This window comes from Alosa sapidissima, chromosome 19, assembly GCF_018492685.1.
Source record: "Alosa sapidissima isolate fAloSap1 chromosome 19, fAloSap1.pri, whole genome shotgun sequence".
Taxonomy (NCBI): domain Eukaryota; kingdom Metazoa; phylum Chordata; class Actinopteri; order Clupeiformes; family Clupeidae; genus Alosa; species Alosa sapidissima.
In genome coordinates this window covers 15,836,789-16,125,146 of record NC_055975.1, presented here as the reverse complement: position 1 = coordinate 16,125,146, position 288,358 = coordinate 15,836,789, and the positions used below count along the sequence as shown (strand labels likewise).

The 288,358-nt window shown below is 44.1% G+C and overlaps 12 protein-coding genes across 40 annotated transcripts in view; 4 read left to right on the top strand and 8 right to left on the bottom strand.

The window, feature by feature from the left end:
- Positions 1-7,547, bottom strand: part of LOC121692689 (MAM domain-containing glycosylphosphatidylinositol anchor protein 1) — a 182,844-nt gene extending 175,297 nt beyond the window's left edge. The window contains exons 1-2 of one of the 2 annotated variants that reach the window (XM_042071495.1): positions 6,814-7,547; positions 5,431-5,520 (exon numbers count right to left, since the gene is read on the bottom strand). In XM_042071495.1, coding sequence (XP_041927429.1) covers positions 5,431-5,497 — 67 coding nt within the window. In that variant the 5' untranslated portion in view covers positions 5,498-5,520; positions 6,814-7,547. Of the gene's footprint in view, positions 1-5,430; positions 5,598-6,813 lie in introns of those variants that run through there. The other variant, XM_042071496.1, reaches the window with a different exon arrangement.
- A 35,639-nt stretch (positions 7,548-43,186) lies between these two features.
- Positions 43,187-63,246, bottom strand: zfand3 (zinc finger, AN1-type domain 3). The gene is made up of 6 exons (XM_042071515.1): positions 62,895-63,246; positions 55,731-55,771; positions 54,653-54,841; positions 52,029-52,094; positions 50,085-50,285; positions 43,187-45,183 (listed from the first exon to the last, which is right to left on the bottom strand). The coding sequence occupies exons 1-6, from the start codon at positions 62,963-62,965 to the stop codon at positions 45,029-45,031; spliced, it is 723 nt and encodes a 240-aa protein (XP_041927449.1). The 5' UTR covers positions 62,966-63,246; the 3' UTR covers positions 43,187-45,028.
- A 17,631-nt stretch (positions 63,247-80,877) lies between these two features.
- Positions 80,878-82,054, bottom strand: LOC121693621 (mucosal pentraxin-like). The gene is made up of 2 exons (XM_042073164.1): positions 81,997-82,054; positions 80,878-81,799 (listed from the first exon to the last, which is right to left on the bottom strand). Exons 1-2 carry the CDS (start codon positions 82,052-82,054, stop codon positions 81,192-81,194), a joined length of 666 nt encoding a protein of 221 aa, XP_041929098.1. The 3' UTR covers positions 80,878-81,191.
- Positions 82,055-89,518: 7,464 nt separating this feature from the next.
- Positions 89,519-96,503, top strand: LOC121692691. Its single transcript, XM_042071501.1, has 13 exons — positions 89,519-89,539; positions 89,883-89,998; positions 90,095-90,410; positions 92,187-92,379; positions 92,563-92,839; positions 92,945-93,248; positions 93,569-93,761; positions 93,949-94,117; positions 94,650-94,947; positions 95,158-95,373; positions 95,493-95,634; positions 95,892-95,958; positions 96,052-96,503. The coding sequence occupies exons 2-13, from the start codon at positions 89,884-89,886 to the stop codon at positions 96,375-96,377; spliced, it is 2,616 nt and encodes an 871-aa protein (XP_041927435.1). The 5' UTR covers positions 89,519-89,539; position 89,883; the 3' UTR covers positions 96,378-96,503.
- Positions 96,504-97,864: 1,361 nt separating this feature from the next.
- On the top strand, positions 97,865-142,227 carry heatr5a (HEAT repeat containing 5a). 7 transcript variants are annotated; one of them, XR_006025317.1, is made up of 38 exons: positions 97,865-98,041; positions 99,811-100,041; positions 100,258-100,469; positions 101,486-101,594; positions 101,867-102,016; positions 102,676-102,847; positions 103,189-103,346; positions 103,562-103,811; positions 104,138-104,272; positions 105,298-105,548; positions 105,821-105,932; positions 106,456-106,608; positions 106,788-106,887; positions 107,207-107,316; positions 107,569-107,729; positions 108,078-108,241; positions 108,543-108,648; positions 109,191-109,381; positions 110,258-110,417; positions 110,642-110,837; positions 111,116-111,285; positions 111,719-111,745; positions 113,291-113,435; positions 114,095-114,274; positions 114,739-114,969; positions 115,403-115,581; positions 116,662-116,730; positions 116,976-117,155; positions 117,630-117,855; positions 118,156-118,395; positions 118,775-118,902; positions 121,396-121,543; positions 121,796-122,092; positions 122,353-122,577; positions 123,017-123,165; positions 124,126-124,336; positions 124,749-125,888; positions 142,212-142,227. XR_006025317.1 is itself a non-coding variant. In XM_042071492.1 (37 exons), exons 2-37 carry the CDS (start codon positions 99,895-99,897, stop codon positions 125,045-125,047), a joined length of 6,132 nt encoding a protein of 2,043 aa, XP_041927426.1. In that variant the 5' UTR covers positions 97,865-98,041; positions 99,811-99,894; the 3' UTR covers positions 125,048-126,528. The 7 variants fall into 7 exon arrangements, 5 of the variants coding, with proteins under 5 accessions (XP_041927426.1, XP_041927422.1, XP_041927427.1 ...); XR_006025316.1 differs by lacking the exon at positions 142,212-142,227 and adding an exon at positions 139,917-139,940; XM_042071492.1 differs by lacking the exon at positions 142,212-142,227 and having other exon boundaries at positions 106,465-106,608; positions 124,749-126,528.
- Positions 127,065-163,627, top strand: hectd1 (HECT domain containing 1). 16 transcript variants are annotated; one of them, XM_042071473.1, is made up of 41 exons: positions 127,066-127,308; positions 132,274-132,552; positions 136,544-136,778; positions 136,913-137,140; positions 138,190-138,471; positions 138,984-139,254; positions 139,416-139,492; positions 139,963-140,061; positions 140,951-141,065; positions 141,354-141,528; positions 142,283-142,421; positions 142,769-142,939; positions 143,453-143,675; positions 144,211-144,486; positions 144,678-144,889; positions 145,324-145,470; positions 145,901-145,995; positions 146,086-146,206; positions 146,352-146,486; positions 146,826-146,965; positions 147,288-147,611; positions 148,034-148,200; positions 148,534-148,710; positions 150,776-151,714; positions 152,666-152,887; positions 153,272-153,405; positions 153,715-153,871; positions 154,477-154,711; positions 154,987-155,041; positions 155,400-155,582; positions 156,061-156,265; positions 157,133-157,215; positions 157,846-157,973; positions 158,133-158,334; positions 158,614-158,751; positions 159,362-160,026; positions 160,463-160,541; positions 160,828-160,921; positions 161,039-161,189; positions 161,569-161,713; positions 162,312-163,627. In XM_042071473.1, the coding sequence occupies exons 2-41, from the start codon at positions 132,413-132,415 to the stop codon at positions 162,447-162,449; spliced, it is 7,902 nt and encodes a 2,633-aa protein (XP_041927407.1). In that variant the 5' UTR covers positions 127,066-127,308; positions 132,274-132,412; the 3' UTR covers positions 162,450-163,627. The 16 variants fall into 16 exon arrangements, with proteins under 16 accessions (XP_041927413.1, XP_041927407.1, XP_041927406.1 ...); XM_042071472.1 differs by having other exon boundaries at positions 143,426-143,675; positions 146,101-146,206; XM_042071471.1 differs by having other exon boundaries at positions 143,426-143,675; positions 146,098-146,206.
- Positions 163,513-168,042, bottom strand: ap4s1 (adaptor related protein complex 4 subunit sigma 1). 4 transcript variants are annotated; one of them, XM_042071523.1, is made up of 6 exons: positions 167,904-168,042; positions 165,388-165,548; positions 165,195-165,281; positions 164,733-164,801; positions 164,623-164,634; positions 163,513-164,004 (listed from the first exon to the last, which is right to left on the bottom strand). In XM_042071523.1, the coding sequence occupies exons 2-6, from the start codon at positions 165,523-165,525 to the stop codon at positions 163,876-163,878; spliced, it is 435 nt and encodes a 144-aa protein (XP_041927457.1). In that variant the 5' UTR covers positions 165,526-165,548; positions 167,904-168,042; the 3' UTR covers positions 163,513-163,875. The 4 variants fall into 4 exon arrangements, with proteins under 4 accessions (XP_041927457.1, XP_041927458.1, XP_041927455.1 ...); XM_042071524.1 differs by having other exon boundaries at positions 165,388-165,545; positions 167,904-168,041; XM_042071521.1 differs by lacking the exon at positions 167,904-168,042 and adding an exon at positions 167,383-167,542.
- Positions 166,422-185,886, top strand: strn3 (striatin, calmodulin binding protein 3). Of its 2 annotated transcripts, XM_042071502.1 has the most exons (17): positions 166,422-167,007; positions 174,972-175,075; positions 175,197-175,270; positions 175,403-175,481; positions 176,650-176,826; positions 177,186-177,324; positions 177,782-177,923; positions 178,295-178,354; positions 180,443-180,579; positions 181,155-181,330; positions 181,482-181,529; positions 181,656-181,777; positions 182,047-182,214; positions 182,743-182,883; positions 183,046-183,153; positions 183,437-183,523; positions 183,834-185,886. In XM_042071502.1, the coding sequence occupies exons 1-17, from the start codon at positions 166,753-166,755 to the stop codon at positions 184,001-184,003; spliced, it is 2,187 nt and encodes a 728-aa protein (XP_041927436.1). In that variant the 5' UTR covers positions 166,422-166,752; the 3' UTR covers positions 184,004-185,886. The 2 variants fall into 2 exon arrangements, with proteins under 2 accessions (XP_041927436.1, XP_041927437.1); XM_042071503.1 differs by lacking the exon at positions 178,295-178,354 and having other exon boundaries at positions 166,426-167,007.
- Positions 185,887-186,344: 458 nt separating this feature from the next.
- Positions 186,345-193,698, bottom strand: coch (coagulation factor C homolog, cochlin (Limulus polyphemus)). Of its 2 annotated transcripts, none has more exons than XM_042071510.1 (12): positions 193,447-193,698; positions 192,922-192,970; positions 192,619-192,663; positions 192,274-192,430; positions 191,787-191,920; positions 191,472-191,546; positions 191,261-191,320; positions 190,818-190,965; positions 190,402-190,505; positions 189,807-190,033; positions 188,373-188,892; positions 186,345-187,697 (listed from the first exon to the last, which is right to left on the bottom strand). In XM_042071510.1, exons 2-12 carry the CDS (start codon positions 192,953-192,955, stop codon positions 187,525-187,527), a joined length of 1,677 nt encoding a protein of 558 aa, XP_041927444.1. In that variant the 5' UTR covers positions 192,956-192,970; positions 193,447-193,698; the 3' UTR covers positions 186,345-187,524. The 2 variants fall into 2 exon arrangements, with proteins under 2 accessions (XP_041927444.1, XP_041927443.1); XM_042071509.1 differs by having other exon boundaries at positions 193,469-193,697.
- A 4,136-nt stretch (positions 193,699-197,834) lies between these two features.
- Positions 197,835-201,908, bottom strand: opn6b (opsin 6, group member b). Its single transcript, XM_042073163.1, has 6 exons — positions 201,815-201,908; positions 201,218-201,423; positions 200,578-200,677; positions 199,969-200,073; positions 199,331-199,551; positions 197,835-198,473 (listed from the first exon to the last, which is right to left on the bottom strand). Exons 1-6 carry the CDS (start codon positions 201,906-201,908, stop codon positions 197,835-197,837), a joined length of 1,365 nt encoding a protein of 454 aa, XP_041929097.1.
- Positions 201,909-202,686: 778 nt separating this feature from the next.
- scfd1 (sec1 family domain containing 1) lies at positions 202,687-224,930 on the bottom strand. Its single transcript, XM_042071505.1, has 25 exons — positions 224,830-224,930; positions 224,005-224,075; positions 223,513-223,601; positions 223,204-223,294; positions 222,710-222,832; positions 222,275-222,362; positions 222,030-222,119; positions 221,179-221,234; positions 220,119-220,204; positions 219,017-219,116; positions 216,963-217,102; positions 216,655-216,745; positions 215,470-215,543; positions 214,578-214,659; positions 214,360-214,456; positions 212,738-212,808; positions 209,196-209,275; positions 208,998-209,060; positions 208,681-208,756; positions 208,511-208,564; positions 205,313-205,365; positions 204,330-204,363; positions 203,586-203,651; positions 203,398-203,466; positions 202,687-202,929 (listed from the first exon to the last, which is right to left on the bottom strand). Exons 1-25 carry the CDS (start codon positions 224,858-224,860, stop codon positions 202,906-202,908), a joined length of 1,899 nt encoding a protein of 632 aa, XP_041927439.1. The 5' UTR covers positions 224,861-224,930; the 3' UTR covers positions 202,687-202,905.
- A 4,081-nt stretch (positions 224,931-229,011) lies between these two features.
- Positions 229,012-239,520, bottom strand: g2e3 (G2/M-phase specific E3 ubiquitin protein ligase). Of its 2 annotated transcripts, XR_006025318.1 has the most exons (15): positions 239,027-239,520; positions 238,793-238,890; positions 238,441-238,542; positions 238,195-238,319; positions 237,819-237,981; positions 237,580-237,686; positions 237,268-237,384; positions 236,358-236,482; positions 233,346-233,439; positions 232,052-232,353; positions 231,112-231,293; positions 230,653-230,825; positions 230,034-230,245; positions 229,306-229,615; positions 229,012-229,270 (listed from the first exon to the last, which is right to left on the bottom strand). XR_006025318.1 is itself a non-coding variant. In XM_042071504.1 (14 exons), exons 1-14 carry the CDS (start codon positions 239,079-239,081, stop codon positions 229,368-229,370), a joined length of 2,103 nt encoding a protein of 700 aa, XP_041927438.1. In that variant the 5' UTR covers positions 239,082-239,519; the 3' UTR covers positions 229,012-229,367. The 2 variants fall into 2 exon arrangements, 1 of the variants encoding a protein (XP_041927438.1); XM_042071504.1 differs by having other exon boundaries at positions 229,012-229,615; positions 239,027-239,519.
- Between the last annotated feature and the right edge of the window lie 48,838 nt (positions 239,521-288,358).

Genomic DNA, 288,358 nt, shown 5'->3' with positions numbered 1-288,358 from the left:
GCGTGTATATCTCTAGGTTGGTTTTGTGGTGCAAAGCACAACTCTGAAAGCACAACTCTTTCTCCTTCCTGTCCTTGAAGAGCATACAATACCCTTTCAATCTTCTGACCAGTCCAAGGTGTGGACATCATCTCCCCCTGTGCCCTGAGACTTCTTTAAAGGGACACCAGGCAAGCCTGATGCTTTTTCTCTACGAAACTACCCCTCGCTCGGTCTGAAGCTCTTTTCCTTTTCTTTGCATCTTCCGTCAAGGGTTTTCGCTGCTTCTTCAGCTGCCATTATGCACAGGTTTGCAACAATCGCTAGCGTTTCGTTAGCCTCCCTCTGTGCTGTGGATGCAGGATGGAAACTGAAACTGCTTTGGTCGCCGGGTACGATACACTGAACTTGCAAGCGGGATATTCTTCCTACAGGCAATAGGGGCGGGCGAGAGAGTCTTCATTCGCCCTGTAATGAGTCATTTAACCATATACCGACTTACGAAGATGAGTAATTAACATGAAAACGTTGCCTGGTGTCCCTTTAACGTCACCCGTCTCCTCCACCTGGAAAGTGATGGCACCACCGCCCGCAGCCAGAGCGACAGATGAGGGCTGACAGTTTTTGTAAATGGTGAGGGGTATATTAAAAAGGATGACAGGTTTCAGGTGCTGCGAGACATCTCCTGACAGGCCGAGATTATGGTTAAAGTGGGGAGAGACAACAAGCAGGAAGCTGTCATTCCGTCTCTGTGTGGCGTCCCCGTGTTTGGTTCTGCTCACGTTTCCTGTGACACTCTTTCATTCTTTCCTTCTTTTCTTTCTTTTGTTTCTCTACTTTTTGCTTCTCAGATTACAAGAAGACGCTATTTCAATGTGTCTTTTCCCCCTTGAGCCGAGTAAGCCTATTCCTCTTGTACCAATATCATCTCTGCATGCAACTGACTGAAATAACAGAGAATAGTGACTTGGGTGACTTTAATATACACAGAAGCAGGAGTAATTGAAAGGTTGTGGGTTTACAACGCATGGGACAAAATCTCTACCCCGATTTCCAAAGCACAAGGGAAGCGAGTCAGAGTAGAAATAAGGTGAATAGAATACGCTGCAGCCTATTGAGGTTACATCCACACTGTTCCTTATTGATTTGAACCCAAAGCACTTCTGTTACATTTGTGCTTCTGCTCTACTACTCGAACGTTTTCTAGCTCCTGAAACTGAATGATTTTGAAACTCTGTCAGCCCAATTTTCCTTTGAAAACTCTGGCTTCACGTTTTAATGTGGACAGGGATATCCGCAAACATCTGAGAACGCAGACGTAGAAACCGATGTTCCCTGCCCGATTTGACCTGGTCAGTCTGAGGTTTGTTGACTTTTCATGACTCACTTCCACTTCCACAACTAACCGGTCACTGGTGAATGAAACATGGAGAAAGAAATACAACCTTCACTGACCTTGCAGTCTGTGATAGCATCTGTAATGCCCTTAAATTCTGCATGTTACACCCTGCATGGGTGACTGGTCATGTGATCCGCGCTTCAGCGGTCCAGTGCATAGACAGTGTAGCCAAGGTTCCGGAATTGCAAACGTCCATGTGGATGGAAACTGTATTTGTTTTAAAAACAGAATAGTGTGGCTAAAGCCTAAGATCACCAAGGTTCTTCCATGACATCTGGATCATGTCAGAGAGGTAATGTCCAGAAAGATCAGCTCTCCACTACCTCTCCCATACAACTGAGGGCTTTGAGAAGAAAACACTTTACTTTAGGTTTCTACATAAGAGTGACATGACACTGTCATAACCCTAACAACTCTAACCCTAATCCTAACCCTAACCCTAACTTGACAAAAACCAAATGATACTTGACAGAAGCGAGTGACAGGAGTGTTATGTCATAAACGTTTATGACTTGTTTATAATGCTTATGACACGTTCATGACAGTGTCATGTCACTCTTATGTAGATACCTTCAAGTGAAGTGTAACTGAAAGCAGAAACTGGATACAGGAACGCATTGAAAGGTATGTCCAAAACCAGAGACAGCACAGGGCAGAGAAAGTCTATAGTGAGGATGACTAGAAGAGGAAGACAGAAAGAGAGGGAGTGGAAACGACAAGAGAGATGAAGAGTGAGGGGTCTGTGATGTCATGTTCAGATAACTGTTCCGTCGTAGCAGCACCATCTCATGTATAAGTCATGGGGTGCCAACTGTTCACTCACTCACACAACACAACACACACACACACACAACTCTTTGTTTCTCCGTCCCTCTGGACCGGGACAGATCAGAGACACGCTGGGTAGAGAGGACCGCAATCTCACATGGAGCTTTAATGATGAGTGTCTGTGCATCAGGGTGTGTGTGTGTGTGTGTGTGTGTGTGTGTGTGTGTGTGTGTGCGTGTGTGCGTGTGTGTATGAGATAGAGAGAGAGAGATAGAGAGAGAGAGAGAGACAGACAGACAGACAGGAAAAAAGAGAAAGAGAGCAAGAGAATGTGCATTGGTGTAAACATGTCTGTGTATGTCTACTGTCACTGTGTGTGTGTGTGTGTGTGTGTGTGTGTGTGTGTGTGTGTGTGTGTGTGTGTGTGTGTGTGTGTGTGTGTGTGTGTGTGTGTGTGTGTGTGTACAGTACGTATGCAAACATGTTTGAGGTCATGTCAGAGTGTGGTGCCGGTCTGACGAAGGCACACACGGCTCTTGTTTGTATCAACCACCTTTCCTCTGAACTCAGCTGACTTTACACTGTACCTTCAAAAGCTTAAAAAAAGAAAAAAGGGGGACGGGGGTAATAAAACTCACTAATTTCTCACTCCTTCAGGCTGAACCCACAAACTTTTGCTGAGACGGCGAGCGTCCAGCGAGTAGCTTTGGGGAAATCTCCTCTTCCCCAGGAGAGAGGCCTCAGCCCCGCCGAGCGGCACCTTTTAGCCACGGGCCACTCGCTCTAAAATAAACCCCAGTCAAGACGGGCCCTTCGCACTGACCCGCAGGTTAATAGAATTTCGGTATACCTTTACACTGCCACGCACTGTAGCCATAAAATAACCACAGGAGGAGGCCAAAGGGAAGGATAGAGGGTGAAAAGGAGAGAGATAGAGAGATAGAGAGATGAGAGAGGGAGGGAGGGAAGAGAGGAGAGGGAAGGGAAAGGAAGTGAAATGTGTCAAAGGGAAGATGAGTCAAGACAAAAGACAGCTCGGGGAGTTAAGAAATGGAGATGAACGACATGAACAAACTAATGAATAAATGGATGGGTGGATGGATGAATGAAGGAGTGAGTGAATGAACGAATGAACGAATTAACAAACGCATGAATGAGTATGAACATTAAACTCCATCAAGAGTCACACTACTGCCTTGTCTTATTCTACTTTTATTACATCTAGTGAAGTGTGCTTCCTTTAATTTCTTTATTGAAATCCAAGGAGATATTAATAAGACGTTTGAAAAGCAGATGAAGAATATGCACGGCAAAGAGTCAGTGAAGCTGTTTCTCTTCATTAGCCAGGGTGTAATAACATCATAGTGCCTCCCCACACACACGCCACACAAAACCAGCCAACAGGCTGCATTCATTTCATGGGCCTTTAATTACAGATAAGAGGGAACATTATAGGGGATAGTCTACTTGCATGAGATAGACAGTGTGTGTGTGTGTCGGTGTGTGTGTGTGTGTGTGTGTGTGACACTCTGTCCAATACAATTTGTACAAGTGTACAAATGTATTCAGCCTAACACAAGGAAAGAAGACAGCGACACGACCTTAAAAGGACAGACACCCTAAAAGAAAATAGCATTCAGCTATACCGCCAGCTCCCTATAAAGCGCTCCCGCGCGCTCTCTCTCTCTCTCTCTCTCTCTCTCTCTGATGACAATATTAAAATCCAAACAGTAATCTCCAGCCCCAATCACATTCACCACAGCGGGTAGCCGCCTCTGCGCGGCACCATCTCCTCCATCAGTTCTCCCGGGTCACCGAGCAGTGGACCCACCGACTGTGAATAAGCCACCACTCTCAAACCTCATTAAGGACCGCAGATTAATTGATTAATCAGGAACTAAATTAGAGGGATGGGCAGTGCCATGCATGACTATTATTATTATTATGATTATGCCGCCTTTGCATCCTGCTGCCTGTTACTGTTGTCAACCCTGTTCAGTATTCACCGACAACAATGGCAATGAAAGTGACTCTGGTGGGTGAATATTGCATGAGTGGGTTAACTAATAAAGGAGAGGAGGAGAGAGGAACGAACAAGCGAGAAAGAGAGAGAGAGAGAGAGAGAGAGAGAGCAGAAGAGAGAGAGGTATGGAGCTGATCTATCCAGTGATGAACCCCCTCCCTCTCTCCTTCTCTGTATTGCGCTCCCTCTTTCTCTTTTTTTCGCTCTTTCTCTCTCTCTCACACACACACACACACACACATACACACACACTTCCTCTCCACTGCCTCACAGCCACAAATAAATTATGAATGCTTATTAAAAAAGGCCAATATTCAGCATCCAAAATAAACTCAGTGGCAAGAGACATAAAAGAGGACCAACATAAAGTGCTGAGATAAAGAGATGAAGTACCCAACACCCCCGACCCCCCCCCCCCAAACACACACACACAAGCCTACTCATGCACACACCAACCACACGTCACCAATATATTATGCACACAATCGCATACACACACGCACACACACACCAGGCACTCACCCATGCAAGAGCGCAAACATGTAATAAGATGTTTACTTTTATCATAACATGGGCAGGACAAATATTTGGAAGTTCACAAATTGTTAGAAGTGAAAGTCTATTGCTTGCTGAGACTAGCCCAAGAGACAAGCTTTGCTTGGCGTAATTGCAAGAAGGCATAGGCCTAGTGGCCAGCTATCGGCTGTCTGAGTATCAGTAAACTCATAAGTTCAGCGCTGAGGAGGAACAACCCACAGGAGGCCTTGTAGAGTGCTGGTGGTGCTATCGTGAAAGCGCCATCCTCAGTCACATCTCAACAGTTATCACAAGGTCCAAAACGCCCACCTGATCCTCTTGGAAAGGATATTACTCTGGGTGAAGTTCACAGACAAGCACTTGCACAGTGAATCAAAAGCAAATATTGCAGGACTTAGCTATACAATTGGCACAGATCATATAAACCTTGCTCAAATACAGCAAACCAGTACTGAAGGACAGTCACTTCAGAGATCACAGTCTACACCCCAAGATTGTGTGTAGTGTGTTTGTCCCTTCAAAATATTTCATACATTTCTTTAAGTTAGAGCCCTTCTGGTCAATGCAGCCTTGAGACCTTCATTTTCATTTAAAGAAATGGGGATATTGTGGACAGCCTGTGAAATCCACCTTTTAACTCCACACCATCAGGCTATATACATACATAGTGTCAAATGCATATGAAAATGCAAAACGCTGGCTAAAATGCCACAAAATCCCTTACCATATACTCCTTGCCCTCGTGCGTAACGATGGATGACAGAAAATAACAGGATCCAGAAAAGCTCCATCTTCAGCTCCGATCCGTCATTACCTGCGAAAAGCCCGATTGAAGAGTCGTGTTCAGTTTGAGTGGCACAGAAAGGGAGCAACAGCCTAGGTCAAGCAGGGATGACCAGGTGATGACAACATCAAGGCAAGCTCCACGCCGCCGGCGGTTTGTGCCGCACACCTCACTATTCCCGGACCAGTCACACGATTCAATACCAAGGGAGGGGCATTAAAAAGCAATGTTCGCGGTGCCCGGAAATCATGTTCTGTTACGTCGCCCGGCAGATTACAGTGAATTATAAATTATGATTAAGTCTTTATCCATTGGTTGTTCCAATCCGCTCAGGTTAACGACAAGCAATTCATTTGGAAACCTTGGATTATAGGAAGATTACAGGCCAGTAACTGCTGTATAACCCGGGATTGACAGGATTGACTACAGTAATAATGGGTTATTTTCGAAATTGCCGGGCAGGTAAGGGCAGTAGAAATAAGATTTCTGCGTCACGTACAGAAGATTGAGTTGATGCCAAATGTAGGTTAGATATGTTATTTTCATGTTAAAATTCTTACACGTAATTGTATCCCATGACTTCAGAAGTATGAGACATAACTTTTTAAAAATGTCTGCAGCTTAAAATATAGGCTATGTTTATTCACAATTACAATTGGATAACCTCAGTATGTTTAGGTACCCCGGTTTACACCCTAAATACTGGGTGAGGATATGTTAAGAAATGTGTTTCGTTTCGCCATTTTTTACGAAACTTCAAATCATATGGCTTCAGATTAAAAATATATATATATATCCTTTCCTGTGAAGAACGCGGAAATACATTTGCATTTCACCGGCTACTTATGGGTGAAGGGAGCATCTCTCCAGACTTCGCGCGCAATGCCCCATCTCGCTGATGTGCGAGGAAGCTTCCCCACAAGCTTTCAACAAACCATATCCAGCATAATGTACGGTGGAATCTATATAGCCGTGACGTAGTTTTCAAAATAATTTTCGAAAATATAAATCATCATGTTGGCTGCAACGGACGAGTGAGCAATGTAGTGTAGGCTAATACAATCGTTGTTAGAAATGCATGCATTCTTTTTATTGTCCTGGTTGAGAGCTGTGATGTGCAGTGCATTTCTCCTGTGCAATGTTGATGGTGTCATTCTTTTCAAGTTCCGCGAGATGAAACATTATAGTCAGTAAGCCGGCAAATTTCTTTGTGACAGGCTAAAGGCGTTACCGAAATGTTCAAATCAGTCTAGGACGTTCAACTTTCAATTTAAAGTAGACTAAAGCAGTGCGTAAATGATGAAAGTAATTGAGTTAGATTACCTTTCTATGAAGCAGCGCTGTGGGACACCCCTAAAGTCACAGTCCACACCCTGATGCACGAAAACCCCTTTCGGCAAAATGTGTGTGTGGGGGGGGGGGGGTGAACTTAAGATAGCCTATCCTTACTCCCGTGATCTTGATGAGAATTTCTGCTGCTGCGGTCGTCTCAACAGCCCAGCGATAAAATTCCACTGCATCCACAGCGGCAACTTTTGGGGCTCCGCGCCTTACGGACGAATTTTTACCAGTCGCCCCTTAATTCCACATCAGACAAGGAGAAAAGATGCGCGGATTTTGCCATCCACCCGGAGCTGACACATAAAGCAATTTTAGAATTTTGTCATATAAAAAACTCGTCTTACAATTCTGCGCTGAATTGTCGAATAAAACATATAGATTGTTACACTTAAGCCTGTGAAAAAAGACGATTGGGAAAAGGTCCTGCTCTCTTCCCTGCGTCTGGGTTGTCCGAAGCCGTTTGTCAATGGAAGTACGCGCCTAGAATGAAAACGATCCTGTGAGAGATAGTTGGTGAAAAGAAGGGGACGCCGAGATGAGCATCCACTTAAACAGGTTGCCAAAGACTACGCCGTCGCTAGACCGTTTGTAATCCTGACGCAGCTAAACTCAAGTTCGAGTCTCCTGCTGCTGCAACTTGAGTGGCGTCCGCGAGTGATGAGAGAGTGAGTGAGGGACAGCGAGGGATAAGAGGCTCTCGGCTTTTTAATTGTTTTTGGTCGAATATAGCTGGTGTGATTCCGTCGGTGGAGACAGCCAATTAAAGCTGTGCAGCTGCAAAAAAAGGGTTCTGCCTACAGAGGACTCGCCCCGGTTCCCCTAGGACCAATTAAATAAGAAAGAGGCCGGGAATGGAGAGAAAAATCACAATCTCACTGCCACCCCCTCCTCTCTGCCTCTCCCTCCTTCCACTCTCTCTCCCTCTCTCTATCTCCCTCTCCATCAGTTTCTCGCTGCCTGTCGCCGACTGTCAACAGACTTTACAACACGCTTAGTTTATGGCCACAAGGCGGCGTGATTTAGCTACAGCTTCCAACGGTGAGGTATCACTTCTAATTAGTAGTACACATTCAAATTTTGAAGCATTAGCAGAACTACTAATAAGTACTAATGACCATTTTGACCTGAAATAAAACAACTATTTTGACAAATTCCACAAGTAGTTCTATTAATTTTTTATTCTAACAGTGTGTGTACGCTTGTTGAACAGACCATTTCCTGAGGCCTTACATGTTATCACACTGCCCCCTCTATGCACAAGTCTCTTTTAGCTGACCTTGCAGAATGTGTCTGGATTTTGTAAGTGGAGAGAACTGTTTGAAGTCATCTTGAGTGGGGCAGAGAGATGCAGCCTCCTGAACTAAATCCTGTGTGATCCACCTGCTCCTCAAAACACACACACCTAAACTCTGACTCAAAAAGACAGCTGTAGGAGACGTATAACAGATTTTATTCCCAATGATCTAAGCCCATAGAAGGATGGTCTCTGAACACTGCATATCAAACAGATGAATGCTGTCTTGCCTCCCTCAGACATACACCTATCTCTTGCTACAAGGCAAGTCACTGTGTATAGGCACAAACCATTTATGAGGAGCAGTCTGTTTATCAGATGTTTTGTGCAACACTATTCTCCAGGGTGCCACAACCACAGCAAATAATTCTTGCCAGTGATTATCTCACAAAATGAGTCAAGTGTGGCTTTCCAGCTGTTTTCCAGGGAGAATACACCACCGACTGTGGTGGATTGACACGTTTCTCAGTCGGCAGCGAGCGAGTGTGTGCGCTGGCTAATTTGGAATTGTCATTGCTTTTCTTGCCAACTCATAATGTCTCTCCTTTCATTATCAGTGGCAATTCCCATCAGATCAGTCCATTCAGCATTATCAACAAAGCACAATCACAACAATCAATAGGGCTTTGATGAAAAGGTGTGATGTGATCATACATCCTCACGTGTATTAGTGAACTTGAGAACTTTGCTGTCTCAGCTCTTTACATTGCCAGTCTAATCTCACAGCCTGGGAAACCACCTATTTAGAGTAGAGTAGCATTCAGTAGAGAAAGCATTAGCATTGTAGTGTGTCACATGTATTCAAGTCAGTCTTGCTTTCCCCTCTAACTCTCTTTTTATAGTTTTCATAACACGACAATTGTTTTGATATCTATTTATATATGTTGTTGTTTTTTGTAATTTGATACTGTCATGTTAGAGTTAGGGTTATGCCAGTAAAGCCGCTGTACCAAAATGATTTATTAGTTTTGTTAAATCCACTATAAAAATGAAGACATGGCATTATTTTTTACCATTCAGGTTCAAATGTTTGTCTGTATGCGTGCCTGATAGTCCCCCACATAACGTTTCATCAGTTACTGAGGCTCACATAACCAGACAATGCACGATATCATTTCCCATGTCGAATTTCCAAAAACACGGACACTGGGCCAAATCCTCTCGCACAGTTATCCTCTGCGTTGGCAGCCTGCCAGCCCTGTGCAGCGAGCACTGCCAAGAGGGCATCATTTTGGGCTTAGAGCAGTTCATGACAATGCCGCCGGCTCACTGGTGGCGCCTGGCAGGGTGGCATTCTCGAATGGCTCCCAAGGGGGCAGCCAACGGAGTGCCTACTGAGCTCACTGATTTCCCGTTAAAGAGACTGCAAGTGTCTTTAAGAGAAGGGGGTTCGCTGTCATGCAGTTTCACTGAACGTGTGCCAGCCCAGCTGATGGGCATTTCATTTCATCTCTGCCGCTTCATCTCGCTGCTCAAGGAGACTCGAGGGTGGGGTACCTCCGAGGATGTTGATCTGCAGCATTTAAACAAGTGCTCAGTTCAAAGTTCAAAGGCTTGCCCAAGAACCATCTGAGATGGAGAAGTTGCATCAAAGGGCTCTATACGACTCACGGGGTCCCTGGGCTTAAGGCTTGCGAGGCATTTGGCTCAAAGTGTATGGATGAATGTTAATTAATTTGCGGGGGGGGGGGGGGTGTTGAATTCAGCTGATTCAGATGGATGGAATCGGTTGGAGAGTTGGAGGCACCTGCACGAGAGTAGACCCTCCGGGTGAGATACCAGTCGATAGGCTTTGTGCCATCAGCTTCATGGATCATCAGATTATTCTGCTTCCAGCAGTTGGGGAAAAGTGGAAGTGTTTTAATTGGAGACAGGGTCAGATATGGAAGAGGGCTTCTTCCAGAGGACAGAACTGCACGTAAGACACAACCAACACTGACATAATTGCACTGACACTGATTAAGAATAAAAGACATGTAGCTAATTTAATCTTTTGCACATTGAAGACTGGGGATGTAGTCTGTCAGTCAGTTTGGATCTACAGTACATAGATCTGATGCAATATCAAACTTCTAAGCGTTCAGTCATTATCTTTGATAATACATCTGCCATTACTGATAGGTTACTAAAAGAAGATATGTGCAATATCAATTTCATTCTGTGAAACATACCTTAATAACTGACGTCACGCAGTCCCTGTTGTGGACAGAAATTACCTTAAAGCCAGAAAGCTATTTATAGTGAGAGTCAACTACACATGAAACAAGGATCTTCTGATGACGTCAAATGAAGCCTGAGTAATCTGCTGCACAAATGATATCTTGATTGTTCATTCGCTATTCCATCAACTCATGTTGGTCTCCAGATTACTGTCACACCAATCAAGTCATGATCCCAACACTAAAGATGCGTCATGGCTGTAAGAGATACCTCCCAGGCAAGGACTAGACCACTCTCAGATGATTCACACTTGAAACCATACAGTACATCCTTGTGCTTCCCAACGAGGCAGAGAGGGAGAGGGGGAAATCGCTCTCACCCGGGTGAAGTAATCGGTGTCATTACAGCATACTGCCAACATTCTCATGGCCACTTGGGTTGGCTGTAACGGGAGCGGACAGTTTAACGGAGGGCTTTGCACATTTCACATCTGCTTAATTGAATAAGCTCATGTTTGTTTAGATGAGCGCCCTGGTGTCTGCTTACTGGACGGTAAGACGAGACAAAGTGCTAAACGTCTCTGCTGGTGCCACAAATTGAATACATGGGTGATGGAGTATTGTCCGAAGCTGAGCGGACACTCTCTTGACCGCAGACCAGACAGCTAGCAAGACTTAAGGCCTCTGAACTGCCTTTCAACAGGAACTAAATCTAATTATGTTTCTTTATTTTCTTCAAGATTGTGCCAGATATTTAGAGAAGGAAGTGAGACAAATAACAGGAGATGATTATGAAGACGTGAACATTCTGATAGTTGAACAACCGGGATCGTTTTCCCTATTAACCCGCTGAAGCTGTTACGTAATCTAGAGAAATCGATCACCTAATCCATTAGCTGTTCTATCGCATTCCGGAACAGCAAAAAAAGGGCCAACTTTTCTGAGGGTGTGTGGTGAACACAGCTCCTTGCAAGAATGGACTCACGCACAAAGCAACAGTGCAAAGGCTAAAGGTATTTGATCATACTGACAAAGCCTGTTATCCCCCTCTCCTCCGCCTCAGCAGACAACTGTGAGTTATAGGCTGCCAGAGAGCCGGTGCCTTTGGACACTACCTGCTCCAAGCTTTTAAGAGCATATTCACACAAACACATTAGGAGGAGCCAAATATTTGTCATGTCAGGCTTGGACGTCGGGCCAGGGTCCTGACGTCCTGCGTGTGAGTGAGTGTGCGCCTCTGCGGCAGTGAGAGTATGTCCTTGTGTATGCATGTACGCGTTCACGGCTCAGTGTGCTGGTATGTTGTGTTGGTGCTGTTCTGTATGCATGTGGGTTGAAAGTGTATGTGTGCGTATGCGTATTGACACACATGCGCATGATTCTTTGTGTGCGTCTCTGTGTGGGCTGCTGATTGCATGTGCTGCTCATCTGGGTGACGTGAGTCTTTCTCTACTGTATGTGTATGGCAGTTTGTGTGTCCATTTGCCATGTTTGTGTTTGCAGTATGTGTGTGTGTGTGTGTGTGTGTGTGTGTGTGTGTCCTAGCGGTCCACCGTTTTCCCCCTCAGCCACATGTGTGTGACAGCAGCTGGGGCGTGTCACTGGCCAGCGCTGGGGCCATTTTTCAGCCAGGTAATTGGCGGGGCGGGCGCGCGAGGCGATGCCCTTGGAATCCAATAATTCATAACCTCCTCGCATTCAATATCGGATCCGCTGAAATGGGCTTAGACAAGGAAAGGCTTCGGCGGCGCTGGCGTGTGGTGGAAAGGGGAGGGATGTGGTGGTGAATGTGGGGGGCTGCATCATTACAGAAAAAAGGTAATGGGGCCATATTGATTGCTGTCCACTGGGGACTCCGGTTTCATGTTTAAAACAACACTGATCCTCATTAGAGGAAGGAGCATCGGATGAGTGGGGAAGGAGGGAGGAGAGGCGGAGGGGAGGGGGTTGTTTGTTTGACGATGTTCTCTACTCCTCATGCCAAGGACATGGGGAAGGGATAGAGGGCACAGGTCTCTACCACCACATAATGGACAGAAGGAGCTAGAAAACAAGTAATCTCTCTCTTCTCTCTCTCTCTCTCTCTCTGAGCAGTGTAATGGAGCGAATACCAAGGTTAAAATATTTGTCGAGAGATGAGTCTCTTCTCTCATTATGAAACCTGGTGTATGAGAAAACAATGAGATGGTATCTTTGTCGCGAGCAATAGTCTGGGCAAATATCTTTTCCTTTCTGGGGGCTGCGGAGCCCAATTATTTGAGGATGTCTAACCAAATGTTTAACTGCCACAGAGGGAGAGAAAAACTCTGTGTCCTGCACATGAGTGATCAGTCCTTTGCCCATCGAGCAGGCCATCGATCTCATCAGCTTTTCAAGAACTGTCAGCATGAAACCCAAAGTGGCAGGCTATGTCCCCGCGTGCGGCTCGCGGCTGCTCAACTTAGGACTTTTACGGGCTTTACCCAAATCACGGAAGTAACGTCGACGCAGCGGTAGATAGCAGCAGAGTAGAAGCCATCAGGCAAGTGTTATTTAAATAAACTCCTGGTGTACTTACAAACTTTCCAATGCCTCGTTTTATGAGTACCGAACATAGTTGTACTACTGTAGAAGTTTCGTACCATTCAGGGCATTATTAGTGGGGTAATTTACGAGATACTTTATAGGTTCCAATGGAATGGAACCGTTCCATAAGCGCCTGCAGAAAGTCATTAGTTTCTGACAGCGCTACTCGACCAGGGTTCGACCAAGGGAAAACAGGTTCTGGGAGGGTTTTGGCTCGGGGTCACGGTCAATGTTCCCTCTAATTTTTTTGAGTACTGAGCAAATATTTTGTTCTGTTCTGAGCGCACATTTCAGCACTGTGAGCAATTCGCAACCACACGACCTGCCGAAAATGACCACGAGCCTGCGTTAGCCATAGGGAATTCAAAGAGATAACAGCAACTGACTACTTTTACAACCTTTTGTGTTGCCATGTAAATATCCAGTGCAAAACGAACATGGGCAGAATGATTGATGCTGGACTGGATTGATGCTGGCTCGCTCCTCTAATCACTGTGCTACAGCACATCTTGTAGGCCTACTGAAACCGCAATAATTTTTAACACCTCGGTTGCTAGGTTACGATAAACAAACTCAAAGATAATTCGTAATTCTTGATTCTTCTTGCCAAAGATTCTAGAGCGAAGCAAGATAGATCAGTTACGTCATAGGCATGAAGTACGCTCTGAGCCTGACAGGGCGCCATTTTAATAAGCTCAGCGCAAAATTTCATATACAGTTCCAATTCTATGAGCCCATCTGAACAGCTGTTTTTTTTTTCTTTCTTGGTAAAGAAATTGCAAGAACTGACAGTGTGAAAGGCCCGATTGATCTTTTTCCAAGTTTACACTGAATAAGTAGAGGTAATAGCGCTCTAGAATCTTTGCTTCTTGCTTATGCATTCACTAAACAAAGATTATGGAAATTAAACACCACAGTTCCATCAAAAACCTTGTTGTAAAAGGCGTAACTTGTTATAGAGGGAGAGCAGATAGCTAACAAACGTTCAGAAAAAGTCCTGTTGGCAAATTTGAGGAAAAGTCGGTAAATGGGCTATTTCACACAATATGAGGGTGCTGAATTCAGATATTTTGTTTACCAAGCTCAATTTTGAGTTTTAAGCTTGCTAATTAGCATAATTAGCATAATTCACATACTTTTTGGTTTTGCCATCAGATATTGCAAAACATAAGGCATTAATATACTCTTTATCAGATATGTTGTAGGATAGGACAGGAATTACCCCAATGACCCTCAAGTAGCAAATGAAAATAAGCTAAAATTAAAATATGAATTGAAATAATAGCTAAAATTCAGTATTACGTTTAGAAACAAAATAGATTCCTTGATAATAAATTGATAGTAGGTGACTGCTCATTTTTCAGTAGAAAGTCCTTTGTCACTAACTATTATGAACAGTCTTTAGGGCAAGGACAGTCAGTCTTTACAGAGGATTTACACTGTATTTTTTTTTTTACTGTAAAGGCGACTGTGCTTACCTAGTTAAAACATCTCACTGGTGCTCTTTCCTATCATTCAAATTCCAGCCATGCAGAAAAATGGAAGAGTGTGCATGTTTGAGGAGTGCTGAAGAGTGCTATGGAGATTGCATTATTTGCAAGAAATTTAGACAAGATATCCTTTATAGTGCAACAAAAACAAACATTCTCTAGTGCATCATCACTGCATATGATGCTGAAAGGGAAGTGGCCTAGGACAAATCCTCAGCTATGAACTGATTAATGTCCCTGTACTGTAGCTATTGCAGATAGCGATGGTTATTTGTGAAGTGGAAATAAGTCTATCCTCACTCAAGTGCTGTCTAGCAATGTGGAATGTCCAGTAGTGATCACTGCAAAAACTGCTCATTCAACACTGGTAATAGATGCTCAAGATCTAGCTATGTCTTTAGGACACCCATTTGACTGCAGCACATTTAAGAAGTATGCAGGAAAGTTTGTAAGAAACTTGTGTATTGTTATTTGGTATTTGTTATGTGGTAGCAAATTATGTTAACTATCAAATAAATAGACCTAATGTAGAAATGCACACAGCTATTGCAACAGATAATGGTGTAGGCCTATCTGATTAAGACCTGAGTGGTTGAAACATTATTATTAATACACTGGGAGCAAAGACTATCTTCACTTATTTCCCTTTGCAACTGTCAAAGAAATCCCAGAAACACGGGAAGGCCTAGGGTAGCCTACATCAGATGGCCTTAAGATTAGGCTCTTCTGCATAGCATTAAGTGATTTGCATGCAGTAATTTGAACACTGACCTTGATCTAGCCTACTTTGGCTATTTAATGGTAATTTATTGACAAAACACCACACAATATAAATGAGCTATAACAAACAATAAAGGACTTAATCACAAACAAACTACTATTTTACTGACTACAAAAAATAATTAAGTAGGAAGTTTAGAAGTTTAAAACCCAGAATTGACCCAAAGTGCACCAAATTCAACACAAATGACTCAATACACTTGGAGGAGGCCTGCATCCTTTCTTTTCCAGATATTTTGGATTTGGATATCGTTTCAGTGTCGAGTATCAAGACATTTATGGCAGGTATTGTATCGAAGTCATAAATTTGGTATCGTGACAACACTATGCCAGAGCCACTCTTTTTTCTAGATGTCGAGGATTGGAGGCATAGGCCTACCACCAGCTCAATGGCATATTAGAAGAGCACATTATCAAGCTCTAGTATGGAGGCAAGCACACATACTAAATCCAGTGTTACTAGAAGTAAAATGTTTTTTACTTGTCGGTTGTTGCTAACGGTAGATGCAGTTCTGCATTAGGCTTATTCCCGCTATCTAAGTAAGGGATAATGTATAGAACGTCGGTCATTATGGGGAAAATAAGTCCCGACAGGGCGAACCGGGCGGAGGGGTCTTGTTTCGCCCTGAAGGGATTTATTTTCCCATAATGACTGGCGTTCTATACATTATCCCGCTTATTATACGGCTACTTGCCAAAAACGAAAAAATAAACTCCACGATATGTCTCTTTACACTTAATTGTTACCGTTTCGTCGTGGCTTTTGCTGAGAAACAAATAGTTCGCAACACACGCTGAACTTGATTCAAACATTCTTTAGAACACAGCTGATCAACCGTCTGCTTTCACTTTTGAATGAAGTTCCAATGCAAGAAATGACCGGAATACTTGCGGAGTGATATGATCAGCAGCACAAAACCCGTTGCCATTGACAGCGGTAATTATATGTTTGCAGCAGTAATTACATGAATTTATTTTACCGTAGAACGTTGGGAAATCCCATTCAGGTCAATGGAGCGTTCTACTAGCATTGTGAAGAGCTGTATAATAAGTTCATATGTTTTGTAGGATATATTCTGAGTTGAAGGTTATCTGTGCAACTTGTTATTGTGATGAAATGCATTAAACACCACATGAGTGACTCACTATGTTAGCAATAAAAATATGGTTGTGTTTTGATTAGAATTTCGGAGTTTATTACATGTTAACTGTAATCATGTTCCCATTAAATACATTAATAAACTATAGTATGAGTTCTTTAATGCTCAACCATGTATTTAGAGGACACTTTTATTTGGTTTTAGTGATTACTTTTGAAATCAACCCAATTTAGGGAAAAATAAGCAAAAAAAAATCGCTATTTTATGTTAAAATGCTGATTATGCGGCTTAGAACTCAGAATTGAGCTTGGTAAACAAAATATTCAGAATCAGCACCCTCAAATTAGGTAAGAAAGGTGGCTTACCAACCTTTCCTCAAATTTGCCGTCAGAAGTTCTCTTCTTTGAAGCTGCTCTCCCTCTATTAGATTTACGACCTAAGTCGTAAAATGCCAAAATAGACCTCTCCAGAATAAGTCCCGCCTTCGTAACTTCCGTATCCATCCAACTTCCGGTCATCAAATGTCTATGGGAAATAATATGGCGTTTCGAAAGATTGTACCTGTCAAACTCTGTTGGTGACAGCTGGTGGGCCGATTGGTCTACACACTTTTGCCATCTAGTTTCCACTGGATTTTTTGATTGTCGGTGCCGTTTAAGTAGTAAACGATTATTAATGCTAACCGGGAGCTAGTTCCGATGTACTCGGGCGGAGGAGGGCATTAGATCTTGCTCACAACTAGTCACAACCTAACGTGATGGTCATTTTCACGTGTGATTCATGCGTGGTTTCAGTGGTCTATAAATGTAAATTTATAAAGGTTCAGCCTCTTTTCAACATGACTTAACTTTGGTTTGACTGTGCGAGTTTGTTGGCTGTTATTGAGATATTTGAAAAAGAAAGAAATTGCCGATGAAGACACTAAAGACATGACGAGATGAGATTTCTTTTCACGAATAACAGATAATGATAAGCAGACTTAGCCTAGAAATCTAGACGCGCCCTGCTGCCAGGGCTAGTCTAGCAACTCTCCGTTGGCTTGTGAGCTCCAGAAATCGAAACTTAATCAGGCCAATGAAATCGTGTATAGAGTCGTTAGGTGGGCTTAACATGATTGATGGCAGAGTTGCAACAGTTTGGCTTGAATTCCCTGCTACTTGAAAACAAATAAGATGGATTGCTGCTGCTGAACAGTGTGACACGAGTTAAGCTTTTATTAAGTTGGCAAACGTTTGAACTAGCCAACTAGCTCCGCTGGTGGGAAACGCATGGGACTCATAGCACTGCCACTGTCCTATTGCGTGCAGAGGGAATTTGAAAGACAACTGATTATCCCGCCCCTCGGACTGAGCACTGCGAACGGTGAGTGCCCAGACCCTACATTTTAATGTGGGTCTGGCTCGTCAGGCTAAAGCAGACTAGGAATCAGAGGCTGAATCGTATTGAATCGATAGCTTTATTTTGCTTGACCTTGATCAGAACAGTAAAGTTTTCAGAATGTATGCCACCTCCGTAGACAGGCTCTGGTGTCATGAACTCCATTTCGGTGAAGACAAACTATGAAACATTGCCGTTGCTATGCAACCTTGACTGGGGGAGTCGCGGCGTCTGAAGCGTGTGTTAGCTTAGTGCTTCTTACTGATATATTTCTACTTTAACGGCACCGACAATCAAAAAACCCAGTGGAAACTAGATGGCAGAAGAGTGTAGGCCAATCGGCCCACCATTTTTTTCTACTTCGCCACCTACAGATGTTTTACCGGTATGATATTTCGAAACGCCATGTTATTTCCCATAGACATTCGACGCCCGGAAGTTGGATGGATACGGAAGTTACGGAGGCAGGACTTATTCTCTTATTGTGTCTGTAAAAAAGTTTTGTAGCTTCGTAGATCCAGTTTGCACACGAAAGATAGATGTCGCACTTCTCCCATGCCTGTAGCTATAAAGCTGTTCCACACACATTCAAACTAAATCCCTGTGGACCAGGGCCGTTGTCACCATAGACATTGAGGGGGACATGTCCCCCCCAATATACGGATATAGAAAAATAAAGAAAGAATAAAGCGCTATACTAGGCCTACAGGAAACCAACACGCATCTGAAATGTAATCAAACGTAAATAACGCACAAATTAGTGACCTTAGGTTCCAGAGTAGCCTCCACCCCCGAGTGGTTTGTCCTGGTGATTTTCCGTTTTTCGTTAGTGCCGTGCGCTATCAAAAGCTTCCATTTACTGAACCATACTGCAGTGAGGTAGGGCTGTCAACAATATCGCAAAAGCTACAATCTTCACAAAACTTCTTGGAAAGGTGTAGCACAGGCTAAGGAAATCCCATACATTTTTGGAGCCGATCAGACTGAAAGGGAACATTTTCCATATTGTAGCCTATTCTCGCAATGATAGCGAAAGTGAAACATTTGATTTTAAATGATGAATTTGTGCAAGCCTGTGTCATTTCTTTCACGTCTTTCAACATAAATAATGCATTCATATGCTAGTAGTAATGCCAGAAATTACCGTTTATAGGCCTCTTAGAAATGATTGTTGCATCTTGCATATTATTTAGATGCGCACTCAATCGCACATCCATGCAGGAAAAATCAAATGTGGCGACGGCACACAGGTTGGAATAAACGTTTACAATGCACTGGCGGTGATAGCCTACAGTTAATGTGAATCGCGGACAATAACCAAAGAAAGGAATTTGCACCTCCATTCACCAATTAAAGGCTGTAGTAGGCCTAGTGTTTCTACATGTTGGCACAAAACGTAATTTCTGTCAGAAGCCAGTCTATAATGCATACAGGGGTAACATGAGGTGAGTCAGACAGAAGAAGGGCCTATCTTAGTAGCCTATTCCTGAATCCTGTCCCTTTCAAACTACTTAAAATTGTGTGATTAGCCGCTAGCATAATAAAATCTAAATTAAAAGACAAAATCTTATTAGGCTCAAAACCTATGAGTCTAAGCCTTAGTTTAAAAAGATCTTCAGGTGTAAGTAATAAGTCAAAGAACCACATTCTGTGTAATATAGAGGTTATCATAAGATACTCTAGTTTGTAATTTCTTTTAAAGTATACATTTTGAACACAAATGGAGTCACGGGTCCAGGGATGGATTACTGAATGGGCTTACTGGGACCAAGAGCTCAGGGGGCCCTGAAGCCCAAGCCTCTGTGTGAAGTTGCTTCTTCTCCACCCTTCTCTTTTCACAAAACTCATCAGAAGTCATCTGGTGGGTCATTTTTTAAAAAAATAAAAAAATCTTCGGTGGGAGAATGCCTCAGGACCCCTCTATCTGAAGGGGGGGGGGGGGGCATCTGTGCCCAGGGGTTCATAATCCATCCATGCCATGCCTATGTCCATCAAAAGTTTGGAATACCCTAATTGACTGACCTAACTAACAACTTGTTTGTGATTTTTAATAATATTTTTGCATGGTAGGAAATGTATTGAAATTCTGTTTGGGGGTCCCTCAGACCCCACCACAGATTTGGTCCCCCCCAATGTTGACACCATGACTACGGCCTTGCTGTGGACAAATGTTTTTCACAAGTGCACAAAATATTTCTGCAGGTACGCATTTTTTTGCACACAGACAAATTAATTCCACAGTTACAAAACGGTTCTACACTTGTGCAAATCATATTCTCGAAGACAAAACTGTATTACACATGTGAATACCTTTTCACGGGCACACAATCTTTATGGCGTTGTTCCGATTCCATAGTTTAGCGCATGGTCTGCGTAGAACTTGGTAATGGCATCAAGGATGTTTTCTGCAGGGCATCCTGAAAGCTGAATGATTCCAGTAAAAACTGTCTTAACTGAAATCAGTTTGCTTCCGAAACATAATGTAAAGCACAAGGATTGTGCCATATGATCGTGTATCCTGAACTGATAACATGGACATGTTGGTGTTAATTGCTAGCATCACATTGTCGATTAATAATTTTATTTGTTTAGGGTTGGATCGTGCTCTCTCGGGATTCATTCGTTTCGGGGAGAATTTCATCGATAGATTTCCCATGTCTAAGTCTTAATTTTTTCAATGCGTCTACATGGACTTTATGTGTCAGATAATCAAGCTTAGGTAATCAAGCTTCCACTCAGACCAAGTTTTTCCCACGAGCGAACTCTCCTTTCGCTTTTGCCTCCGAGCAGAATTTGCAGATCACGCCACTACTTTCGTAAATATGTATGAAAGTTGTTTCCTACCTGGACCATCTTTTGTGTCAATTTGGAGTATTTCATCTAGCCACTCATGTTTAAACGTTACGCAGACCTTTTTCTGAGGCATCTGCTCTGTCTTTTCGCCATGGTAGCCTACTGCATAACTGCTGGAGCCGGGCCTGCCTAATCTGAGTAGGCCTATCCAGAAGTTTGCATCATAGGGCCTGCCTGTACTGGAGTCAAAGATTCTAGAGCGGAGCGAGTAGCGCTCTAGAATCTTTGACTGGAGAGGCCTAAAGGATACTTTGTATGTAAAAATTCTAACGTACATCCGGCTTGGTTGTCAGACATGTCAGCATTTTAAAGGTTTATTACCTAACCTACATCGACTTTGATGCTCAGATTTTTAACCCCTAAAAAAAATCGTTTGCGCGGTCTGAAAAATGTGCGCGGTCTGAAAAATCTATTGCGCTGCCACTTCGACTGGCCTACGCGGCCGCAGCTTAGAGGGAACATTGGTCATGGTGCAAAGGACCTTAGGGTGAAATTACTCCGAACCATCGCTTTAAGAATGCTTCTAAGGTATGAGCTACACCAGGCACGTAACTGAAGCGTTCCGTTCGCAACGCGTAAAATCCATTTTAGATTAATGGTCTATTTCTTTCGAATGTACGGCCCACTGTCACGTCTGGTGTAGCTACTTCCATTAATTATAATGGAAGCTAATTGTTGCAGCAGACACAACGCGAACGGAACGCTTCAGTTACGCGCCTGGTGTATCTCAGCCCTAACTGCTGAGTTGGAAGCCTGGGCTTTTAGCTCAGTGGTTAGAGCGTTGGACTCCCACATTGAGGTGGCGGGTTCGGGGGCTGTGAGCGGTGGATGAATTACAACCTCTGTTACTGTGGTGCGTGACCCGGATCATGGAAGTGAGGTTTTAGAAAGGTGAGTGTAACGGAGGCGAACTGAGCTAGCATGCTAGTTGCCCGTGTAAATCCTCACACCCCTAACCTTAAGAACGCTTCTAACCGCTGAGTTGGAAGCCTGGGCTTTTAGTTCAGTGGTTAGAGCGTTCGACTCCCATGCCGGTGTGTGTCGAGGTGGCAGGTTCAAGGGCCGTGAGTGGTGGACGAATTACGACCTCTGTTACACTTGGTATGCCAGACTTAAAGGTAAACTATGCAGTATTGGCAATTTCCTTCCTGTTTTCTCGGTTTTTGCTTCTTTTTCGCTGGCTTTGTCATGACGAATGTCTGAGAAACTCCATCGCTACCTTTTTCTAGCTGGTGCCTGACGTGTATGTGTATTTGAATGCAGCAAAGCAATTTGTAACACTCGTTATACTTCCTGACACTGAGGCCGTCGGCTCACCGGCCCACAGTTGCAAGGGTGGTTTTTCCGCTCATAGGCGCTAGGGGGAAGCGAGACGGCCACCATTCAACCCGAAAAAAGTCATATAACCATTCCAATCACTCTGAAGCTGTTAAATGAAGGTAAATTACGCGAAAAAACTGGCATATTAAGCTAAAAAACCTGCATAGTGTGCCTTTAACTGATGCATAAAGCCTCAAATCTGAACACTTTCCAAGAGTTTTCCAAAAGACACTAGTACAAGGTAAAGGTAAACTAAACATCAGTCAAAGAAGCAGACTCGGAAATTAACGGAACACTCAATGGTCACATTGGCATCATATCAGTTGTTATATTGCAGCAATGCTCATGCTAATAAGTCATTCAGTGAGGGGGGATTTGTGATGTGTCTCAGATATTTCTGGGTAGATAAATAATAATGCTTTTCACTGACATCGGGAAAGACACCAATACAGTTAACAGGTAGATTTTATGTGAGCAGAAATACGCTTGAAAACAAACAAACACTTTTTTTCCACACAGTTCATATTGCAAGCAACGCAACCAAAGTGTCCACGCGGCCTACGCACTTCATGCGCTCTCACAATCCATCCGAAAACTAACAGAGACTCCACGACATAAATCCACCGAAAAGAAGAAAACAGTCTGAATAATCCACGTCCAGTGCAACCCATATAATCCACAAAGAAAACGTTGACAAAAAATAGGATCCTTCTTCCCGGATACCAGCGACTCGACAACGGAGATCTCCGAGCTCAGTGCTGTCTCACCGGTATGTCTGTGGTTCCGAGCTAAAACCACCTTTAGTTGGGAAATCCACACAAACAGTTTGTCCAGGTCTCACGTAGACTCCCTGGGTAGGCCTACTGTTCAAAAACTCCCCCGCTCCTCGCGCACTTCCGCGTTTTAAACTTTAATCATATCAGCTGACGCTTGACAGGTCCCTTGCATCACCTGACACTTACAATCAGCTGATCAGAGCTAAGACGTAGACAACAGAATAATGGTGTTCACTATAGGGCTACAGACTTACATAATATGGAGAACTAAAACGTAGAACACTTTTATGTTGGTTATCATTTCATAACACAGTCTTAAGAAAAGTGAATCCTAAAATTATGTGGCAGTGCTACAAACTCACTCTCTTGTGTACATACTGTATTTACACCTGTGTCACCTCCAACCAGCCATCATACACACACACACACACACACACACTCGCGCACGCATATACACACATGTGATGGTACCTGTGCAAACTGGTACAGGGATGAACAAATCATCTGTGTCACACTGCCACACATCTGGAATCTTTTGGCCACTCGCCCTTCCCCTTGGCGCCAGATATAAATAAATAAGTTGCCACAGCAATATATAAATGAATATGTTTGCCGCCATGAAGTGTGAAGTGGCCTTTGTGCGCCATCCTGATAAGAACTGGTTACCGCCAGTCAGTTGGGATAAAAGGCATTGTTGTCGCAGTGATAGCGCGGCCAAAATGAAATCCCATCACGTCTCAAAGACTCATGTTAATCCTCGGCTGCACACATCTGAGATCAAAGCGCAGTCGACCAGTTTTGAGTGGAGGGGTGGGACTCAGAGTGCTGGACCCAAAACACTCCCCCTCCTGGTTTGATGTGAAGAGTAAGGGTGTTTTGAAACGGTGCTTCCAAGTTCACGTGCCACCAGTGGCCCCCGCACAACATGTTATGAAGTAGGACGGTCTCAACCCGGGACCTGTTGACAAACATCTGCCCTCGAAAACAAGAGGGCAAGCGACACGGCAGCAGAGAGACGAGATAAAAACAAGTCAAATGCACCAGTGGCGAGCACTTGATCGTAATACACACGTATAATTGGAAGTAAACATACACAGAGCCAACAATACTTGCCCACGCATGCTACACGCCCCTGGGTCTCCTGTTTCAATGACGTCCCTTATCTTTGGCTGGCCGCTGTCTCTGCACCATATTATGGTGCAGACTGGAGAAAATTGGGGGTCGGAACCCGGGGGGATTAAGGCAATGTAGCGACACTCGGGAGGGTCCCTGCGAGTAATGCTCATAAACACAGTGAGGAGCATGTTGAGAGATTATTCTAAATGAGACACCCCCGCAAGATAAACATATTCACTTACTCTCTCTCTATTTATCTCTCTCTCTCTCTCTCTCTCACACACACACACACACACACACATACACAAGTGGCCCTCATTGACCAGCACAAACCAGCTTTTTTCCCTCTCTTCTTCTCCCTGAAAAGAAAAATGTCCTGAAAATGCGCTAAAAACCCTGTTATGATGGAAATGTCAATTTTGTGGTTGTAAATGTCACTGACAAATGGCACCTGTGTATCCGGGGCACAGGCCCAAAAAAAAGTAATTAGACAAGAGTTATTAACCTACAATGTGCAGGCAGTTGTGCAGACCTTTGCTCTATTGAATGGCAGCTAAGAGCTGCCGTCATTTTGGGACAAAGCCTCCCGAGTCTATACTCTGGCCTGACTCATTAAAGCTCCAGCACAAATCTAATTTGCCTGAGACAAGTACAAATACGGACATTAGTTATCTCAACAGAGAGTTGGACAGAGACGTACGAGGAGATCATATCACTACAGCTGCATTGAGTAAAATGAAGGACATTGTATAAGATTAGCTCAAAACTAAGCTATAATGAATACATAAAACACAGGAAGCATCTTATAAAAATGGCGCATTGTTTGTTTATCTCTCTCTCTCTCTCATTCTTGGTCTCCATAGGAGTCTAATAGGTCATGAGCTTAAGTAATGTGTTGAGAGGTGAGTGGTGATTTTGGAGACTATGAGACTGTCTGAAGCTAACTGCCAAATCGCTGTGGTGAACGAGTGAAGCACTCATTAGACTTGAGTAGCCATAATGGAGCAAACTCTATTGACAAATTGGCCAGACAGCGGTTGGGAGGTAAATGGCATTTTCTCAATAGTTCGCAGTCAATTAACAAGCGTGTGGCTGTCACGCCAATTAAGTGGACAGTTAAGGCCCAGTTTATGCCCCTGGCTGCCTGGAGTTTATTCCCATGGAACGGCCCTCTTGTCTATAATTTATATTTGCATATTGTAGCCTGCATAAGTGTCCTACATATCCTGCTATTACCATTCTTCCTGACATGTCTGTGTCACCATGACAACATAAGACAAATATGACACATGCGATGTAAGTCAAAGAAGAAAGTCCAATAAGACATTTTACCTACTAATTGGAATGTCAGGACACATATTTGACCGGTGTCTTGTGCTGTCCTCCTTGTCTTAACTTTTAAATGCCAGTTAGAAACTACAATTCTCAAGGAGAGAGCTTATTTATTGTATTCATTGATTTTGTCCACCTTAGTCAGGATGACTTTGTTTACTCTGTTCACCTTACTGATAATAACCTCAATGACCATATGAAAGCCGAAGTGATTATTTTTGGACCTTTGTTTGTCCTCTGAGATAAAAGCCACCTACCATCCCGAGAAAAACAAAATATGCTTCGGCTATGCTGTGTCCAGTGGCAACGCAGCGAGAGAGGAGAGCGAGAGAGCCAGCTGAATGAAACATTGTCCCAGTCATCTGGGCGCAGGTGAACACTGTATGCAGAAAAGAAGATTAAAGTGTGTGGGGGGGAGGTGGTCTTCCCATGTGGTTTGGAGTAGGAACAACTCAAGGCCCATTCCACCAATGAGGACACGGGATGCGAGGAACCCGAGGCGTTTCTGAGTGTTAATTGGGCAATAACTGCATTGGGGAGCAGGCAGAAGGGTCGCTGCTAAATGAGCGCTGCTCAGCTGCGCTCGGAGGAGGAGGGACGCAGAGTGATGAAAATCTATAATGAACCTCGTAAAATGGCAATTGAGCTGAGTCAACAGCTTCCTGGTCTGTTCCCTGGGTTACCCCCAGAAAGAGGCGCTCGGAGACGATGCCTTGTTTGTGTTTGGTTGACTTATTTTTCCCGTCAGGCCGCACCATTGACATCAGGGAGGCGATGATCCAGTGGTGACTCCTGCCAAGGAATTTGAATTTAATTTTGGGTGAAATTACATCCGGTTGCATAGCTGATGGCATTTCTATGATATTCCACAGCTGTGAGTTTTATATTGCAGAATTACAAAGCCTATACCATGGTATCAGATATTTACCATGCCTTTACATTAATTACGCACAGAGACCAAATGTGTTCACTTAGCTCAGTTCATTACTCTCTCTTGTTTGTGTTTGGGCTGATGTCCATTCAAGCATTCTCTCACTTTAATCAACAAGATATTGGCAAACGGGATGACGTGCATTGTGCGTTATGTAAAGGTGTGAGGCTGCCGCTCTAGACATACGAGCACTCACAATATGTTGAGATGGGAGACTTATGACCTCATTATGCGTCCCCACCCACTGTATTACCTGGATGGATATTACAATCATAAGTGCACTCTCATGATGATGCCATCCGTCATGCCATAGTCGAGGAGGGCACGGTGGTGTTCAAACAGAGGTCATTTACAAATATCCTGTCACTCTTCTGTAGGCTCATTTTCATAAATGTCATGTGTTAGGAAGGCCTTCGCATATTCATATTCATATAAAGTCATGGAGATAAAGGGGTTTAGATTGAGATGCCAATCTGTCATCCTGCACAAACTTCTATTTTTAGAAATCGATGTGGTGGTTTTCAGGCAGAGCAAATTAACTCAAAATCAAAATAAAGTAAACAAAAAGATTGCATATATTATGTAAAGGTTGTAATCTAAACTTTTTCATAAAGGGTTGTCAACATGTTTTCTGACCTCATCATCTTATTATGTCAAGGCTTTTTTTGACCCTTTCTTTCTCTTCCATTAATTAGGGAGAAAATCAGGGAAATGAAAATTCCCCAAAGGAAATCACAAACTATTTGCTCCAGGCTGCTGTGAGCAGTCTATGAAACCCTAAATTATTAACTCCTGCTCAGTTGCCTGCAAACTGCCTATGGCATCAGTGCAACTTTCACCCCACCACAGTATCCTTCTGACAAAAAACAGATCTGAGGTACATAGAGATTGCCCCACTCTTCTAGGGTGTCCATCAAGGCACAGTCCTCGAGTCTCTTTGCATCATTATTACTGCGGTTATAATATTATCCCATATGTGCCAATTCTCAACATCCAAATTTACTGACCCTCACAAATCCATTAATTCTATACTGTAGCTCTAATGAGACAGATGCATTTACATTTTAATAGTTTTAATGTATAGTTTTTTTTATACGCAAAACATCATATACGAACAGATTGCGCGTGAATAAATCAATTCTGCCTGCCACAGATGTTCAGAATGGTGACCAGCTCTTTTCTTACTCATGTGCATTTGTGGGAAGGTCGAGGAACACATGGGAGGAGAAGTGTTAGTAGTGATTGGTATTCCTTAACCCTTAAAGGTGTAGGTTTTTGAACGTTCTAAGTTCCGCAACAATTGAAGGTTCTAAAATTCTATGTTGAATTCAATGAACCCAGATATTCTTTAGAATGTTAATTTCCCAACATTCCCGTCACACCGGTGTGACGGTACTCCTTTAAGGGTTAATGATTATTAAAGGCTCCCTAAGCACGGTTGGGTAACGTCACTTCTGTTGACATTCAAACAAAACAGTGCGCTAGTTTGCCCCTCCCTCCCGTGCAAGTGAAACTGTCATGAACGTGCATCTCGTCGGTGATTGGCTGGAACAGTTTGTTATGTTTCATGGACCAGACTGTTTTTGTTGCAGTTTTTGGAGACTGGGCTGTTCACAAGGACAAGGACAACGTTTTTTACAGGGGGACAGGCAGCTAGCAGATCGTGAGGAGATGTTTGCTGTATGTGACAAAAAATGTTGTTGCTTAGAAACCGCCTAACAAGACTTACAGAACCTTTAATAGCGATTGAAATTCTGTCTTCCAGCATATGTAAGAAAACAGTGCAGGTCTGTTTTGCCATTAAATGCACCTATAGGAGAAACTTTCAGAAACAGCAGAGCCAGTATCCATAGCACCAGTTCTGTTTCTTTGGACCATGGTAAAAAAATCATTACATTTTGTCTTACTTTTGCAATCATCTTCCCTATGCCTACACTATTATTTCTGCCATGATATTCCCCTCATAATGCATATATATGCACAAATAGTTTGAGTATTTGTTATAAAATAATAATAAAAAAAAATAGCTCTACATTATCTCTCTGTTTATTTATATTTCAATATCATTTATAATTTCATGATTGCTAAACATTTGATTCCTTTTTTTCCTTTTGATTTCTTTTAATGTTGTCTTCGGTTGACTCCATTCAACTGTTGGGATTGAATGACTGTTTGTTTGTGGGCACAGCAGACTATGGTTGGAGGGTAGTGATGAGTGCTGTTTACCTGATGAAGTGAAAGCTTAGTGCATTTCATGTCATATGGCAAGGCATAGTGTGTGCTTTCTGCTGACAAAGTCAATTTTTACACTGCCTTCACACATCTGCCCCAGAGAGACTTTAAAAGGTATTCTCTCAATAGCCACATTTTCTCCTCTACATGATTTGACATTACTCAAATTTACCACAGACATAATGGCTTTTTAAATATTGATAATATGTGTACAAAGAAGGGCTAAACTTTCAGACACAAAAGAAAGAGAGAAACAGAAAGAGAGAGAAATGAGAGAAACAGTTCTAACTGCTAACACAATTCCTCTCTTCTCCTGGTAATCCCCTTTTTGTGTCCCTCCCTAGGATGCATCTTACTCATGAGCTTCAAGCCTCCAGCTTATACAGTCCTGCCAGTTTATGAACATCTCATCTCCAGTCATCGGACCTTTCTCATGCTCAAGAGTGTCATTAGTCTTTGTGCCCATTGTGTCCCCTGCATAGTCTCTCAGGCAGTTCAACTAGAATCTCTATTCAAAACTGAATTTAGGGTTGTCTTGTTGTCATCTACATAGCAACAAATCTAATAAGGAAAGATTGAATCTAATAAGGAAAGATTGATCTAAGAACGAAAATAAGAGACTTGTTTTTTTCAGTGGATACATCTGTCAGACTCTTACAAGTTAAAAAAATCAAACCAACCTGCTTTTTCAAGGTACTGCCCATTTTCTAATATCACAAAGGTCTGACCATAAAAGTAATTACATATTTACATGACATCCAGTATAATATAATATATTATAGAAAGAAAATAATCAGACTAAGGGCCAATCTCAATTCTCTATTTTACCCCTTCCCCTTCCCCCTTCCCCTTAGTTTTGCGCATGCACGTGAGACGAAGGGCTATCTCAATTCTCATTTCGATAGAGGGGTAGGGATAAGGGCAAGGGGTAGATAAGAGGTAAGAGTAGGTAAGAGAAATACCCAACATACACCGCTCACACCGGAAAAATAAGCACACCGAGAGATTCATTGACATGAAATGTTGGCATTAATAAGGATTATAAAATTAAAATGGTAATTGTTTTATGTTGCATTCAATCTTGTGACCATATATTGAAGGTCCTGTTCTTCACGAGGAAGTTTTCAAAAAAATCGCTGTTTTGTGAATGTTAACAGCACATCATTATTTGCGCGAATGTCTCGCATTTTACATATTTCCATGTCTACCCCGCGAATTGGCAGCATACCATGTCAGAAATGTAAAGTCCAACAGCAGCTAAATTCGCTTTTTTACCGCTCGTCTGAATGCTGCATAGGCCTACTGCTGCCGACTCCTCGCATAGGCTATTACAGATAGCGATTGCTGAATGGATTTGTGAGGGTCAGAAAATGCAATTATAGCCTATTTGACAGAAGACAGGTTGCTAGTGACAAAATATTAGCTTTCAGTGTGGTACGATCTCTGTAAATTACGTTAATTCAAGTGTTTCAATCATCCAGCTCTCCCTTATGGTTTGGCTAGTGGTATCTCATTTCCAAGGGGAATATTCTTCACCCCTATGTCTTGCCACTCGGTTTCGAGGGACAAGGGCTAGGGGTAAGATGAAGGGATAGGGGAAGGGGAAGGGGTAAAACAGAGAATTGAGATTGGCCCTAAGTCCTTTTAGGCAAGTGCCTCCACTCGGGCGGCCATATTGCAACACTTTTTGGGCACTTATCGGGCATCTATTTCGGCTGCGCGTGCACAATGCTTCACGAATCACTACACACCAACCCCGCTCCAGCTGCGAGATCACAACACATGCTTGGCACGATGTATTCATATGTCAACTTTTGGCGGCGGATGGGGAGGAATACAGTATGTGTATGTTTGCATTACGAACTAACCCCATATTCTACGGGATATTCTTTGAGTGCTGTGTCTCCTCATCAGAAAGTCTCTGCTGTAGCTCACATCTGAGTGGTCTCCATGATTAGGTCACTGTAGAGGTATATTTTTTCAGCATACCCTTGTGTCTTACTATTGGTTTTGCATCCATTGGACCACAATTTTCTCACCACACACCTCTAATTTTTTGCATTTACAATGAATTTCCATAACCTTAACCAAAGTCCTTTTAGTCAAGTCCCTCCACTCGGCGGCCATATACCAACGTTTTATGGGCACTCATCGGGCACAGTCTTTGGGTCGAACTGCGCGTGCGCAAGGCTTCACGACACCAATCTTGCTCCAGCGGCGAGATCACAACACATGATTGGCACGATGTCTTCACAACACACCATATGATTGGCTCAATGTATTCACATCACACCACATGATTGGCTCAATGTATTCACATGCTGACGTTTTGCCGAGGAAGGGGTGGGATATGTGTAGACAACGGCCATATTGGCGTGACAAACTAGCCCCATGCATTTCTATGGAGTATTTTTTGAGTGCTGTGTCTCCACATTAGAAAGTCTCTGCCTTAACTGACTGATTGAACCACATGTCGTTATAGCAATTACATACTTAAAACCATACCTCTTAACCTGCCTTTTATGCAATTTAAGACCTTTAATCAAGAAAAGACATGGTTTAAACTCCTCTGTGTGGTAAGACTTCAGCTGGCATATGTGTGGGTTCAGCATGCAGTGCTTGTATGCAGTGCTTTGATGTCTCCAGTATGGCGTCAGCTGAATGAATGCTCCAGAGGGAGTGCTTCTCTCCCCCATTACAATTCCCTATATTAGCGCGCACTCTGATATCTAATCAAGTCTGCGTATCTGTGCTCACTATGTTGTCTTTATGTCCATGTCAAGTGTGCTTTTAACAGTTAATTTTAGTATGCTTGATGGCATGAAGAAAGTAAATAGAGCATTTAAAGATCAGTGTTTCAGGCTGAGTCACTGAACAGCACATTAACGGGAGGGAGTGTTGACTTTAGGAAGTTCTGCATGAAAGCAAGAGACGACTAATGGCCTCCTCTAAAAAGTTTCTGTTCGGGTCTGCTGGGGCTTCACTATTGTCCATTGGAGCTGCAGTTCCATTAAAATGGATTTAGCTGTTGAGGACAAACTCCGTTAATTTGAACTGTATTTCGTCCAGTGAGACTGCGCGTTATCAGAGCTAATTAGGCATCCATCTCTATGAAGCAGCATCAACAGAGTGCACAGAATGGACTGTAAAATGCTCTAAACTTTGCAGTGATCAAATACACATTTTAGAGACCTAATCTGAAACAAAGACATTACTGTGTTCAAGATTTTCATTTTATCCATTCTAAATAGACTATTGATTAACTGGAAATGATCTTTACTTATTAACTCCGGATGAGTAAAGCAGTCATTCTGGGGTTTTTGAAAAAATATCAATTCTTTATAGATTTCTTTTTGATAATCATTCATTATTCCTTAGAGGCATAGCTTTCGCGCTGTAAAGTTATATCAGTCCTAAATGGAATGGCCAAATGGCGAATGGAGTAGATCTTGTGTGTGTGTGTGTGTGTGTGTGTGTGTGTGTGTGTGTGTGTGTGTGTGTGTGTGTGTTTGCACAGAAAAAAAATCATAGCAATAAGAACTCTCGTGATCCCACACCAGCAATGCTTGTGACAGTGGAGCCAAACCTGCAGCCCTGGGCTTTCACCTCCTCCTGCAAAGCCAGGAAGTAAGGACTGAACGTCATCACATGGCCAGCCATTGGTTGCAGCCATCCAGCCAGGAAACATGTTTTTAATACACCAAGCCATCGGCAAGATGGTGAGATATGGAGTGCTGCGGAAAGAAGGAAGGAAGATTGATGCCCCCTCTCTCTTCATTGCTTTCTGTGCCAGCAGCACACAGACACTATTTGTTAGAGCCCCGTCCGCTGTAATGCAAGATTACAGCAATTAGCAATTAGGTGGCCACACGGATGCCAGAGAATTTATGTTTCGATCTGCACCTTGGAGATGGAGATAGCGCTAGGAACGTCATTAGGACATTTTATCACTGCCACAGTAATGGAATCCAGGGGTGGGGAATGTGTGTGAGAGAGATTGTGTTTTCATCCTTCTCTGACAGACAAGCCTGGTTTTCCTGGGGAGGGGTTTCTTTCCATAGGCGCCTTCCTGAAGCCACCCCCTCCCCGCCAGAAAGAAATAATACAGGTGTGTGTGCGTGTGTGTGAGAGAGAGACAGAGAGAGAGAGAGACAGAGAGAGAGAGATGATCATCATTCCCATCCCCTGGCAGATGAGGGGGTTGGTGATCATGAAGGCTCAGCTGCCAACCGCCGAGAGAAGGATAGGAGGTGTGCGCGCGCACACACACACACACACACACATACATACACACACACACACACACACACACACACACACACACACACACACACACACACACACACTAACACACAAACACACACACACTCAGGGAATCAGGTGCTATCAGATCATTAATGTTCACAACTTTGCACGGAGGGGCAACAGATGCGACCCTGGCCAGGCTATAAGCGAGGGTGGGCGCACACATTGTTCACCAGAGGACCATTAGTCATCGTTAGACGCATCTGCTTCTCCTCTCACTCTCTCCATTTACACCCGTGATAAGCAAAAGAGGGGAAAAAAACATTTCAACATGTATCACTTATCCTCACAATGCAGTCAACAGTGTCAACACAACAACAATGACACCTCATTACTAGGCTTTTGGTATAGTAGATACCAGATAACTTTTAATAGTGGACAGGCTTTGGAGATAGTGTCAGTGAATTACTGTCAAATTTTAATTTTTCCGGCTCGCAAGCCAACTGAGGGTTGCTGGACTATTTATGAATTATAGATTTCTAGGCTATAATTTCAACACATTGCGTAACAAATAAAAAAAGTAAACAACACAAAATGTGTTGTCCCTATCTGGACACAGAGATGTGTTAAAAACAACGCAAGTTGTATTGTTTTCAATACATTCATTTTTAGAGTGCATGATTAACATACAGCATTCACCTCCTCCTCTTCTCTCATCTGGTCCCCCTGACCCAACTGGACCCACAGAAGTCAAAGCAGCTAGGCTCAGTGTCTACAGCCCACCACCAGGAGAGAAAAAAAGTTTCTTTTCATCTGCCAGGAAAAAAAATAAGAAGAGAATGGAGCCCAGGAAAACACAAAAACGGCTGCCCTGGGTTATATGGAAAAAGGCTGGGAGGATGCGGGGAAATCAATGATGGCAGCCACCCAGGCCGAGGGAGATAAGACAGTCTACCTGCGGTGGGGGTGGACAGGAGGAACTCCCCGTGAATGCAGACACGCAGCTCACGGAGCAAACTCAGACTGTACTGTATATGCTGCTGCTGCTGCTGCTGCTGCTGCTACTGGTGCTGTCAGGCTCTATGGAAAAAAGACTGTAGTAGCCCATGGCAGGGCTATAGACTAGGACTTCTAATTCACCTTTTGTAAGGGGAGAAATAATTCTCTTTCATGTGAAGTGAAAACAGAATTCTTTCCCTTGAATTTAATGTGCACTCTTTTTGTCAATATTTTATGAATAAGAAGTCAACGTTGGACCGTGTAATATTTGTTTTCACAAATTACTTCAACCCTTGGCTGTTAAAAATAACTTCAACCAAGGATGGTTGTTGGGAATCCTTATCACTTTAGATACTATAGAAACTGTTCAGCTTGATCATTCCTATGCACCACATGGACCAAGGACAGATAACCATCACCCCATTCAGCAGCCTTTGCATCATGGCCATGTCAGCATTAGTGAATGGACCTCCATGGGTCTGTGTCAAATGACGGTTTAATGTCTCAGACACTGTCCTAGAGTCCTAAAAAAACAGCACTGGCCGGTGGCTGTACCTTCCGGTCACGGACAGCCATGAGAACAAGGCATCACACGCTGATCATATGCATCTGGATCAGTCATTAGACTGCATGTCCCCATTCATGTGCAAATTACCTCCTGGCCTGACATAAACAAGCAGTTAAAAAATGCATTGCGGTTTATTAGTATTCACAGACGTGAGCGCAGCCTAATCTAATAAACAACTGATGTAGACCAGATACATGTACAGCTTGTCCAGGGAAAAGCCACACAGTAGAGTCTGACCACCGACCACCACGTCGCCGACCAATGATAATATCTCCTCCACTGTCCCCGCCACTCCTCCCTCGGAGGCTTCACCCTTCCATCGTCTTGTCCACTTCTCCTCTCCTCCTCCTTATATTCTCCTCTTCTCTTGTCCAAAGAAAGAGAACGCCTCGGTCATCGCTAATGCATCATTAAATATTCATCCCTTTGATCAGTTTATCTCCGTATTATTGTGAAAAAAAATGAGGGGGGGGGGGGGGAGAGCCACATTGTCAGCCTTCTTTGCTGAAAAAGGTCAGAGGAAGAGGGGAGTGTGGAGGGTGGAGAAAAGGGACTTCCGGATGATATTAATAAGTGTTCAGGGATGTGTGGCGGGAGCCGCTGACCCCTCCAGCAGAGGGGCTGGCCCCTGAATGTCACAGGCTTACCAGAGGCTCAGTCATGTAGCTTAGCAACAGCAGATTTAACCAGCCAGGGGGATGTGCTGAGGAGGGCATTCTGGAACATTCCCCCTGCATTCTGGAACATTCCCCCTGCAAGGTGGAAGATTTCCCCTCAAGCCCAGAGACAGCAGAGTGAGGAGAGGCTTCTGTACTGGATCTTTCAATAGGAGAGCTAGTAAAACATTCTTTGAATCAAGGAGATGCACACTGTCAAAGGTTAATGACATACTGTGTGATAGGGTGTGATATAATGCAGTGTGGCAACAGTGTAGTTTATGGTCTATGGGAAAATAAGGAGACTAAACACACGTTCAGTAGTATGGCAGGCTATTTACACTATGGATGCACAAAGGGGCTTTAGCGCTGTGAAAGTGATCCCACAGATGTTAAAACCCACTTTCAGTACACTTCAGATGCAAAGTGAATCTGTAACTGGAGTTTCAGAGATGGAGACTAAGCGAGAGAGAGAGAGAGAGGGAGGGAGAGAGAGAGAAAGAGAGAGAGAGAGAGATGGGCTGACAATGCTAATACAACATGAGTGACCTACTCATTAATGACTCAAGTGGTTGTGTGGAATATTAGCACATCCAACACTGGGCTGTAATTACACACCCACACTCAGAGATAATTGCCGCAAATCTAATCAGACGCCTTTGGAGCGTCCCTGCTTTCATCCGATGCCCGGAAATCGGACTTCTGCTGCATTTGTAAATGAATCAAACTCCGACTACCATGTCCTACTTTGATCGCCGTAATTACCATTAAACAAACACCCTCCCACACCAGAGACTCACAGGGGCACACATATATAAACACACACAATCACTCTCTCTCACACACACACACACACACACACACACACACTCATAAACTTTCTCTCACACACCAGCAGTGGCTCATTCACTCTGCTGGTAGCCATTGTCCTTTCCTCCACCATCTCAAAGTGGCTAGCACAATGCCGTTCATCAGCAGTGGAGACACCACTGGGAGTAATATCAGGCTAATTGGTGAAACCGTGTGTGGGTGTAGCACAGCAAAGCCATAGCCTTAAGCAGCCGGCAAGGATTAAACTGGCATGGCTCACTAGTTAAAGATACACGTAGGCAAAACCTAGCTGGAGTGCTGCTCATTTGTATCCTTTTGTTTTTCTTCTGTGGATTTAATATCCAGTGTCTGGTAACCACAATCCATTCCTTAGCCTTCTTTAAATTGGCCCCCTGAAAGTCTGCCAACAAGTCCCTATGCTAACTGGCATCAATTGCTGGTGAATATGCAACCTCATTGGGAACATCTTGCTGACCTCTCCAACTTCCTGACAGTTTTCATGCTTATAAGTTATTCTATCAGCAAGGGGTTATCAGCAGACACAATCATACCATGCAAACATTTGATTAAAGGTTGATTTGTTTTGCATCCATGTTTTTTTTTTTCAGTCACCTGCACAGCTTATTTCCCAAAGTCCTAATTGAGTGTTGAGTGAGTGCATTATCTCTGCATCACTGGAGATAGGTCCCAGTCCCAATAAATCAAAGCTGCACATGAGTGCCAATCTGAATGAGAATATGAGCAGGGACGATTAGGGATAAGAGAGGAGGGCAAAACTTTAGTCTCGTCTAGAGACAATTAAGAATGAAGCTCTGAAAGCTTTAGGGAAGGATTATGAAAGAGGGATATCACTCCACACACCCAAATGAAGGAGGATATCTAAGTTAAAAATTAAGATTTCTTCCTGAATGTGTGATCACTTACCCTTCTGTCGCTGTTCTCACTCCCAGCTACTCTTGTTTTCTGTCAGCCAATCAGGTCGCTCCCCTAACAGAGCACGCACTTGTACTTTTTTTTGGCAGAAAGATGAAAAGGTCAGAGGAAAAGGGGGGGGGGGGGGGGGTGTTGGGTGGAGTGTGTGTGTAGGGGTGGGGGGGGGGCAATGCAAGAGTGCTGTTTACATTCAGCTTCGTTACTTTTCAAAATGTGGATAACTATAAGGCTAGACACTCCTAATCTCCTTTGCATCACTGCTGCTAAGACGGCTTTCTACAATGACAAAATCAACAGCGCTACAGACACTTGAAAACTTTTCTCAACCTTCAAATCGCTACTCAACCCTCAGCTGCCTCATCCTCCATCCAGCCTTACTGCGGATATCCTTGCCTCATTTTTTTACAAACAAAGTGGCGGCAATCAGCAGTCAATTCTCTACATGCCCACAAAACGCATCAGACTCAGATACCGCACTCCTACAACCTCTAGGGGCTGCTGGAACATCTTTTTCAGCATTTTACGCCTCAATCCAAGTATCTAGACTCCTGACATGCAGCCGTCCTACCACATGCTCGTTGGACCCTATACCTACGAGCCTACTTCAGTCCATCAGCTCGACCATCGCACCAGCTATCACACGTGATCAATGCCTCGCTAACCTCTGGCACATTTCCAACAGCGTTCGAAATGGCCCGGGTAACACCGTTATTTAAGAAAACTTCTCTCAACCCTGTTCAAGTCGAGAACTACCTCCCTGTCTCACTCCTGCCTTTCCTATCCAAAGGCATTGAACGAGCAGTCTAAACAGTCCAAACAGGTCTCTGACTTCCTTTCACAGAACAACCTTCTGGATCCAAATCAGTCTGGGTTCAAAGGCGGCCACTCTACCGAAACGGCTCTGCTGTCTGTAACAGAAGCCTTAAAAGAAGCCAGGGCGACCGCTCGGTCATCAGTACTCATTCTGCTTGACTTATCGGCTGCCTTTGACACGGTTAATCACCGCATCCTTCTCTCTATATACTCTAACAAGGGAATCTCCGGTTCTGCTCTCTCCTGGTATGAATCCTACCTCACAGGACGCTCATTTAACGTATCATGGCTTGGACAGCTATCTGTACCTCACCATCTCACCACAGGGGTCCCTCAGGGCTCAGTGCTTTCTCTTTGCTATCTACACCACCTCCTTGGGACAGATTATCCGTTCGCATGGCTTCTCATACCACTGCTATGCAGACGACACACAGCTCTATCTGTTCTTTCCACCTGATGACCCCTTGGTCTCTCAGACATAGTTACATGGATGAAGGCACACCACCTCCAGCTGAACCTCTCAAAAACTGAACTGCTGGTCCTCCCAGCTAAACCTACCATACACCATGACATCAACATCAAATTTGACTCCCTGTCTGTTTCACTTACCAGGACTGCAAGAAATCTAGGAGTTGTTCTCGACAGCCAACTAACCTTCTCAGATCATGTTGTGGCAGCAATCAGCAGTCAATTCTCTACATGCCCACTCAACGCATCTGACTCAGATACCGCACTCCTACAACCTCTAGGGACTGCTGGAACATCTTTTTCAGCATTCACGCCTCTCTCCGAGAGTGAAGTGTCCAGACTCCTGACATGCAGCCGTCCTACCACATGCTCGCTGGACCCTATACCTACGAGCCTACTTCAGTCCATCAGCCCGACCATCGCTCCAGCTATCACACATGTGATCAATGCCTCGCTAACCTCCGGCACATTTCCAACAGCGTTCAAAATGGCCCGGGTAACACCGTTACTTAAGAAAGCTTCTCTCAACCCTGCTCAAGTCGAGAACTACCGCCCTGTCTCACTACTGCCTTTCCTATCCAAAGGCATTGAACGAGCCAGGACGACCGCTCAGTCATCAGTACTCATTCTGCTTGACTTATCGGCTGCCTTTGACACGGTCAATCACCGTATCCTTCTCTCTATACTCGCTGACATGGGAATCTCCGGTTCTGCTCTCTCCTGGTTTGAATCCTACCTCACAGGATGCTCGTTTAACGTATCATGGCTTGGTCAGCTATCTGCACCTCACCATCTCACCACAGGGGTCCCCCAGGGCTCAGTGCTGGGCCCCCTCCTCTTTGCTATCTACACCACCTCCTTGGGACAGATTATCCGTTCGCACGGCTTCTCATACCACTGCTATGCAGACGACACACAGCTCTATCTGTCCTTTCCACCTGACGACCCCCTGGTTTCAGCACGGATCTCGGATTGCCTTTCAGACATAGCTACATGGATGAAGGCACACCACCTCCAGCTGAACCTCTCAAAGACTGAACTGCTGGTCATCCCAGCTAAACCTACCATACACCACGACATCAACATCAAATTTGACTCCCTGTCTGTTTCACCGACCAGGACTGCAAGAAATCTAGGAGTTGTTCTCGACAACCAACTAAACTTCTCAGATCATGTTGCCTCAGTCGCCCGGTCATGCCGTTTCGCACTCTACAACATACGGAAAATCAGGACTTACTTGACTCAAGATGCTACCCAACTTCTGGTTCAGGATATAGTCATCTCACGACTCGACTACTGCAATGCCCTCCTGACAGGTCTCCCAGCCTGCGCAGTGAAACCACTTCAGATGATCCAGAACGCGCCGGCGCGCCTGGTCTACAACCAACCCAAAAGGGCACATGTTACCCCGCTGCTCATCCAGCTACACTGGCTACCTATGGCGGCCCGCATCAAATTCAAGTCTCTAACGCTTGCCTACAAAGTAGTCTCCGGCTCTGCTCCCACCTACTTGAATGCCCTCATACAGACTTACACTACCTCCAGACCGCTGCGCTCCTCTGACGAACGACGTCTAGCTCTACCACCGGTACGCTCAAGCCAATCCAAACTTTTCTCATCTGTTGTTCCTCGTTGGTGGAACACACTGCCGGTTCCTACAAGGGCAGGGACATCCTTTTCCACTTTCAAAAAACTCCTGAAGACCCAGCTCTTTAGAGAACATCTACTCTCATAGCAACACTTACAACAAGTCTTACTGATCCTAGCACTCACCAGCCGTTTTAAACTGACAAGTAACTGTTAAAAACAGCACTCACCGACGCACTTATTCTTACTGTACTCTAATGTTTTTTTTAAACTGTCCTAAAATTGTGAGAATTGTTCTAAAACTTACTGTTTACCATGTTGTTAGTCGCTTTGGTTAAAAAAGCGTCAGCCAAATGTAATGTAATGTAATGTAATGTTGCCTCAGTCGCCCGCTCGTGCCTTTTCGCACTCTACAACATACGGAAAATCAGGACTCACTTGACTCAAGATGCTACCCAACTCCTGGTTTAGGCAATAGTCATCTCACGACTTGACTACTGCAACGCCCTCCTGACAGGTCTCCCAGCCTGCAAAGTGAAACCCCTTCAGATGATCCAGAATGCAGCGGCGCGCCTGGTCTACAACCAACCCAAAAGGGCACATGTTACCCCGTTGCTCATCCAGCTACTCTGGCTACCTATGGCGGCCCGCATCAAATTCAAGGCTCTAACGCTTGCCTACAAAGTAGTCTCCGGTTCTGCTCCCACCTACTTGAATGCCCTCATACACATACGCTACCTCCAGACCGTTGCGTTCCTTAAGACGAACGATGTCTAGCTCTACCACCTGTACGCTCAGGCCAATCCAAACTTTTCTCATCTGTTGTTCCTCATTGGTGGAACACACTGCCAGTTCCTCTCTATTTTCAAAAAACTCCTGAAGACCCAGCTCTTTAGAGAACATCTCCTCTCATAACACCACTTACAACAAGTATAGCTGATCCTATAGCACTTACCACCCGTCTTGAACTGACACTCAACTGTTCAAAAACAGCACTCACTAATGCACTTATTCTTACTGTACTCTACCGTTTTTAAATTGTCCTGAAATTGTTGAGAGAATTGCTTTAAAACTTAAACTGTTTACCATGTTGTTAGTCGCTTTGGTTAAAAATGTGTCAGCCAAATGTAATGTAATGTAATGTAATGTAATGTAATAAGGCAACACAGGAGAATGCTGCGGTGAAAATAAAAACTGTAAGAGTTTACACTTCTATAAAATGAAAATCCTCATTGACTCAAGGTATCATATTACCACTGAACAGTTTTGTTTTGAATCCATCAACCAATCTTAGGAAGCACAAGGACACAAGGAGTCAGAGGGAGGTGTCTGATGGCGGCACCATCACCACTCAACCAATTGCTTTGTCCAACATCTCATTTTGCAAACTACATGGCAGCGCCATGTCATGAAAGCAAGAATGTCTGTTTACTACCATCCATCATCACAAAGCAAGTATATAGTAGGCTACACCTCTACCTCACACAAACAGCATCTAGCTAAAATCACATAGTAGCCATACAGGATAGCCAAGTAGGGTGAAAACACCTCAGGCAACGCAAATACATGTTACACAGATTTAGTCTGCATTGTGATCTGCATTCCACGTTGTTAGGCCTATTTTGGGGGGGCTGAAGACAAGATGATCAACCCCCCTTATTACAACATTTATTTACATTATTACAAAAAATAATTCACACCAATTATTCTCTATTGAATTGCTCAGAGTGCTTATCTCTCACGAGAAAATTAACGATATGGGCCTTGCAATGACCAGAGCTTAACAGTAAAATTACACTGAAAATAGCCCAGGCCTCAAAGGACTAATATGTGATATTTTATAGTGGGTACTATTAATTGAAATACCAAATGTAACTTCACAACAGTTCATGACATGGGGGGTGATGACAGCCCCCCCAAGTTGCTTTGTTTTGGTGTGCCACCCCAAGATTTGCAATGGCCTCATCTGGCCACCTCTGTTAATATTTTCTGGGGGAGCCACTGGCAAGATCTACAATATCAGTTCCTGCAGACTGTTGTTATAATTAGCAATATCATCAGCAATATTGCGAGTGAAAACTAATGGCATGGTGTCCCTGTTAATACCAATTCATTGAAGCCCTTTCAACCCTACGTCCCTGCATTCTGCAATCACAAAATCACGGCAGGGGGGTTCCTTTCATGAACCATCGACAATTTGTCAGGCAGAGACCTCATAGAATGTTTGTTAATTTATGTACATTTCAAAAATGTAATTCTACCGCCAACTAAATTCACCTAAATTCAAATCTACCACTGAAATAACAGAATAATAACTCAACCAGAATCCAAATGTAGTTGAGTGTAGTACACTAGCACTCAGAAAGCAGCATTGTTTGCTGCTAACTACATTATATGTCATTAGACTTTCATTACAGCATCTCAACTAATAAGAATTTAATTGGAGGGTTGTTCAGTTTGCTCCTCCAGCACAACATTAGTAGTGTAGTACAGCAATTATCTACTTGTATATGCACTATGGTTTTGTGTTAGCCTAACTCTGCTCTACTCTCCAAAGTGTAAGAAGTTTAATGTATTAAGATTGACCATATTAATAATGTAGCCTACACAACACACGAACTGTCCACAACTAGGTAAAACATAAATCCTCTTTAAAGTATTTTATGAGATTTTATCAATTAATCATTTAGTCCCATAGCTTGGGAGCACAAGAATAATCTAACAGTGGCCTGGAGATACAATTACAATCCTACATCTAAGAAAGCAATTGGCAGGTCCTCAGTGCTGCAATACCCAAAACACATTTTGAATTGTATGACCTAAACTAAAGGAACACAAGCAGAGTCAATCAGGCAAACAAAAGTTCTTGCTCTTTAGCAGAGTTGGATAATTCAGGATAAATTAATTGTCGTTAATATATTTGGAAAATAAAAAATGTCATTAATGCTTGCTTTTTGACTTGAAGATTTTAAACCTCCCTAACTGTGATGTATCTCTTGCAGTTTTACAAAGCCTTCATCCAACAATACTGTACTCAATGACTTCACTGGAGTCCTAAGACCAAAGATCAGACATAGGCTAATCTACTGGTAGAAGAGTCAACATAAGCCACTCCTAATGAACAGCACTTACACACACACACACACACTCCTCTTATCCAGTTTTATTATTTTTCAACAAAAGTAAAAAGAGGAAAATAGGAACAAATAAGGAATAAAACCAAAAGAGAAACCATAAAGATAGGCTACAGAATTCTTTTATCCATTTTTTTTTACAACGTTAACTTAAAAGGAAAAACAAAAAAAGGAAAGAAAAGCCATTCTATTCTCTACGGGTGATTGTTAATCTGAAAAAACACAGAGAGGTAAATAAGATAATAGGATATTCATTTCTCATCCTGTTGTTTCCCCATTCGCATTCGGTTTGTCCATTTCCACAATGGGGGGGGGGGGGGGGGGGTTACAGGATATATCAATTCCCGTCTTCCATTGCACCTCAACTCATCCAAAACAAAAAGGAGAAACAGCTTAAAGTAAAAGAGGTGCAGGAAGATCCAGCACACTTTCGATGAACTCGCCGAGCCCTGCGACCACCCACCTGTCCCTACTCATGTCTCCGTTGAAACTGCACACACCCGTCGAACCCGTGGCCCTTGCTCGGGCATGACTGCCCTTCTGTGTCCCCTTGCGCTGGCCGAGGGGAGAGCAGCAGAGGGGGTAGCAAAGAGGGAGAGAGTCAAAGAAATCAATAGAGGCAGAGAGTTTTCAGCACACACAGAGAAAGAGAAAGAGAGAGAGAGAAAGAGGGGGGGGAGCCTGAGACACTGTCTGGAAAAACAGAAGGCAGGAGAGAGTGTGTGTGCGCATGAGAGTGTAAGTATATGTGTGGGTGTGTGTGTGTATGTGTGTGTGTGTGTGTGTGTGTATGTGTGTGTGCGCATGAGAGTGTAAGTGTGTCTGTATGTGTATGTGGGTGTGTGTATGTGTGTGTGCGCATGAGAGTGTAAGTGTGTCTGTATGTGTATGTGGGTGTGTAAAGGGGAGAGACAACGTAGACAACAGAGAAAGGGTAGGCATGAGAGTTCCAGACAAAGCATCAGAGAAAAACAACCGAGTGGCAAGCAGCAACGTGGAGAGGGCAAGACAACGGAAATGGCAACCCAAATATACAGTAAGAAATACAAATCCCAGAGGTTATAGGGCAGCTCTTAAGAGGAAGGCTGGCACGTGGAGGGCAGAGACTCCGCCATGGTGGCTGATGGGAGATGTAGTCTGAGCAGATTCATTCAGTTCTGAAAAGCACATGGCAAAGCATGGAGACCTCAGCTTCCATGATCCTCTAGCTGAGGTCCTGTTCCAAATGAAGGGAAAAAAAATCTACTGGGTGCTGTCTGATTCTGCTTCAGTCCTTCAGCTCCCCACACGGTCTCAGATGTGTTTGACAAAAAAAAAAAAAAACGTGCACGTGTGTGTGAAGTGAGTGAAAATGTAAATGTGTGTATGACAGACAGACAAACAGACAGAGAGGAGAACCATGCGCAGGTCTTGACACAGGCACAGCTGTGGAGCTGCTTGTCTGCATATTGTGTGGATGGAGCAGGGGGTGGGGGTTGGCGCTGATGCCTGAGAGACTCCGTCCGCTCAGAGGCTTGAGTGGGGTGGGGGGGGGGGTTCTCCACCTGAATCTAGCCAACACCCCAAACCCAGGCCTCAGCGAGAGAGACAGAGCAAGGGAAGAACTCCACCCGTCAGTAGAGAGCGGTGATCGGATAAGGAGGAGGAGGGGGAGGGGGGGTCCTTTCAGAGAGAACACAAACCACTGAATTAAACAACCATACACACACACACTTGTTGGCGGGTTGCATAGAGGGTCAAACAAGAGGGAAAGGAGAGAGGTTAGGAGGTGTCAAAGCAGCTCGAGTGACCAAGCACACAGGAGGTAACAGCAGTATGCATATGTGTGTGTGTGTGTGTGTGTGTATTATGGTCAGACTAGTGCAGAGGGTTTTTCCTTGTATGTCTGTATGTATGTATCTGTGTGTGTCCAATTAGGACTGCTGACCCCTGTTTTCCCGTGTAAACACTGATCAGAGAGGAGTGGGTGAGACACAGACACAGACACACACACACACACACACACACACACGAGAGGTTTAGGTTGAGAGACAGACAGGGAGGGGGCATGACGCATGAGCACCGCCCTAGCTGTGGCCACAGCAGGATCCCTGACCCACCCAGTCCTCTAGGTTCAGCAGGAGCAGAGCTGGAGGAGGGCAAGAGGCAACTGTGTTACTGGGCAGTGGACAGTTAAGGCCGAGAGCAGGGGGGCAAGAGGGGCTAGTGGGGTGGTAGGGGTGGCGAGGGCATGCAGATGACAGGACACAGGTCAAAAGGTCAGAGGTTAAGGTCTCAGACAGGGTGGAGTCAAGAGGTGCACTGACAGAGACAGGAGGCAGGATGCGTTTCTCGTCGTGGAGGGAAGAGTTCTGCAGCACATGGTGTGTGTGTGTGTGTGTGTGTGTGTGTATGTATGTGTATATGTGTGAGAAAGAGAGACAGAGAGATAGTTTGTGTATGGTGGCTGGGCCGTGTTGTGGGGTGGGTTTGAATGCATTCATAGTGTGGATCATTACGATCTTCCTCATTCCTCCCACTCTCCTCCCTCCCTCCCTCTCTCTCTTCCATCCCTCCCTCCTGTTTTCCAGCATCCATCCATCCATCCATCCATCCGTCCGTCCGTCCGTCCGACCGCCCCCCTGGCCCTGCAGCCGCCTCAGGAGCACTCCTCGCCGATACGCTGGCACGAGCGGCCCACCTTGCGGTCCAGCTTGACCATCTTGAGCACAGCCTCCTCGCGGCCCCGGCCCAGGTGGTCAAACAAGCAGTCGTGCTGCTCGGGGAGCCGGTGGAGCATGCAGAACACGTACCCTGCAGAAGGAGAGAGGGATAGAGAAAAGGAGAGATAAAAAAGAGGGAGAGGGGTGAGGAGGAGAACATAGATTTGGTGACAGTCCTGCAGCTGGCCAGCAGACGCCCAGCTTGCTGCCTGAGCACAGACCCTATTTGGATTTCCTGAGAATTTCCTTTGGTTTCATTCAAAGGAGCTCCATGTTGATTATCCATCTGTGCAATGATTTTGAACAGAATAAGAAGGCACATTTAAAAGCGGAACAGCGGAAGCGTTTTTTTTCTTTCTTTTTTTTTTTTTTTTTTTTAAAAGGTCACCTCATCAGTCATATGGCCTGGTTATATTAAGTGTGCTGTATTAAGTGGGGTCGAATAGCACTTTGGTTGGAAGCTCATACAAAACTAGTGCCTGAAGTGCAACAACCACAACTAATTTCTCATCCTTCATAAGCCTGCACTACCCTCGCCATCTCAGGGACATGACCAAAAGCCTGCACTAATTGACCACTGGTTTTAACAAGAGGGGCTGTTGCGTGTCCAAAAACAGCCAACTGCATGCAAGGCCGGCTAGTATCCAAAGAGGCTTACAAGTGCAAGCTAAAGCCTTCGTCCACAGTGAGCTTGTTGCTGCTTTTAATTGATGTGGGATCATTAACACACAGCGTAATGAAAATTGATGATTAGCAAGTAAAACATCGACCTAAATATACAGTACACTCACGTGCCACTTTATTAATACCTGATAGTGTTGGTATCTGGTGACTGCAGAGGCCATTTGAGTCCCGTGAGATCGTCATGTTCAAGACACCAGTTTGAGATGATTCAAGCTTTGTGACATGGCGCATTAGGCGGGAGGTTTCCTATTGTTCTCTATGGTTCGGCAGCGGAACGGTGGCAACGCTGGTGTAAGGCTAGCGTTGAGCAAGCTGAGCGCTGAACTTGGCTAAACTTTCAAAGTGCAACGCGAGCGTATTCAACTGTGAGTTAAGGCAAACCGTTTGTGTTACCATAGGAACGAGATAGAACTTATTATGGTCTGAGCGTTGCGTTACACTTGCCGCTGCCGCTGGCTAATGTGATCCCCTGCCTTATTCTGCTGGAAGTAGCCATCAGAGGTTGGGTACACTGGTCATAAAGGGATGGTCAGCAACTATACTCAGGTAGGCTGTGGCATTTAAACTATGCTCAATTGGTACTAAGGGGCCCAAAGTTTACCAGGAAAATATCCCCCAGACCATTACACCTAGCCTAGAAATCTAGACGCACCCTAGCGGCAGCAAATTACATTTCCTTCCAGGGCTAGTCTAGCAACTTTCCGTTGGCTTGTGAGCTCGAAAAATTAAACTTCTATCAGGCCAATCAAATCGTGTATAGAGTCGTTAGGCGGGCTTAACATAATGATTGATGGCAGAGTTGCAACAGTTTGGCTTGAATTCCCTGCTACTTGAAAACAAAGAAGATGGATGTTGCTGTTGGCCAACAGTGTGACACGAGTTAAGCTTGTTTTAAGTTGGCAAAAGTTTGAACTAGCCAACTAGCTCCACTGGGGGGAAAACGCATGGGACTCAACGCTGTCCTATTGCGTGCAGCGGGAATTTGAAAAGACAACCGATTATCCCGCCCCTCGGACTGAGCACTGCGAACGGTGAGTGCCCAGACCCTACATTTTAATGTGGGTCTGGCTCGTCAGGCTACATTACACCACCACTACAAGTCTGAACCATTGATACAAGGCAGGATGGATCCATGCTTTCATGTTGTTTGACACCAAATTCTGACCCTACCATCAGAATGTTGCAGCATAAAAGTTGAGACCAAATTGTCTACTGTCAATATATGTTCTCCTTTTCAGATCATTATCTGTAAACTGTAGAGATGGTTGTGCGTAAAAATCCCCACAGATCAGCAGTTTCTGAAAAATACTCATACCAGCCTGTGTTGCTGCCAAATGATTGGCTGTATCTAATAAAGTGAGCAGTGAATATATGTCCTTTAAAACAGAAGTCATCTGTGAAAATGTGTAGGTGTGTCGATTAGTAGCCATGTTTGGGCCCCAGCAAAGCCAACATCTAAGAATGATCAAGATTTAATCTTTCACAGCTTTACTTGAAACCAAAACAGGGAGTGCAGCAGCAAATATCCCTTTTTCCAGTGACTGAATGGCAGTTGCAGACGGAAAGAGGAAAGAAGACAGACAGAGAGAGGGGGGGGGGGGGGGGGGGGGGTGTTGGTGGCACAGTCCTGCAATATAACACGCCTGACATTAATCCCTTGTTCAAGAGAGAGTCTCGTTAGGGTGTCTGTGGTAATGTACTCATTAGCATGGTCGAGTTCGTTACACGAGTGTGCAGTGATTAACAGCTCAACAAGCTTCAATTAAACAACCTTCAGTTAAAGCGAGCACAATTAAGGGGCGGCGCAGGAACAAAAGAGGAGGCACAGCTGGAGACCACCACCATCACACACACACACACACACTATGTTATTATACACACACACACACACACACACACACACACCCTCTATGTTATTATACACACACACACACACACAGGTCTGATGAACACACGCACACACAGGTCTGATGAACACACGCGCACACAAACACAAACACACGCACAGGCCTTATGAACACACACACACACACACACACACACAAAATATCAAATAAGAGATATCTTGGTGCAGTTAACCATGCATAAACACATGCATAAACCCACACATACATCAGTCCATGCTCCAGCTCATTGCTTGGATTACTGAATACACAGACACACATTCACACACACACTTTTCTTGTATCGAGTCTCTATCTTGCTCTCTCTGGTGCGTATGCGCGTACGCACACACAAGCCAAAAATAAAAGATGCTGCTTAGGAGTGCTGACAAACCGTAGTGTTTTCATAGTGGTACTACAGAGATTATCCCCTGTTATGGATTAGATACAAGCATGCGTTATCGTGTTATCCACCTTCAGCACTAACCCAGAGAAAGGCCCACTGAACTGATGATGCACTTGCCAACGTCACAAAATGAAGACAGAGCACTGCGATATTTGTGCTGCATGCCAAATTGCTTGAAAAACTTTAGAAACGGCTCTCCCTTCCTCAGTGTGCGCACACACAATCTCCTGTGTTAGCACAGTTGACGACCTAGCATTTAGGCTACAGAAGACAAATACCTCCTTAATTAATGTCAACCCAAAAGAAGACTTGGCTCACATTTGGAGGTCTGTATGAGAACATAATGATTTTAAGAAATGTTCAATTACTGTTGAGCTAGCTGTGTTCCATGTGCTGATTTATATTTTAGAGCGACTGTACATTGATATTTTCAGCTTGTGTGGACACTTCGATTCTAGATTCTGTTCTACAAGCACCAGATATATACTGTACACACACATGCACACACTGCAATGACATCCCATTCTAAATCCATAGGTATTAATATGGAGTTGGCCATCCCTTTCCAACTGTAGCAGCTTCCACTATTTTGGAATTTCACTAATATTTCACTCCAGCCCTTGGTTTACAAAGATTCTAGTCCATGAGCCTAAGTTATGGCAGGAAAATGGTGGCAGCAACTGGACAGGCATTTTGTGTGTAAACTTGCATATTTTCGCATAATATATCATATGTCGGAGAATACAAAATACTATGGGAAACCAGTTGGCTAGTGATGTTACGTAGTGTTAGCACTCCGAGGCAATCCAGGCAGTAGTCTCCGATTTATTTACCTATCAAAGAGCAAAAAAAAGAGCTGTGCTGTCATGTGTATTTAGCCTGGCTAACGTCAGACCTCATCTCATTGAACTAGACATAATTTTCTCGTATTTGAAACGTGGTTTACGAATGCCCAGAGCCGTTGATTGGGCGCTACGAATGTCTATCAAATGCGTCTGTACATAGCTCATAACGGATTTGGTGTGTCGTCATCGTTTTGCTGCCCTCCCTCCGTTCTGTGATTGGTTCCTTCGTTAAGGTGAAAACAAAGTCCATAGAATCCAGGCTGCCTAGCAGCGTGAATAAAATCACGCGCGTAAGGCAGCATGGTAAAACCCAGGCTAATGTATATTACTACTCTGAAACTAAATCCCACTGTTAAATTTAAGATTTTATCTAATGCCTGAGACTGTCAAAAATGATATAGTATAGACAAGAAGGTCACAGTGTCTGTTTAGAATTGTATGGGCCGATAACGTTATATGCATTCAGTCAGCTGTCTTTCCCGTTTTTATTTATTTTTTATTTATCCTTTATTTTATCAGGTGAGACCCATTGAGCTATTAAATCTCTTTTTTAAGGGAGCTCTGGGACAGCTAGTAGACCCATAGACAAATAATCAACACACAAAGCGATTTTTGATCATGTTGATAAGAGCATATTGTTGAATGTGACCTCTACTGCAACAGAGACGATTCATAACAGGGCTATTTCCAGTATCTGTCTCACGCCCCTTTAGGAGACTGGTAGATCCTAACCCCAAACAAATACCAAGGTAACATTTGAAATAGATGAGTGTTGTTTTTAATTAAATGATAATAAGCTAGATAACATTCCTGATATCAGTTGAGATGTATTTTTCTAGCTCAGGTTAGTTTGCAACAATATAAAAAAAGTCAACCAAAGTCCTTAGCTGCTAGCTAGCTAGCTAGCTAGCGAATATTACTAGCCATGTGCCTATTCACAATAATTTCTTGTGCTAACATTAGCTAGGCAGCTAGCTCGATTAACAGGCCAATGTAATTATTTATTCCATGTTCGAAAGAGTGATCTTCTCTTATTGCTTATTCAGAGAAAAGTTTATGTTGTTGCGACATTAAGGACCACTGACCTAGAATCCTCATAGGTCATTGTTATGGACACGCCTATTTAGGAGACCGGAACTAATTTCATTATGGTTGTGGATGAGGCGGCGCTTACCACAGCGACAGGAGCCCAGCTCCTGCTGCACCAGCTCCAGCTTGGTCTGGCAGCGGTGGCAACGTCTGCGGTTCTTCTGCTTGGGCCCTCGTGGGGCTGCTGTGGTCTCGTCCAGGGTGGCGAGCGAAGGGGAGGGCGAGGGCGAGGGCGAGGCCACACGCGCCCGCTTCTCTGGGGACTCGTCGCTCTGAGAGCCTGAGGCTAGAGGAGGGTGAGAGAGAGAGACAGAGAGAGATTACACACATGTATGTGCAAACACACACACACACACACACACACTTAGGAAAACATGCACATACGCTCATACAGTGCTCTGCGTAAATTTGTGGTAATTGTAGTCTAAACAACACTTTCATGGTCAAACTCATTTACATAAAAGCTACAAACACTCCCCAAAGGACACCCTTGAGACTTATTTCTTTCACTCCTGTTTAAACAACAACATTTATACAATTGATGTTCAATTGGTGTTCTTGAATTAAGCATTTGATCTTATTTTCCCCCACTTTATTTTCAGCTTGGCTCCAAGCTTCAATGCTTGTTAAATAAAGCCAATTGGCAAAGAAAGTATGAAAAAAGTATGGAAAAACTCATCTAGGCATCATCCAGGCTACATGAATATATCAAAATGATATAATATTGAGATACATTCACAACTGCCACTACAACATGCTTCATGGAATTCATCAATACTAGGTTTTACATTAGGTCAATGTAGAAATATCGATATATCATATTGCCACTTGCGCAATATCGTATCAACACTGCCGCCAAATATCAATATATTTTATTAAAGCATTTTACTATTTGAATTATCAGTATAATGTGATCTACATATTATACTGTCCAGGCGGTACACAGCAAATTGTGCTTCCAACTCTATTTTTACATTTTCTGTGAAAAAGTATCGCAATATATTTCAATATGTATTGTATTGCAATATATTGTGATGTATTCTATCGTGACCCATGTACCATGATGTGTATCGTATTGAGGTTCTTGTCAATACACAGCCCTACTATACATGATTTTGCATTACATTTACTAGTGGCTCTTTTAAGATGGGTATAAGTATGAAGTTATGATAAAATCTCTGATGTATGTACAGAAAATCCCAGCTACCTTTCATTCCACACTCAAGGTTAACAGAGTTCAAGGTCATGGTGGCTGAATATAGGCCCAGGGCTAGGGGAATATTTCCACTTAGCCACCACTATGATCACAAGATGATCACAAAGATCACCATCACATGCCTTTCTCTTATAAATCTCATCAAAACTCCAACCAGTGGTCAGGGGACTCCCGATAGTATCCATCTCAAAAGAAAATGTCAATGGTCTCCTCACAGCAGCCTAACGGCACTTAATGATGAGCGAGTAAGAGATAGCTCCTCTCAAACAATCATTACACCACTACTGTTACAACACAAGAACACTTGGGCTTACTTGAAGCCGTTTTCCCCCCTTTAATCCTCTGACTGAATGGACTTCATGGGATGCATTTTTATTCAATATCCAGCTAATTCCCAATGGGTAATGGACATTTAAAATGAAGAAATGGTAGGGAATGTTGAGGCTGAAAACAGATCTAGTCCATTACCAATTAATTTGTTGTATGTTAACAGTAGGTAAAAGAGGAACGAATTGTTTTCCACATGTTGTCATTTGAAAACAGCTAATTGGGGGGGGAAACACTTATAGGCTGGAATCAAACTAAACATCACAAAGCGACAGTGGCAAAGTAACTCACTCTGGCCATATTAATTCTATTAGTTTAAACAAAGTTCTATCATATTGCTAAGAGATGTGAAGAACTAATTTCTGTACAATGAAGAAAAAACCTTCTCCCCTGTAATTGGCCAGAATGTCTAAAATTGTCATGGGATCATTTCAAATGCATGTTGATGAGCATTGCCTTAGAAAGTAACAGAACAGAGTTGCATACCAGAGTCACAAGGTCGTTTCGTGGGAGTGGACAGAGTGGTGTGGCCTGCGTCTGTGCTTGAGGCTTCTGCAACAGAGACAAAGATAGGGGTCAGGAAAAGGCCTTCATGTACACACATTTTTTTTCCCTCTTAGACATTTCATCAGAATCATAAGCAAATGATCATATCGCAAATCAATGGCAGCACTTCTGAGAAAGGGAGATTTTAGACTGGTGCTTTTTCGATTATTATATCCATTCAGTGCAGAGAGGCCAGCCACAGGACTTCAAACGAAGGGGAAAAAAAAAAAAAAAAAAAAAACACCACTACCTCACTAAAAGACACACTCGCTAATGATCTTCCCATAGTCTACCTCTATTAGGGCAACAAAAAGAGAAAAAGATGAGGGCAGTGAATTATATGAGTCAGAGACTCCAAAGAGTCACTTCCTTCTCTGGTCAACTTAACCTGTCCAAGCACGGAATGCCGCAAGAACCCCCCTCCTCAGTGGAGGAAGTCAGAAATCCAGTAGGCTGCTCAGCCCTGGAAATTGGTCCTCTTTTCAAGTGGAGGATGGGGGAATTGTACAACAAGCAGGGCTCTTTCTATCTTTGAAAGACTTCTGCCGCGGCTTCATTCTGCTGTCAAACACAGAGTAGGAGGTCTGGAGGAAACTTATGAAAAGCTCCTCAGGATACCATTCACTCAGTCCAAATCTGGTAGCTAACAGCTCTATCTCCATGACAATCTGACGGTGGTCTGAAGAGGGTAAATCTGGAAAATCTAATCTCTGTGACCTACAGTATCGTCATCCCAATAATAGGGGTCAGTGTCACCGAGCACTTTCATTAGTCATGGTTTGTTCCAAAAAGTACCACTATTGTTGGTATTGTGATTCATCAAAAACACCATAACAGCTTTTTAATGTTCTGTAGGGAAATGCTGGAGTCCTTCAATATGATCTAAACCAGATCAAGTCCATAAGGCATATGAACTGGAGTGACAGACTCAGCAGTACAAAAACCAGACACAAACAATTTAGATCTTCTTCATGCTCTTTGATGAGATCTTGTGAGGGAACACATCACATCATCTTCTAATGTTATTCAGCTATATATGTAGCTACACCTCCAATTATTTACAAGAGCAACCAACACTTTTTACTCTCACATCATTAACTCACAGACACATCTCAGACACTTTTCATCTTTAGTAGACAGAAAAGCCACCTCCATTTATATCAAGACATTGTAGACTGGAGGAATTACAGAATTGTTTGGACATGTTTTATCCCCTTACAGTTAAACAGGAGAGAATTCCCCTGGAGAAGAATGACCGCTAAGCCACAGATAAAGTACTATAACAGCTATTCAATTATTCCTGAAAATCTGTCCAAATTCTCATCTTAAAGGAGAATTCCGGTGTGATATTGACCTAAAATGTATTGAAACATGATACCGAGTGTGAACGTATGTCTCATAGCCCATCTCGGCTTGTCCCCTGCACTCCAAAATCTGGCGCTAGTTAGCCGATGCTACCAACAGCTTTTTCAATAGTGGTGCTTCGGCATCGGGCTAGCCATGCAAATAAATCACTGTTTATTTAATAATTAATTCAGTGGAAATGCATGGATTCCAGTTGCTGCTACTAGAAGAAACTGGAATCCATGCATTTCCACTGAATTATTTTTGGAATCTGATCCCTTATCATACCTGTTCATTCTTACTCGTTGCTCGACTTATCGTGACTAAATTCAAGATGGCTGCAAACGCTAAACTTCGTGAAGATACTGTCTGTATAAATCGTCTTGTAAGTAAACTACCAGTGCTTTTTCAAAGTTCTCAATGTCTCGTTTTAAATGTCAGGGCCCTCGGAAGTCTACCAATGAAGTGTGGAGATACATTGAGCCTCGTAAATGGGTGTAAAACAGTGATTTATTTGCATGGCTAGCCCGATGCCGAAGCACCACTATTGAAAAAGCTGTTGGTAGCATCGGCTAACTAGCGCCAGATTTTGGAGTGCAGGGGACAAGCCGAGATGGGCTATGAGACATACGTTCACACTCGGTATCATGTTTCAATCCACTTTAGGCCAATATCACACCGGAATTCTCCTTTAAATCGAAGGCCTATTGCATCTCTTATAGTGGTTGAAATGTTTATGATTTCTTCAATTCATTATTAAACTACATCCTTGACTTTGGAATTAATGGGGAAAACAACTGAATATTCAATCCCACCAAACCATTCCACTTCCATACACAGAACTATTTTGGTCATGGATATTTAATCCAGTACATAATAACGATCACCAAAACAGTGATGAAATATGATATAATATGACATATATATGAATATCATGAAATATGATATAATGATCACCAACACAGCGATGAAATATCATTGCAATAACACTTTCCACCCTGTTAGGATGGATTTGCACAGGAAACATCAGTGCCTAGTCTGTCTAGACAACAAACAATGTCCTTCAAAAAGACCAGGTATTTTTAACAACAGTGTCTCAAATGCTCTGCCAAGCTTTGCATCCTACACCTTGGACAGCATCTGTGAAGAACAGCAGAGCACTGGGTATTAGCATCAGGGGGAGGTAGGGCATGATTTGAGACACATCGCCTACTGATTACCTTCCTGTGCAGGGAGGGGTGTGGCTCCTGAGTCTTCTTGTGAGGGCACCTCAGAGCTGACCGGTGTCAACAACAGGGATTGGCTACTGCTGCTGTTCGTCTCGCTACAGAAGACTGCTGACTGGTTATTGCTAGGGCTGGATTCGGGCTCTGGAGGGCAGTCTTCGTCTGGCTGCTTCTTCTGGATGTCTGGAGAGGGACAGGAGGAAACGAGAGAAAGAGAGAAATAAACAAGGAGAGAGATAAATGGAGGGAGAGAGACGCCAAGAGAGAGAGAGTCAGAGAGAGAGAGAGAGAGAGAGTCAGAGAGAGAGAGAGAGAGAGAGAGAGAGAGAGAGAGAGAGACTGTGAGAACAGCAACAGGGAAAATGTGGTGCAGCCAAACCCCAAGCTGGAAGGTGCAAGTCTGCCTTCCTATACTCCGCTTGTTTACATATTAGTCACCGTTCAGAGAGACTTGGCAGCCCTCACACTGACAGAAATAAGCAACCTCCTGAGCAAACATTAAAAGGCACATAAACACCCACACGCTTGCAGAAAATTACCCAGCAAAGACTGAGGAAATCTGGCATACTGTGGTCAAATGAGAGGATTTCAGTGTTTACCTGCATGGCCTGTTAAATAACTTAATATGTCATTATAGTAGATTAAAGCAGGAATTAAAATGAAACCCAAACTGCTATTGCTGAAATCTCTTTTAGCTCCAAACATCAGAAGCATTTGACACATCTGGCACACAAAACCATGGAAGCAAGCACAAACTATAACTTTGACTAGATATATTTTGAAGTTATGAGACCAATGCTATCAATAGTGCAGTCCATTTGTCAAAAGGGCTCCATTAGTGTAAAGCTACAGGTTAATGCCCTTAGCATTCAGATATAAAATAGCTCTACTCTCCCTCACAAGCTGGTTTTGACCATATTCAGCTCAACATCCCTAAATACAGTAACTAAGCTGCTATAGACTTCCCCTTGTAACAACAGAAATGGGGGTGGTCTGAGGTTAAATATACAAATAAATTGACCAGACTGTAAATGTCCAGGCTGCAACCCAAATAGTCCTGAGTGGAGCTTACCTGCGAAGCATTTCGAGCAGAGGTTCATCGTTTTGCTGGATCTGTGGAAAGAGGAGAAGATTAGCTCAGCAACTTAACAGGCAAAAGGCAGACATACAGTTTTGTCCCCTCCAGATCGGCCTTTACTGTGGTGATTTGTTTAATCAGGTGTCTTGTGCTTAATTCTTGAACATAAACATTTGTCCAGTGCGGGTGTCTGGGATGCAATAATGGCACTCTTTTGGAGAACTCTCTTGGAGCCTCTGAAGTGGCTGGGGGGCCAGGGCCCTCTTGCTGCACTGATGCTGCACACAGGGATTAGGCTAGGTCTGTTTGCTTTGCTGATTTGCGGGGATAAAGCCGTAGAGTCACTTCATCCTCTAATGTATGTGAAAAGCAGCGGCCCCTCTCGAAAACGCAGCGGGACCATCGAGAGTCCTTTTTAGCTGCTCACACACCACCAAGCCCTTCTTCATCCGCCACTCTGACCAGCGAATGCAACGCAGCCCATTCATTTGGGATCTCTGCTCCTTCACAGTAAACTCGGTGCTGGGCTTGAGATGGGGGGGGAGAGGTGGTGAGGGTGCGGGGTGCTGGGCGGGAAGGTGCTAATGTCACTCTTTCTTCTGGACAACAACTGCGCAGACATGTTTCGGAGGGAGACAGGTAATCTGCCGCTACAGCAACAACAATCATCCCTCATCAAAATCAGTCGTAATCATAATCACCGCACCAATCATCGCTGAGGCATATGGAGGCTCCAGAGAGGCCGGGGGTGTGAGAACCCACCAGGGTGGTTATGGGGAGGGGGGTCATGCATATTTAGGAGGTGCTGGAGGAGTGGCGTGGGGAGTGCACTTGGCACTTTACCAGAGCAGTAGGACTCTATTGGTGGGAAGGGGAGGGGGGGGTTGAGGTGGTGTGTGTGTGTGTGTGTGTGTGTGTGTCTAAGGATGGATGGTGCATTAATAAGGGCCTGATTGGGAAGTCTGTCAGTCCAGAACTGTCAACACAGGAGACGGATGCTCAGTGGTGGGCATAAACAGGAACACGGGTGAGGATGGGTTCACGTCAATTACGCAGTCAAAACTGTACACCTCTTTGGATCCTGTGTTCTACATCCAGAGAAAAAAAATTGTTTGCCAAGTGGAACTCACACGAAATTGATACCAACATATAGTTCTGCATTTCTCCTTAAATATGTTAGTCTAAACCTAATGAAGCCTAAAACCTAATTAACCTAATGTGTCTTTTTTGGTATTCAATTGACCTGCAATTCTTTTCTAAATCAGTGTAAAAGACTGAGCATTGCAGGAAGACCATAATGAATATCAGATGACACAGTATCTCCACTTGGCCAGCATAAAGAGTGTGTGCGCGAACTCAAACGAAATAAATAAATAAGAAGAATAAATCACAAGTAGCCGCCTACTTTATTACTATACACACCAAATACCTCTACAAGGAAACCTATCCAAGCTATTTGGTGTTGCCAGAACACAAAGTCTGCCCACAGCAGCTGCAGAGCACGTGTAGCTGTAGGGTGTGAGATTAGACGTGACCACTAGCACGCTCACGCGTACCTTCTCATGAGTGTGGACTTCTCTTGTCACGCATGCATCATATATTTGTCCCCCGGGCATTCCGCAACCAAATCAAGAGTGACTAATGATTTTGCATTGAAGAGAACAACAGGGTGGTTGTCAGTTGCATGGAAGGGCCTCCCTTTTGGATGGGGGGAGAGATCCATACCTGTTAGCAGGCTACTGTAAGGACTGATCTGTTATAAAAGATATCCTGGGGAAATCAATTATGCGTTTTTCAGATCTGACAAGGAGTTTAAACACCAAATGAACATTATCAACTTGGCCAGGTACGGCATGAAAATCAGCAAACTGGACACTCCTCTGGGAGTGAAGACAATAACAGGACAAATGTCAGCCAAATATGTGAGTGTTAAAAAACATGGATCCTCATCCAAGATCCAACAATTCTGAATAACTTGTCTTCTATTCATACACTTTTGCCCACTAGACCTTCACAAAACTGTCTCCATAGATACATGGTCTGTTAGAAGATGACAATAACAATCTGTGCTGAAACCAAATCTCTTTGATGAAAACCACACACTAGGGGCTCACACAGATAATGGCTGAGAAAACTTAATGGAGTTCCAGTCTTCCGTCACTGTCGTAAATGGTAGAAATAAAATGATTAATCAGATAAGCTCTAACAAAGTCTATTGCAGTCACTATATAGAGGCTCTTGCCCTCGCAGAGAGGGGAGTTCTGGGTGGGTTGCCATCAGGGAGTGGTCTCTTTTTAGACATGACCTGTCTTTAGACATGACAGGAGAAATAGACTTCTCCGCATAGTCTGTCTGCCACCTCACCACCTCCATGTCTTGAACTGTCTGTCCACTAGCCACTTTTTACCACTGTCTTCTGCCTCACTGTTTGCGTGCTATATTAGCACATATGCACAACCCCTCCCTCCATGCCACAGCCGAACTGTGACCACACTTATACCTTCCTTAATATAGTTATATATATATATATATATATATATATATATATATATATATATATATATATATATATATATATATATATATATAGATTTTATTCTTGCACTGTTGCACTTACTCATTTGCACCATCACCCTGACACTCATTCACACAGAACACCTTACCTTACCTTATGCACAGAGAATCACAGGCTCAGTCCCTGCCTCAGTCATTGCAAGCGCATCTTGTTTGATTAATCACCCACTATGTGGATACTGTTTTTTTTAGAATTGTATTATTTAGTATAATTTGTATTTTAGTATATATTTATCTTCTGTCCCTATTGCTTAGTTGTGTTTTTATATTATATACTTTTAATTACTTTCTGCTGTTAGTGAATGTGTGTGTGTGTGTGTGTTGACGGTATGCTACTGTGACCTTGAATTTCCACTGGGGATCAATAAAGTATCTATCTATCTATCTATCTATCTACCTTCAAAGTGAAGGGAAGACTTTTGGTCCACTGATAGTCACGACACACACAAATAGCTTTTGTGATGGAAACAGAATCCACCTGTGTCCAGACCTTCAGTTTTCAGCCTATGTCATTTTCATTATTTGCTATAGGCTAGTTAATGTTACACAATATGTCTAACCTGGATTAAAACTATCTGATGTGTGAGGCAAGGAGAGTAGACAGAAAGACAAAGGGAAGAAAACAAATATAAGTTCTCTCTCTCGTGTCCATCTCTCTCTTTACACTCTCTCTCACCCCCCGTGCCTGTCTCCTCTCCCTTTCTCATCCACATCACTCCAATCCAATCAAGGCAGACGCTCTCAAGGGGGATAACAAGGCCGGTAGGATTAATTTGACATCTCCTGCTAAATGTCATCCGCAATTAAGGCTTATGAGCTGCGGCTGAAGCGCCAATCAAGCCTGCACCACGCACACCTCAGCTCACCTTCTTGAGGGAAATCAGAAGGGGAGAGGGAGGGAAGGCAAGGGAGGCTGCTAAGCACCACCAACCCACACATTGGCAAACACACACACACACACACACACACACACACACACACACACACACACACACACACACACACACACACACACACACACACACACACACACACACACACACACACACACAGAGGTTGTTGCTGGGAGAGGAAACCAGCTGCCAACAGATAAAACTCGACTGCCACTTGCCTCTGGAGGCCAGACACACTATTCAGCAGTCAGCAGGGTTACAAGGCCTCAGAAGCTAACAGCTGCTGGAGTTACTTTAGTTTACTTTAAAAGGGACACCAGGCAACGTTTTCGAGTTAATTAATCATCTTCGTAAGTCGGTATATGGTTAAATGACTCATTACGGGGCGAATGAAGGCTCTCTCGCCCACCCCTACTGCTCAAGATTTTAAAACATCTAGTCATGTGCCTATCTGGGTCAATAGGCATCCATAAGTAGGGTTGGGCGTGTTGGGTAATTGACTGCAGCATAACTTGCCGAAAATGTACATCACAGTGCTTTCCTTTCCACTCTTTGACACAGTTAATTGTTTCATACAGCCATGTTCCTTTTTGAAGTTCTGTTGCCAAATAGAAGTGTTGTGTAACTTCACACAATGGATACCCTTTTAAAAAAAAAGTCTTCCACAATTTCTATTAATGAGATAAAACTACTCCCACTCTACTGATTAACATCTCTGCTGTAGCTGTGACAGGCTAGAGTCTCAACACCTCTATGGGTGAAAACAATAGTAAATTAGAAAGTTAGCCTTGCTGATCTTGACTAAAGTCATCCAATAAGCTTGGAAGGCACCTTTAAGCTTGGAGTGAGTTAAGTCAAAGTCCTTTTAGGCAAGTCCCTCCACTCGGCGGCCATATGGCAACGCTTTTTGGGCACTCATCGGGCATCCATCTCGGCAGAAATGCGCGTGTGCAAGGCTTCACAACACCAATCTACTGCAATCTTGCTCCAGTGGCGAGATCACAACACATGATTGGCACGATGTCTTCACAACACACCACATTATTGGCTCAATGTATTCACAACATAGCACATGATTGGCTCAATGTATTCACATGTCAACGTTTTGCCGCGGAAGGGGTGTGATATGCGTAGACAACTGCCATATTGGCGTTACCAACTAAGCCCATGCATTTTTCTATGGAGGATGTTTTGAGTGCTGTGTCTCCTCATTAAACAGTCTCTGGTTAAGTTTTTACATCCACTTTTTTTGCTTATGATCATGAAAGACTGTAGACCTAATAGCACCTTCATGCCGTTCGTAAGCTTTGAGGACCCGACTTTAAAAACCCCGACCTCGGAGAAAAGAGTGTTCATGTGATCAGCTCGGAAAACAAATACAGGAAATGCATAAATAAGTTATTAAGACTGCTCACTATGTTTTAGCAAGCGGAAAATGTCTCGGGTGAGTGTTTCTATCTGTAGTGTTAATTTAGGGATAAATTACCTTGCCTATTTGTAATGAGAGTGAAATTCGCCTCTTGTGTTGTTGCAAGGGAGGCCGCCGTGAAGAGTATGATAGTGACGTCAAGTCGGATACCTCAGGGCACAAAACTTCCGTACGAGTCTCCGAGCAAAAAATCCGACCCGACTTTGCGTTCAAGTCATTTTTCCTCTATCGGAGGTCGGAATTTCCGAATATTCGATGCGGCACGAAGGCCCTATATACCTTTCTCACTCATTACCGCTGTAATATGTTAGGCCCTTTCCAGCTTTTTAAAAGACTCAGGTGCCACCTTGCTGAAAACCTGGGATGTTTTTTCCCCCCCTATAATATTGTCTGAAAATTTTCACAACTGATCATATTGTTTGATTTAATTTTTGGACCCATTAATTTGCTGTGGTTCAGGTGGTGACAGAGAGGGGGCAAATTCATATGCACATAATTGAATCCACTCAATAAGAGGTAATGTGGAGGATGCTGTGAAAAAGAGCTTTGTTAAGATGAACGTTCTAATAGCTTGCCACGTCCTTACCGGGTTAGGAGGCCTGCTTTTCTTACCTCTGTGACTTAAAACATGAAGTCTGAACTGTTTCAATCGCAATTTAAATTTGTAATTTTATGACCACTACCTCCAGGTCAGACTGACTACAACAAAATATTTCTGAATTAATTAATATGACACTATTATCATTAGCCCACATCCAATAATAATAATAATAATAATAATATCACTGTTGTTTTTGTTCTTATTGTTAAATTGTTGCTATTCATCCTGTACATTTAATAAATAAAAATGTACAGCCAAACTCCCCAGAAGACTGAGCCAGAAGAGTTTCTGACTGTTAAATCACTTGATGGGACAATCCACTGTTACCAAACTGTCATTTGCAGGCATTTTATCTGCTTGCACATTGCAGCTGACAATCAAGTAAACTAGTCAAAAACAGCAAACATCAACAGAGCAAACACTCAACATTACAACTTTAAATCTACGCCTGAAACATATTTTCTACAAAGTCTATTAGCCTGCTCTAAAATAGCCTACAACAGAGAACTTTTTTCCATAAGCACATCATAATGTAAAACTTTCCACTGGCTCATGGTTGTTCTAACCTGGGATTCCCTCGTGATGGCATTTTCCTGCCAGGTTTGGATAAAATGCAATATTGATTATTAATTGGAGTAAACAAAACGGCTACATACATATTTCTAAATCGATTGTTATGTCCTTCACTAGAACACTGCAGTTTCTGGTAGCTTACTACTTGAAAAAGTCAAAAATGCAGACGTTGATTATATTGTTTTAATACGCCCACTTCGGATCACGTGTCGGTATCCCCCTTTAATTGTTTGGCAATCCTTTACACACGGATTTACCATGTACTTAAACAACAGCGCCATGACTCCCATTATGTTTAATGCCAAAACCGGAAGGTCCAGTAGTCGCCCATGCAATCATGTAATTATGCTTTTGGATTGCTATGGCGTTGGCTAGTGAAGCGTGAGTGTAATTCATGATGAGATAAATATCAGCATAATACCACCCAACTAACGTTACCGTCAGATACACCGTAAAATGGTAGCTAGCAGACTAGCTCTGGCACAGTCGGCTGTTATCCGGGCGGTGTACTGTTAATACCATAGACAGTGGTTAATACCTGTATTAGATTAAGCGAAGCTGGAGCTTACAACCCCTGCCCAACAGGTTAGAATGGGTGACAGCTGATCAAACAGAATTTACGACTCCGTCTTCCGACTCAATTCAAATGATCTAAGAGCAAAATCAGACAACGTTAACAATAAAAGTTAGCTTATCGACGTTAGCTTACACTTCACATGCCGCTAAACGTTTATTTTATCTCAAGTCATTATCGGACATGACGAGATATTTCTCTGAGTAAGATGAATGGCAGACACGCTCACTAGCTGGCGAGAATAGCTGCTTCAGAAATTCTTTATTTGGATACATTCCCCACCCCCTCCTCTGGCCTAGAACACAAAACAACAATGGAATACTGACAACGACAAACTGACAGTGGCCTCCGGCTGATGAGCTAGCTAGCGCTAGCTGGTCGTAGCTCTACCTAGCATACGTTAGCTGACTCGCTAGCAAGCTAGCCATTTCCCCTTGTCATTGGCTTACGTTAGCATCTTGCTAAACTACATTTCAAACCAATATCGCCAAGACAAACAGTTTAAGAGTCTTACCCCCAGAATCCACAAGGACATCGTGGTGGTATGGTGGGTGGCTTGCTCCTTTCACTGCCTGTGTCTCCCATAACGTTAGTTAGCTGTCAGAAAATCAGACTTCTTATGAGAGACCGAGGATGGGTTCACGGCCTGATTGTTTTGAAGGGGATTCCTCGTCCAAGTATTAACAAAAATGCCCCCAAAAGTTATCCTTGGCAATTAAATAAAGCAATGATGTATGCGTCGATAATAAAGGCTGTCGTGGGTATCTATAAATTGTAAACTCTATTATTTCAAAATTAAAAACGGCCGCGGACAGTCCGATGGACCGCACCGGGGGGTCGAGGCCGATCAGCTGTAGTATGGACGGTACCAACTTTGCAAGAAGGGGTTGTCCTGTTATCATTAGGAACTTTCAATACCATTGTTAAATATGTGAAATACATGTATTACCATACACATGTTTTCATTTTTGCTTTAAATACCGCGTTAATAATATGAATTGTTCATGTGTGCGAACAGGAGAGCAAATCCGACTCCGCATGAATGTAACTCCTATGATGAGGTGGCACATCCCATTTTGAATGGCTTGTTTGTACCCGAGATTTAGGGTTGGTTCGAAAGGATCCCCGGCCGTGCAGTGTTCACTGATTCAATCAAGTGAGATCACACTGAGAACAGTTTTATTTGAACAGATGTTTCCATTATGCTGTACCTAAACCGTGATGGTCTTACAGAAACCACCGACAGACAGAGTGATCGTGAAAACGTGTCCAGGGCAGGTTGTCTATCAAAGGCAGTAGGCTAGGCTAAGCTTAACCATAAACTTGCAGTCACTTAAAGGAGAATTCCGGTGTGATATTGACCTAAAGTGTATTGAAACATGATACCGAGTGTGAACGTATGTCTCATAGCCCATCTCGACTTGTCCCCTGCACTCCAAAATCTGGCGCTAGTTAGCCGATGCTACCAACAACTTTTTCAGTAGTGGTGCTTCGGCATCGGGCTAGCCATGCAAATAAATCACTGTTTTACACCCATTTACGAGGCTCAATGTATCTCCACACTTCATTGGTAGACTTCCTAGGGCCCTGACATTTAAAACGAGACATTGAGAACTTTGAAAAAGCACTGGTAGTTTACTTACAAGACGATTTATACAGACAGTATCTTCACGAAGTTTAACGTTTGCAGCCATCTTGAATTTAGTCACGATAAGTCGAGCAACGAGTAAGAATGAACAGGTATGATAAGGGATCAGATTCCAAAAATAATTCAGTGGAAATGCATGGATTCCAGTTGCTGCTACTGAAGAAACTGGAATCCATGCATTTCCACTGAATTATTTTTGGAATCTGATCCCTTATCATACCTGTTCATTCTTACTCGTTGCTCGACTTATCGTGACTAAATTCAAGATGGCTGCAAACGCTAAACTTCGTGAAAATACTGTCTGTATAAATCGTCTTGTAAGTAAACTACCAGTGCTTTTTCAAAGTTCTCAATGTCTCGTTTTAAATGTCAGGGCCCTCGGAAGTCTACCAATGAAGTGTGGAGATACATTGAGCCTCGTAAATGGGTGTAAAACAGTGATTTATTTGCATGGCTAGCCCGATGCCGAAGCACCACTATTGAAAAAGATGTTGGTAGCATCGGCTAACTAGCGCCAGATTTTGGAGTGCAGGGGACAAGCCGAGATGGGCTATGAGACATACGTTCACACTCGGTATCATGTTTCGATACACTTTAGGTCAATATCACACCGGAATTCTCCTTTAAAAGGATGATCAATTCTCTATTCACTATTATCAAGGTCGCCGTGGTCATGGACACCTTAACAGGCAATTGTCCGGGGATGAGGGGGCTGTTGATGGGCAAAGTCTGCACAATGTCTGCCTCCTTGTTGTCCCTGTCAAGGCTGCCATGGTCGTAGGCACCTCAACAGGCACAGTCTCAACTAGTCCCAATCCCTAACTTAATTTGTTTTGTCTTAATTTTGTCATTATTTGAAATTAATGTTCAGGATCCAGGGTGCCTGTGTAAGGTCATCATCATCTAAGTACAAGGAATACGCTACTTACCAAATGAGAAACCCTGACATACAATTTGTTTGAATAACAGTCAATAGCAACTGTGCCAGAAAGGTATTTCATTGTACATATCAAGTTAGCTAAATAGCACAAGTAACAACCAGAGAGGGTTGAAGCATATCTTTGTAACAACTCCATACATTGAACTGTCATATTTTTTTGCAGTTGCATGCTCATATGGCTACAAAGATGGCCTGTTTGAGCACTTAACTCTAGAGCGATAACTTAGCATACTTTGGTCCCCAGAGTCAGATTTCTTTATAATGCAGTGATGGTAACTTCATATTTGCAGTAAAAGTTCCCAGCCAGTCCATTTCCTTATGGATCATAGTTTATTAGATGTTAAAGGTGCAATCAGCCGGGTGTAAAAAAAAATAATAGTAGGCCTATATTGGCAAGAAAACAGTTGGCAATTCCAAATGTTTCTTGAGACACAAATACACATGCTCTATTCTCTTATTTGAAAACAAAAAATATAGCGCCTCCTGCAATTAGCAAATAGCTTCATTTTGGTTAGTTGGGGGATACAAGAAGTCTATGTCCTCTGCTGAAACTGTACTTTTCAGTTATCAGGTGATGAGGTCCAGACTTTATTAACCTGCTCAAAATATAGAGCTGGTTCTGTAGTAGTCACAGAGTCTTCAAACTAAGCACTTAATTAAATGACTTGTCAGCTGTAAAGGATTTCAATGATTACATTAGATGAGATTAGATTCAACTTTATTGTCATTGTGCAGAGTACAAATACAAAGACAACAAAATGCGATTTGCGTCTGCAAAAAAGCAGAAAAGTAGCCTACCATGTGATATACAAAGCACAGGTGCATAGACAGGACAAGACATATAGTGCAGTGTAGACAGTAGTACAGTTGGTTTACAGGGGTAATATAAATTAAATATAAATATGTGCAGTGTATTAGAAGTTACCTTATAAGAGCAGGAAAAATATGGCTATGTAGTATGAGCAATGTATAAATATGTACAGATATTTGCAATGTAGCAGTAACATTGTAAGAGAATGATACATATTCCTTATTTATTCCTTATAAGATATAATTATTTTTATGCCCTTTTGTTTTAAATCTTTTATATATATTTATTTATGTTATTTATGTTTATTAATATATATATCTCATCTTTGTGTATTTATCTTTTTTTTGCTTTGTTTTTCCTTTTTAAATGTTTTTTAAATTATGTTTTATGCTATTTTATTTTATTAAACTTTATTTCATTTAACACTGGTATATTGCCTAACTTTATTCATGGAGTGTTGCACATGTCTATGTATTTTCAAGGCATATTGAACTGCCTTCCCTGCTCTACCTGTAAAGCACTTATGGGTCAACTGTTTGTTTAAATGTGCTATACAAATAAAACGACTTGACATAATTGTGACTGGATACAGTATTTACTGACATTCACTGTTTTGAAAATATTGTATGGGAAGTACGACCCTTGTGTGCTTTTCACAAGGTAGAGCTTATCATCAGAGAGGAATCTAAACCAACCTTGTCCAGAGACTTTCTAAAGAGGAGACACAGCACTCAAAAAATCCTCCATAGAATGCATGGGGTTAGTTTGTAACACCAATATGGCAGTTGTCTTTACATATCCCATCCCTTCCGCAGCAAAACGTCGACATGTGAACATTGAGCCAATTATGTGGTGTGTTGTGAGGACATTGTGCCAGTCATGTGGTGTGTTGTGAGGACATTGTGCCAATCGTGATTTTGCCACTGGAGCAAGGTTGGTGTTGTGAAGCCTTGCGCACGTGCATTTCTGCCGAAATAGATGCCCGATAAGTGCCGAAATGCGTTGCAATATGGCCGCAGAGTGGAGGGTCTTGACTAAAAGGACTCTCCTTGTCCCTGGTGACAATGTTAACTTTTTACATGCATGTGTATTTTTGCCTTGATGCTCGTGGGTAGTAGGCCTTCTTGGACCCAACAGCACGACTGTGGGCAATACAAAAAGAATAGTGTCAAATCACAAAATATTACATTACATTACATTTGGCTGACGCTTTTTAACCAAAGCGACTAACAACATGGTATATGTAAATATGAGGCATTCAGGCCTAAAATTTATTTATCATAAATGTTAGAATACATGTTTTACATTCTCATTCTAAGTTGTGTTTCTACAAACAGGAAAATAGATTTCAGACATTGCTGTTACTCAAAAGGCTCAAGGTGTTCATGTTCGAATTTTCAATGGCATCATGTCTGAGAACAACTGCTCCAGCCTGTTTGGCTTTGCCTAGTCTAACTTTGCCTTTGTAAGGATAAATCAGATTACCTGTCTGAAAATAGTGAATAGTGAATGCATTAATGCAATAGTGAAAATGAATGCATGAATGCAACATTATGATTACCATTCCAAACTATTTATCAAAGTTACCTCACACCACAGAATTTTGTGTATGTGTGTGTGTAATTATACATAGATATACATCCATTGCTATAGAAACTGCTACAAGTAGCAAGAGTGAAATTGGGCAGGACCAGTAGAACTTTATATCAGATGAGCACAGTCTGTTTTGCTTTTAAAGCGCCATTTACCCCCCCAACCTCCCTCCAACCACCTCCTCCTCCCCGTTCCTCGTTCAGTCCAGCCTGAGGCCGGGAAGCCTCCAGAGACTCCCCCACACTACTTCAAAGACAACTCTCCCCCTGATGCGCACACACACTCTCTCTCTCACACACACACACACGCACGCACATCCCCTGAACACAGCAATGAAAACAAGTAGTTAAGGAATTAATTAGATGGTGGATCAAACATGGAGCAATGGTGGCAAACCACTGGCACGCTCCTCTAAACAAGGACATATGTGTTTATTCACAGACACACATGAGCAGGCTATGCAGGCGTGCGCTTACAGGTACATCTGCTGATGAACTTCATAAGGTTTACAAAAGTTCATGTAAACTTTCAAACTTTTGGTGAAATTGTGAAATCCCCCTGATGCCTCTGTGTGGTTTCATGCCCTGAGGAGGGCTACAAAGAAAGGCGATGTAATCTCAGAGGAGATTTGATTAATTTATCAGGAATTTTTTGAGAGGTATAGAGCAAAGGAGAGGAAGAAAGAAACAGAGAGATAGTATAGTTGTGTGCCTATGTGTATGTATATGAAAAATGTGATATATGCTGTAATGCTGGTCGTTGAGTAAAAGTTCCATTTGTTTGGCACACACAAGACATCTTCACAACAGATCAGGAATCATCCCTTGGGTCACTGTGGATGTCACTTTAGCATATAAGACTTTCATGACATTTTATTTGGGGAGTTTCCGCCTAGCTCCGCCTAGCTCCACTCACATCCATCTGGGATCGGTTCCGTTGAGAGTGATTTCGGCACCAGATTGTATGGTAGAGCCAACCAGAGCCAATGAGGACATTAAAGCTTCAGTGCAAAACAGGAGACTTAAGCAAACAATAAATACTACCATTGCATAAGGATAATTAGAGGATGATGGTGCAGGAGTTTAAGTGACCAGAAGATGTCATGAAGTAATCATGAGAGGTAGTGAGTAGGAAGTACATGCTAAATTTTAGTGCGTTTTAATAATAGCTTGGCTGTATTGTAGTAACCCAGTTCTATGCTGAGTATTATTGAAAATATCACTCTTAGTTCAGATAGAAATCTCAGCCATTTTTCAGTGTTCTGTTTGTGCCAATGTGCTGGTGTATTAATATGTTGCTTGCAATGTTCAAATTTGAATTTAAAACCAACCATTCATACCAAGAGTCCAATCTAACAATACTTTTTTAAAACATTTTTGTTTAGAAAGACGCTGTACTTCTGGATTCCATAGGAGTTTAATCCAATTTAAGTTTATTACGAGCAGACCATTTCATACAGATTAACTAACTCATATGCCCATGCAAATGGACAACAGACATGAGTACATCTGTATTTCTGTAAAAAATCACAAGGAATATCCGCACTCTAGCTCCCCTTTTTTCCTGTTTATTAGTTTACACCATAAGTTGTTTCAAGTCTCAGGTCTTTATCAGACTTGTTAATTCACAGACCATCGCCACAATATATTTCTTATCCTATCTATACTTTGTATATCACGTTGCACTTTTCTGCTTTGGTGCACTTCTGGTTAGACGCAAACTGCATTTCTTTGTCTTTGTACTTGTACTCTGCACAATGACAATAAAGTTGAATCTATATCTAATCTTGAAGATCTCTGGTAGTACAAGTATCGGCAAACACCATATTCAAACACCATATGCTCTACCATATTCTTTTGTTCATACGGAGCTACAAAACTCAGTCAAATAAGATGCTTTTAATAGACCAGGTGACCAAGTGCTGTTTCTGCCAGATTAACCTCTAAAAATCAACACTAGATTTAAGGCAACAATCATGTGAAATTGGTCATAAATTAGCCATTTCTCCTCTTCTATTGTCTAATAGACTCCTAGGGTGACTGTAGACAAGACTGTACAGCAGCTGTATACTGTGTCTGCATGGACAATCATCAAGTAAAGCTGCCCAGAGTTCATACCCCAACGATAAACATTACACTGCGTATGACCAGTCCCCATTTATACAAATATGATGATGAATCTCCTCTGTGGCCTTTTGCATGTGTGTGGTTGTAGGAATTTTTGCATTGTATTGCATTAGATTCTATGGGAGAAAATTCGTTCTCCAGCATCTTTGGCGTATCTGGAATATTTCAACACCACGGGTGTCTGTGATGTGGGCGTTTCTTTTTATACACGCCAGATCACTGAGCACAGCTGTCATAGCAATCAGTAGCTGAATACGACATGGCACTGTAAATTACAAGACGGTCCTGTAGACACCTACTCATGCAGTTGTTGGCAACAGTGACTTGAAGGAGGTCAGACAGGGTTAGTTACACCTGACAGCTGCGTATGCCCACGTTACCGTATGTGTGGTTAAGCGATGATAATGCCTCTCTGCTCCCAACTGCAGTATATGTGTGTGTTGTGTGAGGAAGGTTGTGCAGTTCTTCTGTCGTTCAATCTCCTAATCAAAGCCACACTAACAGCAAGAAACTGCTGTGTGTATGTGTGTGTGTGTGTGTGTGTGGGGGGGGGGGGGGGGGGGGGTAGGTGTTCTAAGAGATATCTAATTTTTAGGGACAGTAAATGTCCCTTGTCGCGTTACCTGGATTAAACTGCAGGTGATGGCTGTGCAGCCCCCAACGCTGGAGCCTCATTAAAGGCAGTAAAGGGGCAACAAACCGGGTGCTGAAGAGGGGGAGAGGGAGGGGTAAGATGGCAGATCAAAGGGAATACGAAGAAAATCCTCCTGGCAAGTGTGTGCATCGGTATGTGAGGGAGTTCTGAATGATACTGTGTGTATGACATGATCAGGGAATGAAGAGTTATGCCAATGAGGCATTAGACTATTTCTTGGCTAATTGAAGCATTGCTATCTAACCCTACTATGTTGTGCAGGGAAAATATTTACCAAGTGTTGGTAACATAACATTTGACAACAACTGATCCACATTTTCAAGATGTGTGAACAGATACTGTTGTGTACCTGTGTATTCACTATTGTCCCAGAATGTACTAATGTTACATTAAAAACCGAATGGAAAAAAGGTATAGTCAAGAGCAGAACAGAGAAAACATTTAAAGGCTAATCAAGAAATCCACATACAAAGTGGTATTTCTGTGCCAATTCGCCTTATTCACCCGGCGGCCAGAACGAGGCTACAGGGTACACTTGCCATTACACCTAAGTCCAGCAGATGGTGGAGGTAATGCACTCTGTTTGCAAACTGCCAAAAAAAACTCACTGAAGAAGAACAGGCCAGCAAACCCTTCTTTTTCGGCAAGCTTTTTTATTGGAAGTTTGCAAACGGCATGCATTACCACCATCTGCTGGACTGAGGTGTAATGGCAAGTATACCCTTTAGCCTCGTTCTGGCCACCGGGTGAATAAGGCAAATTATTCTATTCTCAACCAACCTCCCGCAACTGACAAGCATGGCCAAGAGTATTTAGGGCGCATTTTGAGAATGTAATTTGATAGTGTACAAGCATATCACAGTATGGGAGATTGAGCAACTTTTTAGCCATTTATGATTCTATTCGAGGCATGCAAGGTCTGCTGTGAAGGTCTTTGCACAAGATGGTATGCAGTGCAAGTTTGATTGAATTAGGCAGAGTTGACAACCAGAATTTGAAATAGCCTATTTATCCACACACATACAATTCAGTTGGTTCAAACAAGATAGGACAAGCCCAGTTGCTGGTTTCACCCAATACAAGATCTTTAATGTCCCTACAGCAATTTAATGAATGTCTTGAAGAAATGGCTACTCAAATGTAAATTTGGAGGAAGGCAATCTCATTCATTTGAGTGGCAACTCTTGCATAACAATAGTAGAATTTCTGCTTGAGAGCATCTACAAAGTAACCTGACTCTCGCCAGATGAATTTCGTTCCGCTTAGCTCTGCCTAGCTTCACTCACATCCATCTAGGACCTCTTCCATTGAGAGTGATTTCAGCACGAGATTGTATGGTTGAGCCAATCAGGACGCAGGGCGGGAGTTTCATAGATGTGACATAGCGTAGAAGCGACTGTGAGACTGTTATCAGCGTCACGGGTTGGCTTCGATGTGAGTGGTTGAAGTAGCACGTCAATAGATGACGGACATGTGGCTTATTCCATCATATGCAAGCATTTTTTGATTATAGGCCCAGCCTTCTGAAACACCATTCCAATGGATCGGTTCCAGATGGATGAGCGGAGCTAGGCAGAACGAAATTCATCTGGCAAGAGTCAGGTCTACAAAGCGCTCCTGGGGCCTCATTTATAAAATGGTTGCGTAGAAACCATACTTCATTTGATCTTAGATCATTTCTGAAATGATCGTACGTGTGATTCAGAGAAAACGAACGTACGCACAAAAAAACGTGCGTACACCACCCTTCCAGATGTGCCGATTATAAATCACAAATGAACGTCAACTTGTGCGCAGCCGGATGGTTTTAGGTCTCCGCCTTGTAAACACCCCCTCATCAATATCATTAGCATATGTTTTAATGAAATCAATGGCCTAAAAGCTGTAGCCTATGTAGAATTATATATGGAAAACATTGTATAGGTCTATCCCATGCCATCTGATGTTAAGCCTAGGCCTATATGCGTCAGTTTGAATAGCTTAACTAATTATGTTTTTTTATGTTCAGCTTTCTGGAAAGAGATCGTCCTCCATGTCCATTGTATTCTGCTCGCTTTCATTCCTTTTGCTTGCAGTAATGTGACTAATCAACATTTAGTATGTTTAGGCCTACTTTGTAGAAAAAAATGGGTAGGCCTAGCTTATGAAGGAAAGACCTCTAGGCCTACAGCATAATCATGTACGTTATGGTACAGTAGGCTACTGTACGTTTCCAATATGACCCAGGGTAATATGCTGATTTAGCCTACAAAACAGAGGACTAAATTATAAGCGTGATATGTCATGTAGGCTTAACGTTTCTTTCAGGATAGGCTATGTTTTGCTGAAAAAGTAGTTCACCGGTCATTATTCATTCATTCTGCATATCTTTGCTATCGTTTTCTTTCAATAATGTCCAATGGCTTAAACATTGTCCTTTATTGTTGCTTTAGGCCTACCTACGCGCTCTGCACCTCTTTACGCAACTCCGACGCAACACTAAATATGAAGATGCCCTGCTTTCAGAGGATAACTTCTGTGTCTTTGTTGTGTAGGCTATATATGATATAAAATATCTATAGCTTTCATTGTATAGCTTAGGCCTACATTCAAATATTACCTTTCTGTTACGAAGCTGGGAATAGGCCTATGAGTGCAAATTAGGATGTAGTGGAGGCTAAACGCGAGTAAACGCAGTTTATCTATCTCTGACATTTCAGAAATGGAGTTTAGGCCTACCCACCTCGTATTAGAGTTCAGGCGCGCCTGCAGGTGTACGTCCGTACGCACTGTGCGTACCATCACTCAACAACGAGAGAAAATGTACCTTGTGTGTGTGTATATTCACACCATATTGGCCTACCATACCTTTCCAACTATGCACAGTATCCCATTAGTTGCATGCCATCAGGCTATTTACAATTTTTTATTAAGTAAAATTAGTGAACACTTATCAAAATTAACGCGCACACGTGTTTGAGCAGGAGAGAATACGCACGCAGGCACGCATAGGCTACTTGTTTTCTTTTACTCGGCTTTCTATATGGTTATCAGCACACAATGTTGAGCTAATTCACTAACTCCATACTCATCATGGATATCACAAGTTTAAACAACGAAAACAGAAAGGATGGAGGCAACAAAGCTAGAGGAGCTATTCAAGATGGGCAAGAAGAAGGTAGGCTAAGCAATTGGTGTGCTTGTCAGAACGACTGCATTACAGCTGTTTAAAGCCAGACGTTACAGTAGCTATAACACAACTAAAGGTAGCTTTAGCCTGTATAGGGATGTATAAAGTTGCCCAAATGAATAGGTAATTGTAGACGTTGTTGTTGCATTATTGCATGTGGATGTTGTTATGCTATGTATGCACGAATCTAAAGGAAAAATACTTTATATAAAATAAAAAAAAACGTTTTTTTTTTTCTTTTTTCGGGGGGATGATGGGTGTGCGTACCATAGCATTAATTCCTGCAGGCGCCCCTGTTAGAATTTATCCACCTCTCAAGAGTTTATTCACTTTTAACATTCAAAACTATTATCCAATAGGCCTACTATCCTATAGGCATATTCCCAATACTGCATAATAACCTCCACCATTATCAAACATGTTCGAATGCCTTTTTTAAAAATCCGATACCGCATGGCGCAGTCCACCTCACCGAGATTGCAGAATTCATAGTTCACCCACCTCTTATTTTCCCACTACATCCCTGGCACGAATGTACTTTTCCGCAATTGGACATTTTATGGTCAATATTAGATTGGTGAGAACACTAAATATACTAGATCACCTGTAAGAATGTTTCAATCATTCTATCGTGGGTCTTGGTGTTTTTTTTTAATAGATATGAAATAAGTAAGCTATACGTTTTCACTTTCTTAAGTGCTATAGTTCTCATTAGCAGTTTTATGCCAAACCATGAAACATGAAGCTGCATCCAAAACCGTCTTTAAAAATCTTCTGATATTAATCATGCATAGGGCAAAGAAAGACATGAGATCGTTGGTCTTGGAATTTTGATCGCACTTAGACCTCAGATTACTTGCAGTACCCCGGCATTACCACAAGGAAATGGTCGTACGTCAAGTTTGAACCTGACGTGGAGATAAGCACTTTTCCACGTCAAAGACGGCTTTTATAAATCTGAGCGTTGGCATGGATTTGAGCGTACGCACGGTCTAAGATCAAATCTGTGCGTAAGAACGCTTTATAAATGAGGCCCCTGGGCTTTATTGGTTAACCATTAATCCGTAGTAACTGCCCCCCCCATACATAGGGAGTTTGGCCAATTGGAGCTATCCCATTATGCGATTGCTTCCGAGGCGGTCACATGGTTTGTGGACGCCATGTTTCATACATACATTCATCAGATCTCCAGTGAATAGTGGACAAATATCATAAATTGTGGTACAAGTATGCTGTACAAAATATGACCGCCGCTCAGACCTTTATATCTTCTCTGCGAAAAAAAAAAAAATCATGCTTGTCAATTTGTCTCCATTTCCTACTCCATCCCATACGCTTGCAACTTGTGTGTGCATGCCTGTGTGTGTGTGTGTGTGCATGCATGCAGTGGCTAGGTCTGTGCGCATGTGTGTGAGACAGTCCTGCCTTGTAACCCCTCACATCCTCTACTAGCAACCCTTCACTCAACATCACCATCTACAGGCCGATAGGCATGCAGTCATTAAATGTATTAATTTACATTTATAAATGTATTTATTGTATCTAAAAGCTTAGAAACTACACTGATCTTGCCATAGCCATGACTCAAATATACAGGTGCTCTATACTTAGAATATCAAAAAGTTGATTTATGTCAGTAATTCCATTCAAAAAGTAAAACTTGACAGACTGATATATTTCAAATGTTTATTTTAATTTTGATAACTGACAACTAATGAAAATCCCAAATTCAGAAAATTTGAATATTACTTAAGACCAATACAAAAAAGTTTTTTTAGAAATGTTGCCCAACTGAAAAGTACGAGCATGTAGGCCTACAACACTTAATACTAAGTTGGGGCTCCTTTGCCTGAATTACTGCAGCAATGCAGCGTGGCATGCAGTCAATCAGTCTGTGGCACTGCACAGGTGTTAGGAGAGCCCAGGTTGCTCTGATAGTGGCCTTCAGCTCCTCTGCATTATTGGATCTGACATATCGCATCTCCCTCTTCACAATACCCACATTTTTGAATGAGTTGTTTTACAATCCTCTCCTAAACCCAGATTTAGTTGTAATAAATATGTTAGGTGGTCACTACTAATGTTTGTGTGTTTTGTGAAAACCCTATGCCATAACTTAAAGAAATGAGTTGATTGTACTATTTAAGTGAAATATACAGTGCACTGATCACGATAAGCAGAGACAACGATACATTTTATGTTTTTGCAAGGCAGAGGAGGGGTCTAATAAAAATTCTGCCCATCAACCGTTCCTCCTGCTTCTCCTCAGTCCACCAGTAATTCAGGCAAAGGAGCCCCAATTACTGCAGCGTGGCATGGAGTCAATCAGTCTGTGGCAGCCCAGGTTGCTCTGATAGTGGCCTTCAGCTCCTCTGCATTATTGGATCTGACATATCGCATCTCCCTCTTCACAATACCCCCACATTTTTGAACGAGTTTTGTTTTACAATCCTCTCCAGGGTACGGTTATCCCTATTGCTTGTACACTTTTTTTCTACCACATCTTTACCTTCCCTTCGCCTCTTTATTAATGTGCTTGGACACAGAGCTCTGAACAGCCAGCCTCTTTAGCAATGACCTTTTGTGTCTTGCCCTCCTTGTGCAAGGTTTCAATGGTCATCTTTTGGAAAACTGTCAAGTCAGCAGTCTTCCCCATGATTGTGTAGCCTATACACTGAGACACATTTGCAGGTGTTTTGAGTTAATTAGCTGATTAGAGTGTGGCACTAGGTGTCTTCAAAATTCAACCTTTTCACAATATTCAACTTTGAGATACTGAATTTGGGGTTCTCATTAGTTGTCAGTTAACAAATAATCAAAATAAAAGAAACACTTGAAATATATCCGCCTGTATGGAGCCCCTAAGGGGACATGAGCAAAAAAATACCTAAAGTTTAGCTTCACGTGAGCACGCAAAACCTTTTCACATGACAGTTGTGCGCACATGAAAGTCTCACGTGAAACTAAACTTGAGATTTTGTTTTGCTAATGTCCCCTTAGGGGCTCCGTACGCCTGTGTGGAATGAATGTATACATTATACACGTTTCACTTTTGAATAGAATTACTGAAATAAATTAACTTTTTCATGATATTCTAAATTGTATGACCAGCACCTGTAGGCTACTGTGAAGACCATACAGCTCTGTAGTGGCTTATACAGGGGCGCCCTCTTGTGGAATTCGGTAATCACCAAGGCCATGTCGTCAGTGGAATTCAGTCAATCATAGGCCTACACCTAAATAAGTACTTGGAAATCTCTACATTTTAAAAAGCACATTGACCAAGGCAACAAATTGCAATTGTGGCATTCAAAACTCTGTTTATTTGCATAAACATGTAACTAAAGCAACACCAGCCTCAGAAAGCCAGTAGCCTACAAACTGATTCATCTCGTCAACACATGTGAACAGTAGGCTAAAATATGTTGTTTTGATATATTGCAACTTTGATTATCTGTGAAATTCAGACATGGACCAAGAATGTCAATTTACAAAAGGAGAAGTAGGTCTATGGTTGGCACTCAAAATTGTGAGGTTGGGGAGGGGGAGGGGGGCTTTTTGAAACAATTAGTCGATCATCCACACACAAAAAAAACCCATCGGATCAAACACATCAAGCATGCATAATTTCCGAACTACACGTGTGGGGTCACACAAAGCGATAAACGTTAACATTATCTTACGTCGGATGCCGAAGAAAGTTTGCCGCATTAATCTTGTTGCGACGTTTAAAAGGTCAGTGTTTGAGCCCGGTTTTATCTGTAGAACCATTGGAAAGGATCCACATTTTGACCGCACTCAGATTTATCTGCGCAGTTGTTCAGCTCAGGCGAGCAACACCGGTGCTACAGAGAAAACCTCTTCGCGGCAGCCAAGCTGTCCACGGCATTACATACCGGTGCTCTCAGACCAGACTCTGAGCATGGATGGGCTTCTCGTGCTTTTTTTCTGTCGAATCGGTATCGTTGTCAACGTCCCCGAACATTACTGAAAGCTGGAGTTTAAAACAGTAATAAATAGTCAGGGACGAAAGCAAGCATTTCCTAGGGTTAGGAGAACCACCCACCACCGCTGAAAGCGAGTCTCAGTCCTTTTTATATACAATCATGACATCATCAACACGTTCTGCTTTTTGGTCCAATCGGATAATACGACTCAAATATTTTGCCGCGAAACACTGGTCAGGAAGTGCAGAACATGGTTGGTCCTCCATGCTTTTACCATAGACAGTAAAAGAATGGCCTTTACCAGAGACTGTCTAATAACGTAAACGGGCTCTGCTCGGGCTCAGCGGTTTGTATTTTTTGCGTGGATTCTACTTTTTAAATATATGTATATTTGATTTTTTTCATGTATTAGTACTAGCATTAGCCTGACGAGCCAGACCCAAATTAAAATGTAGGGTCTGGGCACTCACTGTTTGCAGTGCTCAGTCCGAGGGGCGGTATAATCAGTTGTCTTTCAAATTCCTTCTGCACGCAATAGGACAGCTATGAGTCCCATACGAAACCACCAGCAGTTCAAACTTTTGCCAGCTTAATAAAAGCTTAACTCGTCTTGTGTCACACTGTTCGCCAACAGCAACATCTTATTTGTTTTCAAGTAGCAGGGAATTCAAGCCAAACCATTGCAACTCTGCCATTAATCATTATGTTAAGCCCGCCTAACGACTCTATACACGATTTGATTGGCCTGATAGAAGTTTCATTTTTCGAGCTCACAAGCCAAGCGTCTAGATTTCTAGGCTAGCATTGATTTTATTTAGATTTTTAAAGAATTAAAATATAAAAAGCGTATTATAAAAATTCTTATATTTTGACATGTATCTCACCACAGCACGCTCAGCTCTACATGCATTTCATGTGTGTGTGGCAGACTGTCCTGAATCTGGCAATATCATTTCCATGGTGGAGGGATTCTCTGGGGCTGAGCAATTTACAGACATATGTGGTGTGCGCCTTACAGAAATGAATGGCATTTTTTTATTTAGTGATTAAAAATGACCTTTCTGCGCTCCATATCTGTGACAGAACTGATCTGACCTGACTGAATCCGAATTTGCATGTTAGCCAATGTATGCCTATGGTAAACTGACTCTGCCAGATGGATTTGCTCCGCATATCTGGGAACTTTTCATTGAAGAACTTTTGGGAAGGGGCGGAAATACTGGTTAGCTGATCGGCTGATTGGATGTCTATCAACACCTTTGTTGGTTATCGACGGGCCAAATCAACCAATTAGATGAACAAAGTGTTCTTCTAATGCCTTCGTTTAACATACAATTAAGTTAGGTAACGTAACTAACATTAAGATGTTTTAACTTACCATTTGTATGTGAAATGAACCTAATCAATGACAATTCCCATCAAGTTTTCACAGTAGGCCCTACTGAAGAAAGTATATTCCTCCATTATGAACTGGAATCGGCCGTGGAGGATGTCTGTGTCGTTCATTCCTCCCAGCTGCATGGCTGAGACTCATAGCTTCACAGCTTAGGAATACTTTCTAATTTGAATAAAACTTGCGCGATAGCTATGCTCATCTCATCTGTGGATGCCGTCATGTTGTTCATTGCGTCACACCTCAACCCGCCTCAAAGCCAACGCTGATTGGACGTTCATTTGGTGAACTGCTCCAAATGATCTTTAACGAAAAGTTGCCAGACTGATCTGCGAGTGAAACACTGAGGCTCGCGAGATCAGGATGGTCTCACCAGGCTATGCCTATGGTGTCTGCACCTATGATTCTCTACAACTTTTTACTGCATTGCCATGAATAAAGTAAAGGCAAAAAGGTGTTTCTTTGTCAAACAAATTGGGATGCAATGTGAGCCTTGAATTGGATGCCATGCAGGAATTTGCTAGGATCTCAAAACCGGATTATGAACATTCTTTGCCACTAAAGAAACATACAACAGCGTTGGATAATAAACATTACCACAAAAACTGACAAAAACGTGAGGTAAGTCAAGCTATATGAAGTTATTATGACCGCCGCGCAGCGAAGCGGCGGTCATATAGGTTTAGTCAGATTTTTTTTTTTTAAATTTTGTTGAAATTTCCGTCAAGGATTCCCGGGACACTGAAAGACCAGGGTACACAAAACTTGGTGGGCACGTAACCCCACATGGATAGCATGGAACCATCGTTTTTTCCAACCATCGGCAATTGAGTGCATTTAGTCCACAGGTGTGTTTCAAAATCATGTCATCAAATAGTTTGGTGTTCATGCTGAATAAACACACCTGCTATTCTCATGGAATTCTTGTTTTTACCTGTGACAGGGACATTTTTGGCCTCTTAGTGCCAGTGGGTCTTTTTGGCTTCATGTTTGTTTGATCACGTGTCTTGTGTTTTTGTTGCATATAGCTCTGGATTTCACATGTAGAAATGACATGGTCATGTGCGCACATCTCTGATCTGTCTTTCGAAGGCCTGACTATACCGGAACCTGCTTGGCCTTGGGTGTTCCAGCAATGCCCCCCCCCCCAAATGTAAAACTATTTGATTGTTTGGGGCCTATAGCAAAAAGTCCTCTTTTATCGTCATCAACGCCCCCGAACATTACTGAAAGCTGAAGTTCAGTAACACATATTAAAGGGACGCACATAGGTATATCATAGGATTAGGAGAACCAATCACCTCCAAAAGTACATTTCATCCTTTCTCAATTGATGACTTCATCAACATGTTCTGCCTTTTGGTCTAATCTGATAATATGAATCAAATGTTTTGCCGTGAAACACTCTAGTCAGGAAGGGGAGAACGTGGTTGGCTAGCCAACTAGCTCCGCTGGTAGGAAAACGCATGGGACTCATGAGTTGTAGCGCTATCCTATTGATTGCAGAGGAAATTTGAAAGACCACCGATTATCCCACCCCTCGGACTGAGCACTGCGAATGGTGAGTCCCCAGACCCTACATTTTAATGGGGTGTGGCTCGTCAGGCTAGGCCTGGTTAGTACTTGGATGGGAGACCTCCTGGTTGCTGCTAGAAGTGGTGTTGGTGGGTGGCCTGTAGGTGGCACTCTTCCCTCTGGCCAAAAAGATCAATCCAAATGCCCCAGTGCAGTGACGGGGACTCTGTAGATGCCGTCCTTCGGATGAGAAGTTAAACCGAGGTCCTGACTCACTCTGGTCATTAAAAAATCCCATGGCATAATTCCCTGGTGTCCTGGCTAAATTCCCAACCTCTGGCCCCTGAGGCCCCTGCTCAAACATCTCCAACTACTACATTGTAGCTGTCCTCTCAATACCTTCCACTTTTCCATGGTAATAATTGTTTTGCTAAGGGACATTCTATACCAGAGACATATAGTATCTGTCCATGGATATATCAATACATGGACTACATAGACTTACATGGACTTTTAGAAGATACTTTATTTTTTCATCACATCAGAAATATTTTAATGCTGTATAGTCTGGAAGGATTTGCTTTACCAAGAAATCCTTTGGTTGAATCATTTTGCTTTTAAAAAGACGTTAACATTACACATTTACATCAACATTAAATTCTGAGTAATTTAATGAAACAAAAAAGATACAATGAGGATATCTAAAGACACATTTCATCACGTAACATTCAGGTTCTCTGAACACTCTTTGACCCTCATCTCTTTCCATGGTAATAAGAATGTAGGGAGGTAGGAATCAAATTTGATCATGTAATATTCAGGGCTTTTCTGAAAACTTATGTACTGACATACTCTTTTAAACTTCAAGACATCTTGTGGGAACATTACTAAGTTTGTGCCACAGGTAAAATGAAAGAGCCCAGTTAGCCTCATAGCAGCAACATATAAAAAGCTTGTATGGCAAAAGATCACACTTTTAATTTGTTTCTATTGGTCATGTTAAGCTAGCAGGTTTCAAAATCCTCTACCAGCATATTCATGAATAGAGAAATCCATCCTTGCCCAGTTAAGGTAATTACCAGGCCTGTGCACGAAACCCTGCATGTAGCTCTTGATTTCACATGTAGAAATTACATGGTCCCACATGTGCACATCTCTAATTTGTCCAATGAAAGACTGACTTGCATCAAACCCTCCTCCATAACTATCCTGATCCTGACCTAAAATTATAATGGGTGGCCCAGAAATAGATCCACCAGGAGAAATAGTTTTCTTCAGACTGTGGATCTCATTGATAATCAACTGAGCCATACCAGTGCCTGCATCCCAGGTTGCACATATAGAATTCCACTTATTCAAGTTGTTTGGTAAGCCATAGAAATCATCCATGCTGCCAGAAGCCCAGAAGTGATAAACTTGGCCTTCTATTCTAAAGAATGCATAACTGTTTGTTTGTGCGGGTGTGTCCATAGAGAAGAGTACAAAGTTATCTATGTCAGTGCGGAACCTCAGGCAGACGGTGGTGGAGAACAGGATCTTAGACACCAATGGGGCCAATCGCACGTGAGCTGTGCTTCCTTGTTGTGGAAAGGAGAAAACTTTCCCAGACAAGTCTGTTGTAGCTGTAAGATATCATATTTAGCATTAATACATATTGTGTATTCCTCTGATCACTGGTCAATTAGATAATCAAGAGCTATTAATGTATAGCTGAAGATTCTGTGAAGTTTTAGGGGTCACATGTCAATTTCAATATGTAAATGATCTCAATATGTGAATTAATTTAGTCAAAGTTTAATCAGTTTATGAATACTCTGACCTTGTGCTGCTACACTGCACAGCGTTACTGTAAGGAACACTAGCTCCAGCTTCTTCATGGCTTTAGGATTTGTTCTGTTAAAATAAAATTAAAACATGCATTATGGGTTAGCAAACATACACAGCTCAAAAATAGGTTTGCTTTGTCATAATCAAATGTAAAATGCAGTCCTCAGAGAGCAACCAGCTGCTTTGTTTCGCCGTCGGTAGCCTATGATATGCTTGAGTGTAAGTTAAGCGCATGATTAATTGATTGATTGATGATTAATTGGCTATCAGTGAAATGGAGGAGTAGGGGGAGGAGGAGGGATAATTTCGCAAATGCCAGAGTGCCCTAAGGAAAGGAGGCCGGCTTAAATACCCTGGCGGCAGTAGGCAGGTGAGTTAATTGCTGTCAATCATCCCTAAGCTCCTGCCGAACTTTGTTTAGAAAACATCATTAAGTAAACAAAGTGAGGCTTATAGACCCTTTCAACAATAAAAACAAAAACAATGCTTGAACGTTCTATTTGGTTCCCAATCTACTTCCTCTGCATTAAGATAACATATGGAATGTTAAAAAGGAAGTCTTGTGGGGCCAACTATGATGCTGATAATGGAACTCTCTTGAAAGGGTCTATAGCCTAAGGCAGAGCCAGCGTTTTCTCTACCTCTCTGGCCTGAAATAGATCAAAATGATGTCAACATATGAGTTTTTACCGATTAGATATTATGTAGTATGGAATATACCAACTTTTTTTTCCGAGTCTGCAATTGAAAATACAGCTTAGATTTCTTCTGATTCAGTTCCAGCCCTCAGAAAGAGAAGTCACAGCTCAATTGTTATCAGTGAGCTACAGAGAAACAGACAGATTGAGACTTACATATATGTTGAGTCATCTGCTGTTCACACTCATGACTCATGACTGTTGTGCCAGATACAACTCAAACCACATCATCAAGTTTGCAGATGAACAGTAGTAGGCCTCATCAGCAACGACGATGACTCAGCCTACAGAGATGAGGTACACCAACTCATCATCTGGTGTGACACCAACAATCTACATCTCAATGTCAATAAAACAAAGGAAATAACTGTGGACTTCAGGAGAAATCACAAGCCACACACACCCCTCACCATCAATGGCAGCGCTGTGGAATCAGTGAAAAGCACCAAGTTCCTGGGGGTGCACATCACTGATGACCTGTCATGGTCAACCAACACCACGTCCCTTGTCAAGAAAGCACAGCAATGCCTCCACTTCCTACGCAGGATGAGAAGAGCCAGCCTCCCCCATCAGCACTCACTACAGGGGTGCCATTGAGAGCATCCTCACCAGCAGTCTCTCAGTCTGGTATGGTAGCTGTTCTGTTGTTGACCGGAAAGCTCTACAGAGGGTGGTGAGGTCAGCTGAGAAGATCAACCATCCATCCAGGACATATACCCATCCCGCTGCCACAAAAGAGCCACCAACATCATCAAAGACCCCACCCACCCCACACACAAACTGTTCACCCTCCTACCATCTGGCAAGCGCTACAGCAGTATGCGTTGCAAGACTACCAGACTCAGTCACATATTTTTCCCACAAGCCATCAGACTGCTCAACTCACTCATGAAAACTGGACTATAAACACCCCCCCCCCCCCCCCCCCCAAGACCTGTGGAACTGTGAAAAAGGCAAACTCAATGTTTGCAAAATACTGCTACGTTGCACACTGCACTTTGCACTTTGCACTTTTGCCATATTGCACCTTGTGTTGATCTGTATACCTTTTAAATATCTATTTGCACTTGTCTAGTTGTGTCCTATGGTTAGTCTTATGTTTAATTTATGCTTAGTGTGTGTCAAATCTTGTTTTAATACTGCACATTGGAGTGGGAGAAACTACATTTCTGTCTGCTGTGTAATGTACTGTTGCATGGTTTTGATTGACAATAAAGTTGACTTGACTTGATATATGACATAACCATCAACAGATTGCATTGTGCTCTGAAAATAGATGGCAAAATAAAGCATGATTATCACACATAGTGTAATCTGTGTTATTTGACCAAGTGCCCCCCATTCAAATGTCATGGGTGAATAACATAATCCATATATGATTGAGGGGCCCTATCTTGTATCACATCACATATGTATCACATAACATAAACCGTGTTATTTGACTGAGTGGTCCTATTCAGATATCAGGGGTGGAGAACATAAGTGACTTCACGTAGGGCCTCCTGAGCCCTTGGACACCTCGGCCCGGTAGGCCCGTTCAGTAATCCATCCCTGGGTGGACCACAGATGAGAATAGTCTGGATAGTGTGACGCCAGCAAGACGATGTTCCTTGGAGGAGCACAGTGGTCGAAGGGTGACATAAGCCTTTATAACAGCACTTACGTAAGTGGGTGCAGACCCAACAATCACTTTGTATGCAAGTATTAGTGACTTGAATTTGATGCGGATGAGTAAGGGTAGCCAGTGGAGCTCAATGAATAGTGGGGTAACATGGGCCCTTTTTGGTTGATTGAAGACCAGACAGGCTGGAGCGTTCTGGACCATCTGTAGCCTTTTTACTGCACAGGCTTGAAGGCCTGTGAGGAGGGTGTTACAGTAGTAAAGGCGTGATATAACCATGGTCTATAACCGTCACTTGCAAAAAAGCACTTAATGAGGCCAAGTCAGCTTACTATTCCTCGCTGATTGAAGAAAATAAAAAATAATACAACATTTCTGATAATAATACTGATTTAATGAACTTTCAATGACAAAATTGCAACAATTAGAGATAAGGTCAATAACCAATAATCAGTTTCACCAAATACACATACTCCATTGCTGAACAATAGTGAAAACATAATAGAATCACAGATGAGACCTGGAACAACATTTAATTAATTTACACCTATCCACATATTAGACCTCACCTCCACAATTTCCTCATCAAAATCTGTAACTAGTCTACTAGACCCTATACTCACCTTCTTAGGCTCTCTCTTTCTGCTCTGTAACTGACCCTAGGCAGATGGGTCAGGCCCTTGAGTCGTGGATCTGCTCAAGGTTTCTTCCTATATGTATCTCCAATTCTAGGGAGTTTTTCCTTGGGCCAGGCCTTGCATGTAGCTCTTGATTTAACATGTAGAAATGACATGGTCCCACATATTCACATCTCTGATCTGTCCTATGAAGGCCTGACTATCCTGGAACCCTCCTCCATAATTATCCTGATCTTGGCCTAGTATTATGATGGGTGTTCCAACAATGGACCCCTCAGCCTTGTGTGATTTCTTCACACTGGATCCCATTGGCAAAGCCAGGCAAGCTGAGGACAGGACAGGGGCTCTGCTCCATCGTCGTTATGGTAACCAAACAAGTCTTCTTCTGTCAAGGTTTGTTTCTAGGTTTTAAGTGTTGTTCTTCTATGTGGTCCACCTACTGGAGGGGAGTGTTTACAGCAGTTCCGTTTCACACATGCGCAGTCTACGCGTCACTTTGACGCGCGGTCTTAAATTTCAGTCGACTCATGCCGTAAAGATGACGCAATTCTCGTCACACGCTCACCAGTGCCGCATGCTCGGGACGCAGACGCGGGACTGTACCATAGGCTTAAGTCTCACATGAGCTGTGCTTCCCTTTTCTGGAAAGGAGAAGACTTTTCTCGACAGGTCCCCTGTATCTGTGAGTGATATTGTTTTTTTTTTTGTTTTTTTCTATAATTTTTTGTTTATTGTTTTTCCAAGTACAAATATAAACAAACATGATACTGAAATGTGGTATATGGCACAACAGGGGGAAAAAATCAAGAAATTAAATTAAGAAGTTATACCACACATTGTTATATGAAAACAATGATACACAGAACCCCCCACCCACCCATACATACATACATACATATATTTACCACAAAAAAAAACACAATTAAAATAAAATAATAATAAAATAAATAAATAAATAAATAAAAACACACAAAGCCTGCATTCTACAGAGAAATGTCACTACAGTGGTTTGTCTGTTGTCTATTTAATTAAACAGTGTGTACCCAGCTCTAGTCCGTCACAGAGGGAAGGCTCAAATTGTCTATGTAATGAGAAAGACAACCCCATGTTTTATAGAACCTGCGGGGTGAGTGATATTGTTAATGACGAAATACATGTATGGATGTGGAACCACAAGCCACTAGTAGTAGTATGTCATATTTTGTTATTAATGTATATCTGAAATTAAGAATCAAAATGTATAGTTCTAACGCGGTGATACCACACTACAAGAAATAAATGCCAGGAAGACCATGCTGAGTTGCCTCATGGCTCTTCTTTGTCCCAGGATGAAAATCTTTTGTAGCCTACGTCAAAGAATGTGCATATTACAACTGACACACATTTCAAGCGTTCACTATCAGAAATTTGCCAGATAGAATAAGTGTGGGAGCTCTTTATCTACAGTAGGTCACTAGTCAGGGTCCTGACGAGCAAGAACGACTGCTGGGAAGTGGAGGTGTGGCAAAATTTCCTCACGTTCCTCATGAACTTCCGTTTGCAACGACATTAAGAACAGTGCTATTGTCATTATGAAACAGAATTGAGTAATAATTATTTGACAATACACATCAACAATTTATCTCTTCTGCAACTGAAAATTCATACAACTACTTTGATTCCTACCTTAAACTATTCCAGAGAGTAAATTCATTGCATGGTTATTACTGACCGACTGGTGCACTTTATAGAGAGTCCTTCAATATGAAGCCAACAGAAATGTTTTCCACTGTGAACAAACACACCTGACTTATTCTCATGGATTGGAATGAATGAATTTCGTGTAAACAAGCTGTTGGTGCACTTTATGGCCCAAGAAAATGCTTCATAATCATGTACAACGAATATGGCGTTAACTGAGGAAACACACCTGACTGATTCTCAATTATTTTTTTCTAAATGATTTTGAAGCAAACAAACAGACTCTTGTGTCTCATGACCTGGATTAGTACCATTTGATGAAATAATTAATTGTATAATAATAGCCATAATAAAATTCAAAGTTACAATTAATATTCCTTTATCATTGACTTAAATTGATTTACTTAAAATTTCAACATTTTGGTAAATGATACTTTTCCATCCAATAACTCTTGTTCAGTATAATGGGACCCACTAGGGTCTGCAATTTTATAAGCATTGGTCTATTTGTAAAAGTCCTGCTTTAGCCCTCATAATGAAGTTGGCAGATGGTTAGGCTACTAAAACCCTTTTCAAAGCTCTCTTCTCTTTTCAAAGAGAAGTAACTGCTAAAGGTGTTGGGTTGGATCATATATGATTAACAGATAAGCCTTTGATAGAGAGATAATACTTTGGAAGTACATAATTGTTGGTTAAATAATGCCAGCAGTATATCTGTGGCTAGCCTTTAAAATAAAATTGGAGTCAGATTGGTGAAGAAATCATTTTAATTCAACTAAGCCTCATTGAAGACAGAACATGTATCTTCCCGGGACACTAGTGTATATTTCCCGGCTTTCAAGACCATGTGATAAAGTATTCAGAGAAGCCCTGGATATTCATCGAACTGGATTCCTTACTTGCTTCCATTTGCTCTACTTATAGCCTGGAACACATTTTCTTTATTGATATGAGTTGAAAAGCTCTTAGTGTCTCTTTTGTATTATACTTTGTTCAGACTTCATTGTGATAAATATTGACATTTTGACCAACAGCAAAAATGTTGGGCAAAGGTATTTTGTGCACTAATTAAATACTTCAACACACTATTTCTGATGAAATGAAAATAAAGTATCTTCTGTATTGAAGGCCTTTTTTTTGTTAAGCTATTTCATAGTGTGCACATTTCATATGGCAAGGCATACTTTGGACAAAAGCATTTGCCAAATACCATAACCATAAAAACATAGGGCCATATTTACCAAGAGTGTCTAGCTTGCAGATCGCATGATGATCATCTGTGACTAATGAAACTCCAATTAACAAAGGTATGATTATCCAAGAGATGTTTCAAAGTTAGTCACCTGAGTACACGACGATGAAAAATGCAGACTTATAGTTCAGATATTTCAAAAGGGGTCTGTGTTATGTGCAGTTTAATAGAGCTTTATCTCTTATATCTCTGAGCCTTTAAGAGGAGTTTGTGAGCAACCCAAACCCACCTATGCTACATGCAATTGTAGGCCTACATATTTTTCAATAGGAGCAATGTGCTTTTAAAGAGCCTTTTGAAAAAATAAGGTTCACAGAATTAAGATTTAATTGACTGGATTCTCAATTTCATAACAGACAACCTATAACCTATAACCTAACCTACGACCCCCCCTCACTGATTTGCTGTAGTGCACTTGGGCGTGTCTTGACCTGTATTGTGTATTCACATGTGCTGGTGTGTAGTTTCTGGGCCCCCTGCCACGGTAAACCCTTTAGTCCTGTTTCCTGTGCTTTCACTATAGGCCATTGGCCATATAGCGCATTGCGCCACATCCAAGTGCAGCCCACTGGTTTGTCTGGTCAGTGATTGTTGGGTGTAGGCTTACTGCCCCTTGGTGTCTTTTCTAGCCTACTTGTTAATAAAATAGATTTATTTTTGCAACCATGTCACAGTCTTGAACAAACCTGTGTTGCCTTGTGGTGTTCAAGCAGTTCCCAAACTAGTTCATATAGGGCAAGTGTCAGTATGCAGGGAATTTATGTATTGAATGGACACCAGCTTTATAACAACTTTGTCTCCCAGTGTGAGAGAGCTCTGTTTTGAAAATGTTTTAGCCTAGCCTATAAAACGTGTTGCATTGCTTAGAGCACCTTTGATTCTAATTTAAGTATCACTTATCTATATAATACATATTTTATTCTCTCAATTATTTTGTAGGTTTGTATTTGATTACTTAAACATACATAATATTTATTTACTTGTTTTATTAAGTGCCCGTGTTCTCTAGAACTGTATCTAAAAGAGTTGGCCAGAAAGGACCTGACATTTCCTTAGCCTCTTCCGTGTCTTACATGCCAGTCCAAATGGTGGCAGTAGCTGCATTAGTGTAACGAGGGGAAAAGTCATTATAGACGAGGGAATGTTTAGGAAACGGAAATGGTACACGTTTTCTTCGCAGCATTTCTCGTAAAGTCAGGTACTTCACTAGTCTTTCTTTTTAGTTCTGAAAGACGAAAACTTTCAAAGACAATTGTATTAATCACTCCATGATTAGTAATTTGTCTCACAGCATAATTTTACTTGAATGTATTCTTTTTAGAAGATGGCAGTCTTACCGATTATAATACCCCATGTTTTGCCAAATTTTGTGGTAAAGCTAAAGGCTCCTCTGCGCTGCTGAACAGCAGTCCTATAACACATTCCTTAGGATTTCAACATTGGGATTTGAACATAGGCTACTTACAAATAATTTTGCATATAATACACGGCGAATAGATAATTGTTTGAAGCGTTTAAACGTGTCTGTTTTGTTACGGCTATCTTATGTGGATGTTATATTAATTTTTAGTTGGGTTATGATGGGTTTTTGCATCTTTGTGCATTTTTTCATACCACAAAGCTACCTATCTGTCTTTTGCAGAGGTGTGAGTGCAATTTGTTTCATTTATTTTAATTGAGTGATATAAAAATGTATGTTGTGTTAACTATTTTATAAGATCTTATTAAATCTTAGGCTACTATTTCTCCTCAGCTAAGCATTTTTGCCCTGTGTTTGGTCTATCAGGATTTTAATTAGGCCTAATGACCTTGATAATTCCAAATGATTGGAAATTAGCTTGTGGTTTTATTTTATTTGTATGGCTTTGTGACTTTGTGAAGCTTTCCTAGGGTGTATTTCCTTGCAATGGCACACTGTAAATTCAGTTTTATGTCTGTAATGTGTAAGACTAATGATAATTATTTTTGTCTAATGTCCCTCTTCTCTAGGATGTATTTCCAGCTTTATAGTGAAGTAGAACAATATTTACGGTTCCACACCTATAAACCAGACAAAAAGGAAGGCAAACGTATTAAAAGAGCAAGTAAAAAGTTTTTCTGGAAAGGTAGGCCACAGGAGGTTGATTTACAACATAATTGTTACTCAACATCTGATTGTGTGTGAAGATCTGTGCAAATTTACATCTCCTCGCTTCCTCCAGATGAATGCCTTTGGCATTATGATGGCCGAAGGCTACGTAAAGTTGTACGTGACCAAGAAGAGGTGAAATCTGTGCTTCAACAGTATCACAATGACAAACTTCATAAGAATGGCGGGAGGGTACTCCAAGAGGTGGCAAGACGCTTCTACTGGGGTTCCATTACAAAAGATGTTAAAACATGGATCGATAACTGTCAGACATGCAAGCAGACTCGTCGAAAACCCGTCCGTGGACCAAAGACAATGCACTGCATCTGCTATGGGTGTGAGAGTAGCCTGGTATCAAATGGTGAAGATGAGAGCCTGACCTTTCACAGGTATCACCAATCATATGAGAATTGCATGTGATATATTTAGTGTCTGGGTTTTGTTATTGTATTGGCTCTGTGTGATTCAGTTTGCTTGGCTGTTAGTGGACATTACAATCATTACTTGTGTTGTTTAATACATCAGCACTTGTGTGGGGCTATGATAGGTAACACTATTACTGCCTATGCTGTCTACCCTAGGGAACTGCCTATTGAGGCTTTCTAGAAGTTATTATGACCGCCGCGCATATTTTTCTTTTTTTTCTTTTTCGCATGTCCAAATTTCCGTCAAGGATTCCTGGGACACTGTAAGACCGGGGTACACGAAACTTGGTGGGCATGTAACCCCACATGGATAGCATGGAACCATCGTTTTTCGTTTTGATCTGTAGCCCCCCCCCCCCTGGACTGGACCCCCCGAAAGGAGGGTAGGGCAGACACAGTGTTCTGTGAATATCTCGAGAACCGTAGGGTTTAGGAGGACCATGTCAATGTCATGCCATGCCATGTCAACCCATTCCATAACCACTCATTTAATGTATAGCGCCACCTAGTTAAACACAAAAAAGTAAAAATGAGGTGTTGTAATCGCAGGTATCTGTGACCTAACATAGTCAAAACTGCACGAAATTGGAAGTTTAGGATCATTATGACACCCTCTGAATGCACGCCAAGTTTCGTGGAATTCCGTTCATGGGGGGCCACACAATAAATTAATTTATGTTACTATACACCAACTGGCCTGTAGGTGGCGGGAGACAGTTTTCTGTGAATATCTCGAGAACCGTAGGGCCTAGGAGGTCCACCTTTTTTTGGTATGATGGTCTTAAGGGGACATGTCAACCTATCCCATTACCACTTATTTCATGTATAGCGCCACCTAGTTAAAAATTAAAAGGCAAAAAATTTGGTGTTTTCATCACAATATCTCTAGGTGACATGGTCAAAACTGCACGAAATTGAAAGTGTAGGATCATTATGACACCCTCTGAATGCATGCCAAGTTTCGTGAACTTTCGTTTATGGGGGGCCTTACAATAAAATAATTTATGTGTACATTTAGTGACCGTACACCAACAAGGATTCCCGGGACACTGAAAGACCGGGGTACACAAAACTTGGTGGGCATGTAACCCCACATGGATAGCATGGAACCATCGTTTTCGTTTCGATCTGTAGCTGGACTGGACCCCCCGAAAGGAGGGTAGGGCAGACACAGTTTTCTGTGAATATCTTGAGAACCGTAGGGCCTAGGATGACCAATTTTTTCTGTATGTTTGCCTCCAGGGGTCATCTTAACCCATTCCATGTGCACACATGTGCATAAACAGATACACACGCACACACATACATTCACAGTAATCCTACGTATGACACATACTCACACAGTAGACATATGTACACATGCATGCACATGCACAAACACAGGCACATACGCAGGCACACACACACACACATAAACATAAACATGTTAAACATAAACATGTACACGCACACAAGAATTTCTCAGAATTATGAACAGGCAAGATGGGGGTGGGGTTGTATAAAATGAATTTTACATGTGAAATCTATGAACTAATCATGTTTTGGTACTTGTTGTCTAGCAGATACCAGTGGGAATTGAGTGTGGATAATGCAATTTAGTGAGACAGTTAGAATCATATAGGCCTTTCAGCGTGATTTATTTTTGTGGAAAAAATGTGCTGGACTGGGCGGCGGTCATATTTTATACCGCTCTGCGGTACATCTAGTTTGGTCTTTTTATTTGGTCTTCTCTGCTACCAGATTCCCCTTGAGTGATTCCAAGAGACGTGAGCTTTGGATCTCCTATGCCAAACGGGACCATTGGTCTCTCACCCCAAAATCTGTCCTTTGCTCCAAGCACTTCACAGAGGACTGCTTCGATTACTCAGGAGAGAGTATATCTCTCAAATCTGATGCAGTCCCCACTGTGCCAGTGTCCTCAGATGGTAAACAGGTAACCTGCATATAAATGTCAATGTTGTCTCTTTTTTTAAACATATTTGTGTTTGTTTTCAGGGCATATCAGAGTGTGCCCTGGAATAAAACCCATTCTCTTGCTCCATGCTTCTAAAATTGTAGATAGTTAGATAGTTCTGTGATTGTTCATTAAAATGTTAACCTCTGACAACTTCAACAGGAAAGCAATGAAGATGACATTGGCCCTTTCCAAGATCTCCCTTCATTAGAAAACACAGAACATATAGAACATCCATATGCAATAGATTCAGAGAGGGGGGAGTTGGCGAATACTGGCGATCAACTGTGGGAAAATGACCTAAACAGCAAAAAGGAGCTTCCTTTCTCTCGGTATGATGCTGTGGAGAGGTACTTGAGGACAGGGTCATATTCAAAGGAGACAAGTAAGACAATGAAGTACACAATTAGAAGAGCCTCAAAGCTCTACCGCCTGGAAGGTAATCTAAGCCACATGCAATGCTATACTTGCAGCAACACATAAGCTTTTTTTCCCTGCATTTGTATATCCTTCTCCCACTCAATTCAAATTCCGTTCTGTACAGATGATGTTCTGTACTACTGCCGAAGAAACAAGCGTCGTAGAGTGCTCCGAAGCCGAGCGCAGGTGAATGCGGTGCTGAGGGAATTTCATGATAACCAAGGTCATTACGCCATAAACCGATGCACTTCAGCCATCGCTGAGAAGTACCACTGGGGAACGCTGATGAGGGATGTAGAAATGTGGATTGGCAACTGTCAGTTCTGTCTTAATATGGATGAATCATCACAGAAGTTTCATTGCTGTGTGAATGGCTGCAAGAATCACAATGGGCCGGTGGAGAGGACACTGGGTCTAACCTTTCATCGGTAAGGTGATGTCCATCCACACAGGCTCTGATACCACTCCCATTTACATCAAACATACAGTAGGTCTGTTTTAGATAATCTGATCATACAATATGAACATTAAATCTCAGAGTATTTACACAGACACTGTTTTTTATTATTCTGGGTTGATCCATCATATTTATTCTATTCACTTTATTGTACATTGTCTGAGAGCACACCAGAAGAATGTCCGATCGGATTGGTGTTCACCTTCTGAACCATTCGTGGGAGCATTCACAATGTTTTGTGTTGTTAGGGACAGACAGAGAAACAGAGATTTTTGTGTGTGTGTCTTTCAGGTTTCCGTTTGATGACCCTGAGAGGCTTACCCAGTGGATCAAGAACACGCATAAAAGCAAGTGGTCTCCACTCACAAGATCAACAGTCTGCTCCAATCATTTCACTGAAGACTGCTTTGAGCGTGTGGGCAAGGAAAAGCTGCTGAAAAGTCATGCTGTGCCCACCCTGTCACTTGGCCAGCCTCAGCTAGAGGTATGACGTAGTAGGCAAACTTTTATTTAGACACCTTTGTCTGAAGCGAAATTGAGTTGGTCATTGATCATAACACCCAAGTTGTTTGCAGCTTTGGCTGGGGTCAGTGATGAACAAAGATGGATGTAAAAAACAGCTAAGATTGTCTGGACATGTTGTCACGAATTGTTTTTGTGTCTTCATACAGGCAGCAGAGGGCTCAGATGCAGAAAATAACTCAGAAAATATCCAGCAGACCTTTTTCTCAAAATATGACGCTGTGCACAAATACTTGAGCACAAGGGTCTATCCTCCTGGTTTGAATGCTGTGGAGAAAAACACATTGCGGAGACTCTGTACAAGATTTGCTGTACATGGTAAGCCTGTTCAATATACCCAACAGTTGGTGTATGCATTGTGACCACTATTGGTCTTTGGAACAGTTGTTTTAGCAAAGAATGTCTCCCTTGTACCTCACTGATATTTTTTAAAGACTTATACTTTAATGATTAACACATTAGAATATATGTTAATGTATATAGGTCAAGGTCACTATGACCTCATGTTTTTGTGATTCTCTGGATAGCTGAACTCGTGTGCATTACTCAGGGCAATAACTCTACTTAACTTTCAGATTTAAAGGTGCAGTCAGCAATGGCGCAGGAAGTCACGTTTGTTTATGTTTATAATTATATTCAAATGTATCAACAGATGCTTTTTTCAAAAACAACGTTCTTGATATTGGGCCTCCTACAATGGACAGCTAGCGGTTGTGAAGAGATGATTGCTGAATGTGACAAAAAATGTTATGGGCTTGATATCGCGTACGATCGCTGACTTCGCCTTTAACAGAGGAAAAACGACATCAATTCCATGTATTTCACATTTGTTTTCTATTGTATTGTTCAGATGGAATACTTTTCTTCACCACCAAATGTAACCGGCGCAGAGTGGTCAGGAACAAAGAGGACGTCCAGGCCACCCTCACGACGTACCACAATGAGATGAATCACCTGGATGTGGACAAGTGCACCACGCTCATCTCCAAGCACTTCCACTGGGGCTCGCTGAAGGCCGACATCCAGAGGTGGATCCAGAGGTGCGAGGAGTGCTCTGCTGCCCGGGCGCCTCCCCCAGAGCCCTGTGCCAGTCCAGCCAGTCCACAATGCAATGACCCTGAAAATGTCAACCAGACCCAGGCAGCAAGGTGAGTATTGAATGCTCAAGGTGTGTGAGGAGCACCATTCAGAAGTGGCTTTAAGGAATCTTGAGGAAGCCACAATTGAACAGTATGGTGAGGGTCTAAGGACCTTGTGCTTTTATGCATCACGACTACTGTTTTGTCATGGCAACATCACTTGTTGCTCAATGCTTATATAATTTCAATAACAATACAATGTTGTTTTTCTTCTGCAAGTCCTTCAGACACAGATTCGGCCAGTCCAGCTGGTGGGGATGTAGAACCAGCCAAAGCGGTTGCTTTGTCAGAGGTGGTGGAAACAGTTCACCAGGGCTCTGGCCACCCGTGGCATCCTGCTGTTAAGAGAAGTGATCCTCTGGATGGCGCCAGTCTCCTCCCAAACAAGCGTAGGAAAGATGGGGACGTGCTTCCTGTGATCATTGCCTTACAGAGGTCTGTGTCATCGATTGTTCTATAGGCATTTTATGTGATGGTAACTATGGACATAACACAATGACACCTCTCTTGGAAATACGTTCAGTGAATTGGTATGTATTGTTTTGCATTTGTAGTTACCAGGTCCATTTGAAGGATAGTTTGCCTGCACGGGAAAAGTTTGAACCTTTGCGAGCAAGGACAGTCTTACAGCTGTGCTCACAAGCAATAATTCAAACACAAAAAGAAACCAAAGATGACAATGCATGTTACACACGGGTAAGATATTTTGCTCAGGGGTGTATATATTTAGTTCTTTTGTGCTGCTGTTTATTATTTATTTACATGCTGTCCTTATTGATGCCTTACTAATGCAGATGACAGTGTTAAACAGGTCGACAGAGCTTTCCTCATGCAAAGCTTTTCCTATGCCACACTTAATGAAATATAATTTCAGCAAAGCATGTTCTTTCAGTGCACAATGAATGTAGTGTGTTATTATTGACATTACATCATCTGTAATGTCTGTTTTATAGATTGATGCTGGCCTAGTGATCTATTTGACCTTTTTTGACGCCACTGAAGAGATAATACCAAAGATGGGTGAGTACGAAGCAGCATTTAAACAGAGTTTAGTGACTAAAATTATATTAATTTTACTCAAATAAACATGAGGGGATGTCTCTTTATCAACAGTCAGATCCTTGCTGCAGGCCAAGTTGTTCCATGTTAACGGACGAGAACTCTCATCTGTGCTTGATCTTCCTGGAAGTGTTCTCATAGTTCCACAAGACTCGCTGACCGGAACACTGAAAGACAATAAGTTTCAGTATTTGCAGAGAATTGATGCTTCACATGGACAGCGGCTTTATAGCAGCTTTGTGTCCCAGTGTGAGAGAGCTTTGGCATCTTCCAAAAGATGTGTGGAAGCCAAATGTGTCGTCAAGCACGGGGTTTACGGCCAGAAACAGTCAATTTACCTCACTTCAGAGGAACCACTCACTCATGTTGTGGAATTCTAGAGACACCTGTGGGTTAGAAGTATTTACTCAGATATACATATTTGAGGGAGTCTTACAGACCTTTTCCAGTATCTGAGAAGATGTGGTGTGCAATATGTGTAAATAAAATCAAAAATAAAAATCGGATTTTAAAGTGGTCATTCGTTAAAAAACCATGCGGTATGTTGTAGTGGAAACACACATAATGTTTGCTACAACATTATTCTGGTTCCCTTTTCTAATTAAAAAACCCTCCATACCCCAATAGTTTAGCTTTCATAATGTGTAAGAGAACATGGACATCATGAAATCCGTTCAGTGCAACCAGTCTAGACAAGGAAAAAAACAAAATTGGAAAGTGACAGGTTAAGATGACATAAAATCACTTCTGTTCAGGTTGGGGTTGCCAGTGTCTCAGTAAGGGGATTGTTTGTCAGATGTTTATGTTTAAGGTATTTGGCAAATGCTTATGTTCAAAGCAACGTACAGAATATAAACACTACATTATTCATTAAGAATAATAGCTCCAAATAAGCTGAAAAGCCTACATTATAATACAGATGATATATACAGATGATTGTCCCCACCTGATTACATGCAGTAGAGTACATTCCACAGAGCACTCTGCACTATCTGTGTCCAGGGAGGTAAATGATTCCCCCTGGCTATGAATCCAAGTAGGTTGTTTAGTGACAAACCTAGGTAAGATTACCCAGAAGAAGTTGTAAACCTGATAAAAGAACAGCCCGAGCTCTTCTATTTGAAGGTTTACCACTTCTTTTGGGTTAACTTACCCAGATCTGCCACTTAACCACGTACTTGGAGTACACCCTTGGTTTTGGGTGAAACCTAGGCCTATGTCATTCGTGTGATCTGTTTGTGACTTACTGTTTCATTGCCACTATTGCGATTGAGCAGCTGTCTGCCTTGGGTGACTGTTAGGCACTATGGTCTTAGTGTGTGAGAGAAGAGAAGTTAAAGATATATCAAAGTTAGAATTTGCCGAGAAACAGGCCTACAATGTTTATCATCAGGATCTGTTTGAGACTGGGCTGTTTTGGTGTGTCCGACTGCACAAGAGAAAGTTTATTGTCAGAGACCAGCAGGTGGCACTATTGCAATTCTAAAACAGCAGTCTGTTTCGTGAGACCAGTCAACACGCTGCAGCCAAGGGCTTCTCGCTTCTCCCAGTCAGAGGTCCTTAATTGTAATGAAGCTTTAACATCAGTCGCAAAACAGGGCCTTTCAATCACTGTTTATAACGTTACAGTGTTGGAAGCTATTATTGTACGTTTTGCCATTTTATTTTTAGTCTAAACTGTTTTAATCTGATAACAATTACCCCAACTTCCAATTCTCCCACTCTTGTGCCATGTCTCTCTGATAGTTATGTTTGGTATCAGATCAAATATATTATCTATGTAATAACTGCATTGTTAACTAAGTTTTAGTATTATGTTTAGTGAACACGTAATGACCCACTATACAACAAGCAGTGTGGTGGGTGTCTGCTCTGGCGACTCTTTCCAGCTTGGTAGTTGGTAGGGCTCCCTCCAAACAGCAGCGGCAGTTCTGTTTGAGCCTGAGGTAGAATTCTAGATCTAGCGAACACTTAACAGTAAACGCACCTCCTTGAATGGAAGAGCGCTGAGGCGAGCGAAGGAGCTAAATATCCTTTTTCTCAGGTAACATTCCCCGCTGACTTCTTTTAACATTTGTTTTGGATTTGCACAATCTAAGGTGTGTTTTTAGGTTTGCAGCACCTTGTTTGAATCGGTCCGTCATAACGGTAACTAGAAGCTAGATGCTATGCTAACTTGCTGTCGTACGGAACATCAGCTGAGGATGCGAATTGCTGGCTAGTGGCTAATGCCACTAAACGTCCTCTTAACTTCAACTTCGGTAGCTGCCTAAATGTTAACTATATTTTCTTTCGAAGAGTTACTGGTTAAACTAAAACCTTCACACCATTCTCCCTTTTGTGGAAGTTTTAATTTGCATGGATATGTCAAGCAATTTCGATATAGCTAACTTACTGACACATCCCCAATCTTAATGGGTTGCTAGCTGTGTTCTAGCTGTTGGGCATTCCGTTTGCCAAGAGTATCTGCTACCTTTATCTACAAACTGACAAACAGCTGACGATAGTCATTACTAACAACGAATTTAGACTTGGATTGAGGGAATTATGTGTCTTTCCAGCGTCAGTATTGTTGTAATACAAGACGAACGATTCAAAGCTAACACAACATTAATGTTAATTCATTGAGTTAACGTAACGTTATCGTTATAACGTTAGCTAGCGTGCTAGCATGTTTTAACCGTATTTTCTCATCTTCATGGGTTAAAGTTACTTGGCTAACGTCAACTTATTTTGCGTAAGAAGTTGTTTTTTCATTACTTGTATCATACGTGTGTTTTTACGTTAATTGATAGGGCTTGTTAAGGTGCCAACTAAGTTAGCCAACGTTAGCTTGGTTAAAGTTGTCTGCGGGGTGATGGGAAACAAAAGTTTGGGGCTAGCAAGGTACTTCTACGCAAGATCACACCATTCAGGCTTGGGTAACGTGTGAAATATTAGCCACTTGGTCTTTATATTGTGTCTATTTGTCGAGGACCAGAGAGACATCATGGTAACTTAGCTATGTAGGCTACCTCTTTTCCTAATTTGCTAGTTTCGTGCTGCTTGGAATACATATTGATCCAAAGCTGTAACTTGGCCAGTAAAGTACTTATTTCGTTTCTCCACTGAAGGATCGATGTAGTTATGGATGATGAAAATGTCTCCGTGGCACTTTGGCCACTGCTGACAACGCAGGTTGTTGACGAATGTTTTCCACAACTGAAGCAGTAGCAGCAGTAGGCTCACATTAACAGCTAAGACTAGTTATTCGTAACGTTTGTCCTTTGATCAGAATAAGACCTGACGAGCTGCTTTCTGAAAAGTCTTCTGTTTTCGGCAGTAGAGAATGCCGTCCAGCTGTAAAGTGTGTTTGTGCGAATGGCTTGTGCGATCCTGTTGGAACTTGAGGGTTTCAAATGAGTTGTTTGCGATCAAGCTGGAGCAGAAGGAGGGAAAGAGACGGTTCCAGGCCCCTGCAGGGCAGACTGAATTATTCATAGCCCCCATCGTCTCATATGAGCTTCATTAAGTGACAGAATTTCTTGTCTCAGGTTTAAAGGGAGGAGCTGCATCTTTGATCTGATGAGTTGTCTGGTTTGGTTAGCTCCAAAGTATCATAAAAGCTGCAAGAAAGTCCCACACGATTTTAATAATTCTCTTCTACCCTTTTTCTGTCTGTGTATTGATGGTGAAATGGAACAGTCTCTTTCAGCATTTGCTGTGTCTGGATCGTAATTTCGATCCGATCTCCGATCAAAATCAGCCTGTTTGCATATGAGTCTACTTCCCCTGTTATGCTGCCTCATGTTTCTCACTGTGTGTGTGTCTCAGATTGTAGAGGTGATGGTCATGGGAGTGGGCAACATCTGGCTACCCTGAGAGAGGCAGCACTTGCTCTGGACCTCTCTACCAAAGATGGCGGGAGGTGGCTTCAGAATGGAGCATGCCCACACGCTGCTCCTCAACGAGGAGGCCTGTGGACAGCTAGGGGAGCACCAGCGGGCCGAGTTTGTGTACGAGTGGCTGCGCTTCCTCAAGAAGCTGCTGCCCACCACAGACCGAGTAAGAGACACACACACACACACACACACACCCCTGTTTGTCCTGCTGTCTGGATGCAGACGGGCTGCTGGAGAGTGGCTAAGAACACATCCAACAAACACACATCTCTGTCTAGTCTACAGTCAGCCAGTGGTGTGTCTTGCTCTCCAGCATCCTGCTGTCTGCCACTCACTCACACTGACTGTATTGTGTGTGTGTGTGTGTGCGCTCTCGCAGGCGGACGTGAAACAGAAGCAGAAGCGCCTGGTGGAGCAGCTGCTGGCCGTGCTAACGGGCTCCCCAGGCCCCCCCGCACGCCGGCTCTTGGCCCAGTGCCTGGCGCTGGTGTACCGCTACGGAGACTCGCTCAGCGCATCGCTGGCCCTGGACCGCTGCAGCGACATCATCCGCAGCAAGGACGACTCGCCCAGCGCACTGCCCACCCGCCTGTGAGTGACGCCACTCAAGATCGATGGGCATCAGAGATGGCTTATTTGACCACTAACTGTTTGGCTAATGCCATTGCATACTAGCTTACTTATCTGTCCAAGTGCTGATACTAGATTATTTGTTTATCCACATATTTATTAGGATACATATTTATCCTAAATCATAAAAACATAACAAACTGTTCCAGCCAGTCACCGACAAGATGCACATTTAGGAGAGTTTCAATTGCACAGGAGGGAGTAGCGAGCGAGCTAGCTCTCTGTTTTGTGTGAACGTCAACAGAAGTGACGTTACCCAACGTCGCTTAGAGCACCTTTAACTTGGGAGGCTTTTTGGTACTATACTTAAAGATGTTAAAAGAATACTTAGGATTTCCATAATGTAGGTCTGCCTAAACTATCTGCACTCCAGTGTGTGTGTCTCATTTTAGAATGCTGTGCTGCATGGTAGAGGAGGGGGATGGGACAGATGTGTCATTTATATTGAAGGGGATGATATGGGGAAAGAGGTGCCAGTATAGGGTTATAAATGGCCAGTGGCCAAATCTCCTTGGGACATGCTGGTGTTGAGCTCTTCAATACCCACAGAGTGCTGAGTAGTTTTGGCCTCGTGCCACCGGTTGGCCTGACATGAATGTTAATGCGATGTAATGGGGTGTGTGTCACTGTGTGGGCCTAAGTTAGAAAAATCTCCATGACTGCTCATTTAGTAGATGTGTTCAGAGAGTAATGGCCTCTGCACATGCAGTGATTTATTAATCAGTCAATTTACTTATTTAAAAATGGATGTCCATCGGTGTTGTATAATGTCACAGGCTCTCTCTACCTTAGTCTCTTGTTCTGTCTATCTCCACCTTGTTTCTCTGCCCAGCTGTCTATATCCCTCTCTTCATGCATTCATCTCTCTCTCTCTCTCTCTCTCTCTCTCTCTCTCTCTCTCTCTCTCTCTCTCTCTCTCTCTCTCTCTCTCTCTCTCTCTCTCTCTCTCTCTCTCTCTCTCTCTCTCTCTGTGGCAGTGCGGCCATCACTTGCGTGGGAGCGCTGTATGAGCAGCTGGGTCGTCTCCTCATCAGCTCGTTTAAGGACTCAGTGGGGACCCTCTTAAAAGCCATAAAGAGCGCTGAGGTACGGCTCCAGCACGTCACTGTTCAGGCCTGTGGGGATGAATGAAATAAAACTATTTAATGAAAATAAAAAAGAACTGAGAAATTGAAATGACAAAAGTAGAACTGAGAGAAACAACAAATTATGTTGTAGTAAATTGATTATGTAAGAAGTAATTGTAGGTCTGTTGTTGTCAGGCTATAATTTATACAATTAATCATATTTTGAAGGGTTTTATCTATTGGTATCAGAGCATGTGTAAATTGTTTGTGTGTGTGCTGTGCTGTGCACAGTCTCAGGGGCGCCATGAGATCATGCTGAGCGTGGAGCGTATCCTGCGGGGCCTGGGTGTTAGCGCTGTGCCTTGTCACAGGGACATCTACAAGGCGGCACGTGCCTGCCTCACTGACCGCTCCATGGCCGTCCGCTGTGCTGCCGCTAAGGTCAGTCTCTCTCTCCATAGGCCAGTAGGAGCCATCAGGCAAGAAATCCAGACATTCCATTCAGAAATCCAGACAGTCAGACAGACGGGGAAGACTGTAGTTTGTACTTAGACTAAACGTAGTTGCAGTGTTTCCAGAGTTGAATTATGCCTGATATTTACAATACCAATGGTACAATATTAATGGGAATAGTTATGCTCAGATCAGATTGCCTAAAAGGACTTTGCCGATACTACCTGGGAAATCAGAGAGATGCCACCTAGACTGCCCAGAACAGCACTGAATGTTGACTAGTATTCAGAAAGGGGTGGGCGTTGAACTGAGCCTAGTGTTTCCAATGCTCCTGTAGCAAGTTAATGGTTATAATGCATGTTTCATTTGGACTGTAGTTGTCTTAGGACCTAGACAGGGGTGCGTTCCCAAAAGCATAGTTGCTAACTAAGTTAGCAACTTTGTTGGTTGCAATGCAATTTCCCATTGCCAGCCAACTAAGTTGCTAACAGGTTAGCAACTATGCTTTTGGGTAACGCACCCCAGTATACTAACTGATCAGTGTTGTTACTACGAAGCTGGTCACTGGGAACAGCAGGGCCTGCTGTCATTGGCCTGTAGTGTTGATGCTCTGTGTGCTAACTGCTACCATTGCTGTCCCTGTGCAGTGCCTGCTGGAGCTGCAGCGGGAGGCTGTGTTCCTGTGGAGCTCGGAGCTGGAAGGAGTCACCACGCTCTGCTTCAGGGCCTTTGAGGGCTCCTGCTACGACGTGCGCGTGGCCGTCTCCAAGCTGCTGGGCACCCTGCTGGCCGCCGCCTTACAACCCAAACAGCCTGTTGGTGAGTTCCACACTCTTTGTAAGCCGTGGGGCACTGGGATGTAGGTTCCACCCTGTATAATCTATTGTTATTGTGTGTTTCTATGGAATTTTAATCTCTTTTCACATCTTCTGCTGGCATTTATTTTAGGAATGTCTGACAGTGCTGTGCAATGTCTAGCTTTTCTTTGTCTGGAACATTTAACGTGCTGTGCTTTGTTTGTTTGACAAAGTCTGACCTATTACCTCTCAACATGCTTTTGAGGTTGCTTTTGTTTTTGAGGTTGCTCTTTAAATAGATCTAAGGCCAGCTATTTCTGTGTGTGTGTGTGTGCGTGCACGCTTTTTGTCGCCTGGTCTCAGCTCCCCGTCCAGGCGGGAGGCGTATGTGTGTGGAGGAGGTGATGGAGCTTCTTTCGGGTGGGTTCCTGAGAGGGGGGGCTGGTTTCCTACGTGCCAGCGGCGACATGCTGAAAGGAGGCAGCTCTGTCAGCAGAGACATCCGTGTGGGCATCACTCAGGTAGGCCACATTTCTTTTTCTCTTTCTCTCTCTCTCTCCCTCTCTCTCCCTCCCTCCCTTTCCTTCTCCAGTGTAATTTCTGAATATTTCACTTTTCCCATCAGATTAGCATGTGATTTGTGTTGTCCCATAGACTCTACTGCATTAGAAACAGTTGGAGTGAGCTATATGTGCATGGCTGATTACTGTTGCCCCTGTGTGCTGCTCTGTGGCAGGCCTGTGTGGTGTTTGTGTCTGCCCTGGGCAGCGCCTGGCTGGAGCTGAACTTCCCATCTCTGCTGGCGCTGCTGCTGCAGCTGGTGTCTCACCCGCGCGCCACCCAGAGCCCGGCCGACGCCGCCTGCACGCGCCGCTGTGTGTCCTTCGCCCTGCGCGCCACGCTGGGCACGCTGCTCGGCGAGAAGGCCCAGGTGGCCGCTGCCAAGGAGCTCTGCCGTGCCATCGGACCCCAGAAGAAGGCTGCAGGTCAGGTCCTAACGTGTGTGTGTGTGTGTGTGTGTGTGTGTGTGTGTGTCATTCTCTCCTACTTATTCTCACACTCTTTTTTTTTTTTCTTTCTTTCTTTATTTCTCTCTCTCTATCTCTCTCTCTCACTCTTTTTCTAACTCTCTGTATAGAAGCATTGGGGTTTTGCATCTTGTAATTTGTTAATTGGAGCAAAATGTTTTAATATGTCGCCCGCCTGCCATTTTCTTCTGCAGGAAGAAGGTAGCTTATACATGTTGTTGCGTGACTATGGCCTGTGAAGAGACCACTCATTCTGTCTCTTCCCTTCTCTTCCTGCGTATCAGAAGCGTGTGCAGCGGAGGTTAACCCCGAGGTGTATTTGAACCAGCACATCCTGGTGTGTGCCCTCCTGGAGCTGGGCAGCCTACTGCAGGGACTGGGCTCCACGGCCACGCCACTGGTGCAGGACTCCAGCATAGGTGAGACACACACACACACATACACATACACACGCATGTATATTAAAATAAAAGTTTACACTCAAACTTAACTACCTACTCACTCTCTCACACACACACACACACATGCACACGCATGTATATTAAAATAAAAGTTTACTCTCAAACTTGACTACATACAACCACACACACATGCTGCACATGCACACGCATGTATATTAAAATAAAAGTATACTCGCAAACTTAACTACACTACTGGTCAAAAGTTTGGGGTCACTTTCTTTTCTTTCATTTCAATTCCACTCCATTATAGACAGAATACCAGTTGAGATCAGGGCAGCAGTTGAGATTACATTATGTGCTTACATAATTGCAAAAGGGTGACTCCAAACTTATGACGGTAGTGTACATACTCACTCATATACACACACACACACACGTCACATTGAAACAGCAGACAAAAGCATACAGATGCACACCTTCATGCATCTACTTGCTCATGGTTGTGCACTGTTCCACTCCTTTAATTCGCTAGCCACACATTCTACTCCAGATGCAGTTTGATGTAGTGCAGCCAGTCAATAAGGGCTAATGGGGGTTATAGGGATCAGAATGGAAAACAACACTTGAGAGTGCAGCAGACATGGTTCAGCCATAGATGGTCAAAACCTAGCCTTTTCTGTTCTCAACATGTCTGGGAGTGGGGGACTATAGAGAACAGAAAGAGGCACATTACTGAAATTCCAGCACCCACACAGTGTTCATCATGCCTGACTCGAGAGAGACTACTCTCCCTTTTGTGGTTGACACCAGACTGGCCTTTCATTCCTGATTGCTGAAAGCACTCACACGCAGAGTGGTTTTAAAAAGGTGTTCTCTACAGAAGTACCTCTCTTTCTCATCCTGTGTGTGTCTTGTGTGTATCATGCTTTGTAATCCGTTTCGAACCCTGACATATGGTTGCAATTTGACTCATTCTTTGTGTGTGTGCGTGTTTAGTCCCATGTTCAATGTGTCTGTAACTGCCTCTGTGTGTGTGACTACAGGTCTTTTGGATTCGGTCATCTCCGTGCTTCTCCATCCCAGTGCGTCGGCCCGCTTGGCGGCTGCTTGGTGCCTGCGTTGCGTGGCCGTGGCGATGCCAGCTCAGGCGGCAGTGCTGCTGGACCGCTGCGTTGAGAGGCTGACAGCGCTGAAGTCCTGCCCAGAGGCGGTGGCGGGCTACAGTGCAGCTGTCGCCGCCCTGCTGGGAGCTGTCCAGCAGTGTCCTCTGGGAATACCCCACAGCAAGGGCAAGGTAGGAACAGTGCTCTCTTAACACGGGTGGAGCTAAGCCTCGGCCTGTGGCCAGTTAAATTGGATCTCTAAAGCTTATTACCTGTGACAATTGCAGGATTGTGTCTGTGTGTGTGTGTGTGTGTGTGTGTGTGTGGTAATTCATTGTCCCTGTTTATTAGATGGTAATTCATTGCCCCTGCTTATGAGATGGTAATTCATTGCCCCTGTTCATGAGATGGTAATTCATTGCCCCTGTTCATGAGATGGTAATTCATTGCCCCTGTTCATTAGATGGTGCTGGAGCTGGCTGAGGATCTCCTGCGCTCAGCTGCCCAGAATAGCCGCATCTCCATGCAGAGGGCTCAGGGAGGTTGGCTGCTGCTGGCTGCCCTCAACACACTTGGTAAGACACGGCAGTTTGACTAACACACACACATAAGCAAACCTTGCTAAATTATGCTGTGTTTGTCTGGGCAGTCAGTGTGACCACTGAAAGTCATAAAGCTGTATCTTTATCTGCTGTTCACATTGTTTAATAATCACAAAGGTTAATATGGGTTCATACTCAGGATAGTCATATTTGATTTGACCAGTTATGATACACTTTAGAATGTAGTACCGGTAATCATTTTGCTAAGAAATGTGTTTCTCAGTTAAATATATTGCGTGCGTGCCTGCCTGCCTGCGTGCCTGCGTGCCTGCGTGTGTGTGCGCGTGCGCATAGGCCCTGCAGTTGTGGGGGATCTGTTAAATATATTCTGTGTGTGCGTAGGCGCTGCTGTTGTGGGGGATCTGTTATATATGTTGTGTGTGTGCGCATAGGCCCTGCAGTTGTGGGGGATCTGTTAAATATATTGTGTGTGCGCATAGGCCCTGCAGTTGTGGGGGATCTGTTAAATATATTGTGTGTGTGTGTTTGTGCGTAGGCCCTGCAGTTGTGGGGGATCTGTTGGGGCGGCAGTTGCTGCTGCTCAGGTGTGCCTTCCCCCCGTCCGTGCGGGAGCTGGAGTCCGAGCTGCGGCGAGGAGACTGCTTCACCTGGCAGGTGACCCTGGAGGGCCGGGCTGGAGCTCTGAACGGTGAGTGTCTGGACTCCCAGCTTTCAACTAAATGGCTTTCCAGAAGGTTCTGTCCATGTCTTCCCCTGTTCCCCTGATGTGTGTGTGTGTGTGCGCGCGCAGAGTGTGGGTTGTCCTCATAAATCCATATATGCTCATTCAGTATTTATTGAGTGTATTCTGTGTGTGTGTGTGCGCAGCTCTGAAGAGTCTGGTCTCATGCTGTGGAGAGCTGCTGACCGATGAGGTGTGGACTCGCTTACAGACGCCCCTGTCCTGTGCTGTTGCTCTGCTCAACCAGTGAGTCTGCTAGCCTGCTACTCTTCCCTTTATTTCTCTCTCAGTTCCTGTTGTTCCCCCCCCTCAGTTCCAGTCCCCCCCCCCCCCCCCCCCCCCCCCCCCCCCCCCCAGCCTTAAGCAGCCTTGGCCAGATTTAAATTAATCATGTGATAAACTGAGTATGGACACTGTCCTTGTAAGTAAAATAAACAAAGTGCCACCCACTGAGGGGCACTAGTCTGCTTCCTTTTTTGTAAACGTTTACTTCAAGATTTCTGTTTTGAATGGAAATTTGGTGTTTTGTTTTTCTGTGCTAATTTGATATGGTGCAATGGTTCAGCTTGCCCACAGTGGTGAAGTCCTACGGCAACCAGGTGAAGAATGCTACCACACTCTACAGGCTCCGAGTGTATGAGGTCCTTGTGCTGCTGCCCCCTGAGACATACACAGGTAGTGTGTGTGTGTGTGTGCGTGTGCGTGTGTGTGTGCGTGTGCACGCGCTCAAATGTTTTGTCTCCTTTGCATGTATGTTTTATATCTATCCATGTTTACTGTTCTTATTAGGCATGTTTTGATTATACTGTATTTTATATAGATTAGTCTTTGTATTTGTTTTGACTGTACAGTATGTTGTCCTTTGTGTGTGTGTGTGTGTGTGTGTGTGTGTGTGTGTGTGTGTGTGTCCGTGTGTCCGTCCTGCAGAGGGTCTGGGCTCCCTGTTGAGGCAGCTGGTGTGTGATCTGACGGGAGAGAACCCGTCCTGCTGCGAGCTGCTCCTGCTGCCGCCCCTCTGCCATCCCACTGACCTCACCCTGACCGGCAGCACCGCGCACGACACCGACCAGCGCTACATCGAGGAGCAGGTGTCTGACTCACTCACTCATACACCTTCATATACATACACAACATGCATGCATAAACAACTTCTATCTGTATACACACATACACACACACACACACACACACACACAGGTATAGTTGCATTTAGTATGTGTGAAACGTAGCATAACACAAATGCACCCATGCATCACATGTTTACACATAAATAACCTATGTATACAAAACATTGACATGGTTTTAACTACACACACAGCAACAGAAGAATGTATATTGATATTTGAATCACTCTCTGTTGTGACCCCTTTGTTAAACATGATTTCCTCTGTTTGTGTGTGTGTGTGTGTGTTTGTGTGTGTTTTGTATGCCTGCAGCTCCAGAGTGGCAGCCTTGGCATTGGCACACTAGAGTACGACCCTTTCACCATCTTCCAGACCTCTCAGGATGTCCCTGCGCCCGTGCCAGCCACCACCGCCCTCACCAACGCCACCATTCAGCTGTTTGGTGTCATCTTCCCCCAGCTGGCCACCCCACACAGGTTCTACAGCAATCTGACATCCTCACACACATCACCACCTCCATAATGCTTGCTTATGAAATTACATTTGTTTTATTATTGAGCAAACAAATAAATTAAATTATAAAATAAAAGTCTAAGCAAAAAAATATGACAAAATATGAAACAAATGTCATTCCAAGTATACGCTTAGATACAGTTTAGTATGATAGGCTTGGATATATTCTGCATTCAGACTTCAGATGGTATGGTATGATTTCAACTTTTCTGTGTGTGTGTGTGTGTGTGTGTGTGTGTGTGTGTGTGTGTGTGTGTGTGTCAGGGCTCAGACTCTGGAGCAGCTTGGTGAAGCCCTGCGGCAGCTGAAGGGAGCTCGTCAGCTGACCGCACAGATCCTGGTGACCTCTGCCCTCTGCTGCGCCCTCAAGGTAAGAATCACTTTGTCACAGCCACACACACACACACACATATAAATGCTAAAAGTGAATGGCCTAATTAGCCCCCAGTCTAAGCTCTGATACATAAATCTCACACATATTCAGTGTGGGGAGTCATGAGGAAGTGGTCATGATATGTTTTTGCTTGGCTGCTGGTGACTCAGGCTGTGTTCATGCTTTGTATGCCAAGTCCCGATGATGTCATTGAAATATTATCACCTGATGTTTGCAGCCCAAAGGCACACAGCCTTAATGAGTCTTATTTAACACCCTTCCACTCTGCCTCACACACTTTCACTCACTCCCACTCAGTCTTGGCTTCATGCTGTATCAAGGATGACATGACGATCTCAAAAGTATTCAAAGTGGATATTATCCAGAGACAGCATAAGACACAAACTAGATATCCTGAATATAAAAGTTACAAAGTGATGAGAGACTAAGCTGTGGCAATGATAAATGATGAACTTACATCTGGGGTCAGGGAACTGAATGGAACTGATGGGATTGAGTATCTCTTTGTCCTCTGGCAGGCATTGGGCATCGGGCGAGCAGGCCTTGGGGGTGAGGAGGTGTGTAAGCCTGCACGCTCTCTCCTCTGGGGGGCGCTGGAGAGTCCTAATGGGCTGTTGCGCTGTGTCGCTGCCGAGGGCTCCGCCCGACTGGTGCAGGCGGTGAACGACCCAGCCTTTACGGCCTCCATGACCATGGCCAGTGTTGACAAGTACGTCTCAACGTCTGATTTACATCACACATGATAGCGGTGTTCTGCGTGGGGATCTCTGATACTCAATAGATCAGGTGGCATTGTGTTTTTATGTTCCCATGCTTCCCATAAAGTGTACCTGCATATTATGAATAACTAACATTATTCCACTGCTTGGTTGACTTCCCCATTATCCTGCGTAATTTAGAACGTGCATTAACCGTATGTTATTTGCACACATATAAAGTAGATCCAATTTGTTGGTCGTATCACACTTGTATATTAGTCGTCGAACTCGTTAAGTTTAAACGAACTGTCACGTTGCATCCAAGCTGTACAATACAGATGTTCAGAACATAGCAACATTGTAGCATATGACGGACGTGGATTTTAGCTAGTTGGATAAGTAAAATAGCGATGTTTCAAAGTTAAGGTTCATCAGAATCCCGAGATATGCCTGCTTGACAACGGGAGAGATGGAACTAACGACTGGCCTTTGGCCATAGCAACCATCCGTTTAGAACTAGTAACGACAGTTTGTGCTGCAAGTTGAGAAATTTGTTGATATGTGGCGGAAAGAAGTAGTTCTACAAACAATACAGTTTTAGAAATTAAAACGTTTCCATTATAACAGGAAATGAACACAACGCAATTTCACGCCGTTCGACTATACAAAGTTGATACACTCCGCTTTGCGTCGGGCCGTTTCACCATCTAGAACGTGTATTAACTTTGTATAGTCGAACAGCGTGTCGTCCATTATCCCTTACATAACCTATAATGGCTACATTGCACTGCATTAGTTTGTTAAGTGTGTATAAACTAATTTGATCTGTAATAAGTTGACATCTGTGTGTGCGTGTGTGCGCGCGCGCCTGCACTTGCGTTGTCCAGGTTGAAAGCGGCGCGGGACGCCGTGTCACGGGCGGGGCACGCTCTGTGTCTGGCTGCTCTACAGCGCTACACTGGGGGCATCAGCTCCTCCCAACAGCTCGGCACCTCGGTGGGGGTCCTGTTCCCCCTCGCCCAGGACACCAGCTCGCCTGAGCTACAGGTATGCACACACGCTCACATGCATACATACACACATAAATGTCACACACATGTGTACGTACATATACACAACTTCTATCTGTACACAAGCACATGTGCACCCTCATGTATCTCATAAAACAGGGTTCTGAATTTGAATTTGCTGAAAGTTTGCTTTCCAAATAAATGTAGAGTGTTACTCTCGTTATTCGTGCTGTGCTGAACCTGTGTGTGTGTCCATAACAGACGTGGTCAGTTCATGCTCTGGCCGTGTTGGTCGACCTGTCGGGCCCTCTGTACCGCGTGCATGTGGAGCCCAGTCTGTCTCTAGTGCTGCGTCTGCTCCTGTCCTCCCCATACACCCACACCCACACGGAGCTGCACCTCAGCCTGGCCCTCTGCCTCCATCAGCTCATCACCACCGTGGGGCCGGACCTACAGGGTAAACACACACACACACACACACACACACACACACACACACACACACACACACACACACACACACACAGAGTGATACAACTCAGCTTTGACTCCTGCTTCCATCATGCAACATTCTCTCACACCTGACACTTGACTTACAGGGTAAATCTGTACACACACACACAATGATACACTATAACAATCAGTCTATAAGCACACTGAGGCCTGACCCCCCCCCCCCCCCCCCCCCCCCCCCCCCTTTCCTCTTCCTTCTCCCTGTCTCGTTGTGTGTCTCAGAAGAGAGTGAGGGCGTGTGCTCCCTGCGGCGCGTGTGCCTGACGGCCTGCACGCTGCTCCAGGACAGCCAGGAGTGTCTGCTGCAGGCCCAGGCCATCTCCTGCCTGCAGCAGCTGCACCTCTTCGCTCCCAAGCACCTCAACCTGGCCCAGCTGGTGCCCAGCCTGTGTGTGAGTATCCCAGCATGGGGTCGGTGGGTGGGAGTTGGGCGCTGCCAGTGGTCGGTCACCATGTGCTGCCTCTCCGTTCACAAGTAGATTTCTGTGTATGCGTGTGTGTGTGTGTGCGTGTGTTTGTCTTTCTGTTAGTCTGAGTCATTCATTGTTCACTCATTCAATTCTAGTCAGAAGTCAGACTTTGCATTTTCATTTTGTGATTTAAGATTTGTTTGTGTTTTGAATAAATGTGTTATTTTATTAATAATTTAAATTATTAATCTCATGAGTGCTTTGCAGTGTTACCAAAGGCTAGGTGGTATGGGTTTGATCATAAAGCCAATGTGAAATCGGTGTGTCTCAATGAATACTTTAGCATTTGGTGTGTGTGTGTGTGTGTGTCTGCTTCTGCGATATGACGTCCGTTTTTCTTTGATCTCTTGCGCAGGAGGTGTTGTTGGATTACTCAGTATTGGTAGGTCTCTGCCTTTCTGGCTGCCGTGGGGAGCCCTCCTTTCTCTCACTTTCTTTATCTCTCCTTCAGCACTTTCACTTTCCTTCTGTTTCACTAGTCTCTCCATCATCAACTAACCCAACGCAGGCCCCGGCGTGCACGTCAACACGTACTCACCTACCACATTGCCTGTTAACGTCTCTCTCTCACTCTCACTCTCACAAACACGCGCACACACACACACACACACACATACAGATTCACTATCTCTTTGGCTCACATATATACACACACATACACAAACTCACGCTCAAATACACACAAACACAAATTAGCTGTGCCTCAGTTCCTCTTTTCTGTTGGCCGTCTTCTCTTTCTCTGTGGCCCGAGGAAGAGGGAAGAGAGGGAGGAGAGGGCTGTGCTCCCGCCAGGGGGCTTATTCTCCTCTGTGAGAACCTCACCCCACTGCACTCACCACCTCCCGCCAACAAACCCCTCTCAGTCCCCCTTTGTACACGCCACGCACCCTCTCTCTCAGGCCAGCCTATTATGCCTCAAAAGCACACATATTTTCACGTATTTCTGCACACACACACACACACATAGACACTCACTCATTCTCAGACGCACAAACACGCACAACTTTAGTGGTTATTTGCCTCCTGTTTCAGGACTGCCTGTCTCACTGCGAACACACAACCCCAAGGAGCTAACAGCTTTGTTTGCATGCATGTGTGTTTTTTTTTTTGTGTGTGTGTATTTGCCTCTGGTTTGTACTCTGATATGAGGACAGTGGTCCTTATGAGGACAAGACCATGTTGAGGACAAAGTCGGTCACATTAATCCATGTTTCTTATCATCTGAACTAAAAAATGGATATTGGGGTTTTATATCTGGGGCGCTTCGTTTCAACCCTCAAGAAGTTCATCTCATCCCCAGATTAATAATCTGAAATTGCATCTATATCATCGTCATATTCAAACAATCAGTATTGTTATCAGGTTGACCCAGTTAGAAGAGTAAACAGGATGCTCATATCAGAGCCTGTGGCTGCAGTCTGAGTGACAGTCTGCTGGCCTCACCCTGCAGCACCCCACAGGGCTGCTTCCTTGCCTCTAACACTTTTCCATTACAGATGATGGACATGCCGCTTTGGAGCTGGACCGCTACTGTGTGCTGTGGCTTACTTTGGCATGGCAGCTGCTGTTTTGTTGGTGTTGGTTTGAAGAGACCTGTGTGTGTGTGTGTGTGTGTGTGTGTGTGTACAAGGATGATTGTATTGAAGTTCTTAAACTTGCTGGTGTTTTGGGTTGAAATGTGGACGTTTATTGTGGCTTATTTTAGCAAGGTGGCTACTGTGTGTTTTTTGTGAAAATCATGAGAATTCTGGTGAATCTTGTGTGTACATGGTGATGAGCGTGTGTTTCAAATCCTAAATGCATTGGGGTTTTGGGTTAAATTGAAGGCATTTATTCCGCATATGTCTGCACCAGGAGGGTTAAGAGTGGGTATACCTATTTAGAATATGATGTAAGTGTGTGTGTGTGTGTGTGTGTGTGCGCGCAGGTGAATATGTGCAGTTCGTATCTGTGGCTGCGGCGGGCAGTGGTGGCCTGCCTGAGGCAGCTTGCCCAGCGGGAGGCACTAGAGGTGTGTGAGCATGCCGTCACCCTGGTCAAGGAGCTGCCACGACGGGACAACACACAACTAGGTCAGCGACTCACTCACATACTCGCATTCAAATACTATACACACACACACACACACACACACGAGAGTAGGTGATTGTTTTGTCTGTAGATACACTCAATCACCACTCATTTGTCATGGAAGTTGTAACATTTATTTACATTATTCATTTAGCTAGGTCACGTTGAATAAAAGTGTCTACTAAATGATAGGTGTGTAACGGTACAGTCTGTAGGTACTGCAAGCCTAAAATTCACTGACAATATTGCTGATGTTAAATGGTATTTTGAAAAGGTAAACTAACATATGGTCCGCCACTTAATATGTTTGTGGGGGAACTCGGATTTGAAACTTTGGTACTGCCTTTGGTACGTTTGACACACATCTGTTTTGAATGTAACATTTACTTAAACGATACGAATACGTGTACTTTACACCCCTACTAAATGAAGGAAAATATGTGTATGTATGAGTATTTGATTATGGAAATTTCACTATGAAACCTTCGACTGGTCATCTTTCATCTGTTTGACTGTAGTGGTCTTGGTTTTATTAATGAGTTTTACTTTTTTCTATGTTGTGGCTCTAAGTCATGGCTAAGAGGAGGGCTCAGAATGGCTGGACTAGGGGTACTAGGTGGGGATAATGACACATTAGTAACGACTCCTCGCTCTGTGTCAGATGTGACCATTAAAGAGGTGGGCCTGGAGGGGGCGCTGTTCTGCCTTCTGGACCGTGAGTGGGACCCGCGCTTGTGCCAGGACATCCGGGAGACGCTGGGCCACATGCTGAGCTCGGCTGCCACGGGCAAGCTGGCACACTGGCTCAAGCTCTGCAAGGATGTCCTGCTGGCATCTGCAGGTGGGCACTGGGTCTGGGCACACATCAAGGGGGTACCTCATTGCATACACAACTGACACTGTGGAATTAATCATTGTACATACACACACTCACACTTGTACATGCACACACTCAGTTCTTCACTCATACATACAGTAATGCACACACATATTCATGGTCAATGGCTGCGCTGATGGTGACAGGGTTGAACGGATATGGATGTGTATTTCTTTGGAGTTGAGTAAACTGCGGCACTTCTGAAATTATTTTGTAAGGGTTTTAATGCGCCAATTTAAGATTAATTTCACTGCTGGTTACAAGCCACAAGTCAATGAAGCCTTTCTTAATTGAGATATGCGGTCTGGTGTCAACAAGGCTAGGTACACACACACACACACACACACACACACACACCTGTTCAGAAACACGTATACGACACACATGCAGTGCACACCACGTCAGCTCCCACTCTCTGCCCCTCTCAGACAGCACAGCTGCAGGCACGCTGGATCCCCAGCAGGACGACGACCGTGACGACGACTCGTCCGTGTTCTATGCGCGTGCCGAGTCCAACGGGCCGTTCAGCAGCCTGCGCTGGGCCACGCGCGTCTTTGCCGTGGAGTGTGTGTGCCGTGTGGTGGCGTTGTGTGAGAGTGCCGACCCGGCCCACTTCGACATGGCTCTGGCCCAGGAGCGCCGCCTGCAGGAGTCCACCGGTCAGTGCAGCTGGAAAATAGTCATTTACAAACAAACACATACACATATTAACATTCATTCCTACAAATACATAAACTCATGCATGCACACATCTGTCATCTGTCTACCCCGCATGTTCAGACTCACTACTTCTACCACCTCTTTTTTTCTCATTTATTACCACACACACACACACACACACACACACACACACACACACAATGAGTAAGGGATTTTGTGCTAATCTCTGGCACTAAATCAGCCTCTCCACTGGTCATGTACTGTCTTTTAAAGATGTCACCTTTTATACATGTGTCCATGTGCCGCCTAGTGGAATTTGATGGCTATAGCAACTACAGTTACCAGCTCACTGACTCCATACTGCCTGTTATTGGATGATAAGTTAACGTGTGCCACCTGCTCAGTAACCGCCTCCTGTGTTCTCTCCGACAGACTTCCTGGTGCTGCACCTGGCCGACCTGATCCGCATGGCGTTTGTGGCGGCCACAGACCACAGCCAGCAGCTGCGGCTGGCCGGACTGCAGACCCTCCTGCTGGTCATCCGCAAGTTCGCCAGTGTCCCCGAGCCCGAGTTCCCCGGACACGGCATCCTGGAGCAGTACCAGGCCAATGTACGAGCCAATCACTCTCCCTCTCTCGTTTTCTCACTCATCGGCTTCGTCACCCACCCACTCTCACCCACCTACACTTGCTCACCCCCACAGACTCACTCACAGACTCGTTTCTTCCCACCCATCTTGCTCTTGCCTGCAACTCATTTTTTCTGCCACTTACTCATCTTGCTCTCCCACTTCCTTCCTGTGTTTCTCGAATACTGTTCTGTGGCTTACCTGCCAGTATTCCACTCTGACTTTCTGTTTGTCAGAATCTCTCTTTCTGTCTCGGTCCATTTCCGTGTGCTCGATGGTGTTTTAACACCGTCGACTTCAAGGCAGCGCTGTGACCGTTGACTTCAAGGCACCTAAGCCTAACCTTAACCTTAAAACCTAACCCTTGCCTAACCCTAGTGCCTTCCATGCAGCGCTGTCTGGAAGACGAGGTTGGGGGCTTAAACACCAAACACCTTTCCGTGTCGTCATAGTGCCACACTCTGCGATGTATTCGTTTGAACATTCTTTCGTCTCGTTTGCTTTTTCTTTGAGTCTCATCTCTTCACTTTCTGCTGCAGGGTTCATTAATATTCATCACTTGTTAATAGTGGTTTACTCTTGTGCTTTCATATTATTTTGAAAGTCTGATGTTCTGTTTTAAGTTCATGCTTGCATATGAACTGTGTGTGATCATAACGATTTGCAAGACTGGCATTCTGGAGTGTGTTCTTAGAATTCTCTGGTCGTCGTTTATTTTTAGAATCAAAACACCTGAGCCTCAGCATCTGAGCCATCCAGATCAGATTACACTGACACTGTGCGTGTGGTTGTGTGTGAGCATTCGTGGTCGGTCAGACTATCGGTTATGTATCAATGTTAACATATTAGTGAGTAGGGCTGGTAGTAGTCTGTAAAGCATTGATTTTGAATCTGTGAGGTGCGGTTGTGTATGTTTTGTACTGTTGTACTTCACCCTGTTTTCAAAAACTATAATAAAAATGTAATGGGATGCAGATGTGTCTTCCAATGCGGATGTAGGTGTGTGTTTGTGTGTGTTTTAGTTAGTGTGTTTTATGACCCTTCTCTATCTACACCTTGCAGGTGGGAGCTGCCCTCAGACCAGCCTTCACTGCAGATGCCCCTCCTGATGTGACCGCAAAAGCCTGCCAGGTCTGCTTCCTGCCCCCTTATCACAGACAATATGGCTCTATATCACTCTGAGAGATCTCACACATAATGGGAATAGGTCCCTCTTCAGATCATACCAATGTGTGGTAAAGCTAATGGGGGTGGATTGCGTTTGTGTGTGGTTGTGAGTGTGTACTGTATTTCTTTGCAATTTCTTAACTAGGTGTGTGTGTGTGTGTGTGTGTGTGTGTGTGTGTGTGTGTGTGTGTTTTTTTGTGCGTGTCCAGGTGTGCAGTGCGTGGATCTCCAGCGGGGTGGTGAGCGAGCTGAAGGACGTGCGGCGTGTTCACGAGCTGCTGGTCTCCTCCCTGCAGAGGGTACAGGGGGACCGCGAGGTGCCCAGCCTCCTCTACAACGAGGGCACGGCGGCCATGGAAACGCTCGCTGTGCTCAAGGCCTGGGCAGAGGTGAGACCTCTTCAATGCACTGGTTCATCAAACACATGCACAGACAAAAGGGCTTTCATCTTGAATGAAGTTGCTCTATATTGCTAGGGGTTTTTTTTTTTTTTCTTGAAAGAACTCGTCATCAAAGATCTTACTGGAACTTAATGGGCTCTGTGCACTAGCTTACTTGGAAGTTGGCAAACCAGTTTCCTGTTTGTTGACATCGCGGTCAGCAAGCACCTGAAGAGGAGTGCTTCAGTTGTAGACTACCAAAACGTGTGCTCACCGAAAATCCTTCCCTCCTTATTTTGTGCAGGCACTGCACGTAGGCTGGTGTTTTTAGGAAAACATGGAAGCTAAAATCGGCTTTATACGGCAATACAATACAAATAATATCACAATGCCGATATTTTGAGCGCAGCTGCACTGCAGTCTGATGTAGCCTTGTGTAGAACCCTTCAGCTAAGCACCGTGTTGTTCCTCTATTGGTTGCAGGTCTACATCGTGGCCGTCCAGACGGCCAGCCGGAGCGACGCCACAGAGCCGGACGCAGACGAGGGTGATGGAGTAGGACCAGGCGGGCCGCTGGCAGCGGATGCCAACCTGCTGAGGTTCGTGCAGACGGACCTTCCCACCCTGAGCCGCCTGTGGCTGGCCGCGCTGCAGGACCACGCGCTCCTCACCCTTCCGTCTCAGTACGCCCAGCAGCTGCCTGCCTCAGGTGAGTGACCCCTCGGCCTGCAGCATGGCTGTTTCTAAACGAGATAGGCCAGATCTCGTTTGGATATCGTCCATGGATATCTGGTCAAAAATTACAACATTACAAGTATTTGTGCAATGAAATGGTCATTTTATGAATTACATTTGAAGATTGAAGCTACAGATAATGGTAATTGTTGGTCGCACCAGGTGAGATAAACTTGTATGGTATTAAAGCATGGCTGTTGTTTTTCTCTCATACCCCATTTCTTCCACTTGTCCCTCTCTCCCTCACTCCTTCCTCATCCTCTTCCTGCTCTAGGCGGTACATTCTACACGGCGGAGACTCTGGAGCAGGCGCGGCCGCACTACTGCGGCTCGTGGGCGCCCATCCTGCACGCCAGCGCCCTCTGGCTCAACAGCACAGGTTTCATCCTGATGGACGAGGGGCCCGCCAACCTGTCCCGCCCCGTCACGCCCACCTCCATGGGCCAATCCGCCTCGCTGAGCAGCGTCAAATCCCCCGAGGACATCAACACTGAGCGACTGCACCTCATACTGGGTCAGAGACAGTTACACATTCCCCTACTTATGAACTGCTCTTTTTTAATTGCTTATGTGACACTGTAATATGAATACCGGTACATGCTTATCCGTAGTCCTACATTTTCTTTTAAAATTCCGGTTTTTAGCGCTTTGAGTCCCTTTTCTGGTTTGTTTTGGATGAACTAGAGTGGTGGACACCGAAATTTTGACGATTGGTCCTGTCGATCCATCTGTCCTACTATCATCCATCCAACCAATTGAATTTCCCATCAATTCAGATACACCTTTATTAATTAGTCTTCAAGGCCTGTGTTATACTGTAGGATAGTTAACATCTCTATCGTAAAAGCACCAATTTCCACCCTTTTCGTTCTAAAATTCTAAAACCCCTGTAGGTATCAGTGTGGAGTTCCTGTGCTCCCCCCACTCCCAGGACCAGATGGAGAACATCACCTCCTGTCTGCAAGCACTGCAGGCCCTGCTGGACGTGCCCTGGCCCCGCGCCAAAGTGGGCAACGATCAGGTATGAATGTCATGGTTATAATGGTAGAATGATGGGTAAATTAATTAGTGTTGCACGGTGTATGCTGCCACCAGCCTGCTTTCACGCAAAAACCACGATGCTTTCAGGCAAAAAACGATACAATTTCCGACGTTTTTAGAATCGATACTTTATTAAAATAATAACGTTCTGTGTCTATATGAACTGCTGCTCTCACTGCTCCTTGAACGCATCTAGGCAAGAGGGCGTGTCAAGCAGGCAGCTCTGAGTGAGTGCGCAGGCAACGTCAACATATTTCTTTGCCGACAGTCCTCTAACCTGACTTTCTGAAATTCATCTGGCGAGAGTCAGGTTAACAGTCCTCGGCCTTGTGGATAAAACAAAAGGTGAAATCTGGAACTATTTCAAATACAACGCGAATATTGAAGGCAAGCCATCAGGTACACAGAGGCCCGTTTGTAAAATATGTTTCAAAGTCATTTAAAAGCAGTAGGCTACGCATGGAACTTGGCTAAACACCTGACAGACATATCCCGACATTTTTAAAGAGTTCAAAGAACGACAGGTTAACGAATATGCTATAGAAAACACCACTAGCCTACATGGTTAGTGCCAAGTTCTTCTCTTCTGTTTTAGTCTAGCCTAAGTGAAACGAGGTTCTCTGGAATAAAGCGAACCTTCCTTCATCAATGAATTTTGACGAGACATAACGAGCTGTAATCCTTTTGATGAGACATAACGAGCTGTAATCATAGTGCTAACGTGATGAAAGCGCAATGTTCATGCCAGAATAACATTACCATAACTTGTAAACTATCTATTTCGTGGTAGCAAATCATGTTATCAAAGAAATAGACGTAATGTAGTAATGCGCACAGATATATTGCAACAGGTAATGGTGTAGGCCTATCTGACGAAGACCTGAGTGGTTGTAACGTCATACTTGTACACTGGGCGCAAAGAAGACTATCCTCACATTTTTTTGACCCTTTGCAACTGTCAAAGAAATCCCATGAACACGGGAAGCCCTAGGGTAGCCTATACTGTACCTCAGATGGCCTGAAGATTAGGCCCCTCTGCATAGCAAAAAACTGTGATTTGCATGCAGTAATTTGACCTTGATTTAGCCTAGTTTGGCTATTTAAAGCTACTTTATTGCCAAAACAAAACAATGTAAATGAACTATAACAATCAATAAAGGACTTATTCACACAAAGTAGGCCTAGTATTTTACTGACTATAAAAAAATAATAATTATGTAAGAAGTTTAGAACCTAGAATTGACCTGCACACTACAAAAGTGCACCGAATTCAACACAAATGACTCAATACACTTGGAGGAGGTATGAGTCCTTTCTTTTTCAGATATTTTAGGATTTTGCCGTAGTATCGTTTCAGTATCGAGCATCGTGGTATTTATGGCAGGTATTGTATCGAAGTCATAATTTTGGTATCGTGACAACACTAAAATTAATAGACCTCTTAAACTCTCCACTTCTCTGTTTTATAATCAATAATGTGTTGCATTGCATTACATTTATTCATTTGGCTGATGGCTTTATCCAAAGTGACTTACAAGTCAGGAACAACACTTCAGTTTCAGTACAGAGACCTTTAGGTAAAAGTTGATGGGAGATTGTGGTGGAACAGAGGGCTGTTCCAGTAGGCATACAGTAAAGCAAATGTAATGATGGTCAGAGGGGTCCAGAGGCTTGACCACTAGGCTGTCTGTGGCACACTTTGGAATTAGGTCAAATTCTTTACATGCGTTGGAAGTTTGCAATTGCGTTTTATGGTCAAATGAGCGATAATTATAGTGAAATGTAGGTACAGATGACTGTTTTATTGACTGCATTAGTTACTTAGTAAGAACATTTAGGTGTCCCTATATTTTAGTCACCTAGCACCTTTAGTGTCTGATATATCTCCCTCTAAAGAGGTTCTATGTAGAGCTATTGTTCTTGTGTATGTCCTTTTTGTCATATGATCCCGGACTGTAACAGAACAGACTGTGCACTTTTTAACGGTTGTTTGCAGATGCCGGCCGGTCACAGTGTCTTGTACAATACAATGCGACACTCTGTGACAGCACATAGCAGAGGTGCCTGTGTGTGAATGCGGCGACGTGTCTTGCTATGGACCCTGTGCTGCCTTTGCTCTGAGAGGAATGTGTGGTATTTGTCCTGAGGTGGATCTGTGTGGCGCTGCTGCTGCTGCTGAGACTGCCAGCCATTCTTGTTGTTGAATTTCAGTGGTTTCATGTGAGCATTCCTCATGTTCACTTGTTTTCAAGATTTTAGTGCCGGACTGAAAAACAGGTCACTAGGTCTTGCTTTTGGTTATTGCTCTTTTGTAGTACATTGTGACTTGTGGTGCATAATAGGCTCCTATCTGGCTGAATACTGTGATATTTTAATCAGCATTCATCAATCCAATCAAATTTAAATGTGTGTGTGTGTGTCTGCTAAATTAATAAATCTGTGTGTGTGTGTCCTGCTGTGTATCCTTCCCCAGGCCCTGAGTGTGGAGCTGTTGACGGTGCTGCACAGGCTGATGGTGACGCGGGAGTCTGTGGAGGTGCAGCTGGCTGTGCTGCAGCTGGTCAGGCAGGTGGTGTGTGCTGCCCAGGAGCACGTCCGAGAGAAACGCCACAGCGCAGAGGGTCAGTCAGTCTTACCAACTCTCTCCCATCTCCCTTTCTTTGCGTATTCATGCCTCCTCCTCTCCCAGATCTTTCTTGGTCAGTCTTTCCTTTTTCTGTCTCTTGGCTTGCTATCTGGCTCACTGTCTCCCTTGCCCCATCTGTGTTTCCCATTTATAAGTGAGGGTGTTGAAAAATGAATCAGCTCACATGACTGACCGTGAGTAGTAACGCCGCAACATTGCTGAAATCCCTTTTGCTCTCGGCCTCCAGTGGATGACGGAGCAGCGGAGAAGGAGACCCTGCCTGAGTTCGGGGAGGGTCGAGACACGGGTGGCCTGGTGCCGGGCCACTCTTTGGTCTTCGGGGCCCTGGAGCTGTGTCTGTGCGTGCTGCTCAGGAAGCTGCCGCAGCTCAGCCCCCGATTGGCCGGAGGGAGCCCCACCTCGGGACAGGGGCAACAGGGGGTGCATGCGGGTCTCAGCGCTCCGCTCGATGCCAGCGACTGCAGGCTGGTGGCAGCAGCCCTGGCCATCTTGTCAGACCTACCCTCCATCTGCTCCCCAGAGGGTAAGATAGTGTGTTTTATCTGTCTGGATGTATGAGTGTGTGTATTTGAGAGCAGATGTGTGCACTGTAATTTTGTGCCAGATTCTGTGTGTGCATGTATGTATGTTATGTGCTGTATATATATTCAGTATATGAATCTGTGTGTGTGTGTTTGTGTATGTGATGTGATTATATAGGTTGTCGGTTATTTGTTAGCATTTCTGTTTTGGTTTAAGTAGTTCAAAATCACTGAAGAAAGTGTGTACGTGTGTGTTTTGTAGGCAGTGTATGTGTTCTGCCCACGGTGCTGTACCTGCTGGTTGGGGTGCTGTGTGAGCTGGTGCGAGGAGTCGGAGTGCCGGCCGGGGGCCCGCTGGTCTCAGGGGCCCTCCAGGCCCTCCGCAGCGTCCTGTCCACACCGCTGAGCCGTGGCGAGAAGAGCAGAGAAGCCTGGAGCCACCTGCTGCGCTGTGCTCTGCAGACACTACTGGACTGTGGAGACACAGGTACATAATACATTGTATATGAACTGCCCTCTGTACCGACACCTATAAAAAATATACACATGCATGCATGAGTGTACAAACACACACACACACACACACACGCTGCTCCCATGCATCGTGATGTTCTCTGTTCTACTCTTCCAGCCTACTGAGACATGGGTAATGCATTGCACACGCTGATCATACACCGTTCTGTAGAGTAGTGTATGATCTGCGTATGCAATGCATTTACTCAGAGCTGGGAGTGGGAAGCTGAGTTCAGACACACCCTCATGCACACATTTGATTTGCAGTATTCAGCACTGCTGTACATTTTACTGAGGCATCTCTTTGCTGTGCACTGCACAATGGTCACCTGCTTTTGTTTGTTCCAAATTCCCATTGTGCACACATACGTTCTGTACTTATCATTGTGTTTACGTGCGTTCTCTTTCTGCAGGTAAGGAGGCGTTGGCCGATGAGGTGACCCTGCTGACAGGCCTCACTATCTTCCTGCTGTGGGCGAGTCCAGAGGTCACGTCAGCCGAGCCGCTGCAGACGCGCCTCATTCAGCGCTTCAAGACCAACCTCCAGGCCAAAGACCCCATGGTCAGAGTCCACCACTCAGTCCACCAACATCTTAACTGTTCATTTCATTTCCATTCTGCCTTCAGATGTATTGATTTTTAGCGCTTACTGTGGTGAATGGATACAGGGCTTAAAGGAACACGCTGACTTTTGGGGACTTTAGCTTATTAACCGTATTCCTCAGAGTTAGCTAAGTCTACATACCCTTCTCATCTCCATGCGTGTAGTTACTCGGTCTGACGCAGGAACCGGCTACTTCGAGAAACCTGTGCTAAGCTAGGTTAGCGGTGGGTGCGTCAGACTGAGTAACTACACGTACAGAGATGAGAAGGGTATGTATTGATTTAGCTAACTCTGGGGAATACGGTTAATAAGCTAAATACCCAAATAGTCAGCGCGTTCCTTTAAAGTTCTCAGGCACTGTGTCGGTTTTCAGGCGTGGGCCAGGACCTTTTACAGTGTTTCCCACAAAATTGAATTATATTTGTGGTGGCAGGTTAACAGAATTAACTTGAATGCAACAGTTTTTAACAAATTAGCGCAGCGTGCTATGATGCTAACCAGATTTAAGCACAATTTAGTACAACCTGGAAAAGCATTGTGTGGTGGTCAATGTTGATATTGTGGTGGGCCGCCACAAATAAGTCAATGTATGGGAAACACTGTTTTAGGAATTGAAAATAGATAGTTCTATGTAACCACATAAAAAATATCTGATCGCTTCAGGCACGGTGATTTTTCACTGCTTAAAGCACTGTGGATATAGTTTTCTCGTCAAATTTAGAGGCCAAACCACTGAAGTTATACTTGAAATTCAAAGAAACCGCTGTATTTATTTGCTGGTTTGAGTGTTCTCCCTTCTGCGCTACGGGAATGTAGTTTGAATTGTTTTTTTTTTTTTTTTTTTTTTCTGATTTCGTTTTTGATACCTCTCCTGGTATGCGACTGTCTTTGACTGCTCTGATTTTTTACCCTGCTTAGGTCCAAAGGCGAAGCTTCCAGTTGCTGACCTCTGTGTTCCAGAGCCCAGCTGGGGCATCAGGGTCCTTCATGCAGGCCCTGGGGGCGGCGGTGGTGGGCTACCTGCGCGAGGTGGAGAACCGGAGGCCCCAGACGCAGGAGGAGCTCCAGGCTGTGCAGGAGGGGGCCAAAGCGCTGGAGGCGCTAGTGCAGGCAGCAGAGGAGACGCACCGTGAGTTTGGATGTATAAAGCCTAGTCCTAGACTAGAAGCTTTTTTTCAATGGAAATCTCCATTTAAATTCTCTTTCAGTCCAGGATTAGGCTTAATTCATGTATAGGGAACTGGTCCATAAACACAAGGCACACTATAAGACAATACATCTTACAGAGGATATGTCACTCACAGCCACTAGATTTTAGAAACTGCTACAACGAAACACAAGGCACTCCATGCTGCTACATACTTGTGTGATGAAAGAAGAGGGTGTGCACTTAGTGATGAAGTGGTGTCATGAATGTGATTAGATAGGCAGGGTGTGGGGAGTAGCTGAGTGATTAGTGGTTACTAGTCATGTGGAAATGATTGATGATTAATACCCTCATGGCTGATTGAGCTCATGCTGTGATGGTGGATTTGTTTCAGGCCCCCAGCTGGTATCAGTGCTGCTGCCTGTCCTCATCTCCTTCCTGCTGGACGAGAACGCGCTGGCGTCGGCCGCCGGGCCCTCACGCTCGCTGCACGCCTGGGCCCTGCAGGAGCTCATGCGGCTGGGGCCCCAGCAACCCTCCGTCCTGCGTGACCTCATGGCCGCGGCGCCCGCCATGAAAGCCCGCCTCGAGGCGGCCATTAAGGGCAACCAGGAGCGCTCAAGCACCAAGAGCACGCCGCAGCCGCCTAGCAAGAGCTCGCCCAGCATCCAACTCAAGACCAACTTCCTGTGATATCTGCATTTTTTTGAAAACCGCTGCAAAAATAAGAGAGAAGGGGGAGGGCAAACTCGCCGACATGCTGCACATCAGATCACTCAAACTGTAGGAGACAATAATACTGTTGTAACTCTAAAAAGGGCACGCACTTCCCTGTGCTGAATCATTTTTAAGGTTGTGAGTTTGTCTTTTAAAAAAATGTAGTTCATTTTTATGGCAGTGTGTTAACCTCTATGAGGACTATAATCCAAATATGTACTTGTACACTCACCCACTACAGCTGTAGTATTTTAAACACTAGTACACGCAATAGGATAGATAAGGGAGTACATTTGCTTCTGAGCAAAAAATATATACAGCAAAAAGATATACACTATTTTTAGAGGACTTTTTTGTTAGTTTTATTATTGTCTGCAAAGTTGCCTTCACAAGTGGAAAGGTCCCATGTATGTATGTGTGTTTGTGTGTAAGTGCGAGATGCTTTTATGGGCTTTGTCTGTTACGTTGTGACAGAGTGTATTGAAGTGGGTTATGTAATGTTTTCATCTGCCCCCTGAAGCCATCAGCAACACTAAACAGAGCTCCAATGCTTCCTAGGCGCAGATAGCTCCTCCGCCCTGCACTCCAAACACACATGCCGCCTTCTCCACAATTATCTCCGCAATCACAAAGTGATTGTTTATTGCAGTGTTTATAATTACACTCGCAAGTCGCTTCATTTGTATCATGCAAAAAAGTAATTTCAATCATGCAAGAAATTAAGTGTGCACTATACTATTGCAGTATTATTGCTTGGAACAGGAGCATGAGTCTGTGTCAGATGTGGTCACCAAATACATCTGGTGTGTGTGTGTGTGTGGACAGAGAACAGTGATCATAGTGATACAGTACATCAATTGGAATGATGCTTTAAGATAGTCTAATGTGCCGATGTCCCCAGGACTGATGAGTCTCTGTAATGGTCTGTGGATTTTTAGAGGTTGCAGCCCTGTCCTATACAATATCACATACGTGTATTTGAGCTCTGTGTTGGAGAATCATTGATGCATTGATTACTGTGTCATTCACTTAAGTACTGCTTTTTTCATAACTGGTCATAACCTGGGCTGGCCTTATTGCTGGACACATTATAGGAGATCTTTTTGAAGAAATTCTCATTGCTTCCAAAAAGGGAAATGATTAATGAATTAAGATGACTGGTACTGATTTTAACATGAAAAGAGATTATTTAGGAATGTTTACACAACAATGATCTACATGTTGTTTAGCAGGGGGTAATGTATCGGGAAATGGACTGTACAACAGACTCTAGGCAGGATACCTTCCTGCAATAGGCAGTCTGGCAACAGAGGCACTCTTGACAGCTTCTGTCTCCAGCTGTGTTGGTACTGAGCACTTTTCCTGTGAAAATGATGAATGATGCAGTATTTGTAATGTATTTCACCATATATTTTGTACACTGTAAATTGTACAGATTAAAAAAGAAATACCAAAAACGTTGTGTTGAGTGTAGAACCAAATGGTACTGTTTAATTTGTCGCAATACAATAGAAATTGAAGTGACAGATAGGATAAAGTCACACTTGGCACCTAGGAAAGGCACACAGATTAGCTGAAGGAATTGCTGTATCAGCAGCACAAATTATTTACCACACCCTGTGATCTTAAAGAATTATTTATCTTAACCACTATGTTTCCTGGGCTTCCTTTACACTGGAGAAGCTCTTTCATTAAACAAAATGACCCTACTTCTAAACAAGCACTCTAACTATTTAACTTATATATTAGGGTCTACGCCTATTGTTCGATCCACCACGTTTTAGGCTCGAAATGTTAGATCAAAAGTTGTAAACATCTAAAGAAAATTAACAGGGTGTTGACTGAGTGGGTTTGGCATTTTACAAACTAATTCATCACGAATGAACTAATTCATCCTTTCAAGAGTGGATCAGTGGGTTTCTGATGAAATGAGGAGTTGTGATATGACATATCTTAGCGCCCCCTGGCATATAACCGCAATGCTGTCTGCTCCTGAATAGTGAATACAAGTACGCTGCGTAGCCTTGTGATGCAAACGACGGGGGAGCCAACTCGTTCCCTCGACGGCTCTCCATTTCGGCTTGATTTATCCATAGCTTTGCCGTTCACTTTGACCTTTAGGTTTAGATAAAAGGGAAGCGGAATGAAGTTTTAGACACTTTATGTTGGCCTTCAATGTTAGCCACAATTTAATTTCACTCGTTGTATTTTTTCTTCTCGTCATTTGCTGTGAGACGGTAAGTGTTTTGGGGCTATGTTCGGGTTTGAAAGCTGAGCAGCCCAGGTTTCCTGCTTGGAGTTGCTGACACTAGAGCCGAGGCCTTGGGTTCACTTGGAACTCTAGACTCCCGGCTACCGTCGCAGTAGAGAGGCCGTGTTTGTTACATCCTATCTCAAAATACTGTCGTTAACACTATCAATGTAGATTTTGACGAGTTTCTCAGCATTGAGGTATTCATACCTTGTTGCTTGGATTCAAACGGAGATGTATACAGTTAAAAATATATGTTACTACGTTCCGTGCCTATGCTAGCAAAACACCAGAAAATTCAATCCCAGTACTATCCTCACGAGCTAACTAGCATGGATGACCATAAACGCTAGCAGTAGAGCTCGTGACATAGGAATTTGCAAACCAACATTGATAGCACTAGCTGGATTTGTCGTAATTCAGGACAACTTTAACTGGTGTAGAAAACTCTTTGTTTTATGTTATATGGTAATGTCAACTTTGACAGATGAGTGTTGTGGTTGTGTATGTGTACCAGGTGTCCACTGTTGTAACGTTATTTCTTACGTGTTGTGTTATATGGATTATGTGGTTAACGACTAAAAATTACCTCAACTGGGGTTAGGTTAGCTCATTTAACGTTACTTTAGCGAGATAGCCAGCTAGGACACCCAGTACAGCTAACGTTGGGTGACTATTTTTGGTAGGTGGCTTGTGAAGCTTGCGAACCAAATTTGTTTTCATTTTAGTAACGTTAACGTCAAACTGTGTGTTTCTGTAGGTTGTAGCAAGAGCGAGGGCCTTGGTTTACTTAGCTAAGGCAAAGTAGATAGCTTCTAGATATCCCAAAGCTAACTTCGACGAGTTAACATTACATTGCCTCGTTGCTTGGCTAGCGAAGTTAGCTAGCTTTTGGTTTACATTTCACCCACCCCTGGCCTGCTATGTTAACTTGCGAAATAAGCTCCTACAGATCCCAATGTCAGGATTAACTTAGTCGTTTCGATGTAAGTCACGGAGAAACATCGATAGCTTGTGTGTCAGCTAAGGCAAATAAAACAAAAATAAAAAACATAACGAGTGGTATCGTCAATAATGACGTTAACGTTATTGCTGGCTAATGTTGGCTAATGCATTATCAGTTTGTGGTTTGACCATTTTTGTTGGTCCAATAAGGTAGTTGGTTATGTTTTAAATGAGTTAATAAATATTCCCTTTTACTTCGTGTGAACATCAGTTACCCCACTTATGTTAACTTTCCACACTCTGCTTTGTCTAACTGTTAGCCTTTATCTTACTGTGTTTTCCTTGCCAGATGGCTAGCTTGTTGTTTTGTGTCATGGCTCGGTACTCATTTGCCAGCTAGGTTGGAGGTGATGACATCTCGTAAATACCAACTGAGTTTGGTATGAAGTATGTCAAAGTTACAATGTTGTGCTTCTTTGCCAACGTGGATTTTGAAACGATTAGATTAACGCTAGCACACATTTTTGACATGGGGTATTCTTAGGCCTAGTCAGAATCTAGATCATGATATTCCAATGTCGTAAAGAATGATGCCTTTTGAAACGAAATATCTCATTGAAATGTAATTATGTTGTTGTTGGTGATCATATTCGATGACTATTCACATCAGAAATTAGGATATTGGAGCATTACAACTTTATGTTGTCCTTGAGACGACTTGTGATGTTTGTGTGGAGGATAACTGGAATGACTTGAGCTGTATGATGTAGATTAGATGGCATTTCACAAGTGTCCAGATGTTTCTGTCACTTATGTTGGCAGCTGTTGAGTTAACAAATTAGTCATGTGATCTCATGTATCCTTTACATGATGTCTGTGCCCTTCATGTAGACAAAGAGTGCACTATATGACACACCAACCAGCGAGGTGGTAGTTGTGATGTCTCACCACCATGGCATACAGCTCTATTTTGATTAGGCCTACTTCAGGTGTAGGTTTTACTGAACTGAGACTGAACTCTGCTGCAGATGGCATACAGGGAACTTTTGCACCTGTTCACAATCTGTTCAGAATATTGGGCACGACATCATATGAAAACCTTACCCCTGTGCTTGGTTAAAAGGATCCCATGGTGAGAAAATATCAACACACAGAGTGAATTGAAATAACTGGAAATGAGTTCATCAACTCGCCGAGTTTATTGAGTCAACAGTTGTGGCTGCCTCTTGGCAATAAGAGGATAGTGGATCTACTACAAGCCTGTTTACAGCCACCTCAGGAAAAAAGACAAAGGGGACTGTCCAGCAAGCTTAATAAGCTCAGTTATCCTGTACTACTTTTCAGGAGTACTGTGAGTTATTGAGAAGAATCATGATGTCTGATATAAAGACTGAAAAGGGTAAAACGTGAGAATACCGAACGCTATACTGTATACTAAGTGTGTGTCATGGACGACAGCCTGTTAAATAAAACTCAAGGCAGAATATCAAATTAGCCTATTCTTTATTTCAGATTTTTACCTCAAAAACACATCACCGTAGTCTGAAATTTTCTGTGTCATCGTAAGAATGTACTGCATTTTAGACTGATTTTTATAGGAAGGGGAATGAATAGCTGCAAGTATTAAAGCAACACCAAAGAGTTTTTTTTGTACCTTAAAATAATGTTTCCAAAATCGTTTCAGTGGTTCATCAACTTCTAACAGGGTGAACGGCACTTCTGCATTCGCTTCGCAGCCCTCTATCGGCTATAACCGCACTATGTAAGTTTGCCAGATTGGGTAGCGGATCTGTAGTTCGATGGAATGAGACATAAGAAACTACAAATTTGACTTGCGTTTGATGTCGCAATACATCGTACTTCCATAAATCATGCAACATATTCTACCTTGTCTGTGGATATTGTTATTTGTAAAGCCGGTGCTGGATAAACAAATAGTGTGCGTGCGACAGAGGGAAAGTTCTTTGGTGTTGCTTTAATAGTGCGTCAACGTTTTCAGGCATTACAGTTTCTACTTCTGAGAAATTGGTAGACTGTTTTTTTGTTTTTTACTTGGTGCTGGTGAGAGAAAATAGTTAAACAGATAACATCAGCCTAGCCTATAGGGTGTCACTCTGTTCAAGGGGTATGTAAACCAAGTGTGTGTTATTGCACTGTTACATGCAAAAGAGAAGGTGTTCTGAAAATCAGCATTTTCACAACACAAAATATATTTGCATTTGTTTTCCCACCCTGTTTTGTTAAAGTGAGTATTTACGCTCTGGTATACTGGCTGCTAACATTGTTTAAGTTCAATTAATTAAAAACTTAAATGTACTACTTGCATAAGTATTCAGCCCCCATATGCTTTAGAGTAGCACGTTAAAGAAGATTAGACATTTATCACAAATGATACCAAGTGCCACTTATTTAACCAAGACTGATCATTAGTAGGTTTTACCTGTGAGTGATTAAAGTAGATGTCTCTCTCTCGATAAGTAAATCACGGTCTTAATGTTTATCAGCTAAGTTGTGAAATGACAAGATTAAGACTAAACAGATAAGATGAGAGGGGGGGGGGAGGGGGGGGTGGGGGAGCTGTCCCCCAACTTTAAAGTTTCTTCAAAGTTCATTGACGAGGGGGTGAAGATGTTGGTGTCGGGAGTCCACAGTCTGTTGGAGAGTGGAAGAAAGAAACCATTGTTTGAAAAGATCAACATTAAAGCATTTGTGGAGGTTGCCCAGGATGTAGGGTCATAACATTTGGTCATATGAGACAAAAGTATTATTTTGACCTACGCGGAAAGTGCTGCATGCAATGTAAATTTACCAATGCCAATGCCACAAGAATTGATCTCTCAAGTTGTGAGAGGAGAGTGGTAACCTGAGAGTATTTCTTGTCTACAGGAACTGGGCATCTCATTGAAGGGAGAATGATTGGAAATTAATTCTACACAATATTATTAAAAAATTAATTCTTGCAGTCTGATGTGAAATTAAGGCTTGAGCGAGCAATTCCCTACCAGTTGGATGATCACTCGATGCACAAGGCCAAAGCAATGCTGGATTGACTCAAACAGTCTGTACATATTATAAAATGCCTCAGTCGAACCCCTGATCATAATCCCTTAGGATTTATGGTGCTACAGTCCACCTAAATCTAAAATTGTATGATGAAGAATGGGGGGGAAACAATGCAGAATAATGTGTGAAGCTGGCTCTGTCTCACTTCAAAAGCTTTAGGGCTGTTATTGTAGAAAGTTGGTTCTACAGTATACTAAGCATTCATGTATGGTGAATATTTATGCAGAATTTTATGCTGAAATGTGTAAGGGTTTAATTAGTTTATTTTTTATTTTTAGCAGAAAAGTAACTGAGCCTGAAGAAGCATGCTATGGCAAAAGTGTACTCGAAATACTGATTTAGGAATGCATTTGTGTTCTTTCCTTCTAGGAAATGGTGATCACTTTTAGGGGGCTTGTCTACTTTTACTTGACTTGACTACTTGAACTTGTTAGTTTATTGAATGCCCTGATATGATATGGAAAGCTAGTATGGGCAATTGTCTTCTCTGTGTAATTATGCTCTACTGTGCACCCTCTGTCCATCTTGTGGAGTTCTATGTAGCATATAATTTTGTTCCATATACTGCTGGTTATGAGTTTGGCCACCAAATTGTATTCAAGCCCTACTACAAGAGATAATAGGCCTATATGGAAAATGTATAACTTCTGTAGGAGTTGTTGGCACAATTCGAAGCAGACCTAGTTATCATAAATTGTAGACTGGAATAAAACTTAACAAATATAGTTTTGATTACAAAATTATTTTTCCACACACTGCTATATTACATTATTTAGTGGCCTATAAGTAAATCTAAACTTGTTAGTACAAGGCCCATGCTAAATTAGTCAAGCTCTTTGTGTGTGAAAAATTGCGTTTTTCTGTTTGGATATTTGCCCTTTGTACTTTGCCTGTGTCTTCAGAAGATAATTTTAGCTGTTTTCTTCTGCGTCTCTGTCCTCAGGCGAAGCATTGATGATCCAGCGGGAAAGAAAGTAACCCTCCCTCAGTGTGTTTCTCGCGGCGGTGGATGAGTTGGCGGCTGCGCATCTGAGCAGCGGGCGTTTGGCGGATCGGGCGAGTCGGGGGAGAGGCACGGCGTCATGGCGGACGTGGACCCGGACACGCTGCTGGAGTGGCTGCAGATGGGACAGGGCGACGAGCGCGACATGCAGCTCATCGCCCTCGAGCAGCTCTGCATGCTGCTGCTCATGTCCGACAATGTGGACCGCTGCTTCGAGACGTAAGTTTGGGCAGCTGTGTGTGTGGCTCAGATTTTGTGTTAAGGGTTACTTACATTTTTGGTATAGCCAGGAAATGCTTGAATTCCAAATTGACAGGTAGAAAGGCAACATTTCTTTCCTGGACTGGGTGTTTGAAAGCAAAATGAAAATGTCATGGATATGTGCGTTCAAGTTGATTGTATTGGAAGGGACAGGGTTTTTAGCTTAGTTCATGCATCTGAGGTCATTTTTCATTAGGGTTTTGGTCATTCTTTTTAGATTGACGGACCAGGAGAAGAAAATTCTGTGTTTACACTGATGGAAGGTCGTGTTTGCACTATATTTGAATCATGATTGCTCTGATTTGTGCAATGTCTCCTTCAGGAAAGTTCTTAAGAATTCAACAAATAAATGACATGGAAGTGTTCACAAGTTGAGCTTTAGAGAAATGCTTGGTGTGTTCCTGGTGGGTTTCCAGCCTGATTCAAAACTGTCTACTGCATTTTCATGCCACCTTATAATGGACTGGATCCATCCAAAACATGGGGCTCTAGTTGGCAGTGACAGCATAGCGTAGACATGTGAAATTACTCAGGCAGATTGTTTTTACTTTGTTTGACTTCTGCCAGCCTCTGTTAATATTTGGCTCATTGTGTGCTGTGTGTTTAAATGGTATTGCTTATACAAGGATCATGTCAGAATGGACTTTCAGTTTTCCTAGACTGTTTCAGTGTTGCCCGAGGCAGGTTTGATGTAATATCATGAATTTTACAGGATGGTGCCTTTTCTTCAGTTTGCACCATACATTTTCAGTGGGATCGAGATCCACATCGTTTGCTGGCCATGTCATTGACTTGATGTCTTCCTGAAGAAAAGTTGTAACGTTCTTTGCTCTATGGCATGGTACATTATCTCCCTGGAAAATTAAATGAAAATCACCAAAATTCCTTTCAGTTGATGGAATGACAAGAGTTTTGAATGTACACTTGTGCATTTACTGTAGAGGTATGACTGCCATCTCCCCTGGTCCTTTTCCTGACATGCAACCCCATATCATCAGTGACTGTGGAAACTTTATTGTTTTCTTCAGGCAGTCATCTTTGTATTTTTCATTTACATTCAGTTACAGTGGGCTAAAGGGAAGCAATTATGGATTGTGGATGATTAGATGAGTGTGATATTCAGAGATAATTCGCAAATCGACATAGGGCAAGATGATGATGCTGGAACTTCTTTTATTTTTTTGTTCCAATGGAAAATACCAAGATGACTGCCTGAAGAAAACCAGAAAGTCAAGTAAAGGAAAATTTACAATGGAAACTGAAGGAAATGATTCATGACCAGACTCCATCCTGCAAAGCTAATCTTTCAACTGCCATTCGTCAAAATTTGAATCTGATTGATCAAGAATATCTACATTAATGGAGTCTATGCCTCAGAGAAATCAAGCTGCCAAAAAAAGAGAAGATGCAAAAAATGTGCTTATTAGGTTTGTGATTCCCTTATTATTTCCTCAGGATTGACATGATCTAAAAAATAAATTGCCTTAAATTACTAAAAAAAAAAAAAAAATTTTTAGCTATGTTTCACAAAGCCAGAATGTTCATCTGTTACAGAAATATATTTTTGAGGCACATCTGAACAACTGAATGAACATCTTCCACGAGTGGTGATTTGATCATTTTTGCCAAGAGTTGTAGATAATTTGTTCATTACCAAAGGAAGGGATGGGGCGCATCATATCTGCAGCTCACTCAAGTCATGTAGTTAATGATGCTGTATAGTTTGGCATTGCCTGATGGTCATTAGGCCTACATGTCACAGTTTCTTTTTTTTTTTTTTAAAGCACAAACCATGTAGACTAATACACGACTTACCAGCTTACGTTGCCAGAGGAAATTGATAATCTAATGATTATATATCCGAGAGAGAAAGGGAGATGGATTTTCTCTCCTTGAGGCTTTGCACAAAAGCATTACCCACTCCTTTTACAAAGTTAATCTTGGTATTAACTCTTACTTATTTGGGCATAACGTTTGTGTAATTATCCCTATACATCTATGGCACGGCAGGGGCTCTACTTTCTGCCAAGGACACTGATGTTCTACTTTGAACAGTTCTGACAAAAAAATTCCCTATTGGTCTCCATAGTGGAATATCTGGCATCTAAAGGCAATATGGAACTAACTGTCCTATTGGTTGTGCTTGAAAATACTACTAAAGCTAATTAATTTGTTGTCCCTGGAAACCCTTTCAGTCTTGGGAGGCCTATGCTGTCCTTATAGTTTTGCACTGCTCCAACTTCACTCTGCAACTTCACACCTGGCGTTTTCACCAGCTGGTGCTCTGATAAGAAGAGGGTGCTCTGTTCAGACTGTTATTCTAGTCTAGTCTATGTGTGCTGCGCACCCACTTTAAGCCAGTTTGTGTCTGTGTCCTCTTCCTCTTTGCTTCTACCACTGTGACTGATTCTCTCCCTATCCCCATCTTTTGGACTCTCTGCTTTTCTATCTATAGCGTATTTATTCAAATAGATAACATTGTGCTTGTATGAACTCCTATTGCCCATTTTTTGAGTATTTATTTTTTTCCAAAATGTTTTGATTATTATGGATGAGTGCCTTGTGTAGGAAAGTGCCGAGCAGTGTAAGATTACTGGTGATCTTCACACTTAAGCTGCTGGCTCGACTCCGCTGACTTCCTTTTCTGCTTGTCACCTGGCAAATCCTTGGCCACCTGAATCAGCTGTATTCCAGGAAGCCAGGAGCTAATTTGCAACGTCTTGTCTTAGATAGTGCTGTGTGAGCCAACACTGACCCCCCCTCCTGCTGCTGAAACTTGCATGAAAATGGGAATCATAAATTAATCAGTGGCTTCGATTACAAGATTTGTTAAAACATGCATTTTGAAAAATGTCATGTGTTGCACAAGTTGAGTAAATGTCCCTTTTTAGTTTGTAATTTGTGGATCGAGCTATTGGCCAATCTGATTAGGGCCCTTACTGCAAAGTACTGCAAAAAATGTAAGAAAACCTGAGCCAGATTCAAAGAAAGTGCTTGAATGTTGTGTTTTCTGTGGTGTAATTGCGTCATTCACTGTGTCTTTAAAGAGTGTCAAGTTTTAGCTCTTCATCCAGCCAGAAGGCGAAGTAATTCTGTAGTAATTTATATAGTAATGAAGGGTGCTGGAAATTAACATTGATAAATATCATGTTAGAAAACTAATAGTTGGACCTGTGAATTGGGAGTTCATTAACTCTGTGAACCTTACTCAACGCTTCACAAGTACAAGAAGCTTTACTGAATGTAGGCCTCCCTGAAAACATGTTTTGAGAGCTGGTAGTCTGTTCAGACAACTGCATCACTAATGGGCAAGCCTGAAGTGTTTGTTCTGGTCATGGCAGATCTGCTGCTTAAAAAACAAGTTCAGATGAGACACTGAATGTTCAGGCCAAAGAAGTCCTGTGTGAATAACATTGCCGGATAGAATTGAAAGGTGGCATGTGTCCTCAGAGCTCAAGGATGAAGGGTTGTTTTTCATTCAGCTGTTATTTTCTTCTGCCTGCAGACAGTTTCATAAGCCTTGTGTTCTCTAGTGACATGGTGTGAGATTTCTAATTAAGATTATGGTATGAGAGATGTTGTTTTTAGCTCTCTGTTGCTGCATGGTGGTTTTGCTTACCTTGCAGATAGATGTTGCATCTTATCAACATTTCTAAATAATTGTATCCTTAAATTGTGATTTTTAGACTTATCCTTGCTTAGCAATCCTCCTTGAGATCACTATTGTATTGAGATTATGAAAAGCTAATCTCACTGTAATCTAACAGATTACTATTCAGTGATAGATATGGGTTTGTGTGTTAATTTAGTCATGCTATCTGCATGTAGCCATATGTACAAAACACCTATGGAATCATGTTTGTGTAGCTGATGCTAGAGTTTGTTAAAGTTTTTTCCTCATGCATTGTCCATGCCCAGGGAAGTCATTAGTCATTGCTCTCTGTTTCAGGTGTCCACCACGGACGTTCCTCCCGGCACTGTGTAAGATCTTCCTAGACGAGAGCGCACCGGACAACGTGCTGGAAGTGACGGCCCGAGCCATCACCTACTACCTGGATGTCTCGGCTGAGTGCACGCGTCGGATTGTGGGCGTGGATGGCGCCATCAAGGCCCTGTGCAACCGGCTGGTGGTGGTGGAGCTCAACAACCGCACCAGCCGCGACCTGGCAGAGCAGTGTGTCAAGGTGCAGGATCAAGTCCATGCAAAACTTACTGGGTGTCTTGTTTTGCCCAAAGCTGTGTAGAAAGAGACACATTTCAGTGTTTTTCCACATGGTGTATGTGTGACCTGCCGTGTGTGTGTGTGCGCTTCTCTCAGGTGTTGGAGCTGATCTGCACGCGGGAGTCGGGCGCAGTGTTTGAGGCGGGCGGCCTGAACTGTGTGCTGAGCTTCATCCGGGACAGTGGTCACCTGGTGCACAAGGACACGCTGCACTCGGCCATGGCTGTGGTTTCGCGCCTCTGCAGCAAGATGGAGCCCCAGGACACCTCCCTGGAGACCTGCGTGGAGTCGCTGTCCAGCCTGCTTAAGCACGAAGACCATCAGGTGGGTCACCCTGGCCCTGCTGAACAACACACACACACACACACGCGCGCGCACACACACATCTGTGGCAAATGAAACAGACCCTCTGACTTGGTGAACCTAGTGGAATTGTGATGGTGTTTTGATTTGCAAATATTGCTATTGTGAAAAACTTTGTTGCCCTACAAGAGATTTTTGCCTAACATTTAGCTGTATGTGCATCTAGGCACTTTAATGTGTGATCAGACTGTTCACTCTACACAGCTCCAGTTTTGCCCTTTGGTAAAATACCTCAGTTCTATTAAATAAAAAAGTACCTTAGTTCTATTAAGTAAATTAGGTCAAAGCATGTTTAAAAAACCCCTTTGTAAGTGGAGTGCCCAAAGATATTATTTCTAACTGCTACACATTCTCAACACATGTTCAACTGGGTCTTTTAAATAACACACACGCACCCATAATTATGGGCATGAAAGGCTGTGCATGCTCATACAAAAAACTTGATGTAACATTTAAAAGCGATGCATGTCAGCTCACATTGCTCAACAGATCTTTTGTGTAACTAAGATAAACTTCCAAACAAACCTCCATGCTCCCAAGATCAACTTGCAAATGTGCTGAAGGTGCAAATGAAGGACTGTGTGCCTAAAAATATGCTTCCCCTTTATGTTGGTTGACTGACGCCTGCTGTAACGAGCAAAACAACCTTGTATGAGTGAATACAAAGATTTCGCTTTTCCTGTGGTCCCCCAAATTAACTGTTGGGGTAACAGTAGATTTCTCTTGTTTTTACCCTTTGCTAGCAGATAGAAGGAAAACACGCTGCAGAATGATAAGAATTAACATTTAGGTCAAACAAATGTTTGGCAATCATTTGAATGCCAACTTGCTCCTGGCGTAGCGGTAGAAAAGAAAAGCCTCTTCTCGCTTGACTGAACTTCTACTCATCATAGAGTATAGCCCTGAAGACTTCAAAGGTTCGAGACTAATCCTGTGTGTGTGTGTGTGTGTGTGTGCGTGTGTGTGTGTGTGTGTGTGTGTGTGTGTGGCTGCACCCTACCCTCTCTCAGGTGTCTGATGGAGCACTGCGCTGCTTCGCTTCGTTGGCGGACCGCTTCACACGTCGTGGTGTGGACCCGGCGCCGCTGGCCACGCACGGTTTGACCGAGGAGCTGCTGTCGCGCATGGCAGCCGCGGGCGGTGTGGCGTCCGGCCCGTCGTCCGCCTGCAAGCCCAGCCGCACCTCCACTGGGCCCACCCCATCGGTCGCCGACTCCAAGCTCAGCAACCAGGTGTCCACCATCGTCAGCCTGCTGTCCACGCTGTGTCGCGGGTCCCCACTCGTCACTCATGTAAGGAACCCCCCCACACACACACACACACTCTGCTGTCACTCTTCTCCAAGTCACTTCTGACCAGAGTTAGTTAATCAGTTAGCCATCGATTACTTTTTATTGGTGAGCTTGCTAAGACAAAGTTTGTCATTGTTTTTGCTAAGACAACGGATTCTTTATAGACCTCTTGTGTGACATTTGTCCTGCCTTATTCAGACCAATATCAGAAATGGGAGTGATTCGCTCAGAAAAACTGCCCAGCAGTAAACTGCATATCATATTGTAAGAGCTTCAGGTCTTCTGTATAGACTGTCCTTAGGAAGTAGTTTGGAACCTCATCAGCTCTTTATCTCCCTCTTCCGTTTCTTCTCTTGCTGTGTCACTTTCTGTTTTTCTTGCTGCTTATCTCTGTCTGTCTCTCTGTCTGTCTCTCTGTCTGTCTTTCTTTCTTTCTCTCTTTCTTTCTCTCTTTCTTTCTTTCTTTCTTTCTTTCTTTCTTTCTTTCTCTCACTCTCACTCTCACTCTCTAGGACCTGCTGCGCTCTGAGCTGCCCGACTCCATGGAGAGCGCACTGCAGGGGGATGAGCGCTGTGTGCTGGACACCATGCGGCTGGTGGACCTGCTGCTGGTACTGCTGTTTGAGGGACGCAAGGCGCTGCCCAAGTCCACGGCCGGCTCCAGCGGACGCATCCCCGGCCTGCGGCGCCTGGACAGCTCCGGGGAGCGCTCGCACCGACAGCTCATCGACTGTATCCGCAGCAAAGACACGGACGCACTCATAGACGCCATAGACACGGGAGGTAGGTGGAAGCCAAGGACCCTGTGTCCGTGTCTGTGTTGGTCAGTGTCTGTCTCTCTGTATGTACTGTATCTGTCTGTGTTTATCTGTGCCTTTTGAAAAGAGAATCAAAGAGATCTTTCTGTTTTTGGTCCTGATGTACTACATGTTCTCTCTTCCCAGCTTTTGAAGTGAATTTCATGGATGACGTGGGACAGACTCTCCTGAACTGGGCCTCAGCATTCGGTACACAGGAGATGGTAAGCTCTCTGTTCCAGAACTTAGTTTGTTGTCTCCAGTAATAAGTCACTATTTGTTATTCAGTGTGTTAATGTTTATCTGTTTATTTGTTCGCTCGTCATACCTTTTTGTTGCTTGTTCATAGTACTGAGACTTCATTTGTTGTGGTCATGATGTAGCCACACAGCCAGTAGGTTTTCTCCTCCACATACAAAGGCCTATTATGCAGTGAAGGGAGCACTCGCTGTCCCTGCCATTGTGTGCAAATAATCCAGAGGGAGCAAACCTGTGGCGTCTTGTTGTGCAGCTGGCGTCGCCATGGCAACAAATGACTCAGACAGGGCAGAGCCACATGATCACAACCTGTTCCGCTGACCTGCTTGTCTGGCAGGTCGGCCTACTTTGACTGATGGGTCAGGTGTATTTTTGTGAAATCGGGCTGAGCTGTGTGTGTGTGTGTGTGTGTGTATGTGTGTGCCCTGTCCTGTAGGTGGAGTTTCTCTGTGAGAGAGGTGCTGATGTCAACAGGGGTCAGAGGTCATCCTCCCTCCACTACGCTGCCTGTTTCGGCCGGCCTCAAGTAGCCAAGGTAACAGCTATTTCTTTCACTGGAGAATGCCTAAGCTAGCCTGACGAGCCAGACCCACATTAAAATGTAGGGTCTGGGCACTTACCGTTCGCAGTGCTCAGTCCGAGGGGCGGGATAATCGGTTGTCTTTCAAATTCCCTCTGCACGCAATAGGACAGCGTTGAGTCCCATGCGTTTTCCCACCAGCGGAGCTAGTTGGCTAGTTTAAACTTTTGCCATCTTAAAACAAGCTTAACTCGTGTCACACTGTTGGCCAACAGCAACATCCATCATCTTTGTTTTTCAAGTAGCAGGGAATTCAAGCCAAACCGTTGCAACTCTGCCATCAATCATTATGTTAAACCCGAGCTCACAAGCCAACGGAGAGTTGCTAGACCAGCCCTGGAAGCAAATGTAATTTGCTGCCGCTAGGGTGCGTCTAGATTTCTAGGCTATGCCTAACCTGATACCTTACTTTAAAGGGGAACTTGGCAACTATTTCAACGTAATAAACCCGTTTAGAAATCATTTGGATGGTTAAATGACCTGTTCCGGTGAAAATGGTGACTTTTCCCGCTGCCCCTAGCGTCCCCAGGCGGAAAACCAACCTTGCAACATTGCGACTACCGTCCCGGAAAGAGAAGTGAGAAACAAGAAACTCGTTTTAAATCGTGTTTCTTACCTTGTAACATATACATTGTCTGCCAAACTTATGCTAACCGTTTTGCTAGCTTGTAAACAAATCCATGTGCTTTATCGTTACCTTTTTCCACAGTTTGAAATAGCATAATGCACAATTTCTCCAGCAGAGGCGGAAATCCTGCCAAGTTTCCCTTTAATTAATCTGTAGCCTGTTTGTGTTTGTGTGGGTAGTTTTCATTGGTTAAAACTGTCTGTGGTTGTTGTGTAGACTTTATTACGCCATGGAGCGAATCCTGACCTGAGGGACGAGGATGGGAAGACCCCTCTGGACAAAGCCAGGGAGCGAGGTCACAGCGAGGTCGTAGCCATCCTCCAATCACCAGGTGAGCTCACCTGTTCTCGCATCAAAACATTACACACTCCTGTCTCACGAACACCTCCAGACTTCATAAACATTCCCTGGGAATGATTGAGGTTAGAGTTGATGACCTTAATTTAACAGATGGGTGTCTGTGCTAGTAAAAGTCCACCAACCTCACACATCTCCCAGAGTTCGCCCCTACCACAGTTTGCCTTTGCCTTCTAAAAAAAAAAAGTGAAGAGATTAGCGATCTATCATATTATGTACCAACATAAGCGGTCATAACTGGAATCCTGTGTTTCCGTTTCAGGGGACTGGATGTGTCCTGTAAACAAAGGAGACGAAAAGAAGAAGAAAGATGTGAACAAGGAGGAGGAGGAGGGCAGCGAACCCAAAGGAGATCCCGAGATGGCCCCCATCTACCTGAAGAGGCTGCTTCCTGTTTTTGCACAAACCTTTCAGCAAACCATGCTGCCTTCAATTAGGTAGAAACTGGATTACAGCTCCGACATACGGCTACTTTTACAGTCTTAATGTTCTTACTGGTCTGAGCTGTCTTGATGGTAGACTGAGCTAATGTAGATCTATTGTAGCTGTTCTCTCAGAAATCCATGTTTCTGCACAAATTCACCTTTCCCAATGTTCCAAAACTGAATGAAATTGTGATATTGCGTAAAGATGTGGTTCTTATTCTTGAACCGATTCTGTCAGAATTCTTTAAACCTTGGTGCTATCTAGTGAACTAGCCCGCATTTCCACCAGTTTTGAACCGAACCATGGGTGCGTCATCAACAATGGGTGTTGCATGCAAAACAAAAGTTAATGAGATGCATGAACAGGAGAATGGATATGACTGTTGTCCCGTAAAAATGGCCAAAAATTAGCTGTGTAAAATGCTAGTTAACAGTTGCTAGTCTGTAGTCTAGTGTTAGTTGACTAGTTTTGTTTACTCATGGCAACAGTTGATAAGCCTTCTCCTCTGAACGGTTACGTGACACGCCCACTCCATTTCACAGGAAAAAACGACTATTTTCTGGTTAAAGTTCTATTTTCTGACCCATTGCTCAGCGAGACACCCACACATACAGCTTCATAGGAAGCATGAATAGCTCAAAATAGACCTGTTGACATTTGTTAGTGTGGTTGATAGGTATCATTGCACAAGCAGCTGTGTGTGTGTGTGTGTGTGTGTGTGTGTGTGTCCACTGTGAATAATTGTATGCCATCGTTGTCCCACAGGAAAGCCAGCTTAGCCCTGATCAGAAAAATGGTGCACTACAGCTCCGAAGCGCTGCTTAAGGAGGTGTGTGACTCGGACGCCGGACACAACTTGCCCACTGTGCTGGTGGAGATCACGGCCACAGTCTTGGATCAAGAGGTCAGTAATCAGCTTTGACCTGTCCTTGAAAACTCTGACCTCTGACACCGATTCCCACACAGATCCAATGTGGTTGTTACTGCATCAAGTCCAGACCTGCATTTGGAACATCGACTTATTTACTGCATAGTGAAATATAGTTCTCTTTTTGAACTGTGAGTGAGTGGATGATCCTAATGCAGGCCTTGTTCTTTCATTATTTTGTATTTAATTATGTTTTTTATTTTATTTTATTTATTTATTTATTTTTTTTTTTTATTCATTCATTCATTCAAGCAGATTTTGAAGTATGTCTCTCTCACCCTCTCCTTCCCTCCCTCCACCCTCATCACCTTACACCCACACAGGATGACGATGATGGGCACCTATTGGCGCTGCAGATCATCAGAGATCTCGTCGACAAAGGAGGGGACGTGTTCCTTGACCAGCTTGCGCGGCTGGGCGTCATCAACAAGGTGTCCACTCTGGCCGGCCCTACCTCTGATGACGAGAACGAGGAGGAGTCCAAACCTGAGAAGGTAGGCGAGGCAACAGAGCCGAGCATATGGGAGGCTTGCCTTAAGTGTCAATCGTTTTCCTTTGTTTCACCCTCCTCAGATAAGCTTTTAAAAGGTCTTTAAGCATATTGTCTAGCACATAGACCTCTGAAGGTTCTACAAAAAGGACCCAAAAGCTGCTGCCTTTGCCCATATAAGCAGATCTGGGTACCATCTTTGCCAAGACAAGGTGATTCGGATCTCCTTATATAGGCAAAAATGGCAGCTTTGGGTCCTCCTTGCAGGCGAACTTCAGAGGTCTATTGGCAAGTCCTCCAGTGTGCTGTACATTCCATTACGGCCTGTGGCAGATAGGCCTGCCATGTTTGGGTTAGATGATGGCTCATCAATGGAGTCATCATTTTGCTACCCTTTAAAGTAAACCCCTCTGTTTAACTCACCTCAACTGTATATCTGACGGTAGCATCAGGTTTCCATAAAACTATGAATTTTGTCTTTGTGTCTAAGTGCTCATCGCTCTCCTTTCTGCTCAAGGAGGATGAGCCACAGGAAGATGCCAAAGAGATCCAGCAGGGTAAGCCGTACCACTGGCGCGACTGGTCCATCATCCGCGGCCGCGACTGCCTGTACATCTGGAGCGACGCCGCAGCGCTCGAGCTCTCCAACGGCAGCAACGGCTGGTTCCGCTTCATCCTGGACGGCAAGCTGGCCACCATGTACTCCAGCGGCAGCCCCGAGGGGGGTTCCGACAGCTCAGGTAGACAGACCAGACAGACAGACCACTGCTGTCGGGTGGAAACCTTGTATGTCCAAATCCACTAGTTTTCAGGAAATTGAAAGGAAAACGTGCATTGTGAAAATATTTCAACATTGCGTCGTCAAAAAAAAAAACCCAACAAATATGGAGTTACAAGGTTTCTACCCGACAGCAGCGATATGCATAAATGTACATGGACACGTGCATACACACAGAAACTCGCATGTATCACTTGGTGATGGACACAAGAAATGACTGTCCCCAGTTAGGCCCTGGTTGGAACAGAAGAATCATTAATGACTAGACCGCCATCCACTGACACTTGTTCAGAAGCACAGTTATAACATAACAGTTATAACTTAGGTTTAGTGGTGTCATTTTTACAACTTTCTTATAAGATTTCCTCTTTATCTAAATCTCCTGTGTTGTGTAGATGTTAATTCTGCTGTGGGTTAGAATGTGCTGAGGATGGTAGTGTCCAGTGTCTGTAACGAGGTGTTTGAACTCTTTTCGGTGTTTGTGCTGTGACCCTCAGAGAGCCGTAGTGAGTTCCTGGAGAAGCTCCAGCGTGCCCGCAGCCAGGTGAAGCCTGTGACGGCCAGCCAGCCCATTCTCTCGGCCGTGGGCCCCACCAAGCTCACGGTGGGCAACTGGTCACTGACCTGCCTGAAGGAGGGCGAGATCGCCATCCACAACTCTGATGGGCAGCAGGCCACCATCCTCAAGGAGGACCTGCCCGGCTTCGTGTTCGAGTCCAACCGCGGCACCAAACACTCTTTCACCGCAGAGACCTCCTTGGGTAAGTCTGAAGGTACATCAATGTCTTTGTTAGTGTGTGTGTTAATCAGAATTGTCTTTTATTGGCCAAGTATGTTGAGACACACACACACACACACACAGAGTATTTGGCTCTGGTCCTTGTATGTCCCTCTAGTAGTACAGTGTTGGTTTGGTTTCTCATTCCCAATCTGGTGTGTGTGTGGGTGGGTGGGGTATCTGCAGGTTCTGAATTTGTGACTGGCTGGACAGGGAAGCGTGGCAGGAAGTTGAAGTCTAAGCTGGAGAAGACCAAGCAGAAGGTGAAGACCATGGCCAGAGACCTGTACGACGACCACTTCAAGGCGGTGGAGAGCATGCCCAGAGGGGTAGTGGTCACCCTGAGGAACATCGCCACCCAGCTGGAGTCGGCCTGGGAGCTACACACACACAGACAGGTAAGGAACACGCATACTAACGCAATACAGGAGTGAGGAATACACATAAGTCCTCATGCACACAGATAATTGTGGAACATAGATATACAGACCACAAACGCTTAAGTTGAACACACACGCGCACACACACACAGACTGGTGAATAGTATATGCACACGCGCGCACACACACACAGACTGGTGAATAGTATATACACACACCCACAGCTAAGACGCTGAGATGTCAGGAATAAGCATAAAAATGGATCGGTGAGGAACAGTCATAAAAAATGACTGCAGAGCGACTCATTTGTTGTCTCTTCACCTGTGAGCCTCCCACACACTTGAGTTAAAACGTCGGATCTATATTAGTTTGGGGAGTATTGCACTCCAGTGCAGTTTCTGCCTGCTCATGTTTTTGCTCTTTTCTCTCTGCCCACCCCTTGCGGCCTGCAGTGCATCGAGGGAGAGAACACGTGGCGGGATCTGATGAAGACGGCGCTCGAGAACCTGATCGTGGTCCTGAAGGATGAGAACACCATCTCCCCCTACGAGATGTGCAGCAGCGGCCTTGTGCAGGCCCTCCTTACTGTCCTTAATAATGTACGTTTCGTGTGTGTGTGTGTGTGTGTCTGTCACAAGCCAGTGTTTATGTTAGGTCATTTGTCCTTGCTGTCTATAATAGATATAGAGTAGAACAAGTAATCATTAGTCCCCTACATGATTATCGCTGAGCTAATAAGTAATCAGAAGTTTCCCTTGACGCATGCTGATGTATGTGCTCTTTGTGAAGATATGTATACATGTTTGATAAGGCTACAGTGTCATACTGATAGACTCCAATATTGTCCATGTCATAATGGTGATTTGTGACCTTACCTAAGCTGTGACCTTTATGTAGTTCTGAGATATGATGGTTACTGAACACCACAGTATTGAACCAAACTAATCCTAGTAAAGACATGAATGAAAATATAGGGAGACCATTGGTGAAAGCTATATATTTTTTTTCTTCCCCAATTTTTCTTTGCAGAATGTGGAACTTGACATGAAGCATGATTGTAAGCCATTGATGGAGAGGATAAATGTATTTAAGACTGCGTTCAGTGAAAATGAGGATCATGAAAGGTCAGTCACTCGAGATGATAATGTTGAGACCAACTATAAAAGCATCATTCGGTATGAGCGGATTTTAGCACCGCTGTTCTTCAAATGCAGTCTCTACCTCAGCAGCCGACCCGCAATTGCCTTAATCCGGAAGCTGATCGCAGTTCTGGAGTCCATAGAACGGCTACCTCTGCACCTGTATGACACGCCGGGCTCCACCTATAACTTACAGGTGAGCTTCTGCTCCAGTCAGCCTATCTCACTGAATGTCTGGAGTCTTCTATTAGTTTGATGAAGGCCTACTGGGTACAGCACTTGGAGAAAGGTTGTCTTGTTGTGTAAATCTATACTAAATATGAATTTTGTGTGTGTGTCAGATCTTGACCCGGCGGCTGCGTTTCCGTCTGGAGCGGGCCCCAGGGGAGACTGCCTTGATCGACCGCACCGGCCGCATGCTGAAAATGGAGCCACTGGCCACCGTGGAGTCCCTGGAGCAGTATCTGCTCAAGATGGTCAGATCATCTCTCTATCTCACTTTCTTTCTCTCTCTCTCTCTCTTACTCTCGCTCTCGCTCTCTCTCGCTCTCTCTCTGCACTGATTTATTGATATCTGTCTGTTTCAGTACTTGTCCAATTTTTTAACAAGTGTCACAGTGAGCAGTTTTCTCACTCCAGCTTCCATATTATTTCTGTTATTCCTTCTGCCTTTGGCTGTGTAGTTCTCCATCATCCTTACATGCTTTGACATCACGGTGCAGGACCCTTTGGTCAGATAGAACTTTTTTATTTAAAGCCTCGATCTCTCTTTGTTGTCCTGCTTTCTTAACTCTCTCTGTTATGTTTCTGCTCAGGTGGCGAAGCAGTGGTACGACTTTGACCGTTCCTCCTTCATCTTTGTGCGGAAGCTGCGAGAAGGCCAGAACTTCACCTTCAGACACCAGCATGATTTTGACGAGAACGGCATCGTCTACTGGATCGGCACTAATGCCAAGTAAGGCTCACCCAGTATACTACAGTTGTTAACACCACTCAGTCTTATTCTGAGATCAGAATTCTGTGTAAAAAACTAACTTGGAATTAAATTAATTGGGCAATAAGCCACCAAAGGCTTTTTAACTCTGATTTGAGTTGTAATGAGTTATAGTTGTATTTTAGCAATCAGTCATTACTGATTTTGTAGCATGAATGCTAAAGTATGAAACCATGAACCTTTAATTGAAAGCTTTAATTCAGTCAATCTCTTCTCTGGAAGAAAAAAACACAGGTCAGTTGTCTTTCGTGAGTAATGGTTTTGATCTGCTGTGTTTCCACAGGACGGCCTATGAGTGGGTAAACCCTGCTGCGTACGGCCTGGTGGTGGTGACCTCGTCGGAGGGCCGGAACCTTCCGTACGGGCGGCTGGAAGACATCCTGAGCCGCGACAGCTCTGCGCTGAACTGCCACACCAACGATGACAAGAACGCCTGGTTCGCCGTGGACCTGGGCCTGTGGGTCATCCCCTCGGCCTACACGCTCAGACATGCCCGCGGCTATGGCCGCTCCGCTCTGCGCAACTGGATGTTCCAGGTGTCCAAAGACGGACAGAACTGGACAACACTCTACACACACGTGGACGACTGCAGCCTCAACGAGCCTGGGTAGGATTTCTCAACAGTGTTTTTCTTCTTTCTTTCGTTTTTCTTCTCTCTTGCTTAATAATAATTTCAATAGCTAGAATTTCAGGCAAATTGTTAATCACGTGTCATGAAATTGTTTCTAAAGCTGACAGACGGTAGGTTACAATGCTTGAGCTATGGACTCGCCGATAGCTTCTTGACATTAGAATTGTGCATCAAAATACAGCAGTGTTTTGAAGGCGGGGGGTATTAGTGATAAACAAGCTTGTTGTTACAAAGTCGTATGAGTGCTTTTATGGATTTGGGTTGATCACTGAATAAAAACGTAGTTAAAAAGACTAGTAGATAAAAAAATAAAAAAAAGACCCAAACACAGACTAGACTGCAGCAGATGCTACCCGCCCTGTCTGACCTGAACTGGGCTCTCCCCACCCCACATGCAGCTCCACGGCCACCTGGCCCCTGGACCCGTCTAAGGAGGAGAAGCAGGGCTGGAGGCACATCCGCATCAAGCAGATGGGCAAGAACGCCAGCGGCCAGACCCACTACCTCTCCCTGTCTGGCCTCGAGCTCTACGGCACCGTCAGCGGCGTCTGTGAGGACCAGTTGGGTAAGGACCTCTGGTGCGCCTGCGCTACTCGCACCGCTGGTCTGTTGGTGCTGGCGCACTTCTGCACTTGGGATTTGAAGTTATTTGAAATCTGAATTTTGACAGTGTTATTGTTTTATGCATATATGTTTCTCAGTTTATGTTCCTGTCAGAGTTCAACCCACTGTTAAAATGTATGGCATATGTACATACTGTATGTGCAGACATGTAGTCTGTGTGTGTGTGTGTGTGTGTGAGTGATTTTATTAGATGATAATTGATACACTTTTTTCAACCCAGAAGTGAAATTACAGAATTTCCATCACGTTGCCTAAATGTGTGTATTGTTCTCAGGTAAAGCTGTGAAGGAGGCAGAGGCTAACCTGCGCAGGCAGCGTCGTCTCTTCCGCTCGCAGGTCATGAAGTATATCGTGCCCGGGGCACGCGTGGTGCGCGGCATCGACTGGAAGTGGCGTGATCAGGATGGCAATCCCCCAGGAGAGGGCACTGTAACGGGCGAGGCACACAATGGTGAGCAGCGGTCTTGTGTGTGTTCGAGAGAGAGTGTGTGTGTGGAGCTGACCGCTCATAATGTTGTAGGTAGAGTGCATTAATCTCACTTACCAAATCAGCAAGGTTTGAGTGTACTAGATGTGTGGTGTATAGACTGTTTGTATGTGTGTTTTGTTTTTGTTTTTTTAAATGGGGTGGGTGGGATTCTCCAACTTGGTAGTTGGAGTGGGAGGGACAGTCACACCACCATTCTCTGTATAGAGGAGAAACAATGTAGCAGGCCACTTTGAAAAGGTTTAACATGAGTCTGAACACATTCGGCTAAATGGAGTCTCTGGTACACAAAGACAAAAACAAATTGTGAACATCAAGTGCATTTATGTGTTTGGCGGAGCCTTCACTCAATCCTAGGAGAGATGGTCAGTAATTCCTGGAAGCCTCTGGTCATGTTGTTTCCTCCAACCTCTGCTAGAATTTGGCTTTAGTGTCCTCACCAGTGGACCTTCTGGGGATTGGATACCAAAAAAAGTGTTCAAATGAAGAGGCTAGTTAGAGTTCACTGGAGTGGATGAGTTACATGCTGTGATGGGGCATCTCTTCTCTTCTACAGCATTATGTAGACAGAAGGAAAGCTTCAATCTGGCCCTGTTCTCTAATTCTCCCAAAGCTGCCTATCAGATTACTAATCGCTTGCCTATTGTCCTGTCTGAGGGCCTTGTTGGATAAAATACCCTCTACATTCAAAAGCTGCCATACAATAACCACAGACTAGGATTATACACCCTAAATACTGAGACTGGTGAAACCAATTAATCATCAACATAGTAATGAGACATCTCCCATACACTTTGAACCACCTCTAATACAATTTGAACCACTTACAAATCAAACCCTAGTTGACAGATTATACTGGGGAAGAATGTTAGCATTATCATTGACTCTGTATATGTAAGGTCTATGTAAAACAGGGGTTACCTCACAAGGGTTTTCAGATATGGAAATATGAAAGAACTGGTGGGATTGGGATGGGCCAGCCAACAGACCGTTGCTCCCTCACTCGCTGTAGTTGTTAAGAAAGGTACATGAATCCAGCACCCGGTGTACTCTGTGACGGCATCTTGTGCTTCTTCTGTATCGCTGTCCTCCTCCTGTGCACTTTGGGCTTGCTGGGTGTGGGAAGGGTTCGGACTGTGGCGCCCCCTACCGGCTGAAATCCCGCATCGCCTCTATCTTTCATTTGAGGACAATTAACTCATTTGAACCTATTTCTATTTCTATATACACACACAACTTTCAATTTGTCACTTCCATACTTTTATTTCTGTTATTAGTTTTCTATTTTGAGGTGCAACCCTCCCCCCTCTCCCACTGTCTAACAGGTAACTTTGTTTTTGTCATACTTGTGTCCAAAGCGTTTCTCTCTTACATTGCTGTTTCAATCTTTTGGGCAGCCATAGTTTTCAATGTGTAAACAAACAAACAAAGCAATATCAATAAGAACGTCTTTAAAAGCAACTGTCTCCATCAATCAGCTAAGTGCATGTTGATGTCACAATTTGCAAGCACTGAATGGACTCCACTGCAAGTGTATTTTTACATTTGGACTCAAAATTCCTTTCAGTTCCTTTTTCTCAAGTGGCTTTTAGCTTGGCATTTTTGCAAATTTCTTATCCTTGGCTTTCGTTTTTTTTGTTTTGTCATTTTATTTGTGTAACTCATGTCTCTTCCCTCGTCACTCCACCTGGACCAGACAATGTGCAGTTTGGCCAATCTAACGGTCATGAGCGTATAAAACTTAGATGTATACAAGTCAGACAAAGCCGTTTCGTCATTTTGAAATGGCATTTAAATATCAAACTTTAGTCTATACTCCGCTCAAATCGTGCGGTGGAAATGTGCTGTTCGATTACTGACGTCCTGGTCCAGAGTTGAGTGCTGAGCTGCTATCTTTATGACTTCTGCTGCTTGTATGTATGTGTGTGTGTATGTGTGTGTGTTTTTTTGTTTTGTTTTTTTTTTTTGTTTTTTTTCTCTCTCTTGCTCTGTCTTTTGCCGGCTCTCACAGATTCATATCCCTTTCCAGGCTGGATTGATGTCACCTGGGATGCCGGTGGCTCAAACTCGTACCGTATGGGGGCGGAAGGGAAGTTTGACCTCAAGCTTGCTCCAGGTTACGACCCTGAGTCTGCGCCGTCACCCAAACCTGTCTCATCCACTGTTTCAGGCACGCCGCCGTCCTGGAGCAGCCTGGTGAAAAATAACTGTCCGGACAAGGGCGGCTCGAGCCCGGCGGCGGCGGGGGCCAGCTCGTCCAGCCGGAAGGGCAGTAGCAGCTCGGTGTGTAGCGTGGCCAGCAGCAGCGACGTCAGCCTCAGCTCCGCGCGCGTGGAGCCGAGGAGGGCCGAGAGCCTGCTGGAGGCCGGTGTGGTTGGGGGTGGTGTGCTCGGGGCGGTGGCCGGACCGGGAGGCGGCGGAGGAGGAGCTGGGGGTCCAGGGGCCGAGGGCCAGGAGCCGGTGGTGGTGCTGTCATCATCCCCCGCCACCACGGCGACCAGCGACGCGGGCTCGGCGTCCAGCAGCGGCACGCTGACGGGCGAGGGCGTGGGTGCCGAGAGCGAACGGAAGACGCCCACCGGCGAGCGGCAAGCAGCGGCAGCAGCAGCAGCAGCCGCCGCGGTGGCGGCCGACAACGCGGCCATCTCCATGGGCCTGGTGAGCGTCAGCTCGCCCGACGTCAGCTCCGTGTCGGAGTCGTCCAGCAAGGACGCGCCGTCTCAGCGGCCTTTGTGCTCAGCGGCCAGCGCCCGGCTGTCGGTCAGCTCGCTGCTGGCGGCCGGCGCGCCCATGAGCTCCAGCGCCAGCGTGCCCAACCTGTCATCACGGGAGGCCAGCCTCATGGAGTCGTTTGTGCGCCGTGCGCCCAACATGTCACGCACCAACGCCACCAACAACATGAACTTGAGCCGCAGCAGCAGCGACAACAACACCAACACACTGGGCAGGACTGTCATGAGCACAGCCAGTGAGTCCACACACCACCGCCAGTCATAATGCATCAGCTCTGATGTTAATGAGTTTCACACACATTTTTCAAGACACGCGCACACACACACTCTACCTTCATACAACATGTATGTTCATGGTCAGACATTTTTTTGTGTATGTTTGGCTTGATCTGTATCCGTTTTGGGACGGCACCGTTTACTTGAGTTGACTAGTATACTAGTATAGACATTATACTAGCCGATATATTCATGTCCACGTCAGGCATGACCGTGTAGTCATCACAGAAGTTGGAAGATCTCTGCCAGGACAAATCAATCTTGGCTAACTGCTCTGCTGTTTTCGCCTTTATTGTAAAACTTTACAGCCTTGATTCATAACTAGTGACATATGTTGAGGAGAAATCATGCTTACTAAAAGATCACCATTCATTTTAGTGTCATTACATGATATTAATTCAATCCTAGCCTATGTTGGTGGAAGTTTACAGAATTTTCTCAGTAACTGTGTTACTTTGACCAGTAATGAAATCATCACTGATTATTATATGGAGGCTCAATTTAAAATCAGTTTTCTGTTTGTGATTGTGTGCATTAATGCAGTTTTTCTATAATGCTAAAGCTGATGTGCACCAAGGGTGTTGCGTTTGTTGCTGTGTGCTACAGTAATTGTCATGGTTGTGTGAATCATAATAGAAAGCAGCTGTAGATTGTGAAAACAGAATGGATCACATCTAACTCTGGTTGGCTTTGCAACAAACAAATGACCATGCATCTGAATCCCCCATAACAAGCAATGCCGTTTCCCTCACACTTACCCTCCATTGTTGTGTTTGGACTTAAACCCTAATGGAGCACTTGGTTGAGTTTCATCCCAGATCATGAGTAGGTAGTGGACTTTCAGTGGCTGCTTTGGGTGTGGTTGGGTCCAGACTAACGGCTCCCTCTTGGCTTTGTTTGTTTGTTTGCAGCTTCTCCGCTCATGGGAGCACAGAGCTTTCCTAACCTCACCACCACCGGCACCACCTCCACCGTCACCATGTCCACCTCCATAGTAACCAGCAGCAATAACGTAGCCACGGCAACCACAGGTTTGTCGGTGGGCCAGTTGCTCAGTAACACGCTGACGACCAGCCTGACCTCCACCTCTAGCGAGAGCGACACGGGTCAGGAGGCTGAGTTCTCCCTCTATGGTAGGCCATGTGATATTCATTTTCTCACACACACACACACACACACACACAAATGTGTGTGTTTTCTCCTCCCTGCATTGCTCTTACTCATCTTCTACCACCCCGTCCTTGGTTGATAACCCCTCACCCTGCCATGCCCTCCGTGTGTATTGTTTATTGTCTTTGTTGTTTACAGATATCACATTAGTAAGTACCCTCCCCTTTGAATTCAGTCCAGTCATGGAGAGTAAGCGAGATTTATTGTGCGTGTGTGTGGGAAATATGAGTACAGATCATATTACCATTGGCATCGGACGTCTCCTCTTCTATATGAAATGCTTTATGACAGTTTGTATGGGCTGGTGGTGTCTGTGATGATGATGTGTGACTGCTCTGTCCACACAGACTTCCTGGACAGCTGTCGGGCCAACACGCTGCTTGCAGAGCTGGACGACGAAGAGGATCTCCCCGAGCCCGACGACGACGATGACGAGAACGAGGATGACAATCAGGAGGACCAGGAGTATGAAGAGGTTCTGGTGCGCATCATATCTCTCTTAGTTGCTGTCTCCCCAGTGCAGAGCTGTTAAGCCCAGCTCTCTTGTGTGTAGAGAAACTGGAGTAGTGATGGATGACTTCTGTCTAGTGCATTGACCAGCTGTGTCTTGTGTGTTGTATTTTTATACAAGTTTTCATTTTGGTAACATTTGGATTAGCATTTAAAATAACATGTGGGAGACATGTAGAAATAGGATTTAAATATAGTTGACTATCCATATGTTTTGAGGCGCAAATTGATGTTCATATCTAGTGCAATTCCTTACGTGTGTGTTTGTGTGGGTGAACAGGAAGAGGAGGAGTATGAAACCAAAGGCGGCAGGCGTAGGACGTGGGATGATGACTTTGTGCTGAAGCGTCAGTTTTCAGCTCTAGTGCCCGCCTTCGACCCGCGACCTGGCCGTACCAACGTCCAGCAGACCACTGACCTGGAGATCCCTCCACCAGGTGGGGCACAAAAGCAGACTCTCACCAACACGTACACAGACAAATGCAGTTTTGCCTATATGCTGCATGACCTTGTCCACTGAATGTTCCCAGTACACATACACTACCGTTCAAAAATGTCCTTGTTTTCATCATAGATCTTGTAAATTAGAAATTGCTGATCTTTAATGCAATATCTACATAACTATACAGGTGCCCAAAGGCACATTATGTTTACCGGTACTAATCTGATATAATTTTAAAAGGTTAACATTGGAGAACCCTTGTGCAATTATGTAAGCACATAATGTAATCTGAAAACTGCTGCCCTGATTAAAAAAACAATGCAACTGATCTCAGCTGGTATTCTGTCTATAATGGAGTGGAATGGACATTTCTAAGTGACTCCAAACTTTTGACCAGCAGTGTACATCCATCATGCACCATGATGACGCATATTCTTAGTGCAGTCTTCCTGTTCCCTCTCTGTAAATAACTAGTGATCTAAAGGCACATAACCTCTGGAAAAAGAACCAAACTATTTGTAATTAAATCGTGTGACTGTTCAGCTTTGTCCTCAAACCATGCATGGTGGATAATTGTGTTGTTTGTTTGCGGGTGTGTTGGTGTGGCCCCAGGTACCCCACGCTCTGAGGTGCAGGAGGAGGTGGAGTGTGCCCCCTCTCCCCGTCTCGCCCTCATCCTGAAGGTGGCCGGACTGGGCAGCACGCGGGAAGTCGAGCTACCTCTGTCCAACTACAAGTCCACCATCTTCTACTATGTCCAGAAGCTGCTGCAGCTCTCCTGCGGCGGCAGCATCAAGTCCGACAAGCTACGGCGCATCTGGGAACCCACCTACACGTAAGGCACCTTCCCTCTTGTGGCCCTCAGGGGCCTGCCAGATCTGTACATGTAATCTATAGATGGATATTTACTTTCACGTCCCTGTGGGAAATTTGACTGGGACTAGACCCAATAACATATGGGCACACAATGCCAACAATCGTAGACCGTGTAATAAAGTGCACACAAACATGAAAGATGTAAACAAAACGGAGCACACATGAAAATGAGCTTGATTCAGTGCGATTAAGGAAACTTGAGTTGCGCTACATGATTTCATGATTGTATTTCAGGATAATGTACAGAGAAATGAAGGACTCCGACAAGGAGAAGGAGAAAGGAAAGCCGGTAAGCCCCTGTCCACTCGGCCCCTCCCCCTCTCTCCCACTCACCCAGGCCATTCAGTGTTGACTGTAAAATTGTATGTGGCTGCTTCTAAAAAAAAAAGTGTGTAAATGGTGCTTTCTTAGTAGTCTGTCCGAAACTCACAACCCCTAACATGAGGAAGTCTTTGACAACAACAGCAACAAAGACGTGCCTTAGGGCCTGATGGTACTTTTGGTGTAACTGCATGGGCCTCATGACTTCAACAACTACAACTTCAACAAAAAAGATTCAAACACAAAAAGCTAGTCACTGTAATGCATGTGTGTTGCGTGAGACTTTACAATCAGGAAAGACCAACATTTGGTTCTTCCTGTTGTAGGGTTGCTGGTCTATAGAGCATGTGGAACAGTACCTTGGCACTGATGAGTTACCAAAGAATCACTTGATAACCTACATGCAGAAGAATGCAGACTCCTCTTTCCTGCGCCACTGGAAATTAACCGGAACTAATAAGAGTATTAGGAAAAACAGAAATTGTTCTCAGCTCATAGCTGCATACAAGGTATAGCGACGGCGTCAGATGTGATTATTATTATTATTATTATTATTATTATTATTATTTACATCTATTATTTACCCTTCCCTCATTTTTTTTTTATACAGTTGTATTTTCCCTTCTTGCTTGACTGTCAGTTGTGTAAGCACGTGTCAGACAGTTGTTGCTGTTCACTCAAAGAAATCCTGATCAGTAAACCTCATTTTAACTTCAGTTACTTTATGTATAATTTCAATTTTTTTTTTTTTTTTTAAATGATGGATTTCTGCCATGCTATTATACAGTAATCAGAGTAACTAAACAAGGAGCAGTGACTGAAAGAGTGTCTGTGCTTGTACATGTTTGTGTGCCTCTACTTGCTCATGTGTGAATGTGTGCTTCATGGTTAGCAAGTTGATAGTTGACGGGGTTGGCGGGTGGATGGGTCGACCGCTGGGTCGGTCTGCTTCTCTAACGGCCAGTGCTCTGTGCTTGCGTTGGGCAGGACCTGTGCGACCGTGGCTGCCGGCTACTGGGCTGGGCGGCAGCCCTGGGCTCCCTGCAGAGCTGCGAGATCCTGAACGTGGCGCGTGAGCCCCCGCAGGCCAAGGCCGGCACCTCGCAGAGTGCCTGCGGCGTGGAGGACGTGCTGCAGCTGCTGCGCATCCTCTACATCATCGGCGGAGACCTGGGACGCAGCCTGCTAGAAGGTGTGCGCACACGCACACACACACACACACACACACACACACACACGTAGCTTCAGTCTCAGTAATTCACCCTGACATTTTACATGCTCACTCACATATTCCTTCTCTATAATTATTGAGCAATTTGGTTCTTGGGTTAGAGATGTTCGTAGTCAGTTAGATGTTAATAGTAAGTAGTCTGAGTAGTCAGTAGCCTTGATTTATGAAGTGTCGCAGCAAAAAAAATGTGGAGGTGATGTCAGACAGAAGAGAATTCTTTTGAATTCTGTTCAGAAAAGTCTTGGCCACAGCCACACTTCCCAGTGTTTCCCATACATTGAGTAATCTGGCGGGGCGCCACAAAATTAAAACCAGCAGCCACACATCAATGTTCTATGTTGTACTATTTAAATTAAGGATAAGATCAAATCCTTTCATTGAGCTGCGCTTTTTACACATGCAGCCTTTCCTTGCCCCGCCCCTCTGTATCTCGTAACGAACCCACTGTGGCGCTGCCCCTCTTCTGCATGTGCATTTAACAAAACATTAAAGATTGTTGAAAGATTGTTGTTGCCACATAGAAGCATTGCATAGAAGACGGCGGGCTAAATTGCTAATAAAATCGCTTAGCATCGTGCTACCGCCACAGATTGAATCCAATTCTGTGAGAAACACTGCTTCCTCTAGCGAAGTGATGATTGGGGGTCTTGTGTTCTCTGTGTTCTATAGTGATGATTGGGTTGGGCGTCTTGTGTTCTCTGTGTTCTGTGTTCTGTAGTGATTGGATTGGGCGTCTTGTGTTCTCTGTGTTCTGTAGTGGTGATTGGGTTGGGTGTCTTGTGTTCTCTGTGTTCTGCTGCTAATCTAAAACCACTTTTCCCTCCATAGATTTTGAAGATCTTCAGTTCAATGCTTCGCCTGAAGAATTCACCAGCAAAAAAGTTACTACTAAGATCCTACAGCAGATAGAGGTACGGTGGCCTGCCCTGGGCCTGTGAGGCTTATGGGATCAGCCCATTTTGTGCATAGCATCCACTCACTGTTAGCATTTTTCCACCGACAGAGAACCGCAGCATTTCGACCAAACAAAAAGTGGTTCGGAACGTGGCACTTTGGTTTGGAGCTTGAACCAGAAAATAGTTTTTTCCTGTGAACCGAAGTGCCCGTGTCATTCTACCTTTCAGAAGGGAGAAGGCTAAAAGCATGAGTTTTCGTCCATATCAACTGTTGCCATGAGTGAACAAAACTAGAACTACACTGCACACATTAACCACTAGCATTTTACATAGCTAATTTATGCCATTTTTATGGCACAACTGTCACGTTTATAATTAACTCTTGTTTATGCATGCACCACCCTCTGTTGGTGACACATCCTTGGTCCAGTTCAAGACTGGTGGAAATGCGGGCTGGTTCACTAGATGGCACCAAGGTTCAAACAATTCTAAACCAAACTGGTTCAAGAACGCATTCTCTTTTGGTCGAAAAACGCCAAGACTTTTAATGGCATTTTGATGATCCAATGATGACTTCCTAAATAAGAGTTTCTGCTCTCTCTCTGTGTGTGTGTGTGTGTGTGTGTGTGTGTGTGTGTTTCCAAGGAGCCACTGGCACTTGCGAGTGGTGCCCTACCTGACTGGTGTGAGCAGTTAACCAGCAAATGTCCTTTCCTCATCCCTTTCGAGACCCGGCAACTGTACTTTACTTGCACAGCATTTGGAGCCTCAAGGTGAGCATCAGCAGATCTTAAATCAGTGCTGACTTTTCTCTTATTCTCCACGAACATTCTGATGAGTGTATTTTAGTGATTTTACCATTGTGTGCAAACGCTACATGATGTTTGGGTTTAACTGTGTGTGTGTGTGTGTGTGTCCATCCACCCCTCTAGGGCGATAGTGTGGCTTCAGAATCGACGGGAGGCCACCATGGAGCGAACGCGGCCGTCCACAACGGTGCGAAGGGACGACCCTGGCGAGTTCCGCGTGGGCCGTCTAAAACACGAGCGTGTGAAAGTGCCCCGCGGCGACAGCATGATGGAATGGGCTGAGAGCGTCATGCAGATCCATGCCGACAGAAAGTCTGTCTTAGAGGTGAGGAGAGTGAAGGTCATCAACCAGTCTAGGAGTAGAGGTTTTATTTGTTTGTTTATTTCTTTGCTATGACAGAATGCACTTCATAGCGCCTCATGGTTTTTTTCTTTTTTTCAAAATGCCAAGTGCACTTGTCTAATTTGGTGATGACTTGGAATAAGTGCTGTCTTGGTGTCGTAGTATTGACTGCTTCATACGAAGTGTGTGTCCAATCACCCTCATGGTGTGGGTAATAGTGGTGTTTGTAGCCTGATCACATGGTCCCGTTCCTCCTCCCAGGTGGAGTTCCAGGGCGAGGAGGGCACAGGGCTGGGGCCCACTCTGGAGTTCTACGCCCTCGTGGCGGCTGAGTTCCAGCGCACCTCTTTGGGCATCTGGCTCTGTGACGACGACTTCCCCGACGACGAGTCGCGCCAGGCAAGTACCACCGCTGCCCGCCACGGAGCTGCGGCTCCTCCAGGCATGCGCTGCTAATTACAGGCACCAAAGTGGGGGACTGGTTGGGGTGAGCTTTACGAGACCGCACCATGGAGCAGGCTTGTTTACAAGGGTTTACTTTTAAAATAAATGTCCCTACAAGCTGTTGCGCTCCTTCTGTGGTGTTCCTCCATTGCATACATATAGTTGTTGCACGGTGGTGTTGCAGAAGAATCTTGGTATGCCTGGACCAATATGCTAAATGCATGCTCAAATCTTCATTGAAGGGTAATAGAGATTCCTTGGTTTTTAAATGACATCTTGCGTATTTGAATGATCTTGGGTGAGTATTAAATTAATCGACAGCTATTTTGGTAAGTTGAATATCCTTGGTGTGTGGACTAAACAAGGCATTTGAGGACACATTCTTGGGCTTTGCGAAACACTCATTGACATTTCTTTTTTTCACCATTTTCTAGCATTTTATTGAATAAACAAGAATTCAAAAAATGAATCGACCGATGAGTTGACAATGAAAATTATCATCAGTGACAGCCCTAGCTTTGTTATTAGGAAGAGAAGTTAAAAATGAGTGGCACTGTTTCTCCAGGTGGATCTGGGCGGCGGTCTGAAGCCCCCCGGTTACTACGTGCAGCGTTCGTGTGGTCTCTTCCCGGCACCCTTCCCACAGGACAGCGACGAGCTGGAGCGCATCAGCAAGCTCTTCCTCTTCCTGGGCATCTTTCTGGCCAAGTGCATCCAGGACAACCGGCTGGTGGACCTGCCCATCTCGCAGCCCTTCTTCAAGCTCCTGTGCATGGGCGACATCAAGAGCAACGTGAGCAAGCTGCTGTACCAGTCCCGCGGCGGCAGCGGCGGCCTCAGCACCAGCACCACCACCACCACCATGGACTCCACGCTTAGCGAGCGCCACTTCCTTTCGGACTTCCAGTCCACGGAGACGTCCACGGAGGAGGGCCCCGACTGCTACTCGGTGGGCAGCTTCGACGAGGACTCCAAGTGCGAGTTCATACTGGAGCCGCCCAAGCCCAAGCCGCCGGCGTGGTACCACGGCCTGCTGACGTGGGAGGACTTTGAACTGGTCAACCCGCACCGGGCGCGCTTCCTGCGCGAGGTCAAGGACCTGGCCGTCAAACGTAGGCAGATCCTCACCAGCAAGACGCTCAACGAGGACGAGAAGAACACGCGGCTGCAGGACCTCATGCTCAAGAACCCCATGGGCTCCGGGCCACCACTCAGCGTGGAGGACTTGGGGTAGGCACACACGCACAGAAACACATGCAGACAGTCAATATGTATGTATGTCAGTACCCTTAATATATTATAGGTAGTCTTATCCCAAGGCCCATTCATGGGTGCTTCTGTCAGTATTATTATAACCAGCTGCTACGGCCTTGCCTTGAAAACCAAAAGACAACTATTTTATCATCAAAATTCTATAGCTGATGTTTTTAGTAAGGTCTCACCTTTTTGAAGGTTTTAGAATATCTTATTAGCATAGACATAAATAAAACATATTTAAGTTTCTATAACACAGTGCTCTGGCCATTAAATAGCCTTAGTTGCGGAAATGGCCTTAAACAAACAAACAAACAAACCAGCTGCTACGTTACACTTCAGCCCATGCCGGGAGGTGAGGGAGAGCCATACGAAAGATTTCCTCATTGTTTGGCCTGATGTTTCTTAACAGGTTGAATTTCCAGTTCTGTCCGTCGTCCAAAGTACATGGCTTCGCGGCTGTGGACCTCAAGCCCAACGGAGAGGATGAGGTATGTGGGCAAACAAGACCTTGCATTGGAGTATGTTTACCTCACGCAGCTAGCATATTGTTGAACAGGCTCACTGCAAAGTCCACCCGCATGTGTCTGTGTGGTGAAGGTTCCCTAGTAAATCACTATGAAATTCACATTTAGCAAGGCATGCACTAAGCTTATAAAACTGTTGACCTCTTAAATTAGCAATGATTTCAGAGAACTTGACAGTGGTGGACCTTGTGTAATTTATAGTGTGTTAATCTTGTTTTGGTGTTAATACTGTGATTTTTGTATCTCCTAGATGGTGACCATGGAGAATGCAGAAGAGTATGTAGAACTGATGTTTGACTTTGGCATGCACACAGGCATTCAGAAGCAGATGGAGGCATTTAGAGGTATGTGCGTCATGTGTGATGAACGTCTTGCCAAAGCTTTAGAAATGTGACGTTGCTTTATTTTCACTTGGTTGTGATCATGACAATGCAATCTCTCCCTCCTCCCCCAACCTTCAGAGGGCTTTAACAGGGTCTTCCCCATGGAGAAGCTGAGCTCTTTCAGTCATAAGGAGGTGCAGATGATCCTGTGTGGAAACCAGTCTCCATCCTGGACGGCTGACGACGTGGTGAACTACACTGAACCCAAACTAGGTTACACGCGCGACAGGTACGGGTTGGGCAAGTGCCCTTTATGTAGTTCATACACTAAGACTGTTTTGGAAACATTAGGCATGTTAGATGTTAGCGACAGCTGCCTAACTGTATGGTCAGATAATGGTTTGAGAGAACGGTAATATGACTGCTTAGTTAGTTATGATTTGCCCCAATGATGGGTTAATGTTATGAGCATGATTTACACGTGGAGGCACATGGCAATCTTGTGAAGTTCACATTAGGTTGAGGCTTTCGCACAAAAAAAGAGTCTAGTCTTTAACTGCAGTGTGTTTGAATGTCAGAGTTTATGTGAGACAGCAGCCCTTAAAAGTCAGCTATAGCCTCAGGCTGGAGTTAAGTGTTGACTGTGCCCTCCCTCCCTCCATCCACAGCCCAGGCTTCATGCGCTTTGTGCGGGTCCTGTGCGGGATGTCCTCGGACGAGAGGAAGGCCTTCCTGCAGTTCACCACCGGCTGCTCCACGCTCCCCCCTGGCGGCCTCGCCAACCTTCACCCACGCCTCACTATTGTCCGCAAGGTATGGAGAGGCCTCCGGGTCACTTGCCATTTAAGAGAGATGCGTAGATCACACGTTTGGTGTTATGATGCCTGTTTGGGCCAGAATTGTAATGGTAAAGATGGTATGGTTTTTGACTCAAGGCTTTATTTAAATGTTTTGTGCACTAGAGGCGGGAGAAAAAATAAATTTTGTATCACAGTATTTCAAGCACAATATTGCCATTTATTAATTTAGTATTATTATTTATTAGACATTGCTTCCGAAGTCCACAAGATGGCGCACAACAGCTTTATACTTGTGTCACAGCGGAAATTGGAAAAGAAATCGGGGTCGAGAACATGCCAAGATAGCTTCAGCGATTTCCATTATATGTGCTGTAATATAAGGGAGAAATAAATCGCCAAGTTTTGCAGAATCGAATCTGCATCGTAAAATAATTATTGTACTGTTGCCTCTAACAGTTATGTACCTATGAGGCAAATTAACCTTGTTGAGTGTCTTAGTCACCCATAAGACAAGTAACCCAAGCTTCTTCCTTAATGATATTTGTGTGTCAGGTAGTTGTTGTGGACGGTTCTGTTTGGCAGCCAGCTCACACTTATGTTCTTGGTTTCAGGTGGACGCCACTGATGCCAGCTATCCCTCCGTTAACACGTGTGTGCACTACCTGAAATTGCCAGAGTACTCCTCTGAAGACATCATGAGGGAACGCCTCCTGGCCGCCACCATGGAAAAGGGCTTCCACCTCAACTGAGCATGCTGGCCCCACCCCCCCTCCAGTCCTCCAGCCCTCCCAGATCCCGCCCCTGTTTAACACATGACTGACTGACTCCCCTTGCTGGTGAAGCCTGTTGTGTTTTGTCGCAGTAAACCAAGAAAAAAAAAAAAAAAGAAAAGGAAAAAAACCGAAAAAGCTCCGCTCTCTGATATTTACCGCTCTCCCACCAAGCCCCGTCTCCCCTCCCCTCCTCCCCTCCTCATTGTCCCAGGTGAAGATTAAAAAGAAGGAGGAAAAAATAACACGTCAAGGAAAACAGCTCCATGTTTGACTCTACTAGCTACTGATACAGAAGGGGCGTGCCCCCTAACAAAGACACATACATATTACACACACACTCTCATCACAAACACTCTCTTGCACTCACACCCACAAGCTGTTCCTATTGGCACAGGGCTGCCAAAGGGCTTGAGTGACAGGTGGCCTCTGCTCCGCCCTCTGCTGCTGTGTTGGTTCATTCTCTGGCTGTGAGCATCCGTGTAAAGTTCAACATAGTTTTATTTTTCTGCCCTCAAGGTTTTTCTTTTTTCCCCCTCCTCTCTTTCCCCGCCGCGACTGTTCGGACAGCATTACTTTTCACCGCTCTTTCTCCCACAGAGCTCAGTTGGGTCTGTTTGACTGGGTGGGTGGGGGGGGGGGGAACCAGTAAGGCACCTGCTTCTGTAGAGCTAATAACTAGCGTGTTTGGGCATTCCCCCACCCCCAACCGCCTCCCTCCATTAACAAGTTTTAAGTTTTACTAGTGCCTGCATTGTTTGAACTGTTAGGATTTTTTTTTTTTTTCTTTTCTCTTCTTGTTTTACTTACTCTTATGGCATACAATCATGCACACGCTTAATCCCCCCCTTCCTCCCCCTTCCGTATTTGTTTTGCTTTTGTTACAGTGTGAGTATGTTTTGATTGTTCATTGCCCAGCTACAAGGATCAAAGTCCCTGAGTGCATTTGTGTAATTTTACAATAAAGCTATAGAGACAAAAAACACTGGTTCTGTGTGCAAGGCACATTTAAGACAAAAAAAGCAAGCTATGCTTTCCCTTGTATTTTCTTTGTATATTATAAACATTTATTTAACTCAAGTTGCAGTTTGAAGTAAACAAATATTTTCAAATGTGTATGCTCCGAAAAAAAATCATTAAAAAATGTTTGCAAAGTATGCAGCGTCATGGTTTTCCTTCCGTCTTGTGATCTACTCAGCAGCTGTGCTGGCATGTTGTACACCTTTTTTGAAATCAGATGAGAAAGTGAAAACACAGCATTATCAAAAGCACAAAGACAACAAGCTTGGCTGCATGCAAGTCCTCTTGGGTGTGAGTCCATGTCTAGTGCAGCACCACTCCTGTCAGAGCATGCATGGAATGGAGGGATGGTCTCCCCCTGTCACCAAGGGAAAGGCTTTTGCGCTCAGCTCTCCACCATCTTGTCCAGAACAAGCAGGGGTGCCAGGATTCTGCTCTTGTTGGTCTCCACCACATGCCCGTTGAGAATCATCTCGTCCAGGATGATGTGCACTTTATCCAAGTTAAACATGATCTGGGCCAAGGGTAAAGGAAAACCCCTTCAAATATGGATTGATCCGTGTCAGCAGGAGGATATTCCAAGTACGTGGTTTAGTGACTCATCTGGAGGAATCATAAGTAGTAAATCTCAAATTGCTTTGTTCATCTATCAAACCTATTGGCCTCTTATTAGTAGGTTTACCACTTAGATTTCACTTAACCTGGTTTGTCACTAAACCACATACTTGGAATACCCCACAGGTGTGTGCTGTAAGCACTAGAAAGCCAGTGCAGGACGGTACACAGTAGTGAGAGTTGTACTATTTGGAGTAGACTAAAAACAGCAGGGGAGGGGGTCTTGTAGATTGTGGATAATGAAAGCATACCTTGTGCATGTGGAGTCCTGACAATGTTATGCAATACCTGTGACAGAACACTTTATCCTCATGTATGCAAGACCAGAAGTTATCCCAAAGTTATGTAAATGATCTTCACTTCAGCTGATCTTTGTGCTAAATGTTTTGTTGAGGGTGAGAACATGCAGTCCCTGACGCTTCACAGTTGACGTGTAGTGACGCCTCTACAGGTCACTGTATGTGTGTTTAAGTTAACAGATAACATGACAAATCCCCATGACCCGTTAAAAGGATACATCCAGTTCACTCTGTATGGGAGAAGAAAATATTCAGATTACTTAATACACAATTTACCTTTTTAAATATTTATATAGAAAACTACTAAGTAAAGGAAAAAATAGCTTACAACACGACTGAAGTACTTGTCCAGAACTTCAACAAAGTTGTGCACTAACTCATAAATAGAGAGTTCATTCTGGAAGATGAAAAAATAATATCTGTTCATTTATAGTCAGGTGTTGATTAATTTTCAATAACACTAAAGGTTCTTAACAAAATACTTCAAACTTCTAATTAGTTTCCACTGGGAAATAAGTTATTTGAAGAACCCAATTCAAAGTGAGTATCAAAAATAGATCAAAAATATGTGAAAATGATTTTGATGTGGAATTATATCTATTTCTACACGTACACTTCCACACCATTATTTCTACACACACCTACCAGAGGGAGTGTAACTGGCTGTGTAATCTTAAAGCCCCAGCTAAAACATACAGAGCCACAATCACACCTACCAAAAGTAAGGTGTGGGTGGAACATGAGTGGCTATTATTGGATATGTCTGTGGGTGTGAGCATCAATCCCTCACCTCTGTGTCTGTGATGCCCACCACAATAAAAAGGGCTGCATATTGCCGATACACCAGCTTGTAGTCTTTATATTCCACAAAGGAACACTGGAGGGGGAAAAGATACATTCAGTTTGTTTTATGCATATGCACTACTCTAAATTCAGTAGTATCTGTGAGAGGAGAATATCAGACATGCACAAGAGCACCCAACCTCATCTTTTCGTCGGGAGAGGCATCCCTTGACGACATCTGCCTCCAGTGCTGCACGTTTGCTGATGTCAACATTCTCATAGTACTTGGAAAGGCGAGTCTGTCCCTGCTTGTTGACCATCAGGAAAAACTTGATCATGATGATTTGATGAGGATAGACTACTGAGAAGAGAGATAAGGAAGCATTATTCAGATAATAACATTATTCAGATATCTCATAGCACAACACACAATACCATTGGTGGCAACAGGAATTATAGGAGTATTTTGGTCCTAATCAAACTCATTACTAATGCCATGTGACATGAGGTTTGACAAAAACAAATGTAATTATTTGTATTTAAATTCAATGAAAGCCAAATAATAACACGTTCAATTCACAACATCATGACAATTTCACAGTGCTGAAACTTTTGGAGAACAGAGGCTGTAAAATGCTTCATCATCAGGAAGCCAAAGTACTGCAACAAACTATGGGCACAGCACAACCGTTTCTGCCCATCTTTAACTTTATATGCACCTGAGTCAGCTCACTGCTACACACCCTACAGTGCAGACATTATTGTGACGAAGAACAGCTGTAGACAAAATAAAAAATCCCAAACAAAAACAATATTAAATTAATTCGACACTTCTATATTGTAATGAATGCAATAAGTAAACAAATGGCAATAAGAGGCCATTGAATCATGGTGCTGCAAATAAACAAAATGTGTGATCTAGGCCTACACGGATTTTCTTTCACTCATTATCACAGAAGAATCCTTCTTGACTGTGCTTAGAACATATAAATAGTCTAAGACTAAAGTTCAAAATGCTAACTTTTTTTTCTATTAAAGAGCAAAGCTTAGAAAAGATCAATAGCTATGTGCACACACTTATAGGCCGGATGTAAATTCAAGGAGGAGCATTTTTTTTTCTGCATTAAATGTGTTCCTTCGCAATTCACATTTGCCTTCACTAGGACACCGCCACATTTTATGTCACAGTTTGTGCCCAAACCATCTTTGGATTTAACACAGCGCAACGGCACTCGCATGCTCGCCATTCGCCCAGCTGCTGTATTTGGATGACTGACTGAGAGAGGGCTGGGTGAACACGTCCCATCATGCAGTGCGAGCCAATTCTTCCTCACCCCCGCAGTGAGTAAGCGAGGAGACTCTCATCCAAGGATCGCACTAATGGCGGCCGGCAAATCCGTGCGCTGACATCAAATCCATAACAGAGCGCCGCCTCTACAAAGACCCACTGAGACCTCTCAGGGAAGGGCGCTAGTAGTCTTGCGCACCAAGAACAGTTTCAGTCTTAGAAGAAGTACTGGGTGAAATTGTCCAGTTACTTCAGCTGAGACTTTCCTATTTAAAAAATGGATGAACACCCCGGCGGAGGAGGAGTAGGAATGGCCACCCCGAGACAGCAGCAAGCACCGCAGCAGGGAAATAACAACGTTAATCCGCAAATCGGTGGAGGGGGTGGTGCTTTAATGGTCCAACAACAACAAGATGAGATGCCTCGGCCTCAGCAATACACAATCCCGGGGATTTTACACTACATTCAACACGAATGGGCCCGTTTCGAAATGGAAAGGGCTCATTGGGAAGTGGAGAGGGCCGAGCTCCAGGTATCAAATAGCCTACATTTGCTAGCCAACAAGCTAACATTAGCTGGCTGGATTGTTGACACGTTAGCATACTAGCTAACTCACTCACCAAGTTAACAGTATGGATTTGTTGTATTAAGACGGCACGTTGGTTAACATTCCTTGCAGTTTGTCTCAGATACTTTGCTTTTAATTATATACCATAGTCTGTGCTAGATGGCTAAACATATGTTTTAGTAGCTTTGCCACCTTATGAACCACCGAGCTCGTTAACTTGGTTCTAGCTAGGTGGCTAAGTTAGCACCTAGCGATAATGCACCGTCCTTAGCTAGACGGGTTGTCATCGATGTATTTGAGATGGACAGTGGAATGTTACATGAAATAATCTGGTCTTACCACTGATTTCAATGAAACGCCTTAGTCTTGCTGATTTGATAGGGTCCAGACATTAACATAGTACGTAATTTTCCAAAACAAGAAACCAACTCAAATCTAGCCAACTGACTGTCAACTAATCTCTCATGCAGCCATTTTGGTTTGGTCAACATGGCGTCGGCTTGGCTAGGTCTTCTTAGTCATTATTTAGCTAAGCAATGTAAGTCTGCTATTGGGCCTCATCATCAAAGTGTTGCATCCTCTTTTAGAAAACATTTGCTGACAGATTTATGGTGTCTTTACTGCATTCATCATATGTTCAAAAATAGTCATGTTTGGCATTTAACCGATATGAATAACCTTTTGAAGATTGCTAACTAGCCATTTGCTAGGTCAGAATATTACTGAATGGCAAACTACGCTAAGCAGACAGTCATTTTGCTAAAGTGTGTCGGTAATCTTCTTCGCCATTCAATTGGCATTAAAGATTCCACAGCATATTGTTTGTATTGTTATAAACAGGGGTTGCGTGACATACTCACGTCGCTTTGTAGCGCATGAACAATAAAGGTTGGCACAATTATACTGGTGAGGTAGTAAAGTTAGCTAGACAACAAGAATTGTATTAGTCTACATGGGGGGACGTCTGATCGGTAAGACAACCGCAGTAGTCACGTAACAACATTAAGTGTAAGTCCTTCGAGTGTGACATCATCAGTACTTTTAATCAACGTTTGTCCTGCATTGTAACGTTACTTTTGCTTGTTACATGCGAAATGAGCTAGACTTGCACAACGAATTCAAACAAAGGGGAACGCATCAGTTTCATTGACAGGAAATATAGCTGTAACGTTAGCTAAGTTACTGGACACTGCAATCACATCGAAGTGACGAATCCGCACCCCTTTGCGGCGCTCCCAATCGCTTACACATATAGGCCAAAGATAAAAGTGGATGTCTGGGTGGAGCTTGAAACAGCCTCGTTACTCAAGGAGACTAAGATGAATTTGAAAGGCAATAACTGAGATTTGTGTGGTTGACAGTCTGGTGCATACCGACTGCTATGAATCAGATGTCCATGAACGGTGGTATTGCATATATACTGTTAGGAATGAATGATGAGAAGTACTCATGGAAATCACACCAGGTCCTCAGTGCTTTACTTTTACTATGTACAAATGCCATGTCTATGTGCTAGTTCTTTGTTTTTGTTGTTGTTGTTGTTGTTGTTGTCAAGAAGCAGCAGCAGTTAAGTGTTGGGGATTGGGGGGGGGGGGGGGTCTGAAATTGTAGGTGATGACAGGGCCCAGCCTGCCTCATTGTGTGTCCACACATGCCAAAGTCCATGAGGAAAAGTGGAAGCGTTGGAGTGTTTCGCCATCCCCCTGCTCCAACTTGCACAGTGAAACATACCTTCACCATGACTCTCACCTCAATTACCTACTCCTGTCTCTGGCAAGAGACATTGGAATGTCACTTGTTGACTCGCTTGTTTCATTCACCATGAGAGGCGTAAGCCCTCAAGACATCCGTTCTTGCTGCTTGGAAGTATTTTGTCGTAATGGAGAGACCTAGGGTCTGTCATTTCATTGTTTAATCACTGCGCGTGATCCATAATTGTCTCTCTGGTGGTTTAAAGAGTAGATAGATAGATACTTTATTAATCCCCAGGGGAAATTCAAGGAAAGTAGGCCCCTGGAAGACATGGATTCTCTGATGCAGAGGTGCCACTGCAGTATGATAGATGCTGTTGATATGATTGATGCTGTTTATTAACTGTGATGCATCATCTGTGTTCTGGAAAGCAATAATCTGGACATGTTTTTATCTGGGTTGGCTGAATGGCATGTGAAGTTCAAACTGTAAATGGCAGGTGAAGACCGTTGTCCTTACAGATGCCATTGTCTTAGGATAATGATTTTTGGGACTGTATAAAACTGTTTCACAGTTGTATGTGGGTATCCAAACTTGGCCTCATGCATTGTGTTCACCAACTGTCATCCTTTTGGTCATTCTTTAGTTGATTTCAACGGTGTGTCTGGTAGATGCCTAAGATCTAGTGTGTGTGTGTGTGTGTGTGTGTGTGTGTGTATGTGACTGCTGTCTGCTGAGAACTGAGTAGCCACTGTAGATCATTGCGCTGTCCACAGTACTCGCATCAGCAGGGGAAATCATTATATGTGGGTTGGAAGTGGTTTGTAGGTCAAAGCTGTGCTGTCTTCTGCATCACTCCTCTCCTCCCTGGCCCATCCTTTCCACTTTCGGTCACTTTCTCCTATGGTACTATAGTTCACTATCACCCAATGATCTTCTCTGCCCTTGCCCCTAAATTTTATAGGCCTACCGCCACGCATAAACATACAATCGTATGCACGTAACGCTCCCCATTATATCACTTGAACAGGAACCAACTCAAGACATGAGTTGAATGCTCCATTGGAATGTTCCAGAACCTTGAGTCATTTGTTCTGCACATCTTGGCAGGCATCCAGAAAGGCCCCTGGTCCACTTTCTGGTTTGATTCTCCATCATCGTGTGTGTATGTGTTAGTGTGTCTGTTGGTGTGTGTCTGTTGGTGTGTAGTGTGTTGTGTACAGTAGTTCTATAGCAGCTCGTTGTGGTCTCATGCAGCAGCACCAGCACACACACCCCCCCCCCCCCCCCCAACCCCAGCGTGACCTGAGGACAGACGACCCACAGCTGCTTCTCACCATATGGATCCCATCCCATGTGCTGCTGACCCCCACTGCCACCTCCCAGAACCCCCGCACAACATGCATGCAACCCTCCACACAGGCTGCAGCAACTCTCACACCGCAGCGCTAATGACGCTCCACTGCTTCACACTGGGGCTGAGGCACTGGCTGCTAGTCATTAGGCAGACCCTGGGCCAGTTTCTACTTGGGTCAGAGTCAGACCTCACCTTCAGATGAACAGGCCTACCTGATATGCTGAGCTGGCTGTCCGTCCACCTTTTCTGCATATCAGGCGTTGGGGGAATATGCTTGTTGTTGTTGTTGTTGTTGTTGGATGGCTGGTCTCACTCAAGCAGAAAGCTTCCTGGGCCATACAAATAGAGGAATAGATTTTCACATACTTGTCAAGTTCGAACAAACTTTAACAAGCCTTCAGTCAAGCACAGTTGTATTATATACAACTTAATGAGAGTATTGTATGAGTATTTCATGACTTTGTGACATACTAAGTTGTGAAAATATTAAGTTGTGTTTTGTAGCATGATCTCTGGAATTTGGATGCAGAGTCCTTGTTTTCCGGTCAGTGGCTCTCACTCCTGTCATAGGGTTGTTAGCGTAATGCTGAGTTCCTTTGTTTTTGAACTTTGGGCATATTTGTCATTAGAGCGTATCCTTGTTCTGTAAGCTGCGTCATGAGAGTCTTGTCTGAGCCGCTCATGTTACAGCATTCTCATGTCCACTGCATTCTTCTCTGCCAGTGGTCAAAAGTCTAGCAGAGTGGAAGAACTTGTGTGTGTGTGTGTGTGTGTGTGTGTGTGTGTGTGTGTGTGTGTGTGTGGTAATCATAGACTACCATGCTTTGGCACAACTCGTCTCCCCCCGTAAATGTCAGCAAGGGTGCACCACAGGCCCCTGTCCTCGGCCCCGCACTGCCCAGGGGGAAATGCAAAAAATGTGCGGCATCTGCACTTTCCGCACTGCCTGGAAGGTGTTTCGAGGCTCTCGCTCGCAGCTCATTACTACTCTCCACTCTTCATTCCAAAGTACCTCACTGTTTGTCCCCTGCGTTCATGACTAGGTGTAACTTCCGTAGCGCGTTTTGTTTTGTTTTTCCCCCAGGTTATTTTGCGGGGATTATTGATGGAGGGGGGTTTCTGATGTGAGTCGGAGCCTGAGCTCGAGGCCATTGCCCCTCAGGGGGCTATCAGACAGCTGAAGGCCAGAGGAATGCGCTTTGGGTCGGCCTGTGGCTATTCCTGCTTTTGTCAGCCGCTCGGTTTGGGCAGTGACCTCAGCGAATACCCCCTCCCCACATCCCCTCTGAGCCTACCGCTCTCGCCTCCCGCTCGCCTGTGACCTCACATCTTGCTGCCGTTGCCATCAGCCTCCAGGAACGGCACCATGACTCAGTCCAGCACAGTATTAACAAGGGGGGTGGGTATCTAGTTAGCTCGTTTAGCGCCTCCAATAGGCTCTAATCGGAACTGCCTTTAATTTGATTTTGTACATAACTGCTTTGAGAGAGAGAGAGAGAGAGAGAGAGAGTGTGTGTGTGTGTGTGTGTGTGTGCGTGTGCGTACGCCTGCTTGTGTGATGCAGAGAGTGGCTGTGTCTATCTGGGTGGGTGGGCGAGCTGGCGCTCGGTGTACAACTGGACATGTTTCTTTGAGTGGACCTAGAGACTTGGTTTGTCAGGCTGTTCCCTGCAAGTCCTCAGCACAATGACAAATGCAGACAGCTGTTCTTGTGAACCCCTCCTCCATAGCCACAGGCCTCCCAGTGCCCACTGCAGCCCAGTGCCACACAAACACACACACACACACACACATGCGCACGTATACACACACACACACGCACATAAGCACGTCATGTCCCAGCCCAGAAGACACATATGCATACATGTGGGCCTGTTTCAGCTCTCTGTGTGCACATGCACGAAACACACACGCACACGCACGCACACACACACACGCGCGCACACATAAGCACGTCATGTCCCAGCCCAGAAGACACATATGCGTACATGTGGGCCTGTTTAGCTCTCTGTGTGCACACGCACGACACACACGCACATAAGCACGTCATGTCCCAGCCCAGAAGACACATATGCGTACATGTGGGCCTGTTTCAGCTCTCTGTGTGCACACGCACGACACACACACACACACACACACACACACAGTGGATCTCCTCCAGTCTACTAACTACACACGCGCACACACATAGTGTGGAGTTGCTGAAGTGCTCTCTCCGGTGTCTGCCAGAAAGGGAAAGGCCACCGGGTTTGTAGTGAGGTGATCTGGCAGCGCTGCGTTCCAGTCCTCCCACTGAGGTCCTGAAGTTCCACTCCACTCTCATTCACTCAGACAACTCTCTTAGTCTCTACCAACTCCTCATCACCTCTGTTCCATTTGAGAAGCCCACTCACTGATGTTCTATATAACAAAGTAAGATCATGATGATGATGATGTTGTTGACTTAAATAAGATCTAGAATCTAGATTCTTATTTGAGTTTTGTTTTTTCAGTTTGTCTATAATCGTAATCTGTTGGTGCCCTCATCACTTCTGCCGTGGAGGCGGCACTTGAAGATTGCTTAGGCTACTGACGGTCCCTTGGGCCAACAGGTCATGGAAATGGGTGACCTGCAGTCATTCTTCACTAGCCAATTTGTAGTTATTTTCAGCACTATCTGAAATATTGCTTTCCCTTAACCTGCCATGACTGTCAAGCCCCTTTCACATGCAAAACCCATTTACAATATATCAGATAAAGTATTGAGGAGATAAATGTTCATTCCCTCTCTTAAAGGGAATATCATGAGTGTCCTGTATTCCCTCTGCATGGAATACTATAGAGCGTAAACCTTCAACAACATAAAACCATTTTAAAAATGGCTTTCAGTAGCGTATATGAGCCAGACTTGAATGTGAATGAATATTAGTTGCTAGTGTGCTGAATTTGATAGATTTCAGTTAATAGCAAGCAGAGCAGAGGCTGTCATTTTGCTAGGCTACAGTTGTTTTTCAATGTGTGTCGTTGATTTTGATAGTATCACATTTAGTGTACAACGATCATGATTAGTTTCTGTCTCTACAACAACTTGCAATGGGCCAGGCACTTTGTTCATTACCTTATACCAACATAGTGCTGTCGCTGCTTGTTAGCATTGGTACAATACTTGTGCAGCTGTTAATTATGCAAGCTGACATAGCGTAGTGATTCTGTATGTGTTTATTATTTGACATCAGAGGTGCTGGATTGCCTTACATAAGCAATACAGCACAGACATGTGCTGTCATGGTGACCGCATTGCGCCCCACTCCATCTCTATGGCGACCTCGGAGGGTGTTTGCCCCTGGTTTACCTGCCAAACAGAATGGGTTGCCATGGGCACCCTGACCCCAATCATGAGCAAATGGGGCATGAGGGGCCAGTGGGCTATAAATATAACCCCCAACTCCCCTCTTTTGCCCCTCACCCACTCCCAGCAACCTTTTAGATCGGATTGGGTTTCACGGTCGCCCGGCTCTGGTTTCGTTCCCAGCTCATCAGCTGATCCAGAGTCAGATGCTGCCAACCGTGCTGCAATTGGGAACCAGTGTGGCCAAATTTAGAAGCTGAACTCAGATCAGTTGGAGGCTATGGGCTTCCAGATTCAAAGTAGGGGATAACAACTCACACTGGGGAAACCTTTAGGTGGCTTCTAGTTAGGTGAAGTCTTCCTTCATCCACATGGCGTATGAAGTCAACAATCAGGGCACACTTTTGAACAAAGCTAGAGGTTAAATTCGGGGAAAGTTTTTAAGTGCTCTGCACTTGACCTAAATTACTTGCATGGAGCAGCCTATTTCTTTTCCCTGAAAGGGCTAAATTTAAAGACTCCACAGTCCACTCAGAGTTTGGCAGGCCTGTTTTTCAGTGAAAGGTCTCAGTTTGCCGTGTCATTGTCATGCAGTAGTGGTGCATCCGATGGCCGACTCGGACGTCATGTGGCATGCTTCAGATTGCACAAGGCTGAATGAACTCTGGTCCAAAATTAGTTTGTGTGTGTGTTTTCTTTATTTGAAAACTATGACCTATACTGATACTGCCACTGATGACATCTTATATTAAGAATGGAAAAAATACATGCAGTGGCTGACTTGACTGACGTGATCTTGGATTATAAACTTGTTGACGAATTGAAGTTAGTTAATAGGCCTAGATATCTACTGGGGTCATTTTGGTCATTTAAGTAGACGTTATATTGTTACAGTGAACTTTTTAGAAAATACAATCAATCACAAATATTTGTACTTTATTTCAACATTACACAAATTGTGCAACAGTATCAAAGACCAGTATGGTAACAGTAAATGTGACTGTCTTGTTTGTGTAGGCTATAGCCAGTAAGTTTGTATAAGGCAGTCTTAAGAAATCTGAGGCACAATGACCAAGTATAAAATAAAATCCCTTTATTGTAGTGGATACTCCTACACGTTTTGACTCGTAAAAGTCATCAGGGCAAAAACAAGGCATCAAAGACCACTTTCACAGTAATACAGGATTTCAGCCCTATAAAGGGCCATCCCTTGTTCTTGAGAATCTGAGTATGTGGGTTTATGAAGCTGTAAAGCAATTACTTCATAACTACTGGGTGTTTCACAGATAAGCCTCAGGAATTACACAAAGGTTAATCAACTAAGAACAAATAATGAATCATTGATTGCACCATAAAATGCTCAACAGATATTTCATTCCCACCTTCAGGCACAAATGCTGACCCAACAGGTCAAATTAAAACTGGGCTCTGTGTTTCAGGTTATTTGGCTGGATACATATTAGCCCCTTATCTGTGTCAAGGAAGAACACACTGCTAAGGTATTAGGCCCACATAATGGTGTGCTAATTTGTATGTCCTTTTGTCTTTCAGGCTCGAATAGCATTCCTCCAGGGGGAAAGGAAGGGTCAGGAAAATCTAAAGAATGACTTGGTCAGAAGAATAAAGATGTTAGAGTATGCATTAAAGCAAGAAAGGTAAGTGGACTTTCACTGTCTGACAATAAATGTTGTACATACTGAATTTTGAATGTGTATATATGGAATAAGCTGAAGACATTAATTTATGATTTTCTGTTTGTGTGTGTGTGTTTCTCAGAGCAAAATACCATAAATTAAAATATGGTACTGAACTCAATCAAGGTGAAGTGAAGATGCCCAGCTTTGAATCAGGTAAGTGTGTGTGTGTGTGTTCGCCCATGTGTGAGCACACGTCATCTCTTATCAGAGGCACCAGTCTGGACATGTGTGTGTTAATTTGCCTGCCCACCGACTGACTGCACTGTTTCTTTTGCCCGGCGGCAGATGCCAAAGACGCGGAGGTCCCCGCCGTTCCTCAGAACAGCCAGTTGACGTGGAAACAGGGCAGACAGCTCCTAAGACAGTGAGTCTGTCCTCTCTTACCCTCATCCAGTCTTCACCTCAGCCACAGTACACTGAAGCAGTGCTTCACTGTGAAGGGGCACATATTCATTCAGCAGTGAAGGGGAACATATTTATTGAATTTCCCTTTGGGGATCAAAAGTATCTATCTATCTTATCTAGCTAGCTTATGCACTAAAACATCCTTGAACTCATGACACACGTGTCCTAAAATGAATTGGCTTTAATAAATAAACTTTATTTATGTATTTTTTTCTGTAAAAATCCTAGGAGGAGTTCTTTGCAGACTGTTAGCAGATTGTAGCGTTTTGACCCTTGAGGAATTTCATTATGTAGAGTCATTAAGACCATCACATCTGCATCAGATCTTCCCCATTAGCTATTAATGGCTAAGCTAATGAAGGCACAGACTCATTGAGGCACATCTGTTCTGGTAAGCCTCGCATGTTAGAGCTCCAAAGTATTCTTGTTCGTCCAGAGTGACTTGCTTAGAGGAAATGGATGCACTCTAGATGTATTGATTACCTCAGCTTGCTCTGGGACTGGGTTGAACTCCAGGAAGGAACAAAATAGACTTGCATCCAACCCAACCCCCGCAAAGCTCTGAAGGAAGGAAGGAACAGAAGGTCTAGATGTCTAGTACAGGTTTCTTGGTTGGCTCACTCTGAAGTGTTTTCGTATATTTCAGTCAGGACCACTGTGTCAGGATAGTTTATTACTATTTGTATAATCTTTCATTTGATGGTATGGCTCTGTTCTGGGAGCCCCATGGAGCACACATGGAAAGACTAAGGCAGATGGAGCGGCGAGATAAACCATCCATAGGGTATATGTCAATGCAGTAGCCACTAGCTACGAAACTGTGCATCAGCTTACCTCTAGGCTAATTCTAAAAAGTCAGGGCTTAAAGCTGTCAGGCACTGTGCCTGAACTCAGGCGTGGGCCAGGCCGTTTGAGATTTGACAACAGATAATTATATAATGGCTTCAAAAGTTTCAGGCACAGCAATTTGCCTTGCTTTAAGCCCTGTACAATACACTACAGCATACTATACTGTACTACACTAGTATACTATACTATACAATGTCACACAACACTAAATTAGCTGAATTGTTTTGCATTGGACATGTCTACAAAGTGGATAACCGTTTGTGTTCCTCCATCCTCAGGTATCTCCAGGAGGTAGGCTACACGGACACGATACTGGACGTGCGGTCACAGCGGGTGCGCTCCTTACTGGGCCTGTCGGGCTCGGAGCAGAACGGCTCGGTGGAGAGCAAGAACCTGGAGCAGATCCTCAACGGCGGCGAGTCTCCCGCCAAGAGAAAGGGACAGGACATGAAAAGGTGAGGCGCATCCAAGAGATCCTTTCCTACGCACGAACAAGCGCTGCTCAACTGGATAAAATCAGTTTTAGTTTCAGCAAAATTACAAACATCCTGCCACACGCTGGCTATAGTTTTAGTTCCCATTCAGCCAACAGCTCCTGCACACTTACCCAGATGCTGTTGATTTAGTTGAACCCATAAGAAATCTGGGGTGTATTTCCCAAAACCATAGTTGCTAACCTGTTAACCATGAATGCCTTTTGAACTGTTTGGGTCTTGTGCAAGTGATTTCAAAGACATGCATATGTGAGCAGTGACCGTAGTAAGCTTTTAGCCATTGCTGAGGTGCCATCTGCTCTACTCTGTTCTCCCGGTAGGAATCCTGGCGATGTTCTAGAAACGTTTAACTTCTTAGAAAACGCTGATGACAGCGATGAAGATGAGGACGAGGAAGGCGACATGATGGAGGACATCTCAGACCGAGAGAAGCACAGAATAAAGAAACACAAAATCAAGGTGTCCAACCTCCCCTACTTTCCTCTAGACTCTCAGCCCAACACAGTTATTCTGGACGGCTTTGAACAAACCGGAAGCGGGACAGGACCCGGCTTTTAAGTTTCGTTGCTCCATTATTAATGTGTGGTCAGGAGATGGCCAGAGGAGGTCTCACCCTGAGTCAGCAGAGTGCGTTTTTGAAGGCATTAACGTTTGGAGCTTCCAAACATTTTAAGTCCGCACAGTCCTACCGGTAATGATAGCTAGCTAACCATTCACAGTCAAGGGAGTAGTCACAGGAGGGAAGCAACCTCCATTTGGGTGAGAGAAAAGGAGAAATCAGTGCTGGTGTTGCATATGATAAATAATGCAGTTAAGCACAGAAGTGAGTGACAACAATAGCAGCATTGGTGAAATTGGACTGATTTCATGCGATTGAAGTAAAGTCTCATTCATTGTGTGTGTGTGTGTGTGTCAGGTGGGGAATGAGGGTCTGGCGTCCGACTTGCCTGATGACCCAGACACGGAGGAGGCGCTGAAGGAGTTTGACTTCCTGGTGAACGCTGAGGACGGGGAGGGGGCTGGGGAGGCCCGCAGCTCTGGAGACGGCACAGAATGGGGTAAGAGACCAGACTCTGCCCAGACTCAACTCCTCTCCACAGAAACATGTCTACTTGACCTGTTCAGTAGCACTCTGGTGCTAGCCCCGCCACTCTCAAGTAATTAATATAAGGCCTTTAGGGAGGTTCTTCTAGAAGAGCAGGGTTTTTGAAAATGCAAGGTTATCATACTTAAAGACCACAACAATAGTGACTTGTAGGCTTGGGTGAGAAGATGCACCAAAAACTCATACGAATCACATCTTGTCCACGCCATGGAGCAAGTAAGAATACATGGGCTAGATTACCACACTTCACAGTGATAAAGAAAACTGGCCTTAAAGTCTTGTGTTGGGAAAGTTATTGATGCTGATGTCTTTCATCCACGGCAGCTCACAGTGCCAAGAGGTTCCGTCTACGAGAACGTCACCCTTTGGATTGTGCCCAGATGTGTACGTGTAAATGTAATAAATCACTCCGTTAGTCTCTGTAGGTGTCCTTGATTCCTCGGCTGTGTAGGTGCTCCAATAAAACAAGCTGGCAACCCTCTTATCCATTAATCAACCCAATTTATCAATCAACTTTCAGTTCCTCTCTTGATTATTGACGAATCAATCAGTCTATTAATCAGTGATCATACATCTTCGCTTTCCTCAATTAAGTTGTCATTTTGATCAGAGATCGGCGTTTGATGCTAAGCGGGCCTGAGGGAGCTGTCAGATTTGTCTTGTGGCTGGGATGTACCGAGTTGCTCTGAAAACAGTCGGCGCAATCAGAAGCTTTCTTATAAATGGTGGTGGTAGCTAAGGACTTGATGGAGTTGAGGGTATGAGGCATGGCCTGGTATTAAGGTGATGGGCTAGACACACCAGAGAGACTTGAGAGGAAGCAATACCTCAAAGAGGAAGGGGAGGAAAGTGTTATTGAGTATATAAGTATATATACTCTTTTGATCCCGTGAGGGAAATTTGGTCTCTGGCCAATCTGTGAATTAGTGAAACACACTTCACACAGTGAACACACAGTGAGGTGAAGCACACACTAATCCCGGCGCAGTGAGCTGCCTGCAACAACAGCGGCGCTCGGGGAGCAGTGAGGGGTTAGGTGCCTTGCTCAAGGGACCCTCAGCTGTTCCTACTGGTCGCTGATCGAACCGGCAACCCTCCGGTTACAAGTCCGAAGCGCTAACCAGTAGGCCACGGCTGCCCCGTAATACATTAAAGGAGCAAAAAAAGAAAACCAGTAGGAACAGCTGAGGGTCCCTTGAGCAAGGCACCTAACCCCTCACTGCTCCCCGAGCGCCGCTGTAGCAAGGCAGCTCACTGCTCCGACTTAGTGTGTGCTTCACCTCACTGTGTGTTCACTGTGTGCTCTGTGTGTTCACTAATTCACGGATGGGATAAATGCAGAGATAATACGCAAGTATACATGGCCTAGAAAGCTGAATTACATTTTTACATTTACATTAAACTTTGACACAAGATTTAGCAATTTTAAAAGTAGTATGTATATTTACCCATCCTAGCTAAACTCTCTATTTTCGATAACTTAATTAACTTAACCTCTTATGGGACCATGACATTACAAATATATGAATAATCAAAGCTAATATATCCTAATATCGGCTATACATGGAACATGACATTGCTCTCAGTAAGAAGGGTCATTCCGCTTTGTATGTTTAGCATATGATGCAGCAAATTGACTGCTCTCCACTGGCAGGACTGGAGTCAGTTCAGCACAGCATCCATGCCCCTCCTCTAACCCCTACACAGGCTAATAACACACAGCAGTGTTGCACTGAGACTGGGTCACACACACATATGCATACATGTGTGTGCAAATTTACCTTCCCCTTGCAAATGACTTACTGTGGGTACTTGGTGTGTGTGTGTGCGTGTGTGTGTGTGTGTGTGTGTGTGTGAAATGATCTGATCCTGGCTGTGGCAAGCCCCTCCCTCCCTGCCGTAGTGTCGGTAAGGGCTCCGTGCTGTGTCAGCATTCCACTCCACTTCTACTCAGGATATTCTGAGCTTACTGCTCACTCGACTCCTCTCTCTCTCTCTCACACATACACACACACACATTCACTCCCTCAGCCAATTCAGTAGAAGGTCTCAACCTTGCTGCACCAATTAACAATGCTGGAAATGGCCGTTCTGATTTTATCACATTCTCTGGATGTTTGTATAATATTGGATAATGGGGGGGGGAGTAGGGAATACAGACCGTTTCTACTTTTTTACTGACGGCGAACATAATGAACCCTGCCAGATCAAATCCTCAGCTATGCTGTTAAATCCACCATGATGCCGTTTATACCTTGCAACATTCTCATTCTGCCAATGCTTCTCATAGCAAACATGGGCCTCTTGATCGCCTTATACACACACACACACATACACACTGTGTGTTCCGTCGTGTATGTATGTGTGTGTGTGTGTAGGTTTGTGTGTGTGTTGAGGGAGTGTGAGTTCCCTTCTGCGAGGTGTGGCATGTTGTTTACTGATCCTCTCCTCTCGGGCTGCTCCTATTCTTAGCGGAGCCACTGCCGTTCCCGTCGGGAGGGGGCAAGTCCTTCCTGCTGGGCTCCGAGGACGGCCTGGAGAGCGTGCTGGGCCTGGGGGACCTGGCAGACCTCACCGTGGCCAACGACGAGGCCGAATACAGCTATGATGTAAGCACGCCTGGCATCCTCTCACACGCGCACTCTCTCTGCTTCTCAACCTCACACACACACACACACACACACACACTCTCTCTCACAGTCTGTCTATTCATGTCTGTGGTTTTTATGCCCCCTGTCTCTGTCGTTATTCCACTCTTTGTCTCCTGGCGCCTCTCTCTCTCTCTCTCTGGCTCTGAACAGTGCCCTCAATATTCTGCCATAACAGACCCATTAACACAACTGTTGAAATCAGTCTGAGGCACTTTGCAGACATAAAAACACACAGGCCAGAATGTCACATGGTTATGCTCTTGTGTTTGCATAGGGAGGGGAGGGGAGGGGAACTCTTCTTCAATTAAAGGTGTAGCCTGCTATTTTAATCGCATCAACATGGTCAGATAGAGTGAATTGCTTCTCACAGTCCTTCTGATGTTTGTACACAGATCTGTTCATGGGAGCCAAACGCCGCAGATTAGACCGAGTCCTAAACAGTCCCTCCCAAGCCCTCTTCACCCTGCCACTCGCACAACCCTGTGCTTCCAAACCTCTGTGTGAATGTTTTTTATTTAATTTTTTTTTTTTAGCTGCCGACCAATAAGGACGCTTTCAGGAAGACGTGGAACCCCAAGTACACGCTGCGGAGCCACTTTGACGGGGTGCGCGCTCTGGCCTTCCACCCCGTGGAGCCCGTGCTGGTCACTGTCTCCGAGGACCACACGCTCAAGCTGTGGAACCTGCAGAAGACGGTCCCCGCCAAAAAGTTAGAGCCCACAGAAAATATTAACGACAAATCACATTACACCAGAGAAATAAGCTGCGAAGTGGCATTAGCAATACCTACTGTGATTCCCAGCTAACCTTGAGCTCTCGCTCTCTCTCTCTCTCTCTCTCCCTCCCCCCCCCCCCTCCAGAAGTGCCTCTCTTGATGTGGAGCCCATCTACACATTCAGAGCCCATGTGTGAGTATCTCAGAGAGAATGCCACTAATGACTGATCCCAAAACACTACACATTTAGTACCCGATTCCTCACAGAGAGAATCCTTTTTTAAATCGTCCCTCTGTCTCTCTCACTCTCTCTCCACAGTGGGCCTGTGCTCTCATTGGCTGTTAGCACCAGTGGAGAGCATTGTTTCAGCGGTGGCATCGACTCCACCATTCAATGGTGGAACATGCCCAGCTCCAACGTCGACCCATACGACACTTACGGTGTGTGCCTGACTAGGCTTAAACCAACGAATCAATGAATTGGCTTTACTCCATTGGTAAAACTGTGTTCAAATTGGTTCGAAAATTTAAACCACTATCGAACAGGACTTAACGTACAACCTAAAGTTGTTCTCGTTTCTGTAGTGTGTTGCATTTGAGATTGTATATAGTCTACACTGATTTAACTTGATTTCTAAGCTGTTATCCTGATGTGACACGGGGTTGCATGAGGACCGAAGTTCTCAACGTTCCGTTCTTGTTCTCCACAGACCCCAGTGTTCTGGCAGGCTCTCTGCTCGGGCACACAGACGCAGTCTGGGGCCTGGCCTACAGCGGCATCAAGAACCGGCTGCTCTCCTGTTCCGCCGACGGAACCGTGCGGCTCTGGAACCCTAAGGAGAAGACTTCCTGCCTCACCACCTACAATGTAGAGAAAGGTGAGTTCTCCTCAGTCCTGTTCTCATATACCTGCCCCACAGGACTTAGCAGTGTGCAGTTCTAATGTAGGTTGGCCTAGAACTGGACAGGAGGCCCTTTTACAAAAGGACTGCCTCTCTCCAGTTGGTTCAAGAACATTTCCAGGACACTCAGTGGCTTAGCCTAATATTCAATTGCAATGTTCTAAATTGACAGTCTCTGAGTATAATTGTTTCTTTGGACCCGTCTGTTGGGTTTATGGAAGGGTTTGAGATGGTATTCAACTAGATATTGTCTGTGTTGCTCAGTTGGTCCACTGCAGGGATCAAAAAAGTTCTGTTGCCTGGCTGCCTTCGTCAGCACAGGCCATTTTTATTCTGTTGCCAAGTTAGTTGTTGCTAAGCTAGGTAATGTCTGTGTTAGACCAGATAAGCTAAATGTGTTACCTCAGGTTGTTCCTTCAGTTTTCTAGGCAGCCTTTAAAACGGTTAGAATTCATTGAATGTGAAATTATTGCTGTGAAATGCTCAAACACTCTTGTTTTCTAGAGCACGGAATCCCCACGGCAGTGGACTTCACAGGTTGTGACCCTGCCCACATGGTGACGTCCTTCAACACGGGCAACGCTGTTGTCTACGACCTGGAGACGTCCCAGCCCATCGTAGTATTCCCTGCACTAGGCGAGAGCAGTGAGTATCCCCCCTGGGGGCCCCCTGGGTCAGCAGAGCAGTCACACACACACACACACACACACACACAACACACACACACACACACACACACACACACACAAGCCCATTGAGTGTACCTATGTCCTATTCACTCTCTCTGCCCTCTCTCTCCAACCCCAGCTCTGCCTGCTGATAACCACATTAACAAGGTGGTCAGCCACCCCACACTGCCCGTCACGGTCACTGCCCACGAAGACCGGCACATCAAGTTCTTTGACAACAAATCGGGTGAGTGCATCTGTGCCCAAGCTCATGATGCTGCCAGTGCTGTTCTGATACTGCACTACAGAGTATGATTTGGGAAGCTCTAAGTTTGTGTCATTAAAATGACTAAGTTCTTGGGCCATTGCATCAGGATAAAATAGAGCTCGTGGCAACATAAGTGAGCTCTTGAACAGAAAACGTCACACCATAGCTAAACTGCTTGCTACACTTGACAACATGTCTGTACGTGTAAGACGTGTATGAATTGAAATGTTAAATTTGGACCACTGCACTCTGTTTACTTTAGGGAAACTCATCCATGCCATGGTGGCTCACTTAGACGCTGTGACCTGCTTGGCAGTGGACCCCAATGGCATCTACCTGATGTCAGGAAGTAAGAGTCCACACACACACACACACACACATATATATTTTCATTCACATACACATTCATTCACATACACACTCTGTCATTAAGCCTTTGAGTCCTTTTTTTGTCTCTGATACTTCAACTCACACAACTATGCCTTGAAGAAGGCCTCATGCTGCTACGCATGGGCTTTTTTAAACTGGTCCATTTAGGACATGTCATTGTGAATAAAGACATTTTAATTAAGGAGTGCCTCCTTTTTTTTTGACTTCAACTCACATGTTTCTTTTTCTCTCCCTACCCTTCTGCCTGTTCCTCTGCCCCCCCTCCCCAGGCCATGACAGCTCAGTGCGCCTGTGGAACTTGGACAGCAAGACATGCGTGCAGGAGATCACGGCCCATCGGAAGAAGTCGGACGAGAGCATATACGACGTGGCCTTCCACCCATCCAAGGCCTTCATCGCCAGCGCTGGGGCAGACGCACTCGCCAAAGTCTTTGTGTAGAGTCGCCTCTACGTGGGCCAGAGACCTAGAACCCCCTCATACACACACACACACACACACACACGCACACAGTACACAGACAGACTTATGAAACGGACTGCTTCACTGCCTTGTGTAACGGTAGCATCCCAGAACACTACAATGAAGTCTCCTGCTCCTGTTCCTGTAGCCCTGGCAGAGCTGATGCTCGCGAGGACTTGCGGCTGAAGGGGGAGCCTCCTTTGCAGGGGCGACTGCAGCACCTACCCCATCCCTATCTCCAAACCCCTTCTCTCCAGTTTGATCGGAAATTCCCCAGACTGGCTAGGGAAACACAGACAGACAGACAGACAGACACACAGAATAACTAAAGTATTGTTTTAACTGTAATTTACTGTAAGTTGCAGCTGGGGGGTGGATTAAGAAAAAAAAATAAACAATGCCAGCTTCTGTAGCCATTGGAGTTTGTATAAGCTGGGCAGAAATCGGTTCTGTAGGGGAACCATGGAGTGGTTCTTGAATCATGTGCTTCAGTAGGTCATTTTTTTGGACCTTAGAACCCCCCCTCCCCTCCTCCGCCCTAGGCTGGGTGTGTAGTTCTCGGTCCCAGTCTGACTCGTCTCCCCTGCCACTCCTCTTGTAGCATAAAAAAAGAAGAGAATAGTCATAAACCTCCTCTGTTCAATCAGCCTCATACCTTAGCTATTAGTTTCATGACATTTTGTGTAAAAAAAAAAAGTATATATATATATATATAGTTTTTATAATCCTTTTTATATAAATAAAGACTGCCATAAACAGCACTGAAAATTTCAGTTTTTAATTAATTGGAGAGGAAGAGCGTTTGACCATTCAGCCCCCTCCCTGCCCCACCACTTTATCCTGTCCCCCGACTTCCTGTCTTTTGCCAGTGCAGGAAGGATGGCACCCCCAGTCACTCGCTGACTGGAGAACGGATGCTGGCCAGACTGGGGCCAGGTCTGCTCTGGTCTCAGGCCACTATCTGGGTCATGTCTCCCCCCCCCCCCCCCCCCCCCCCCGGCTCTTTCTGTTTCCCTGACCCTTACCCAACTCCCTATCCCTACCAGTGACTAGGGTGAGAGTCACCCAACAGCTCCTAGCTTCTGGAAGAGCTCTTAAAAAAAAAAAGATTATAAAGTTAACTGCAGCATCCTATCACTATGTGATATTTTTGTACACCTTCTGTATTAGAGTTAATTTATCACAGGGTTAGACATCTTTGAGAATTAAAAAAACGCTATCCGTGTATTTATTTCAGTTTGGTTAGTCTTATTCTTTATTTCATGATGAAAGACTGCGGTCGAAGGGTGTCCTTGAGAACGGCCTCCTGCAAAGCATCAGGAACAGCACTCGTAAATAGATGATTATAAAGAAAATGGCGGTTTCTGCACAGTGGAAGAAGCCACTCCATGTTGTGACAGATCAGTGCTTTGAAGCATACGGAGGAACTTTTATTTTTGGGGTATTTCTGTTTTTCTTAATTTTTTTTTGTTTGTTTCTTTTAAATGGAAGGGATTTGAATAGCAAACATCAAAGATGAATCATGGTTATAAACATCTTTTGTTTGGTTATACTTTTCCCTACTTTTATCCTGTAAAACCATTTTATTTTCAAACATGCTACAATTTATGGTGTAACTAAAGATTTTTTTTTGTTTGTGTAATGCATGATTAATACAATAAAGTATTTTTTCTAGTCTTCCAAAAGGAAAAAAAAAAGTTCTGATCAGTTTGCGAGTTTTGATGAGTTTTGTAAGGTTTTTGATTTACAAACTATGAATCCGCAGATTTTAAAGATTGTACCACATAGCAAAATACCGCTGTTGAAAAGTAATGTATATAAAATGTCTATAATAAATATTAAATGGTGTACCTGTACATACATTTAGAATCCTGGTCTATTCCGTGTGTGTGTGTGTGTTGGCAGTTTGGAAGGTTGATTGTGTTAAAGTGTTCTTAACAAGCCCCATTCTGTTGTAGCAGGCCACTCAGTAATGTTTTGTCTTGATCTCATCTATCTGTAACCAATTATGTCTATTGAGGCCGCTGAAGACTGGTGCATGAGGCCCCCTCAATGGATGGCAGTTACTAAAGTTTCAGGGGTGTCTGTTGTAACATGTCATCCTTATCACGCTCTTCTTGATTGGTTTGTTGCTTCACTGTATTTGTCTGGTCAATACCTCATCTTGCCAGGAGTAACAGCTTATGAAAGATGATCACACTAGTATACCTCGACACCATGTGATGAATGTGGACCTTTATTTCCGGAACAGTGGTGAGTGTTGACTTGGCAACTTCAGCATCAGATGGCTGTTAGACTTTGATTGTCCATAACAAGTGGATCAAGTTGTAAAAATACCTTGTCCTTTATTGAGAGGAAAGTAATAAATTATGACAGAAATATACAATCATTACGTTGTCCCCTCCCCACCCCAGGTTCATAAAGAGCAGGTGAACATGCATATGTAAAGATGTAAAGATATACAGAAACGACAAGTTTTACCTGTGTGTGTGTAAGGAGGCATGAGTGTCAAAGCGGCTAAAAGTAACGAGAGCACAAAAAAGCAACAGCACAGAGATCCACAAACAGCTGAGCGCTTTCCTCACCACCTTCTATTGTGAGCATCTTATTTACGACTTTGCTGTGGAAATGACATTTACTGCTGTCAGCCACACTGAATGACCAACGTGTTTTAAGTCGTGTCTCGAGGTATGAGCACTGTCGTATAACAGGGGGGGGGGGGGGGGGGGTGACCTTCAGTTTGGTTTCTCAGAGCCCGTTTCTTCAGGACGGTATAAAATGTAAGCGCTCAGAGCTTGGTAGGCAACAGTGAGGCCTAGTTGTTTGGATACACATCTCAGGTAGTGAGGTCTTAAAAAATAGAGGCCAGAATTTCTTTCAAATAGTCCCAAGAGTCGCAACAGACACAAGAGAGAAACTCTAACCTGAACACTAGCCTCACAGTTTGCCGAAATGTACAAGTATATCAGCAATAAATACATTCTGTATAACTGAGGAAAAGTTGGTTGATAATAGATAGGCCTACAGCAATGCACAAACACATTCTGAATCAAAGGTGTCTACTTTCATTGGAACGCATTTGGATCGAGCTGGCCTGTTCCACACATGCTGCAACACAAGAAACACACACACACACTCACACATAACCATATACACAAACACACAAATACCCTTAAAGAAAACCACCAAAGCAAAAAGATCTTAACATCCTTACAGAATATTTAAAAAAAAAAAACACAATACTCAAATCAATCTCATGTGGACACACTTCTGTACCTTCAGTTTTAAGAAAAGGAAAAGAAATTAACTTAAAAAGCTCAGAAAACTATGCTGCGGGCCTGTATCCTACAGGTGGGGGGCTGGGGAGGTGTTGTGTGTGAAAATGCTTTCTTTACTTCTTCTCCACCCCACGTCCCACTCAAACAGTGTGTGTGTGTGTGTCTTACACACTGGCCTCACTCTTGGAACCCTCCGTACTCATACAGTAAAGTGTGTGCTGGCTAGTTGGCTTCGGTGAAATCCCTGCAGATGGCTTTGACCAGGGGCTGCTGGAACTGCTCGAGGCCGCTGAACTCCCGCGTGAAGAAGGTGTGCGCGTCCTTGGGCTCCGTGGCCATGGCACGCAGGTCGTCCATGGGAGCCCAGGCTATGCCCACTGAGAACACCGTGATGCCTGGGGAAGGGACATGAGAGGGCATGAGAGGGTACATCAGAGAGGATTTGTGTGTATACACTACATAATTGCAAGAAAGGGTTCTCGACTGTTGTAGAAAGAAATGGCTGATCTTTAATGCAATATCCACATTGCCCATTATCAGCAACCATCCATCCAAAGGCACATTCTGTTTACTAATCTAATATCATTTCAAAAAGGCTAACTGAGAAAACATTGGAGAACCCTTTTGCAATTTTGTAAGAACATAATGTAATCTGAAAACTGCTGCCCAGATTTAAAAAAAAAATGCAACTGATCTCAGCTGGTATTCTGTCTATAATGGAGTGGAATGGACATTTCTAAGTGACCGCACGTTTTTGACCAGTAGTGTATGTAGAGCCAACATTTGTACACACTGTATGTTTATGTACATTAATACAAACTATGATCCCTGGACTGGACTGGATACCTAGAAATCTTAGAATTCACTTTTGTTCCCTTTTATCTATAACACACATACTCAGAGGACACCCTACACCCTAAGAGGACTAATAAGCTGTTCTCAAATATCCTATTACTCAAACACCCTTTAACTCAAATGACACTATACTCTGAACACTCAGGTACTGTAGAGCAGCTCAGTATATTTGTCTAACTTCCTTTGTCCTTTGTTCCCCTTGTCCCCATACATACCTTCCTTATGTGCTGCCCGTGCTGGGCCTCTCACGTCATCATAGGACTGTCCGTCTGTCACCACGATCAGGAAGTTCCTCCCCCTGCCGCCGGGCCTCTTGTTGGTGAACAGGTTCCTGATGGCGTAGGTGATGGCGTCGCCGGTGGCCGTTCCTCCGCTCATGTACGGGATCCCGCGGAGCGCGCGCAGGTTCTGCTCCTTGGTGGCGTACTGGCCGAAGCCGAACTCCAGGCGCTGGTCGTAGGTGAACTGGACGGCGCCCACGCGCGTGCCCACGTCGGACACCTCGTAGGTGCCGGCCACCGAGGCGATGAAGTCCAGCATGAGGCGGAAGTTGCCCTCGCCCACGCTGCTGGAGCCGTCGATGAGGAAGCCCAGGTTGACGGAGTTGTAGCAGGTGCGGCTGCACAGCATCTGGTCGATGGAGCACAGCTTCTGGCCCAGGGGCTTGATGAACTTGGTGGTGCTGAACCAACTGGGCATGCTCAGTGTGAAGAAGCCGTTGTCTTTGCACACAGACTGGCATGACACACGCATAAAGACTTAGATATATACAGGTGAAGGAACCAAGCAGTCATAAAGACTTAGATATGGATCATGATCACACACACACACACACACACACACACACACACACACACACACACACACACACACACACACACACACACACACACACACACACACACACACACACACACACACACACACACACACACACACACACACACACACACACACACACACACACACACACACACACACACACACAATTACATTTAGCAGACACTCCTTGACCAAAGTGACTTACCGTGGCCCACTGGTTAGCACTCTGGACTTGTAACCGGAGGGTTGCCGGTTCGAGCCCCGACCATTGTGCTTCACCTCACTGTGTGCTGTTTGTGTTTCACTAATTCACTGATTGGGTTAAATGCAGGGATCAAATTTCTCTCATGGGATCAAAAAAGTATATATACTTATATTACAAGGGATCACATTGTCCCCGGAGCAACTTGGGGTTAAGTGCCTTGCTCTTAAGTGAAAAGCCTCAAAATCAAATTCTTTTAGCACTGAGAAGAGTGTAGAAGACTGAATGCTGACCAGACTCTCTAACAATAGCTTTAAGAGCTGCTGATGTCAAAGCCTATAAAGGTGAGCCCAGTGCTGCAAGCAACTCTGCACTTTGTGCTGCAGTAACCATGATTTGTCTGCACCATGATTAATGACTCTGTGGACTCTGGTCTGCTGTGCTCCCTTATGCTGAGTGTGTGCACTGCCACTGCTGTCATTCCTCCTGCACACACACATGCACACGCACACACGCACACACACACACACGCACACACGCACACACGCACACACACACGCGCACACACACACGCACACACGCACGCACACACGCGCGCACACACGCATAATCATTCTTCATTCACCTTCTTCATGTAGTCGGGGTCGCTGACCATGCTGACTTCCTCGGGACTGGGCTTGGCCACGGTCACCATGAACACGTTGATGCCCGAGTCGCGCGCCAGCACGGCCGCCTCCTCCAGGCTGTCCGAGGGCCAGCCATCCACCAGCGCCACGATCACCCGCGGGTGCCCGCGACGCACACCCAGCTCCGAGCTGAAGAACGTCTCCACAGTGTGTGTGATGGCTTTACCTGCGAGCACCATTCACATATGCCTTTATAAGCATCTCCATAGCTATAGAAAAAAAAAAGTTCTTATCCTTCTCTCTTCATTTTTCATTCCCTAATCCCTACTCTACGTGACTTGCATTAATTAGATTACTTGCATGAAGACAAATCACGTTTTAATACCCTCACATCTTACAAAAGTGCAAAAATTAACGCTTTTCAAAGCCTTTAGCTGTGAAGTTGAGATTTTCTGCCAGACACCACAGTCAAGCTGTCTGTCACACAGGTGAGAAGTCATATGGGATGAATGAGGAAGACACACACACACACACACACACGCACACACACACGCACACACGCACACACATGCGTAATCAAGAGTGTTTCCAGACCTGTGTTGGTGTTGCCACCCATGAAGGCAATCTCTTTAATGGCAAAGAGCACATCTTTGGGTTGAGTGTAGTTAGTCAGAAAAAACTCTGTGCGAGGCATGTCACTGCAGAGAGGGAGACGAGAGAGGTTACTCCCCTAATGGCCACAAACGTAACTCATGATCTCATATCAGTATACACAGTCACACCTTACGCAATGCAAACACTCACAAACAGACAAACTCACAAGTTCATACAGTCTGCTCTAACCAACACAAGCGGGTCAATCCAAAAGACAACTTGCAACTTGTAAATTCTCATATTCAATTCTACCTTTTATTTCTTTTCTTCTCACTCTACCTTTGTCTCATACACACACACACACACACACACACACACACACACACACACACACACACACACACACACACACACACCTGGCCTGGACCACTCCCAGATGAGGGCCGTTCTCCCCGACACGCAGCAGCATTGAAAGTTTGCTGATGAAGTTCTTCTGCAGGATGAAGCGCCGACGCCCGATGTTGGAGCTGCCGTCCAGAAGCACAGCCATGTCCACCTGGCAGTCTGCCCCACAACACACCAGAAGAGCATGTGACCCATGTATACTTTTCCAGGCGTCAATATTCACAGTTGTCATACTGTAATAATATTACATTAACAACCACTAATCCCAAATTGGCCAGTTATAACATCAAATGGATATATTTCTCCAGTTTATCCACATCATGTCTACTATTACATCTATTAGTTCATCTACAGTGCATCTCTCTGGTGAGGGTCTGAGCAGGAGTGTATACGTGTAGAGTAACGTAACGGATATCTGTCTTTCTCAGTCTAGGCCTGTCTAACCAGTACCCACCTCTGTTTCCCTGTAAGGTGGGCTTCTTGGTTGGCTTCTTCACCATTGGGACTTTCTTCACTGAAAGAAACAGATTGCTATTTATATGTAATATAAGGACTTCTAAACGCGCGCGTGCGTGTGCGTGTGAGCGTGTGTGTGTGCGCGTGTGTGTGTGTGCGCGCGCGCGTGTGTGTGTGTGTGTGCGTGTGTGTGTGTGTGCGTGTTGTACCTGGACCTGGTCCTGGTGGCACAGGTGCAGCAGTGCTGGTCTGACTGGAAACCTCCAGTGGTGGACTCATCCATTCTGAATAGCATAATTAAGACAAATAATGCAAATAAGAAAGGAAAAATATGACTGAAAAATCCTAGTTATCTCATTCAGACAAAAAGTCAATCCCTCTGCAAAATAATATTGCATAATGTATGACGGTGTGCTGGCTATCATGAAGGCTATATGCAATATGTGAAGAGCAACAGTTCGCTACACATGACGAAGAAGAAACAGACAAGGTGCAGAGATAGCTTGTGAAACGTCTCCCCCTACTGGTAACACTGAAAGATGCAGTCCATTTGGAGAGCGGCTGAGAATGCACTCCGTGTGAGTAGGAGGCGAGGTAATTGCTTCTGCCTTGCAGCTTGTGCACCATCAGGGACCCGCCAGAGGTCCCGATAACTCCTCTAGAAGACACATCAAAGGAGGAATAGAGAACAAAAAGCATTACCTGAGGTAGCAAATTGAGCTCCCTTTACATGGCAGTGTACAGAAATGCGCGTCTAAGACGAAACCACATTTTCTCTTTTACAGCAAAACATGTATTTAAAATAAATGTATTATGTATATGTACGTATAATAGTTATGGAGACAGCAAGCTATCATATAACTATAACGTTTCAAAGTGGTTACAGACGGGTATCTTACTCGCCACAGTAACAATATGGATCTATTTTCTAAGTCTTTAAAAATGTTCTTGTGGTCAGTTTAATTATATATATTTTTAATTATATGCTAGAGTTAAAATCATAACGCTTACCTGTGGGTTGCTGCACCACACACACTAGACACAGACGCGTAGACTCCCGTGCCGAAAACGGAGGCTTTGTACTGTGAACAGTCAGCTGGACACAGCACGATCTGGCGCGTTTCTGTCAGGTCGGCTCCGCGTGTCGTGCAGGTGATGGGCATTGGCACTAGTACGCACAAGAGACCAAGTCAGGGGGAATTATGTCTATCGCCCATTCAGCTTCATTTTACACTTTGTAAGAAGTCGAGGACATTAAATAATCTGATCTACTACATATCACACTCATGCGTAATAGCCAAATACTGCGTCTCAAATAACAGCTCACAATTTTTCCAAAATAAATGAAAATATTACCAGTAGATTCCGATCCATACGCATTGCCAAAGAAGGACAAAAAGCCTACACAAAAGAAAAAAACTTGAGTTTTACTTCTAAAGAAACTCAAGCTAAGGAACAGGGAGATTTAAGAACATCACAGCAGTGATAGGCTCAATATTTGAAAGGAACACTGCAAAAACGACAGGTAGTCTACTGTACATGACCACTCTGTCGATACGAGCATAGATTAATTTGCACAGACAAGCGAGAACTGTTTCAATGTACATTTCTGGTTAATAAATGCAGGCTTCAGCTGTTTTTAGAGAAGATAACTCATACCCAGCAGATGAAGAACAAGAGACCACAGCAACATGTTGAGAGCAAACTCCTACAGAAAAAAAATGAAAATAGAAACAGAACATATAATCGGCACAAATATCCTATGAAAGAAAGCATAGGCGTTACCAACTTATTCGGCCTTAAAACAGCCCTGAACTAACAGACAAGAACTTTTAATAATGGAGATAAATGAGAAAGATAGCGTCTGTTCCCTTTCACGCTGGCCGGATTTCTACATATTTGCATTCACATGGTGAACAGCAGTGCACTAAATCAGCTTGGTTACGTATGAAAACATTTTCTCAGTTTAGACATTATTAAAAGTAGTATGGAAGTTCATTCAATCAAAAAAATAATAATTCTACATCCCTCCATTCAGTCGAGCCCCAGACCCATCAGAGACACCTGCAGCTCAGTGTAACCTGATCCCTCCCCTTTAGCTCTGCTGTGGAACAGCATCAGCGTGCATGGGAAGAGTGCAGCTGGATGAGAGTGAGCAAAACAGACTAGAAACAGCCACCCCACCTCAAAAAAAGCCCCAGCTTACAGATAGCAGATGAGACACAACTTCTTTTGGGACACCCTTAGAGTTCACGCTCACTGAGGAGAAGGCTGTTTTTTGTCCTCCTTTAGTTCTTTTTTCGTTGATTCAAAAAAAAGGAGGAGGGAGATCAGACTTATATTCCTTTTGGTCCTGGTGTTCCTGGGATGAGTGGGCTGCAGAGAAGCGCGTCCGTCCCTTTAAATAACGACCCCACACACATCCCACTGAGTCTCTGTGACAACGTCAGCAGAGGCGGGCCCGTTGGCCCGCCGGGCTGTGAGGATGTCCAGACACTGAAGAGCTTCAAGAGTGAAGAGCCTATTATTCAACAGGTCAGTTATACCTTCACAGGCACAGCAGACAGTAGATATTCGCAAATATTAGAGACAAATTTGTACACGGGCACTGTGTGTCTAATAGGTTTATTTTGGTGGTGGGGGGGATTTCAGAGGCAAGAGGTATTTTGGCCCCAAGTGAAAAGAGTTGATAAGGTAGAGGTGGAATCAAAAACAACACTCAAATTAAGTCTGTGATCAAACTCTACTGTGCAATAACAAATGAGCAATAATGAGCCAATAGAACCGATCTGCTTTGATAGGGGCTTTCAGATCTCTGTGTCTAATGTCTGTTAACTCCCATTTCTTCATCCTCCAGCTTCCCCCCCTCTCCATTAATCAGCAGTTGCTAAGATGACAAAGCAAATCCATCCTCTCCTTCAAATAACAACGCCGGCTCAAGTGCTAGGCACCAGAGAGCCCCACTTACATAACGGGCCCTTTTGCACGAGGGGATCCAATCCCAGATCAAATGAGCTTCATCAGATGGAGGAGCCGGTCCAGGAGCCCGTTTTGGGGCGCCTTTAGCCGAGGCCCTTCTGCGTATATTGACTCCGCTCTTGGCGTCCTGTGAGCGACGCAGGCCCTGTTTACAGTGGCAGCTGCTGACCAGGGCTTCTGTATGCTGATTAAGTTGCGGAGGAAGTTGCTGTTGGCGAGCGCCAACCTGCCCATCCTCCTGCCCGCCACCGAAGGGGCCTTTTGAAGTGCACACACACCCCGTCGGTCGCGGGCAGAGTCACGGACACCCGAGAGGAATGTTTTGGTCCTTCTAGAACAGCCTTCTCATTGTAGTGATTTTGGGCACATGGGTAATTGATCATTATTTTTGGGGGGAGAGAAAGCATCCTGGACCCGGACACTTAATAATACTAATAATAACAATCAGACTCAGAGACAGACCAATACAACACCCATTGTCCTGCTCGGTGTGTGTTATGTGTGTGTCTTGGCCCACGCTTGGTTGCTTTGATCACAACCAATACCCCCCCCCCCCCATCTTTGGATGGGGGATGGGGCTTCTATCCTGGAGCTATCTCTCATTGTAAAAACATTAATAAGGATAATAATAACAGAGCTCCTGCTGGCTCCTGCCAGACCCTAGTCAGGAAGAGGGGGGAGAGTTCTCTCTCTCTCTCTCTCACTGTCGCTCTTTTTTGTGAGAAGACTAAGAGGAGGAGGTTCAATTTCTCAAGAAGGCAGGTGATCATCACAAGGGGAAGCTGGCAGTAATCTGTGGACCATGGAAGGTGTGAGTGTGTGTGTGCGTACGTGCGTGCGTGCATGTGTGTGTGTGTGTGTGGTGGAGGATGAAGAGGAAGGTGAGTTGAGTGGAAGTGACACACTCCTCTCTGTGCAGGCCAAACACACCCCCAGTTCCCCCTCACGTTTCTCCCCATGTGAGTAGGGCTCAGAGGCCCAGTGTGTGTCTCAGGAAGCAAGCAATAGGCCATGCTTTAGAACTACACTCAAACACACACACACACGCACGCACGCACGTACGCACACATACAAACACATACGCACACACATAGACACAGACAGACACAAACGCACACACATAGACACAGACACAGACACAGACTCAGACTCAGACTCAGACACACACACACACTCTTTCTTGCTAACTCTCTCTCTCTCTCTCTCTCTCTCACACACACACACACATGGAGAGAAAATTATACAGACTAAGCACACTTCAACAATGACTGAAGGCTTGACTGAAGGCACTGGTGGTTCATGGTGATACACACAGCACCACTTCAACAACAAGGGAATTAAGAACCTTCAATCTGTGGAAGGAGATTCATATACCCCTCTGAACATAACCTACACCTGTACCTAGGCCTACACAATATGCAATCTTAATATGAAATCCATATTCTCTACAGTTTAGCTCTTTGCCTGTGGTAACTAGCCAGTCACACCTTTATCCAAAAACACCAGTCAGACATTTTACAAACAATATAATAACAGTCAAGACTCCTTGCTGTGCAGACAAACTACACCCTGTGCACATTTAATTTTTATCTAACAGTCATCTGGCCAACTGTGTGCACTTATGAATAAGTTTGTTGTGTCACACGTGTGTGTGTGTGTGTGTGTGTGTGTGTGTGTGTGTGTGTGTGTGTGTGTGTGTGTGTGTGTGTGTGTGTGTGTGTGTGTGTGTGTGTGTGTGTGTGTTAGACAGGACTGCCCTAGCACAGAGGGTCAGTGGTGGGGACCTCCTGGTGGGCTATTGTCTGCTTGTCTGGACCCATTACAGCACACTGAAATTCCTGCTAACTCCGCGCTATGTCGGAGAAGTCAAAACAGAGATGAAGTATTTTGCTGTTTGTGGATTATAACCAGGATACACAGGAGAGAAAATTGGCTTTTTACTTTAATGATTAACTTCTCTCAAGCCTGGACGGTTAACCCGCACTGACAGGTTCGACGACCACCATAGTCAAATGTCTTTTCCAGCTTTTTTTCCCCCCTTCGATGTTCAGTTTCTGGAATAGTGAAAATGCTAAACCACCTTTTAATCTTTACTAATAGCCTCACTGAGGGACATGGTGATACTTCACTTTGAAACGCGGGTTTATTTTACACACCTGGCCCTGGCTTGAGTCAATGTTATTGTTGAACAAAATCCCCTTACCTTATTTCCTGAATCCCTGTAGCTAGAGGATATTTTGGGAATTAACACTGAATTCTATTATGCTGCACTGCTCTTTGGGAAGCCACTGATAAAATGCTAATAGAGACAGATGAATAGCTGGTTTATGTACACGTATGAATATGGTAAGCAGCTCAATTTTTAGTGCATAGATCGGTGAATGTTCCTGAAACTTTTGTTTGAGGTGGAAAGACTTTTCTCAAGCTCAGTCAAGCGAGGGCAGGTCCCAGATTAGCGACTTTGGGGCAGTCTTGGCTCTCTCTCGCTCTCATTATTTTCACAGAGAAGGACACCCAAGGACAGCTGACTCTCTAAGCTATGTCCCTTGTCCAAAGCTGATTCTTTTGGATTCACTTCAAGGCAATTTCAAGTTGTCATCACATACATGGACATACTTTTCGAGACTGTTGTCACATAAATAAGTGCGAGAAGACTTTATCCAAAAAGCTAAGTTCTTTGTCAAAATATAAGCTTGTGAGAACTGTCAACACTGAAGATTTGTTTGGACTTGTTTGTAGCACATACATCCTGAAAAACGTTGAGGACCACACACACATACACACACACACACAAAGACAAAGACACACACACACGCATATGCGCGCGCGCACGCACACACACACACACACACACACACACACACACACACACACACACACACACACACACACACACACACACACACACACACACACACACACACACGGCAGCAAAGTGGCAGTGAATTTAAGAGATTTCTTAATAATTTCTTAATTTCTTAAATAATTCAGATGCATACATCCCTCATCTCTTCACAGTGGGCTATGGCCCTTTTAAGTGTAAAGCACATTAGCACAAGCACACTAAGCCTACTCATAATAAGGCCTAGTGAATAAGAAAAATATAAATGTAAAGCATGATTATAAATGGGACAGGGGTTGTCTTGAATAGATGATTGCCAGTGTCTGAGGGGGGACACACTATGTTACAATCACAATGCAGCAACCTGATCCAGAAAACACATCTCCAGTTGTATGGAGCTTTTACATTATAAAAGACATCATCAAGTAGCTGCTTTAGAAAGGAGAAAATATTGAAAGAGGTGGGGGGGGGGGTCCAACAAAGAAATATGTTACCGAGGTGGTGGCTGCAAATGATGTTATGACTGTTTTACACTGATTATGGATTGTGCCAGTGTTGTGTAGTGCATGAAAACCTTATTACAAAGATCATAATCATACAATTTAAGGTCAATAACAGGGATAAATGGGAGTTGCTCTGTAGTAAGTGGTTATGATGGTGATATGTTGGTTTGGTATGATGTTTTGTATTTGGTATGATTTATTTGGTGTGGTTTACTGTGTTTGATATGATGGATGTGTAGCTCCAGTCCTCACAGGCGCCCAGTGTTGCTGGGTCGGCGTTTGAAGCTGTGAAGAGTGGGGGGACCACTGGGGCCCACCAGGGGGCTCCGCTGACAGTCTGTCTGGGGGTTTCCCATCTCCACTTGCTCCCTCTCCCCCTCAACGCCCACCCTTCGCTCCTCGTTCTCTCCTCCCACGCCCGCCTCTCTCTCCGGGGGCGCGCCGCTGTCACTCCAGCTGCGGCCCAACTCCACCCCGGAGTCCAGCCCGCTGTCAAGGAGGGTCTCGTCCCCGGGCACCGACTCCTTGAAGCGATCGAGGTTGACCTGCACCTTGTCCGGCGCCAAGCCCAGCGGGCGGTGACCGCCGCCACCGCCACCACCGCCACCACCCCGGCCCTCCCTACCGTCCTCCTGCGGGACCGGCGAGCCGTGGCCCAGGCGATCCAGGGGCCGGCGCAGGCAGTGGAAGAGCTCGGCCAGGTCAGTGCGGAACTTAGCGCTGAGGCCCATGTAGATGAAGGGGTTGTAGAAGCTGGCCGACTTGGCGAAGAGGCTGGCCAGGAGCCCGGTGAGCGGCGGCACTTGGTAGCCCAGCGCTGACCACATGGAGATGACGGCGTACGGTGACCACGCCAGCAGGAAGGCCGCACACAGCAGCAGAGACACCTGCAGAGAGGTAGATAGAGGGAGAGAGAGTGAAAGAGTGAGTGAGTGAGTGAGAGAGAGAGAGAGAGAGAGAGGGGAGAGAGAGAGAGAGAGAGAGAGAGAGAGAGAGAGAGAGAGAGAGAGAGAGAGAACGGTTAGACTGTAAACAGGGGAGGAGGGGAGACCAGATGAGAGGAGGAGGGAGGAGAGAGAAAAGTAGCAGGAAAGACACCTGCGGAGAAGCACTGGGAGATGCACTCAATAAGATGGGAGGATACAGAGAGTGGGAGGAGGACAAGAGAATAAAAGAACCGTGGAGAAAACAGGAGAGAGGGAGTCTAGGGAGGAGAGGAAACTCAGGATAATGGACTCTCCAGCTCAGGACAGTTATGTGGATGGGGGGGTGATTTCCCCTCATCATCATCAAAGAGTCAGAAGTGTTAATCATGGTTGTGTGGCTATGCGGAGCTCTGTTTGTATAACACAGTCTCATTCCACTGATGGTGAACACATATTATATACAAGTAAAAAGCAGGTCAGAACCCTTAAAAGTGGAAAAAAGACAGCTAGAGAAATTAAAAAATAAATAATTTTACAAGAAATGTTTACTGGTGAGTAAAACAGTGTTCTTTGAGGCATAAACTTGCCATACATTTCACAAAAAGGATTCTACAAAGAACACTTATTCAGACAGTTCTACGAGCAACCTGGCTGGACATCTTAGGTGCTGTCCTCCCCTGAGAGAGGAGATGAGGTACCTGTGTTACGGTTCTCCTCCCCTGAGAGGAGATGAGGTACCTGTGTTATGGTTCTCCTCCCGAGAGAGGAGATGAGGTACCTGTGTTATGGTTCTCCTCCCGAGAGAGGAGATGAGGTACCTGTGTTATGCCTCTCTCGATCTTCTTCTGCCGCTCGCTGACCTTCCCCTGGCAGTTCCTGTGGCTGGCGCTGACCATGCGCATGATGGACACGTAAGTGAACACGATGACGGAAATGGGCAGGAAGAAGTTGAAGAGGAAGATGAGGATGACGTAGAGCCGGTAGGCCACGGAGAACCTGGCCTGCGCCCAGTCGATCTCACACGTGCCGTACCTGCGGGCTGCAGAGTGAAGAGGAGAGACCACGCCTCTTCAATACTCATGTCAATATGTCAAATCATGTCAATGTCAATATGTCGAATAAATGCTGTTGTGTCTTCCTTTGAAGACATTAACAGTATACTGTAACTGTGAGGCATTTTATTTGTTTTACAATTCCAACATGTAGACAACTGTTTATGAAGGAATGCTGTACTGGTTATGAGGTGCTACCTGCACTGGAATGATCCAACTGAATGACAGAATGATCAAACCAAAGATGGAAAGTTGCCAGGTAACAAGGATTAACTGGAGCTACAAGGACCTAACAGAGGACAAGAGAACCTCTTGTGTAAAGTATGGAGAGTGGAAAGAGGTAGGGAGAGCTGGCCTCAGGCCATGAGGAGATGGACATGCCGTTGGTTCATTGGCTCCTTTACCTTTGTAGCTCCCCCATCCAAACAGTGGAGCTCCTGACCAGAAGAGGGAGGAGAGCCAGATGACACCAATCACAATGAAGATGTTAAACCTGTTGATGTGGTGGGCTGCAGCACCAGAGAAACAGGATTAGATGTTTCAGGAGAGGACTCTGAAAACAAGAACTGGATACATCCTTAATGCCCCAGGTCAGTAGAGCGCACTAAAGCTACACTTTCTTAAAGTCGAGAGTTCAACCATCTGTGATAAAGCAATGGTAAACATTTAGCTTAAAACACATCTGATCGAATCAAATTAATGTTGGGGTTTCACTATTTTGATCGACATATTGCCTTGGTTTGATTTGTGTTTTTTTCACTTTTTGTTTAATTGACTTAAGCGTTTCCCACATCATGAGCACGTCCACTCTCTCCTGCGAACCCCCCGAGACCATAGTCCAGTGGTCAGTGGTCAGCGGTCCGCCGGGAGAGAGAGAGAGAGAGAGAGAGAGGAAGCACCTCCGGGCCACTAACCCCATTTGGCCTCACTCATGCACCTGCATGCGGCTTACAGACCACAGGGGGAGGAGAAGGGATTTCTTGGCATAGGGAGTGGGATGCTGGCATGCGTACCGTGGTGCGGCTGGCATCCTTTGATGTAGCGAACGACACTGATGGCTGTCAGCGTGTTGATGCTGATGAGGCCGAAGAGCAGAATTAGGAAGCCATCCACCTGGAACACACAAACAAGCCCTGAAATTAGGATATCTCTATCTATCTATCTATCTATCTATCTATCTATTCCACTTTCTCTCACTACCTATCTATCTATCTATCTAGCTCTCTCTCTCTCTCTGTGTTCATAAGCTCTGAGGATGGGGCAGCAGTGCTAGCGACATCACCTCGCTCTGCCCTGCTGCTCTGTGCCAGCCTGGCCAGGTAGATTAGAGGATAAGGAGGAACATGGTGCATCTCTGGTGCAATGAGAAACTCCTGCCCATCTGTTCACTGTCTGATTTAGCACATGTGATTGGGATTCTAGTGTACGGGAGGAAAGATTAGGTAGCAAACACAAACAATTCCTTGGAGTTGATAGTCTCTAGTCAGTATGTACTATTCCCCTAGTTTCTAGACTTCATCGTATATTCATAGTCTCAGAATAATATTTGGAACTTTCAATCCATGCACAACCTCAAAGTGCTTCTTTTTAAGACTCTGAGGATGAAATAGGAATCACATATCAAACTAAATATGCTGTGACTAATATCTTTACCTGGCAGGTCCAGAAGGTTTGGAAGAGATACCCATCATCCCTGAAGACGTTGAAGACCTCTAGGATGCCCCGGGAGTATCCAAACATAGCAATCCCAGCATCAGATAAGGCCAGGTTGAGGGTGAGAAAGTCCTGGGCTTGGAGTGTGTGCAACCGCTTGGTCAACAGTAAAATCACCACCCCATTGCCAAGCCAAGACAGCCACCCTAAAAAAAGCAAAATAATCACTCACATCGGTCAAGGAGGTTTATATCAAAAGACATTCCTGTTTTCCCCGCTTGTCCTTTCTCTGAAGTTCACCATCAACAGGGATTGTTTCTTCAGGAGCTTTGAAGTAAAGCTTCAAAGAGTAGGTAAGGCTTCTCTCAAGCCTTCCCACTCTTGGTGGGTATTCTGTATTATGGGTGAAGCACTATGTAATTTTGCAAACATACCATACATACCTGTACATCTAAAAACGGACCCCATCTATCCTAAAGTCGTCTATACATCTACCCTAAAGTCTATACGTCTCAAACATCAATTTTGGTATCCATTTGGTAATAAGAAACTCACACACACACAGCAAATGAATTGATTGAAAAGTTTGGGCATTACCCAGTATGAGTAGATAGATTCCTATGGCCGTTTCTCCCTCGTCCGATACGCGGTACACCGACAGGTTTGCCCTCAGGTTGTCTTGGAGATCCATCATCAGGGTGCCCTTGAGCTTTTGAGCAAGCGTTTATGTTTCTTTGAGAACCACTATTAGGATGCACTCATTTCAGACAGTTGGTCTCCGTTCCCACAGCTATGCTCCAGTGTCCTAACCCAACTAAACACAACAAACAAGGTAAATTAGAGGTCTGCTTGTCCCTTTGGATAGCTTAGCAGGTGTTGCTGGAGGTGTGTGTGTGTGTGTGGGGGAGGGGAGTGTCGCTACTGGCCTTAATCTATCCCATAAGGTAAAGCCGTCTGGAGCGGCCATACAGATGCAATCGCAGTGCTACATTAATCCCCTAATCCTGTCAAGGCATGAGGCCGTCAGGTCGACGGCGAGGTTTGTGAGTCGGAGAAAGCACAAGTGAGCCACTTACCCATCTCCTGACAGTCCCTTCTCAGGCCTCTCACGCCGATTATAATCTCCATCAGCCGCTGAAATGATCTGACCCAGCAAAATTTCTGGCCCAACTGAATTTGTAATTGAATGGCCCTCTCCTTGGGCCCTAACAACTCAAACCAGAAACTACTGATTAAAGAGATACTGTCTGGACCGGATGTAGAGAGGAGATTTCATCTTAATTCATAAAGCACTTTTATCGAAGACAAAGTACAAGGCATGTGTCCTTCACATTGCTGTAGTCAACCTATAAGGTACCTCAAAGGTGCTTGGTCATGAGTAATCAGATTAAGACGTGATCAATCCATCTATACAATGAGCTGGGAGCTTTTTTTCTGGAGTCTTTGCTAAATGATGACAGACACAGTGGTTCATCTTTGCATTTAAGTGTTAATCTTTATTTGTTGTGAGAGTTTAGCATCTGAGTAAGACAAACATTATTACAGTATGGTAAACATTATAAAATACATGGAATATGACCAAGAGATCTGAAGAGCTGATCACCGAGGCAGAGAGAGAGAGATCCTGATTGGACTGGATGTAGAGAGGACAAGGAGCTGGAGAGAGGAGGGTCTTCCACAGTTTTCTATCATTTCTGTCCGAGCTGAGAGAGCTGGGGAAGCAATAAAGACCGGTCATGACAACTCACTCTCTCTCTCTGTCGACCTCTCTCTCTCAGACACAGACACACACACACTATTGAGAGAATAAACACAGATTGGGTGAAATTTATAAATTGTGGAATTTATAATAGATATTCTCTGATTAAGATGGTTCACGTATTATCCATTCATAAGCAAGTCCAGGATCAACTCCAAGTCCAAGTGATCTCTTAGCTCAGATGAACAAGCTTGACTGTGAGCATGAACACTTTGTTGGGATTCAAAACAAAGATGCCCCATGTTCAGTTTTACTCTAAAGACTCTGTGTCCCTGTTAGCAGCTTCTAGAGGGAATGGTAATAACAATGTCCTAAAACAATAAGCCATGTCTACACACACACACACACACACACACACACACCATCCCAGTGGGATTCCTAAACCAATTGTGTGAATTAAGATCAGTTGAGGTAGCCGTACCTGTTTGAGGAATTGCCCGGCGTTGAAGAGCTCACTGCAGCCATAGAAGATTCGCTTGCCCTGTCTGGCCTACAAACACACAGATAAACACACATGTAAGCCATTTGATCGCATGCCAGCTCAATCAGGTTATTACAGTATGAACATGTATTTGGGTCTCTGGGACTTGACCACCAGCAGGGACTTACCTTTGTGTAGTCAACAAGATTTTGATACTCAATGTAATTGCCACCGCCAACCACAAAGACAATAGCCTGGAACGACAATGTGACATTTGATTGGCATGATACAGTGACAGACATTCCAAAGTACTCAAATGATTATCACAATATCAAATCATGAAAGCTAGTCGTGAGAATTTTACCACAATGAAAGCGCAACAAAGCATTTAAGGGACATTAAAGAAAAGAAGTCTTCTGTTTTGTGACATTAATTGCATTAATTAATTAAGTCTTCCCAGCACATTAATCAACTGAATAACTAATTACTGTGGAAAATTACACATTGCAGTATTTTCAATAACACCACCTAATTAAAATCTTCACAGGTTCTTACGCAGTATGCACCAAGCAGTTATATCCAAGCAGGTCGGTTCTAATCTATATTATCTCAATGCAATCAAGCTCTTGGGTCTGCTTCTGCTCTGATAGACAGGACTAATCTCTACAGGTGTGACTACAGGTGGGGTGGGGGCAGGGGGACTGGAGGGATGTTTGATATCCCTCTAAGTCTCATGCTAGCTGATCACGGCCACCAGGAAACCTAATCCAGATTAAGCACAGACCCAAGAGGCATCGCCATGGGCATTTGGCTAAGTGGCTTGAGAGGGTTCCCACAGCAACACTCTGTCTGTCTGTCTGTCTCTCTCACACACAGAGACACAGACACACGCACACACACACACTCACACAGACAATCTGAAGTTAACTCACCTCCTGAAATGGGTTCTTGTTTCTTGGAATGGAACTGTATGTGACAGGGACATCAGAGGAAGAGAGGCAGATAAAACAGAGACGGGAAGACAAATGTTCAGTCCAGATACTGAGGATGTGCTTGTGCCTTGGACACAGCACAGTACAAGCACAATTCATCATTTGTTGTGTGATTGACCATATGATTGACATATCATCAAGATTAGAATAATCAAGATTAAAACAAAAAAAAAAGGCTTGACATATTTCACTTCTAGATTATATGACAGTTTCAACTTTTCCATGATATTCTCATTTCTTCAGATGCATCTGTATGTAAATCGCTTTGGATAAAAGCGTCTGCTAAATGAATACATGTAAATGTAATGTAATGTGTGAATGTGAACTAATGGGTAGTCCATCCGTAACTATGTGTGTGTGTGTGTGTGTGTGTGTGTGTGTGTGTGTGTGTGTCTCATTTCTTCAGATGCATCTGTATGTAAGTCGCTTTGGATAAAAGCGTCTGCTAAATGAATACATGTAAATGTAATGTAATGTGTGAATGTGAACTAATGGGTAGTCCATCCGTAACTATGTGTGTGTGTGTGTGTGTGTGTGTGTGTGTGTGTGTGTCTCATTTCTTCAGATGCATCTATATGTAAGTCGCTTTGGATAAAAGCGTCTGCTAAATGAATACATGTAAATGTAATGTAATGTGTGAATGTGAACTAATGGGTAGTCCATCCGTAACTATGTGTGTGTGTGTGTGTGTGTGTGTGTGTGTGTGTGTGTGTGTGTGTGTGTGTGTGTGTGTGTGTGTGTGTGTGTGTGTCTCATTTCTTCAGATGCATCTGTATGTAAGTCGCTTTGGATAAAAGCGTCTGCTAAATGAATACATGTAAATGTAATGTAATGTGTGAATGTGAACTAATGGGTAGTCCATCCGTAACTATGTGTGTGTGTGTGTGTGTGTGTGTGTGTGTGTGTGTGTGTCCAGCTCCTACCTCTCGCTGCCCCTCAGCATCTTGGGGTCGAAGTATCGGTAGTCGTCTGTCTCCTGGGAAGCACAAGTGAGAGAGGTGAGGAGTCTAGTCTGCTCTGCGCCTGAAGAGAGACGCCTAACCCAGATTCCATACGCTTCCATACTGCTCCATCCCATCTGTCCTGCACCACTTCATCTGTCTGCATTAAAAGGCCAGCTCCTGGTCCCAACTCTCCCTGCCTCTCTCTCTCCATCAAACACAGCCCAGCTCACAGGCCCAAGACTTCAACACACATGGACTTACTTCGGTTTTCATGGTGTATGTGTGTATTACCAGTCTCTCTCTCTCTGTGTGTGTGTGTGTGTCCATAGATGTCAATGTGTACAGAGTAGACAGGTGATGAAACACACATGCACACCTCAGTCCTCGAGGGCCCTTTCCTGCGTTTGGAGCTCTGTTTTCGGCCAGTCCGAGCAGACATGGTTCATGGGGTGAGGAGGCCTGACGTGGGGGTGGGGGTGGGGGGGTCGGGGAGGACAGATGAAGTCTGAAGTAGGGGTTTGACCCACAGGCTTCATCATCGTCTGTCCTCCCTCCTTACCCATTTATCACAACTCATTCAAAAACCTCCACCCCATCTCTCTCTCACTCTCTCTCTCGTGGGCTGAGCACACATACTTCAGCGGCAGCTCGCTGAAAGAGGAGCTCCCGCTGCACTCCACCAGTCCAGGGGAGAGAGGGAGAGAGAACGCAGGATGCCCAGAATATTTGTGCTATCGGCTTTCGGCCGGCTATGAGCGCCAGGGCTGTGCATTTGTGCTGCGCTTCAGTGAAGAGAGAAGATGAGAAGAGAAGGGTGGATAGAGAAAGAGCACAAGGGGAGAGAGAGAGAGAGAGAGAGAGAGAGAGAGAGAGAGAGAGAGAGAGAGAGAGAGAGAGAGAGAGAGAGAGAGAGAGAGAAGAGTTTGGGAAGAGCAGAAATTGTTCTCTCGCACAAAAAAGCTAGATAGATGACACCTGAGATGGAGAGTTGTGGGTATGGAGAGAGAGAGAGTGTGTGTGTGTGTGTGTGCGTGCGTGTGTGTGTGTGCGTGTGTGTGCGTGTGTGAGCAAGAAAGAGGGTCTGCTGAATCTGGTCTGAGCTAAACCGGCCCACCTAACAACAGTAGCATTGTGCGTCCCACTGTAACTCCAGTAGCTGAGAAAATGATAATATTGTTTATGTCCATTTCAGCTTTCGGCGGCTGTGGGAGGCGAGGAGAAGAGGCTTAGCTTTCAGGCAGAGAAACCAGACCCTGAGTCCGCTTCACAGACGCTCAGACACAGAGCGAGAGAGCGAGAGAGCGAGAGAGCGAGAGAGCGAGAGAGAGAGAGAGAGTGTAAGCAAGAAAGAAAGAACAAACAGAAAGAACGAAGCAGAGAAGCAGAGCTGCTGGGGCAGGAGGGAGGGGGGGGGGGGGGGGGTTGAGTGGAGGACTCCTGTTGACCACCAGCAGCAGTGAAGAAGGGTCCAGCTGCTCTGGCCCCCAGTCGCTCCTCTCGTCTCCTTTTCTCTCCTCTTTCAGCTCTGTAGCCTCGTTCAGTTTACCCAGGTGGGTCCCACTGAGAACCCCCCCACCACCACCACACACACACACACACAGACACACACACACACGAGGCCCCCAGAAAAGTAACACACGATCAGTCAGTCATAAAGACATACTTCAGACGTATGCAAAGCAGCCACATGCACAGCAGGGCAACATGCATGCCTGACGTGCACTCATTGGAAAACACAAAGACAGTTTTGCTTAGAACACTGTGGTAGCTTAGTTTTGGTTCATTCCGAGGGAAAAACTACTCCCAATCCCGGTTTATTAGTACTGCCGTTTTTTGGCACAATGATCCCAGCAGAAATTTGCTCACTGTTACTATGACACTGCTGTCACCATGACTACTAAAAGTCCCTTCTATTTTCTTCAGCAGCTAGGGAGCAATGTGTTACAGAACAAGCAGAACTTGTCCAGAAGGGGACTGGAATAATGAAATGACTTAACCATAAATCTCTTTCAGAGAAGTAACAAAGAGGTCTGGGAAAGAGTTCAGGTCTCATGTCCTTCAAACAGGCACACATGCAAACACACACACACACACCTGAATGAGCTCGGGCCAGGTCTGCTGCAGAGTTTGCACCTTCTCCCAGCCTGATGAAGCCTGATATGGGCTAGCAGGAAGGCCAGGCATACCTGGTGTGTGTCTGAGTGTGGAGGCAGGGTAGGATTGGAGATACTGGGAGAGATCCAGTGGCTGTTTGTTTGTGTGTGTGTGTGTGTGTGTGTCCTAGCCTGTGTGTGTGTGTCCTAGCCTGTGTGTGTGTGTGTGTGTGAGATCAGGTGTGTGCTGTGGGTGGTGCCTTCATCTCCTGCAAAGGTCATCTCTCCTTACACAGGCATGAGACTCTCTCGCCACACACACACATACACACACACACACACACTCTCTCTCTGTGCGGATGAGGAGGATGCTGCTCCGTGGCGGGCGGGCAGGAGTTGGGAGGGCGGCGCCGTGCCGCTGCCAAACCGTCCTTAATGCGATAAAAGCCTTTGATCCGCGCTGCCATTCGGAAATATTTCAGAATTAAGCTGTGAGGACTCGTGCGGCTTGCATAAGTCCGCCGGTCAGCGGAAAAGAACAGAGAGTTACTCTCGCCCCTTTGGTGGGAAAGGCGCTCAGCTGACCAGCAGTTCAAGTGAGCAAGGAAGCGAGCGCATGAAAAAAGAGGAAGAAAGAAGGAGAGATAGAGAGTGAGAGAGAGAGAGAGAGAAAGATAGAATAAGAGAAGAAAAACAGATCTTTCCCTTCTGGACCCTCGTGTGTCAGACTAGAGCAGACTGTCCTCTCTGAAGTCCACCACACAAACATTGGTCAGCGGGAGGTGGACTCACAGAGCTTGATATGACACAGCACACGGGCCCCAGAGACCAGTGCTCCCACTGGATGGACAGTTAGTGGACACAACATCCCACCAGAGATGTGACAGAGGACAGGAATCATGGGTGGGTGGATGGATGGATGGAGGATGCAAAGACAGATGGATAGATGGATGTGTGGATGAATGGTTGGATGGACAGACAGATGAATAGATGGATGGACAGATATACAGATAGATAGATGGATGGATGGATGGATGGATGGATAGACAGATGAATGTATGGAGGGAGAGAGAGATGCACTCACCGGGTTAGACTTAATTTCCATGAGGTTGTCCAGGATTCGAGTGACCGGAAGATTCTGCAAAAACACAAAATGATCATTACCAAGACATCAAGTGAACAATGACTTCCTTGGCCTAGTCTGCCCTGAGACTGGGCGCTTTGAGGAGAGGAACGCAGAGAGGGAGGACTCACATGCTGCTTCAGCACCAGGTTCTTCACTCCCTCCATGACAAACTGGGAGCCTGTGTTCATCACACGAGAGAAGAGACTGCACACATAGAGAGAGAGAAAGTAAGAGATAGAGGGGGAGTGAGAGAGAGATTTTAAAAATATTAAGAAAGATTACACACATTAATATGAACAGGCTTTAGATGCATGTGGACACATATTACCATCTTTGTAAAACCTAAAGATGATCACCGGTTGTAGAGTTGGAGCAAACTGAGTGCAGAGCAAAAGAGAGAGAGAGGGGTAGAGAGGGAGGAGAGAAGGCTCTTTAATGATCTCACCCCATAGGCTTCACTCCACTGTTCCCATAGTTAGCTGGAGCGGCAGCCATCTTGGTGAAGGCTCTGGAATGAAAACAATCAAGATTCAGCCTCGCACAAACAACCAGCTATGTTCATATACTGATGAGAGCAAAGTGGGACTGTGTGTGTGTGTGTGTGTGTGTGTGTGTGTACAAATGTGAGGGCACACAAACTTACTTCCACTGCTTGATATAGTTGAGAGGCGAGAGGTCACAGCCAGCGTCCAGCAGGGCCTTCTTGTACTGCTCCACGTCCGCCTGTAGGGGGAGCAACAGCAGCAACAGTTCCTCAATCACTTGTCTGTCTCCCAGCTCTGCATCCCCGACTCTCTCTCTCTCTCTCTCTCTCTCTCCCTCCCTGTCTCTCTCTCTCTCTCTCTGTCTCTCTCTCTCTCTCACTCTCTCTTTCTCTCTCACTCGCTCGCTCCTCCTCATTTGAGATCTGAGCACATTTGAAGGGGATTTAGCGTTTTCAGTGTTCTCATTACAGTCTCCCAGCGTACAGCGCTGATATTGTATCCCGGAGGCAACAGAGACCAACACACAGCATCCTTCAGTAGAACATCTAGCCAACGCACCGCTCACCAGAGTCTGATCAGCGGCCCAACTATCCAGCGCTGCTGGAGACACAGGGGCACGGTGACCTCATGGGCCAAAGGTCATGGGGGGGGGATGCAGCAGGGAAGTGAGAGGGAACCATCATGTCCAACGTGTGTGTGTGTGTGTGTGTTTGAGTTTGAGTGGGTATGCACACATATGTGTGTGAGAGTGTGTGTCTGTGAGTGTGTGTGAGTGTGTGTGTGTGTGTGTGTATAAGTTTGAGTGGGTGTGCACACATGTGTTTTTGAGTGTGTGTGTGTGTGTGTGTGTGTGTGTGTGTATATGTGTATGAGTGGGTGTGCACACACGTGTGTGTGTGAGAGTGTGTGTGTCTGTGAGTGTGTGTGTATGTATGTGTATTAGTTTGAGTGTGTGTGTGTGTGTGTGTATGTGTATGAGTTTGAGTGGGTGTGCACACACGTGTGTGTGAGAGTGTGTGTGTCTGTGAGTGTGTGTGTATGTATGTGTATTAGTGTGTCTGAGTGTGTGTGTGTGTGTGTATGTATGTGTATGAGTTTGAGTGGGTGCGCACGTGTGTGTGTGTGTGTGTGTATGAGTTTGAGTGGGTGTGCACACACGTGTGTGTGAGAGTGTGTGTGTATGTGTGTGTGTGTGAGTGTGTGTGTATGTATGTATGTATGTGTATTAGTTTGAGTGGGTGTGCACACATGTGTGTCTGAGTGTGTGTGTGTGTATGTATGTATGTGTATGAGTTTGAGTGGGTGCGCACGTGTGTGTGTGTGTGTGTGTGTGTTGTGGGGAGGCACCCGGAGGAGAGAGGAAGAACGGTTTAGACGGGGCTCCTTTAGGTAAAGCCGCGTTTATGAAAAACAAACAGGGGCCTGAGAGGGGGCCGCGGACGGGGGGACGGGGGGGGGGGGGGGGGGAGGGCGCCGGGAGCAGAGCCGGGATCAGCGCTGATCCGGAACAGCACAGAGCTCCAAACGAACAGCCCGACAGGCGCGGAGAAAGGGGGGGATGAACGCGTACGAGAGAGATGAAAAGAGAGAAGGGGCGGGCGGGGGGTGGGGTGGGGGTTTGAGCCTCCTGGGCCACGGTGCAGATCCCCTGCTTCATCAGGGATGATGATGATGGCAGACGGAGAAGAACAGGCTGTGGCCACCGGCCAACCACCAACCAGGATTGGGGTGTGTGTGTGTGTGTGTGTGTGTGTGTGTGTGTGTGTGTGTGTGTGTGTGTGTGTGTGTGTGTGTGTGTGTGTGTGTTTACTTCTGGGTATTTAGTGCCAGATAAGTCACAGATAAGTGCAAACATTAAGTGCATCCGCAGGTGAACACCTACAGACTGTGTAAATAATGTGTTGACATTAGATGAAAGAATGTGTGCTTATGCAAAAGGGACGCAAAAGTGTTTGTACTGTGTGTGTGTGCTGTGCAGACAGGATGTCTGCTATTTACGACTGAACTTAGGCTCATCTGGTGCAACCAAGATGAGTTTGATTGAAGAGGTTGAGTAGGAATGCAGAAATGACAAAAGTGTTTAAGTCAGAGCTAGTGTCCTTCAATGTGAAGACAATGGCACTTTCAAATGACCAGTGTCTGAGCGTGTGTGTGTGTGTGTGTGCATGTGAGCGTCTCTCATCCTAGGATGGTATTTGTGTACGTAATGTATGCGTGCCTAGGGCGGGCATATGATTGTGTTTGGTGTCTGAGTGGATGTGAGTGAGAGGAATTGTCAGAGTTTACTGGTGTGTGAGATGTATGTGTATGAGTTTGAGTGGGTGTGCACACGTGTGTGTGTGTGTGTGTGTGAATGTGTGTGTATGCATGCATATAAGTTTGAGTGGGTGTGCACGCACGTGTGTGTGTATGTGTGTGTGTGTGTGTGTGTGTGTGTGAGTGAGTTAATGTATGTGTATAAGTTTGAGTGGGTGTGCACACACGTGTGTGTGTGTGTGTGTGTGTGTGTGTGTGTGCGTGGAGCCCAAATCTCCTGCGCTCTCTGGCGTTTGGATGCAGATGTGACCGCGTGTTCAACCTGGACGCATTCTTGTGGGCACCTACGTGAGCGGTGTGTGAGCGCACGTGAGCCAATGTGCCGGCCATGGCTCAGCCCATCACTCCTACCGACACGCGCACACACACACACGCGCACCCACGCACGCGTGCGCACACACACACACGCACGCACACGCACACGCACACACACACCCACACCCACGCAAAGAAATGCTGAAACACATGTACACGCACACACACGCACACCACGCACGCACACACACAAAGAATGCTGAAACACACGTACACGCACACATGCATACACACAGCTTTTCTTGAAAGAGCTCACACACACATATTCGCACACATATATACATCCATCCATACGTACACACGCCAAAAAACGAAGCAGGAGGGGGCCCTTGGCTTCAACAGAGCGGCATTATTGCAGCTACACGAGTAATAATGCTTGGCCAGGCCTTCAAAGGCCAGCGGCGCTCCTGAAATCTGCGCTGCATGTGTCCCACCGAACAATGAGGCTTTTGACTGCTGTCCGAGATGCCATTGCTCCCCATGTTATGCGCACGACTCCGAGCTGCTTTATGTAACTAGCTTTCTCTCTCTCTCTCTCTCTCTCTCTGCCAAAGTGAGGGCTCGCAGATGCCTGCGCTGCTGTCGCTTCCTGGAGCTGTCCTAAGGGGCCGGTGCCCCAGTGTTTGACACCGTTGATCACGTCCAGTTAAGTGTGTGTGTTTGTGGCTCTGATGACTGTATACGTGGTGCTTCCTGGACCTTTCCTGAAGGGGTGATGCCCCAATATGTAGTGTTTAAATCCACTGATCATTTTAAATAAATTGGAACGTAGGTCTGATGTCTGTTTGTACGCGTGTAACTGCTTACCTAATATACTGATAAACAGTGGGCCACCCAATGTGAAGTCAATACCCACATTTGTCACGGTTATGTGGGGTCCATAACACCAAAAGAGTTTGACTGACTTGAGAGAGCTTTGCCTTTAGATGCTATGCATGCTAGAACACCTTTATGAAGTCTAATGAAGCAGTGTCTGCACCAAATGTGAGCTGGTGTGTGTGTGTATGTGTGTGTAATGTTTGAGATATTTGGCGTTAAAGTATGTATGTGTGAATGAGAGATCCCTCACCTCTGATGGGGGCATCTGTGCGGTGATGTAGAAGATCAGGAAGAGCCTCATTTTATCCTCTGGCGTTCCCGCTGTGAACCAAACACAACACACACACCACATGAGCACCACACACACACACACACACCACCAACTACCATTTCCGATAGACACACGGGTTACCCAACATGCAGGAGAAGCAGACATTACTCATAGAACCACTGAAGCAGCTTCTGGGCTGCAGCCCCTCTGCACTGCAACAGGGCCCCTCGCTTAACTCCTACAGGACCATCCATAAGCATCTGTGACAGATCACACATACCCGCCCCCAGCAGCTAGAAAACCTCTCTCCACTGAATCCCCCCGTCACCAAGCCCTATGGCAGGTCTGATGGTAAAAGGACCTGTTGAAGGACCCCCAGACCCAGCCACGGGTCTGCTAAGCCTCCACATAAGCTATGCTGTGGGCTCAGGGTCTCCACAGCCTGAGGGGGGTTCCTCTATGGCCGGGCCCCAACCATGGCCTATTTCGGGGGAGGAATGTGAGGTGCAGCGTCCAGAATGGGCTCAGTCGGCCCACTCAAGACTCCAAAAAATGAACGGCCCTCGGCTACCCGGTCGACAGTCCGTGTCATCACCTGGGCCACTTCAGAAGCTAATGGAAAACAGACCTGCAGGTTTAAAATGCTATTACAGCTATCTTGATGAATTACCCACTAATATGCCTGCAAAAAAACTCATGACCTTGACAACTATGATATTGGAACGCAGTAGACTGAAAAAGTGCAACACACTGTTTAAAACAGCTAGTTTCGGTCTGGTCTGTTAAGGCTAGCGCTTCTTTGAAGAATTTCACAATGATCTATGTAACCAAACATTGTATGCCTGGCCAGGTAAGTAGGCACTGAGTGATGAAGCATCACAGCAGGCCAGGACGATGTTTATCAATAGATCATGATCAGTAATAACACCCCAGTGGACGTGTTGGTACAGGACGTTTGCTACGCTCAGCCAGCGGGGACAGGAGGAGCTCTTGTTGTCCGATGAAGGTGGGGAAAGTGTCCGCAACCCTTTGGCCATTGAGTCGCACCCACCCATCTCTCCAGGGATCTTTTGGACGCTGCTGAAAGCAGGCACTGTTCAAGGAGAGACACACACGCTTCTCCGCAGCCAGACTTCTCCCTCGCTTCTTCTCTTCTCTTTCTCTCCCTCTCTCTCTCATCCCTCCATTCTTCTCCCCCGCTGGCAGCGCTCCCCCCATTCTCTCTTCCATCGGAGCAGCAGAGATCGGACCGCATCTCCGCAGGGACCGCTTGTCCTGCGCCGGCTAAGTGGCCGCGGTGAGCTCACCGGGCCCCGGGGCAACACAGGAACACGCTGATCTCCCTCTTGAGGTTTGGGTTAGGGGAGCCGTGCCCAGCTGTCACCGTTTTGGGAGCTGAAGCCCCAGCCACACCGCATGGCCTTCCCCCTTTTGTTCATTCAAAAAAACATTTGATGGAGTCTTGCTTGTGTGTCTCTGTGTGTATGCGTGTGTGTGCATCTGCACAAGAGTGTAAGCACGCGCATTCATGTGTATCTGTTTATGCGTAGTTGTGTGTGAGCGAGTGTGTTTTCATGACCTTTGACCTGAGGCTCACTTACCATCAGGGTCGCTGATGATGTCCAACAGGGACTTGTCCAATGTCGATTTGCTCATCAGCTTCTCCTCGTACTCAAAGTAAACGTCCAGTTTACGCGACTGAGGAAAACATACCCAAACACAACATAAGCCCATAATGCTTGTATTTGTCTCTCTGTGTGTGTGTGTGTGTGTGAGAGAGAGAGTGTGAGTGTGTGTGAGTGTATATATGTGTGTTTACCTTGATGTGGTCAAGTACTGCTGTGGCAACGTTGGTGTGCAGGTCGATTAACCTCTTCTTCTCCAGGAGCTCTGGGAGAGAACTGTGTGAACACACACACACACACACACACACATTCAACATGCCAGAGAAGAGACCACACGCACACAACCCAGACCACCAGGACACATGTGAGCCCCCACAGAGCATCTTCAGACAGCTCTAGCACATGACACAAAGCCTCTCTTCAGGGACCATTATGACTATAGACAGAACACGTGTGATGGAGGAGAACGCATGTCAACACCTCTGCAGGTCTGGACCAGTGCTTGGGTGCTGTGTGTGTGTGTGTGTGTGTGTGAGTGAGAGAGACAGAGAGGGTCCAGAAATGACCAGGAGGAACTGGATCTGACCGGTCCAGCCTAATGCAAGCAAACCCTTCCCCAGCAGAACCAGAGAGAAGCTCAGGCTCACGTGAACTTATCTTTCCATCTCTGTCTCACCTCATCCACTGCAGGGCTGATCATTCCGGAAAATTCCAGATGATTTTTGGGTTTATGTTTAAAATGTGTTTACATGTCAAGAGCAGACCAAGAGGAGTAGTGTTGTCCAACTGGGGCCTAATATGGAGACACATTCTACAGCTCTGTCACCTCTGAACAAACAACAACTTTGCGGCCAAGGACATTTTGTGAAGGGAGGAGTGCACACACACACACATACACACATGCAGGCTGCTCAAGTCAGCTATTTCTGGACTAGGGCTGATAGACTACCTCTGACCCCAGGCAGTTATTAATGCCGTCTGTGTGTGTGTGTGTAGGTGTGTGTGTGTAGGTGTGTGTGTGTAGGTGTGTGTGTGTGTGTGTGTTACTCATCCGTCATCAGTAAACACACTACAAGCTGCCCTCACCTGACGGCGGAGGTGAGTTTGGCCGTGTTGTCCGAGAGCATGCTGATGGCCCCCTCGTCCTCTCCTTCCAGCCCCTGTGGTCAAGCCAAGGCAGACAAGACGCTTATTCAATACACAAAGAATTGAACAACAGCATCCAGCAAACACAACTACCTTACCTCACTAAATTCAACAGCTTATACAAATCTTAAAGGTGCTGTCGGTGATTTTACGTCCAAGACACTATTTGTCAACAAAGTGGCTCGGAGTGAGCAATATTCAAGCAATATTCCGGCCAATCCACACCACGCTTCAGGAGGACAGAACAACGATAAAAGGTAGGGTGCAATTTGATTGGCTGTTGCGCATTTACAACCTTTCGCCAGAATCACACATTGTGCCTTTAAGTCTGTTGGCCTCCTCCAGATGAGTAGGGACCGTTTTTGCTGTGAAGTCATTAGTGAGCAGCGGAGAGCAGAGCCACCTGGCCTTCACACACTCCAGTCCTCCCCTCTTTCCCAGAAGCCCCGACTAACGAGCAGGGCCAGTCCTGAGTCCTGGTGGCAGAGTCAAAGAGCCCTGATGAAGATGGCCGGCCTGCTGAGACGCCAGTGGACGCCCGCCAGACACACGTCTGCCCCAAGGCTGATGACAGTCTCCTCTTTTTCTTCTCTCCTCATCTTTTCCCCCCTTCTCCTCCTTTCTCTTGGCCAGACCCTTGGCTGCACATACTGTATGGGCCTGTGTCTCATTGTTCATTTAATCATGATTGAAATTACAATTGCCATTGCCCGCGAGGAAGACACGTCAATGCCTTGTGCAGTGATCGACGGAGGCAGTGTCTCTTTGAGAAGCAGCTTGAATGTAACAACCAGAGACTTTGTCTCTCTAAAATAAACACCACACAGCAAGAGCTCTTTCAGGGGATGGATGTTGGCAGAGGTGATGATAGGTGGCCCCAATTAAAATTATGGGCAAAGTCTTAAGTCTAAAGAAAGCCAATTTAATAACTATAAATAAATACATTTAATAGCGTGAGCAGGATCCTGAGGCCATAAACGAATGTGTCCGATCACAGCACACAATAGCCTTTGTTCAAGCACAGGGCACTTTGCTCATTGCCTAACTTTGCACTCTGCCGGTCAATTAAATTAGGGCCCGTATGGTGTCGTGTTTACGTGGAGTGGGAAAGGGGGCAGGCCTCACCATGATGCTCTTGAGCCTCTTGACCTCATCCTCCTGGGCCCGGTACGTGTCCAGCTCCTCCTGTACCGACTCTGCAACCTCCGGGAATGGACTACAAGCGCACGCGCACACACACACACACACACACACACACACACACACACACACACACACACACACACACACACACACACAAACAAATTTTAGATGAGTGAACATAGACAAGACACATTTGAGAATCTTAAAACAAGCATGCCAAACATGCATACATGCAAGTAGAATGATAAAACAAATATTGTCTGTTGTGTGTGTGTGTGTGTTGAGCTCACCTGCCCTTGTGTTTCTGCCAGAACTTGTCTGCGGACGTGAGGTCGTAACACCTCTTGTTCTTCTTTTTGGGTCGGGCCCCGGCGGGGGATGCCTCTGTGCTCGACGCCTCTTCAATGTTCACTCTGTTCAGGTGGAAGTCCTGACACACACACACACACACACACACACACACACACACACACACACACACACACACACACACACACACACACACACACACACACACATTTTAACACAAAGAGAGAAGTATGGACATGCACACATATTCACAAACCAGTCCTAATCAATAACCAGGAACAGGATGCTGACAAAACCATGGATGTGTAAGGAGCACCCACATTTTTAACTGAATAATATATCACAATAATATATAGTATATAATATATTTGAAGTCTCCGCTTAATGTTCATATACTCAGAACAATACAATCAGAGGAGAAGCTGACTAAAAGACACCAACTCCCTGTCTGTCTGTCTGTCTCTCTCTCACACACACACACACACACACACACACACACACACACACACACACGCACGCACACACGCACGGACGCACGCACGGACACACGCACGGACACACGCACGCACACACACACACACGCACGCACACACGGGCACGCACTGTGGGCTGAGACATATGAAGCCTTTCTGTGTGTAGAGCGGGTGTTGATCTAGGATCTCTCTAACTCTGCCTATGTTTATTTCCAACGGAGTAGAGGAAGATGGAAATCAGATATCGTATATTTCAAAAACACTTTCACGCAGCAATTACAGAGCCAAGCCCACAACCATGACCTCATGCTATAGTAAACATAATATGCAACGCTGTCTGTCAAACTAGCCTATTTCCATCTGCAGCGCAAACAACCTATACAAATAATATCGTTGATTTCAATCATTGACGGGCAGTGCTTACCGCATACTTCCCGTAACTGAAACAGGAAGGTCCATGTGTGCGTGTGTTTATAATAAACTAAGTAGCTAATAGTGTGTGTGTGTGTGTGTGTGATTAGTGTATGTGTGTGTGTGTGATTAGTGTATGTGTGTGAGTGTGTTTTTTAGCATCTGGCTGAGCTCAGTGTGGACATTGTAACCCTAATACCTCAACCGTGGCGCACAGCACAAAACGCTTCTCCGCACATTCCCCTGGGGCTGTGCTTTTCCGTTCTCCCCTTACAGCATATTAAAATAGAAGAGAGAGAGAGAGAGAGAGAGAGAGAGAGAGAGAGAGAGAGAGAGAGGAAGAGAGAGAGAGAGAGAGGGAGGAAGAGAGAGAGGCCATAATAACGCGCATTGTCGCACACCGCTGTTCCGGCCCCTGGCGAAAACAAAAGGCCTATTGGTGTTGCCCGGGCCATGGCGTCCCTTCAAGCCATCGCCACGGAGACACACAAGACACATGACTCGGCGTGCCCGACCGCAGAAGTGTCCTGTGTGATGCGAACGGACCGGCCTGTACCGGACAGGAGTGGCCCCGTAGAGGCGGCTCTTTCTGGGAATTTTCCACCGCTGGGGTCCGTGTGGATGTGATCCTCCACTTCCCCTTGGGAAGGAGGAGAACGCCTGCCAACCCTGTCCAACCAGGAGACACCAGGGAGGGAGGAAGAGAGGGAGAGTGAGAGAGAGACAGAGAGATAGAGAGAGAGAGAGAGAGCGCGAGAGAGAAAGAGTGTGAGAGAGCGATAGAGACAGATAGAGGGAGAGAGCAAGAGATATATATATATATATAAATATATATATATATATTTAGAGAGAGAGAGAGATAGAGAGACAGAGAGCAATAGAGAGAGAGAGAGAGAGAGAGAGAGAGAGAAAGAGAGAGAAAGAGAGCAATAGAGAGAGAGTGCCTCCTGCTATCCCAGCTCTCATCTACCCCTACTGTTGTCTATCTCCACTCTCTTTGTGTCTCCTCTCGCTCCTTTTCTCCTTGTACTCCCATCCGCTCACTCTGACCACCCTTCCCTCCCTCCCTCCCTCCCTCCCTCCCTCCATCTCTCTCCTTCATCCTGTCTTAACTCGTCTCCTTCTGCTCCTCTCCTGTCCAGTCTCCTTACCAGGACGTCGTGGATGAGGGCTTGGTAGGTCCATGTGTGATGGAGTGGGGTGGCCAGATCCAGGTTACGGTCCACCAGGACGAACAAGGGCCTCTGGAAACTGAGAGGATGACAGAGAAGAAGAGAGAGAAAGAGAGGGAGGGCGGGGGGGGGGCAGAAAGGAGAGATGAAAAAAAAAAGATACAAAGCAGGGATGAAATGTGTAGGGTGATTGATTAGACTGGGATTTCCACCCACATACACACACACCTACACACACGGATCTTTTCCCCCTCCCCAACACTCTCCTCCCTACAGAGCAGAGGCACAGCCCGCTCTTTGTCCTCTGCCGGATTCTTCATCTCTCTCTCTCTCTCTCTTTTCCACCTCCCTGTCCCTACCCCAACCACCCCCCCGGCCCGTCTCATAAACGCGGCTCTGGTGAGCTTATGACATAACACTGAGAAGGCACTGGCAGAGCTCTGAAGCGCCCAGCTTTGCTTAGCAGCAAGTGCCGTTATTGGAAATGAATTTATATAACCGTATACGTGGCTTTTTAAAAAGTTGATTTTTCTTGGCTAGGCGACAGTGAGAGTCGACTAAAAACATTGGACGCTGCAGACAGCGGGGGGCTTGACAGTGCGGAGGTGGGTGGCCATGCAAATGGGCTCAGGAATAATATTGTGCTTCAGTTTGAAGCAATGTTCACGCTGATTGCTGATGACTGCAATCTAACATGGCCTTCCAAGAGCACCAACTCATACTGTGCTCTCGACTCCAGTGGAGAGTATTGAGTCTCCATATAATAAGTGTGTGCACAGTGTGCGTCTATGTGTGTGTGTGTGGATATAAAAGTGCGTCTGTCATGTGAGTGTCTAAATGTATGCATATGAGATTATGTGGAGTGTGAGTACTTTGAGTGCTCTGCGCTCTAAGTGTGTGTGTGTATCTATCTAAAAGAGTGTCTGTCATGTGAGTGTCTGAATGTATGCATATGAGATTATGTGGAGTATAAGTACTTGAGTAGTCTGATCTCTACGTGTGTGAGAGTGTGTGTGAGAGTGTGTGTGTGTGTGTGTGTGTGTGTGTGTGTGTGTGTGTGTGTGTGCATTGACTGTGGTACCTGAACTGGCCGGAGCCCATGTTGTCTCCGGTGAACAGGCTGTTTCTGGCATCTCGCAGATTCTCCCGCAGCTTCTTATCCAGTTTCTGCAACCCACATAAACCACACAAGCTGGATTAGTGTGTGTGTGTGTGTGTGTGTGTGTGTGTGTGTTGATTTAATGGGTGTATGTGACAGGAGTGTGTCTCTATGCATAAAAGATGGACAAGTGACTTGACAGTGTGAGTGTGTGTGTATGCAGGAGGGAGGACGAGGCAGAGTTAGAGAGTGCTATGGCTGTTGGATCTGCCTTGTGCAGCATTAACACCTGAGCTGAGAGGTTGGAGCAGGGGCAACCCGGGACTGCAGCTACACAGCTAAGCCCCCCCCCCCCCCCCCCCCCCCCGCACCCTATGAACAAAGAACCATGTGTGTTAGCGGGTGTGTGAGTAAATCAATGTGTGAGTGATAGAGTGAGTGTGTGTGTGTGCTTGTGTGTGTGTGTGTGTGTGTGTGTGTGTGTGTGTGTGTGTGTGTGTACGTGTATATGACAATTCAAATGGCAGGATCTATTACACTGGATTAACTGGCACCCAAGGCCCATTGCATTCCACTACACATGAGGTATCAGAGAGAGAATGTCCCTCCAGTATCAAAGCGTGTGTGTGTGTGTGTGTGTGTGTGTGTGTGTGTTATCATATTACCCAACCTCTTTTCCCTGGGCCGCAGTACCGCAGTAGGGAAGCACCCCACCCCCCTGCATGCATAGCACTGAGACACAAAGACCCTTCTGACAGACGGCAGAGTGAACCGGAGAGGAGACGGGAGGAGAGAGAGAGAGAGAGAGAGAGAGAGAGAGAGAGAGAGAGAGAGAGAGAGAGAGAGAGAGAGATACATAGCCATGGGATACAGAGAGAAAGAAGAAATGATGAGGAGGGAGACCATGAAGAGAAAATGAGGAGGACAGGAATGAAGAGAGGGCATAAAGAAGAGACTGAGAGCAGAGACGGAGGAAGAATGGAGGAAGAAACGAGTGGGGGAGGATAGGAAGCCAAAGGAAGGGAGAGAAGTGCTAACTCACCACAGCTACCATTTCAGCTGCATTTCCTCGTGGGCATCGGATGATAGGCACCGCACCTTCAGACATCACACAGACAGACAGACAGACAGACACACACACACACACACAACGTTAGCATTCACACACTGCTTTGAAAGCGGGGCCAAAACACACAGCTGCAAAATGCATTAGGCCAGTAGGGATTTCCACTGGGCCGTTAGCTGCGGGATTGAATGAGCGCGGCTGTTTAGGTTGAGGCCTGAGATGAGCATCGGTGGCTGCCGTTCCCAGAGCACAGCCCGAGAGCCCGCCAGAGGAGCCCTGCATGGCACGGCTCAGCTCTGCCAATCACAACCATGAGCTCATGCTGCCCACTGCTGGAGCTCTGCGGTAGCTGCTCTGATGTGGGCACACACAGGAGCAGAGCCCTCCGCGCACTCACAACCCACACATTCCAGCTTTCAGCATGGCTCCTCACAGAAAACACCAAGTAGATGCAAACTGAGTGTGGGTGTGTGTGGGTGTGCATGAGAGAGAGAGAGAGAGAGAGAGAGAGAGAGAGAGAGAGAGAGAGAGAGAGAGAGAGAGTGTGTGTGTGCATGAGACAGAGAGAGAGAGAGAGAGAGAGAGAGAGAGAGAGAGTGTGTGTGTGCATGAGACAGAGAGAGAGAGAGAGAGAGAGAGAGAGAGAGTGTGTGTGTGCATGAGACAGAGAGAGAGAGAGAGAGAGAGAGAGAGAGAGAGAGAGAGTGTGCATGAGACAGAGAGAGATAGAGAGAGTGTGTGCATGAGAGAGAGAGAGAGTGTGCAGGAGACAGAGAGAGTGTGTGTATGTGTGCATGAGACAGAGAAAAAGAGATTTAGATACTCACCTAGTGTCACAAAAAAGCAGAAGAGACTGTCCACTATTGTGTCCATTATGATCTCCATGTCTGTGTCCATTATGTCAGGCTTGTTAATTGCTGAGAGAGAGTGGACAATCAATAAATTGATAAAATAAAAGATTTTGTACAGAAACCCCCCCCCCCCCACCCCTCAAAAACACCCTCTCCTTCATAAACAACAGTGTGGCCAGACGGGATTCACATATCAGATATACAGTAAAAGCACAACTCACCATGATAGGAGATGGACTCCTTGTTCTGATTGCACAGGATAAACATGTCATCTTCCAGGGTGATGAAGTTTAAATACTGATCAAATACCTACATGAAAACAAGACACTAGTCAGATGTCTCCACAGGCACATTACTCCGATCAAAAAAATAAACCCAACTTGCACTACTAATAAACTGCGCTTTGCTGTTGAATCCTGCACCATTTTGTATTATCATTTGTATTAATGTTTGGTTTTCCATTGGCTGCTGTAGGAAGTCCCTAACCAATAGCACTAGGATTTAAACATCTTTTCCTGTGTTTAGCTGACCAGACAATACTGAGAAATGTAATGTCCAAGAAAGGACCAAGAACAGATGAGTGAAATCAGATGACAAGGGGCGAGCACGAAGACCATGAAGTGGAAATGCCCAGAGTAGTGATCCTGTTGGCTGACCTTGGTTATCTGGGTGACGGCGTTTGCGGACAGGGCAGCACTGGCTATGTCCTCCAGCTTACTCCGGGAGATGGCCGAGATGAAGTTCAGGTAGTAGGCCTCATAGAGCTGATTCCGTAGGTCCTGTGGGAAACCATTTACATGTGGATCAGGGGATTATCTGCTGGTGCTTTTAGTCTCTCACTCATCAGTGACATTCTTCACTCAGAGTCATTTACTTGATTTTGATTACATTACATTAAAATCAGGAAAAAAACTCTCTACACACACACACACACACACACACACACACACACACGACTAAAAAAGCACTGATGGCCTGTCCAGAACTCACAGTGAATGGGGCCTACTACCAACTTCTGCCTTGAGATCACAGTATCATTGCAGCTTTTTCATTTATTGACATGTCCTGCCTGAAAGTCATATGCACTGGTCTCACAGTCTTGTTGGACACTGGCCAGCAGGGATGTCAGGTGGTGCCTGAACAAACTTACTTGGCATATCCTGTCAATGTTCTCCTCTGTGGGCATGACGAAGTAGACGGCAGGAACATCTGGGATTGGGTCACGATCTGAGTGCAGCAGCCTTTGACACCAAAAGCATATCATCAATGCAAGCACATACTGCTGATACAAATGTTATAAAATCCCAGACACATGAACTATTAAATAATCTCTCCAATTGCAGATTACATAAATTCTCTCCACTCAAATTGTGTGGCTACGAAATATAATTCAAAGCGTAGTTTCTGTATGAAAGGTGTATTAAAGTGCAGTGTTGTGGTGGTTGGTCTGAAGCCTCACAGGTGTAGGGTTACTCCCATGTCTCTCAGCTCTTTCACAGACAGCAACGGAGAGATGATGTCTTGCCCAAAGCGGTCGTAGACCAAAACCTGATGGAATTAAACAGCAAATAGTGAACCAGAAGTATCGTATTATTTTGAGGGCTGCTTCTAAACAGGGTACTTTCGTTTTGCCTCAGAATTATTTCAAGCCCACCACATACAGTAGGCCTAGGCCTACTGCTAAACAATAATTCCAGACAGGAAATTTTACTGGACAAGGAACTATCAACTATCATTGTGTTTTTTATATCATGTATTCATCATGCAAAACTAAGAAAACCTTATTAGTTAATAGGGCCGCTCCTGAACAGAGTAGCCTTCTTTAGTTTTACAACCTTCCTGCCAGCCTCGTTCAAATCGCCTCATGGTAGTCCACATAATACCAATCCATAACGAGACATACATATTGGACTGCTAAGTGGACAGGGATGTTTTATATCCGGTACTTTACCTTCCATACTGGTTCGGAGGCAGTGTTTTTCAGGAGAGGGGCGTTTAGGTTTAGCATCCGCTTTAAGGCAGCTGTAAAGAAAGATACCCTATGTTATGAGGGAGAGCACCTTCGCAGAGATGAATGTTGCTTACGATAAGAAGGATGGGCTGAGCCGCTCAGACACAATGGTCTCACAAAGGTAGGCAACTGTTATCTCCGTTTCGATCAAAATGAAGCATCGACAGCCTTCGCGTCAGACATCACAAGGGTTGGATAGTCGATCGCCAACTCGTCAAACAGTTCTGAAAGACTTGTTTTATCAGCCATCACCTGTCAACCTCTTGATATTGTTTGAAGTGACATTGCAAGAAAACTTGGGAACATGATGCTCACTATATGCTAGGTGTACAAATCTGTATTGCGGACCAATACTAGTAACTATTATTCATGGAGTTTAGATATGTTTTTATATGATATGATGACTATATTCACCGGACGTTTTCTAGCTAAGTTACAGGCACCAACAACATGACAGAATATTATGATTAAAACGTGAAGGTCGCCAAAGCTAAAAGCGTTGTATTCTGCCACTTTCTTTTACTTGACATCAAATTAACAGACCGAATAAGACATATCTTGAAATTATGATGTAATGAAGCTAGAGCTAGCATGGTTAGCTGCGCCGGTTCTATCGTTTTTACTGTCTTTGTCAGCTATCCCTTAACTTACTGTATTTAATGACAGAAAAACAAGACAATTATCTAATTATACACAAATATGAATTATGTCCCACGGCAATAGATACAATATTTCTTTAGAAAAATGTGTAAATCGCCAACAGACCTGTCTGTTTCTCCCGTACGGAGGCAGCCATCTTTACTGTTTATGCAGTGACGAGGCGCAGGATGACGTGGCGTAGTTCATCAGGAAAAACCACCACTGCCACCTGCTGTTAACATGATCAAATAGCACAGAGTCTGTTCCAAGAGCATGCCGTTTTATGCTCATTAGTCAGAAAGGCACTAAAATAACTAAAATATAGGCTACCGACAACAAAATCTTTACTTGTAGACAATGTTTCTCAAGATGTCTACTTTGCACTATTTAAAGCGAAATTCAAATTCTATATAAAAAACAAAACAATTTTAACAAACCTGATATGCAGATATCTGTAATGTAGTCGTCCTAAAAATAACATTTCAGCTATCCACAATGGCCTCCCCATCCACAGTTGTCATTTCAGACGACCACAACCCTGTCATTTTTCTAAGGATAGATTCACTTTGGTCATTTATGTACACACGCTTTCAGTTTCAGATATCTACAATTGTGTAAGTTCCTTAGATCCCTAGCAGGAATCTTCCCTGAGATCCCTAGCGGGCATACAATTAGTTCCCTCCCAGTTTGGAGGTTTACAGCCAGCAGTAGGCTATGTGTATAAAATTCTCCCTGCATGCAGTTATTTTAGATTTTTTGAATTACACACAACATCCAGCCCACCTCAAGACCTGTTTACCACCCTCACTGGACCCCTTCCAATTTGCTTATACTGTCAGAACAGGAGTACAGAGGATGCCATCTCTACGGCACTTCACTCTGCCCTGTCCCACCTTGACAATAGCAACACCTATTTAAGAATGCTGTTCATTGACTTCAGCTCAGCAATCAACACCATCATCCCCTCCAAACTGATCACCAAACTCAGTGAACTGGGCATCAATACCTCCCTCTGTAACTGGATTCTGGGCTTCCTAACCAACAGACCTCAGTCTGTTAGGTTAGATAACCACACCTCCTCAACCATCACCCTGAACACCGGCGTTCCACAGGGATGTGTGCTGAGCCCTCTCCTCTACTTCCTTTTCACCTACGACTGCACACCTGTACATGGCTCTAACATCATTGTTAAGTTTGCAGATGACACTACGGTGATTGGTCTCATCAGCAACAACGATGAGACGGCCTACAGGGAGGAGGTCCAGCACCCTGTCCCTGTCCCTAAGAAGCCACACCCTAGTGAGCTGAATGACTACAGACCTGTCGCTCTTACATCACATGTGATGAAAACAATGGAGCGACTGGTCTTAGGTATGCTCAGACCCCATGCACTAGACCCGTTACAGTTTGCATACCAGGAGAAAGTGGGCGTGGACGATGCCATCACTTATCTTCTACACAGGACACATTCTCACCTAGACAAGGGGAAAAGTGCTGTGAGAATCATGTTCTTTGATTTCTCAAGTGCTTTTAACACCATCCAACCCCTCAGACTGGGAGACAAGCTCTTGCAGATGGGTGTGGACGCTCACCTGGTAACCTGGATTACAGATTACCTGACCGAGCGACCACAGTTCGTCAGACTGAAGAACTGTCTTTCTGACACTGTGATCAGCAGCACCGGAGCGCCACAGGGAACTGGGCTCTGCCCAGTTCTGTTCACCCTGTACACATCTGACTTCTGCTACAACACCGAGTCATGCCACATGCAGAAGTTTTCTGATGATACTGCAATTGTGGGGTGTATCAGGAACGGGCAGGAGGAGGAGTACAGGAGCCTGGTGGAGGACTTTGTGCAATGGTGCAAACTCAATCATCTTCAACTCAACACTTCAAAGACCAAGGAGATGGTGGTGGATTTCCGCAGGTCTAAGCCCACTCCGCTACCAGTCCCCATTATTGGGGTCAATGTGGAGGTGGCAAGCACCTACAAGTATCTGGGTGTCCACCTGGACAATAAACTGGACTGGTCAGCCAACACTGATGCACTCTACAAGAAAGGGCAGAGCAGGCTGTAGAGCAGGCTGTACTTCCTGAGGAGGCTGCGGTCCTTCAATGTGTGCAGCAAGCTCCTCAGGATGTTCTACCAGTCTGTTGTTGCCAGCGTCCTCTTCTATGCAGTGGTATGCTGGGGAGGAAGCACAAAGAAGAAGGATGCGGGGCAAATTGACAGGCTGGTAAGGAAAGCTGGCTCTGTAGTTGTGTAGTTGTAACATTGTGGTGCACTGATAACAACCTGGCTCTCAACACCAAGAAGACTAAAGAACTCATTGTGGACTTCAAGAAGTCTAAAGCTGGCACACACACACCCATTCTCATCAACGGAACTGAAGTGGAGCGTGTCACCAGCTTCAAGTTTCTGGGTGTCCACATCTCTGAGGACCTCTCTTGAACCCTCAACACCTCTACCCTGATCAAAAAGGCTTACCAGCGTCTCTTCTTTCTGAGGAGACTAAAGAAGGTCCATCTGTCTCCTCAGATCCTGGTGAACTTCTACCGCTGCACCATCGAGAGCATCCTCACCAACTGTGTCACAGTTTGGTATGACAACTGCTCTGCCCATGACCGGAAAGCACTGCAGAGGGTGGTGAAAACTACCCAACGCATCACCGGTTCCTCACTCCCCTCCATTGAGGCCATCCAGGGCAAGCGGTGCTTGCGTAAGATGCGCAGCATCATAAAAGACTGTTCTCAACCCAACCACAGACTGTTCACCTCACTTTTTATTGTTGAAATAATTCCTGAAATTTTTTTTCAGAGATGAAAATACAACTGTATTTGACAGTTGTCGACTTTGTAAATTCCTGCACGAGCTGAAACCCATCCTCATGACGTCAGTTCAAAGATGTCAGGCATATCAATCCAGTCACTTACCAATTCGTCTGCTGCAGCTCAACCTTGTTGCTGGAAGTTAGCCTACGCCTACAGGGACTGTTTTCAGGTGTTGCATGATATCATTGTGTTGCTGTGCCCATGGTGTTCTTTGATTATTACGCTGGAACAAGAGTATAGTTCCATGTCAAATCAGCCTAGAAAATCGCAGTTTCATTTTCCGTTGGTCTTATTACACTTTCTAACTTGAGATGAGACAAGTTTTAAATAGGAAAATTACCGGAAATCTTAGTCACTTTTAAACGTGATGCGAGCAGGCGAGATGCTAATGGTCTAATCCGATTAAATGATCTATGCTAGGCTGGAGCTAAAAGTGGTATCGCCAGACTCAGAGAACGACTGGATGAACTGGAGAAAGGTAAAAATCAATTGTTTAACTCAAGGGGAGGTGGAAAATGAGTGTAATTCCCAAAATGGTGGAATATCCCTTTAACATCTAAAGAACTGCAGGCCTCACTTGCCTTAAGGTCAGTGTTTATGATTCTACAATAAGAGACTGGGTAAAAATGGCATCCATGGGAGAGTTGAAAGGCAAAAACCACTGCTGACCAAAAAGAACACAAAGGCTCATCTCACAACTTCTTGGAAGACATGGGTCTTGTTACATCTATAAAACTTTGAATTTAGATGGTTTCTTCACAGCTAATGAGTTGAAAATGCATCGTTTTGTCACGTGTTCATATAGTACAAAAATAATTTTTTTAATGACATTTTGTGAGTCTGTTAAGAGGCAAAAAAGGCATGTTTAGATGATGCCCCCAGACATTGTAGCTGACTGGGAGTACTGGCCATTAGCTGCAGCTACTCCAGTTCGGTAGCACCTTTTTTTTCCTATCGACAGTACTCTGCAACGTCTAGCAATCAAGATCCATGTAAAAATCAGCCAGATTTCTCCTTTAACTGTATCCTACATTGGTTGTGGTTACTTAAAGGAACCGTATGTAAGAAATGCATTTCAATTAATCATAAAATGGCCCTGATATGTCACTAGACATTAAGAAATCATGTTTATTTCAAATACTTATATCACTGAAAACAGTAGTCCGGCCAGGAAAAAAAAGTGAAGTTGCAGCCCTCAACTGATGTTGATGTTGTGTTTTTTCATGTCATGTTGTGTTTTGGCCTGATGCGCCACCCTCCACCTATCTACTAACCACAAAGTCAGTAGTGTTTCGGCATCCGGGTTGGTAACTTCGAGTCAGGGGGGAGGGGGAGGGGATACACCGCTCTACAGTAATTTGAAAGTGATTGCAGTACCAGTTTTGACCACAATCTTACATATGGTTCCTTTAACTTGACATTGACCAGAGTAAATTAAACACAAAGGCAAGAAAAAAAGACAACAACCTACATGGCTTTACATTTTCTACATTTTACTACTGTGAAATATACAGCTTATATGCTCTGAGCCGTAATACAAGCGAGAAACAGAGACAGAGAAACAGAAGATGGGTATAAAACACACCATTGACGGAATTGAGTCGAATGAAACGCAACAGATACAATTCTGTACACAGCTACATAGTTCTACGGACTGTCCAGGACTGCGCATAACCCGACGACCTGAGAGAGGCAGCCAAAGCAACTTTCTGGGGAAGAATACCTCGAAATGACTTCATAGTAAGAGTAACAGCAACTTGAAAAAGGTCTGAACAACAGCAACACAATCATCCAGATGCTTTTGCATGAGTAATGGATGAGAGAGGAGTCCCTTATGAGTCCTGCATGACTGTGACCTGGCACACAGCATACTCCATGTTCTTCTTAAAGGTGCTGTAGGAAGGGGTGACGGGTAGCAGGAGGCGATTGGCATCGGGCTGACGCTGGGGGAATGCGTAGGACGGGTCGGCCACCGGCAGAAAGGAGACGGTGGGGGGCGGCATGAAGCCCATGGCGGGCACAGTGTCCGAGGAGGTGGCGAACACCAGGACGTCCTCCAGAGAGCTGGCACATCTGCCCTCTGTGACCAGTCACACACACACACACACACACACACATACACACACACAGGTAATAAGTAAAACAATATATAAGAGTTTTATCTGCCAGGTCAAAAGGCTGTTAAAGTGGCATTACCTGATTCTGGCAAAAGGGTCTGGGTACTGAGTGGAATATTAGTTCTTAATATTAAGCTCAACATTCCAAACCACTTTCTTTTTTTTTGAATGCACATTTTGGATGGATGATAAGGAGCCAAGGACCAAAGTGTTAACCCAGAGGGTTATCAAGAACATGCATCCACTATAAAAGGTGACCCACAGAGGATATCTACTCCAGATGTTCTTGTTTATGCCCATACATTCACACCAACATACCAGCACACTGAATATCAATTCTAAAGAAGCCTTAAATTCTAAATCAATTCTAAATAAACCCACCTTCACACTCCTGGAGGAACTGTTGCCAGTGTTTGGTGGTAACCGTCTCCCTAGCTAGGTAGTCCACACGCTCGGAGTACTGGGGGGAGAACATGGCCACCATGGAATCGGCACACAACTTCTCTGGAGGGTAGCAGAACAGCTGGTAGAAAGCCTCGGGAGCCATCTGGATCTGCTCATAGACACCCAGTGTTCTCAGACCCTCACGGAATCTGAAACACATATGCACACACACACACACACACACACACACACACACACATTAGGGCAGAAAAGAATCAGGAGTAGATATACTGTCTCACACCGGCACTATCGTGAGCTTGCAAACAAACATGCGTGCAAAGGCCCCTTGAATTGAACGGCACAATGGTCGGTATGTATTGAGCTTTGAGTTGTCTGTTCAAAACTGACAACGGAATTTCACAGAACAAAACACATCTTCAAAAAATGGTTTCATAGGAATGAAGGCAGAGACTACCACAAGGTCTATGACAATTTCAAGTCATGGGCATTTGTGTTTAAATTAATAGCTAGTTCAAGAGGGAACTTCTTCTTAATATAGATTTCTATCATATTTAACTGACAGTTTGAAAAAGAAAAAAGCCTGTCTGTTGCCTACCTCTGTAAAGGCAACTGCATCCTGACCATCATGTGGAAGTTGAGCATGTCGTCCAGCAGGGAGTACTTCTCATATGCACCCGCCACCTCCCTCCTGCAGCCAGACACCTCCAGATACTCGGACAAAGGCTCCATGGCCTCCCGCAAGCGCTCCACTGTTTTACTCTCCTTTATCTGTCATGCCAGAGAGTGTTTATGGGAGTTTATGTGCTGAAATCATGTGGCGAACTATTTCTTTACTGGATATCATATGGATCCGGACATGTGGGTCACTAGCATAACCTCCTAGTCAGCCAAGGATTTACTAACTAAGACACTGTTTGCTCACCTTGGATGCTATTCAGTGCTGTGCAATCAGTGCAATTGATTAAAAAGTACAAAAAACAGGGCAGAAATGATAAATGGCTCCTTAAAACAAAACAAAAACAAACAAACAAAAACAGCTGTGGGAGGGCATTACCTTCTTCATTTTGTCAACTAGCCCAGTCTCATTGAGGTCACTGAGACTGAACTGGAAGTCCTTGGGGAAGTGGAAGAGCGAGAAGTACAGGGCTTTGGAGAAGAAGCTCGGGGGAGGGCCGCCATGGAGCATGCTCAGGGCCATCAGGCAGCCCATCTCATAGTACCGGTCCTGTCGCACAGCTGCAGAAATGACCACAGATACAGGCTCAATACTGAGTGATCCTCAGGGCTTCAAACACAAACATGCATTTGGCTCATTCTACAGTATAATACATTTTACTAGGGCTGTCAAACAATTTAAAAAAAATTAACTACAGTTGAATATGTGCTCTGACTGCCATACCAACGGGCCTGGCTCTTTGCCGTTGCAGTCAAGCTGCAGGTTTAGTGCCCTGGAGACCCGGGTTCAAGACCGGGTGGGGGTCACTGCTCTCTCCCTTCACTACATATGGTGTCAGAAGTGGGATAGCTTGCCGTGAGGTCATCGGAAGCTTGCCTAGTGTGTGAGCCGTATGAGGGACCCCCAGGATTGGTTGACCCCTGTGTGAAGGACCCCAGAGATGGGGGAAGCACTTGTGTGTGGGGCACCCTAGGATGGGAGAAGTACGGCTGGTGGTTGCGCGAGGGACGCCAGTGTGTGTGAAGTGCATGGGCAAGCTTCCCGAAGGGGAGGGCAGTGTGACAGAGTGCCGTCACTACAGTTGAGTAGTACTACAATAGGAAATCTGCCGCTTTCCGCTGGCTAATGTGATCCCCACCTAAAGGGCATATTAAATAGAAAATAAATCACCAAATTAATGTTTCTTTTGCCAGCTCTACTTATATAGCCAAAGGATTCCCAAACTGTGGTACGTGTACCACCGGTGGTACGCAAGCTTCCACTAGGGGGTAGCCTACGCAAGATGAAAAGCACCAATGACTGGGGTTGCCTTTCTAACCTTGTGCGTCGAGGGCCAGGTTCTTGTCACTCTCTGGGCCCTTGAAGAGTGTCGAGGTTTGCAACCGCCGCAGCAGGAGCCGGAAGAAGCGGCGCAGCTCGCTGGCACCGTTGTGCTGGTGGTCGCCGGTGAAGCGGACGACGAGGCCACGCTCAGGGCTGAAGTCGGAGCGCCGCAGGAGGCCCAACGCTGCCTCCAGCACCTGACCCTCGCGCACCTGGAGCTCGCCGCCAGGCTGCGTGCCACTGATCTGGTTGCTCAGCTCCTGCAGGATGCCCCGTGGGCTCGAGTGTAACAAGCGCCTGCCCAAAACACAGCCACAGACATTTTTATTCAGGATTCTATTTATCAACAACCACAGACATTTTTATTCAGGATTCTATTTATCAACAGCCACAGACATTTTTATTCAGGATTCTATCCATCAACAGCCACAGACATTTTATTCAGGATTCTGTTTATCAACAGCCACAGACATTTTTATTCAGGATTCTATTGATCAGCAGCCACAGACATTTTATTCAGGATTCTGTTTATCAACAGCCACGCACATTTTTTTTCAGGATTTCTGTTTATCGACAGCCACTAACATGTTTTACATCTAACATCCAGAACCAATCTGAGAGACAATGTTCAACAGTAATGGTTCTCTTTACTTTTTCTAACTAGGAAGGGATAATTAAAGGTAAACTATGCAGTATTGGCAATTTCCTTACTGTTTTCTCAGTTTTTGCTTCTTTTTCGCTGGCTTTGTCATGACGAATGTCTGAGAAACTCCATCGCTACCTTTTTCTAGCCGGTGCCTGACGTGTATGTGTATTTGAATGCAGTAAAGCAATTTGTTACACTCGTTATACTTCCTGACACTGAGGCCGTCGGCTCGCCGGCCCACAGTTGCAAGGGTGGTTTTTCCGCTCACAGGCGCTAGGGGGAAGCGAGACGGCCACCATTCAACCCGAAAAAAGTCATATAACCATTCCAATCACTCTGAAGCTGTTAAATGAAGGTAAATTACGCGAAAAAACTGGCATATTAAGCTAAAAAACCTGCATAGTGTGCCTTTAATAAGATTTGACTGACAAATGAAAAAAATAACTTAACTTTCATGAGGCAGAGAATTGTCACACGACAATTCAAATGCTCAACAGACAGAACACTCATGCTAACGTTGAAATATAGTAATTAAGTCTATATATCAGTCAAGATATTACCACTTAAGATGAAAATTGAAACACAAAAAAATTGTGAGTGAACTACTTGTCTTGTGTGGTGATGAACAGGCTGGGAGATATACCTTTTGGACAGAAGGGAAGAGTTTACAGTGGTTAGCCGTTTCCTCTTCTCGTGGCGTTCTGACACAGGTGACTGTACGTGCCGAGGAAGAGTACCTGAAGAGGAACAAAGTGATCAGAACTGTTTTAGTAAAAATAGGATCCGTAAAGGGACTCAAAATGACTATGGACAGTGTACAGTGTGATAATGTAACATTTATCATGAAAGTCTCAGTTGTCCATGTAGTACAGCAGATTAAGTCAATATTGCAGTTGAATCGTTCACTTTGTGATACAAGCACCAAATTTGGCATGACTAATGCCTCGGACTTACTTTTTCAGAAAAGCCTGGTAGCCTTCTGAAAATCCAAGATGGCCGACAGATCAAATGTAAAATCGTTTATTTCAATGTAGAACGTGAATGGCTGGACATATTGTGGTGATCCAGGATTCAAAATGTTTGTATTTTGACATGACCAATTCAATGGTGCCAATTAAAATTGACTAAACTATACTAGACTGTAGTTTTAGTATAGTTTAGTGCAGGGGTAGGCAAACATTGTGGCTCAAGGGCCACATTGGGTTTTGAAAATTGGCCAGCGGGCCGCACCCAACAAAATAAATAAATAAATGATAATAATGACCAAGTAATTTTGTTTTCAAATATTAATTTAATAAGAAACACTTCTAATTTGATGATGTTTAACGCATTTATAAATGGTGCACTCTCAGTTCAAGAGCATTGTATCTCAATGATATTTTGCCAGCTCCATTCAAATATAGCCTATGGCTAGTGCTGTGCTATTGGGAACTATTGTTGCCCTCACGATTTCCTTTTAAAAGGTTCTGATATTAAAAAGGAGATATCAATTATCAACAATGACAAGCCAGCCGGAACCTGCCGCTCTCTCTCTCTCTCCCTCTCGTGTGCGCTCAGACGCGTTCCCAATAAAATGGAGCACCATAACATTCAAGTTAGATCTGCTGCAATAGAGATAGGGAGGACACAGCAAGTATCATCCTTATGTAACATGCCGTTTTGACATTGACGTTGTAAACGTTCTCTAAGAAGAGTGAAAAGCAGTTTGCAGTAAAGCTAACCAACACATCATCTGTAGCAGGGAAAAAAATAGCGAGCAGCCTATGATAACCTAATTAAATGCTCGGCGGGACGGATTAAAATGCATGGCGGGCCGGATCCGGCCCACGGGCCGTAGTGTGCCCACCTCTGGTTTAGTGTCTCAAATGCAATCACAGAAATCATGAAATCATCAATAGAGGACAACCCCCCCCCAAAATTCAAAATTCCCCTTTTGTGAAAACACACTGCAAACTAATGGAAGACCTTTTGCAGTGTGTTTTCACAGCAGGGGATTTTGAACACAACCCAGAGTCTGAGAAAATCATTAAACAACATTGTCATGTCTTACAGACAGGCTTTTCCTAAACCCAGGTGACCAGCAAAATGAAATACTGTAGAATCTATTGAAGTGAATGGGGCAACACATACACACACCGCTCTGATCACCCCCTTTCTATTTTTCAGGGTGATATTGATACGTCATAATAGAAAACAGCTTCTATGGTCAGTGTATCTCCACTGAATTGATGGGTGATCGCGTCACCAGTAGTGTGTGTAGTAAAGTGAATTACAGAATAACAGAATTCCACCATCGTGTTTGACTGTCGCATCGCCGGCTGTGTGTGTAGGCCTTTATTCATGCATTCTTGTCATTCCTGTAATTTGAAGGATAGGCTGGTCCACTCCGACACAAAGATCACTCCAAATGTCCCAGAGAATGTTGGGATAACATAAATAATTTTTCCCTTGTCGGAACTGTACCTCATACACCCTGCATCCTTAAAACTGGTTTGCCATAGGTAAAAATATGACATTAGGACATTCATAACCTGCAGTTCTGTTAATGCCATTTACATACTATACTGTCCTTGCAGAAAACAATACACTGGGTGCACACAGAGACAACTGAGACTCCTAAATAAACACTGCAGTGCAATTAATAGGAATTATGCCGTTAGGTTGTGAGACACTTCGCTGAGGCCAATCATTCATCTTCCAAATTTGTGGGCATAGTCACGCGGACAAATAGTTGCATTAGGCAAAGTCTATTCTGATGTTAAGATAAATGGATTTTTTATTTGAAAACCCTGCACCTATCTGGTCTGAATGAACTTTAACTTATTAGGGTAGCCTGTGTTACATGTGTTTTTCTTTGCGGTGTACCCTCTTAAAGAGCTGTCACATTGCAACCATCTTCAATATACCTAAGCAATGCACTCATGTGATGTCTGTATACCTTTTGTATAACTTTTTAATCTGGGTCGTTATTATTGTTGTATTTGTCCCACCTTAGGCTTTGTTTACAAATGCGATTTTGTATAACTTGTCACTTTACCACTTGGAGTTTGGTTGAGTGACAACTCAAACATCACGGTCATCCAATAAGGATATTCGATAAAAGGGTGTGTCCTTTTTGTGAATGTTTGCACTGATGATGGTCTTCACTGGGTAGCACTATTACCATTTCTTTATTAAGTATACATAATTAAATCAGCAGTGTTCGGCGAACGAGTTCATCCTGACTGCAGTACTTCACGTTGGAACAACCACACCCACCCAGCCTTGGTTCGGGACACAACACCCAATTGACTCTCACATATCAGTCAATGGTTATAAAATGTTACTGAAAAACATTTATTTTCAATTAACTGACTTTTTTTTTTCACAATTTGAACTTTTTAAATACAAAATTGAAATCTTTATACTCAAAAAGCTATATTTTGATGACCAAATGGATTATCCAATCACAATCTAGGTAAAAAAGTAGCTATAGAAGACAGCCATCTTGGAAAATGCTGGTCATATTGTTGTTGTTTTTTTTGTGTGTGGCTACCGGAAAAAGTAGATCAAGAAGAAAATGCTTGTATCACAAAGTGAACAATTGTTCCACTAATCTGCTGCACTAATGTGAATGAACAACATGGGGCCAGAAAAAAGAAAATGTGACACATACCTGATCCATCAACAACGGACTTGCAGTCAGTACAAACCCAGTTATTCTGATTGGCTTTGAGAGAGGAGCATTTTCGGTGTGTTCCATTGGAGCCACAAAAGCTACAACGGACAATTTCAAACTTCCTGCAAAGGGAAGGCATAACACTCAAATTAGGGCTGCAACTGATTACTTTGAAAGACGATTTAGCTATTGGTTATTTTATGGATCAATCGAGTAGTGGTTTAATAAAAAAAAGTTCCAGAAAATTGTGAAAACATGTTCACACATTTCCGAAAGTCCAAGAATGTCCTCAAATGCCCTGTTCAGTCCACACAACAAGTATATTTAAGCAGGGTTCCCACTCTAAGTCAGATGTAAAATTCCATGACTTAAAACCCTGAAATTCCATGACCTACTATATAATGAATGGTACAATATACCGACCAAAGATTTCAGAGTAATCAGAGTGTTCAAGAATCTTCTACTTTTTTTAGAGTGGGTGATGAATAAATGGGCATTGAATAAACAAAGTTGGGCTAACCACATCTACTCAAACAAGCAGTAGAGTTAATAACCAGATATACACCAATTCTGCGTGGAAATATATCAGTATTAATGTATTTTGCAAGTAAATTTTAAACTGCTACAACATTCCCTGATATTCAATGACTTTGCCCAAAGAATGATCAAATTCCCTGACTTTCCATGTCTGGAATAGACTTTCTTAAATTCCATGATATTCCAGAAATTCCATGACCTGTGGGAACCCTGTTTAAGTTTACCGTCATAGAGGAAAAAATGACACAAACCAATTAAAAATTACCAAAATAACCCATTATTAGACATGTGATTATCACGTGCATTACATATCTAGAGAGCTGTTGTTAGTATCCTCACACTATACAAATAATTTATAAATCAAACTCACCCTGACTGTGCACTAAAGTCTCTGCCCAAGCTGCTCTGACACGTGAAGGCATCACAGTGTTGGTACACCTGAAGCAGCTCCGCATATGCATTATCCTCCATCTCCCAAGATGCATCTCTGCATAAAGTACAAGCAGTGGTTCAGAACAGCGTAGCTGCGCAAAACAGCCAGCAGCACAAGAGAGGGTTTGTATATAAGGGATATTGGTAGCGTGACATCACATCACTTCAACATCAGTATCCTTTATCCAAGTGTGGATTAGGGGATCTACAGAAGAGTGAAAAAATAGCAAGCAGGTATGCAACTGGGCACCTCTCTGGTATGTGGATTCCCATTCGAAGCATTTCTTCCTGGAACTCTTCCTGGTTGTTACAGATGGTGCACCTGAAGAAGAACTGTGCTGCATTGTGAGCCTGGAGCTGAGGCAAAGAAGCACCGACAATCATGAGTTAACCATCCTTTCAACTGGACTTGACTAACTTAATGGATCATGAAGTTGAGGATTGAGAGAGAGAGAGTGTGTGTGTGTGTGCTTATGTGTATGTAAATACCTGCACGCAGTGTCTGTGAAACCAGCTTCCGTGACAGGCAGGGCACTTGAGTACTGAGTAGGACAGGACAGGCTCGATGTCCTCCAGGCATACAGAGCAAGACAGCGGCCCAGAGGGAGGCACGGCACACGTCTGTGTGGGCCGGTGATGCCAACAAAATGACCTAGACACACACAGAGTAAGCCTTGGACATTGATGAAAATGTCCTTATTCACAGGGAAATCCCATGGATCTGCTTATAAATTAAAAAGGTGCAAGCATAACTGCTCATAACTGTGAACATTCACACAACACACACAACATACATTGTATAAAGAGGTAGTATGCAAATCTTGATTATACAGAGCTGGCATGAAGTAGTAGCAGTCAGCCTTACGGGAATAGATCTTTAAACTGATAAACGAATTCTAGTTGTATCCCACATGGGAAATGGGCCATCTTTCGGCAGGATTTTACAGAACATCCTATAGATGCACCCTTCTGCTTGCAACCGTTGCATGCCTGGAGGTGGAAAGAAAACAAAAAACTCTTTGAATCCATATGTATTTCATAACTAGTTATACATCACTTAAGGCAAGAACAGTTGACCACAGCTTAATTCTGTAAACATGATCACACATACCAGCCGGGAAGCTCTGTTCACTTCCTTGAGGATGTCATCCACTAAAAACCCATGAATTCCTTCATCTTCTTCTCCGCGCTGATAAATGCCACTGGACATCAACTGCAACATATGGATATCAATTGAGCCTAACATCACTTATTGGTTTGAATATTTTCAAACCTCATACGACAGCTCACAATAAGCAAGCACAGCAGGGGATGTCAATGCTCAATAACAACCCCTGGACAATGTCTAATTTAGAGTATAATCTTTAGCTAGATATACTTCCTTGTGTGGTGTATTTGGAAGCATTTGTTAGCTCCCACCGTCAGCATAAGACTCTTGAACGCAGTACTTTTCGTTCGCTTACCAGGCAGAAATAGTGGATGGTGAGTTGGTGCTCCGGAACAGTAATTTTTTTTCCATATTTTTCAGGACAATCATCACTTCGTCTACAAAGCTGACAAACTAAAAATACATAAAAATGAAGTGTCTTAGTTATTAACACGCGTAAATAATTGATAACATCATATTACTATCTGCGTAAGTTAGCTGACATTGTTTTGTAACAAAACCACGGTGGAAAATGTAACGTTATACTTACCTTCTATAGAATTCTTTTCGTCGGAACTTCTAGTCCTCTTCATTTTTTTATGCATTAATGGCTCAAATGTGATCGAGTTATTGCGACAGTCAGCGAATGTATTCAATTGGCAAAACTGTTCATCATAGCATAGCTAGAATAGCTAACACGTAACGTTAGGTCGTTGCCAGAAACTTCTAAGCGAACGCGAAAAAGAAAACTTGTCGCTTAACGTTACTGCCCTACCCAATGTTAAACAGAGTTTCATGCACAACAATACTTCGACCCTCGAGCGTTAAACGAACATATGTAAAATATGACGTGATATTGCATTTAATTCAGACTTTTTCCTGGAAATTCTAGCGATACATTTAAACATCAGAAACCCACTCTCCTGCAGCTGCAAGACAATCCTCCTCCACTCATGGTTGGTTCCATTCAAACCAAAACATTCAAACGTGGGCGGGACAAAAGGAAATACGCCATCAAACTGTTTCCTGTGAAAATTCAAGCGTTGCTGGCTGCTGGTAAGTTCCTGACAAGTTAAGACCAAGACCGGTCGTATTAGGCCTACTTGGGTTGAGAGATGACCGCCGTGCTAGTGCAGTGAAAAACATTTTTTTTCTGTTAATATCTCGAGAACTGTAGGATTATTGTGTAGTCTGTTGGTCTCAAGTGCTCATCTCAACCCATCCCATAACCACTCATTTGTGGTATACCACTCATTTAAAGGTATCGCAGGCATCTGTGGCTGACATGTTCAGACCTGCATTTGACGTCGTTATGACAACCTCTGACTGTATGCAGAGTTTCATGAAATTCCGTCCATGGGGGGGCCGTACAATAAATTAATTTATGTTTACATTTATTGACTGTACACCCATCGGCCTGTAGATGATGATGTTGAGTGAAGGGTTGCTGGTAGGGAATGTTGACAAATTAAAGGGACACCAGGCAACGTTTTCGTGTTAATTAATCATCTTAATAAGTCGGTATATGGTTAAATGACTCATTACGGGGCGAATGAAGGCTCTCTCGCCCGCCCCTACTGCCTGTAGGAAGAATATCCCACTTGCAAGTTCGGTGTATCCTACCCGCTGACCGAAGCAGGATCAGTTTACAGCACAGAGGCAGGCTAACGAAACGCTAGAGATTGTTGCAAACGTGTGTATAATGGCAGAGCCGGCGAAGAAGCAGCGAAAACCCTTGACGGAAGACGCAAAGAAAAGGAAAAGAGCTTCAGACCGAGCGAGGGGGAGTTTCGTAGAGAAAAAGCATCAGGCTTGCCTGGTGTCCCTTTAAGATGTGGATGTTAAAATGCATCCCCCACACACACCGGTACCCCCCCCACACACACACTAGTGTTGCACGGTGTACCGGTATTAGGCACCGTTCAACCGTGAAGGCACCGTTAGATGCCTTCACGCAAAAAACAGTACGATTTCCGATGTTTTTAGAATCAATACTTTATTAAAGGTCTCATTCACCGAGAAACCGTTTAATACTTGTTCCTTTCGAAATACTATAGCTCACTCCAAGTTGCATATGCATGCTGCACGTGAAAATGATCTTCTACCCCCATTGCCCGCATTAGCCAATGAAAGAAAATACACGGAAAAACAAGCGAATCAGAAAAAGCCCTTCCCTGTGACGCCGCAGGGAAAACAATTATTCATGGCCTAGCCCACCTTGGCTTGTGACCGCCCACAGGAAGACAGGAAGATTTTGGCCAGGAGATTGTCTCTCTGCAGCTAGTAGGAGCTAACAGCAAGTTGTTAACATGGCGGAGCAAATTCGTGCCTGTGTTATTTGTGGCAATAACACATCAATGTTGCATGTCTTGCCTTAGAAAGAAGAGTTGAGGAAGAAATGGTTGGAATTTATCGTTGGAACACCACCACCGAAGTATAGTGCAACATTAGTTCTGTGTTCCAATAATTTCGACCACACTCACTGTGCCTGCCTACAGTTAGAAAGTGGTTTTGCATCGATGTTCTGAAAACCTGGACCTGTACGTCACGACGATCGACCACCAGCTCACAGGCTGTAAGTACAAACAAACTTTTCCACCTAACGACTGTTACAAAATAGCATGTTCATATTCTTCGTTAGCATGCATGAAAAGGGAACAAGCTAGGCTTAGGCTAGCCTATATTACAGGAAGCTACACCAGGCACGTAACTGAAGTGTTCTGTTCGCGACGTGTAAAATCAGAGAATGTCTAATAGGAAGGGCTCTGGTAAAATCCATTAGAGCAATGGTCTATTTTTTTGAACGTAGCCTACAGGCCACGCGCCAGGTGTAGCTACTTCCATTGATTAGACTTATTGGAAGCTAATTGTTGCAGAAGACGCAACGCGAACGGAATGCTTCAGTTACGTGCCTGGTGTAGCTACACTCATAAGAAACTGTATGACCACACTACCCAGAGATTTAGCTTGTTGAACCTATAATCTTCTAACCTAAGCGTTAAACCACAAATAATAATACTGGCAACAATATCTTATGCTCAACTAAGGACTGGTATTGTTCTAGTCTAAACAGGGAAAATCATCAATACCCGTGCACTATAAGGCTAAGTTGCTATCACTAGAGCCCAGGTATTTACACTTCAGTCTAATTTATGTCTTCTTGCCATTATTACATTGGCCTTTGTAGGCCTACAATGATGTTTTGTTTGATTACTTGCTGTTTACTTAGTGTTTTGTATGTCTTCCAGAGCACATCCTCATGTTGGGCTACACAGCTTTCTAGCCTACATTAGGTCATCACGTTAGAAGCAAAGGTTTGTGATCTAACTTTTATTGTTGTGCTAGTTAGTTTCTAGAAGTCTTTTTCTAGTAGGCTAATACAGGTTCTTATGTGCTCATCAATGTTTGGGAAAGTCAATTCATGGGTTTCATCAGGTCACTTTCCACAGGTGTATAAAATCAAGTACCTCGATTATGAATGCAGACTGCATGGTGCTTGATTAATACACCTGTGTAAATGGACCTGATGAAACCCATGAATTGCATAACAGATATAATTGATATTACTGAATGTCTTTTAGTGGGTGTGCTACTTAGTAAATCATACGCCTTACCACAGTCACTAAAATATTTTTGTTTCCATTGTGCCAGTACAGTTTTGTGTGAGATAGTGAATGCCCTGTGTACTATTAGTATCTTGTAACTTGACAGTAATACACATTTATTTACTTTAGGTACCCAAACAGAATACTTCATGAAAAGTATGAGTATTTATACAAGCACTTCGGATACACCATGGACATAGGGGCCTTCTACCTCTACTCCCATCAAGCCTGTTCATCCAAGGCCAGCTAGAAGACCTCGGGTTGATCAAGAGGAGGAGGATGAAAGTGACATCTCCACAATAACACCTGATGGCTCCACCTATGGCCCAGCGCAATCAATGAGCAATGTAATAGAATCATCACAGCCAACGAATGTGTTTTGTGTGTTGTCCCTTCGGATACCCAGGACAACACAAGCCGAAACAACAACTCAGACCTTTTTTCCTAAATAATCCCAGCACCATCTTACAAAGGATCTGTAGGCCAGATGTCTGCATCGTCTGGCAACAAGAGGACATTGTTAATTCTGTGCATAGTTTGGATGGTCTTGTTTTGTGTTTGCATTATTTTAATAGACTGCAATATTACTATTTGTCAGTGTTTCTCAAACTTTTTCAGACCAAGGACCACTTAAACAATAATAATTTAAACAAAAAAAAAATCACTGACCACCTAGCAAAAAAAAAAAAATCCAGTAGACCTACTTCAACAGTCTATTACACAATAGGCCTTCTCACTAAACCACCTTGCTTATTGTCTTTGCACCATGCTTATGCTGTCAGAGGATTCATATGATTGAACTGTTTGGATTTACTGTACATACAAGTTGGCTCAATATTGCAAACAACTCCTCTATTATATTTTACCACATCTACTTTTGGAACACTTGAGAGAGCTTGCGGACCACTCTTTGAGTACCACCGCTGTATGTAAATATAATAATCTTATCTTACCTTTCATATCTTCTGTCTCACAGGGGGCCATAGTAGTCATAGTCGAATGTTTAGTGCATTTTGAAGGGAATACATTATGTTAAGGCAGACTGGTTCTAATCCTGGGTACAGGGTCATACAGACAACAGGGGTACTGGTGTTGCCCATTTTTCTAACCACATGAGCAATCCCCTTATGAAAAAGTAGTATAGGAATCTTATAGTATTTTGGGACAACATATTATAGTAATCTTATAGGAATACGTATTTTGGGACATACTATAGAAGTACTACTAATAACGCTATAATACCCTATAACTGCTATAGTTTTTCTATAGTAGTCTTATACTATAAGATTCCTATAGTACTTTTTCCTAAGGGTCATACGTGACAGAAAACAACTTGAGTAGGCTAACCTCTGCCAATGTAGGCTATTAAAGCCATAGTTTATACTCATTACTGGAGAAATCTTCCAGCACACGTTCTCTGCTTCTGTAGGCATTCTGGTGCAATTCCAGCGAAATATAGCTAGGAGTACTGTAGGTAAGTGTGTTTGCATTTAGATCTATATGAGCTATAACCAAGTGGTCTTTCAATGATAGTATCATGGAATTCAAACCATAACTATCTATTCCGATAGCATACAATTAGCAGGCTAGGTCAGTGGCTGAACTGCATTTAGGGTGCTTATAACCAGTGTTGTGAAGTAAAATATCTATAGGAAGATTGCAAAGACTTTTGACTGTGTAAAGAAATAGGTCTTTATTTTAAAACGTTTCCAACTGTTTATTACTTGAATGCAAGATGACGATTGCCACAAACGTTTACCTCTTTTAGGAGAAATTTTAAGCTGACATGCAATTGTTACCATTCTATTAAACCAACGTTCACCGACAAACGATCAGGAAGCGGTTCTTCTTCCTACTCGGATACTAGGATCAAACACATGAAGTTGTATCGCCGAAGACATTTTGTGCAACAGTTTTGACTCAAGTTTTAGTCAGGTTTTAGCACTGTAAAGTTGAATATGGAGCATAGCACAGGCAGAATCGGATGAGGACGCACTGGAGGGAGCGTCACAGTACTGTTAGCTAATCAGAGGCGAGGTCATTAACATGTCATGAATATTCATGAGCAAGAGGCAAATCCTGTCGTTCCTCCCCTCCCAGCTTCCCCACCAAACTAGAACAGCATGAAATAGACGCAGGAGAGCATTTTTTTTCACCAAAACCGGCTCACAGGGCATTCATTAATACTAGAGACCATGGCAAAATTAATGAAAAAAACGATGAGATGATACCTTTAAAATACTAGTGTTCTGTGTCCCACTCTCCATGCTCCTTAAATCCTAGTTGAGGAAATATGCTAAATTCTCATCAATCCGAGAGGTGTGCCAATAAGGCTAGGCAACAATGCACCCCAATGGGGCTATTTTTTTCCTTTACTCCTACCTACGTAATGTCGAGAGTGGCACCGTTGGAACGGACGTGGTCGATTTAGTGGGGGTAGAACTTGGTTTCAGGTCTCTACGACCTTCCTATCAATAGAAACAAATATGAGAAAATTAAATGGAGAGGACAGTTTTCATAAAATATTTTTATTTTCGGTATTTGTTATTTTAAAAACCGGAGGTTATAAATAGGGGTGCTCTGACTTGAGTGCCATTCAGAGCTGCACAGAACCAAGCAATTTTGTTAATCTTTGCTATGGATTTTGAAGATGTGGAGATTGGCCACATTGTTTTGGCAATGGAGAACATCCAAAATCTGGAAGCCCCCTGGTCTCCCATTGAAAGCATGGCCTGCTTCTTTCTGGCCGACGAGAGGATTCCCCTTCACGCCAGTACCGTAAATCAGCCCTCGGCGTTCATGGATTACAGCTTTGACATTGACGGTGTCAACATCCAGCCGCAAAAGGTCACAGCAGTGACATCAGGGGTTCACTACCTCTTCTTGCCACAAGTACTCAAGGTGAGAAATCAGTACTACCTGCAGAGTAAGCATGTGGACTTGCAGTCCTATTCGGCAAAAGGGCAGATGGCATTGCGGAACTGCTGCGGGATTGTTCTTGCACATTTAGATGGGGCATTGTTCTTGAACCTGACAGCCATGCCATTAAAACCCCAATCCAATCCTAGAACAGCAACTGGCATACCTCACTGTTGCCACCGAAGCTTTGAATGAAGTGAGGGGAAATTTCCTGGAGCAACTGCAAGTACTTCCGGAAGAAGACCTGAGAAGACTGTCCCTTATTAAGCAATGCCTCTCCCACACCGCCAAGTTTGAGTTCCTGCCGCAAGACCTGCAATTTGTCATGTCACTTTTGCCATCGAACATGCAAACAGTGATGACGAATATATTGTTTTGATTTCCAGCATCACCAAGTTTGGGCAAAAAATGGAAGGGCAGTTTGACCTGGGGTTCCTGGACATGGAAAAATTCGATGCCATGTCTGTGCACTTTGCCATGGACATGAAGGCAAAGGACAGAGACCTCCACTTGCCGGGAAGCATCCAGGCTGAAGACTTCTTTGATGTCTCTGCATTGGAAAGCCTTCTCCAGAAGTTTTCCGGTCGTCGTCCCGGTCATTGACACCAGGCGCTGTTCCCTCATTGGAGTCCTGAAGGAGATGATGGGCTATATTTCCTCCTCCCTCAGCGATCTGCTTCTGTCTAACTTGGGAAAAGGAGGATTTGCAGCGACGTGGAAGGCATACCAGCTGGAGCTGGCTTATGAGGAGATGCTGTAAGGCCATCCAATGAGCCTGTTCGACCGGCACTACAGTCCCTCCCTCGGGACCTGTAGCATTAACCCGAGGAGTGCAACCTACCTCAGGGGCTTCCTAGGCCTGGCCCCATTCAATAGTGCCTCAGTTGGGGACAGACCTCCCCCATTGAACACCTGGACGGGAAACGAGCAGCTTATCCACAGTGTAAGGTGGCTGTTCCCAATCACTGACGCACTAGAGGCAGCGCCTTCTATGGTTGGTGCCGCCATGTTTCGAGTTATATTGGCAGACCTTTATAACACCCCTGCTGTAACCCTATTACGTTCTCATGTGTGAGAAGCTGCCAGACGGGATGTCCCTCACTGGCAGCGTTACTGTGGAGGGACTGTAAGAAGCTGGGGACTGAGTACAGCTTTGGGTTCCCTCATACATTTAGCCGTGGGAGGAAGCTGGTGGAGGAGGCTGGATACAATGAGGAAGAGTGCCTGGTCCTGGGATTTCAGGAACTTGGGTTGAAGTTCTTCCCAGTTCTCCAAATGAAGGACACACAGAGGTACTGTGTACGGATGGTGCCAAACCTCTTCCTGGCAGTACATGCCGAACAGTGTGAAGCCCCAAAGGAAGCACAACTGGCCAGCATGATGGGGGACATCTGCCTGGAAATAGAGACGGGGGCTAAGCTACTCACGAAATCTTGACAGGTTTGGGCAAGTCCCCAAAGCTGCTTCAAATGACGTTCATCAGCTGTGTTGGACTTCGAATGAATGGTGAATTCATCTATTATAATGCAATGAAGGAGCTGGTCCGTGAGATGCCACTGGCGCAGGCCACATTGCAAAAACGTCTGATCCTGGGCCAGGAGCTGATGGAAAGAGTGACAACTCTTAGGCTATGGAAGCTCCACAAGTCCATTCCTTATCGAATGTTGAAGAAGCTTCCTCCCAAGCCGTCCAAGTCCCAGTACCAAGGACCACCAAGCTGAAGTGGAGTGCCATGGAGTTAGACATGGTGTCCATTGACAGGACGAATACACACAGGCAGGCATGCAACAAGTATGTCAAGGCCTGCCAGACTCACAATATGTGTGTCAGGACTTTTACTGCTTTCTATAATAAAAGGGCAGTTATGATGGCGGAGTGAGTGTGTTTTTTGATGTGTGGTTTGCAGTGTTTTTGAATTTTTGAAAAAAAAAAAAGGGCTGCTGATACAGAAACCTCCCCGTGGTGCAGCCTGGAAACTGCTGATTGGTACAATGTACCAACAGCAGGCTAATATCTGTATAGCTAATATCTGTAAACAAGGTCCATACAAGCACCAAACACATGGAAACCATGTCCAGTGTATTCCTCTCATCAAGACGCATCCAACGATACCCAATATGTGTATGCAGCTCAATTGGAAATAAGTGCTGCCATTGACTCCCAGTTTCTTTTGAAATGAATTTAAATATGCACAACTGCATATTAAGCTGCATGAATTTGAATATGCATGAGCTCCACACTTGAATATGTAACAATTTGCATAGGCAGAAACACCATTTATATGTATGACAAATACATCGGCCCAATCTTCATCCAATCATCCTACTGCCAATGGGTTATGGCAATGCTGCTTTTAGACTGGCCTCTAACCTGACTCTTGCCTCTAACTGGCCTCTAACTGCCTGGCTTGGTAGTATCTACCAGGGGAATAACCCCCGCCGGTATAGTCTTCAGGGTCACAGAGGCATACACGCTTCCCCACCACGACAAGGTAGCAACAATAGGGAAGTTTTTTTTTTTTTTAAATCCAGCGTGGATCCTCGACCCCTTCTCTGTGGCTCCCTATATCAGTTCCTAGTTTGTTCTTTGCTTAGTTCTTCCGCTCTGGGTCATATTCATCTGATAAATCAGGCAACTGTGAGTTTGTGCAGCTAGTACCACGACATTCTCCGCAAATGGCAGTGCAAGGGAGTCCATGTTTTTTGCATGTGCATCACTCTGCTGTACAGTAGTCTTTCTTGCAACTACAGCGGACTTCATCTAGTATTGCTGGTTTCACACACTCACACACGCATTGTATCTGTTTCCAGTGTCTGAGGCCAACCTTCTCCACGTAAAAATAATATATAGAATTGTATGACACACACACTCATGCATACACTCACACACATGCATACTCACACACATGCACATGCATACACTCACACACACAGACTGTTATGTCCCCTGCTAGAGTCAGGGAACTATAACAAAACTAAATAAAGCAAGGGCAAAACACGGCAGACAACGGTGGATAAATTTGAAAATGATAAATAATTTATTATAATTAAACTAGAACATATATTAAGGCAACAATTAATATTCAAAGCAAAATATCAATATATGAAGGCCAGAAGGCTGCAAAACGAAGCCAGAAGGCCAAAACGAAGCCGCCCAATTTCCAGGCCTCTCTCCCAGACTCTCACTCTGAGAGGGACTGGACACCTGGACAGAGAGCGGATAGCGGAGCACGAAGCGAAGCGTAGCATGGCAGCGGTAGCGTTCTGCAAGGAACCAAAAAACGAGCCGGTCTCTGGAGTGACGTCAACCAGCACCTTATATAGGGCTGGTCCAGCAATTAAGCCCCCTGCTGGAGTGTCTGAAAAACACACAGAAAACCAGCAGGAATACAAAAACAGCTAGGGACGTAACACCCCCACCACTAAAAATCAACATGTAATGTTGGTAAAGAAAACCCAGTGTGTGAAACGAACAAAACAGACAGAAATTTCAAACACATAAAATTCTTAAAATAAAACATAAAATTAAGAGTGAGATAATGTGTCTTCTAAAATCGTATCGTATCTCCAGGTTGAAGTCTTGCAGGTATAGCGACTATTGATGTCGTGACTAAGGACATTAGTGCACGAGGTAACATCTGAGAAAAAACCCAGACAGGATTCTAGCAACTTCTGGACATCCTTTGCACACGAACCTGGCAAATGACAGACAAGGCAAATCTTCCAAAATCCCTGAATTTGGAAGGCGGAGATACCAAACAGGCACATCACGAAAACTCAGGCTGTCCTCCTCTAGAGAGTAGGTGGAAACTACAGGAGCAGCACAAGCAACAGGCACTGGACACACACACTCAGTCTAAGGTTCAGGCTCCCTGGGGACATACAATTTTAACATGTTAATATGACACACACATGCCTGTAGGGCAGACCCAAGCACAGACACTAAAACTCTGGCCTGAAAACTATGGTTAACAGACTTGGCTAATGACGGAACTCAGTTCATGCATTATCAAATCTCTGTCAATAGGCCAAAGTAGGAAGTGAACAGCCCTGCTCTTGTGTGAGCACAGGTGTTTCTAATTAAGTGTCAGATTCGGCCACAGTTACTTCAACCAGAGGCCTCGTTAATGTTTTTAGGAACACCTGTGGTTTGCCTGCTAACAGGAAAGTGAACAGCCCTGCTTCAGCTGCCGTGATAAAGGCCTATTGGCAAAGATGAAGCAGAGTTTACGAATTTCAGCACCATCTGCCGTGGATAGCGACCGACGCGCTGAATCGGAAGTAAACACAATGGGATCCTTAAAGCCTGTGTTGCAGGTTAACCACCACTGTTGATTAATGGGTATATAAAGCACCCAATATATGTATATCATTTTTAAAAATGTCTCCAAATGGTGTTAAATGCCAGTTTTTGTTGTTTTTATCATTAGCGGGTTTTTTGTACGCAATTCGGTGATGACGTCATTTTGGGGACTACTTGATCTGCGCTTCATTCATTTCAATGCATTTCAATGGACATCGCGGTTACACTTTCAACATAAAGTTTGTATATTTACACTTCGAATTTCGTTACAGCATTTATATGACAACGACCCTATGGTCTAACAAAGATAACAATGTCTTCCGATTTTAGTTTAATGCAATTTTCTGAATTTGAGAGACCTCGTTATGAGGCTACATTATGCACCTATTCAGTTCAATGTATTATGCTTATAACATTACGACACTTTTTTTGTTACTGTCAGTGAACAGCACCGAATGAAAGTCAACATTTTCTTTATATCTAGTGATAGTGATCATGTCGTTAGTTCAGATAAGTAGGCTACCGGGCAAACTTAGTCAGAAGATCAGAATATGAAGCATCATGATAGCTAGCTGGGCTAACTTTTTAGTCCCACCTGTGAGCCACCCCAGTTACTTAGCTTCATGTCAATGGCAGTCAACTACTGCTCGTGGTTGACTGCCATTGACATCGTCAGGGTACAGCTTACCAAAGAGGGAGATAATATGGGCAAGTCGCAGTTTTGCAGGTGCTTTTGTGGGCTGTGCCGTCCCGATGGAAACTGTGGTGGAGAGCTGCAGTAACTAGTTCTAGGGAAGCGAGTGCATTTTGGCCGCTGGTCGAGGAGCTCCCCTGTGACCAGCATATGACATGATCTATCTAGCTATCTATCTACCTGTCTATATACATATCTAGGCTATCTATAGCCTATCAATTTATCTATAATCTGCGCTATCTACTGCTGAACAATCCCTTACTCGTCTCTCTTTACTCCTCTCTTGTTACTCTCAAGGGTCTCAAGGTGGGCTTTGGTCTGTAGTCTCCCCAAGGTGACGTAATGCAATGCATTGTGGGGGAAAGGAGAATCACTTCAAATGCTGTGAAATAGTACCTGCTTTTTCGTATTATATTCCGTTTTGTGATACCCAACAACATCAAATACAATGGATAACAGTTTAAATGTTTATTATCAACAAGCAAATTGTGCAAATTCGTTGGAAAATGAACCCTGCAACACGGCCTTTAAGTGCCATAAACGAATCACACAAGTCAGAACGTGACTTGCATGCTTGAACTCGAGTGACTACACACCCTGGACAGAATTCAGACAAACTGGAGTCTACTTCGGTGTGTTCAGGAGGTTTCGAAATTACCTGAGGAACAACTTTCATGTGCGAGGTCATTTCCAACAAGAAAATGAATACTGTTCATTGGCAGTTGAGAACAAACAGCCACGTTTAGAAATCCAGAAATGAAGTCACTCTTAACATGAACAGTATGCAATGGAACTTTTAAAAATCCCATGTCAATCCCTTGTACCAAAACGTCAGAACCACAGTAACTTTCTTCAGAGAAAGACAAAGTAGATGCAAGAATAAAACTCTGAGCTGAACCTGTATCTCTCAAAATCTTGATCGGAACACTGTCCCTCTCCCGCCCTGAGAGAGACACCATTCTTTCGAAGACGAACGGATCAAAAGCGGATTCTAATTCCCCGTATGGATGATCTGAATTTACAGTGTGCACAAGGCCAGCACTTTTCGCATTCTTCCGCTTTGGAGAAGGAATTTTTTCTTTCTAAGACCGGGCATAGAGCAATGAGGTGACCAACCTCATGGCAGTAATAGCATTCACGCGATTCACTTTCCGAAGGTGACTTAGGCCTAGGCCTACTGAACTCTGAATTTCTCCAGCTCTGCCTCGGACTGGAAGGCTGAGCTGAATATCGACGAGGAGGAGGAGATGAAAAGAAAAAACAAATGTTTGTGCATTAACACAAATCCATCAGAACAGACAGCAGCATGCCTTAGTGTTGTCACTTTTTGGTCATTTAAATACATCGCTACTGCGTCTGGAATACAATTCTTAAACTCTTCTAATAAAATAATTTCTCTAATATCTTCTTTGGTGCGTGCATTGATAGCATTACACCACCAATCAAATGTTCTCCCCTTCTCTCTAGCAAACTCTACAAACGTAAGTTTTTTTAAGACTCCTAAACTTTTGTCGCTGATTTTACTGCATTATAATCAGAGCTTTGCTAAATACTAAGGGCCGAATATACAGCTTGTGCTTTGCCACTAAGCACAGTCTGCAAAAGCAAAGTCCAGACTTCAACTGGCCAGTGTAAGGTTACTGCAACTCTCTCAAAATGCGTGAAATATACTTCAACTTCACGTTCATTAAATGGTGGGACCATGCGAATGTTACGGCTAACATCAAAAGGTTGGCCTGGTGGTCAAACAGGCCACTGGTGGAGGGACGGTAAGTCTTTTCTCCCCCAACTCTAGCTCAAGCTTGCGTAAAGCAAAATTGCGCTTTTCGCATTGGTGTTGATAGTCACGCTGTGCCTGCTTTTCCTGCGCATCTAGTCCTAATTTCTTCAACTCAAACTGAACTTGTAACTTCTTAAATTAAATTTATTTGGAAATCTCCTTTTCTTGGACTACTCTACTTTCTTTCTCTGCACGTAACTTAGCTGCTTCAAACTGCAGTTTACACTCCTCCAACGCATACTCCCGCAGCTTAAGTTCTTGCTCGGAACCAGCTGTAATAGCTGACGAATTTGAAGCTGGTGGTGAACTAGGATTTTCCTCTCGAGCAGGAAAAATCTCATTAGCTATCAGGCCGTCAACTACTGCCTTCAAAAGTGTTTCCTTACATTTCTTATGCTCAGATGTAAGGCTAGTAGAATACTGATCTGCTATCTCAACTAATGACCTCCTTACACCAAACAACTTTGACAAGATTTGGGAAAGATTCTTGAAAGATTGTAGTCTTTTGAGTAATGCTTGAATGGGGGGGGGGGGGGGGGGGGGCATTAGTTAAAAGACTACAATCTTTCAAGAATCTTTCCCAAATCTTGTTGAAGATGTTTGGTGTAAGGAGGCCTTAAAGCCTTAAAGAACTTTTCCTCTGTCGCACGCACGCTATTTGTTTATCCAGCACCGGCTTTGCAAATAACGATGTCCACAGACAAGGTAGAATATTTTGCATGACTTATAAAAATACGATTGCGACATCAGATGCAAGTCAAATTTGTAGTTTCTTATGTCTCATTCCATCGAACTACAGATCCGCTACCCGATCTGGCAAACTTACATAGTGCAGTTATAGCCGATAGAGGGCCGCGAAGCGAATGCAGAATTGCCGTTCACCCTGTTACGAGTTGATGAACCACTGAAACGATTTTGGAAACATTATTTTAAGGTACAAAAAACTCTATGGTGTTGCTTTAAGTCGCATCGTTTTCATAAATTCTTTGGAGCTAGTGAATGTGTAAATCCATGCTTGGTGACACTGTCGGGAAAAACATTTTTACAGGTGACGAAAGCATACAGTAGACAGAACCATCTTTTTGGACTTGTTTCCCGACTGATTGGGTATTTTTGCAACACAGCTTAATTAAGCTTGAAAGTTAACCTGCTACGGACCAGGGGCCGTATTCACAAAGCCTTTTATCTTACCACTAGGAGTACTCCTAAATCGCACTAAAAGATCTAGGAGTTTTCTCTTAAAAGTTATTCACAAAGCCTTTCAGACCTACTCTTAGTAAGGAAAAATGACAACTCCTAAACTAAGAGTGAGTCTTCGTTGCTATGGATGACGTCATTACTCATGCACGAGCTTGACTGAAGTGACCACCTTGATTGGCTGATGATTGTAACGCGGGAATGATTCCAAACACCTCCCTTACGATGATGAGTGACAGGTGACAGGTCTGAGAATGTCACACAAGTAGTGCGAAGGACGGAAGATGATGAATAACTGAATAAAAAGGCCTAGCCTAAATTAATAAAGAGTAAGGGAAAACAAATAGCCTAGTAGCCTAATGAAACATAGGCCTACGGATTGATGCAGTATCTTTGCTACATTATTAAATTAATCTGTCACCATGCCTACGTTTGCAAAGAGGAGAACATTTTAATTTGATTCACAATGAAACGTTACATTTAATTTACATGTTAACAATGAGTAGTTTTGGTTGTTGTTGGTGGCGTTATTGCATCCCTTTTATGAATGCAAAATTGTTCCCTCGCGATTGGAAGCTCCTGTTGCCGCATAGGCGACGCATTTCAAAACATTGCAACGTGAAATGCCACAAAAAGCTGTTTGTGAATAGGTCTTAGTGAGTTAGGAGTCCTCTCGACTTCTTTTAAGCTGTTCCAGACTTAGGTGCTACTTTTAGGTCTAAAATGCTTCATGAATTACTTTTAGTGAAAAATGATTTTTAGGAGTTGCTCCTAAATTCGCCACTTAGAAGCTACTTTTAGCCTTAAAATTCTTTGTGAATACGGCCCCAGGTTAGTTCTGTGGCATAAATTCCCATACAGTAGTTACCAAGCTGGGATTCACGTTAACCTCACTAATGGAACGGAACTCTCACTAAAATTAGCGAGATTTATCGAAATTAGCCAGGTTTGGATTTTTGCGAGGTTGATGGAATACCCCTAGGGTGAAAACAAATAAACACAGGACAACATACAAAATGGCCACCAGGGTGGCACAAAGTCACTCAGTCCAGGCAGGATCCTGACAATCTCAATATTGAACAAAATAATTGTGATAATGATGTCATAATCGATCAGCTCTAGTGGAGGGCTCACGATTCCCCCTATTACAAGTTTGTTTACCATCAAAATTACTTCGAAGCTGCTATATTAAGGTAAAAACCTTGCATGGGATGCTCAATGGTGTTTTAAAGGGAAACTTGGCAGGATTTCCCCCTCTGCTGGAGAAATTGTGCATTGTGCTATTTTAAACTGTGGAAAAACATAAAGCACATGGATTTGTTTACAAGCTAGCAAAACGGTTAGCATAATTTCGGCAGATAATGTGGATGTTATAAGGTAAGAAACATGATTTAAAGAAGCCCTATGCAACAATTTTAGCAAAAATTACCTTAATTATGCAGGTTGAGAGTCGTTCTGATGGTTCTACAACACTTTTTGGGTCGTTTGGTGGGTGCTTCGTCTCTCCCTAGTGCTTCTCCGCGGAAAAAACAAATATGCAACTTTCTGGTCCCGAACCGAAGAAATCCTGATGTTACTCAGCGAAAGGCCTCGAAAATCTAGTCAGATTGTAGTTTCTAAGAAGACTGCAAAACGGACTCCGTCTTGGCTTTGTTGCTGTTGAAATTGTAACTAGCCTACCCTTGGGTGAACTTCGTTTTTGTAATGTGGTTTGATAGTCTCTTGAACAATGTGTTTGCTCGACCGTTTTATTGTGAGCCCTGTATGTGTTTAGCTTGGTTTCTTGATGGCTAGCTCCCTAGCTAGTGGGGGTTTAGCGTAGCAGTCACTTGCTACCGAAGCTGCAGGGGGAGCTATGTTGTGAAAAATGCGAGCCCAAATCAGGCGAAAACACAGAAACAGCGAAGAAATAACCAGACTTGCATAGGGCTTCTTTAAAACAAGTTTCTTGTTTCTCACTTCTCTTTCCGGGACGGTAGTCTCAATCTTGCAAGGTTGGTTTTCCGGGAAGTGTCACCATTTTCACCGGAACAGGTCATTTAACCATCCAAATGATTTCTAAACAGGTTTATTACGTTGGAATAGTTGCCAAGTTCTCCTTTAAGCCCCCAACGTCATCTTCCAGGCAGCGCTGCCACCGTCGACTTAAAGGCACCTAAACCTAACCTTAACCCTTAAAGGAGTACCGTCAGGAATGTTGAGAAATGAACGTTCTAAAGAATATCTGGGTTCATTGAATTCAACATAGAATTTTAGAACCTTCAATTGTTGCGGAACTTAGAACGTTCAAAAACCTACACCTTTAAGGGTTAAAGGAGAATTCCGGTGTGATATTGACCTAAAGTGTGTTGAAACATGATACCGAGTGTGAACGTATGTCTCATAGCCCATCTCGGCTTGTCCCCTGCACTCCAAAATCTGGCGCTAGTTAGCCGATGCTACCAACAGCTTTTTTAATGGTGGTGCTTCAGCATCGGGCTAGCCATGCAAATAAATCACTGTTTTACACCATTTACGAGGCTCAATGTATCTCCACACTTCATTGGTAGACTTCTGAGGGCCCTGACATTTAAAACGAGACATTGAGAACTTTGAAAAGCACTGGTAGTTTACTTAAAAGACTATTTATACAGACAGTATCTTCACAAAGTTTAGCGTTTGCAGCCATCTTGAATTTAGTCACGATAAGTCGAGCGACGAGTAAGAATGAACAGGTATGATAAGGGATCAGATTCCAAAAATAATTCAGTGGAAATGCATGGATTCCAGTTTCTTCCAGTAGCAGCAACTGGAATCCATGCATTTCCACAGATTTTTTTTTTTTTTCGGTATCATGTTTCAACACACTTTAGGTCAATATCACACCAGAATTCTCCTATAACCCACGCCTAACCGCCTTCCAGGCAGCGCTGCCTTGAAGACAACGCCAAGAAACGCATAGCTCGCCTTTAAAGCGATGTTACGCGGTTAAGCTAAAACATTTTTTGTCACATACAGCAAAAATCTCCTCACCATCCTCTAGCTGCCTGAGTTTCAATTGCACGGAAGGGAGGGGAAAGGAGGGACTAGCTAGCTCTCTGTTCTGTTTGAACGTCAACAGAAGTGACGCTCCCCAACATAGAGCACCTTTAAGTTTAAAACTTAACTTAAACTTTTAGCACCACAATTTAATCAGTTAAGGTATTTTAATATTACACTATTTTATCACAAAATATAATTTTGTCTTGCCCTAAACTTGAAAATGTTCACCTTCAGAGAAAATGGTGGTGGGTTCAACTGCAAAAAATAAAAAGTCTTGATGTCTGATGCACAACTTTAAGCCAAACTATCCCGGAAAAGGAATTAAGAACCCTTTGATATAAAGGACCATACGACAAACATGTAAAACCATCCACTTCTGTAGGTGATTTATTTTTGTGCGTAGCTAAATAGGTTGTCTGAAAATGCCTTTTAGTCCTTTAAAAAAGTCATAAACCCCATAGTACATGTTTTCTCCTGAATGCACCAGTAGGTGGTAGTAATACTCAACATATCATTGCATGCTGATCTTCAAGACATGCATGATCCAGATCTCATTAATGAATTGTGTAGGGATAGTCTATGACTTGATGATGTAAAATAAGGAAAACCAATCCTGATTGTTTTGTGTCTTTATGTCATAATTATACTTTTTGTGAAACACAACAGGTATACTTGCACGTTTTAGTCCCCTAAAATGAAATGCAGTCTCACAGTGCAATGCAGCAGGACTGAAGTAAATATGATATAGTATCCAGACATGGTGATGTAGTCAACACCTCAAATACGAGACAGAAATGTTTGTTAATTTTTTAATAGAGTTGATACGGCACTGAATCAATGCATTCCCTTGTCTAAAACATACTTGCGTTCCTTGCATGGAAACCAATCAAAGGTATGATTTCATGCATTTTTCAACCAACTTGTTTTATCCAGCTGTTCCTTCCAGAGCATCACCTACCCACTGGAATGTGGGTGGCGGAGGGGTGGCCAGCTGAACATGGCCTACTGTTTGACAACATGTCCAACAGGGTCACCCTGATGCACTCCTGCCCCCAACACGCCAGATTATAGGCTGTGGCTTTCTTTCCTCATCAAATTTCCAAATGGGATTCTAAACAGCCCCACAAACCACTCCCTCCCTGGCGTCCAACACCATTCAGAGCTGGCATTCTGCAGGCTAATTTAGCCAATTATACACAGGTGTGATGCTAATTCTCCTTTAGTGCACCAAGCTCCCAGTGGTAAAAATAGTATAATTACACATCTGTCCGCTGTTTGCTTCTCCACACTTTGCAACTGCTCCTTACCAAGCACCTTCGTGAACATTGCAGCAGAATGCATGGGCTGTACTTGAATTCCCACCTGCACTAGGATTGTTATGGTTTAATTGGTAGGCTACATGCTAACATTTATGTTCTCCACATTACTGAAGTGACAAAAAAAGAATCGGCATTTCAGCTGCAAATTCCACAATGCCTTTTCTTTTATATTTCCATGATAATATTTGCCTCAGACATTTCTGTATGTTGTTTTTCCAATAGGCCTTTTGGACCAAGGGCAGGATTTTGTATAAATTACACCTCTTCTCACACTAATTAAATGCCAGCAAATCTGCTTCAAATTGTTGATTATGCCGCCCCTCCAGCCATTGAAACATGTGGTCCAATTTCTTTGACTTCCCCCTTATTGGTAATGCACAGTTTGTGTACCACAACTAAGGTTTTTGTTAGCTATAGCTTAACAATGTGCTCTCTCTCTCTGTGTCTCTCGCTCTCTCTCACTCAGTTACACACACACACACAGTCTGTGTACTTGTAGAGGCCCAGCGTTTAGACCTGGTTGGAGTGCATACACCAGAGGTATTGTGGGGTAAAAAAAAAAACATCATTAAATTGTGCCACTTTTGAGGAGTTGGAATGATGTGACCAGCGCCACCACCAACCCCGGCACACAGCACCGCTGGCTCACATTTCAGCCTTGATTATCAGCCGCCGTCAGAGCGGCAAGCTGGCCCTGGAGAGCAGGCCCCAGTGGTGGGGAACCCTCCCCGGAAAGCTGCCAAATTAAATGATAGCAGTCCCTGGTTAGTTGCCACTCTCGACGTTTCCCGGGATTGAGCGGGGACCGTGAGCCGGACTCTGACCCCGCTTGAATGTGCTTCCCTCCGCACATTTGTAACAGCTTGCGATATCTTGTCTCATGTGGTTTGAGGAAATTGCTGTCTACACAAACCAAATAATGCGGTCTCTCTGACCCCAAGTGCGGGCAAGTCTAATTATCAACTTCGCCACTTGGCTCGCTGGGGTCTCAGTGTCAATGTGCCAGTGTGGCGCTGTACCCCCTCCTCCCTTTTCCCCCCAACGAAAATTGACTTGTCTTGAGAGTGATAAAATGTGCCTACTAATCAGAGATGTGAAAAGAGCAGCATGGAGGAGGAGGGTGGGAGGGAAAGAAAGAGAGAGAGAGAGGGAGAAAAAAAGAAAAGGTAACTTGAAGGAGGAGCTGCCTCGTCAGAGTGTTACCCTTTGTGTTACCTTTGTGTTACCTTTTTGTTCCCAAGTTCTCTGTCTTTGCATTGGAGGTAGATACTTTAGCCTATAGTCACAGACTTGGTTTGTTGTTTTTGAGAAGAAGCACAAAGTAAACAATGTACACACCATCCATTGTACACATATCTGTTTTTTTAAGATAAAGAATGAAAGAAGAAAGGACAGTTGATTTTTATAGAATGTGATCAAGAGGTTCAAGCGTGACCTTTCCAAAGAGTTCATATACTGATAAAAAACTACTTCCATTATTACCAGTTAAGCCATACTTTTCTAAATGATACTACTTAAAAGTGAAACAAGACACCAATTTAACAGTTCACACAGTCTATAAACATCTGTCAAAGGTTAAATTACTGCAGTCATACTTCATAACTCAAGCAAACCACTGTCTTACCAGTCAAGCTGTTGTCTGACAGAATAGTCCTTTTTTATTGAAATTACCTAGCAAGAAACAATGTAGCCACAGCGAAACCAGAGAAAGTTGGCACCACATTCATTTTGAGAATAAAGTCTCCTCATTCAGTTTATAAGACGGATAGCAGAGGATATAGCCATATTACTAAGATGGATGCATAAAGACACAGGCTTGTGATTGTATTTGTGCATTGAGTGGATGTGCACACTTGTGGTGAGAATGCATGTGTAAGCAGAGGGGGTGGGGTAGGATGGAGTGTGGTGTTGGATGGGAGCTCATTGCCCTGCTCTGTCACCCCAGGCCTTGGGGTTGAGTCGTGGGGGATGGGGGGGGGGGGTGGGGTGGCGGTGGTAATGGAACAAGGAGGAGTCTGTGTTTGGGAACGCCAGCCTCTCCTCTCCCCTTTGCTGTGCTCCTGTCCTGATGGTTGAACTATCAGTGACCCGTGGGGCCCCACTGAGGACACTCGCCTCCCGACACTCAAACCACAACAAACAGACACACACACACACACACACATCATGGAAGAGCCAGAGAGGATCAGCCAGGGGAGGAGGAGAGAGCATTACACTGTCCTGTGCCACCCAGGTAAGGCCTTCAACACACCTAGTCATACCTGGGACATCTCAGCATCACAAGCATCACATACATAGAAGGTACTGATAAATACTTATTTATTTGTGCATGGAATATATTGAATATTTTTGCAGTTGCACCTGTAACCAGTATTATCCACCTGTATCTGCATACCTAAAGGTGGGTTAGAAGGATTCTTGCAAATTGTGCATGAATGGTTTATTTTGTCAGAGAGAGAGTAGCATCCTGGATTTGCAAGGATATTTTGTGCTACTTAAAACCACAAAAAATTTTCCAAAAGTAATTTCTGTATTCCTCTGTCGGGTTTTGAGGATGGCTTGTGTTTCCGACAGGATTAGATTGGTAAATAAGCAAGTGATGAATTACTGTAACTCGCACACTTCAGAATGGAGATGATGACATTTTTCCTCCCCCTGCCAATTAAAGTAGCGCAAAAAATTGACTTTTCAGGCGTCTCACATGGTTTTGTTTAAGAAAGAGGGAGAAAAAGACAGAAAACAACTTTTCATAAATGCTCTCTGAGTTTTTACAGTGCTTTGCTTCTGTGAAATCTAATTTGAGAGAAAATGGCAACCCAGCTGTTCCTTTGACAGAGCACAACCAAAACATGCCTTCTTTTCCGTTCAAACACACATAGTCCATCTTCATCTGCACATGAATGGCGTCTATAGCTGCTAGACTGTAATTAGTGCAGATAGCTGTGACGGGGTAATCTGCAGCCCTCTTGTACTTCTGGAAGAAATCAGGTATCAGGGAATGATTGCTGTGTGTGCGTAGTGTGTGTGTATAATGTGTGTGTGTGTGTATGTGTGGTGGGCGTTTTGGCTCTCATAATGCTGCTTGCTTTTGTGGCTTCACTGGCTCACAGAGAGTTGGCAGATGAGCTCAGATTAAATATCCAAATTTATTATGCAAACAAAAGGGGTTAATTGTCCACATATTTGTATGCTGTGGGTAAATGAATTATGCAGGTTTGTTTCATAGCAACCGCTGCTGCCGAGGGGGGATATCTCGGCTGTGATTGGTGACTGAGCCGCAGACAGTGGCTGCTGTTGAAAAACAGGAGAGAGATAGAGAAAGATGGAACATTTATGACGCAAATCAGAGGAGAGAGAAAATGGTTGTTAAAATGACAGACAGAACACCTGCTATTAAAGGAACACACACACACACACACACATATTAAAAGTTTCACACATGCATTACACACAGGGCAGAAGATTAAACAGAACTATTCTCATATCTGACTGCCTCAGACTTAATTGGTTTAACTAGTCAATTAAGGGTGAATGTTAGCACCCAGTCCCCAAAGACAAAGCAGCAAATGCTGTGCGAGGGCCTGAGTTCCTCTTTTCAAATTCATGCTGTGATTGTCAAAATGTTTAACATGTACAGCACCTATAACAGGGACTAATTTTACTTTCATGGGGTGCAAAGGATGTAAATGATTTCAATATCTTGTTGACAGGCCATTTAAGTGGATAAAAGCAGTTGTAAGGGGGGGGGGGGGGGGTGAGGAATTCAGCAGAGATTTTTCAGTGCTAATAAATTATGATTTGAACATCAGCTAGACCATCAGTTATTGCAGATACAGTATATGTGTCTTAATCTGCAGGTAATGTATCTTTGTATTACATTACATCTTAATGTAGTTAACAGCACGGAGAAAACAGCCTATATTACTGTATACAGATTAAAACATTTTCATTGGATGTATGCAGTTTACGAAACCAAGTTTCTTACAACACTTACTGTACTGTACTTAATTGTGTAGCTCCAGATGATAAGATGGCAAACTCTTTCTTTAGGAAGGTGACATGAATGTGTGCATTTATGGTTGTATGTCCGCATTGACTTGTATCGAATGGTTATCTACACAAAAATGGCTTTATTATATAAATATATGTTTACAGTTAACCTTGCATGTCTTTTTTTGTGTATTACTCATGTAGCATAATAGCCAGATTTCCAAATGTGTCATTGTTTTGGCATCGGAGGTACGTAGCCTACTTGTGTATGTGAAAATGACTCACATATTTGTCATAGGGGTCAAAGAGAAGTCACACTTGCTTTGCATCAGATGTTTCCACATACTGTGCACAGCTGGATGCATCATCCTCAAGGAGTGGATGCCAGGTTCTGACACACATACATCTCTGTCTGACACACTCACTCTCACACACGCACACACACACACGTCTGACAAGTCTACTTGGGCATTCTAACTCTCTCTTCTCTCCGATTCACTCAACCACTCTTTGGGGTCAGTGGAAGGGTTGGATTATACAGTGTTAGTAAATAAGCAATAGGAATATTTCAGGTTTACAGGAGATTAAGTGTGAGTCTGTGCACTGCAGTTCTCCCCCCCCGCCTCCACTAACACCCTTCCATGTGGAATTTGTGGATTTGGTTTCCGTAAGGAGGGGGAAAACCCTTCCGAGGCGAGAGAGAGGGGAACGAAACCGAGGCTGTGTGGACGGTGTGATCCGTTTGGCATTCCAGGCAATGGCTGCCCTCGGCCCTCGGCTCTTGCTGAGTTACCACTTTGTCACAACAGTTCAGGAAAGAAATCGTGACCTTTCCACACAGCAGATTTACCCTCTCTGTCTGTTCCTTTTTTTGCCCTTTTTGTTATTTCGTCTTTGAGGTCTTCTGTCTGGTCAGTGAGGCCTTGACTGTGTTGGTGTGAAAAAAGGGCAGAAGGAGAATTTTAATCCGCTCATTGTGTAATTGTATTTCGTACTTTGGACAGAAAAAATGTATTTCCCACACTTACCCCAGGTATGACTTGAGATAAGGAGCGGATGTACGCTCTTGCAAAAGTTTTGCAACAAAAAGGTTCTTCTTGCTGTTTACTACCAACACCACATTAAACCCTGACATATTAATCTTGATTCTTTCAGTCCACGCATCTGAGCTGAAATTTTCCGGCAGACTGGGTTGTACTGTAACTTGCTTTGCTCATAGCACTAGTGCTACAGAGATTGATAGTTTTGAAGCACAATCCACAAAATATCTAGCATCAGTATGTAGTTACAAACACCTCATTTGTAGGCTACACTCTAGAAAACATTTTAAATAATGTGTCACCGGTGCTAAGCTGGTAAACCATCCATAGCACAGACATTGTACAGCCCTGCCAGCAGGGCTTCATTAAAATCAATAGGGCGGTCAAGATAAGGCTCACATCAGAGCATTATACAGTCAGATTCCAGCATTTGACCAGGGCCAATCCCTTGCTCAAAATCTCCAGCTCAGCTGAGGAGAGCCATAGCCACAACAAAGCATAATATGGATGTACACACAAAGGGGTTACATAGATCCCCTCTCATCTCATCAACTTATGATGTGCGTGATGCATGTTCGGTTTAGAAAATGCTGCAATTGCTTCCGTATCTTTTTCTCCTTGAAGGCATTGAATATTGAATATTGAATACTTGTGAAAGACACTTCTTAATGATCCCTATGCTCAAAACTGAGATCTTTTGTGTTCAGTACTTATGATAAGCCGCCCTCTATTGATAAATAACTGGATTGCACACTTCTATGTGTTGTTTTTGGTACGCCTTATAAGGGGCTTTTTCTGTTTTGTTATGTTAGACCTTGTTTTTGTTGGACTTTATGGGAAATTATGAAGTAAATGAATTATCATAATATTTTGTGTATGCTGGCAGATAGTCTACTTTCTTTTAATGTTCTGGTCTAGCCAACCTATGTTTGTTTGTGTGTGTGTGGTGAGATGTGTGTGTGTGTTGCTTTTCTATCCTACTTTTTGTCCCACTCTCTCTTATTTAGTTTTGTTTGACAATGGGTAAAGGTTTATTTGTCATTCACTTAAATATCAGGAGCTTACCGTATAAAATTGATCTCCTACTAGAGTGACTGGGAGCTCTAGGTCTCTTTTAGATTGGATCTTGGTCACTCATCCCAACAGAATTGCTGACTCTGGTATTTTATCTGACTGCTTCAGTGACCACTCAGTCATCATCTCTGTGTGGAAAAAAAGATTGCCACGACTGACATCTAAAATAATTAAGGTAAGGCAACATAAAAACTTTTGTGAAGACTCCTTTATTAATGATTTGCCGAATATTAATTGGTCTAGGTTGGAACTTATTCCTTATGTTGAGGATGCTTGGACTTTTTTTCATACTGAAGTTCATGAAGTGATCGACAAACATGCACCATGGGTATCAATGAAGGTGAAGGGTAGGCATCTACCATGGATTGATGGTGACCTGTTACATCTTTTTAAGGAAAGGGACAAGGCCTGGAAGCGCTACCAGTCAACAAAAGTTATGGATGAATGGGTTGAATATAAGAGGTTACGTAATATCTACACTGTGAAAACTAGAAATGCAAAGTCGAATTACTATAAGACAGCATTGTCTAATGACTTCACTAACCCAAAACAATTTTGGAAAAAACGTAATAGTTTATTGAATAAATCTGTTGTGAGTTCTCCATCACTACGTGTAAATGACAAGTTTATTACTGATCCTGCTACTGTGGCTGATGCATTTAACCAGCACTTTTCCTCTGTAAGTAAATTAAGCCCATCTAATTTATTTCATTCCAATTCTGTAAATACATCGGTAGCCAATACTTCATTTACACTAACTACAATACTACCTACAGCAGGCTATTTTTGACATTAAATCTGGTGGTGCTGGTCCTGATGGTCTGGAGATCAAGTTTATTAAGATTGCCTCTCACATCCTGGCATTTCCACTATGTTATTTATTCAATTTATCTAGATCTATGTCTGAAGTTCCAGCTATGTGGAAGTATGCTAGAGTAACACCTATTCATAAAAGTGGCGATCCACTTGACCCTATCAACTATAGACCAATTTCAATTATTAGCACTGTGGCAAAAATATTTGAAAAAATATTTTTTAAGCGATTACTGAAATATGTCAATGACTTTTCTGTTTTATCTGATATGCAATCAGGTTTCAGACCCAATTACTCTACCACTACTGCCCTCACAAAGTTTGTCAATGATGTTACATCCTCTTTAGATAATAACATGCCTACTGGAGCAATATTTATAGATCTCACCAAGGCCTTTGATTTGGTTAATCACTATCTACTTCTTGATAAATTGCATAGCATTGGTCTGTGTAAGCAGTCACTCTTTTGGTTTAATTCATATCTTCATTTTAGGCGTCATTGTGTGGTTTTCAATGGCTGTCTTTCCCAGTACACGGTCATGGAAAAAGGGGTTCCACAAGGTTCATGTCTAGGCCCTCTTTTGTTCTCTATATTTGTTAATGACCTTCCAAAAATATGCTCCAACTGTAATATCTTGCTGTATGCTGATGACACTGTTATTTATTCTTCTAAATGCGATCAAGTCTTCATTGCAATCAGATTTTAACAACATTCAAAAGTGGTTCGCAGATAATGGGCTCATACTTAATAAAGCTTACAGTATGCTTTTTGACAATAGGTCAACCCGTTACAATCAAGATCACACTCTGTCAATAAGGTTCTTGGATGATACACTTATGGAGAATGTGGAAGAATTTAAATATTTGGGCCTACTGCTTGACGAAAATCTCTCCTTCAAGTCACATATTGACTCTGTTGTGAAGAAAATTAATTTCAACCTTAGACTCTTGTATCGCTCTATAAATTGTTTCACTCAACAGATCAGATTACGAATTGTAACACAGCTTTTATTTCCCATCCTTGATTATGCAGACATTGTGTATATCAATACAACAGAATCACATCTGAAATCTTTAAATGTTGTCTTCAACAGCCTCTGTCGATTTGTGTTGAGATGTCCATACCTTACCCACCATTGTCACATGTATCAGCAACTGAATCTCTTATCACCTAAGGCCAGACGGCAACTACACTGGCTTCAGTTTATCTATAAATGCTTTTTCTTTATTTGTCCATCTTATTTACACAATTATTTAAATCCATATAGGTCTACTTATGGGCTTAGACATCTTGATCATTTGTTTTTTTCTGTTCCTAGTATATCTAAAGAAATAGGGAGGCGTGCCTTCAAATTTAAAGCTCCTTCTGACTGGAATAGTCTACCCAGCTCATTGAGATCTATTTAATCTTTTCTACTTTTTAAGTCATCCCCATTAAACTTTTTGCAATCATGTGACCAATGCACATGCTTTCCTGGTGGTTGACTTATTTAAAAAAAAAAAAAAAAAATCTATCTATAGGCCTATGTTTGTGTACTTGTATTTATTAGATGTGCATATACTTGCTTATTTCTCCTACTTCTACTTCTTTTATTTACTTTAACTCATTTTCAGTTGTGGTTTTCTCCTACAGTATGTCCTTTATTTGTATTTTATTTTATTTTATTTTTTATTTTTAATGTATTACAAATTTAATTTCTGTTTTTTACCAACATACATCTATTAGGTTAGAGAGGTTGGACTGCTTTGTAGCTTGTAGTGATGAAGAGCTTTGGTGTGGATGAATGCGTGTGTGTAATATATGTGTTTGGTGTTTTTGGGACCCCCTCGAAAACGAGATGTCTCATCTCAAGGGGTTATCCCTTAAAAAAGAAATTGAAATTGAAATTGAATCTCCAAGTTGACTGGGGCAACTTATAAAACAAGCCCACGCTGTAACAGGCAAAAATCTCTTGATGGTGAAGTATTAAGTGGTTGGCTGGTACTGCATTTAAAAGGATTAGCATTAGAGCTCTTTTCTTGGAAAACGGAAGAGGGCTGATTAGGCTGTACAAAAAAGGTTTGGATGTTGGTTCTGTTGAGGGAGGTTGTATAAGATTGAGAGGTTGGAATGAGAGGTTCAGCTGTGTGCTGTCAGGGTGCGAGTGGGACGCATAACGAATAACCCAAGGTGTAGCTGTTTGTCCTGGTCGCAGTAACCCTTGGCAACAGCAGAGTTCTTTGTAACAGCTGAGAATGTTTTTGTAGGACAGAGATTTGCCATCAAACCACTGTCGGCAGGCTAGTTCTCAGGAAATATTTGAGCACAGAACCATATAAACCCTCTCGCAGACTAAACAAACCTAACACATTTAATTAGTAGTCTGTCTGTTGGACACAAGATTGATGTTATTGTTACTCTCTGTTGCTTAACTCCTATATATCTGTGTGGAGTGTGGACAGGTTTCTGGTAATAAGTCATGTATTTTAAAATTTGTATAGCTGTATTCGAGTCAACAGTTAAATCATTCTCTCAGCAGAAGGTGGTTTATTCACTTAGAATTATTACAACTGATAGTGATTGTTATTGAGAATAATGGATTCCAGACTATTTGTGTTTATTTGCAGTGAAATTGAATGATTCATCTGTTGTGAGACATTCCTCAGGAAGCTCACTGCCATTATTATCGTGATGGCTCAGTATCATTAGCTCAGGGGCATCTGTGTCTTAACTGTGTACTTCACACAGGAAAGTGTTAGTGGAAAAGGAGTGGGTAGCGGTTGAATTGGACACCCTCCATTAATGATGGCAGCATCGCATTGCACTTAATGAGCAAGGCGGCCTGAAAGACGAGGTTTGTGTGGGTGTCTTCGGTCAGTGTGCAAGCAAATGCTCTGTTCGTATGGCGCCACTACTGCAATGCATAATTCATCTGGACTGTTTCAGGCTAAGCCGTGAAAGGCGCTCTGTGTGTGTCTGTGTGTGTGTGTGTGTGTGTGAGGGCTGGGGATGAAGAGAGCGTGAAGGGGTGGAAGGAGTTCAAGGCCGGGTCATGCTGCTCCACTGAGCCCCAGTCAGGATTAGCACCTTTTCAAAATCAAGTGTTGCTGAAAACATTCGGATTTACGCTCATGCGCGGCCACGGCGACAACACACAGTGTAACATGTGGCCTCTATTTGGCTTGGAGCAGACGTTAAGCACCTAAGCTTATCTTAAGACACCAAATGTTGAGTGTTTGGGTGATACAAAGCTTGGATTCGTATTTCAGTTGTTATTTTACCAAACGACTGCTCACCTTGAGTCTGTTGGCAATTTCCTCTTCAAAAAATGTGTAAAATATAATATTACAATTAAGCAAATTTGAAATTTTATATTAAATAAATCTTCAGTAATAATTCCGCAAACCAAATTTAGGAAACATAAATTATATAAATGTACATGTATGTATACAGTTCCATGAGAACTGAGCATGTACTGTATCTTCCATTAGCTATCTCGCACAAAGTCTATTCTGAGATCTTGAGCATTGTATTGACCCTGCTGACTTCATTTTGCTGCATGAAATTAAAAGACATATTGACTGGAGATTAACAGAATTAAATTAAACGTCACTAAATTCAATAAAATATATGTCAAAAGTACACGATAAAATACTCAAAAATTAAAGAAAAACATTAATGCATAATTCACATTCTCACACTAATATCATGTTATAACTATTTAATAAGTAAAGTTCTCATATTTTAACAATATACTGGAAATAAGGAAATAAAGTAAAAATGGTAAAAATTTAATTTTTGGTATTTTTTCTATACTAAAAGCTCCAATCCCTGGTCTGAATGAAGGTCTTGTCCCTAATTCTCCCATGAAACCCTGGGATTGGTCAGAGGCGCTGAGTGTCTCATCTGACCCTCATCACACTTAGAGACCTTCACACAGCAAACCCCCTTCTGATGGCTTAACTCTTCCTCCTCCTCCTCTTCCTCCTCCTCCTCTTCCTCCTCCTGAATCTCTCAGACTGTGGCTCCTCCTCGCCCTGGACGTGCTTCGCCGCCTCCTCCATCCTCCTCCTGGACTGGCCGCTGGCTGGGCTGTGTTTGGCCCCAGCCTCAGACTGAATTCCTGTGTTCTTAGGAGCGATGGTGTGAGATTAGTGAGAGCCTGTGTGATGTGGTTAAATTCACCTGCAGAAACATGGCCTGGCAGTCATGACCCCCCTCTCTCCATTCACACACACACGCACACACAGACATACAAACGCACACACATATACCCCTCACCCCCTCCACCCCAACCCCACAAACATCTACGCTATCCCCTAATGCGAGCCGACATTCCAGGCCAGGAGAGGCGGCGCGAGAGCAGCTTTGGTGCAAACAGGGCAATTGTTTTCATGCTCTTTTAATACTCCCTATTCAAGCCCAGGCTTCACAGCATACACACACATACACACACACACACACACACACACACACACACACACACACACAGAGAGAAGGCGTTTGCATTTGCCAGGGAGTATGTCAACGGCAGAGTGTGTCTGCACCCAGGCTTTCCTAATTGCTCTAATGAAATATTGAGGGCTGTGGCGGGACAGCAGAGGATCTGGGGGCATTTGGGAGGCCCGGAGAGAGTGGCTGTCTGCCTCACTTATAGACCAGAGTATCGGCCCAACACACTTGTACTCACGACACCGGTCGCTATGTGCTGAGCCTCTGAGTCCGATAGCATTGGGGTTATTGCCATTTGTGTTGTCGAGTACATAAAACTCAGAATGGCAGCAGAGTTGTGAAAGTGGTGTCTGTAGGAGAAACTCCTATGATAAGCACTGATGTGAAATCCTCTGTTGATGGTTGAAAGCTCTGTTCTGGCACTTGCTCTGCTTATGTTAGTCGTGTAGTATCGTGTCTGACGGTGTCCAGACAACGGATTTCCGTCGAGGCGAGTTGACTCGTAAGACCACTTCATTACTGACCCCCTCCATATGGGCCTCTGTCAAATTGGAGGGTCTTAACCCGGCAGGGAGGCTCATAGGTGGACTAATTGGTTGTGCCAAGCTCCTCTGACTGGGTGCTAATGGCGGAAGAGTGCAGATCAGAAGGGGTTTGATGACGGCCTGAAATTCTTGTCTGGATTAAGGGCCGAGCTCTCCGACTCTCTCTGGCCTTATTAGGCTCCAACTCACCCCAACGTGGAGCCTCCTTTTGAACGCCACCCATCAGCCCCCCCACCCCCCATCCCTCCATCCATACCCATATCCACCATCCTCCACCCCCCCATCCCTAAAATACATGCAAGCCCCACCCCGGGTAGCCTCCCCAGCCCCTGACGAGCCATAGTCATGAACCTGTGGTGCTTATGGGTAATGAGGCATGGGGTAAGCATGGGAGTGCAGAGTTCATCGCCCCAAGCCACTGTTCCTTTTATCCCCCTCTCTCTCTCTCTCTCTCTCTCTCCCTCTCTCTCTCACTCTTTCTACAGATCATCCACTATCCTTTTCCCTCTCTCCCTCTCTCTCTCTACAGATCACCCGCTATCCTTTTCCCTCTCTCTCTCTCTCTCTACAGATCACCCGCTATCCTTTTCCCTCTCTCTCTCTCTCTCTACAGATCACCCGCTATCCTTTTCCCTCTCTCTCTCTACACCTCCTTTTTCAAGCCCCCCCCCACCCCCCCCGCGCTCTCTGTTGCCGTCCCCTCATCCACCCATGGAACCCAAACAGAGCATGTGTTTAGAATACAACATGGCTCAGAGAGCAAACAGTAAAGGCGGAATGGACACAGAGAAAGAGAGGTGCGCATCTCTTTCCTTTCCCTCTCCGCAATCCTCTATCACCCCATTGTTGACAGGAGAGCATCTGTCAAACACAATGCCTGTCAACTTCACTGAGCGAGAGCTGTGTAAGTGTTTGTGTGTGTCTCTCTGTGTGTCTGTGTGCGTGTGTGTGTGTGTGTGTTAGTTTGCATCAGTGTGCCAGTGTTTTAATTTGCCTTTGGACACGTCTGAGCCTCTAACAGTTTTATCTTGACCTCTATGCAGACCCAAACATATACACACATACACACACACATACACATATGCACTCATGCAAAAGTGTCAGGGACAGCTGGGTATAAAGTAGGTTGCATTTGAAATGCTCAAATGTGCTTCATAATTCATGTAGCATAAGCATGGCAGGGTCAAAGGGCTGCCATCTCCCTTTCCTGGGCTGATCAAATAAGTGTTCCCTTCAAATTCAAAAGGCTTTGTGCATATGAACATAATTTACGTTCTAGTGAATGAGATTTACATATTAGTAGACAACAGTAGACATAAATATAGGCATTATTTCCCTCTTTGTCCTCTCTTTTTGTATTCTAAAGTCTCATTATTATTATTATTATTATTATATGTGTCATCATTAATTGTCTATTTTCTTCATCTGTATACCTCTCTTTTTCTCACTCTCTTTTTTCTCTTTCTTTCTGTCTTTCTTTCTTTCTTTCTCAGCGGCTGCCTTCGTCATTAATTCTCCAGTAAATCCATGCTAAAGGGAGAGAGTTCACATAATGGGTGGGCCCTGTCCATTATGAGGACTCGAGTTCACTGGAACCTCCTTTCCAGGAACAACAATTAGCCAGAGTCACAGAATAGTACAGTTGGCCTTCCCAGGGTGAGACTGAGTTGACCGGTCACCTAGGACATGTGGGCCTGAGTGACTGAAGTACTTATTAAAGTGCCTTTTTTACTGCTTGCTAAATGTTATGTTTCTGCATCAGTGACTTGTTTCATGGTGTGGGAGAGAAAATGAGAATAGCAAGTAAGAACTGAGGAGAATTATTATTATTACAGAGTTGTTTTTCCAGTGTGAGGTGAACGCCGTGGTCGGGCTAGTTTGATGGGGCCACAGTGCTCCGAGGCCTCTGGGGGAGAGTGTGTTTGTGTTGGGTTATGGGAAATGTGTTGATACGGTTGCGTGTGGCAACAACCGGCAGCGGCACATCAACATCCTCACTTCCAGGGTTGTGAGGAAGACTGGCACAACTCTCTCTCTCTCTCTCTCTCTCTCTCTCTCTCAGTTTCTCTCTCACCTTCATAGTCGAGGCTGATGTGTGTGTTTTTTTGGATGTGTGTGTTTGTGTGCAAAAGGGTGTGAGATTGTCTGTGTTTGTGTGCATGTGTTTTTGTGGTGTGTGTGTGTGTGTTCAGCCGGTCCAGGTCACAGCACGTTACACTCTCCCTCTCACCCCTATTTGCCTCTTTTCTCCCCCCTGTCCTCCTGTTCACAGCCACTAGGGCTTAATGCAATCTATAAACTCATCTGTCTGTTTACGTATCAGCAAATGATCCGTCTCTCCTGGTTCCACTCTCTCGCTCCCAGCATAATGTATACACACACTGCCGGCTGCCGTTTGCACACACACACATGAGTGCACATACACACACACACATACACACACACACACACATATACACCCATGCAAACACACACACACACACACACACACACACACATTCACATACACTCACACACATGCACACACACATATAAAGGCGAGCACTGAGAGGCATTCCCGCCCTTTCTGGGCCCACTGTCACTTTAATAAATAAAGCACTCGCTCCACTTCTCCTCTCCAAGGAGGGCAGCCACTGCCACATCGCGTGCAAAGCCGGCCCTCCGCCGGAGCCCTGGCCGCGTTGAGCCTAACGCGAACTGACATGTTACAGTAAAAGTACTTTATAAAATCAATATTAAATTCACAGCCTTTGACATACTGGGACATCCAAGATAAAGGGGAAATAAGGCGTGCTGTAAATAGTCCTCCAGCTATGAGAGTTGCTGGAGGAGGAAGGCCCGTCCACAGACACAGGGGAGCGCAGGGGGAGTTAGTGCAGAGCTAGTCATGTTTTATACCAAGGTCTTGACATCGATGAAAACATTATAAAACGGCACGCAAACTCTGGCTGGAGAAAAAAAAAGGAAAAAGGGGAAAAAGGGGAAGGGCGGGTGTGTGGGCGGGGAGGGTTTCTCGGCGGCTAGCCAGTCGGAGGAACGGGAGAGCCGGCCAGAGGAGGGACGTCACGGCTAACGGGCTCCATTACTACGGCTACAGTCACCTCTCAAGGCTGCCGTTGACGTGTATGTGTGTGTTGGTGTGTGTGTGTTTGTGTACTAGGAGTGTGTTTGCTTGTTATATGGGAGAGAAGTTTTTACTGGTGGTTACGGTTGATGGTTCTTACTTTTGACAACACATGACAAGAGGTATTTGGTTGAGGAATAAACATGGACAAATTTATCTTGGGGCCAAAAAATGGGTGGGTAAACATTTCATCTAATTCGAGTCATCATTTTGCAAATGCATTGGGCTTACACTGTAATATATCTGACATTTAAAAAATGAACAAAAATTGACTTAAAAATTGGTGTAATACAACAAATAATAACCTCTCATTACTCTCATCCCATTTTTGTTACAGTTTGGGGGCATTATTTCAGTGTGTATAAGAATGTAATATGATTGATTATTATTATTATTATTACTATTATTATTAATAATAATAATAATAATAATAATAATAATAATAATAACAATAATATTAGTATTATTATTATATATAATGCATAATTGATGCATAATATAGAAAAATATTATTTGTACATTATTTTGTACTTATGTATAAATACTGACTTTTGTATGTAATTCTAAATGAATTAATATGAAATAGATAGATAGATACTTTATATCTATCTATCTATCTATTTCTATCTCTATTAAATAGCTGGATACAGTTTCTTAACATTACATCAGTGTTAGTGTGGTGATATCACAACAACTATATTATTAATATCACAAAGAAAGCTGTCACGGTTGAGAATCTTTTCTTCTGTGATTCCTTGTTGGTGGAATGATTTACCTACCGCTCTCTAGCAATACAGTAATTTCCTGTGTATTAGCCGCATTGTATATAAGCCGCAGGACAGTGTTTTATGCAAGTTAAAAGAAATAAAACCACAATAATACCATATTAACTGCCCCCATGTATTAATCTCATAGCTGAAGAAATTTTGCAAAATCAATGTATAAGCCGCGGCTAGTAGTTGGGAAATTACAGTAGTTTTGGGATCTTTAAAAAGTGTCTGTGTCATATTCATCCGTTAGCTGTTAGCCTGCTGTGTCACAGATGAACCCCCCACCCCTCCACTCCCCTGTATCTGAAACCCTCTGTCTCTTTATATTCAGTAACAGTCTGGTGTTCAGACACTTCCTGTCTATGTCTATTCAGAAATCTATTTCTCTAGCTGCCTCTGTAGAGGGATTTGTTCATGAGCCTCTCTGTGTCTTTAGTAAAAGTCTGTTACTGATCATGTTGCTCTCTGTAATCAATAGAGAGTTATTCAGGAAAATATTCTCTTGCTTCTAAGGCTTGTTCAACAGTCTTCTCAGATTTTGCATCATTTAGGGACTTCTGTGATTATCATGTGTTTTTTCTATCTTCAGGGCTTTGTATGCGTGGGGCACTTCCTTTTGTGTTGCTGCAGATCTGAATTCTGGGAGGTCAGTTTAATTAGCTATTACCATGAGGAGATGATGTGTTGTGACAATGACTCAGGTCCCAAAAGGTCAGATCTGTGGGAGCATGGTGAGTACTGACCTCTCTCACAATGTCAATGTGTGTGTGTGTGTGTGTGTGTGTGTGTGTGTGTGTGTGTGTTTGTGTGTGTCTGTGTGTGTGTGTGTAGGAAATGTGAGGACCTTTGAGAGAGTTAGACATTTCCAATGAAATCATTATTTTTTCATTATAATGTATGTTTTTTTTTTTTTACTGGAAATTGGAAATGAACAATCCTTCTGAAATCACTGAACAGACTACAGGGTAGGGCCTTCCATCCATTCCTTACAGAGGATATTCCACTGCCAAAACATTGTCCTCAACATAAAAAAAGGTCCTCATTTCAACCTCAAAACTCCCTCATTTCATTCAACTGACCTACATTGAAAGTACCAGTGCTGTGGGGGTTGTCTGTGAGTCAGTGTGACTGAGTGACTGAGTGTGTGTGTGTGTGTGTATTTGTACATATGTGTGTGTGTGTATTTGTACATATGTGTGTGTGTGTGTGTGTGTGTGCAGTGAAGAGCAGAAATTAGTGAACATAGCCCCATGGCCTCCTCTTAGTGATGCACTGAGCACACAATTTTTCATGCTCATGTTCATAACACGTAAAACAGAAAAATAATTTTGTATATATATTTCGAAATATATATTTTTAGCATCATTTAAATATAACCTGGAAAGCAGAGACCAAGAGTGAAAAGACCATGACAACAAGACGTGCAGGATTCTGTCTTAAGGTGATACCCTTTGGATAATGATGTGCAACCATATGCCATTTAAAACCAGTTTATCTTGTGCTGTTAATGCTTTTGACCTGTGATGACCGCATGACACAAACTAATCACCTATTAAATGTTAACATTCAAAATAAATGAATCACATTAGAATTATAATATGTTTTATATTAAAGTTCTGATCCAAAATAAATTATGATTCTGTGGAGTCTTTCTCTTGTCTTGACCCTCTAACCTTTTTCTCTCTATTCTGTTTTTAAGTTCTCTCACTTTTTCTATCCATTCTCGCCATATCCAATTAAAACCCATCTCAGCCCTGCAAAGGAGTTGACCCAAAGTACTTTATACAGTAGTTGATGCAGTTACTAGTTGACAATAAAGAAATGTTTGACTGAAGACTGGCAAGGTAACAACAAATGGATTCATTTTTGCTACAGTGTGTGATGTGTCTCAGGCCAGAGTGTGTGACACTGGTTATGGTGGAGGTGTTGTTTCTCCTTAAAGCACTTAGCCCTCATTAAGCCCTTGACCGCTACACTGCCCCTCAAGCTGTCCCATAGCCTAAAGAGAACTGACAGGCCTGGCTGTCAACAGGGTCTGGATGAGACACACACGCATGCATGCACGCACACACACACACACACACAAATTGAACATATGTACATACTGTACATATACATTACCCACATAATTAAAATAAACAATCAATATTTGCAATGCCTAATGTGTTTTCATCTGTAAATGCTGAATTTGTGTGCCGTATATATGTACATAATGTTTTTCGAGTGTGAGGACATGTTCACGTGTTGGTTAGTAGTGTTTGTGTGTGTTTGATTTTGTATGTGTGTTTGTGCGTGCGTGCGTGCTTGAATGTGTTTATGTGTGTGTGTGTTTGAGTGTGTGTGTGTGTGTTGTGTGTGTGTGTGCGAGTGTGTGTGTTTTGCTCTGTTGTACTGTAGCAGCTTTTCTCCCTCGATGATGCCCCCACAGGACTGGGGCAGAGCTGCCTGACTGAGCTGACCTCCAAAACATGTTCTTCGGAGCTGTCAGCTTCTAGACACACACACCACACACACACACACACACACACACACACCCTCTCTGTCTCACACATACACACACACACACTTTCTTTTCTCGCTTACACACACACACACACACACACACACACACACACACACACACACATTCACTATTCTCTCATTTCAGATGACCCATGCATCATGTACAACTCCCCAGACAACATCTACACTACAGTGTGTAACTGTAGAACGCAGCTCTGACTTTGTCTGAGTAAGAGATGCCTACACACGTCACATGCACATTCATGGTTCATACATAGAACATAACAACACATACTCACACAGCACAGGTATGTGTACATGACCTCCCACCCGCCCACTCACTATCTCTCTCTCTCTCTCCCACACACACATACACACAACCATGCATACACAAACACAAATATATTTTAACATAAACACACACGCATGCACACATGCATACACACCATCTGGAGTGGGATGCAATTCCCATTTCCACACAAGACCCTAGATGAGGCGCATACTCCTCCCTGTCTCCTTGAGAATGGCCCTCTACCCACCCCCTGCCTGCAGAGATCTGTAGTTTCTGTGTTGAGGAGAGTTGCAACTCATAAACACTCAGTAAATACTGACGAAAAAGACAGCTCCTTGGAAAAGTTCCCTGGAAGTAAGTGTCGCACGAACAGAGACCCTCCATGCCTTGTACCAGAGACAAACTATAAACAGCTTGTCTTTCCATGTGGGCCTGGAAGTAGTGTGAAGTGCAATTCTTGTGTGTTGACTGTGAATATGAATGAGCATGATGATGCAGGGGAGACGGGCAAGTAACAAATGGACGCCTGGCCTCCCAAACTCCGAGCTCTCTGGAGGAAGGCACCTGAGACACGGATATGTCTACCTATTATATTGACAACCCACATTCATTTGTCTTACCGTACTCAGTAATGGGCACTGTGAAAGTGCACTGGCATAGAGCAGGTCCAAAATGTCTGGAAAAGATGTTTCACTTAGTAAGTTATTGGCTATGACAGGTACAGTTACAACAGCCCTGATGAGTTGAATCATGGAGGATTCAACAAAACAACAATGGACAGAAATACATGGTGCATAATTACACAATCTCCTCAGAAATGTGATGACTCTATATAGCATGAAGCAATATACCAGTTCAAAGAGCTGTAAGATTAGTTTAAATATCACACACCTTGGCGCAAACTGGGATCAAAATCCATATTAAACACAGATATCTTGTCTAATTTTAATTTGATGTAATCAGGCTGAATTAACTTGACATGCATAGTCTGTTCTTGAATTTTATTCTTGAATAACAGGCTCTGCATATCAGTCTTACAAAAGAAAATGAAATTCACATCCAGATATCCTTTGAATACTAAAATTTGAATCCTGTCATTCTTTCTGGGATGCCCTGGTGGCATGACATAATTGCAAACAGCATGATGAACAGCTCTGCCCCATCTGTTTAAATTATCATGATAAAAGTACCCCGGACTTTCCTCGAATTAAACCTGTCCACACCATGTAGCAAGGTCTGGAACTAACACACATACACACACACACACACACATCCTGTCTCCAGGAATCACATTCATGATGCATAAAACACCATTAGTCGGTGAGGGGTCGATCTTGTGAATAGTACTGGAATCACTGCTCTCTCCCTCCGCCCTCAGAGCTCCGTTCAGCTGTGCCCCCTGCCCCCCCCCCAACCCCCACTCCCACCCCACCACCCCCCCAACCCCCACTCACACCCCCCTGGTCCCATGGATATGTGGCAGCGCCAGCAAATTCTCTGGCTCACCTGGGGGGCAAAGCAACGAAATCGGGTAAAAATACACCACTACAAGGAAATCTTTTTAAAATCACTCGCACATCGTAGCGAGGGTAAAGTTAGAAATGGTAAAGCATATGGCAGTTGCTTCTGACATCTCAAAGACTATTTACTGTCTTTGCATGTTCCACGTCCAATGTATACAGCTTTCTTCATAATCTCTTGTTCATTCTTATGGAAAACAGTATTAAATAGGTCTATTGATTGTGCTGAAGAACAGATGAAACGAGACAGAGATGGGAAGAATTTTCATCCAGTATATGGGATTCTTGTAAAAAAACAAAAAAAAATTGCGTGCATTAGTGCTGATTCAGATATCATCAGCCTTAGGCATGGATCAATGACAACCAATAGCAATTCTTCAAGATGCATGAAATTATAGACTAAACACATTAAGGGAGAGACACAGACGCTTCCACTGGTTTGTTACGGAGCCCGGGAGAGCTCACTTTAAGTGATATTTTTTCTGGTCGTGATAATTTGTGAGCACGTTTTCCTTTAATTAAGCCCTCGAATTAATAAGACGTGAGCACGTTTTCCTTTAATTGAGCCCTCGAATTAATACAACGTGACCCCGTTGTAGGCCTAAATTGAGCTCTCGAAATATGTATTTTGTGCTCACATTTAGTAGCCTAATTCCCGACATTTTCTCACCGCTCGCTGTGCTGTGGTGGCAACTTCGTGTTACCTTGACATGGACTAGGCCTACAGCTGTCTGTAACAGTTCATATTGGTAATGTGATGATAACCGTAAGCAGCTAATTAAAGACTTTAGGTGGTCATGTTTTATAGCGGACTTCTACTCTTTGTAGCAGGGGCACTGTGGTGTCAACCGCCAGCTATGGAGACCCATAATGGGGAAATTCTACTAGGCTACAAAGGCTACTCGGGCTCTGTTGTAGCCTAATGACCGGTTTCCACTATCTCCTGGATTGTTGACTTAACTGTGAGGTCTAGAAGTCAATCGAAGCACATCACAGCGACAAGCTCCCAGACAATTACAACACGTAGACCAACTGTTGGTACAAATAGGCTACTGCGTATTAGTAGTATAGCTACCCACCCAATACAATAAGGTTCCCTCTAGCGCCCGATGGGCCTCACCATATAACCCACGCGCACACCAATGATGCACACAACGAGGTAAGCTTTGATACGGACTATGAAACGGGAGACATAAACAGTGTTGTTCACGATGCTCAGCTTCTCAGGCTATGTACGTAGCCCAGCTCACACCGTTCGCGATAAACACCACAGCTCTGCATACACTTGGACCTCAACAAACACTCAAAACTTCGGCAAACATTCAGCTGGACGATGTTGGCAAGGGGCCTGTACAAACACACACAATCATCTGCTCTCCCACCTACAGCCTACCTAACGGGGCTATATCCAGGTGCACTGCAATCAATGAGATTCCCTCTACGTCACTACAAGCGACACACCTCCCGACGTCATTCCCGGGGATACCCCTTGACACCACACTATGTTTTTGTGCACACAATTTAATTTCTTCGAGCCCACGTTTTAATTATTCGTGGGTGCGTTTTAGTAGATCGAGATCTCGAATATACTATAACGTGCTCATGTTTACATGTGTCAAGACAATATTGAGTGCACGTTTTACAAATTGTGGCCACGTTTAAGTAGATCGTGCACACAATGTTCTATAACCATGTTCACAAATTGTGCTCTCGTTTTAATAAATCGTGCCCTCGTTTTAGTAAATCGTGCGCTTGTTTTAGTAAATAGTGCACTCGTTTAATAAATTGTGCCCTCGTTTTACTATGCTTAAAATGAGAGCTCAATTTAGTAAAATGAGCTCACACTATAGTAAAACGAGAGCACAATATAGTAAATTGTGCACACGATTTAGTAAACTGAGCGCACAATTTAGTAAAACGAGCGTACGATTTAGTAAAACGAGTGCACAATATAGTTAAACGAGGTCACAATTTAGTTAAACAAGAGCACAATTTAGTAAAACGAGCGCACTCACATTAAAAGGTAGCGTCTGGTTCACAGTGCTCAGTCCGAGGGGCGGGATAATCGGTTGTATTTCAAATTCCCTCTGCACGCAATAGGATAGAGCTACAACTCATGAGTCCCATGCGTTTTACCACCAGTGGAGCTAGTTGGCTAGTTCAAACTTTTGCCAACTTAAAAAAAGCTTAACTCGTGTCACGCTGTTCGCCAACAGCAACATCCATCTTTTTTGTTTTCAAGTAGCAGGGAATTCACGCCGAACCGTTGCAGCTCTGCCATCAATCATTATGTGAAGCCCGCCTACCGACGTGATATACACGATACACAATGTGATTGGCCTCATTAAAGCTCCAGCTCGCAAGCCAACGGACAGTTGCTAGACTAGCCCGGGCAGCAAATTAAATTTGCTGCCGCTAGTGTGCGTCTAGATTTCTAGGCTACCAGAAACCTGCATAGTCCCAAAGATTTTGGGAATGGAAAAATGATATCAGCATAGCAGTATAGGTTTGTGGAGCTGCATGCTTATAGATGGGCTAAAGCTGGTCCTGAGGGTGGAGAACAATATGACTGACAAACACACACACACACACGCGTGCTGCATTGATTGCTTTGGAAGCTTATTTCCTCACACCCCTCAAGCTATCACCTATAACAATACCCCCCCCCCCAATGACAATGAAAATAAGGGCTGGGTACCCCACCAACCCCCACACCTTTGCCGCCCTACCTAAGAGAAGGACCACGCTGGCTCCTCATTAGAGTGCATTGCCAGTGGTGAGTGACAGACAGCTCGTTACACCCAACCTGAGGCCTGTGCCTCGTTAGCAGTGCAGTGCGAAGCAGAGACGGGGGCATAATGAAAGAAGCTGGCAACACGTCGGCCCCTTTCTCTCGCCACTGGCCCCTTGCTCGGCACTCTGGGAAAAAAAACGCTTAGGGGCTCTTTTCATACGGCGGGCAAACAAAGCGTCCAGTTCTCAAACACCAGACAGAGCCTCGGACAGCTGGTTATGTAGTGTCACACAGTGTGTGTGTGTGTGTGTGTGTGTGTATGTGTGTGTGTGTGTGTGTGTGTGTGTGTGTGTGTATCCGTGTAATTTGTACACACTGAACACCCTATCATCAGAGTCCTAAGCAGCACCTTCTCTTTCTCTCACTCTCTTTTTCATGCACATACTGTGTATAAGACACACACACAGAGACACACACACACAATTGAGCATACAATCTGGGAAGACAATTTAAAAAGTTACACCGAGACCTACATCTGTGACAGAATATAATAAAGCAACATTCGGCTGCCATTTGGCTGGGTCTAATTGGTTCTTGGCATCAAAGACGTCAGTCAACGAGAGGCTGTCTTCTATTCAGATCTGCGACTCCCTCCAGCCCTCTCTTCACAATATCACCAGGTTGCCCTCTCTTCTCACCCTACCCCCTATGCCTTCCCCCCAAGAAAGATCGATCTCAGGGCCATAATTATGTTTTCATTTTTTTTTTTTGTTGGGCACTTGCTTCTCCATGTCTTTGCCAATTTCCAAGTCAGGGAAATGTCTGTGTGTTGGTTATGTCTGACATCATGTCATGGTCAACACCTTTTTCTAGTCAACCAATCGCATGCCATGGCCTGTGGTTACAAGCCGCTCGGGCCTTGTAATGGCTTTTTCTGTGCCTTTTCACTGCCAGGTACACACCTAGACATTAATTTTCCCTCCAGTAAGGGAAAGTAAAGAAAATATCAAACAGCACTTGGTATTCACGGTTATGTCCGGGATCATGTCACACATCAAGGGTTCCAATACCTTGATATTTGAAATCATTGTGATTCCTCCAAGGAACAGAAAGATCCACCTGAAAACAATGCTCCTCATTTCATCTTTACTGAGAAAGAAAATACTGAATAAAAGTCTCCTTCAATGGACTATATATATATATATATATATATATATATATATATATATACAGTGGGGAGAATAAGTATTTGAACCCATGCTAAAGTTAACTAAAATGCTCATTGGGTTCAATGCAAATCAAACCAGCTAATAGGCTAACTGAAAAACACACCATGCCAATCTGTAGGTATGGTGAAGGGTATGTGATGATGTGGGGCTATTTTAATTCCAAAGGCCAAGGGAACTTTATCAGGATGCATAGTATCCTGGATCCAAGAAATAACTGGCCTTTAAAAATAAAAAATCTGCCTGCCTCTATGGGAATTTAACATAGGGGTCAAATACTTATTGCCCCTGTAATTTAAGGAAGAACATTTATTTATTTACGATACATTCTTCATTCACTAAGAAAATTGGTGTACTTAAAGGTTGGATTTTTACTATTTGTTTTAATTAAGGCATTAGGATCAATTTCTAACAGATGTTTTTATATTTTTCTTTTTAGTCAACTTTAGCATGGGTTCAAATACTTATTCTCCCCACTGTATATATATATAAGTATAATGTGTGTCATGAAGATGAAATCTCATTCACACATGTAAATCAGTAGGCTTGAGTTGGTTGGCTTATGGACAAATGCAGATTATTTGTAATAAAATTACAATATGCAGGCTATAAGATAAAAAGATCAAATAGAGACTGTATGACCTTTGGACACTAATGACCAACAATCATCTGCCCCATAAACAAAACCATCAGACACTTTTGTCCAGTAGTGGTCCAGGTTTGGGGACCTCCTCTCTTGAGATGTTTCCTGCAGGCCTTAATGGACACAACTGCTATGGCTGTAGACTTCCATCATGTGGTATGAAAGCAAGCAGAGGCCTGCTACCTCTTGCATGGAGGATTATGGAGCTGTAATCCATCATGTGGCTACTCAGTCCAGTCGTGTGGAAATGGCCATGCAGGGAGGGAATGGGACCAACGAGGACTGTCAGAGGTGCCTAAAATACTGCCTGCTGTAAATAAATACATCAATTCAATGTATTCCTAGTACACATAGGTGTTAATGCAGAGAACAGTTATGAGTTATTGCTTTGTTTTTGTTTGTATTGTCCTTGTAGTGTAGATGTGAAACTACAGTAAACATGCCTATTTCCACATACAAACCTCAAGTATATATGAAACTACAGTAAACATGCCTATTTCCACATACAAACCTCAAAGAGTTTGGTTCCAAAATTCCAAATCTCCATTTTTGAAAACATTAATAAGTCATCTTATTGAGTTGTGCATTTCAGATAATATCAATGCAATTGCAGTTGTGTTGTTTTGATTGAGTAAAGATAAATCTAATAACAATAACCCAATAACAGTTGCACTAAAACTACTTGGAGAACAACAAACAAAAAAAATATTTATGAAAATTCCTTAAGATGGAATATAGTGTTTCATCTTCATGTGCATGTCTTCAAGAATCAGTGAACCAGGGTCTATAGCATCATCATTTTTCATTTTCAATTTGTGTATATGTGCATGAGTACAATGTTTCACATGTACTGTATGTCAGTTTGTGTGTGTGTGTGTGTGTGTGTGTGTGTGTGTGTGTGTGCTCATGTGTCTACAGTATATGCATCTATGCTTATGAGTGTATATGTGTGTGTATGTGTGTCTGTTTTACCACCTGCAGATGTTTCCTTGTTATCCTACCGCGTCATTCTCCACAACTATGCCACAGCAGCAATATGTCAATACCGCTGCGACAAAATGAATCAATTGGCACGCCGATTTGACAGATCAATGAGAGGTCTTGTGTGACACTGTGAACCCTGTTTCATATGCAAATGGCTTGCAGTCTGACACATGAGCTTAAGTGGCCTTTTCCGTCTTCAACGCTCGCAGCAGGCTCCCAGCTGGACCTTTGTTATCTTATGTGTTTCATGTTATTCACCCCCCACCCCCACCCACCCACCCACTACAGCGCACGCACACACACACACACACACACACACACACACACACACACACACACACACGTACACTATTTTCTTTTTTCATTTATTTCGGGCACCGTACCAAAGCTACGAGTTTTCTGTCAGACTCAAAATGAACTTTACAACCTCGGGATCATGAGTGAGCGAGTGAGCGTACGAACGAAAGAAAAAAGCACTTCTTCAACAGGCACAGAAAATGTTCTGTCTTTTAAGATGGAAAATGCAGACGTTGACTTGCCCTTATTAAAATGCACCCCATTTAATGAATAAAAATGACTAATTCAAACTGTGTTAATTTTTAATTTTTGCATTTGTTTCAGTTGGTGTTAATGACTAGCTTAAGATGCATATTAATAGGATAGAACAGCTGAAGGAAATTGGGGGTAGGGTACTGAAGGACAGTGAGCTCCTAGATAACCTTTCACAATGTGGGTTCACAAGAGGTGATCAAGACAAGATCAGACAGTCTCAGACAGTCTCTCTGTTCAAGGTACATGCGGACCATGATGAACACTGGAACAAGCAAGCCTATCAATGAACTGGATAAATATTTCATCCAAATCACGGCCACCATCACACTGCACTACAACAGACATCCAACCCTGACAGCACTACCTTACTAAAAATAGGCTATGCTAACTATGCTAACAGCAGGCCACGCCATGCCGTGTTAAAACCATCTCTGCCCATATCATACACATGATTAGTAGCCATGACATAAATGTCTCATTCTAGCATATTAGCACACAGACGCACAATGCATTATGTAGCACAAACTGGTGCATTGTAATGCAATAGAGGTCAAGTGTGTTTGTGTGACTTGAGGGGGCATGACTGGCACAGCGAGAGCGACGCTGCTATGGGAGAGCTGAGAGGCTTAGTCCACTCACGTAGGCACATCTGCGGGGCTTGGCGAAGGCCAGGCGAGAGGGCCTGGGAGCCACAGGGCTGCGGGCCGGGACCAGAGCTGACCAGGACTGGCACGCAGGACTTTTGCTCTCTTAAGAACATAAGCCTTTTAGAGGGTGTGAAACCTTGCAGGCGCTTAGAAATAATGGCATAACACCGCCGCTTAAGCCTCTGATCACTGGGGCACTGCAGAATGGCATTTTCATCTTGGCCGGTTTTTAATCCATGTTTACAAACTGCTTGGTGAAGCAGAATTCGGTTTTGTGCACTCTTTCATTTGCTTTCTTTTCCTATCTATCTATCTATCTATCTATCTATCTATCTATCTATCTATCTTTCTTTCTTTCTTTATTTGTATTCATCATCCTCTCTCTTTATATATATTATTCCTTTTTTCTCCCATCCGGCTATCCCTCTTCATCTGTCAGAATTGAGCACTGAGTCTTCTGTGCATATTGTTCTGGAACAGAAAAAAGGCCTTGTCTGTGTAGACTGGGGTTTGAGTCTTTGGGCCCGTGTTTTCCCAGAAACAGAGTAGGCCTATATGACAAACATCTTACACTCACAGGGGGTCAGAATGCAAAACACCAACCAGACACACACCTCAGAATGAGACACACACACACACACCACACACCCACACACTACAGACCCTCATGGTGTGCAAGTACCATAACATGACCTCCCAACCATACATACAAGCACAGATACACACACACAAACACAGAGAGAGAGAAAAAGAGAGAGAGAGAGAGATAGAGAACCAAGGCACCCTTACTTGCCATAATGCACTTGTCGGTGCCTCTCTCGCTGGGAGTGACCTCTCGTGTGCCTCGCCAGCTTCCTCTCCCGTGGAGAAAATGGGAGCAGTGCATCTTCTTGACTGGGCGCTCACTCACCAGCCGTTACCAGGTCACTGCCCATCAGCCACCAGCCCGCAGGGGGAATCTGGGTCACACGAAACCAAAACCAAATCACTGACTCACTGTGCCAACGAGCCAATGTTTACATGAGAGAGAGAGAGAGAGAGAGAGAGAGGGAGAGAGAGAGATGTATCTAGTATCTGACTGTACCCTATAAAATGACATCAACTAGTCTATGAACACACACACACACACACACACATGCACATGGACACACACACACACACACACACACACACACACACACACACACACACACTACCATCCCCACCGCACGCCAACCCTCAGCATGACAAACTGGTCAGTGCAGACAGCCCGTCTTGTTAACAGAGAGGTTAACCTAAAGCGATGTCAGGGTGTTACTTGAGGGGAACGGTGTGTAAAGATGCCTCCTCTGTTTAGTATTCATGTATGTTTTCTCACCTGTGCCATCGGGACCTTCAGAGATTGGCACATATGGGAAGGTGTTTCATATATGGCCTCTTAAAATATGAATGATACCAATATGCACCCTATGACATGTAAATTCCTTTTCACATGAGAGGACAGCTCAGGTCAATTGTTTATTTTTTTCTTAGGGCAGAGTACTGTGTTTTTTGTGTGTGTGATTGATTTCTACATATAGACCTTGCAGACCTGCCATAGTGGAAACAAGTGAGGATTGGCCTTTGACAACTCTGACGGGTCATTGGCATTTTGATTTCCAGGTGGAGAAAGCAATCTACTGTGCTATGATTTTTAGCCTCACAAATCTATACAATACTGGACCTCTGGGATGTAGACACACACACACACAAGCATTCAAATACTCACAAACACACACATGTGCAAATGCATGGATGTGCGCACACATGCTTATACTCAAACACCAGTGTTGCTGAGTAACGGAATACATGTACCGGCGTTACGTGTATTCCGATACAGTTACAAGTTAAATAGTTATTTAGAATACAGTTACATTGTTAAAATCAATGAATTACATGACGGATACTTCTCTGTTTCATAAGTTTATTCACTCTATAAATAAATTAAGGCCACTCCATTTCCCAGAAGCTCCTGAAAACAATCTATGATGAAATTGTTTCTATGTTTAAATCCAAGCCCCGCCGTCTTGCACTAGCCTCAAAACGCAGCCAGCGCGCATTATGGACGCGTCATCTGAGACCCTGAAATGACTGTTTGCACAGCAAATTAGGAGTAAAGTAAGTGGAGGTAACTCCTGTTCCTCACTGATCGTGGTTCCTGATGTCTGTTCAAAGGATATTTTTTCCAAGTATTAATAGCTCAGGCTACTTCGGCCAATCGGTTACACAGTTTGCTAATCAATAAACAAAGCCTAGTTCACGTGTTGATTTAGACCTACAATAAAACCAATCTCTAAAATAGGCAGCTGCATTCTAAGTTTTTTTATTCTAACTTAAAATAGCTTTATGGATTTTTTTTGTAATTAGATCTACATTTATGTTTTAAAATGCAGCCTCTGAATAATTATTCTTGTGAGTAGCATATTTTAACGTGCAGTTTTTGATTGTCATTACGCGATCACGTTCATTTTGAGAGCACTGATATACAGTAGCCTATAGTGTTTACATTTACAGGTCATTTGCGTTCCACCTGTCATATGCGCCCCTCACTTGTACTGGGTTGATGCCACCGAATAATCTCACAGGCACACCATAATTATAATTTCTGGCTACGCCCTTAAAGTAGCCTATTTATTTAGTTTGTTTTAATGAGCCTAGTCGCCTGCTGTAGTTTTAGTGGTCACCTTGCTATTTTAAAGTTGTGTAGTTGACTTTACATTCTCCTATGTGGGCCTAACACTTTTGGAACAGAAGAACACACCAGAATATGCCTGTTTAGTAGGCCTAAGCAGGATTTGATGGCAGCATTCCTACACTTATAAAATGCAATTCAATGCGGAAGTAATCTAAGTATTCAGAATACATTACTCATATTGAGTAACGTAACGGAATACGTTACACATTACATTTTTGGGCATGTATTCTGTATTCTGTAATGGAATACGTTTTGAAAGTAACCCTCCCAACACACATACACAGAAAGCTGCAACGACATATGCAAGTTGTCAGTTTGTCATTACAGTAAAGGTTAACCTAGGGTACCATAGTGCAGATTGCCTGGAACCTATATTTACACACACACACACACACACACACACACACACACACACACACACACACACATATGCATGCATGCACACAACTGCATCAATTTTACTGCCAAAAGTTTCTCAAATCTTCCTAAAGATATCATTACTGTCAATGAAAAAATCAAAGCTGAATTCCATTTGGAAGCATAGTCCAGTTGGTAGATAGCACCCCCTAGCTGACACTCTAAGATGAATTGACATGCAGTTTAGATATAGCAGTTTAGTTGAAAGAGCAGCCCTGTGACAAGGTAAATAATTGCCATAATATGATAGGCTGGTATATAGTGTCATATATTTAGAAATATCTAAATTTGCACCCATGTTTCTTCAAATCCATTTTCTATCAACAATACGCTGTTCACACACCATGCCTTGGTGCATCCCCTGCTGTAATTCTCAAAATGGCCTGTAGATGGCAGTGCTGAACCAGATGTCTGCCAGTTCTACTCTGCCAGAGCTCGATGTGCATTGAGAGCGTTTGTTACCAGCAGAGAGACTAATTATACACAATCATCTGAAGCAGTATCTCTTGACACATTAATGTATCATCAAAATATTTTTCTCTCATTAATGGGACTTGTTTACAGTATTTCTCTGTAATGCACCGAGCTGCTGAAATGATAGGGGGAGAGTTTTGATGTTAAAATATTGTTGTGCGGACTCGAGGACAATTGTGTGAAGTCATGTGGACTTGTAAAGACCCTCTTTTGAGAACCTTTTGATTTTAAGAACTCTGACTTCTAAGATACTCTAGCCTACCCACAATATGTTTGAGCAGTATTTTGATACCTCCGTGACCCAATGTCATCTGAACTATCCATGCAATATGTTAGGCAACATTCTAGACTGCTAAAAGCTTCTCTAGGCCAAAAAATTGTCTACAACTATCACATGTGTAATTCACTGGCCTGACAGCATGACAGTTAGGCCTAGTACCCTGGCGTACGGGACTAAACTGCAAAACTAGCGTGAGGTAATTCACTAATTAGTTGCTTTCCTGTAAGTGAATCATACTCCTGTCAGGAATTTGTTGTTATGCAGAGAGTGTAA

Bases quoted from the DNA above. Each gene is read 5' to 3' on its own strand.
- heatr5a (XM_042071488.1), top strand. From the start codon at position 99,895: ATGGCGGGAGGTGGCTTCAGAATGGAGCATGCCCACACGCTGCTCCTC. The intron at 102,848-103,188 runs GTGAGTTCCACA...GCCTGGTCTCAG, and splicing joins ACAACCCAAACAGCCTGTTG to CTCCCCGTCCAGGCGGGAGG. The intron at 106,609-106,787 runs GTGAGTGTCTGG...GTGTGTGCGCAG, and splicing joins CCGGGCTGGAGCTCTGAACG to CTCTGAAGAGTCTGGTCTCA.
- strn3 (XM_042071502.1), top strand. From the start codon at position 166,753: ATGGATGAACACCCCGGCGGAGGAGGAGTAGGAATGGCCACCCCGAGA. The intron at 175,076-175,196 runs GTAAGTGGACTT...TGTGTTTCTCAG, and splicing joins TATGCATTAAAGCAAGAAAG to AGCAAAATACCATAAATTAA. The intron at 178,355-180,442 runs GTACGTGTAAAT...TCCTATTCTTAG, and splicing joins TTTGGATTGTGCCCAGATGT to CGGAGCCACTGCCGTTCCCG.
- coch (XM_042071510.1), bottom strand. From the start codon at position 192,955: ATGTTGCTGTGGTCTCTTGTTCTTCATCTGCTGG. The intron at 191,547-191,786 runs GTAGGGGGAGAC...TATGCTATTCAG, and splicing joins TGCATCTTTCAGTGTTACCA to AATGGATGAGTCCACCACTG. The intron at 188,893-189,806 runs GTGAATGAAGAA...GTGTCATGCCAG, and splicing joins ACCCCGACTACATGAAGAAG to TCTGTGTGCAAAGACAACGG.
- LOC121692691 (XM_042071501.1), top strand. From the start codon at position 89,884: ATGTATTTCCAGCTTTATAGTGAAGTAGAACAATATTTACGGTTCCAC. The intron at 94,948-95,157 runs GTGAGTATTGAA...TTCTTCTGCAAG, and splicing joins AACCAGACCCAGGCAGCAAG to TCCTTCAGACACAGATTCGG. The intron at 95,374-95,492 runs GTCTGTGTCATC...TTGCATTTGTAG, and splicing joins GTGATCATTGCCTTACAGAG to TTACCAGGTCCATTTGAAGG.
- hectd1 (XM_042071466.1), top strand. From the start codon at position 132,413: ATGGCGGACGTGGACCCGGACACGCTGCTGGAGTGGCTGCAGATGGGA. The intron at 144,487-144,677 runs GTACATCAATGT...GGGTATCTGCAG, and splicing joins CTCCTTGGGTAAGTCTGAAG to GTTCTGAATTTGTGACTGGC. The intron at 148,201-148,533 runs GTAAGGACCTCT...TATTGTTCTCAG, and splicing joins CGTCTGTGAGGACCAGTTGG to GTAAAGCTGTGAAGGAGGCA.
- ap4s1 (XM_042071523.1), bottom strand. From the start codon at position 165,525: ATGATCAAGTTTTTCCTGATGGTCAACAAGCAGGGACAGACTCGCCTT. The intron at 165,282-165,387 runs GTTGGGTGCTCT...TTCCCCCTCCAG, and splicing joins TCTCCCGACGAAAAGATGAG to TGTTCCTTTGTGGAATATAA. The intron at 164,802-165,194 runs GTGAGGGATTGA...TTCATCTTCCAG, and splicing joins TGGGCATCACAGACACAGAG to AATGAACTCTCTATTTATGA.
- g2e3 (XM_042071504.1), bottom strand. From the start codon at position 239,081: ATGCATAAAAAAATGAAGAGGACTAGAAGTTCCGACGAAAAGAATTCT. The intron at 232,354-233,345 runs GTATATCTCCCA...TGTTTTGGGCAG, and splicing joins TCTTCCCTTCTGTCCAAAAG to GCGCTTGTTACACTCGAGCC. The intron at 231,294-232,051 runs GTTAGAAAGGCA...TCATTTCTGCAG, and splicing joins CCTGGCCCTCGACGCACAAG to CTGTGCGACAGGACCGGTAC.
- scfd1 (XM_042071505.1), bottom strand. From the start codon at position 224,860: ATGGCTGCCTCCGTACGGGAGAAACAGACAG. The intron at 219,117-220,118 runs GTACCACAGTCA...TCATCCTCTCAG, and splicing joins ATGGGCTCCGGCCAGTTCAG to TTTCCAGAGGCCCTTGTTCG. The intron at 214,457-214,577 runs GTAAACACACAT...TGTTTTCCTCAG, and splicing joins CAGTACTTGACCACATCAAG to TCGCGTAAACTGGACGTTTA.
- LOC121693621 (XM_042073164.1), bottom strand. From the start codon at position 82,054: ATGAAGAAGCTGGAGCTAGTGTTCCTTACAGTAACGCTGTGCAGTGTA. The intron at 81,800-81,996 runs GTCAGAGTATTC...GATATCTTACAG, and splicing joins GTGCAGTGTAGCAGCACAAG to CTACAACAGACTTGTCTGGG.
- zfand3 (XM_042071515.1), bottom strand. From the start codon at position 62,965: ATGGGAGACACAGGCAGTGAAAGGAGCAAGCCACCCACCATACCACCA. The intron at 52,095-54,652 runs GTAATCAGTAGG...TCTCTGTTGCAG, and splicing joins ACCCCTCCCTGCACAGGAAG to AAGCCTCAAGCACAGACGCA. The intron at 45,184-50,084 runs GTAAGCGCCGCC...CTCCTTCTGCAG, and splicing joins GCTGGGCTCCTGTCGCTGTG to GGTACGTGTTCTGCATGCTC.
- opn6b (XM_042073163.1), bottom strand. From the start codon at position 201,908: ATGGATCTCCAAGACAACCTGAGGGCAAACCTGTCGGTGTACCGCGTA. The intron at 199,552-199,968 runs GTAAAGGAGCCA...TTCACTCTGCAG, and splicing joins TGGATGGGGGAGCTACAAAG to CCCGCAGGTACGGCACGTGT. The intron at 198,474-199,330 runs GTACCTCATCTC...ACCTCTCTGCAG, and splicing joins TCGAGAGAGGCATAACACAG to GTGTCTCTGCTGCTGTGTGC.